General features: G+C 36.2%; 2 protein-coding genes, 1 long non-coding RNA gene and 1 pseudogene across 4 annotated transcripts; 3 read left to right on the top strand and 1 right to left on the bottom strand.

Moving 5' to 3' along the window:
• The first annotated feature begins 22,199 nt into the window (after nt 1-22,199).
• LOC137225631 (U4 spliceosomal RNA) lies at nt 22,200-22,317 on the top strand (annotated as a pseudogene).
• A 22,504-nt stretch (nt 22,318-44,821) lies between these two features.
• Nucleotides 44,822-59,591, top strand: POU1F1 (POU class 1 homeobox 1). Of its 2 annotated transcripts, none has more exons than XM_067737278.1 (6): nt 44,822-44,963; nt 47,764-47,913; nt 55,058-55,282; nt 57,330-57,494; nt 58,229-58,289; nt 59,381-59,591. In XM_067737278.1, the coding sequence occupies exons 1-6, from the start codon at nt 44,822-44,824 to the stop codon at nt 59,589-59,591; spliced, it is 954 nt and encodes a 317-aa protein (XP_067593379.1). The 2 variants fall into 2 exon arrangements, with proteins under 2 accessions (XP_067593379.1, XP_067593380.1); XM_067737279.1 differs by having other exon boundaries at nt 47,842-47,913.
• Nucleotides 59,592-64,203: 4,612 nt separating this feature from the next.
• Nucleotides 64,204-94,078, bottom strand: CHMP2B (charged multivesicular body protein 2B). Its single transcript, XM_067739186.1, has 6 exons — nt 93,740-94,078; nt 78,310-78,401; nt 73,261-73,455; nt 69,427-69,529; nt 66,099-66,205; nt 64,204-65,902 (listed from the first exon to the last, which is right to left on the bottom strand). The coding sequence occupies exons 1-6, from the start codon at nt 93,771-93,773 to the stop codon at nt 65,792-65,794; spliced, it is 642 nt and encodes a 213-aa protein (XP_067595287.1). The 5' UTR covers nt 93,774-94,078; the 3' UTR covers nt 64,204-65,791.
• On the top strand, nt 94,076-199,883 carry LOC137225313 (uncharacterized). Its single transcript, XR_010943773.1, has 5 exons — nt 94,076-94,537; nt 98,319-98,400; nt 184,576-184,665; nt 196,573-196,654; nt 199,792-199,883. It is a non-coding gene; the product is annotated as an uncharacterized lncRNA (long non-coding RNA).
• The last annotated feature ends 88,475 nt before the right edge of the window (nt 199,884-288,358 follow it).

Below are 288,358 nucleotides of genomic sequence, written 5' to 3' on the forward strand. Positions count from 1 at the left end.
ACCTCAAAATGTATCTGTGAAATATCAAACAATAGAAGAAAATGAAACAATATCTATAAAAGTAAAAAATGAATGTTCAGTCATACATCACCTAGATGTGATAAAGATGCAAATATAGAGATCATTTTAATGATTAGTTGCAATAAGGCCTGCTACAAACAGTGAAAAGTGAGTAAAAATTAGGAACCTATTATCCAGGTTATTATGACTGAAAGGATTTGGCTTTGAACATTAAATCAAGCAAATATATAGACCTAAACTAATTCATTGTAAATTCTCATGCCAAGTGAAATAAAAACTGAAAAACAAAAAGAGGAAATTGGATAATGATTAAATCCTGAGTTAAATTAATGAAATTATGTAAAGGGATAGGAATAGAGAGGGCACTATTATTCCAAAAGATGAAACAAAACTGCTATATTCAGAATCTTTCTTATAAGAGTTTCAAAATGATTGTTATGCTTTTACACTTATAAGAAAAATTGGAACATAAAATAAGAAATGCAAATTTTATACTTATAAGAAAAATTGGAACATAAAATGTTTAAAGCTTTTTCATAAAGAAATATTGAGACATTTTGACAGCAGAAAAGGGCTCCTAGAATTTATCATTAAGAAATAATCCCAGGGCTTCCCTGGTGGCGCAGTGGTTGAGAGTCTGCCTGCCGATGCAGGGGACACGGGTTCGTGCCCCGGTCCGGGAAGATCCCACATGCCACGGAGCGGCTGGGCCCGTGAGCCATGGCCGCTGAGCCTGCACGGCCAGAGGCTGTGCTCCGCAGCAGAAGAGGCCACAACAGTGAGAGGCCCGCGTACCGAAAAAAAAAAAAAAAAGAAATAATCCCATATACAGAAAAGAAAGTGCATAAAGATATTCAGAACTATATTATTTTCACCAGCAGAAACTTAGAAACAAACTCTTTAACACTAGGGAAATGGTTACATAAATATATTTATCCATAATATAATTTAATAAGTAGCCATTAAAAGTGATGGTGAGAAGTAATTCAAAATAATATAGGGAATGTTTAAAATTTTGGAAGAAAAATTTATGTATATGTAATATATAGGTGCATGCATCCACACCCACACACACACACAACACATCACATACACTAAAAAATCAGCTACCTAAACTCTGTAAAATGTATGTTGAAATAAATACAAAAAAAATTGTCTCCTGTTTGTGTAATGGCTATGGAACTCTAGGCTGTGTTTCCTTTCTTTAACACACACATATACAAACACACACAAACACACACAATAATCATTATGTTCTATAAAGTCATTGTGAATGCTAAATTAATGACTACTGGGCTATTTCTCCTGGGGAATATACAAAGTTAGGTCCTATACGCCTCTGGTCACAATATTTTCATCAACCAAACAGTACATAACCTTGCTTTATGTGTTTCTATTTAAAGGCATATTATTTGATATATATATTTCTTACAAATAATTATATGCAGTATTTCTTTGTAATAAAACAGCAGTTGTGAAAGGTTTAACATTTCCCTGATTCTGGGTACATGACTGTAAATTTCTTTGGCTTTCAGCTTCACAGTATTGATGTCCAGGACACCTTTTTCTAAAACCTTTTTTAAATTAAAATATATTTGACATATTGTGCAAACTTACGGTGTACGACATGTCAATTTGATGCATTTATATATTATAATATGATTGCCATTGTAGTAATAATTAACACCTCTCTCAGTTCCATAATGATCCTTTCTTTTAGTGCTTTTGATCATTAAGTATCATTTTCTTAGCAAGTTTGATTATTATAATGCAATGTTGTTGTCTATATTCACTATACTGTACATTAGATCTCTGGGGCTTATTTACTACTCACTTCAAGTTTCCACCCTTTAAACAAATTCTGGCCTGTTCCCCCAACGCCCATTCCCTGGTAAACACCATTTTACTTTCCATTTCTATGAGTTTGGCTTTTTTAGATTCCAAATGTAAGTGATACCTTGCAGGATACATTTTTTTTAAGTTGTCATGAATTCACAAATGTAGCCATTGTCTATTTCTCCACAGCTTAATCAAGTACAATAGTGTTAATTTAGTACTTTGTGGAGCAGCCTTGCATACAAATAAATGCATTTTTCTTCTTTTCCCCGGATATGTCATACTGTTGATTCATTAACATTGGACTCAAGGCCCTTAGCACTATGACTCATGCCTGAAGGAAGCTTATCCAACACATGAATTTTCTCCCCCGTAAGACAGGTCAGTCTTCCTGTTCTTATGAACATTAGACAGCACTTCAGCCCTATGCTTGGGGCCCATTTTAAACAACAAATCACCAACAAAAAGCACAAAAATGCAAAAAACAGGGCACTAAATGAATTGTGAAAAGGGCACTTGTTTACAGAATGAGAGCTGGAACAAGAAGGTAGAGTGTTACCTAACTTGACTCACCTGTGTCTAGTGGGGTGAATCAAATTTCTCCCATTCTGCACATGTCCACAAATGATCTCCAATGACTGTGAAAGCACCAGGAATATTGATTTGAGGGTTACCAAAAAAGTTAGCAAGTAAAAACCTCACAAACATAGAATCTGGGAATAATGAGGATCAAATATGTGTGTTTGTGTGTGGGGGGGGGGCACATATATGGCTTAGTTTTTTGTAGTCATATGTTTTTATACCTAGAAAATACAACTGGCTAAGAAATAGAATTAATAAAATAATTTGTCTATAAAAATCATCAGTTTTCTTGTATATGAAGAAAGAAGTCCCATTCTTGATGTCAAAAAAATGGTAGACATAAATCACAGCAAGATCCTTTTTGACCCTCCTCCTAGAGAAATGGAAATAAAAACAAAAATAAACAAATGGGGCCTAATGAAATGTAAAAGCTTTTGCACAGCAAAGGAGACCATAAACAAGACCAAAAGACAACGCTCAGAAGGGAGAAAATATTTGCAAATGAAGCAACTGACAAAGGATTAATCTCCAAAATTTACAGGCAGCTCATGCAGCTCAATATCAAAAAAACAAACAACCCAATCCAAAAATGGGCAGAAGACCTAAATAGACATTTCTCCAAAGAAGATATACAGCCTGCCAACAAACACATGAAAGAATGCTCAACATAATCATTAGAGAAATGCAAATCAAAACTACAATGAGGTGTCACCTCACACCAGTCAGAATGGCCATCATCAAAAAATGTACGAACAATAAATGCTGGAGAGGGTGTGGAGAAAAGGGAACCCTCTTGCACTTTTGCTGGGAATGTAAATTGTTACAGCCATTATGGAGAACAGTATGGAGGTTCCTTAAAAAACTAAAAATAGAACTACCATATGACCCAGCAATCCCACTAGTGGGCATATACCCTGAGAAAACCATAATTCAAAAAGAGACATGTACCACAATGTCCATTGCAGCTCTATTTACAATAGTCAGGACATGGAAGCAACCTAAGTGTTCATTGACAGATGAATGGATAAAGAATATGTGGCACATATATACAATGGAATATTACTCAGCCATAAAAAGAAATGAAATTGAGTTATTTGTAGTGAGGTGGATGAACCTAGAGTCTGTCATACAGAGTGAAGTAAGTCAGAAACAGAAAAACATACCGTACGCTAACACACACATATGGAATAAAAAAATTTTTTTTAAAAAATGGTTCTGAAGAACCTAGGGGCAGGACAGGAATAAAGACACAGACGTAGAGAATGGACTTGAGGACACGGGGAGTGGGAAACATAATCTGAGATGAAGTGAGAGAGTGGCATGGACATATATACACTACCAAATGTAAAATAGATAGCTAGTGGGAAGCAGCCACATAGCGCAGGGAGATCAGCTCGGTGCTTTGTGACCACCTAGAGGGGTGGGATAGGGAGGGTGGGAGGGAGACGCAAGAGGGAAGAGATATGGGGATATATGTATATGTATAGCTGATTCACTTTGTTATGAAGCATAAACTAACCCACCATTATAAAGCAATCATACTCCAATAAAGATGTTAAAAAAAAAGATAAATGGATTAAAATTCTACTGTTGGAAATTTTATTTTTTAAATTAATATTATTTTTTATCATTATAAATTTAATTGGTTAACTTCAGACAAAATTACTAATAATTTCTTTAGGAAATTTTTTTAAATGTTTTAAAGAAATCTGGAAAAATATATATGAAATAGCCAAGTCATGATTTCAAAAGAGGAATATAAAATTTCATAGCAAACATTAACACAAATTTTAGTCCACAGTAGCATAGACAGAAAAAAATGGAGCATAATAGATAAACCAGGAACACACCTTACCATATATAAGCACTTAGTAAGTAATGAAGAGACAGAGTAACTTAGCTGAAAGAAAGAAAATCAGTAAATAGTGTTAGGTTAATTGGCACTCTTATTTACTGATGTGTGTGCGTGTTTACACATATATTTTAGAATTTTTTTTTTTTTTTTTTTTTTTTGCACTATGTGGTATGCTATATGCGGGCCTCTCGCTGTTGTGGCCTCTCCCGTTGTGGAGCACAGGCTCCGGACGTGCAGGCTCAGCAGCCATGGCTCACAGGCCCAGCCGCTCCGTGGCATGTGGGATCTTCCCGGACTGGGGCACGAACCTGTGTCCCCTGCATCGGCAGGCGGACTCTCAACCAATGCACCACCAGGGAAGCCCCCCAATTCCATTTTTAATGACAGTAAGTTGATCGTGGTGAGAATATTTATTCCAAGAAAATTGGCAAATGCTACAAATTAGGGGTTTTTCCCCCTAGAAAAAAACGGTGTTTAAACACTTATCTACACACCACAACTTATACCTGTGTAAATGATATCTGTGTTATAATATCAAACATTTGGTATAAACATGAAATTAGAAATTGAGAATAGTATGGGGATATTTAGGATATAAGATACTAGGTGTTGCCATTTTAGGCATGTGAATAATCTAGGGTAGTGACACTCAGCTCTGACTACACATTAGAATCATATGAGACCCTTGCTGGGACCTCAGTCCCCCAAAGCTTGTGATTTAATTGGTTTGGAATGCGGCCCAGGCATCAGTGTTTGTTTAAAAGTTCCTGAAGTGATTATACTGTGCAGTCAGATTGCCCTAAGGTAATCACCAGTGTTCTCTACATAATTAAGGAACTTTGCCTTCAAAATTCCCATTTATGCTGAGATGTGTTTGAGTCTAAATTTTTGTTTAGTTTTAAAAGTTGCACTTAAAAATTCCAGTTATAGTACCTAGGATATTTACAGATTGACAAGGGAGAACGTAGTAAATGAAGGAGCTTAAAGCTATGTCCTTTGGCTATAAAAAATCCAATCTGCTCCTTAGGCTAGCAAAGAAAGCTATGAACAAAGTGGCTCTGATTCTAAGGCTGGTATATGTAATTTCCAGATCAGTAGAGGGGAAAACTAGGAATAAGGAAAATTCAGCAATCCAGCAGAAACCACAAAAGGAGAAAAACAAATGATACATAGAAATAGCAGTGCTTTCAGAAACACCAAGATCATGGAGATAATTCCAAATACAATATAAAGGACGGTAAATATAAATGAACTAAGCATGACCATTAACAGATGAAGAAGACAGACTTTATTAAGGAATATCTCAATTATATGTTAATTATGAGAGATATAGAGAAATATTAGCCATTTGCTTGTTTTTTCATTATTTCAAAAAATTTTTACTGAGAGCCTGCTGTGTGCTGGGCAATATTCTATGTTCTAGCAGTGCAGCCATAGATTAACTGCCCTGTTGGAGCTTTTGTTCTTGTAGAGTGGAAGCGAGGTCAAAAGATGAGAGACTATCAATAAAATAACAATGGTTTATAGTATGTTACTGGGAGCAAGACCCTTGCAAAGAATTGGCCTGCCTGGATGTTCAAGACTAACAAGGAAGCCTGAGTGGGCAAAGGAGGCCTATAGATGTGAATGAAAACTACTGCCTGCTGTATCAGTAAACAAAGGATGTTGCAGCCATCAAGCCATCACTATAGCCTCCCCAATGGTGAACACTGAGGGAACTCAGGATGGAGGCAGGATGCCCCCTCATCTAGCAGTCAGCTGATGCAACCACCCCCGAGGGTGCACCTGAGGAAACTCAGTTTGAGAAAACACAGACTACTGGCTACAGATAGCTGAGGTGCATATCAAAGGAGTGATTTCAGTGAGCCCAGACTCTTGCATCTTCCCATACATAGAAAAGCACTAAATTCCTTAACTTGAAATATCTTGTTTTCTTTAATTAACAGTAATCTTTTGATGTTCCGACTACCTGGTCTTTATTGCAAAAACTCCTATATATCCTGGCTCCCCCTTTGCCTCTTCAGAGCAGTTCCTCAGAGTGATCTGAGAGTTCTGTCTCCCAGGCTTAAGTCCTCAGTAAGTCCACCCAATAAAACAGAACTCTCAACTTTCAGGTTGTGCTTTTTTTTTTTTTTTTTCAGTTGACAGAGATGAGGTCACAGAGGTATGACCATAGTGCAGAGCTTTTTGAGTCATTAAAAGGATTTTGACTTTTATTCTGAATGAAATTAAAAGCCACTGGTGTGTTATGAGCAGAGGTTATGAGCAGAGAGAGAAGCTGGCTTATAGTTTAAAAGAAACCCTCTAAGAGCAATGTTAAGAATAGAATGAGGAAGGACCCACCAGTTAGGAGGTTGTTGCATTGGTTGATGTGAGAAAGGATGGTAACTAGGCCAGGATGGTAGCAATGGATGTGCTAGAAGGTAGAACCTACAGGGTTTTCTGACAACTGTATGAGAACAAAGAGGAATCAGAGATGGCTCTGTTACTTATGACCTGAGGAACTGGAAGTATGAAGCTGTCATTAACTGAGATAAGAAAGCTTTTAGGAGTTGCAGATCAGAAAGGGAGAAGGTAAGATTTGAGTTCAATTCACTGTGAACTTGATAAGAACAGTTTCAATGGAGATTAAGGCTGCATACAGCAAAGTTGAACAGGATGAGAGAGGAGGAATTAAAGACAGTTTATGCAACACTTTCAATAGTTTTACTGTAAAGAAAAGAAAATGAATGGGGCAGTTGGAGGGTAAAGTAGTGTCAAGAATTTTTATTCACAGAATATACAAGAGCATGTTTGTTTGATGATGAGGCAAACCTTGTTGTTGACAAAGGAGAGAGGACGCACTTGCTGATAAGTACAGACAGATCTGTAAGGCAACTGAAGTTTAAAGTTCAGAGGCCCTCATTCTCACTTTTTCTAGGGCCCTGGGAGGTGCCTTAGCAATGGATTGACATTGTCATATGTTTTATGTAAAATTTTCAAATGCAAAATATTTTAAACACAAAAGATAAAAACCAGTATTGCTACCCACATTGACTTCCCATCCATCCACACTCCCCTCTCATTAGATGGTATTGGAGTGGCCACAAGCGTTTTAGGGACCAGGCTAAAGGAAAATAAAACTGGAGGATACATTTGCTTTGAGTTTAGCAAGGTATATTTTTGTAGTTCCCTGTCACTTCTATATGATTTGTTGTAGAAATGGCTTCCAGATGTTCCATCTCCTAGTCAACCATAGTACTGATTCACCTGGCATTCTGACAAAAAGATACAGAACCAGAGGTCATATTTCAATTATGATGCAGCACCAGAGTTGTGTTAGTAATGGGTGAGTAAAAAGTTTACAGTGGGTGGAACCAGAAGTTAGCCTTGGAATATACAAGAAAATTCTTGGAAAATTCTTCAAATCATCAGGTGTCTAAAATTGGAGGTGGAGGATTTGCTTCTCACTGATAAATAATCACAACACAAGTGATTTCTTGTCTGGGATACACTCAATAAGTCAGAATATAAATCTATAACTGTACTATCTAATAAAATTATTTTTCTTATGTTTATATATTAAAGCAATATAAACTATTTCTGAAGAGCCAAACTATTTCAAAATTTTTCCAATCATATCAAAACAATAATTCATTAAGAAAAGATAATTCATTAGAAAAGATTTTCTAATAGAAGTAATGAATATATTTTTGTATTATTTCAGAATCCAATTGATAAAAAGGAATGAATCATATGAACATAATGAAAATATTTAAATTTCTTAAAGATTTACCACAAAATAATGATAGTGATTAAAAAAAATAACATGCACACTCTAGCATGATATCAATAACAAACAGGTTACTGTTATCTACTCAAAGAGTATTTAAGCTTTGTCACTCACAAGAGTGAAATCTTATAGCTCATAAGTTAAAAAAAAAAAAAGATTTTCCCAACTTGACAATAATCCTAAAAATTTACAACATAACCAATATTTAAGTTGAAATAAAATTTTCTAAACTCTCAATAATAAATTCAAATTTTAATCAACAATATTAACAGAATAATTGGAGTACCATACTATTCACTCTATAGAATAAAATTATACAGATCTTATCATATGAAGAGACAATCAATGAATATGCAACAAAAATATGGGGGAAAAAGAATTACAGTAACACATCAGGCTGTTAATTAATAAAATATATCATTTTTTCTGAATTAAAGATTCTTGTAGTATTTCCACATTTTTTATATTTGATTGAAATCTGTGATTAATTAATTAATTAATTTTATTTATTTATTTATTTATTTATTTTTTTGCGGTATGCGTCCTCTCACTGTTGTGGCCTCTCCCGTTGCGGAGCACAGCCTCCGGACGCGCAGGCTCAGCAGCCATGGCTCACGGGCCCAGCCGCTCCGCGGTATGTGGGATCTTCCCAGACCGGGGCACGAACCCGTGTCCCCTGCATCGGCAGGTGGACTCTCAACCACTGCGCCACCAAGGAAGACCAATTTTTTAATTTTAATATTCACATTTATACCTAATTTAGTATTTGCTACTTTGTACTGCTTTTCCTAAAGAGGGCCTCCAAAATTTATAAACTCAGGCCCCACAAAACCTGTATCTGCCCTGTTGGCAAGATGACTTGGAGCAGTTCAAAGAAATAGAATTGAGAATGTGAGAAAAGTGCTTCATTCACGGCAATTGAAGAGAAGGTAGAGTACATGAATGGATATGCAGGGAAGGAAGTAGTAGAAGAGGTGGTGGAAGCTTTTGGAAGTTTTCTGTTTCCCAATGAAAGAGAAAGCAAGTTGGTTTATCAGAGAATGAAGATGAGAAAGAATGCATTAGAAGTTTGAGTGAGGAAATGGCATGAAATCAATGTCAAACGGAGTGGGAGAGTGAATGGACTGGGGAGATGCATGGTTCCTGAGCAGCACTGAGAGCTCACTTGAGGCTGGTGATTCTGAGTGTCAAGTGAAACCACTCAGCCTGGTCTTTGGGTCTCCCTCTCCTGGGAGGATGAACGGAACAGGCAAAGTGGCTTCATCTGTGTGCTTTCGTCAAATGAGAGAGAAGGGCAAGATAGTTGAAGAAGTATGCCAGAGAGTATCAGAATGCTTGGTAAGAAAGTTCCTTTGGGTAAGGAGGGGAATGAGTACATAGGAAAGTGAGGGACAGTAAGAAATAGGGGTATTGATGGATTATAGCTCTTCGCGGGGCTTAAACAATGTTGGAGTTAACGGAAGTATAGTAGGTGATATATGGAAAGTTGGATATTTTGATAGGGATAAATGGAGATATTACCATCACTGCTAATAACATAGTCTAATAAATGCCCACTAGTGGGGGAGGTAGGGTAGAGAAGAAATTGAGGAGCTGAGTGGCCAGTATCCTAGAATCAACTGTCAAGTTGATATTGAAACCAATACGATTTATGTCAGGAATAATGTTGGAGAGAGTGGCAATGAGTTCAGGACTCTATTTATGACAGCAATAAGGAGGGAGAGTAGATGATGTACTTAGATGGTGAGACATTTGAAGCTGAGGAGGTTTGGGGAGGTGGTGAATAACTAAACCGGAGTGAAGAACAAGGGGAAAATCCCTATCCCTGGCCCAATGACACCTGAGGTTTGGAAAAGAGAACTTGTATGCTGCAGAGGAAGTACTGGTCCCATGGGACATCAGTAGAGCACGAACGCCACAATAAAGGAAGTAAAATTATATGATAGAGAAAAATTAAAGAAAACAAACTGTGATGCTATATTCATTAAGCCCAAACTAAGGCAAATAAACAATGCCAGGGATGATTTTTAAACTTTTCAACTCCATCTATGCCTCTAGACGTTGCCATGATGATATTTCCACACAGGATTTGAAACTAGGGCCCAAGTCACATAACTCTCATTTCTTGTCTCCAGAGATTCTACCTGGTACCCACCACTGCACATCCTGGAAGTGTGAAAGAATTAACACTGGTGTGGCCACTCTTGACCAATGAGGATGGAAGCGCTTTTGTTTCCTGGGCAAACTGTTGTGAGATGCAGCACAGATAGCTCAGGACATCCTCTGGAACCTTGCATTAGGTGTCAAGACTGGCGACCAACCCTACAAAGCATCCTTGATTAGCTTTCCCCTTTTATTTCACTCTGCTTGTCCCTCCCTCTTGCTCCCTGGCATCACCTCCAAATAAACCACCTGCCTGCAAGCCTTTGTATCGGGTTCTACTTCAGAGAAAGCCATGCTAAGCATGTGACTGCAATATTTTGTGGCCAGTTAATATACATACATGAATGTGTATGTGTGTGTGAGTGTATAGATAGAAATAGTTCTTAAACAGGTCTTATTGTGATCATTTCTGTGTGATTTGTGTGCCTTTATAAGTTTCAAACACTTAAGAGAACCTGAAATATTAGTCATACAGTTTCAACTGCATATTTAGGAACTTTGATTAAATGTTTAATAGATTTATAAACTCAAAATATTAAACACTAAGCCAGGTAATGACAGTCTCTCTTTGTGTAGAAGACCCCTCAGATATTGAAGATATTGCAACAATTCTAATCATTTTTTAAGGGGCCCAGGGAAATTCTAACCTTTCTTGGGAATTTATAAGAACCCTGGAGGTGAGCAATCCAGGAAGCCGAAGTGATGGGTCCTGGGCCTCTGCCTCAGAGCATCAGAGCAACATAGCCCAAGCCCTTAAAGGATCCTGAGGGGTGGATGTGCTGCTCCCGGGGCTCCCAGCCATTCTATGTTAAATTGGGTCTAGGGTCCCTTCTAACATATGCACACCTCACTGATCCTGTCCCTTTCTTAGTGTTTTGAAAGTCTAAATTTTCTGCTTCCTTGGAGCTTATTGATGAATCTCCAACTTCAATAGCATCATGTTGTGTATTTTCCCCCAAAGCCTCGATATTTCTTTTTATTCAACTTATTTTTCCTTATGCAAGGAAGCGCAGAACAAAGATTCTGAAAGCTGATTATATATTTAAAAATACCAAGTCACTTAATATTTAGTTTAAATTCTGCTAAATCAATTTAGGCCATAATATGAAAATATATTTCCTTCTGATTAAAAAAAAAAGCTTTTTCTTGCTTGAAAAGATAAAGTGGAATATATGTTATTTCTCTTTTTGCGTTTCAGTGAAGGTAGAGAAAGGATGTGAGAAGTAATGACATGGTATAATTTATATGTTTATAATAATAACTCTGGATTATCAAGAAAATTGTAAATTTTGTTAAGTATTCTGTTTTATAAAAGCACATGTCTAATGATTATTATTGGAATCATTAAATATTTTCAATTACCGAAAGAATAATAAATGTCATTAATCAATAGCATCTGCAACAAAAACAATCCTGGATCAAAAAAAAAAAAAAAACCCAAAACCTGGTTATACTTCTTCTGAGAGAGAAGAGACAGTTAAAAATTTTCTTTTGAGGGCTTGTTCATTCATAATGGCAAAAAACCCCAAAAGGTGTGTGTGTGGGGTATGCTCATTAATCAATTAGAAAACATGTTACTAAGTAATGAATATTTTTTCCTATTTTGGAGTATTTCTTCAGGAGAAACTCCCAGACATGGAATACTGAAGCAAAGTTAGAAAAAAAGTGCACTGTTTAAGACACGCTAGCAAACTGAACTTCTTAAGGTACTCACAGAGACCGATAAAGACACCAGTTTGTCTTCATTCTAGCCGGCACTGTTTTTTAAAGAGTTTGCTGGTTTAATAGTGAAAGTAAAAACTGACCACACAACCACTAGCATCCTCTCTTACACCCACTGCTTTTGGATAATGATATTCTGTAATTTTCCTAAGTTATGTTGTCAAAAAGTAAGTGGAAGCATCCCATTGTTTGTGCACAGTTCTCGTTAGAAACAAAAATTATTTTTCAATTATATCATCATCCATTGAGTATAGCCATCTGAGCAATACAAAACCAGGGAGTCCTCATTATCTGTAAAAGCCAAGTGTAATCAATTAAGTTAAATGTTTCAGTGAAGCTGAAAGAATTGCCCCCTAAATATTTATTTTGATTACTTGCCAAGAGTATAATATATACATAGCTAAGGAGCCAGTTTCAGCATGAAAACCCTAAGCAGACCGGTCTTTCTAAATCTTAGCATCAAGCAGTTAATGATAACCACAAAATTTAATTAGTATCAGTCAATATTGACTAATAGTATAAACAGTAGATTCAAATGATTCAACATGTTGGGTAATGAGTAGCAGGAAGTTTTCTCTTTCCAAATCATGAAGTGCAAAGTTAAGTCCATGGGAATTACAGCTGAAACCACTTTCCTGTTAGTTCAACATTTAAACAGTACTTTTTTGTGAGTGTTCCTGTTTATCTCCATCTGGCCAAGATGTATGTATATGTTGGGAGACATGCAAAGTGTGTCTCTGAATTGTTCCACTCTATGCCTATAGAAAATCTGTATATGTAATCTTGATCTCCTTTTCGAATTTAGGTTTCTATATTCAGTTACCTACTGGCTGTTCTTAAGAGAATCAAATTCCAAATATTCGAAGTTAAATTTTCATCTTTCCACCTATACCTTTGCTTATGCCTACTGTTCCCTATCTCACTGAGTGGCTTCACCACCCTCCTAATTGCTTAATCCAGAAACCCAGAAACTCGATTACCATCCTTCTCCCTCCGATTCAGCCTATATGTTCAGCTGATTACCACCTTCTATCTACTCTAACTTCATGCTGTCATCCAACATTTATTGAGGATCTAAAGTGTGCTGGGCCAGGGCTTCACAGACTTTAATGTGTATACAAATCACCTGAGATCTTGTTTGGCTACTAATTCAGTAGTTCTGGAATTCTGCGGGGGTTTTTTGTGTGTGTTACTTGGGCCTCTCACTGTCGTGGCCTCTCCCGTTGTGGAGCACAGGCTCAGGACGCGCAGGCCCAGCGGCCATGGCTCACGGGCCCAGCCGCTCCGCGGCATGTGGGATCCTCCAGACCGGGGCACGAACCCGTGTCCCCTGCATCGGCAGGCGGACTCCCAACCACTGTGCCACCAGGGAAGCCCCGAATTCTGCATTTTTAATAAGTTCCAAAAAGATTCCAGTGCTGGGGGTCCACAGACGATACTTGGAGTAGCAAGATCCTAGGAAATCTTCTAAGAGCCCAGATGCTACCGTGACCCAAAGTTCCTGGCCTCAAGCAGCTTACATTGTAATGAAGGGAGATGGAAAATGAACAGATATATCTGAGGAAAATAAGCATTATGAAAAGAATAAAGAGTAAATGGTACAGTATAAAGAGGGAAGAGAATGATAGTTAAGCTATTTAATAGGGTGGTCAGGGTGAACCTTTCTGCTAACTTGACATTTGAAACTTCGCATAAGAAGTAAAGGCAGAAAAAAGGATCCCAGACAGAAGTTGTCTGTCTCCTTCTCTCCATCCCTACAACCTGAGTTGAAGTCCCCTTCATTTCTAGCTTGGACCACTGCAGAAGACGTCCTTCCACTTGTACTTGTCTCTGACCCATTCTCTACACCGTTTCCAGAATGATCTTTCTAAAGCGTAACTTTAATCATGTCATCTTCTAAAACTCCTATTGGCTTTCATTGCGTGCACTATAAAATATGATTAAACACTGTTAACCACACTGCATTAGCCTCCTCTTTTCCAATGCTAGGATCGAACCCGGGCCCCCGCAGATAAAGCACCAAGTCCTAATGACTGGACCACCAGGGAATTCCCTGGCTGAGTATTCTTAATGTACAACACATTCCTTTAATGACTGCTTGCTGTGTCATTGCCATTTTGTAGATCCTAACCGAGTCTTTTCATGCATTGTTGAAATGCTCAACTAAGTAAAAGACATTTTTCCCTTCATCAATTTCTGTTTTTACAGAGAAAATGGAGACTATTTCAACTCTGAATATTTGCAACAAAAGCATGCAAAACTGTCCTTTTTTATTGGAGTATAGTTGATTTACAATGTTGTGTTAGGTTCAGGTGTACAGCAAAATATGGAGAAAGAATCTAAAAGAGAATGGATATATGTATATGTGTGACAAAATCATCCTTTTATATTTCAAATTTTAATTTCTCCAAGAAATGAGGGCAATAACTTTAGAACTTGTTTAAACATGTGCAAATTCCCAAGATCCCTATTTGCTATGAGAAAATATTTGACTTGGTTGTTAGTAAGCTAGAAGCATACGTTTTTCTCAAATATTAAAATTTAAAGGAATGTCAACTATAGATATCTGATTTATCCTTTTGAAATTATTGTTTCATTTACTTGTGTTCATGTGCTTCTATCTATGATTAACTCATGGAGTTACAGCCCTAGTAGCCAAAAAGAGAATTGATGATGCATACATTCTCAGAATCTTAAAATCAATCCATAGATGCTTTATCTCCTCACATATAGGACAAGTTTTTCTGCATGGAAAGCATGTACAAAGATGAGAGCTCTGGAATACTGAGACCCTTCAAGTCCAAGGTAGTCCCTATTCATGGCCACTCAGATGTTAATCCACAGCCATTTCGTGTGGGATACTGGTCAAGTCAAAGAAAGTCGGGTTCTTTTTCTTTTGTGGTTTTCCTATGACTTGGCAATTTGAATATAGGACACTAAACATATTCTAACAGAACACTAGGGTTGGAAACATTTGAGTTGTATAATGCAGGGCTCAGAAACTCAAAGGCTGATGTGGGTCAGACTAGTGTTTCTTCTTAGGAAACTTCCACAGAATACCAAAACAAACTATGAAGAAAGTGAACTTCTACTTCAAATACCCTCGGCTCAGAATTTTGGGCCCTTTCCCTGCCTCCACTGCAGTCTTTCCAATTCACTTTCTCAGCAATGTTCTGACACTATAGTTTAATTAAATAATGTTTCAATTGTTTTGCAAAACTTAATGGAATAGAAGAAAAATGATTTATTGGTTTCATGATTTTTTTGGATTGGCTGGGTTCAACTGGACAGTTCTTCAGGTCTAGGTAGTTTCAGTAGAGGTAATTTGTGTATCTGCCTTCCACTGAGAGCTGGACTATAGCTGGGTATTTAAGATGGCCTCAGTTACATGTCTGGTACCTCAGCTGGGGCAGATGAAACTTCTTGAGATTGACTGGTCTTCTCTTCCCAACAAGATTCAGCTTCTAACATGGGGCCCAGCTTTCCAAACAGCAAAAGTGGAAGCTGTCAGGTCTCTTATGCTCTTGTCCCATACTGCTATAGGGTCACTTTTGCCACATGCTTTGGGTCAAAGCAAGTCACATGGCAACATATATTAAAGAAAGGGAATATGAACTCCATCTCTTGAAGAGAGGGACAGCATACATGCACAGGAGAAGTTATTTCTGTCGCCCATTTTTGCATACAATCTACCCAAAAAGAATTCTTATCTATAAGTATATTAAATTTCAACTTTATTTCTAATTATGAAATAAAAGGCATTACTGTGCTCTGTTAAAGAAATTCCAAACCTTATCAAATTAGTCGCAGAATTTGTTAGCAGTCGTGGATGCTTCCTGGAACCATCTAATCAAGATATAGGTGTTACAGACTGATTATCTGTGTTCCCCCAGAATTCACATGTTGAAGTCCTAGCTCCCAATATGGTGGTATTTGGAGATGGGGTCTTTGGGAGGTAATCAGGTTTAGATGAAGTAATGAGGGTGGCGCTGATGATGGATTAGTGTCTTTATAAGAAGGAAAAACAAGACCAGAGTTTGTTCTCTCTTCCATGGAAGGACCAGAGAAAGGGCATTTGTCTTCAAGCCAGGAAGAGGGCCGTCAAACCCAAATCTGTTGGTACTTTGATCTTGAACTTCCCAGCCCCCAGAATTGTGAGAAGTAAATATCTGTTGTTTAAGTCACCCAGTCTATGATATTTTCGTATAGCAGCCTGAGCTAACACAATAAGTAGGGCTAATCCTTCATCTAGAAAAACACTCAGGAATTTCTGCAATAACAACTCCATTCTTCACTATTCATGTATAAAATCTAAGTGACTTTTACCACCATCAAATTTCAGTAACAAGCTTCATGATTTTTTCATGACTTATAGATTAATATAAGCTGAAATCACCAAAGATAAAGTCTTTGGCTTATGCAGAATATCATCATGTATTTGAGAGCTGTTGCTGAAATTCAGTGGCTTACAGGAACAGCAACAAGATTATACATTATAATATATGTAATAGATATTACAAGAATATTTATTCTTCTTGTTTAAAGATCTATGGGGTAGCCAGGGAAGCTCTGCTTCAGGCTGTGGGTCAGCTGGACTGGGCTCCGGTCTGTGGACTGGGTTCCGGTGTTCTCCACAGGTCTCATTCTGGAACCAGCAGCTATCCAGGGCATATGCTTCTTTTGAGAGCTAGTAAGAGCATAACAAAGCAAGTAGAAATGCACAAAATTTGTTAAGACCTTGTAAGACCTACCCATACTGCACTTGCTGAAACAAGTCGCTTCACCAAAGCTAACATGCATGGGACAGGGCACTGTATTTCACAGACTCAAGGTCACTGCAAGTCACATGCAGAGGAGAGAAGTAAAGAACAGCAAACAATATTCCCATCTACCCACAGCAGGACAAATCCCATGACTGACCAAATCTAAGGACAAAATTAGAGTGACATATATGACTACTGATGCTTAACGAGGTGAAGATAACCGATGTTCGTAACAGTGATCTTGAATCATCTAGAAAACATTGCATAATGTTCAAGAATTTTAGTTCTTTAACAATCAAAATGTTTCTAAAACATTTTTAACACTGTAAATGATTGTCTCTAATTTCACAAAAAATTTATTTTTGTTGAACACATCCTATTACAGTGCCATATAATTGACATCATTGTACTTAATTAAAATTTTCTTCTTCTATATCCTATTTAAGTCTCTAATTCCTGTACTCCAAAATCATATTGTTCATTTTTTCTCTATATTCACACTCTAAAACTGTAGTAGAGCTGAACTTTAAGAAAGAGGTATTTTCTTTTCCTAACTTCAATTTAATCTAAGGAAATCCTAGAAATGTATTCTAAAATAAGCAAAGCATAAGCAATCAAAGCTGCCTGGCACTTCCACTCTATCATACTGAAGCAGCATTTAAAATGCTTTTAACATATTTCTTTCCCTTTGAATTTGTAACTGTTAGAGAAGGTCATCAAGAAGACCTGAGTGCCGTTTGACACTCGAACTTGACCTGGGCACTTGGAGGCTCCTCCCCCATCCCCTGTCCTTGGAATGTAAGTTCTGCCACTAGGAGTTGCTTCAAGGACATAGCCGTGAAACAGTAATGTGTTGTTAAGACCATCTGGATGGTTTATGTGACTGAATCCAGTATTAAGGCCTCAATATAAACTTTTATACATAGATTCTGGAAGGCGGGTGCCAAGATCTACTCATCTTGCACCTGCCCAAGACAAACCTCTTTTGTATGTAAATTCCCTTGCTTATTAAACCTGCCACCTACAAATCTGGAGTGATCTGCCTCTTTCTTCTGTCTCTCCTTACCCTCTGTGTACAGGGGCCAGTTCCCACCTGGGAAATTCCCAAGGTTGCAAACCAAGAGCAATGTAACTCAGTGTTTAAAAAATTGAAATGCCATAAATTTCATTCCAATAATAATTCATTATACATTTTACCAACCTCTTGAATGTTCTTAACAATTGTGGCCCTTGAAATTAAAGCACATGAATTAAGTTGAAAATAAAATACATACCACTGTTCCCTCTCTTCCCTTGACTTGTCTCTTTTGATATGCTCAGATAAAATACAGTTATGCCTAGGTACAATCATACCTTGTTTTGCACTTCACTTTATCGTGCTTTGTAGATACTGCGTTTTTTGCAAATTGAACGTTTGCGGCAACCCTCTTTCAAGCAACTACCTCAGTGCCATTTTTCCAACAGCATTTGCTCACTTCATGTTTCTGTGCCATATTTTCATAATCCTCCCAATAGTTCCAACTTTTTCATTATTATTATATTTGTTATAGTGGTCTGTGATCAGTGACCTTTGATGTTACTATTGTTTTGGGGCACAACGAATCACGCTGCCCATATAAGACTGTTAATCAATAAATGTAGTGTGTGTTCTGACTGCTCCACTGAACGGTCCTTCCCGCATCTCTCTCTCTCTCCTTGGGCCTCCCTATTCCCTAACACACAATAATATTAAAATTAGGCCAATTAATAACCCTACAACGGCCTCTATGTGTTCAGTCAAAAGCTAGAAATGATTAAGCTTAGTGATAAAGTCATGTCCAAAGCCAAGATAGGCCAATAGCTAGGCCTCTCGTGCCAAACAGTTAGCCAAGTTGTGAATGCAAAAAATAAAGTTCTTGAAGGACATTAAACGTCCTACTCCAGTGATCCCATGAATAATAAGAAAGCAAAACAGCCTTATTGCTGATATGGAGAAAGTTTTAGTAGTCTGGTTAGAAAATCAAACCAGCCTTAACATCTCCTTAAACCAAAGCCCAATCCAGAGAAGACTTTAATTCTCTTCAATTCTGTGAAGGCTTAGAGAGGTGAGGAATCTGAAGAGAAGAAGTTTGAAACGCGCAGATGTTAGTTCATGAACTTTAAGGAAAGAAGCCATCTTCATAACATAAAAATGCAAGGTTAAGCAGCAAGTGCTGATGTGGAAGCTACAGCAAGTTATCCAGAAGACCTAGCTGAGATAATTAATGATGATGGCTATGCTGAACAGCAGATTTTCAATGTAGACCAAACAATCTTATATTGGAAGAAGATGCCATCTAGTTCTCTCTCTCAAGAGAAGTCAGCGCCTGGCTTCAAGATGTCAAAGCACAGGTTAACTCTCCTGTTTGGGGCTAATGCAGCTGGTGAAGAAGTTGAAGCTAACATTCATTTACCATTCTGAAAATCCTAGGACCCTTAAGAATTGTGCTACTCCACCTGGGCTGTATAAACGGAACCACAAAGCCTGAATGACAACACATCTTTTTATAATGTGGTGTACTGAATATTTTAAGCCCACTGTTGAGAACTACTGCTTAGAAAAGAAGATTCCTTTCCAAATATCACTGCATATTGACAGTGCACCCAAGAGCGCTGATGGAGAAGTACGACAAGATTAATGTCATTTTCATGCCTGCTAACACAACATCCATTCTGCAGTCATGGGTTGAGGAGTAATTTTGACTTTTAAGTCTTATTATTTAAGAGATACATTTTGTAAGGCTATAGCTGCCAAAGATGGTGATTTATCCGATAAATCTGGGCCAAAGTAAATTGAAAACCTTCTGGAAAGGATTTACCATTCTATATGTCATTAATAACGTTTGTGATTCATGGGAAGAGGCCAAAATATCAACATTAATAGGAGTTTGAAAGAAGTTGATTCCAACCCTCATGGATTACTTTGAGGGGTTCAAGACTTCAGTGGAGGAAGTAACTGCAGATATGGTGAAAATAGCAAGAGAACTAGAATTAGAAGTGGGTCTGCAGATGTGACTGAATTGCTGCAATCTCATGATAAAACTTGAATGGATGAGGAGTTGCTTCTTATGATGAGCAAAGAAAGTGGTTTCTTGAGGTGAAATCTACTCCTGGTGAAGAGGCTGTGGAGACTGTGGAAATGGCAACAAAGGATTTAGATTATGACATAAACTTAGTTGATACTGCAGCAACTCCAACCTTCAGCAACCACCGTCCTGATCAGTCAGCAGCCATCACCATCAAGGCAAGACCCTCCACCAGCAAAAAGATTATGATTCGCTGAACACTTAGATGATGGTTAGCATTTTTAAACAATATCTTTAAATTAAGGTATGTACATTGTTTTATTAGACATAATGCTATTGCACAGTTAACAGACTACAGCATAGTGTAAACATAACATTTATATGCACTGGAAAATCAAAAAAATGTGACTCACTTTATTGCAATATTCACTTTATTGCAGTGGTCTGGAACTGAACCAGCAATATTTCTGAGGTATGGCTGTATTTAAAAACTAGGGAAAATTGTATGACAAGCTCTACTAATATTATTTAAATGATATTTCATTGAATTGAAAAGTTATTTCTTTTGGAAGGGGGAAAGGAGGAATTTAGTTACAAGCTATAGGTTTTTATAGTCATAATGCAGTCATTACATTTCTATAAAATATAATATTTATTGCATGAATTATTCCTTATAAATTAGACACAAATTTACACTGTAAGTTGAAAGACCAACAAACGCCCCCAAACTAAAGTATATATTAACATATTCATAATAAAACTATAACAAACTCTGAATACACATACACGCATCAAAGTCATGCAAGCTATTTCCTTTGTCTGGAATTTTCTTTCCTTATCTTGCCCAAATTGTGAATCTTACTAGTTATGAACAAGTGGATTCCTCACCTTTAAAATTGTTACTAGGGCTTCCCTGGTGGCGCAGTGGTTGAGAGTCCGCCTGCCGATGCAGGGGACACGGGTTCGTGCCCCGGTCTGGGAAGATCCCACATGCCGCGGAGCGGCTGGGCCCGTGAGCCATGGCCGCTGAGCCTGCGCGTCCGGAGCCTGTGCTCCGCAATGGGAGAGGCCACAGCAGTGAGAGGCCCGTGTACCGCAAAAAAAAAAAAAAGAAAAAGAAAAAAAAAGAAAAACAAATTGTTACTAATAATAAAGCCTCTAAATTTAGTTATCTTAAACAATGGTCTTTCATTTCTCTGAATTCCTAGAGCATTTATTGACTGTGGCTTCTCTTTGAAATTTAGCTGATACTGGTTTGTATTTTAGTCATCTTTGTAAGTGCAATGTCTCTCCCCAAATACTATACGCTCTTGGATATTAGGAACTGAGTCTTAGAACTGTTTGTATCCTCTCAGCCTCACGTGGTATCCATTTTGATTATTGGAAATCCGAGGAATTCATTACTGATTAATGAATTTTGAGGCTTCTTTAAATTGTATGATGATCAATAGGGAGAAATCACAAATACACATGCACATACATTATAATTGTACTTTTGTTTATGCAATCTCTTCATGCAATTTGAGGGAAAACATATACATAAAATGTGTATTTTAGAGCTAGGTTGGTAAATTGGTTTTGTAAAGGGCCAGTTAATAAATATTTTAGATTTTACAGGCTATATTATCTCTGTTGCAACTGCTCAACTCAGCTGTTACAGTGTGAGAACGCCCACAGACACTACACAGAGAAATGAACAGAGCTATTTTCCAATAAAACTATATTTACCAAAGCAGGTAGTAGGCTAGATTCTTCTGCCCAAATCTGGAAGGATTTTCTAGTGTGTTGTTCTAGAGGGTTGACCAGGATATATTAAACCAAAAAGCATACATCTTATTTCACTTGTACTTAGGGCTACAGAATAAATTAACCAATGTTCACTCAGAAGAGTTTATTTTTCTCACATACTCCCTGATATTCAGCAAATTTTATGCTAGCAAACAAGTTTAATGCAAGTTTTGGTATTGCAAAATTTGAAAATACTTTGTAGTACAGCATAATTTTCTTTGTTTTAAAAGTATATTCCCTCATGTATCTATGGTTTCAGTGGTAAGATTATTTAGATAACATAAATGTTGTTACATTTTTCTCAAAAATTGAAAGAAACAATTAACATTTACTCATGATTCAGAGTTCATTTTAAACAGTTTAATCACAGAGTATAATTTTTTATTAATTAATAAATACATTTGGGAATCTCTTAAATAAATACTACTCTAAGGTTTATTCCTGGCACCAGGAAAACTGCACAACTATCTTCCTTCATCCTATTTGTTCTAGAAACACATTCAATGTGCATTCTTTGTGCTTCTCTTTTGTGTGACTCCAGATTTTCTGCAGAAAAGGGGATAGACAATCATCTGTATAATTCATAAAAAGACTTGGAAGTCAAAGTTAAGCTTTGACTTTTTACTTACAGTTATTACTTTAAAAATATTATTAGCTTTGCGCAGTGGCAGTATCGTAGCCAATGAGGTTTATCCGAGGCGCGATTATTGCTAATTGAAAAATATTATTAGACTTGTTTTTGTAAAAAGTTTATTTTCCTGACAATAGTCAATAGTCCCAGATAAATTTTAACAATCCCTTTTGTTTTCCTGGCTCTAGATGTGTGGTAGTGCCACCTGCTGGTGTACTTGAAGCAAATGTCAATATCATGAACCAAAAAAAAAATAATCTACATGTTGGACATAGTATAAAAATGCATTAGGCCGATGCAGGGGACACGGGTTCGTGCCCCGGTCCGGGAAGATCCCACATGCCGCGGAGCGGCTGGGCCCGTGAGCCATGACCGCTGAGCCTGCGCGTCCGGAGCCTGTGCTCCGCAGTGGGAGAGGCCACAGCAGTGAGAGGCCCGTGTACCGCAAAAAAAAATAAAAAAAAAATAAAAAGCATTAGGAAGAGCTAGAAAATTAAATAACCTTGAATACTATTTGAGGTGCATAAAGTTACTTCACCTAATTTGTATGTATTTTATTTTTTAAAGATTCATTTTTAAATACAGTAAAATTTTTCATCTCAGACCTTTAGCAAAGTGTTTTTTATAATTGTAAAACTTTCTAAACTTCCTAATGAGGAGTTTACAGCTTTAGCTACTAAAATTGTTTTTATTGTTTTTTGTTTGAAATTTTTATAAAATTTCTCTATACTTCTCAGCTTTCTCAAACAGAATATTCAAAACACAATTAATCTGATGCTTACCCATCAATGGCAAGCATGCCCTCAATCAACTTTCCACTCTATTTCTCAAGTCAACTGATGAGTTATCACTGCCTGACAGAGTATTTCATAATACTAGCCACTCTGTTTCCCTCCAATTTTCTTTTTATAACCTCTTGTATGCATGGAAATTACCTAAACAATAAACAACTTTTAAAACTGCTTTTAAAATAAAAATGTTAAACAATCGGAATGGAAGTATTAGTGTCAGCTTGCAAAAAAGCTTGCAATTTAATACTAGAGTATTTGTAGAGGGAGGAGAGAAGACAGATCTCTACCTTAGAACGTTTTAATTTAATTTTCTTTAATAGAGGAAGGAACCAAAAGTTTTAGCACCATGTATGAACTCTCAGCAACTGACTCTTTCACTCACACCACTCCTTCAACATCTTTTGAACAACCGTTAACTGCTCTTTTCTTGGAGCAGAAAGATAAGTAGAGGAAAAATGGCAGAGCAGATTCACCCTGAAGGTGAATAGCGTAGCAGACAGGTTTATATAAATGTAGTAGTTTCCTCAAGTCAACTTTCTGAGCATTTCTAGAATCCCCTCTGGCAATCATCCCCCATTTAGTAAATATCTATGCCTCATCCCCCATTTAGTAAATATCTATGCCTTTATGCTGCTGTCCAGTTACACAGTGACCACCACTAAAGTATTGATACTTGGGACATTTACGGTCTCCATTAATGCAGTCATCAATATGTCATCAGCTTCCTTGGACCAAAGACTATGGTATCACTCTCTGCCTTCCTTTTGCTATGTGGCTCTCAATATTTTTTTGCTCCATTTTTAATAGTCAAATTTTAAGTGCTTCTGCCATAAGCTACTTTAAATTCCTTTAGAAATAGTCTAGGTATAAAGATTAAACATATTCAATAAATAAATACCTGTTGTGGGCTTTTTTTCCCTTGAAGACCTTTTTCTAAAAAAATTATCCATAGAACTAGTGACTTAATACATTCCTGGTTAAGGCTTTGCATGGTTGACCCTTTTCAAAACTTTGCTTAAACCAAAAGAAGTCATATGAATGTGAGCTTTTTATCTACCTGATATGTTAGTGGCAGGTTATGGGGAAGAAACAAGGTCTTGTGGACCCCTGGAAGTCCACAATTTGTTTACTGCTTTTAGAACCCCAAATCAGAGCTGACCCTATGGGAAGTTAACAGTAAAGGTGCCAGGACACATCTCATCTTGGTTTCTATTAGCATCACAACCCATTTTGACAAAAAAGAATCAAGCAGAATTTTCCAAACTTCTGTAGGCTTGCCAGTGTAAACCAAATCTAATGTGATTTCTATAACAAAAAAATATTTAATGCTTTGTAATGCTTATATGAAGCATTAAATCTACCAAAATGCAGCAAAGCCATGCATTATCACCTATCACTGTGGAGACACATTACTTGACCTGAATAGAGAATGCTGTGTATTGATTCAAAGCATTAATCTCCTTTTAAGGAGAAAATTCACGCTCTTGTCCTGTGTTGCTTTATTATTAAACAGTGGTCAGTGCTGGCCATCTGCTTGACGAGCAACAGGAAAAGTGACTGATTCTATTTGACACTAATTTGTTGAGGATTTGAGTTGGCACGTCATTGAGGAAGCCTTCTTTCCTTTCCTTAAAAACTTATCTTTTTATGTAAGTTTGCTAAAAGTACTTTTTCTGTCTCTAAAGAACTATTTTAAGAGATAGTTTTAGTCTGAATTAAAAACTTCAGCTTATCCCATTACACTTAAAATTCTAAGCCTGTCCTTGGAGACTGACTAGCCCATCCTCAGCACCTCGCAATGTAGAATCTCTTCGTGAAAAACCACGCTGTAGGAGTAAAGTGGATACTTTTGAAGACGCATGGATTACCCAAACTAGCAGAATGAGATTTAGTATAAATGAATACTAATTTAGCGAGAAATGTCTGCTTATATGACCGAAGGTTATTTGCTATAAGGAGATGATGACAGATTTTCTGTTTGTGTGTTATTAATGCTTATTGTGACTAACTAGTGGTTGTAGATTAATTCAAAGATAGGAAGGTTAAGTGCAAGAGTGCCTATAGTAGCGAATGTCCAGTAAATGTCCTGATGGTCAAACACTAAAACTTGGGACCTTGGAAAGCACACTAAGTTTTTCCCAAGTCATAAAAATCCTGCACTAGGAAATACAAGGACTCAAGCATTGACCCATTTGCCTACCTAAGCTGTGATCAGTGCTGGTATAATTTACCATGCTGGATACTGACTTGGTATGTAAAGTTTTAACACCTAGTTATATTACTTACTATGGAGATTATAGGTAAATATAGAATCCACCAAACTTAAAAGCAATTTATGACATTGTGGTAAACAACCCTTGATTTTGAAATGACTTATGTGTTTTCTCAAGTGTTTAAATCAACTTGTTTGCAGTTTAAAACCGCCAACTCACCTAGGTAGACACGCACATTAAAATAGTAAACATTATTATGTTTACCATGAAAGTCAGTATTTAAGCAAGTTTCTTATTAATAGTTACTTTAAAAAATATTTTGATGGAATATTTACAAGATGGAGAAATGTGACAATGTTAATTAATTCTTCCCTCGAACAATAACTGTGCATTCTATAAATATGCCTATCCTCTTTCTGACATCTGTGTCAGGACATTTCCTGAGTTACATTTGACATAGGCAATGCTTTGGCAATATTTGCAATTTGAGAGGAAACTGCCAAAATGTTTCAAGTAACCACACAGATGACTTGAGTCATACCTTAGGGAAGAGGATGAAAAGCCAGCTTTAGACAATGTTTCGTTCTAGGCACACATTTGTAAGATCAGATTGTAGGATATTATGATAACATTGGTGGTCTGTTTCTTTTTTTATTTCAAATTCTTTTTCACTACAATGTTTTGCCTTAAGCTTGTGTTATCATGAAAGCATCTATTGCCTAGTTCTACTATAAGATTTGCAGTTCTCCAGATGTGATATGACTTAAGATATTGACAAGCAGCAGAAGTAATCACATATCTGATCATCTGGAATATGTCACTACCCGTGTTATTGTATAAACTTGGAAACCATTTATGGACAGATTATGGAGAATTCTTTATCTTCAATGTAATACAATACAATCTGTGATATATTTAATATGTGCAGCTAGTACATTCAGTTTTACATTTATACTCAAGTAATTTTAGTTATAATTTTACTTTAAAGTCTACTTTAAACCTTTTAAATCCTAAAATCAAAACATTCTGATATAATCTCATAGGTTGTATACTTTCTATGCATTTTACATCTTCCAGTTCTGGATAGGGATATTACATGAACGAAGGTATTGTTTTTACAAATAGTAAGAATAATTCAGCTAGCCAATAATCTTGAACACTGATGATTAATAGCTGTATTAGTTAGGGTTCTGTAGAGAAACCAAACCCATAGAATTATAGTGTGTGTGGGTGTGTGTATTTAAAGGAATTGGCTCCTGTGATTATGGGGACCAACAAGTCTGAAATCTGTAAACATCTGGCCTATTGGAAACTCAGGCAGGAGTTGGGATTGAGTCATGAGGCAGAATTTCTTCTCTGAAATCTCAGTTTTTACTCTTAAAGCCTTCAATTGATTGGATTAGATTGATCACATTATTAAAGGGTCGTCTCCCTTTCTTAAAGTTAACTGACTGTAGGTGTTAACCACGTCTATAAAATACCTTCACAGCAGCCCCTAGATTGGCACTTGATTAAATCACTGGGTGCTACAACCTAGCCAAACTGCCATAGAAAAAGAACCACCACAGAAGCTAATGGAATTAATTTCTCCTTATTACCATTTTTTCTCTATTACTTTTCCAAAACCTTTTAATGAAAAGACAAAATGGCATCGTCATAAGGGGAGGTTGCTACTTTTGAAAAGCTGCTACACTTAAACGGTTGTTAAAATGAAATTACTTCCCTTAAAGAATGAATTTTTACTCGCTTTTTGTTTAACAAACTGGTTTGGGCAGAAGTGAAAAATAGAGAGGAGTAAATGCTCTGAAAATGGAATGACTAATGTAAGAGACAACATTGCAGAAAGAAAGAAGAGTATGTTTTTGAAAGAAAGAAGAGTATGTTTTTAACAAGTTCAAAAAACAGAAGTTTTAAAAGAGCAATTATTCAAATGAAGGACCTGAACTGGTTAGTGATGTGAATTATAGGACATATACCCTGTTTTTTTCCTAATGTATAGTTTTTTCTTATTGGGGCAGTAGAGATTTGGGAACATTTAGTTAAACCAAGCAAAATCTTGAGAAATATATGAGTTTGTTTCACTTTCTAAATAAGGATTTCTAATTCCTACACTGCACAGATGGAATTCCTTACACCTGCTCTGCATTATTATGATGGTTTAATTCAACTAGCACTCTGCATATGTGCATGTTGCAGGATTCACCAGTGCAATGTCTCTGAGACAGATATTGTGAGCTTTCGTCAGCATCTCCCAGACAGTAGATTGATTTACTGTTAGAGCACAGGTAAGAGAATATTTCTGATACTATCACAACCAACAACAAAAAACAGACAGCAAACTACCAATTCTCCTTTCACCCGCATTGCAACCCCATTCTGCCCAACTTTCTTTCCTCTTCCTCTTCTTCCTTTCATAACTCCTATGCTGCAACCACATAGTTGGCTATTAACAGGCGTGACAGATAACATCTATAGACCCTTTTTAGAAAAAGAACTGTAGGCCTAGGTTAGACGACTTCTGAAAAACCTTCTAGAACCAAGAGTTTATCATGTAAGGAATCTGCTGAATTCTCAGCAGTCTATATAACTTCAAAAGTCCCTTATTGCTCTAATGTTCCTAAGCAATGTCAGCATGATTGTGCCCATCAGACATTTTTAATATTTCCTTCCTGAATGGTAGCCTTCAAAATAAGTTATATTTATATCAATGGAGAGGGAGGATTGATGAAATTGCATATATAATAATATTCACATTGAGTTTGATATTCTTCCATGTTGGTCTCTTCAGATCACAAATTAAAAGAGGTCAAAAAATAATTAAATAGTTGAAAGGTCAAAAAAAATGACCAATAAACAAAAAAATAATAAACATTCTCATTAGTAATGAGAAAGAATCAAATTAAAGAGCAATAATCAGATACTATATTCTTTCCATCTCTCTATACATATTGTTCAATACTTCAAGGGTATGTTGAGACCTTCACACTCATAAATAGCTAGTCAGAGTGTAAATTTTAAAATCCTTTACAGACTGTAATTTGGTAATCTCAATTACCAAATTACAATCCTTAAAATATTCCTCTTTTGAAGAACTCATTTTCATAACAATTCATTTTTAGTAGTCTAGTCTAAGGGAGCAATCATAGATGTTAACAAATATATACGAAGATTTTCATTGCAGTATTATGTGTAATTTGTCAAATATTGAAATTGTCCTAAATGTTCAATAATAAGTTAACATTAACAAATACAATAATATAAAGGGAACCCTCTTACACTGTTGGTGGGAATATAAATTGGTACAGCTACTATAGAGAACAGTATGGAGGTTCCTTAAAAAAACTAAAAATAGAGCTACCATATGACCCAGCAATTGCACTCCGGAGCATATACTTGAAGAAAACCATAATTCGAAAAGATACATGCACCCCAATGTTCATTGCAGCCTATTTACAATAACCAGGACATGGAAGCAACCTACGTGTCCATCAACAGAGGAATGGATAAAGAAGATATGGTACATATATACACTGGAATATTACTCAGTCATAAAAAAGAACAAAACAATGCCATTTGCAGCAACATGGATGGACTTAGAGATTGTCATATTGAGTGAAGTTAGTCAGACACAGAAAGACAAATATCATATGATATCGTTTATATGTGGAATTTAAAAAACGGTACAAGTGAACTTATTTACAAAAGAGAATTAGAGCCACAGATGTAGAAAACAAACTTATGGTTACTAGGGGATGGGGGCGGGGGGAGAGGAGGGATAAATTGGGAGACTGGGATTGCCATATACACACTACTGTATATAAAATAGCTAACTAATAAGAACCTGCTGTATAGAGCAGGGGACTCTACTCAATACTCTATAATGGCCTATATGGTGAAAGAATCTAAAAGAAAGAGTGTATATATGTATATGTATAACTGATTCACTTTGCTGTACACCTGAAACTAACACAACGTTGTAAATCGACTGTACTCCAATAAAAATATTTTACAAATTACTATAAAAAATACAATGATATATGATGAAACATTATGTAGACATCAAAAATATCTTTTTAAACTTTTTAAAAATATGGAGAAATGATCATACTATTATATAAAAAAGATGATATAAATATATATTGACAGAAATTATTAACCAAATTATATTTGACAAACTAAACAAATATTTCCTAATGTTTTTCATGTCTCTTCTGTCTTAGTCTTTCCTTTGTTATATGGGCAAATGTCATTTGGAAAAGAAAAGGCTGTGAGACAGGGGACTGGAATGAAAGAAGTTAAAAATAGCCTTTCTGATCGCCAGAGAAGGGGCCCATGGTTAAAACAGTTGCTATTATTCCCAACATGCCAGACCTTGTGCTTTAACCAAGCACCTGACTTTCTAATCCTGCACAGAGAAGAAAGAAACCAATGCAAAAGCATTATGTTAAGTGGTTTTGCATCAATTATATATACACATATAAGATATGTAATATACAATATAAGATATATAGTATATATAATAAATACACATATGTATATTGCAGCTATACATGTATATCTAAGGTTGTAAAAAATAACTAAGGGGTTTTAGTTTCTTTGATCGTTATTTTCCTTTATCCTTAACATTTTTGTTTGCTAATAATAATATTTAATTTTACTCTTAATAAACTATGTACATGTGTGTGTGTGTGTGTGTGTGTATATATATATATATATATATATATATACATGTATATAAAATCTATACTACCCTTCTCTCCAGGGATAGAAAGTATACCTGTCTAAGAGATAGCAGGCTTGTGCTGTAGAGGTGGTCTTTGTTAAGGATGTGTGAAACCCTGAAATTACTGGGCAAATAAAATAGGTTATAATTAAAAATTTATGTAGATTTAAAATTAGATCTCAAATACTAAATTTAATAAAAATTTACATAACTATCACAATCTAGTTAATAAAAGGAAGAAACATACCTGTTCATTTTGATCAATATTTTACAAAACAATATTAAAAATCCTTCAATCCCTAAGGTAACACAGGCAATTCTTGATAATGGTTAGGTTGTTTTTATTTTGTTCCCATTAAGCTTTAGAAGGTGAATGTCATTGCCCTCTTCAATGCTTTGCCTGTGTTCTTAGCCTCTCAGTCACAAGCTGTCCCACCAGGATGCCCAAATTAAGTATTCCCACCATCCAATCCTAAAGTCCAAGTCAATGTATATCTGTTGTATGTCCACTTGGGGTTCTGTTCTATATAAATCTGACAAGTTACGGTTATGATGGGCCATAATTATGTTTCCTCAACCATGCCCGAGATGCATCACATAGAGCCCTATATCCCAGTTTACCCAGTTCACACCTGCTACCCAGGATAATTTTGAATAGAATCTGTTTGCTTCTAAAGGCTGTCCATATTTGGATGATAAATTATATGGTCACCTTAATCATAAAAGAAAAGGACTATTTGAATAAAGAGATAACCAGTGCTTATTATCAAAGACCTGTCAGTAGAGATAATTATCAGGGAGTAAGAAAGGTGTGGTCAGTAACATAATGTAAGCAGCTATATTAATTAGCCTTCATGTATGACTTATGTCATACATGACTTATGACTTATGACTTAGTGTCAGAAATTGAATTGCTCGGTGCATCATGATGATTTACTCATCCTATTTTTGTCACTGATAAAAGTAACTTTTTGAACTTTGATTTCCTCATCTGTAACCAAGACTAATATCTCCCATACTAATTACCCAGAATGGATTGTGTAATTTAGTAAATTATTTACCTTAAGTTCATTGGAAGAGAAAATATGCAACATTATTTTACAAAGATTTGCCTCTTTTGGTCACATCTACTCTGGTTACTTCTATTTTTAATTAATGCACCTCATTCTTTGTACTTTCATGAAGCATTATGCTTTATTCTGTATCTTCCTAAGAAGGCTGATTTCCTTCTAACCAAAGGGGTTAAGTTTGATTTTTTTAAAAACTTCCCATGAAATTATTCATTTCATTTTCAAATATAATCTTTTAGATTTTAATACTAAATATTAATTGAAGAAGGTGTAGATGTTCTTTCTACAAGCTATGCATTCAGTAAATGGGATAATACAGCATCACAAATGAACAGTTAAAACCAACAGATGTCCTTATGCCAGCATCTAGCTCCTCCAAATGCAACGGATGAGGGGTCAGGGAGTAGGTGGAAACAGACATGATTCTTGCAAATCTCAAAGGTGTAATTTAGAAAATGTGGAAAAAACATTATTCTAAAGAAAAATACACATGAAGACATTTTAAAAGGATTATATAATAGTAATATTCTTTTTAGTTTTCTTTAAAGAATTATTCAACATGCTCCATCTCCTCTCCACATCTCAGATTATTTCTTTGCTTATTTACTTGGATAAAGTTACATTTGGGATTTTTAAAAGAACCAATATTTGAAAACAGTAGTGTAATTAGGATATTGCTCAAGTGGCCATGCAGACAGGAGGGAAAGCTGTCCCGATTGCTCCCTGCATTCCCTCCAACATCCTCTGCTGCTTTTCTCGTTTGGTCATAGAGTTCTGCCAGCCTAATTGCCTTTCCTCCAGTTCAATTACTGCTTATTCTTCAAAGCTGGATTCCAGCCTCAAATTTTCCATAAATAATTTTCATAATGACTTCAACTTGAACAGTATTCACAGTCTCCTTTAAGTAAGTCTTAGAATTTAGGCTAAAATACTTTTTGAAGAAGTTCATTTATATTTTTCTTCTTACTTTTTCCATATTTTCTTTCTCCGTCTTCTCTTCCCATCTCTTCAAGTGCTTCCATGACTTTTATGGCAAGGCTTTCTAGGTTATGTTTCCAAAAATCTAAGTACTTGTGGGGGAAGGGAGATGGGAGCCTTCAAACTCTTTGGGCTAAGAGAATACAGTGGTGTCGGTATTGAAGAGGAGACTAGCAGACAACTCCTTGGCAGGAGCCAAGGACCTCAGGAAGGATGGACACAAGTGCTTGAAGAGGTTTAATTCACACCCAGCGCTTCTGCACCAAAGATTTCTGTTTCTCAATAATGGCAGAAGTGTAACGATGAAGGCCTGAAGTGACCATGTAGATTGGAACAAAAAGTATCTAAACAGTAACCAGTGTGATCACATCTTCAGGGACTAAGGACCCCTGAAAAAAGAGCGGGGATGTAGATTTTCAAGAATGTCTTATATTACATTTCCCACAAGCCTTATGAGATGGGGGTCTTTGAGTGTAAAAAGACACTACTTACAGAAATCAACAAATATAGTCTTTCTTGTACAGCTGAATTTCTGAATGGAAATGTATAGATGCTTTGAAATTGTTTTATAGAGCCTCGTGGGAAGAAGTTATGTCCTATCATGATTCTTCATATTAAAGTAGAGCTGGTGGGAAGCAGTTTCTTACAAATTTCTTGATGCTTTAAGTCTCATCCTCGTACATCAGCTTTAGCGTTCAGACACCTCGGTGGTAATTCCAGGTCTGCCATTTCCTCATTGTGAGAACTCGAAGAAGCTGTCTAACCTCTCTGGACCTGTTGGATTTGATCTCTTGTTCTCTACAACATAGATAAGGCAGAAATCTCAGATCCCTTCCCCAGAATTGTGTTTTCCAACTTCACTTTTGGTACATGGTTGGGTGGAGAAGGAAGTCTTTTAGAAGAAATATTCATTGAAGTTATGCTCTGGCATGTGATTGTTGTTTTTGAGAGAACTTGCTTTGCCTTCTAGATGCTCCATTCCCAATGTCATAGGTACTGTTTTTCTATGTAGCAGGCAAGTGTCTCCTGGAGCATGACACCTTCAAATGCACAAGGTGGAGATGGGTCCTTGTGGTGAGAGTGGAGAGGAAGGGAAACATGGAACAGGGACCGCCCAAAGATTTGTAGGCTCCCATCCAGAGCAGTCTCTGTAAGGTTTGCTTTTTATGAATATCCCTACCTACACCAATTACCACTCAATTTCTTTGCTTTCCTCTACTCCAAATTTCTTTTGAAAAGTCTGAATTTCAGCTTCCAATTTCCAGTCTCTCTTTTACTCTGTTACTAAGTGATCCAGCTTTATATTGGATAACTGTTGATTTTTCCTGCCCAATGTCTTTATTTTCTTCTTTAATTAAGCTTCAATTTTTTTTTGGATAGCTACACCTTTTGTTAATTGTGTGAATATATATAGTTTAGTGTGGTCACTAAACCCAAGGTCCCGACTATTACTAAGCAAGCATTCACTTTACCATACCAGCAACACAGGTCTGGTATAGATTCACCAACGTATTTATCCTTGTTTGTTTCTATTATCTAAAGATTTCTTTTTCCTTCTTTCTCTTTCTTTCTTTTTTTTCTTTCTTTCTTCCTTCCTTCCTTTCTTCCTTTCTTTCTTTCTTTCTTTTCCTTTCTTTGTTTCATCTTTCTTCTCTCTCTCTTAGTTATATATGTTTAGAAAACTCTTTATTTTATGCAGCATTTCCATTTGTTGCAGAAAGTTTTCTGGGTTATATGAGTGCCATTCTTTCAGAACTGAAAGTATTAAAATTAGTGTATTTATGGTGATTTTGATATACAGACCTTTATATATGTATGTAAAACTAAATCTGAAAGTCTTTTCTTTAAAAAAATCCTTTTATTTTTTCTTTAAAATTTCCATCATGAGATTAAAAAATCACCTATAAATTCTACTTGTAAGACAACATTTTTAAAAATAATAGACACTTTAATCCACGTGTACTTATTTGATATATGCTCCAAAGTGAAGCTCTTTTTCCAACGTATTTTTCAAAAGTGAGCCAAATGTCACAGGACCATTTATTAAATAACTCTTTCTTTTCCTACTGATTCGTAAAGGCACCTACATCAAAAACAAAATTCTCACATTGATACTTGTATAAATTATTTTGAAATTATTAGTAGAATTTGACAAATTATTGTAAATATAAAAGATTAAAAACTGTCTTGTCAGAAAAGAATTTCGTTTTAATGTTTTTAAGTTAACAATCTTACCTTCTCTGTTTTATGTTTCAAAGTGTTACAAGTGACCTTTTACAGGTGATGGGTATTGATTTGAATATGCTGATGAAATCGCTTGGTTTGCAAGATGTTTGATAAAAAAATGAAACCTTAAACTACCAACTGTGTTTGAACAGATGATGTTTTTCTGCTTAATGCACCAATATTCATTAAACAGAAGTATGTGTCCAAAGTTCAGGTATGAATAAAAATGAAATGGATTTTCTTGGTGCTTACATGTTAATCTCCATTAGGTCATCGTTTCTCAATATCTTTATGATTTGTACTTTGTTCTTCAATATAAAAAGAGCAATTAAAATATTACAAAGCTTCCCTGAACTCTGAAGAACTTTTGTTCTCATTACTAATCATTTTTAAACTGGAATTCTGTAGTTAGCTTTACAAACTTACGTAATTGGCTAATTCTAGGAACTTGTTCTATTCCTATTTTCATCCTTCTTATTTCCCTAAGTTATCTCTCCAGATTATGGATACCAAATACAAGTAAAGGATGTACTAAGAAGAATAATTTAAAAAGACAAAATTCTTTGTAATATTTTACATGGTGCTTACTATATCAAAATTACTTGAATCAGATGATGTGGTATATTTATATTTATCTTTTATATCTATCACATGTGAAGCATGACCAGAGTTTCCTGCTATATATGTCTCATGTGTCTGTTCCTACCTACCATTACACAAGATTCTCAGTGGATCTTTTAAACACATGACATATCATTAACCCTCTCTGGTCCCTTCATCTCCCTTCCCACAACTCCCTCTTGCTTTTCCCCTTCACTTTTCCTCTCACCCTTTCCAACCTATTTGACCCCTTGGAAAATATGTAGAGTTAAAGTAAGGCAAGTAAGAAACATGTTTATTTCACTATGTATCAACTAGTCAATACCTTTGTTTATTAAAGGGAAATGTATTTTGCAAAATAATTGTCATTTTTTTATATTTGTAAATATTATCAATATTTTAATCACTCATCATTCATGATGTCTGATTCATTGACTCAATTTTTCATTAGAAATAGAATTATTATATTCACTTTAATATATAATGTATTTTTAAATGATCTTATTTCATACAGTGAAGTAATTAGGTGATTCTGGCCATATTCAGTTTCATAGATGACTCCATTAAAACTCACTTTTTAATTTTCATTCTTCCATGATGCTAAGAATATCAATGTCTTTGGTTTTATGACGTTTATTGGTTTTATTTATTTTATCTGTTCAACTTTATTGTCATAAACATTTCCAAGTCAGTTATTGTTTTACTAAGATTCATTATTTATCATTATTTAAAATTCAAAATTTAGCTAATCTAGCTTTAAAAAATTCTGTCAAAACACCTTGTTTACACTCTACATGTTCTCTGAGAACCGTGGGAAGAACAGCTTTATCCTCAGAGATAGTTCCTTTCTTTAATGTACAACAGAGTGGTTTTCATTTGCAGAATCAATCTGGTTCAAGGCAGGTGTCTCAGTGAAAGAAATTCTAATTTTATTTACCCTTTATTGAACCTTTCATTTTTTCTTAATTAAACTTCTAGGCTCCTGTCAGGAGTAATGTAATTACCTTCATTTTTATTCAGAGACCTAAGATCTAGGCAGCTAATTATTCATAAAAAATATATATGTATACACATACATACACATACACAGGACACAAACATATATGGTTAATTGCTAAATTGTTTTAATCTGTTCTCTCCATTTTCCCCTGCAGAAACAAATGTACTTTACTTGCTTAATAAGACACCCAAGAAAGAATTGAAATTACCTCCACAGACTTGTTCACTTACTACACTGAAAGAGTTCTTGTACTGGATGAAAATATATGTGGAGAGATTAAGATTTTTAAAGTAAGTACAAGTCAGAATATTTAGATATTTCTGTGATAGTAACACTACAAGAAACATAAAGGAAGTATTTTCAACTAAAGAAACATAAATAACAAATTTACATTTAAAATTTATATATCTAACAATGTTGGGAAAATATAGAACAGAGATCAGCATAAAATCACTTGGATATTGTTAAAATTACACTCAATTAAGTAACATATGCTGGGGTAACATGATATATTTCAAAACACTTAGCACAAATGGGTCACAGAGTAGATGTTCAATAAACAATAATTGAATCTGTATTCAAATTAGAAAACATTGTTTACAATAAAAGAATGTTCTTTCCTAATAATTGGGCACTAACCAGAAATGTGTGCCTGTGAGCCAAGAGCAGCCCTCAGAACTATTCTTAAATAATGACCCCCAGGCACTGGGGGTTTTCAATAAATTTAGATACGCTGCTACTTAGTTCTCCCACATTCATCAAGCCATTCATTTTTCCCCCATTTTAATCAGTGACTGAAAATAGATATAGTCACATCTCATTCAGAATAATATAGATTTATGAAAGTTTAGGTTACTAGATCTGTTTCTCAAATGATCACACAAATTTAAAAACACTTTATCTGCTCATGACATTGCTGCCTGATAAGTAGGAAATATAAAAGCAGCATAAACATTGTAGTAAAAAAAAAACAAAAAACAAAGCATAGGATAAGCAGAAGAGGAGTAAATGGTATAGATAACATTTCAGGAGAGGTAGTCTTAAAGCAGAACATAGTATTAATTTGTCTTCTGAAAGCCTTCTAATTCTTCATTATGATCTATAATGCCTTGCTTACCGTCACTTTAAGAACATGTTTTTCTTCCAGTTTTATTGAGGTATAATTGACATATAGTACTGTATAAGGTTAAGGTGTACAGTATAATGATTTGACTATATGCATCATGAAATGATTACCACATTAACTTGAGTGAAATATTTTTTAGCAAATGTTGGGAATCACACATAAATAACTGAATTTTTTAGTTGACATATTCCAGCCCGCCTCAAAAAGAACACAAAATACTGAGGCAATCCCAAATAATCAAACTTAGCCTTTGATCTCTATCAGAGGAAATGAAACACCTTTCTTTCTCCTACTTTGCACCCCTGTTTACCTTGTCCCCCTTCTACAACCCCTACATTAGATTATCTTGTGTCCTGAACTAAGCCACAGCCAGATGATTATAATTAAATAATCTCACTGCAGTTACTAAGGAAAGCATTTGCTTCTTTCATCTTCAGAGATACCTAAATGAAAAAAGGAGTCAGACTCACTCGGCACAGTATCAATTAATTTGCTGTGTTCTGTATACATTTCTTGTTACACCACATGATATCCTTGTGTCACCCAATAAGACTACTAAGGAGCTAATCTTTTTTTTACACCGTGAGTATAAGGAATAACAATATAATTTCTAATTTAGGTTCAAATAGCAAACACCTCTTGTGAAAGATTTACTCACTCCAGAATGTACCTCTATGCATCATGTATTAACGCTGTCTAATGAAACTTGGAGCAAAGATGTTTTCCAACTAAGTTAATTCAAGTGCAGCAGTCCATTGTTTAGACAAGACTTACTCTATTAAGTGAGTGAAGCAAATAATAAATCTACCCATGAACTGTAGTACAACAGGGATATGGCCCTTGTGGAAGAGCATCATTCCTAAGTCAATGTCTCACCTTGACATTTATTTTCCATAAGTACCAAGTTTACCCTTTAGACATCATTAAGAAAGCATTCATCTTCAGCAAGGCTGCAAGTCATTGACATTATCTCTTCCTTGGGCAATAAAGAACCTTGATTTCTGGAAACGAAAGAATTTAAGCAAGAATAAACTGCATAATGTGCACATTCGTTGCTGCTTTCACAATCAACAAAGAGCTAAATATGACATGCATGACTGCTGCATGTTTTGAATAATGTCAGCTTCCAATGTAACAGAGTTTCTTTTCAAGACATATGTCTGTATAATCTTTTCTTTAAAAAGTGCTTTGAGTAAAATCTATCGTCTTCTCAAATGTTGAGTTGTGGGAATACTACATTTTATTGTCACTTACACTAACTGAATAAATTAATTTAGATTCATTTTCATATCCTGATGGGAATCCCCCATCTTAATTCCTTCTCCTCTCTCTCTCTCTCTGTTTACATATAGAGAGAACATATGTATGTACATATATAAATTCTAATTAGTTCAAAGTGATTTGAATTACAAATTGGTAAAGAAAGAATATTAACATTAATTGAACATATTGAATAGGGTTAAATTATTTAGTAGTGCCAGTCCATTACCCCACAAGAAATAATATCTATATTATTCATGTAATACACCTGGGAACTAATATAGGTTTATACAGAGACCCATATGCTGAGAAGGTGAGAATACTACATCTTGTAGAGAATTAGCTCTTTTTCCATGTTTTCTCCCTGAAGTCATGTGACAAGCAAAAAGTCTAAATATAAAGATACGTAGAAAGAGTCAGGGAACTATAGTTAATAAATCTCAAAATCAATACACCTTTTCCTTATACAATAAAAGGCAATATTATGTAGCTTGTTTAGGCTTTAAATGGATGGCTTGGATTCCTATACCATCTCCGTTACTTACCGTATGACTTTTGGTAAGTCTTTAACCTCTCTATTCCTCAGTTTCCCAGTCTGTAAAACAGTGCCTAGGTTGCTGGATTAATGTGAGGATCAAAGAAAATAATTACCATAAAGCACATAGGCTTAATAAGCATAAATGTTTATTTTAAAATTCACATATTAATAATTCTTAACATTTATAGAGAACTTATTAGTATTATCTCCATTTTATAGAAAAAGTAAACTGAGACACTGTAAGGTGAAGTTACTTTCCTGTCACTTCATAGCTATTAAGGTGTCAAACTTGAGCTCAAGCCCAAAGATTTTGGCTCCAAAATCTATCTACATGCTGAACTATTACTTTATTTCTCAACTCATGCAAAAATGTAGAAAAATTAAGAAAAAAGATGTGAAAAAGAAAAAAAGATTTCACTTCTATTATCTGGAGACAAATAGATTTGAGTATTATTTCCTAATAATGTAACAGCAGTTTTTCTGGGTTTATATATTTTTGTCAAAATGTGATTATTCTGTCAAAACTCAGTTTATTTTTTAAAAAATAATTGTTTACTTAATTGAACAGAAGCGACAGTGAATGAACCAAACTAACAAATGTGCCTCACCAAGACGTCTGCTATATTTTCTATTATTACCTTAACTTGAAGTGGATTTTTCTTCTTATTTATCTGATAGTTTTCAAATTATGCTATAATTTTCATTAGTATCTAAGAAATTATAAATGAACTCTATTGCAGCATTATTTACAACAGGCAAGATATGGAAGCAACTTAAGTGTCCATCAATAGATGAATGAATAAGATACGGTGTATGTATACAGTGGAATATTACTCGGCCATAAAAAAGAATGAAATTGTGCCATTTGTGACAACATGGATGGATCAAGAGTGTATTATTCTAAGTGAAATAAGTCAGGCAGAGAGAGACAAATACTGTGTGATTTCATTGAGATGTGAAATCTAAAAAACAAAACAAATGAACAAACATAACTAAACAGAAACAGAGTCATAATACAGAGGAAAAACAGGTGGTTGCCAGAGGGGAGGTGAGTGGAGGGAGAGAAATAGGTGAGGGAGATTAAGAAGTACAAAGTTTCAGTTACAAAATAAATGTCACAGTTGTGAAATATATAGTAGAGGGAATATAGTCAATAATTATGTAGTATCTTTGTATGGTGACAGATGACAACTAGACTTATCAATGTGATCATTTTGAAATGTATAGAAATATCAAATCACTATGTTCTATACCAGAAATTAACATAGTGTTGTAGGTCAGTTATACTTCAAAAACAAATAAAACTCATAGAAAAAGAGATCAAATTTGTGGCTACTACAGGTGGGGGTTAGGGGAAAGAGAAATTGGTTGAAGGTAGTCAAAAGGTACAAACTTCCAGTTATAAGAAAAGTAAATACTAGGGATGAAATGTACAACATGATAAAGATAATTCACTCTGCTGTATGTTATATATGAAGTTGTTAAGAGTGTAAGTCCGAAGAGTTCTCATCATAAGGAAAAACATTTTTTTTTTAATATTGCATCTATATGGGATGATGGATGTTAAGTAAACTTGTTGTGGTAATCACTTCATTATGTATATAAGTCAAATCATTATGTTGTACACCTTAAACTTATACAGTGCTGTATATCAATTATATCTCAGTAGAAAAAAGTTTTAAATAAATCAACTCTAGAAACATAATGCATACATCAGCTTAAAATGTTAAGAGGAATTTTTTAAGGCTCCAAAATAAAAAACAACAAAAACGAAAACAAAACTTCTAGACAAAAGAGAATTTTAAAACTTAAAATCACTAAGAAATGCACAAAGGAAAAGATCAACATATTTAGTTCATGGACAAAACATTATATATGTCAATATCCAATATAAATTTAAAAGACAAACAAGAAATTTTAAAAAATTTAATCATGAAATGATGTAAACAATGATAATTAAATTAATGTTTTAATATATTTAAAAAACACGTACAAATTGATAATAAAAATAAATATTAAGTAAAAAGGTAAAACATAACATCTTTTATTAATGAAACAAATACATATAGCTAATATAAATATGAAAATATAACATATTAACAATAAAAATGCAAATTAAATTAATAAAATGCTATTGTCTTAAGTGACTAATAGAGTTAAGTGTTTAAAATTTAGTTTATTAATACCATTGAGAAAGCAACAAAAATGTTTAAGTTTTACTCTACTGAGGCTATTATGAAATTGCAGAACAGCATCAGTCACATTTTAAGGGTGTCTTCCCAGGTAGCAATCCATCCTTCATTGTCTACAAATGCCTGAACGCTTCCAATGCAACCCAATCCATTCACAAATGTGGACACAGGGAACCACGTTGTGCTTCTGGAACACAACAAAAGCCATGGCCAATCAGAATGTTTCTCTCATAAATGTAGACTGAGAAATGGCAAAATAGTCTCTTTGGTTAAGAGCTTAAGGTGTGATCTGGAGATCTGTGAAGTGGCCATAGATGGACTCAATGTAGGTTGTGTTGTAGAGAGTTAAAAAGTGAGAGACACAGAGTAAAGGAGATAGGAGAGTCAGAGAGATGTGGCAGATGGCTTTCATTTCCTATTCAGTCCCTCCCTATGGCCTGACCTCTGTGAGTTCCAAGAATCCTCTGTATCACCTAATAATAAACAATTATTTTTTGCTCAACTTGTTCCTGGTATTTGAAACCAAATCATAATAGAACAAATTGTTTGAAAAAGAAACTTGGAAGACAAGCCACAAACTGGGAAAAAATATTTGCAAAAGACATATCTGATAATGGATTGTTATCCAAAATATACAAAGAACCCTTAAAATTCAACAATAAGAACAAACAGCAACCCAATTTAAAAATGGACAAACGATCTGAACACTTTACTGAAGAAGATATACAGATGGCAAATAAATATGAAAAGATGCTCAACATCATATGCCATCAGGGAATAGTAAATTAAGAAAACAATAAAATACTACTGCATACCTACTAGAATGATCACAATCCAAAATACTGACAACACTAAATGCTGAGGAGGATGTAGAGCAACATGAACTCTCATTCACTGCTGGTGAGAATACAAAATGGTACAGCCACTTTGGAAGACAGTTTGTCAGTTTCTTACAAAACTAAACATATTCTTACTATACAATCCAGCAATCTTGCTCTTTGGTATTTATCCTAAGAAGCTGAAAATTTATGTCAACACAAAATCTTGCACACAGGTGTATACCCCAGCCTTATTCAAAATTGCCAAAACTTAGAAGTAACAAAATGTCCTTCAGTAGGTGAATGGATGAACTGTGGTACATCCAAACAATGCAATATTATTCAGAGCTAAAAAGAAAGGAGCTACCAAACCCTAAAAAGATCTGGGGGAAACTTACATGCATATTACCAAGTGAAAGAAGCCAATGTGAAAAAGCTATATACTGTATGATTCCAACCACATGGCATTCTGGAAAAGGCAAAACTATGGAGACAGTCAAAAGATCAATGGTGCCAGGGGTTAGGAGGAAGGGGAGAATGAATAGGCAGAGTAAGGAGGATTTTTAGAGCAGTGAAACTATCCTGTTTGATGCTACAATAGTTGATACAGGTCATTAAATATTTGTTCAAACTAGTTGAATACACAGGAGTGAACTCTAATGTAAACCGTGGACTTTGGATGATAATGATGTACCATTGCAGTTTCATTAATTGTAACAAATGTATCGCTCTGGTGCAGATGTGAGGTGGACCGTGCATGTGTGGGAGCAGAGTACATATAGGAACTCTTAGTACTTTCTGCTCCGTTTTGCTGTGAACCTAAAACTGCTCTAAAAAAAAAAAAAAAAAAAAAAAGTCCTTCGAAAAGCAATTAAAGAATGTTTTCAAGAACTTTAAAAATATCATAAGACAAACTCATAATCCCACTTCTAAGAACCCATCATAAGGAGGGATATTCAAAAAATCATATAGATAAATTGTAAAAATGCATCGTGTAAAAAAACCATTTTGGACAAAGAGTTAATTGCACTGTTATTTATAAAAGTGAAAAGCAAAAAGCAATACAAACACCCAACAATAAATGGCTAAATTGTAATAGAGCTATATAGTTCAATACTATGCAAAAGCAAAACTGTGTACAAAAACGCATTTAAAAATCTGATAAATTAATAATTTACAGTGCTAAGTAAAGATTATAATGGGAACATCTACTTCCTGGCTTTACACAGTTTTAACTGTAACAGTCTGGTTTCCACTTCATAGCATAAATAGTTAAAAATTTTTAAACCATTATTAAGGAAATTATGTCTAAAATTGCAATTCTAGAATTTTAGATGGCAAATACTGGTGAAGTTCTTTGTTGCTCTTCCAGGCAAGTTTTACAGTGCTCCTCTTTATCATTTGGTTCATATACTTTACCGACATATTCCAATGACTCAAACTATAGCAAAATTATTAGGGGCAATTTTCAAGTACTATTCTCTCTAAATATCATTTAGTTTATTTTTACAATTATTGATGCCCTATAAACTTTTAATTTTCTTAGCAAATCTCTTTATAAAAAAATTCTCTTTATAAAAACGTCAAAAAAATACTTTTTTGTATAGGTGAAGTCTGAAAATTACAAGAATTCTGCAAAAGTAAAATAAATACGTTTGATTATCTGTAACCTTCTTCTCTCATTAGAGAAGACAAATGGAGCTTCAAAGAGAATTCAGAATGGAAAATATGTCATTCTTACAATAAATATTTTCAGGCAATATCTCATGATTTGGGCAACCTTATAACATCTTTTTCCTACAAAATATTTACTGGTTAATGACAAGCGTTCAAATTTCAAGTTTTTGAAAGTGTATTCTCATCAATATCAACATTAAATTTAGCACAAAGCAACCAATTCCAAGGTAAATATTCCATAATATAAAATTTCAAAAATATCTAATGGAGCATAAGTCCTTGCTTATGTCAGTAATATCTCTGCCTGTCAGGTTACTTCTGGTTCCTATATTATCCCTAGTATACATAATAAAGGCAGTATTGCATTCATTCATTTATATGTAGAAATCATGATCATTGTGAAATCATTATACTGATAATTATCTTTGAATCAATTGTTTATAGTATATTATTTTTTTCATAGTCTTATAATGTCAATATATTTTGTGTGGAAAGTTTGCACCCAGTGCAGGTTCTGGAGTGGAATGGCAAAGATCAGAGGCTCTGGCACAATCAAGGTTAGTGAGAATGGTACAGAGCTCACAAAGATGTGACATTTGCTGACATAACTGTAGAAAGTGACTAGAATAGTGTTGACATCTAGTAAGAGCTCACTAAGTGTATGTTCTTGTTGAATAAATTGAAACCAAGGGAAAGATACTATCACTAATGTTCATCTTCTCTACAAATTACTAGAATTTTATTTAATATTTTATCATTTTCTATTTGTGATATAGTAAAAATTCAATTGTTTTTCAGAATTATATTGAGTGTGAATCACTAGTTGGCAATATATTCATTCTCACATTTAGTCTTTTATGCTTCTTTCAATTTAAACTTTAAAATTCTGCTTCTTAAAATTATGAAGCGTGTACTTCTCTTGTTTTGTTATTTTTCAGATTTAATGAGGTTATGAAAAAAAGAAAAATATCTCATATGTATAAATTTATCATTTTGTTAGTAGCAAAAACACACCTAGTGTTTTTCAATTCATTGTAGTGTTATTTCTTTGAGGGCACTTTTTTTTTTTTTAAGCTCTTGATTCCTTTCTAAAAGGTCTGAATTACTGAAGTTGTTAAATAAAGTTTCATATTTCTCCTTGGCCTTCAGTTTGTACCCAAGAACCAGCTTCCCCACTTGGGCATGGATTATGTTTGGGTAAGAAGGAAGACTGTCCAGATTGATGAAGCAATACCCCTGGGAAAAGACGATTAACATGTATAAAGGGATTTCCCTGCAGTATAAATACCAGCACGCGTCCTCCTGGTGCTCAGAGCCTCCCTGATGTATATATGCAGGTAGTGAGATTTGAAACGGCCCTTTGAGATGGTGATATAATAAAACTCTGACTTGAGGAGCAGACTTCTCCTCATTTTTCTACTCTTTTGTGGGAATGAGTTGCCAACCTTTTACTTCGGCTGATACCTTTATACCTCTGAATTCTGAGTCTTCTGCAACTCTGCCTCTGATAATGCATCACAGCGCTGCCGAGTGCCTACCAGTCTCCAACCACGCCACCAACGTGATGTCCACAGGTACTGACTCCAATAACCGTCTACGTGTGGCTGGGCCTAACATGTCAGGGTGGACGCTTTGAATCTTGTTAGTTTAGAATCTCATTGGTTCTTTTATTTTCATTGGTGTTAAGTTAAATATTCAGGATATTGAAGAGGTCAAAATGCCTAAGAAAATTTTCAAGAAATATTAGTAAGTGTAGTAATTTCTATTATTGTTGGTTTTATTATAAAAAGAGATCTGTTTTCTATATAAGTAAACAGTGAGTCTGAGATTTATTTGGTTTTTAGATTACATTTACTACCATGTCTAAAAACAGTCATACACCTCACAGTAAACACAACTGAATGATTCCAAATACCAACAACAATGGGTTTCAAAGAATAAAATAATTAAGTGTTTAAATACTTAATTACTTTAATTACTTAAATACTTTAATTTAAAGTATTACTTTAAATACTTTAATTTTTAGCATAATTAAAAACTCAGAAATCAAATCTAGAGGCAATATAATATTTAGAGCCCATGGACTGAGTTGAATTTTCTCAAAATTGAGTTCTGAAGAGACTTCAAAGTTTTAATATTTTCTTATATAACTTTCTTAAATGAAAATTAAACTTGAGAATTCAAATATATTGTCTCAAACACAACCAAGCAAATAAGTATATTTTTTTAATGTGTCCATTTTTTATGCAGTAACAAAGTGTTTTGAAGTTGATTTATAAACAGTCTTGAGTTGAGTAAATGTCTTCTGTTTAACAGCACTTTCCACTTGTTTTAAAAGCAATCTAAATATGAACTAAATTTTATACATTTAAAAATCAAAATTTGAGTTGATACATTTATATGCTGATTTAAAGTATTTTAGCCTTATCTTTTGTTATAATTAAGCAGCTTTCAAACTTATACGTAAGTTTAGCATTAATCTTCAGCTGAATTTTAAAGTATCTAGAGATCATATATTTAGACTCTGGGAAAATTATTAATGTAGTGATTTTTTATATACTAAACATTCTCAGAATTTAATTTAAAATGTACTAATGAAAATATCCTCAAACATATTTTTTGGAAAATGTAATAAAGTATTTTTATCAAAGAGGTGTGGTATAAATAAATTTAAACAACCATCACATAGCTAATTGTATATTTTACATAATAGGCATTTATATAGGTTGGTGATGAGAAGGAAAATGCATTGTTTGCTTAATCTACTGTGTGTGGATAATATTTGGCTAGAATAAAAGTAAAATTTGGAATTGAGGTTAAAATTAAGCAAGTTTAGGTCAAAACCCTATTTATTTATTTAAAAATAAGTAAATAATGTATAAATAAATAATTTATAACTAAGTTATAAATATTTATAACTAATTTATACATAATTATAAATAATTATGTATAAATAAATAATTTAAAAATAAATAAATAGTGTATTTAGTAAGTTAGCCTACCCTTTTACACTACTTCCCCACATCAGAAAGACAAAAGGTATTTAAACCTTGGAAGTAAAAACATTCATAATCAATAAAAGTGACCTAACATGTTTTAAATAACAATAACATTGATTTTTATAATTTTTCCATCAAATTGTAATCATATACATCTAATTTTCTAAGTAAGGAATTAAAAATAGTGATTATAATGAGAAGAGCACTTAGATATTGAATGCGTTTCATGTTTATTTGTTTAATTTTGGAATGCATAGTAATCATTATAAAGTAAAATGATTTCAGTTCTCTCTCTGTGTCAGTTGTAAAATGAAAATTTATGCAGATATTTTAAAATATTAAAAATTGAGTTATAGTTAGAGAAAATATGTTTTACGTTCTGAAGAAATTTTGTCTTTAATCGGTAGACCATATATTTTCAAAGGATTCTAAATCTATTCTTTATAATATCTCATATTATTCAAGAAGATAAAACTTTATTTATGAAAATCCACCACTACATTCAGGATATCATGAAAAAAAAGCGAAAATAAAATACATAAGAAAACGTTGGCTAGTGATTTTATTGTCAGTAGTCCATTGTTATTCATCTTTAAAGCTTGATAAAAGTTTAGTAATTCAAATTTATACTTTCAACATATACATTAATTCAATGAAACCTATAACTATTTATAAATGAGGTTAAGTTTATATGCTAGGTTCAACCTTTATAAACCTCAAGTTACTCAACAATCAACGAACTTATTTTTTGACCAGCTTCATCATTAGACTTGTTGAATTAATTGTGTGCATGAAGAAAACCTACAACCTCAAGGTTTCAACACCAGCCTAAATACATCGTACATTGTCACAGGCTTTTCATAAGCCTCTGAACTTAGTGGGGTTTTTTATTATTATATCCAGTAAAAGGCTAGTGGCTCTGCCATTTCCTCTTTGATAGAAAAAATTTGTTAGGTGAATAAGCAGAAGTAAAGACTGATCAGGAGTTGATTTCTGTATTCATTGTTCCAGAAAAAGACCAGTATTATACTATGTTATACAAGAATTTTAAGAAAGTATCCTCTCGTCAGTTCTTTGCAATGTCTATATTGAGTGGAACCTGCGAGAATTCAGCTACTTCCGATTAGCCAAGTTTCAAACTGGTCAATCACCCCAACACAGAGCACAGGATATAATTAATGAAGGCTCTAGTCCACTTTGATGATTCATGATCTCATTATTTGAGACAAATTTCAACCTCTAGTTTTAACCTACTCATCAGAGAACCGCCCCCAAATGAGAATAAATTATTGGCATATAACTTTAAGAATAGCTTAAACGTGTACTTTTGAAATGAAATGAATGTGTCTTGAATCCTCGTACATTTTCTTACCAGTCCCGTCTATTTTGTCTTTGATCCAAACTCCTAAATGTTTGTGCACATATTTCTTGGTGACAACATTGGGAAACACAGCAACAGGACTTCATTATTCTGTTCCTTCCTGTCATTATGGAAACCAGTCATCGACCTATGGAGTGATGGCAGGTAAGAAAAATTGTCCTTACATATAAGATTGAGTTTGGGGACACTTGGATGGATTTCCTGGGTCTGAGAGAATCTTGACCAGAGTATATTATGAATTTCAGATCTCTTAACCTTGGAAATGCTGGTAAAACCACCGCTTATTGAAATGTTCTCTGATCTGTGATGTCTTCAGAGACCATAATAGTTATACCTGATTGCCCCTATTCTACCCAGCTCTGAGCTGCTATGCTTCTTAACTCTTGTGTTTGCTTTGTGTGATTTTTATGTTAATTCTCTACTGCCAAACTGCTCATTGTCACTTGTTTATGCCATTAGTGGGCTTGCCTACAGTAATAATAAGGTAGCTGCTAGCCTTATGTGTCTATTTAAATTTAGATGTAAATTAACTAAAATAAGGTCAAATTAAAAATTCAGTTCCTCAGTTGCACTAGTATTTCATATTTCAAGTGCTCAGTAATCTTACGTGGCTACCAAAGCAGATAGACCAACTTCTAGAGCATTCTCCTCACCACAATATTTCTTCTGGCCATTTGGTCCATAAAGATAAATAAGACATTGAAGGCTAAGAGTGATTTGCAGCTGCTTTAGCAATAGTTGAGTCTTTGGCAGCCCTGTCTGAGATGCTTCTGAGTCTTAGATGAGATTGAAATAGTTGAAGTTACGTATCTTTTTTCCCTTTGAATGAGTAAAACATCACTAGATCAAGATAAACTACTTGTTTATTGACACTTGCATGAAGATATTGATAGCACATTTCTTAAGGAAAAGAAAATATGACCTAAGAGATCCACTCATTACAAAATTCATGACTTAATTTTAGGATATGGCCATAGAAACAATTTTGCTGGGCACAGAAGTTTTTTGGGGGTATCCCTTAATCTTTTATATTTATTTCTGCAGCAGGGAGAGAAATACTGTGGGTAACAATAAACTACCAAGGATCTATGGGAGAATGTGAGTGTGTGTGTTTGTGTGTGTGTGCACGCTTGTGTGATATTGAAAAACTCTGGATAGAGAAATCACATATTAGGGAAATCTTTTCTTGTGTTTTGTTATCCAGAGTAGGTAATAAAACATCAAATATGGATTTATGCTTATACATTTGAAATAAAATTGAACAAAGAATTTAGTTCACCAACCTTTCATTTCTCAGAATTTCTCAGTTTAAGACTCAATAAAACATTAAAACTTTAAAATAAAATATTTCAGAACAAATTAGCTTCTTTTACCTTCTATTAGGCAGCATTCTGAATAAACTAGTATCCTCACCTTTATATAAAATGAAAATTGATGTTCTTAATGGTTACCTGTAAATCCTAATGTCTCTCTTTAATAAGTAAGAAATAAAGAAAGCCATATTTTTTCTTCCTCTTTGAAAACAGATCATTTATGACTCATATACGTAGTAGTTAATCAGTATTCATGGTTAATGAGAACAGCCCTTGATGATGAACTATTTTCATTATAAAATAGAATAATATGCATTTAGCCACTAGAGGTGCACGCAGAATTCTTTCTGTGGCCTCCACCACATTTTGCTTATGGAGACTGGAAATAACAAGCTCATGGCCACGTGCTGCCCTTTCTTGGAGGAAAAAGGCCTTGCTCTTCCTTCACAGTAAGTTCCAGGAACGCCGGTACAACTATAGGCTCCCTCTATACCCAGCAAGTGGCAGGAATGGATTGAGGTTGGCACAAAGATAAAACCAGCCACAGACCAAATACTTTTAGACGGACTTTGCTACCACCTCCCTCGCACCAGATCTAGGCCAGTGTCTGTGGAGTTCACAGCAGGCCTGAGAAATCTAACACCCTTCCAATTTCCAGGATTGGAGACAACAGGCCCAGGTTCACACTGAGAGTTCACAGGCAGCTCAGATTGTGCTGGTACAAGTTTCCCTGGCAGGCTCAGCAAACTCTCTTCCTCATTAAAAGTTAAAAAGGAGAGGCCCCTGGAAAAGCCCTTTAAAATGATTCAAAGCCTGGGTTGGTGATAATCACGAGAAAACTTGCCCTAAGATTTGGAGGTATTGTTGTAGTCTTAAAACAAAGTTAAATATATTTTGTCACTGAAAGAAATATTCACCATAGCAAGCATAGAGATTATATTTGAATATTTTTTGAGAGGGATATCATTAAAATATGTTGTGCTTTATAATTTGTTACAATGTCACTATTTTGACATATATTTGGTAATTAGCCTTTGCATCATGGCCGATTAGATCTCAGAGAATCTGAACCTTTCTGCCGTCATCCCCAGAGAAGCTACACAAATTGAGTTGTAAAACACAAGAATTCAGAAGTATTCAGGAATTCAGAAAAGGTATAAAAAACACAAGAGAAACCTGGCAATGTCATTTGAATTTTCTGAGAAGTCTCAAGGCGTTCATCAAATCAGCTGCTTCCACACAATCCACAGAAGCGTTTAATCATCAACAACAAAGACAGATGCATTGTCACATACTCCATATAAAAGCGAAGCTGCAGAAAGAACCATATTTCAAACGGTGTGAAATTGCTTTATTTGAATACGGTTATTTTGTCACTATACTCTGATGCTTACATTCAGTTTGAGCATTTCATTAAATTAATAACCCATCGGAAGACAAAAGCTATAGCTAATATTTTGTTAAGGTTGGTAGGGAGGACTCTAATCATCAGATGAATTCACTGTGCTTCATAGACCAGGTGTGGGCATACCAAAGAGAATGACTGATTGGATGAAATGAATTAGCCACACCAGGAACTAATTACAAACCTTGTTCAAGTCAGCATCTCCAAGTGTCAGTCTCTTCATATCCAAGTTGCAGTGGGTACCACAGGTCTATCAGAGTTGAGCTGTGGCAACTTTGTACCAACTCAACCTGGCTTTCTCCTTGATCTTCTCTTCAGATACATTCTCAGTTACATTTCTTCTTCTGTCTCTTTTCTCCTGAGAACTTAGATAATTCAACAGCCTACAGTATAGATAATAGGAAACAGGGAATTATAAATGGTATTCAAAAATCTCTTCTGGAAAAACACAAAATAAAGCAAAATAACAACAAAAACCCTTCAAAACTCTGATTCCTGGGTATCTTACATTGTGTCTCTTCTCCAGTTTCTAAAGCTGGGTCCAAGTTAGAAAACAAGCTTAATGAGCTGCGTACTTTGTCCACCGTCCTGTGGAAACTGGGCAAATCAGCTACATGGTAATGATTGCTAAATCCAGCAAGGTTATGACATAATGGCCACCCAAGATGTGCTGTAAGAGTCCTTGCTTAAAAATGAATTTTATCAGGAAAGCAAAATAGCTGATATTGGAGAATTAATCAAGAAGATGGATGTTCTTTTCTTATGAGAAGTGGATAATAAGAGAAAAGACTAGTATGGCTGCAAGTGCCCTTTACACCTGGGCTAAGGCAAAGGGTAACAGAAATCTGTTTGACAGTGACATAGAGAAATAGTCTACGTTGGAGCCCATCGCTTCATTCTTAAGTTGTCTTTTTTTTTTTTTCTGTTTCATTTTTTTCTTTTATTTAGTCTTACTTTTCCCTAACTTATTCTGGTTGTGTTGACAATAAGGGAAGGAGTAATTCTGACCATCTTTTGCCTCTGGATCATGAAAGGGCTTTCAGTAGCACTGACTCTATGTATGTTCCCTAAATTTTGTATCCTCTGTCTCAACTGCACAACTCGGTGATTGTAAAGCAGCCACAGGCAATATTTAAACAAACAGGCATGGCTATGCTCCAAATCAACCTAATTTATAAAACCAGGAAAAGGACCCTGTTGTACATGAATAGGATGTACAAATGCACAAAAGAGAAAAAAAATCACAATTCAAATTTATGATTTGTTTCACGTTGTCATACATGAGGACAAAAAAAAAAAAAAAAAAAACAGAAATGGAGATATTCAAATGCACTTTGCTGTTCCAGTCTACAGCAACGTGGGTGCATTTTACTGTGTCCCTCTGCTTCCCCTGTTTGTTCTTTTAAAGCTTCATAACCTCAGAGATGTTGTCAGTTAGCATCTGGCTGAGCCACGTGATGCAGAAGAGCCCCCTGCCCTGTATCACAGAACCTTGAGTCAGGTCCCCGCAAGGCAAGACCATGGCCTCCCCATCACCTGCTTTAAAAGACTCACCTCTGTTCCTCTCCCTCCTCCGCCACCCAGATGTACATGCAGAGCAGTTCAGAAAGGCTGTGGTGGATTAATCTGCAGTGTGAAAATACATCTTGGGCTGTAAGGAATGTACAAACACTTCCAAGCTATTTAGGTGTGCACTTGTTCTAGGCTTATAGACAATTTTGCTTTAGCAATGTTTTGGAATCTGTTCATGAAACTTCTGCGGCACACGACTCAATGTATCTTATTCTCCTCCTCCCCAATCTGACTTTTCAATAATCCAGGCTTTAGAAAAAAATTTTAAATATCTTGTCATGTATACCATACCAATCACTCCCCATTTTCTGCCAAATATAGGATCATATGATAGAAACCACAGGTTGTTTGGCTGTGCTTGTGACTGTCATGAATTTCTGTTTAAGGTTAGCTCCAGGAAAACCGTGTCCTTGTAGATAATTGTGGATACTTTCAATTAACGGAAAATAAAAACATGTCACACATTGTGGTTTCCTTTTTCCTCTGGATGCCAGACTTTTGAACATGGTATTTTCTGTGTACTTCTTATGGACTCATGTTCAAATTTATTTGTTAAATGTGCATTTCTCCAGAGTATTTATAATGTATAAACTAGCTTTAAAATTTTCCAGAAATAGAGATGGCACACTTCCAATATTTTATTAAATAAATATAATACTTTTGTGTGAAAGCGTTTGTTTATTGTAACCAAATATGTTTAAGATGCAGAAATCCTTAAAGTCATTTGATTTCCCTGAGTACAGACTACCTGAAAAATGGACTGATTATTTTGATGTGGTTTACTGCAATGTTCATTGGAATTCACTTCTAGTTTCAACTGTGTAGTGAATTCATCATAGCACCCAAGGAGAGTTATTTAACTTGTTTTCATTCAAATTTTAAATTGTGGGTAAAAAATACATATCTTTTCTACTTCATTTGTTTATATAAGGATAAGAAGATGACAAATGTAAAATGAACACAGCATGGAGATTTGTAGCAGTGCAACTATTATCAGCAAGAAAAATTGAAAAGAGTGATCAAGATTGCTAACAAATTCAGACCTTTCTGCATCTCATGTAAACGATATGCAACAAATTACTTATGTGAAATAAAAATAATTTGACACAGATTACATGAGTTATCCAAAGTGCCTTAAAATACATTAAATATGCAAAATAAAACAGCAGCCTGATTTGTCTCTGTTTTTACTGTTTCTCAGAGTATTTCATCATTAAGGGTATTAAGTGGCATTGCTCTTTCTGAATGACGAAAGAAGTGAAGATTTTTTCATATGTGTAAGATTCAACTCTGAAAGCAAAGCAAAAGAAAAGTCTTGAGATAAATATTAAGTAAATGTGAAAATAAAAGTGATCAGTTTTCTTTTTTATATATTAGTCCTTTCTTTTAGTTCAACTAGCAGAAATCTAAAACTAATAGAAAGCTAAAAATGAACCCTAAAGGTAATAAACATTAACAAATTGAGTTATGTAATAAATTAAAAATTGATATTAAAAAAAGAATAAAACTGGATAATTTTGATTTTTAGAAGTAACATTAATTGCTCTAGACAGGAATAGTTTCTTTTGTATATTTTTTACATCTGTGAAATGGCTAAATTTATTTTATGCTATTTTGTTTAATTTCTCAATTGCATGTGTATTTTGCTTCAGAAAAGTAATATAGTCTACTGGGGTACACTATATAATTACATATTCTCATGTAAATAATATAAGCCAACAATTTGCTGACTTACACTATTCTTTGCTCATTACGTGTTGATATATTAATGTAAGCTTTATATATCCTGGCAAAATACACTATTACTCATGTCTGACTTGTGAATGTATTTATAGAGAAATTATAGGTAGCATAAACTCGATGTATTTTTTCAGTAAGTTTCTAAGAATGATTACTGCAGGTATTCTGTAGTCATTTATTTTTAGTTTAAATACTTATTTGTACTCATAAGAAAGATTATTAATTATTGCATATTTTATTTACATCAAAATGTCTTGGTTATACAGGTGTCATTTAATATAAATTAAAGTTAAATCTCTATGAATAAAAATGTAAAGTACTGATGAAGAAAATAAAATGTGTGGGAGTTTGGCTTATACCATCCTCTCACCCACGCTCCACAACTGAGGCAGACTCTTCTTTCCAAATGAAGAATGAAATCTAGAAGCAATTTAAAAATTAAATCTTTTAGTTTTTTGGGATTTATTTAACTCACTAAATGGATTCAATGCTTCATCATTTATGGGTGATTACCTATCATATCTAGAACTGCACCTTTCCTTGCCACATATTTTTGCTTCCTAAATAATTGTCAAGAAGTGATTCCGTTATATTTTATACTTTTCAAGAACTCTTGTTGCTGACTTTTTAATAGAACTTTAAAAATTACTTTTTGTTAATGTCTGTCGCTTGTTAACGTCGAATCTATTTAAACATATTAATGCATTTTGTGTTCTCATAATTTTATTTTTACCTGCCTTTACTAAATTAAGCATTTACTGAAAAAACAGTGGGGTTTCTTAATAATGTAAAATCAATTTTTCAATCCTACGAAAACTTCCCAGCATAGCCTTTAACCACGTGCCTGATTATAACAAACATCACAGATTATTTGTTCAATGAATTAAGAAAACAGAGATGAATATGTACATTCTGGTTAAAGTTGAACCTCAGATTCCCAGGAATAGATGTCTTTTAAGAGAAAAAAATGATGGAAAACTCACACTTCTGTGAAATTTGCTTATTTCTATTTTAATTATTTGCAAGTCCCTGCTTCTTCCCTTTGGCTTTGCAGTATCTTTGTTTTTGCTGCTCCCAGGAAGGTGGAAAATAAATCATCGCATTTATACTAAGTTACTCTTCTATTTCAGAAGACTGAATGTCAGGTAACCTTTCAGAATTGAGACTGGCTGTCACAATAATCTTATGGGCCAAACTCTTGCATGTATAGAAATGGGGGATAATTACAAACGGTCCTTTCCTTTTCTTGCTGTTACAGGGAGCTTAGCCCCTTGTCTTTATAAGTTTCCCGACCACACCTTGAGTCATGGCTTTCCTCCCATGCACCAGCCTCTCCTGGCAGAGGACCTCACAGCCGCTGATTTCAAGCAGGAGCTCAGGCGGAAAAGCAAGTTGGCTGAAGAGCCAATAGACATGGATTCTCCGGAAATCCGAGAACTTGAAAAGTTTGCCAATGAATTTAAAGTGAGAAGAATTAAGCTAGGTATGTGCTTGTTATGAGCAGTGGGGCACACAACCTGCTCTGCAAATTCTTACTCGGTTACTGTTCAGTCTCTTACACTCTGCTCAAAAGTCCAAGACAGTTCTCATTCTACATATCTACTGTGGATGTAAGTTACTCGAATGATGACACACCTACAAAAACCTTCATTTCCCTGTAAATTCTTAGTAGCCAAAATACATAGATTTCTAAATTAATGGTACTCTTTTTCAGAGATAAGTTTTGAAGTGCCTTTTTTACCTATATTTTATTTGAAGAGATACCTTTGTATGATTCAAAGGCTAAAAAGGTATAAGTGAAATATATCCCTTCTGCTTGTTTTTCCTGTTTATCAGTGTTGTGTGGCCTTCCAGAGGTATTTTATGCATATACATACAAGCAGATACATATATTTCTTCATACAGATTTTTTTTCATTTAACTATTTGTTTTGGAGAGCTTTCAATATTAGTTTTTTAGAGAGCTTTCTGTAATGCATCTGCCAATTTCCATTTTATGAATATACTACCAGTCTCCTGCTGATGGAATTTGTATGGCCTTTAATCTTATGCTACTGAAAACAATACCAGAATAATTAACTTCATAAATGTCATTTTGCACCTATATAAATACATGTGAAGGGGAAGTGTTAAAAGCAAAATTGCCTGATCAAAGAGTATGTGTGTTTGGAATCTCGATAGATGTCAAATTGGTCTCTGTGGAAGTTGTACCAAATTTTACTACCACCATAGGTGTCTCTTTTGCCACCCTGCAGAATATGAGCTCCATGAAAGCAGGAGTTTTTTGTACTTTGTTTATTTCTTTCTTTTTTGTTTTCTCCTTAGGGGCATATCCTCAGCACTTAGAACAGTGACTGGCACATAGAATAAAAAAATAGTTGTTGAAGGAAAAAGATGCTTAAATCTTTTGGATCTTTGCAAATCAGATAGGTCAAAGTGGTGCCTCATGGTAGTTCCATTTTAAATTTCTCTTATTATGAGTGAAGAGTGAAAGATGTTCTTTCATGTGTTTGACAGTCATGTGTAATTCCTTTTCTGTGAACTGTCTGTTCTCAGCCTTTGCTCACTTTCTATTGAAAAGTGTTTTTAATGTAAATAACCATAATAATTAACCTTGATTTTAATGCATGAAATGTATTTTTTAATGGATTGAAATGATGGTGCAAACTTTTGCATTTGTGAAATGAGCCACTGGTAATTTTTAATGATATTTATTGATGGGCATCATATGTAATCATTTTGTGCATACAGGTATATAGCCTTAGGCCCTGAATTAATATGTAGTAACTATTTGTCATAAACACGCAGTAGGCATCTTTATAACATTCATTTTCAATTTGCTATTTATATTGCTGTGAATGTTTCAAATTCTATATTGATGGCTTATATCAACTTGTATTCTAAAAATGTTTGAGACAATCTATGAGAACTTTTTGCCTGGAGATAGAAGCATTACTGAATGATATCATAAATATGCTTGGAGGTATACATAAAATATTGTGTGATCAAAGTCTCATAATAAACATGTTTTTAGGGAAAGTAAACACAATTCTTAGTTTTAGGGAAAGTAAACACAATTCTTAGTATTATCTTCAACATGTTGAATCTTTCACTCTTAAAGTTGAGATAAAAATATTTATGATATACCACCATGTATTTTATGCATTATATTTAATATACTAGAGATTTTGAGTATATATCATCAGATGTTTAATAAAAATGATTAAGAGAGAATTTTTAAATGTCTTCTAAAGTGTTTATGACACATCTAACCAATCTGGCTAAATATTATGAGTGGCAGATGTTCCTACCTGAATTCTTTTGACTTCTAAAAAAGTAATTTATTAACTAGAAGGAATTTTTTTTTGAAATACTGAACAGTTCTACACTGAACCTTACTGTTATTCTAAGTTGCCAACAAATATATGGTTAAAAGTGGTAATTGACAAAGATACACAAAATTGTACAATAATGGACCAAAATGAATGCTTCTTGAAAAACAAGTTAATGGCCTTTGTTGTTTTTTCACAGGATACACCCAAACAAATGTTGGGGAAGCCCTGGCAGCTGTGCATGGCTCTGAATTCAGTCAAACGACTATCTGCCGATTTGAAAACCTGCAGCTCAGCTTCAAAAATGCATGCAAACTAAAAGCAATATTATCCAAATGGCTGGAGGAAGCCGAGCAAGTAGGAGGTACTAAAGTTGTTTCTGGAGACTCAGTGATGTTCTAACCTGAACACAATGCCTTCCCTTGGTTGGATTAATGCTAAAGTGAGAGGCTTGAAGTTTGGTTTGGGTTTGCTTTTTCTCTTTGACGTGAAAAATAAATATCTTGTTTCATCACACTAAAAAAAGCAAGGCCAGAGCGAGTGTAGAAATAAGCTTACTGGGAATGTAAATTGTGAGAGAATAAACGGTATAAGGAGAACTTCTAGACAATATGGCATAGGTGTGAAGTGGTAAAATGATTCTTTTTAACACATCCAGATTGTTTTGCCTCTGGGCTATATACGGTAGTAATTATACATGAATCATTTTCATAACCTAATATAAGTGTAGCCAGAGCATTTGCACACACAAGCAATTGCTAGATGAGCAATTTATTGTGATAAAATTATCTACTTATATTAATGTCAAGACTGGATAAAGAGCAAGGTTTGAGAGCATTCAGAGCAAGTGTTCCAACCAAAAGTAGGGATATGATTTAAAAGACAATTGTTTTTGCTAAGTTAATATTTATTTCTGTGTTAACATTTTAATCTAGGGCTTGTAATCTAAAATGATGTAGACCGCAAAACTTTAAAACAAAAATGTGTGGTAATTTTATTTTGCATTGTTTTATAAAGAAAATTTTGAATCCAAATCTGATAGTTAAAATAAAAAGACTTACTTTGTTTTTGTAATTATTCATCTTTTCCCCATCACAGCTTTATACAATGAGAAAGTGGGTGCAAATGAAAGAAAAAGGAAACGGAGAACAACTATCAGGTATACTTTTGAGATATTAAGAGTTACTGGAGAAGAAAAAGATATTTTACAAATGGAATGAGCATTTAAGCATAATATAGATTCAATATAACATAAAAATGAATAGAGTCAATTGAGAAAATAAGATAGGTGAAAAAGCATAACATTTAATAAATTACTGGTGAGATATAGCTGGAAATTTAAAATCTGATGGAAAAGTATGTATTGTTTGATTCAAGAACAGTTTTACTCTGCAAGTTTTGGATAAAACAGAAACTGGACAATCACTTCTAAATAGAGTGACCGTTTCTATTGTCCTTTTTATTTTATTTTTTGCGGTACGCGGGCCTCTCACTGCTGTGGCCTCTCCCGTTGTGGAGCACAGGCTCTGGACGCGCAGGCTCAGCGGCCATGGCTCACGGGCCCAGCCGCTCCGCGGCATGTGGGATCTTCCCGGACCGGGGCACGAACCCGTGTCCCCTGCATCGGCAGGCAGACTCTCAACCACTGCACCACCAGGGAAGCCCTCTATTGTCCTTTTAGACATAATTCTTGCTCTGGCAGTATGGTATCTATGTTATTACAAATAACAAAACTAGTCATCAGTATTTTAGCTGCTTAAAGTTCAAGGTAACTCCTTTCATTTCAAGCTAGATTGTTCATTGATCTTTTTGTAATTTCCATGAGGCTCACAGAGGAATTGATAAAATACAGTTTTTGTTTTAGTGGGTTAGTTGTACACAAAACATTTCATTTATTGTAAATAAATGATTTCTGGGGGACATTTAGAAATGCCTACAGAATTATTTCCTTCTCAGTAAGTCAGTGCCCTCTTGTGGCACAAAGTGGGATAAACACAATGTCTGGGTTCCCCTACTTATTTCTTCCTGTGACTCTGGTATAGGTAGCCTACGTAAGACTAGCAAGCATCCAAATGTTCAACAAACTGCACATTTATCTTTGTTGAAGAGCTTTGAAGGTGTTTTCGGAGTCTTTAAATTTCCTTTTTATGTTAATATTTAGGAAATCCAACCTAACAATTTTGATCTGCCAAAAACATCCCTAAAAATATCCTATCTCCCTTTCTCTCCTGTCAACTCCCCACCTCCCAGTATTGCTGCTAAAGACGCTCTGGAGAGACATTTTGGAGAACAGAATAAACCTTCCTCTCAAGAGATCTTGCGGATGGCTGAAGAACTGAACCTGGAGAAAGAAGTAGTGAGGGTTTGGTTTTGCAACCGAAGGCAGAGAGAAAAACGGGTGAAAACAAGTCTGAATCAGAGTTTATTTACTATTTCTAAGGAGCATCTTGAATGCAGATAAGATTTCCTATTGTGTAATAGCCAGTTTTTCTATTTTTCATTCCTTTCTCTTCTCCAGCCAAAATACAAATTCCTTTTTTGGTTAGCTTCAAAAAAATCCTATCAGTAACTTTTGCAGAAGCTTTTCTTTTCTACTTTAAAAATAAATACAATTTAAATTATATTGATGAATTATTCTCAGAAGCCACGTTGTACTTTTTAAGCCAGAGACTAATAGGAATAAAACAGTGATTCTCTCTCTCAATATATCTCTCCCTCTCTCTTTATACACACACACACACACACACACACAGGGGAGTGGTCTTTTAGTTTAAAGTTTCCTTTTCCAAAGGCTGTGTATTTGCTTTTTAATGTTTTAGTCAGTAATGTCACATAAAGAGTATCACCAGAGAAGATCCAATTAGAAAATTCCTTAACTGATGTCCTGCTTACCATCAGCTCTAATAGTTTGTTTGAACTAAATTTTTTTTTTAATTTATTTTATTATTTATTTATTTTTGGCTGCATTGGGTCTTTGTTGCTGTGTGTGGGCTTTCTCCAGTTACGGTGAGTGGGGGCTATTCTTGTTGTGATGCACGGGCTTCTCGTTGCAGTGGTTTCACTTGTTGCAGAGCACGGGCTCTAGGTGCACAGGCTTCAGTAGTTGTGGCACGTGGGCTCAGTAGTTGTGGCTCGCGGACTGTAGAGCGCCGGCTCAGTAGTTGTGGCGCACGGGTTTAGTTGCTCCGCGGCATGTGGGATCTTCCCGGACCAGGGCTCGAACCCGTGTCCCCTGCGTTGGCAGGCGGATTCACCACTGCGCCACTAGGGAAGTCTTGAACTAAAAGTTTTGCACTTAAGAACCACAGGGGCCTTTGAATTTTATTATTGCATTTAGGAATAAATCTTAGAAGTGACACCATTGAAGTTAACATTTAGGGCATAGAGCCCAAAGAAGTTTCAAAAGAAATTTGTAGAAATATTGTTATGTTCTTTTTATTCTTCCCAGACATTAGCTTTTTTGATGTTTAGCTTTAGAAAACATGCTTTATTGATTCTTGAGCCCCACACTGCTATTTCTGTAAGCTGTAAAAGTGCAAGGAAGATGTCTGGCTTGTTTGCTGTTGTTTCTCCAGTGTCTGGGAAAGCCTGTGCTCACAAGGGGCATGCAGTCTTTGTTAAATGAACAAAGGAGTGTGCTCTTAACAATGGCTACAAACTTGAATGGAGTCTAATTTAATAACATAACTTATTTTTGAAATCTCACAACCTAGAAAATCATCTGGGGTCCTATCAGAAAAGATGATCATTTTTTATGTAATTGGTTAGAATATGATTTATTATTAATAAAAAAGTTTACTATATTGAGCTTTTCAATTCAGAGAGTTGTACCTTGAGGGACATATTTATTTAATTTATAAGAATGTGCACTGTACAGCACAGGGAATATAGCCACTATTTTATAATAATTTTAAATGGAGTATAATCTGTAAAAATATTGAATCGCTATGTTGTACACCTGAAGTTAACATAATATTGTAAATCAACTATACTTCAATTTAAAAATAGAATGCACTTCTTTAAAACTTGTAGGCAGAAGTAGACTGTAATGTGATAGCACTATCAAATAATGACTTTGTTTTGCATTTTGAATGTCAATCTGCTGGCAATGTTTATCTAACTTATTTTATGGAACAATTAGACTAAATTTTTTTATTTAGAATGCTTACTAAATAAACTATACTGTCCTGTCTCTTGCTTTTTATAATATTAATAAAGACCAAGCATTATACAGGTCATAATCTATGTAGATTATGTTTGTGCACATATAATCAGCATTAACTGGATGGCTAGAAACTTTGATATATCATGAACAACAAAAAAAATTAGTTTTCATGGGATTGACATATATACAGATATGTATAGATAACTAATGAGAACCTGCTGTATAGCACAGGGAACTCTACTTCATGTCGCTGTATGGTAGACACTAACACAACATTGTAAAACAACTATACCCCAATAATTAAAAAGAAATAGTTTTCAGTGGCCTGATCGTCCATGCTTAAGCACACATCTAGCACCCAGGAGGTGTTAAATAATATATATAACTGTATATTTAATATATTATATATATATATTTACTATATATATATATAAAGGTTTTTCTTATTTGAGAGTAAATTCCAAATTATTCAGCTATGTGGATTTACAAGTACTTTCTCTTGATAATTCACCTGCTTAAAGCATACATTAGCTGGGGGGAGTGATTCTTTAGTTTGCAAAAGGCAGGGCAAAATGTACATACATATATACACACCTAAAAATACATATATGCATGCCTTTGAAACTTTCAAATAGAAGCAAATGTAATGCAATATAAATCTAGAATAGTTTTTGCACTTAAAACCCAGACATTTTGCACTTAAAATATGAAACTGCTGGGAATGTTTTATCTGACATTATATAGCAAAAAGCATGTATACATGTTTAGTCATCATTACAGATGTATGTTTAGATCATATTATCAGACATTCATTTTGAAGGTCATTCTTTGCAACTTTAGATACAATTAGCATTGGAAACCAATTTTTCTCCCTAAAAATATTTTGAATCAATCAATAATATTGAAATAGCAATTCCTTAGTTATTTAGCTATTCATTGGTTGTAAATGCACTGGTATTTGCTATTAACTCATTTGTATAAATGAGTTTTGAGACTATATTTTCTAACTATATTGATAGAATTTTAACAGATACTGGCCTTTTTAAAAAATAGAAAATGGTTAATGTTATTTAGAATCCTAAACTGCAATTAAACAAATGACAAATGTGATTTGCTGTGCAGTATCTACATGTTCATACATTTGGGAATAAACGTCAAAAGCTGACTTTAGCCACACAGGGTTTCCAGCTCATGTTTTTGTGAGCTCTTCTGTGGTAAATCTTCAGGAATTCAGTAGAGTTCCACTAAAATGGGAAGATCTGTCACTTAGCTATTGGTATACTCCATTTTACCCTGTAGAGGTGGTTGAGAAACTCATTCATGTAATTTACCTTTCCATATCTAATGGTGGAAGTATTTGTTAAAGGAAACATTTTCAGTGTTTGGGGACAGAGGGTGTGTGTGTGTGTGTGTGCGCACGTGTGTGTGCCTGTACTGCGTTTTCAGGCTCTTAGAGGGATGGCTTGTGGGGGAGGAGGAAGTGTGTGTGCTGTTCCAATTGCAGGGTACCTCAAATCAGACTTCAGGATCCTCAGGCTTCAATCCAATTGACTCTTGAAGGAACTAAGTTACAGGAATGGTCTTAAATACCTTTATGGGACTCAGCTTCTACAGAAAGGAAATTGGAAAAGATCTATTTTTTTGTAGCTGCAAAACCCTATTCATGTAGAGTAATGGCATCAAAGGAGAAAGTCATCACAGGTCTCTTTTCAGATCTGCACATACACTATTTTAACATGGGAGTGTCTGAAATAGGAGTACATGTTTAAATTGGGCCCACTGGGACCAGGCTAGAAGTGTCGCTACTGGGCTAGTAAGGAATGGACATGTGGCCAAGGGGCAAGGGCAGGCTTCTCCTAAAGGCATTCATTACAAAGAATAAAATACACATCACTGTGCAGGTCAAATAACATAAAGCTCACAGGCTACTAGATTCCCCACTCTGGTCTACAAGGTCACTTATCTTTTAAAAAATTTTTTTAAATTTATTTTATTGAAGTATAGTTGATTTTCAATATTGTGTTAATTTCCTGAGCCCATTTCCACTCTCCCTGCCATGACCAGGTGCTCCTCTCAGAGCACAGAGTACAGTCTGTGCAACACAGTCATGTGACAGATGGTCATTTTATGTTTTCTAAGTTGCGTATTGACATTTTTGTACCACATTCTACTTCTCGGAGACTCAGCAATCTCCTCCATCCATGACTTTTACATCCAGTAATAGAATAGGACATTGGGCTGCATCCCTTTCAGGAACAGAGAAATTGCTATACTCCTCTGCTCTTTCTACTGGCAAACTTTTGTTTGACTACAGCTGTTAAAGAAATCCTTTTGCCAAAAGTAGGAAATCAGGGAAATCAAGTTTAAAAAAAAAAAATCAGTATTTTCATTAAACTCAGTGTGTAAGAACCCTTGTTTCCTAATCTTAAGGGTCTAAAAGGAAATTTTATTTTTAGCAAAGGATAGTGTAACATTACAAATTTATAGTGACTGTTTGTGAAAACTGCCACTAGAGCATTTTATAAATGTAGTCAAATCAGAATGACTCTACTTTTTCCTTTGGATCCCAAAGTCTTCTGTGGCATCCATTTTTGACTGAAATTTAAAAAATAAGCTCTAAGACCTATCTGTTTAAAAATGGTTATCCCCTGGAAGTTCTAAGAAAGAAACTGTCAAATAAATGTCATGTAAAACCACCAATTCTTACTTACTCTATTCACAGACATCAGTCTTGTATCAGCTGCTAATTCTTAAAAAGATAATTATTGCTAAAATGTAAGTAGCAGAGTTATCTAATTTTTCCTTCCAAGAAAGTAATAAAAATCAGTCTTTTGAAAAATTACCAGATATGCATAAAACGTTTAACTTTAGCAGAAACCAAAAATAGAGTTAAAGGAAAAAAAAAGCATAACAGCAATAAACCTTTATTGGGATTTTTTTTTTTAACAAAATAATTTTAAAAACAAAACCCCCCACATGTAAACAAGAAAGTAAACAAGAAAGTTAGTTAGCATTATTATGTACATCCAAGAATCAAAACAAGTTCTGGGTTAACATTCCATAATCCAGTAAAATGTTTTGACCCATCAATGTTCAGGGTAACTGCATTTAATATTATCAATAACGGAATCTTATCTTTGAACATTATAAAATGGTTTATGGATTATAAACTGGAAAGTTTAGGTTTTTGTTTTTCCCACCAATCCATATGCCACATGTCTACTAGTCCTAAAATGTATTGATGTTGTCCATATTAGTCCAAAATATCCATTATCCGAAATTAACCAGGTTACACCTATCTGATCTCCTCCAGAAGAGTTTTTATGGTGGGATGTGCTAGAACCCATATATGACAACATCATTTTTCAAAGCTAACCTAATTCTAAATTCTAACTAATCTGCCACTTCTTCACTTATTCTCACTTTCTATCCATACATTAAATACCATAGCAACTTTACCTTAAAAAATGCAGCTAATACATTAATACACATTCAGGCAGTAATTTCTGACAAAGTAATAGTTTATTTACCAAGAAAAAATGCTAATTTTTAAAATTTAGGTTGAGTACTGTCATAGTAGTGTTATTCAACTGAGAATGATGGCTTCAATTTAGAGGGTTCAGTGTACACATTAATACAGTTCAAAACTAAGGAGATTAAATTATAACTCATATGGAGAAAATCTAAGTTCTTGGAAGAAAGATCAAAATATATTGTTTTATTACTAAAAAATGTTATTAATTCAGTGTCTCTTTTTGCTAATTATATTTAATTCACTTTTATAAGCTTTACAAAAAAGAGCCTGGATAATTTTTGTAAAAGGCTTCAGTTTGAGTTTAAAATGTAATTCTTTTCTGTCAGTTAAAATGATTTAAAGATGTGCACAATATGTTTGTGCTATTTAAGGCAGGTGCCAAGCACATTTTGAAAGGTAAGAAACTTACCAACTAGAATGTTCTCCCAAAGGAAAAAAAAAGAAAAGAAAAGCTCATAACAGTTTTTGTTTAAGACAGATGTTTAAATAGCACTCTTCTTTTAGGTAATTTAAAAATAATTTGGCAGGTAAACCACCTATGGTCATAACACATATCGCTTACAAAGGACAAGTTAACAGATACAGAATTAATGATATACTTTTAATATTTTTACAGGTCTCTTTAAGCTGGTGCCTAGTGGCTTTAACAAGATTTGTATTCAGTGAAAAAGATTTAGAACATAAACTACGCTAAGTAATGAATATAATTTCTCTATGCCATGCAGAAGTCAACATTTACACATCATCACTCCTAAACAGTTTTAATTAAAATCCAAACTGTTCCCATTTTTGCATCATTGTCATTCTTTGGCAAAAGATTCAAAACAGCCATGGGTTAGGAAACAACTGTTTACTCATGGTCTTCATTTTTGCAAAATAAATGTGTTTTGTAAAAGGAATCTGCACTGTGCCTGGTTTATACTAAATAATTATAATAGGCAAAATATAATGGCTTTTTTGATTAATCTACTCCTAAAGCTTTGAGTTGCCGTTCAATCTCTTCATCGGAGATTGTAGCCTTTGAAGTAGAGGCAGATGGTAAGCTTCGGGCTGCTGATGGAGCTTTGGCCATCTATATTAAAGAGAGAAAAAATGTGTATTGTCAAACTTTTGGGATAGGACATAAAGGATGTGCTGCAAACAGGTGTAATTTACTTTTCAAACAAATATTAAAAATATACAACCTAACATAAAGGAAAACTTAAAACAATTAAGTGACACAAATGGTAGAGAAAATATTTCCAACTGAGAGAATAAGACATTCATACCTTTCCAGAGATTTCAATTCCAATTTCATCAAGAACTTGATTCACAATATCTTGGCTTTCTTCTTCATCATCAGAGCCATCAAAGATGTCATCAAGTGTGTCATTGACTTGAGAGGAGGGGAGGAAACAAAGCAATTACTTTCAAACAGATTTCAGGTTAGGTTTATATTTTTAGAAAAAGGCCCAACTATGTAATTTGCACAGTACAAATAAAATTTATGAATAGATGGAGAAAAGTAAAGATCTTAGGTAGTTTACACTTAAGTAGAACAGAAAAAAAAAATAAACAGTTTGTGATAAATGGAAAGGTAAATGATTATAAAGCTTCAAAGGGAAGAGAGTATATCCACCTGGGGGGAAGTAAAATGTGAGATGGTCCTTGAAGAACACATAGGATTTAACCAAACAGAGATAGCAAGGACAATAGGGAATATATATAAGAAAGAGTAAGTTCCTCTGTTTATTTAAGATGTATAAATGGAAAATGGTTGAGAAGGAAAGAATTAAAGCAACTGGCCTGTGATCATTACTAACATGGTCACCGGGGAATGCCCCCAGAGAAAGGAAGACAAGTAACCTAGTCTGATCTCTCTGTAAGCACGCTGCAAATTGGGCTCCTGGTAAACAGACTAATATTTGCTAGCAAGAGAGTCCTTGTTTATGGAATGCTCCTAGCAGGCTGTTTTTGCTTTGGTATTGCTATAGCTACTATCTATGGGTTTATATCCATGACTCCCTAGAAAATAACATAAAAGGTAGGTGACCATCTGAGGTATAAATTTAATATATTTCCTAAAATGCTCTTTTCAACATGAGATGATAAGCAAACCTATTGGACACATCATCTCTTATGCTAGGTCAAAGAGCTTATGTCTGATATGGAAAGAAAAGATTTGGAGAGTCATTTGGGATGTCCACCACCCTCCTTGTTTTGCATGTGCATCTTAATAGCTTGTATCCTTGACATTGCTACTAAAGCTTGATATTGGTTAAGATCTCTGATTTGTATGAGCACGATTTGATAATTTAATTTTGTGTGTTAGTTTAATGGTATAAAGTCAATTGGAAAAAGCTAAACAGCTAAAGGCCAAAAAAGTGGAATATCATCTCCGAAGAAGTAAAATGAATGTTAAGACTTTAATTACAATCTCAATTCTTCCACTTAGTACCTGTGCAACTTTGGGGGAAGTCACTTTACCTCTCTGGGCCTCAGTATTCGCACTGACAAAATAAAGGGGCTTGACCTGAAAATTGTTTCTGATTTATAATGTAGGATTTTATTTTGTAGTCAGAAAGAAGCCACTGTGGGAATATGATCAGCACACTCAGAGGTAAGCTTCTAGAAAAATTATTTAGCAGTGATACTCAGATTATAGTGAAGTAACAAGGGAGGTGGGGAGTCCAGGTCAGAGTTTATAAGGGCCTGAATGCAAAAAGACTTGCAGAAAAAATGAAAGAAAAGGATGGAGGAGAAACACCAGAATGGTGTAATCAGGATGTAATAAAAATTTCCCAAAGATCTTGTTTCCAAAATCTAAATGTGAACAAGCATTGGAGCAACACTGTACAATATAAATTCTAATTGGACAAAGACATGCCCCTTTAAACCTTGAATTTATCTTTGGGTGAAAATACTAATGTTAAAATACCTTACTGAAAAAACAAGTAACCACCAATAACTACTATTCTTTCAGACTCACTTTCAAATTACTAAAACACAAACAAGAACTGTGACAGATACAAGTTTTAAGTACGAGCTTATTGATTCTCTTCATTATAGCTTAATGGAATAGTTAATCCCTCTGTTAAGATCTGCTCACACCTGTGCCACCACTGGAATCCACATAAACATATTAGATACTGTGATCATTATATAAATGACAATTCCCTCAGTCATTAAAAATTCACTAATGATGTCTTCGAAAAATTATATTTTTAAAAGTAAAGGTTCAAAGTAAAAACTAAAGTAAACAATTTTTGGAACTATCAAAGATACATGTACAGTATCATTAAACCTTAGAAGGAAAATAGATACTCTGAAATAGAATACTAGAACAAAGGTAAATTTAGTAATCCTAGTAATTTAATTAGATACTATTTTATGCAATAAATGCCATTAAATTAAAATGCTAGCAGATAAGCAGAACTAAACTGGCATATCCCGACATAGTTGTAAAACAATTAGAAAATATCTTTGCGAAATAATGATGCCAGCTTTGACATATCATACAAATAATGATTCAATGTTGACCAGGGTGTTGTGAAGGGTCACTCATTTATTATCGGTGAAATAAAGATGGGTATAGTCCTTCTGGAAAAAGTCTGGCAGTATGAATCAAAAGCTTTATAAAAGTTAATACTCTAAGAACATTGAAGAAATTCAGACAAAGAAACATATTTATCAAAGGATTATCAAATACATTGAACATTTTAAAACAATCTTATTGACCAATGTAAGAATGGTTCAATAAATTAGGGTATATTGATGTTACATAATATTAAAGCCATTAAAAAAAACAGACTTCAGAGAAAATTCAAGGTTATGAGTACATGTTTATGTTATACTACTGTTTTTTAAAGGCAAGGTAAGATTCAAAATTGTCCATGTTATATTATCTCATTTTATAAGATATGGAAAAATATAGGAAAGACATATACAATGTTAACCCTAACTATATCTGGGTGGTGTGATGATAAATTTTTTTTATAACTTTGTTCATTTTATTCCTCATATTTCCACCACAGCCTGTAGTTTATACTCAAAAAGAAGAAAATTAAATATTAAATTTAGACTCTGGAAAGGGAAAAAGAAAAAAGAAAGAACTCCGTTATTTCTACCTCCAATATAAACAGATTTTCTATAGCATGAAATATATATATTAAATTTATATATAGATAGATATACATTAGATATTCTACAGTATGAAAAAATAAAAATATATCTTCTATATATATTTATAGATCTTCTATAGTATGAAAGAATCAACACAACTCTTAAACTATCTAACTTATACCAGGAAGAGTTATTTTATTCACAAGTTGGTTTTGGTCCTCTAATCAACAAAGTAAGACTGCTGAGGCCAATATGGCATAGAAATATGGCATCACATATTTTATATTTTTCCTTCAGTTAAATGTTAATAGAATTTTGAGCCTTATATAAAAATACAATGAAATTACAATATAGTCATCTATCTAGAAGGGAGCTGTATCATTTCTTTTCTCATCATTTGTGCCTTCGTGGATGAGAATATGAGGTTGCTAGTAAATAAACTTGCTAATTCAAAGAGAAAAACCTGTAAATTTCATTACAAGTTATTAAACTTACTCATTTCTTCAGTCATTTCCATTTTCATGTTTTCCTTCTGGAAATTCTGCATTGTTTGTAATGTCTTTTGTGGATCCATCTTCTTGTTAACTGCCTGCATTGTCTAAATATATGAAAAGATTCACGTTAGCTACATAATTATGAAAATTTTACTATGGAGTAAGTCCAAAGGGAGCACATTAATAAAAGGCAGGTTTCTTAAAGATATTCTACCATAATCAAACATAATAGCGTTAGTATTCTAGAAAAAAAATGAAATGCTCATTTGGAAACCATCTGCTTAACATCTATATAATAAAGACAACTGCGAAAAACCTCATCTGAACAGTAGGCAAAAAATTATATAATAAAAAACACTGGGGCTTCCCTGGTGGCGCAGTGGTTGAGAGTCCGCTTGCCGATACAGGGAACACGGGTTCGTGCCCCGGTCCGGGAAGATCCCACATGCCGCGGAGTGGCTAGGCCCGTGAACCATGGCCGCTGAGCCTGCGCGTCCGGAGGCTGTGCTCCGCAACGGGAGAGGCCCGCGTACCGCAAAAAAAAAAAACACTGACAACATAAAATCCACTGCTATTCAAATGGGAAAACTACATTTGCCTATAATGTGGCAAGCAGGTAATGTCTAAATTAAAAAGAATTGTTTAATTTTTTCAAAAAATTTCAAAAGTTTTAATGTCTAAATTAAAGGATATACTAGCATACATATTTAACCTATTAATTCATTTTAAACCATGATTTCAAGAAATGTTCAAAACATTGAGTTTTGCAAAAATACATGAAAAGAATTCTCTTACATTTTATATTCACAACTACTTTTGTTAAAAGAAATTAATGCCACCTAGTAAGGCCAAAATATTTTATATATTATTATTATATATGTGTCTGTGTATATATTATATGTGTGTATTATATGAAATATGTCAGTTTCAAAGATACAAAGCAAACACAGTCTTTTATGCATGCTGCAGCCAAAGTAATCTTTGCAACTATGACACTGTACTCCCCCAACCCCCACCAGCCCACACATACCTAACTCTCCAGTGGCTTTGCATTGCTTTTAGTATTAAAAGCCAAATTCCATAATTGACCTGTGATACCAAGCACCATCTGAACTCTGATTAACAAGCCAGTCTCATTCTACACCACTGTCCTCTAGACACACTGATCTAACATTTCCTTAAATGTGCTATGTTTCCTCCTGCCACAGGACCTTTGCATATACTGTCCCTCACCTGGAATGCTCTTCTTTATTTGCTTTCACTATCAATACTTCAGATTTCAGTTTACATACAACTTCCTTAGGGAAGTAGTCCCTGACACCCTAGGTTAGAACAGATACCCCTGTTAAATCCTACTCACTATAGATTAAAATTTTATTTATTGGTGTAAATTACATTACTTTACTCGCAAATTACATTACTGTTACAAAAATATACTAAAAACAACAAGGATGCTGACAGTGATAATAGAGCAGCTAATGCCTATATATATTAGCTTTCTGTGTGCCAGGCACTGTTCTAAGCACTTTACGTACAATATTTAAAGTTAATTGACATTTAAACCTAACAAGTCTTTATGTGCTAGGTATTACCATTTCCCCTCCATTACAAATGGAAAATGAAGGTATAGGAAGGTGAAATAGCTTGCTAAGGTCACATAGCTACCAAGTGAGATCTGAACCCAAGTAATCTGACTCCAAAGCTTATGTTTTTAATCACTGCACTAAACTACATCTCAAACAGGCTGCCTTTTAAATAGACTTTAACCTATTACAGGTTAAGCCCTTGCCTGGTTTTGCTTTCCATTTCATCTCCATCACTTATTATAATTCCTACTTAGGGGACCTAAACAAATATTTCCTGAATTAATAAATTTCTGAGAAATTTAAGTGAAAACTAATTCATACATTGCTATATGGCAGGACCACATTAGGTACCTTTTCCTCCCCTGTCACCTGCAGAAAATTGCAAAATGAGTAGTCTTCCTCCTCAACATTATTGAAATGTTATCCAGTCCAGGTGTGTGATCTTCAGATATGACCTTTTCCTCAAATTAGACAGACATTTAGTTCTGTCAATTTGGTAAAACCAAAAAAGGAAAAAAAAGTTTTTGCCTTTAACTGTGTTTTTCACTGTAAGATGACTAAGATTCCTAGAGAGTAAAAACTAACAGAACGAAGGTATATTGAAATATTCTGTTTTTTTAAGGAACAAATGTGCCACTGTACATAAGATAGGCACATTCTATTTTCATGTGTTCTGCAGTCTAAAAGGCAATTATACTTGATCCTCATTATTTCTGGATTCCTTAGTTTTGAATTTGCCTACTCATTAAAATATATTTGTAACAAGTCAACACTTGCAGTACTTTTGTGCTCACTTGTGGACATGCGCAGAGCTGCAAAACATCTGAGTCACCCAACACACGTTTCCAGCTTTGTTCAAGCAAGGTGACACTCTGCCATCTTGACTCAGCACTAATACTGTAAATTAGTGTTTTCTTTGCTGTTTATTTTGTGCCTTTGGTTGGTTGAGGGTTAAAATGTACTGAAGTGTGGTCTAGCGTTTCTAAGTGCAAGAAGCCTGTGACGTGCCTTGGATCAAATGTGGAAAAATTGGAAAAAATACAAATGTGGAAAAAGTACATTTGTTAGATAAGCTTTTTTCAGGCATGAGTTACAGTGCTACTGACCATGAGTTCAATGTTAATGATCAACTATGATAAGTAAGGTGTCTTTCAACAGAAACATATAAAACAGGGTTAGGTATAGACTGGTTGACAAAAATTGTGATCAAAGGCTCACAGGAACCTAAGCCTGCATTTCCCCTAGGAGCAATGGTTTGATATTCCCTAATTCAGTATTCCTGACTTTATAGAACATAACTACTGCAAATAATGAGAATCAACTGTTATGTACTATTTTCCTAATATAAACCTGTACTTTCTCTCCTCTGTAACTTTTCTTCCTTTTGCTCTTCACATTCATATTCTTTCTTCCCTTTATTTAAAGCCTATTGATATTTAAGACGTAGGTCTTCTGCAAAGTCTTTCAGATCAAGTATGATTGCCTTTTAAACTGCAGAACACATGGAAATAGAATGTGTCCATCTTATGTACAGTAAGTACTATTCAGGGATCTGTGCAGTTTACTGAAACCTAGCATAGACTGATGTATAGTGAGTTTCCTTGTCAGACACATCTTAACCTCCTCCCATCTCCGACTGAACTATATAAGATCTGTGAGGGCAGAGCCTTTGTCTGGAATTTATGATTTCTCACAATTCTTAATATACATCAAAGAGCTCATTACTTATTAAATGTCTGAAAGGCTCACAGTCCTTTAAGGTCTATAGTAAAAACACTAATTTTTTTAATGTAAAGACTGTAAGTTAAACTTAAGTTCCTGATAAAAATTAACTGATAACTTCTTCTCACGATACTCATGTGTCCTTCTGACACATTCATGAAAATGAATCAAGAGAAAATTATTATTCAAATTATTATACCAAAACTTACGGCATAATGAAATAAGGCCAAAAATCTTAAAATGATGTTTTAAGTCAATTTTAAAAATTTAGAAGCTACATATAATCTTGCAACAGTGGAACTGCCCTGGAACAAAAATTTTTATATTAAAACAAATCAATAAAAAAATCTAGAAATATTTATCTGGATTATGTAGTATTATAACTCATTTTATTAAAAATTAGAAAGATTCTGTAACACATATATATCAGAGCGTGCTTTAAATTTAATTTGAATCTAATCTGAATACTGACATTTAAATATCTCAGATAAAATCATAAAGCTATGGATATAAAGGTTCCCACTTACTTTTGCTGTAGTAGACATTGCTCCTGCCATCTTCATCTGGGAGTTCATCACTTTTGTTTGTGTGGACATAGACGTGACTTTTGAACTTACAGCAAAAGTTCTTGTTTTCTGTTTCCTTAGATGTACAAGCTGTTTGGCTAAAACTCTGCAAGCTTCTTTATTACCAATCTTGGCCATTTTCTTAATTTCTAATTCCTAAGAGAGGAAATAAAAAGAGGGGAACAAAATCATTAAGGGGAAGTCCTCAATGATTTAAGAAGAATAGACTGAACATATACAGTATACCATTTCACCCTGATTATGAAAAAAGAAAGAGGCTAGTATAAAGTCACAGAAATAGTAATATGAGAGGGAAATTTATTCTACATGTCTACATGGAAAAGAGAGAACTAGTACCTTCATCCAGAAATACAAAACAAGTCTACAAAACAGTACTCACATAAAGCCCAGAAGAGAATTTAAAAACTCAACCCAAAAGCAGGTAGGAAAAAAAGGAAAAAAAAAAAAAATCAAAGAGTTGGTAGGAGATAGCAAAATAGAAGACCACAGTGGTATATTTAAAGCTAGTAATATAGACAATTATGTTAGGTGAAAAGATCCGTCTCCATCTCAAATAAAAGGCAGACTGTTATATTAGATAAGAACATAAAGGCAATTATATGCTATCTCAAGAAACCAAATTTAATTACCAAAACAAAGCTAAATACAGCTAAGTAAAAGGATAGAAGAATATATTCTATATAAATACTTACTAAAATCTGGAAATTTGGAGTGGTTACATTAACCAGATCAAAAAAACTTAACTTACCAGAATAAAAGGGGGCATTTCAATAATAATAAAGGAATTAATACATAAAGGTGTCAAAACAATCCTAAATGTGTATGCACCTAAAACAGTACTTCCAAATTTATGAAGCAAAAACTGATAGAACTGAAAGGCATAACAGACAAATACATAACTAGGATGAGGGGTATCAACAGCTCCTTTCTTATGTATATTGCTGTACTTGTTAGGACAAGTGGACAGAAAATCTGTAATGATACAGAAGATTTACAAAAACACTATCACCAACTTGACCTAAGCAACATTTACTAAAAGCTCCATCGCCAACAGCAGAATACTCACTCTTTGCAAGTGTACACTAAAAATAAAAATCACCAAAATATACCATATTCTGTAACAGAAAACAAGGCTCAACAAATATAAAAGGATTGAAATCATATGAGGTATGATCTCTAACTACAGTAAAATTAAACTAGAAAGCAGTAAGAAAAATATGAAAGGAAAAACAGAAGCAGATATCAAACAATGTGGTTTGAAATAAGTCATGGGTTAAAGAAAAAAATCAGAGGGGAAATGAGATAATATTTTAAATTAATAAAATGAAAATGCCCCATATCAAAACGTGTGAGCTGCAGTTAAAAAAAAATTCTTAGAAATGTATAGCATTAGAGCTTACATTAAAAAAATGAATATCTCGTCGGCTTCAAAATAGAGAAAGTAGAAAGAAGAGCAAATAAAACATAAAGTAAACAAAAGGAAGGAAATAATATAAACAAGAAATGTATGAACTAGGAAAGAAAAAAATACAGAAAAGTAATGAGATCAAAGGTTGTTTTTTTACAGGAAATTGATCAAATTGATAAACCATTAGCCAGTCAGAAGAGGGAAAAAAACCGAGACAGACAGAGAGAACACACAAACGATAAATATTGGGAATGTAAAGGGAGGCATCACTTTATATCCTAAAGATGTTAAAGAATAATAAAAAATAGTATAAACACGATGTCATTACCTTTTAAAATTTAGTAGAAATGGACAAATTACTTGACAGATGCACACTACCAAATCTCATTCAGAAAGGTAGATAGCGTGATCCATTCTATATCTATTTTCTAAAAATTGAAAATTTTAGAATTTAAAAATCTATCCACAAAGATAGATTTTTGTGTAGCTTAAAATCTATCCACAAAGAAAACTTCCCTCCCAATGGCTTTACTGATGAAACCTATCAAACATTTAAGAAAGAAATACACAAACCCTTCCAGTAAATGAAACAGTAAGGCACACTTGCCAATTCATGCTTTAAGGTCAGCAGTACTCTGACGTCAAAACCACATAAAGACACTATACAAAAAGATAACTACAAATTAACAGCTTTTATGAACAGAGATGCTAATATTCTTATGAAAATTTCAGCAAATAGAAATAAAAGTATTTTTAAAAAATTCATCATTACCAATGAAGTTTATCCCAGTAGCAAAAGCTTGATTCAGCTTTGGAATTCATCAATGACATAATTCACTATACTAACAGACTAAAGAAGAAGAACTACATAATCATCATCTCAACAGATGCAAAAAAAAAAAAAAAAAAAAGCAGCACTTGACAAAATTAATTCCTGATAAAAACTCTCAACAAACTAGATACAAAAGGAACTTCCTCAACCTGAGAAAGGGCCTCTACAAAAAGCCTACAGTTAATATCATACTTAATGATGAAAGACTGAATGTCTTCCCCTAAAATCAGTAAAAAGAGGTTATAAACCACTTTTAACATTGGAAGTCCTGGCCAGTGTAATAAGGTATAAAAAAAAAAAAAGCATTAAGATTGAAAAGGAAGATGAAAAATTTTATTTACACAGATGACATGACTGTCTATGTAGAAAGAGATAATAAAATAGAACAGAATCCACAAACAGGTTACTAGAATAAGTGAGTTTAGGAAGGTTACAGGATAAAAGATCAATATACAAAAAAATGAATGTATTTCTAAATACCAGCAACACAAAATCAGAAATCTGATGAAAGAAGCACAGGATTAGTATAATTACAAGTACAAATACTGCTGAGAAAAATTTTAATCTAAATAAATAGAGAGATATAGCATGCTCATGGGTTGAAAGATTAACATTGTTAAGATGCCAAATTGGTTCAATGTAATCCCAATCAAAGTCTGATCCTTTTTTGTAGAAATTGACAAATTTACTTTAAAGTTCATAGGGAAATACAAAGCACCTAAAATAGCCAAAACAATTTTAAAAAGAAGCACAAAACTTAAGGGTTAATGCTATACAACTTTAAGACTTAATTATTAAGTGTTAGTAAAAACAGTGTGGTATTGGCTTAAAAATAGTTATATAGTAAAGCAATTATACTCTAATAAAGATGTTAAAAAAAAAAGAATAGTCATATAGGTCAATGGAAGAGCATAGAGTCAAGAATGAGGCCCACGTGTATTTGAACAAATGATTTTCCGCAAAGATGACAAGGTATTTGAATAGGGAAAGATGTCACCAACAAATGATGATGGAGCAACTGAATATCCAAATGCAAAACATGAACCTCTACCCTTACCTGACAACACAGTAAAATTTAATTCAGTAAGATTCACAGTCCTAAATGTAAGAACTGAAATTATAATACTTCTAGAAGAAAATCTCAGAGAAAATATTAGTGACTTAGGGTTAAGCAAAGATTTCTTAGATAGGACACTAAAAGTACTAAATCACGGAAGAAAAAAAATAAATAAATTTCACTTGATCAAAATAAAAATCTTCTGTTCCTCAAAAGACACTCTTAGGGAAATAAAGGACCAAGCCAAGAACTGGAAAAAATAACTGCAAAACATATATTCAGTAAAGCACTTGCACTCAGAATATATAAAGAACTCTCACAACTAAATAATTAGAAAACTTGATGAAAAAAATAGGTAAAATATTTCAATAGACACTTTGGCAAAGAAAATATTTAAATGGTGAACAGGCACATGAAAAGATGCTGAACATCATTAGTGATTAGGGAAATGCAATTTAAAATGACAATCTACTAAACACCACTAGAATGGCTAAAATATGAAGACTGTAAACTCCAACTATTGGCTGGGATGTGAAACAATTTTATTCTCATATATAACTGGTGGGAACAGAAAATATTATAGTTATATATATACTCTCATATATAACTGGTGGGAACAACAACTTTAAAAAATTATTTAGCATTCGTATACAGTCAAACATACATTTAACCTGTGATCTACCAAGCAATCCCACCCCTAGGAAACATATGTTCAAACAAAGACTTCAACTGAATGTTTATAACAACCTTTATCAAAATAGCTGAAACCTGGAAATAACCCAAATGTCCACTGGTTGGTGAATGGGATAGACAAACTGTGAAATGTCCACACAATGAAATAATATTCATCAATAAAAAGGAGTTAGTATTCATACATGTAACAACACTGATTAATCTCAAAATAATTATGAATGAAAGAAGCCATATAAAAATGAATTCACTTTATGATTCCATCTATATAAAATTCTAGGAAATGTAAACTAATCTACAATGACAGATCAGTGTTGCCTAACTATGGAGGGAAACAGGGAGGGATGGGTAGAAGGGACTACAAAGGGAAAAAGGAAACTTTTGGTGATGATGGATATGTTCATTATCTTGACTGTAGTAATGGTTTCATGAGTTAATACATATGTTAAAATGTATCAAATTGTATGCTTTAAAAATGTACAGTCAACTGCATGTCAAGTATACCTCAAACATGCTGGTTTTAAAAAATATTTTAAGCAATATACATTTAAAAGCATAACATAAAAATACAGAAAGATAACCAATCTATTAAAAAAGTACATTTACTATCACAGACCCAATAACAGTTAAAATATCAAGTAAGACACCTATGAGTTAACATAATTATTTTCTTGTAACACTCTCTTGTTTTCTAGGACTATTTTATCTTTGCTGTTAACTGACAAGAAGGTGGCTGCTTTAAGCAGTATTTCTTCCTAGGCATTCATGTCTTTCACAAACTGAAGAATATAATCAGCAGAATACACAGAATCCTGATAAAAGTCAGCAGAATGACACAGTAAACAAAGGTAAGGAGAAATTGCAGGAAGACGTTAAACGTCATTTCTTAGTAAAGTAAATCACTTACCACCTGTCGTGTCTTTTTCCTAGTTAGCTAATTATTCCAACACTGATTTCTAAATTTGTTTGAAAAGTTAAACTGAAATTTAATGTTTTACTTACCAGCTGTTTTTCTTGTTTCTCTAAAGCTGCTCGATCTCTGATTATAGCCCTCTGTGTTCCTCGTAACTCTCGATTCTGTTCCTTTATTACATCTAAGGGAACCACAAAAGAAACCTAAATGTATGAGCTGTAAAATCTTCTTCAATACCATTTAAAATACTGGACTCAGAAACCTCAATTAAAAAAAAAAAAAAACCAACCTTAAATTACAAGATGTTAATTTTTTTTGTTTCAATTCAATATACTAAAAATTAATCAAATGTTAAAACAAATTATAAATATCGATTATATAAAAAAGTACAGAAGTGCAAATATGCTATAGTTTAGCCAAAAGTATATATAAATCACAGTAAAATACTCCCTTAGAGAACTGATTATTATACAATGTTTTATATGGCATATATATATATGTTATATGCATACACACATGCACACACACACACGTGCACACACACACACATGCACACACACACACCCTTCTTATCTCTCCTTACTCCAGTATTACATGAAATTCCAAGAAGGAAGACAAGCAATGTGTTTATTAAATCTTTTTTTTCTACACTAAGTCATCATAACAGAGTGAAGCAGCCGACCTTCCAATGAAGCAGACCTGGATTTGAATCGCACCTCTGCCACTTGATAATTATATGATGATACCTTGCAAAGTTAGTTAACACTCTAAACCTCAGGTTTCTTACAAAATTAGGATTGTTGTTAAGGAGTAAATAACATACACAATGCCCTGATATATTGGAAGTGTCCAGTCATTGTTAATGTCTTTCTCATTTATCTCAATTCATCTGGATCCACCGGTCTCACCTTTTTGTTTAAAAGATTGTTTTTTGATGTGGACCATTTTTAAAGTCTTTATTGAATTTGTTACAATATTGCTTCTGTTTTATGTTTTGGTTTTTTGGCTGTGAGGCACATGGGATCTTAGCTCCCCGAGCAGGGGTCGAACCCACACCCCCTGCATTGGAAGGCGAAGTCTTAACCACTGGACTGCCAGGGAAGTCCTAGCCTTACCTTTTGAAGAATTAAAATATTAGTCTGAGACTGACAATCATTTGGGTTAACTGTTACTAAATAGTGATTTCTTCAAAGGATCACAGATATGGATAGTAATGCTTGCCAAAACTGTTCCCTCATTGTCAGGAATCTTGCTAAGTGCTTACATACAGTATACAGTATAATGTTCACAATAATGCCATGGAGTTGTTTTTTTCTATTATTTTATATATATGAGAAAACTAAGTGTTAGTAAGTTTAAATAATGTGCCCAAGGAATCCAAGTGTTGTCTCCTGAATCAGTGATCTTAATCATTTCACTAGAGTACCTTTTTAGTAAAGAGGTAGATTTAAAACCACCACCACCACAATAGAAAGAATAGTCTCTTCATCAAATGGCACTGGGAAAACTAGATATCCACATGACACACACACACACAAAGAAATTGGACCCCTACCTCACGCCATATTTAAAAATTAACTCATAAAAGATTAATGACCCAAATATAAGAGCTAAAATCATAAAACTCAGAAGAAAACACAGGAGAAAATCTACATGATTTGCGATTTGGCAACTGATTCTTAGATATGACACTAAAAGCACAAGCAGCAAAAGAAAAAAATAGATAAACTGGACTTCATGAAAATTAAAAACTGTGATTAAAGGACATTACCAAATGAAAAGACAGTGTGGAAAATGGGAGGAAATATGGGCTTCCCTAGTGGCGCAGTGTTTGAGAGTCTGCCTGCCAATGCAGGGGACACGGGTTCGGGCCTTTGTCCGGGAAGATCTCACATGCTGCGGAGCGGCTGGGCCCGTGAGCCACGGCCACTGAGCCTGTGCGTCCGGAGCCTGTGCTCCGCAACGGGAGAGGCCACAGCAGTTAGAGGCCCGCGTACCACAAAAAAAAAAAAAAGAAAAAAGAAAAAAAGAAAATGGGAGGAAATATATGTAAATTATATATGAGTCTAGTATCCAGAATATATAAAAAACTCTGATAGCTCAAAAACAAAAGACAAACAACTCAATAAATGAGTGAAGGCCTTGAATAGACATTTCTCCAAAGATACACAAATGGCCAATAAACACTTGGAAAAGATGCAAAATATCATTAGTCATTAGGAAAACCAGATACCACTTCACATCTGCCAAAATCGCTATAATCAAAAAAAGGAAAATAAGTGTTGATCTGCCAGTAGGAATGTAAATTATTTCAGCCACTGTGGATAACAGTTGGGTGGTTCCTCAAAAAGTTAAACATAAAATTACCAAATCACCTCACAATTCCCCTCGTAGGTATTCACCCAAAAGAACTGAAACAAGTACCTAAACAAATACTCTCTACACAAATGCAGCACTATTTACAATAGTCAAAAGGTGGAAACAACCCAAATGTCCGTGAACTGATGAATTGATAAACAAACTGTGGTATATACATATAATATAATGGAATATTGTTCAGTTATTTAAAAAAATGAAGTACTGATACATAGTGCAACATGGATAAACCTCAAAAGCGTGCTAAGTGAAAGAAGCCAGTTACAAATGGTCTTTTATGATTACACTCATATGCAATATCCAGAATAGGTCCACAAAGACAGAAAGCAGATTGATAGTTGCCAGGAGTTGGAGAGGGGGGATGGATGAGTCACTACTTAATGGATATAAGGTTTTATTCTAAAGTGATGAAAATGGTTTGGAACTAGAGATCATGGTTATACACCATTGTGAATGTACTAAATGCTACAGACCTGTTCACTCTAAAATGATTAATGTCATGTGACTTTCATCTCAATTAAAACAGCAGCAAAGCCAGCAACCGTTATCCTTTCTAGTGATGGAGCATCACAACTTATATTCTATACATTTCTGTTTTAATGATACTTTACTCAGAATACAAATAACGAATTACACTGAGTAATAGGCACCATACTAAGTGCTTCACAACAACCCCCAAAGGTAGGTACTATTATCTCACTTGTTTCAGAGGGGGTAATTGATATTTGGTGAGGTAATCTGCCCCAGGGAGAAAAAGTGGTAGGATTCACATACAGCCATTCTGATTCCAAGGCCTCTGATTTTAAATATGCTATTACACTGTGAAGCTTTTAGGAAAACAAAAAGTAAAGTTATCAGAGACATAATCCTTATAAATATAGATCCATATCAATAAAAATACTGTTAAAACAGAATGAAAAACATTTCATGTTATTATATAGAATATAACTAATCAACTACAATGACTTTCTGAATAAAAGTTAAAATAAGATGCCAGAGCTCCTATATCCTACATACAAGACATCTATTTCTCCTCCTTTTCTTACGCTGTCTCTCAATGAAGTTATATTGGTGGACATCTCATGCTCAGGATTTACTAAGAACACATTCTATATGTTCCTTAAATATAAGAATATGAAACCATAAAATATCTATATGGGAGGAGAAAAGAGAGGGAGCTCTCTCCCTCCACCAACTTTCTTCTGGATGGGAAACATGTTTCATTTAAAAAAGAGGGAAGGAGATATTCTACAGACAAATATATCTGGGAAATGTTCAAGTTGGAAAAAAAAATAAACCGATTTCTTTGCTTCAAGGCTTCTAAGAACATTTAACATAAGAATATACACTGTCAATCTTTAAGGGGAGAATATGTGATAGATTGTTTCCCAAATTTATTAAGCCAAGGATCCCTTTTGAGAAATCTCTATTAAAATTTCTCAGATACAAATGTTTCATGGAGCATTGGTTGGGATCTTATTCTAAAATAACATGCCTTATTAGTTTGCTAGGGCTATCATAACAAACACCACAGACTGAGTGCTTAAACAACAGAAATTTGTTTTCTCCTAGTTCTGGAGGCTGTAAATCCAAGATTAAGGTGCTGGCTGGGTTGGTTTTTCCTGAGCCCTCTCTCCTTGGCATGCAGATGTCCACCTTCTTGCTGTGTCCTCACATGGCCTTTTATCTGTGTGTGCCCATCCCTGGTATCTCTTCCTCTTCTTATAGGGACATCAGTCCTATTGGATTAGGGCTCCACCCTCATGATCTCATTTAACCTTAATAATCTCCCTAAAGACCCTATCTCCAAATACAGTCACATCAGGAGTTGGGGCTTCAACATACCAATTTTAAGGGGACATAATTAGGTCCACAACACATGATATTTTTTCCTCTGACATCTACAGATTCATACTAAACAAAATAACAAAGAAAGCGCTCATTTCCCCTTTCAAAACAGTCATTAGCCTTTTCATCCTCAACATTTAAACCCTCCAAATTTTTATCTTTTGGTCTTAGTTCCCTATTTTGCCAAAGGCAATGGATTGGTATGAAAACATTCACCACTTATCCTACTATTTCAATAGAAAATATGCCCTAAATTTAAAACTATGAAATTACAAATGAACTTTTAGAGTACAGCCCCTTTGTATACTAAAAACTCCCTGAACTCAACTAGGATAAGATGAAATATTAAAATAATGATGACGGTCTCCTAAAGTTACAAAAGTACTGGGCTGAAAGAGAAGTCACTGTATTGATAAGTTGAATAGTGACCAGGTAATTGGCACAGTGCAAAGCACTGTGAAACACTACTGAAAGCCTTGACTGCTAAGATTAGAATGTTATCCACATACATTTGTTTCATTAGTTGGGTGGCATAATGAAAAATACATTATTTGGTCTTTGGCTTGAGTTCCTGGCACAAAGGTCCTAAAACCCTTAGAATTTCCTGAGTGATAGAAACATCTTTTGACTCAGAGAGGGGTACACCTAGATAGCTTCAGGATGGGGCTGGTTACCAGAAAGTCCAAATATTTGATTAGAAGGTGGGCAATTTCAGCCCCATCCCTCAGGGGAGGGGAGTGGGGCCAGAGGTTGGGTTATAATAACTCTTAAACAAAGAGATTGGAAGAGCTTCTGGGTTCGTGAACATATTGATGTTCTGGGAAGGTAACATGTCCAGAGAGGGCAGAGAAGCTCTGAGCTGCACCCCTCACCCCACCCCCCCTGCATAATAACTTGCTTCCGTTTGGCTGTTCCTGAGTTGCATCCTTATAATAAAATGGTAATACTAAGTAAAGCACTTTCCTGAGTTATGAGTTGTTCTAGTGAATTACCAAACCTGAAGAGGGAGTTGTGGTGACACTAGAATTTATAGCTGGTCGGTCAGAAGTACTGGTGGTAATCTAGGACTGTGACTGGCCTCTTAAGTGAGGACAGTCTTGTGGACAGAGCCCTTAACCTGTGGTGTGGGGTCTGTGCTAACTCTAGACAGTTAGTGTTAATATTGAACTGAACTGCTGGAGACACCCAGCTGGTGTCAGAGAATCAGAGTAAAGAACAGATATAGCCATCTTTCTTGAAAAACAAGTAGGACATGAAATTTTAACAAAACATAATTTAAATAGTTTGACTTCACTTTTCTTAATTTTATGGAACTATGTGTACCATAACTGTCACTGTATATAAGAGAAGGAAAATAAAGAAAATTAACTACTGCATATTCCACAGCCTATTGTTAATAGACCTACTAATATTTAAACAGTTCTAGGCTATAAACCAAGAGCATCTAATGTTATACTAAAACAGAGTCATAACACTTTAAACCATATTAAGGTAAGTAGGAAAAGACAGTAAAATATTTTTTCATATGAGATGACAGGTATATCTTATAAAACAAATTACTCTTTAATTTTCTTTAAAAACAATCCCTACACTAAACCCCCAGTTGGTCTTCTAGATAATTCAGAAGGAATAACATGAGAAAGATTCTGAGACAATTTTAATGTTTTTAAGGCCAAGTTTATCTCCAATCATATTTATTTCTTAGTAGGTCTGATTGATTCCTAAGATTACAAGCTCTTTAAGAGCAAGGAACACATTTTATTTTATTTACCTATCTGTATTCCCATTTTACTTCGTGTCAACAACTATACCAATATATTAGTTAACGGTAATCTAAGGCAGCACGAACATATATATCAAAATGTAAAAGGATTTGCCTTATAGTCATAATTTAACACATTTCTTTAAAAATGTATAATAAAATCTATTGGTTATCAAGAAAGATGGCTGATAATTTAACAAATTATCATAGTAAGATCTGAACTATGATAGATACCTTTCTACGATGGAAAAATGTAACACTGAAATAATCAGATGTTTCTAATTTTTTGCTGTCCCCTTTTCTCCTTCTGAGTTATGACCATGACAGAAATATGTGCAGGTACTGCTGACCTAGGAGAGACGGAGCACTTGGCTTTGCCTAACCTGTGCTTCCCTGTCCATCCCGTTTCCTCCTCTAGTAAAGATCACTCCCTGAACTCTCATATGCCAGCACTTCTTCTACCTCGTGGGGCACTGTGAAGTGTTTCGTAACAGGTGGCTATAGGGAACTTGCACAATGTGAAAATACATGGGAGTGCCTGTGGCGTGCTCTCTCTGTTACCATTTGGTGAGGTCCAGAGGGTCTGGGAACTCCCCCACCCACCACCCTCTCCTCACCCACACCCAGCACAACACTGAGAAAAAGCCACTCAGGCCCGCTCCACTCTGGGAACTAAAGCCTGTCTCAAGCCTTTCAGGCTCTTTTTAACTGAACAAAAGAAGGCATGTATACATAGAGTGATAAGATCACTGATGCAAATTTTGGACTTAAGAAGATACAGACAGAAAAGCTCATTCTGTACTCTTTGGTTCTGAGCCAATAAGGCCTATCTGCTTACAGAAAAAAGAAAGAAAAAAGCCAAAAAATAAAATCTAAAAGAGCCTCTCATGTGGTCTAGCTCACTAGAATTCTCTACTGGGATTTGAGGCCAAGGCCCAACTTGAACTATGGCTGTCCTTCTAGACCCTGCTCATTTACATGCTATTTGCATATCTGAGGCTTAAAGCAAAAAGTGGTTACCGACTGCAAATACAGACATTCATTAATTTGTGAGTAATATCCTCTAAAGTGCCTATCATTTGAGAAAAGGGAGGGGGCCTGTCTCAAGCTTTCCGGATAGTTCAGGATTACTGCCCCACGAGCACTAAGGCACAACTCACCAACTGTACCACTCAGCTGGATTCAAGCTGCTCTCTTAGACAGCATCCGCGTACCATGTACTGGGTTTGCCACTTTACTATAAGGTCATGATGGACTTTTTAATCTAATATATTTTTTCTGCTTTTAAATGTATTTCTTCAGAGAAAAATCATTTTGATTTATGCAACTTTATTGCCTACCAATTACCCTGAATCTAATGATCACATGGGTTGAGAAAGGAGCACAAAATGCTCCCACATCCTGCTTTACCATCTCCATTAACTGGGTTTTGGAAATCAAGATCCAAGAGGAAAGTGAGCTTCCTCTTCAGATTTCATGTGCAAGCTCTGCAAGCTAGTATCAATGGAAATAGTGGGTACTCTGGCACTGGTATAGTGGGACAATGGATATTAGATAAACCCTGATCGTGGTTATGAACAGAAGAGCTGGGAGTGTGAGTTCAGCTAAAGCAGTCATGGTGGAGCTCACCAATGAACAATAAAGGGGGATGGGGGTCCTGGCCATTTGGGGCTATACCATTTTCTTAGGTTGATGAGGAGAAAAAAACTGCAAAAATGCTCCAAACTCAAAGGTTAAGGGGTAAGAAACAAATACTAAAGGCCAGTAACCAGAAAATACCAGCTCTAAAAGCCAAATTTACTCAGAGGCAGAAGGACAATGAGAGAGTGGGTGAGGAGAAATCAGAATTTGATATGCAAAGCAAACTTGTTTCTCAGGCTTTGGACATGATATATGAGAAATCAGGGAGAAAAGGTATCAGCTTAATTAACCAGTTTTAAACACATGAAAAAGAAAAAATAAAAACAAAAATAAATAAACTGTAGGAAACAGAAAGGACAGTAGAGAATCACGCCAACAGCTTTACTCTATACATAGATCCACTTAAGAACAAGGTTGAAGTTGAAAAACTCAGCAGGACTCACTTGGGAGGAAGAGGTAGAACACTAAGAAGAGAATAGGAGTCCAGCCCTAAGGTAGGATAAAAGGAAGCAATAAGGAATGTTTTTCCCCCCACCAGTAAAGTCTCAAAAGTCACTCAAGCCCTGAGGAATTCACTGAAATGAATTTGTTCATTATTATTAAAATATCAGTGTTTTCAAGAGCTGAAGGAAGGTTTTGAGATGTCAGCTGTTGGCACATCTTTGGGTCTTATGTGGTTCTCAAAGACACAGCCTTTGGCATCATCATCAATAACAGCTTCAGAAAACTGTCAAAGGGCAGTTTTCAGCTTAGATAAGTAAGGGAATGAGGGAATGACCCTTTGAAAGAACAGTCTCACAGATATATGGATGGACTTGAAGGTAGAAAAATGGTAGCATGAAAAGAAATACCAGTCTTTGGTATCATGCTTGGGATGGAGAAATACAGAGGAAAGATATTTTCCTACAGAAATATCTGTTCCTAGGCTTCTGAAAGGGCCTCCTGCCTTGCTGTTCTCTATGCCTAGGAGGTTCACGTACCAGATCATCACATGACTATTTCTTCTCAACATTCTGTTTTTCCCTCAAATGCCACATAAGTAGGGAAATCTTTTTTCATCACTCAGGTAACCACTCTCCCACACACACAAACAACAACAACAAAAACAGCAATAATGGATTTGGGGGGGGGGGCAATAGAGGAAATTTTGAATTTCATTCCATATTAAATAATGTTATTGTATACTATTAAATTTTTTGAGAGTCATCATGGCATGTGGTTATATAGGTGAACATCCTATTTTTGGAAAATATTTGGTGGACTATTCAGAGATAGTTTCATTATGTCTATAACTTACCCTAAATAGTTCAACAAGAACCCACATGTGTGTATATAAGTACATATAAAGACATACAAACATAGAGGAGGGAGAGAGAGAGCAAATGTGGCATAATGTTAATAACTGGTGCATTTAGGCAATGCGAAAATGGGTGTTCATTGAATACTGTCACTTCAACTTTTCTGTAGATTTGAAATTGTTCAAAATAAAAAGAGAATAGTCTACATTCCTAAAAATAAACACATAAATAAATAAAAGTATGAAAAATTTTTGCCCAGAAAAATGCTCAGAAGAGAGAATGGTGCTCCTGAATTCCTTATTCAATTATTTTTCTTTGGTGTGCCAAGAATTTAGGGACCAAACAGAAAGTAATTTGAGTTTTTAAATATTCATAATAATAATCACTCTGGGAACACACAACACGCTAGGAAAGATCTGGGTACTTACTGTAGGTAGCACCATAAGAATTTTGTATTTTACTTGGAAGAAAGCAGAATGTTTCTGAAGGGGATCTAATTTATATAGATGGTAAATTTTATTCCTTCTTGTGCTATAAAAAATGTGGCATCACAACTGACTCTTGACAGATTTATCCAACTTAGTCAAAACTTCTCAGGTTCTGAACTCTGGAAAACTAGCATACATGGATACCACCCCAATGAGGCAAAACCCAAGAAGCTTTGTTCCTCTACTGTCAGTAACATTACTCAAATTATCTCTAAACTTGTACTAAGGTTCGAGGTGAGTGGCGATAATATGGATGTAGATTATAGTAAGCTCTGGATACTGGAAACACAACTTTTGGTTAGTAAATGCTACTATTTTGGAATTTACTCTCTAAATTCTAAACTGCTGCAGCTATTTTCATTTATGCTGAAGACTCTCTGCAACCTTGCAAATGTGGAATGAAGGAAAAACTTAGAAAAAGCATAATCCAACTTTGGAAGTGCGTGAGGATCTACTTTGATTCTGGCGAATGCAAATCGGGAAGCAGATGGGAATTCTATGCAAAAAGTCATCATAATTTAAAATATGTCAGCGTGAGAAAGAGTATGGTATATGCAGATGAATGTGAGAAGTGTTCTTGGAGAGTAAAATGAAATGGCTAGAAAGGAAGACAAGGACCAGATCAAGCAGGGCCATACATACCTTATTAAAGGGCATTCACTTGATCCTTTTAGTGCTAGAGACTCAATAAATGGATATATACCTAGGAGTAGCATAGTAAGATTTGGATTTCATATATATCAATCACACAGGCAACTTTGTATTGAGTTGGCCAAAAAGTGTCTTTGGTTTTTCCGTAAAAATAAAAGACACATTTTTCATTTTCACCGAGAACTTTATTGAACAACGTATTCACCATTTTGTTCCACTACTTTCTGCCATTTTTCAGGCAACTTCATAATTCCATCTTCCCAAAACTTTTTATTTTTTTGAGAAAAGAACTGTTCCAGGTGCCTTTTACAGTCTTCCAGGGAGTTGAAATTTTTTCCATTAAGAGAATTTTGTAAAGACCGAAATAAATGGAAATCCGAAGGTGAAATGTCTGATGAATACAGCGGATGAATCAGAACTTCCCAGCCAAGCTGTAACAGTTTTTGCCTGGTCATCAAAGTAACATGCAGTCTAGCGTTATCTTGATAGAAGATTATGCGTTTTCTGTTGACTAATTCTGGATGCTTCTTGTGGAGTGCTGCTTTCAGTTAAGTCTAATTGGGAGCAGCACTTGTGGGGATTAATCGTTTGGTTTTCTGGAAGGAGCTCATAACAGAGGACTCCCTTCCAATCCCACCATATACACATCACCTTCTTCGATGAAGACCGACCTTTGGTGTGGTTGGTGGTGGTTCATTTCGCTTGCCCCATGATCTCTTCCGTTCCAGTAGCCAATCACATGCAGAAATACAGTCAAGAAGTTTTTTTTCATTAAACTTATGTGGAACCCAAACATCAAAGTGATTCACATAACCAAGCTGGGGCAATGGATTTTCAGCGCTTGATTTGGATATTTTGAGTATGTTGGCTATCTCACAAGTGGTATAACATTGATTGTTCTCAATTAATGTCTCAATTTGATCCCTATCAACTTCAACTGGTCTACCGGACCGTGGAGCACCGTCCAGCAAGAAATCTCCAGCAGGAAACTTCGCAAACCACTTTTGACACGTTCGATCAGTCACAGCACCTTCTCTATACACTGCACAAATCATTTTTTGCATTTCAGTTGCGTTTTTACTTTTCTTGAAATAATAAAACATAATATGCCGAAAATGTTTTTTCTTCCATCTTCAATATTAAAATGGCTACACAAAAATTCACCAACTTTGAGTTGTAAGTAAAAGTAAGTAAGTAAAAAGTAAGTAAGTAAAAGTAAAAAGTAAGTCTTTTTTTTAAATGCACGCTGATATGACAGCCATTACACACAATCTAACAAAATTGTTTTGAATGAAGTTAAAGACAACTAAGTGCTACTAGAGCCATCTTACAGAAAAAGACAAACAAACCTTTTGGCCAACCCAACAGATGAATGATTTAAAGGCTATGAAGTTATAGGAAGGAAACACAGAAAAGTGATGTAGTAAAGTGTAAGATAAATGGGATCTGAATAAGAGCAAGGAAGATCATATGTGCCAAACATTTAAGAGGCATAAGGGACAGGACTTGGTAATTAATTGAAGGTACAGGGCAAAATCAAGAAGTGCCAAACACTAGAAGAGGAGAACCCAGTAAAGGAACTGACTTGAAGGAGATGGTGATGAATTCTGTTTGGGATCTGTTTTAATTTGAGGTATTTGGGACATCAAGGTGGAGATACTTAGCAAACTATTGGATATATTGGTCTGAAACTCAGAAAAATATATCTAGAGATACACAATTGGGATCCATCAGCACTTGGGTTATATCTAAAATAATAAGAGTTTAGATAAGATCATGTAGGGAGAGAATGTACAATTAGAATAGTGGTAGTTCAAGATGGAACCAAGAAAAATACTAACATTTAAAGGGCAGGTTCAAATAAGAAAGGAAGAAAGGAGGAGAGAAAAGGAAGAAAGGAGGGAGGAAAGAAGGAAGGAAGAAAGAAAGGAAAAATGAAAGAAAAACATAAAAGGAAAAAGAAAAAGAGTAGTCAGAAAAATTTGAGGAAAATTAAGACAGTGTTACGTCACGCGAGCTGAAAGAAAATTTCAAGGAAGAAATTATTGTCAAAATCAAATGCAAAGCATAAGCCCAAGAGACGATCACTAAAAAATGACCACTGGATTTGGTGATCTAGAAGTCATTGATGATCTTAGCAAGATCTCATTCATTACATGAGATGTAAAACAAACTGCTGTACAATGGGGGGCATCAGAGAAGTAAAGAAGTGAAGATAGGAGACACCACCACTCCTTCGAGAGGTTTCGATGAAGAGCAAAAAGAGACTGGAAAATACTTCCTAAGAAAATGCTGGGTTAAGGGAGAGTCAGGAAAAGGAGGGTTGTTTCCAGTTCTACCACCATTAGAAATTAAAGTTCTAATACTAACTCTGAGAGAAAAGAGTCTGCCTCACAGACAAAAGGTAGGTGTACATGGTACCTACCAAAAGCTGAGAATTCCATGTACTTAGCAAGAACAGCAAAATTAAACTGTGCCACAGGCCCTCCAATAAGAAGAAATAACAATGATAATACCCAAAGAGATGAGGTCCTGGCTCTGCTGTAGGCCCGTACCCAAGTGAATTTAGTAGCTGTGTGATCTTGGGCAAGTTACTTAGTCCTTTGCCTCTCAGTTTCCTCATCTATAAAGTGGGGATAATAATAGTACTTATAGGTTTTGTAAGAATTAGATAAGATACTGATACAAAATGCTAACAGTGCTGGCTTAGAGTAATACCTCAAATTTGTCTTTGGTCAGGATAACAGACAAAAAGTATATAGTGCCTAAAGAACTTCACTTTTTAAGAGGCATATTTAGTTGTGCATTCATGACAAGTCCTCATGGCATCCTGATTCACAGGTTCATAATTAGCTTCAATAAATAGGTCACCATTAGTCCACTTAGGAAAAAAACAAAAGAAAAACAAAAAACAAAAAAACACTGTAGATAAACACATTGCCATATATACGCCTTATATATATATGTGTGTATAACTTATAAATCAGTAAAAGTACTCAACTGTAATTTCAAATTCAAAAGAATCTCTTCTTTAGCACTGAGGTACAATTCTCATTAATTTTTGTAACAAAGTATACACTGCAGAGACTTGTTCATCTTTATGTCAAAAATGAATTAAACATAACTCTGGATAGTAATAAGTGCTCTAATGTTGTCTCCCTTTTTAATTTACATGTGCAGTATTCTTTAATGATATAGTATGCAACTCTTCTAGCCAATCCAAAGAGACAAAAAGATTCAATTATTCTCCAGCTCTATAAGCAGTTACATATTTTCTTTTATATCAGAATTTATTATTGCTGAAACAGATAAAAAGACAGCATACAGTAAAAGATCTTGTGATCAATAATCAACGAGTCTAAGGATCTGGGAGAAATGCATAAGAATACATTTAATTTCATAATATATAGCCTCATTATTGCTAAGAAGAATGCTGTCACCTTTTAAACAAAACACCTGATTTTTGATAAAACAAAGAATAAAAACATCAGTAAATATCTAGATCAAAATAATGAAAGTACAGGTCGACAGTTAAGATGTCATTAAGTGATCTGAACTGACATGATAATTTAAGAAAACATCAAGTATGCAGTTTGGTAGTTATAGTAAATGTACACAGTAGCCAAATTTATATTCAGAAATTTCATACACAGATCTTTAAGACAGTAGTATAGTTCCTGCCAAAAGTCCTTAGGATCTTTTTCTCGCAAATAAGTGTATTTAGCAAAAACATTATTTCTTGGATGAATTAACCCAACTTCAAATAAATATACAGTTAAACACCCTCACTGCACATCCTCATTGTCTTTATTTTTTCTGCTCTATACTTCAAGTACAATAATCCCTAGATTGCCAAAAGCACCAGGAAGCACAGCACTAAAAATATAGAACTGATATTTATGTCTTTGTAAATATTTTACAGATATCAAGCAATTAAAGCTAGGCTGTTTGGCTTATAACGTTAATTTTTAAAATTTAATTTGTAACATCACAGTAAGAAAGATGCAACCCTTTTCCTCTGTTTAGTAAATTCTCACTCTATAAAACTGAAACAAAAAAAATGAACCTTTTTTTCCCCTGGAGTACTATACAATGACTGAAAATCATATTACTGGTACTGAAACACTGAAAAACTAAAGTGCCATGCTAAAGATTAAATAGGATTCTCAGGTAAAACACACATAAAACTCATTTCACATAATTGTATTACTTCCTATTCCAACTTGGTAGTTATTTCAGGTGTTGTAAGTGGTATTTCTCAGTTAATAAAAGGTCAATTTCACCCACTCAGAATAAGCAAAAATATTATTATGCTCTGTGATAAATTAGGGGTAAAATGACATTATTAAAGGGTAGGGTGGCAGGGTAAAGATGATGTTTTTGTCATCCTCCACAAAATAATTGTGCTGGCATTGGAAAAGTCACTACAAAGGAATGAAGGAGTTACCCCAGGTCTGGACTGAGCACCCTGTTTGTACCAATCACTGTCTAGCTACCACTGCTCCTTTTGTGGCAGAGTTAGACCCTTACAAAGAAGTGATTCTTCGACTGAACCAACAACAACCTAGATTCAACATGTAATGAGAAACACGATTTTTAAATAACTTGAATGAATTTGATTCCTAGTAGAGTCAATGAAAGTATCAAGACTAATTAAACAGTTATATAAACACATATTACAGTCATTCTTTATAAATACCCATTTGTATATTCCTGTACATTCACTTCTTTCCCCCTTAACATGACATTGAGCTAAATGTCTGAAGCAATGCAAGTATCTTAAAATATAAACTTCTATGCAGATAATGCATACCATATCTCTTTAGATAGCAAAAGATAATCATAAGGGAGAAAAATCTACTATGAAAACTAAATCCAGGCACTTCCCCTGGATTTCTTTAATTTTTCTACCGGTGTCAGTCAAGAAGCATTTTTTTCACGTCTCTATTGATGGGGTGTTCCTAGGGCAAGACCGGCCCGTACCCAAGTTCATTTTGTAAGAGTAGCCTATTACACCCTCCCCCACCTCAACACAGGTTTCCGGTTTGGATGCCCAGAAGTAGTACGGCTCCAAACTGAAGGAGCAGTAAACCAAGCAGGGGAAACCAATAAGAAATTCATCAAATCACCAAATCTAATGACACTCAAGGGTCAGCCGCATCCTGCCTCCTTGTATGCTCAGGATCCCGCTAAAGGAGAAACCTGGGGGCGGGGCTGTTAAGGACTATGTTATCAGAGAGAGGAAGCCAGACTGCCCAGGTGAGGTTGAGGTGGGGCGAGTCAGAAGAGATAGGGTAACAGAAAAGTGACGCACGAGGTAGGTCAAGTGGTTACCTGTGGGGCCACTTGATCCAGCCCCGCCCCCAGGGACAGCAAAAAGAATCGCGGCCGGAAGCCCGCAAAATACACCGGGGAAAGACAGAGCTGGGCCCCTTCGGCCCGGCCTGGAACTCACCATCCACGGTTTTCTTCTTGAAGAGGGACGCCATGGTCAGGGACCGCGCCCGGGCAGCCCGGCTCGGCCCGGTCCGGCCCGCGACTGGGAAATAACCGGAGGGAAAGGACAGGCCTTTGGAGGGCTCGGGATGGCGGAGCGGATGGGCAAGAGAAGAGGGCGGGGTCTCCAGACAGGACCCGCGGAGGGCGGGTATCCACGAACCCTGCCGCAGCGGAGTTGCCCTCAGCTCAGGTGACCGCGAACTAAGACACTTTTTGGAGAAGTCACTTGCAGGAAGCGCCTGCGCGATCTGCGCGCGCGCCTGCGTACTGCGGCGCCTGAAGCTGCAGCCGGTGCCCTCAGTTCAGCTGCTGCCCTCTCTCCTGCTTGCGGCGTCCCAGTGTGGCGAATCATGCGAGGCTAGAGGTAGTAGCAGTGCGTAGGAGACTGCGGGCTGTGTCAGGTAGCTTCTAGGTGCGGGTTCCGTGCTGAATGCTGACAGAGATGAGCCTTACTTAGCGCTCTTCTTGCCCCGGAGAAGCTGGAAGTAAGGGGGTCCCCAGAATCCTAGGACAAGCGTGGGTCGTCCTGGAACAAGTTGATTTACGACCATCCCCTTGCTGTCTGTATCAAGGCATTCATATGTGCAGGGGCTGGTGTTAATGCTGAGGTCCGAGCCCCGGTGGTGTTTGTCTCGGGAGTTCACGCTCTTTTGGGCCCTGACTTGCTCAGCGGTCTCTTCGACGCCACCCACGCAGCCCCCTGCCGGACCCGAGGCGCTCACTGCGGCCCTGAGCCCGAGGCTCTGACCACCAGGTGTGGGTCTCCGGGGATCAGGTTTCTAGGCTTGGGAGTGGCGGGGGAGGAAGGGAATGGGGAGCAGCTTCCTTAAGGCAAGATTTTTTATTTAATGTTCTTGGCTGGAAACATGAAAAAAATCCATACACATTTGTTGTATACCGGTTTAAATGTCTCCAACTCTATTTCTTTAATATCTCAATTTCTTGTAATTGCTCAAGGAAAATTTATGGCTACACTGTGAACCTATTAGAATGCTACGTACCTGTACATTGGTATTCACTGTGGAAAAAAGCTCCATATTATGTAAAAGGAAAAGCATAATGAATTATTTCAAGAATCCTGTGTATAAGTGTAAATATGGGAAATACTGTCTTTGGATCAAGACCTTGAGTTCATCGTTCATTTTGTGAGTGTGTGTGTCTCTCTTTCTGTGTTTACACATCTCTGTTTAATATATTATTTTGCTATTTGGAATCTTAATTTTGCTTTGAACTTTTTTCTCCCAATCTGTTAGTGCTTTAAGCAGCACTGCCTTCCACAAGATGAAAATCATAGTACCTTTTTTACAAAGATGTGATTTATGATAGGAAGACACCTCAATAATAGTATCAGTATTATTAGTCACCTCTGGCTTTAAGAATCATGTCTCAAGGATTTTTAAGTATTTGGGGTAGTCAGACTTTCCTTCCCCATTTTTCCGCCTCTTGAGACATCAAAGCCCTCAGAGCCACTGATCATCCCGCTGTTGCTGCTAAAATTTAGCTAAGAGTCTGCTCATGAAAACTTTCTCAGAATAACATAGTTGTATGCAAGGTATAATTATCTTACTCCTTCTCAAGTTATCTGAGATATTGTGGGAAGGTGAAGAAGTAAGGAAACAGGAAAAACAAAAAAAACCATAAGCAGTAAACAGCCTCTGCCCCCAAGTCCCGGCCTTTCTTGGGGTAAGCTCTATAGCAAAAAGGCGGTTTGCCCTGGCTGCCTGTTGTAATGAATAGCATTGAGCTGTGCTTGAGTGCCTGAGAGGCAATAAACTGTGATGTGTTTAGTGATCGTATTCCTCCCTGATGCAGTCACCCTTGTTTTATTACTCCCACACAATCCCCCCCACTGACCCAATTGTAACAGTTGGGAAAATGCCAAAATACTTAGCAACCATATGGAAGACCCTCCAAAAGTGCACAGCAGGAGCTAAAGGCAGGGCTTCCTCATTACAATAAAAACAAAATAGAAATATGCAGTATTTAAGCTCAGCACTCAAATAGTTTAATTCTCCCCTGGTTTGAAGCAGGCTGATATGCAGCTGATAAGCAAACTGGCATCCATTCTGATTAGTTGCTGGCCAAACTACTGGTTTATATTTTGTAGATCACTCCTTATGGAAGGGCATGTACACTTAAATATAACTGAGACTTAGGACACCAAGGTGCCATAAATTAGAATACAATGGTATTTTTCATTTGTTCAAAACCACCATCATCGCATACAAACTCACTGAATCAACAAGACATATATATAAGCATAGTGGATAGAGAAGATGTTTTAATGTTATTCTTTTTAAACCTCATTAAGAAATAATGAACTAATATCCTATGGTCATTATGACCCAATAATAGTCTTCCAAACTGCTCAGGCAGTGAAAAATATATTTGTTATATACCTAATGACACATACCATGTTTTGTGTGAAGAAACAAATACAGTTCCTCCATCATTTTCTCTTACCCGCCTTCCTACCAGGTTTTTCATCTTTTATCATTTACTTGTTACTCTCTGACACGAATTCCGACATGTGGGATTTTTTTCCCCACACGAAGCCATTCTCCAACACCAGCTGGGTGTCCTACAACTCACCTCAATTCTGACACCATCTACTCAGAGATATAGCATCAGATCCACAGCATAAGGGCTCAGTCCCAAAAGATCATCCTCACTTCAGGTGCCAGTCGCAAGTCCAGGTTGTTACCTGTGCTTCTGACCAAGCATCCATAAATCAGAGGTTCCTATGACCCCCCTCCTTGGGTTTAATTAATTTGTTAGATTATCTCACAGAACTCAGGAAACCAGTTTATTCACTAGACTACCAGTTTATTACGAAGGATATTAAAGGAATCCACAGCCAGATGAAGAGATACATAGGGCCAAGTCCTGAATGCAGGTTCTTTTGTCTCCATGGAGTTTGGGACCCAGGCACAGTGGCATGTGGATGTGTTCTGGTTCACCAACCTGGAAGCTCCCTAAACCCAGACCTTTTGGGTTTTTATGGAGCCTTCCTTACATAGGCATGGTTGATTAAATCATTGACCCATGGTGACTGAACTCAATCTCTAGCCCCTTTCTCCCCTCCAGAGGTTGGAGGAAGGAGACTGGAAGTTCCAACCCTTTATTCACATGGTTGTTTCCCTTCATGACCAGCCCCCATCCTTAGAGGCTTTCCAAAATCACCTTATTAACATAAACTCAGGTGTGTTTGAAAGGTGTTTGTTATGAGTGTCAACATACATTTATTGCTCTTATCATTTATGAATTCCTAAGAGTTTTAGAAGCTTTGTGTGAGAAATGAGGAGGGAGACCAAATATATATTTCTTTTTTATAAATCATAATAGCACACTTGTCCATCACAGAGGAACAGATGTTAGCTCGGTATAAGAAAAAGAGCTTTTAAAAGCAGAGCTTCTCTAAAATAGGATGGGTGCCGTGTGAGACAGTGAGTTCCTTGTCACAGAAGTGTTCAAGCGGGAGCAGGTTATTGTAGAAAGAATTCCTTTGAAGAATCAAAGGTTTGATTAGAAGGTTTCTAAGGTTCCTTTAAATTTTGGAATTTTATTATGAATAAAATATAGCTCAGGACAAATATCTTGGCGTATGGTGTCCCATATCCTACAGGTAATACCATCAAATCTTATTGACTTCACCTTTAAAGATATGGGAAGCCAAAAAAATATAGCATTTTATGCTGGAGAGGGTGGGAAGAAAAGGGAACCCTCTTGCACTGTTGGTGAGAATGTAAATTGATACAGCCACTATGGAGGTTCCTCAAAAGAACTAAAAATAGAATTACCATATGACCCAGCAATCCCACTACTGGGCATATACCCTGAGAAAACCATAATTCAAAAAGAGTCATGTACCACAATGTTCACTGCAGCTCTGTTTACAATAGCCAGGACATGGAAGCAACCTGCATGTCCATTGACAGATGAATGGATAAAGAAGATGTGGCACATATATACAATGGAATACTACTCAGCCATTAAAAGAAACGAAATTGAGTTATTTGTAGTGAGGTGGATGGACCTGAGACTCATACAGAGTGAAGTAAGTCAGAAAGAGAAAAATAAATACCGTATGCTAACACATATATATGGAATCTAAAAAGAAAAAAAAAATGGTTCTGAAGAACCTAGGGGCAGGACAGGAATAAAGACACAGACGTAGAGAATGGACTTGAGGACAGGCGGAGGGGGAAGGGTAAGTTGGGACGAAGTGAGAGAGTGGCATGGACATATATACACTACCAAATGTAAAATAGATAGCTAGTGGGAAGCAGCCGCATAGCACAGGGAGATCAACTCGGTGCTTTGTGTCCACCTAGAGGGGTGGGATAGGAAGGGTTGGAGGGAGACGCAAGAGAGAGGAGATATGGGGATAAATGTATAGCTGATTAACTTTGTTATAGAGCAGAAACTAACACACCACTGTAAAGCAATTATACCCCAATAAAGTTGTTTAAAAAAAGATAGCATTTTACCATTCTGAATCATCCCAATCCAAGTAACCTTCATCTTTCTTCTAGATCATTACCATCTATGTCAAGGTTCCCCAACCCCTGGGATACCAGTCCACAGACTGTTAGGAACCAGGCCATACAGCAGGAGGTGAGTGGCTGGCGAGCAAGCAAAGCTTCATCTGCCGCTCCCCCATCGCGATCCCGAACCATCCCCCCAACCCGCCCCCGTCCATGGAAAAATTGTCTTCCACAAAACCGATCCCTGGTGCCAAAAAGGTTGGCGACCGCTGATCTATGTTATTTTTCTGTTTCCATCCTTACCTCACTCTTCTTTTGTCACAATATAGAGACAGAGTGGTCCTGTTAAAATGTGAATCAGAGCATCCTGATGATGCTTATCTGTTTCTCAGAAAGAGATCAACATAATCTCAATACTTATGTCTGGACCACACATACGTATGTGAATGTGTACCTACACACACACACACACACACACACACACACACATGTTTTACAGATTGAACTTCCGTTATTCATTCGTTATATGTTCAAAATTTTACCATCCAGATTGCCCTCCTAATTATTTCCCTTCATCATGAGTCACTCACATGGAACATAATTGTTTACATGCGATCCTAAAATTATGCCATCTATTACCTCCCTTGTTCTGTACATGGAATTTCTGATAGCACTCTCTTCGACTGCATTACCATTTTTGACTATCATGTTCTTTGAAATGCGTCAAACTTTTAGTCAAGTAAAACTTTTAGCATTTTTTAAAAATATAAATTCCTACTCAGTCCACTCATCCTATTCTGGATTATGGATAATATTAACCCAAATACAAAAGTTTTCATGCATCACTAGAGACATCCATTCATCTTTGTATTGATTCATTTATAAGTACTTCTGAGGCATTGTAGCTATGAATCTATTTATACAAAATCATCAAGATTTTATTTAATTTTCATTTTTAAGATCATTTTGAAGATTTTTGTAATCTTTATTAAGACAGAAAAACTTCTGCTGATATCAAGGTACAATATGCCTGTTATATCACATTTTATCAGTTATAACAACCATAAAGATAAAAAAGATGAGTTGAGTTTGGCGTAATTTATTCCAGAGGAAACAACATTCACTCCACATGCTCAACAATTTGTTTTTCGAGTATTAATAAAACATAATTTAATAATCTATTTAAGAGTGTTTTCTGAAGTATTTTATAACATAGTTTCCTCTTTGAGAACCAGAATAGTTGCCATTCTCCAGTCTTTTGCTGACATAGCCTATAATTTTAATCGACACCCTCTTTTACTCGTTTGGCTGTTATACAACATCATGGTTGAGAGTGCTGACTTTGGACATAGACTGCCCAGGTCTATAACCAGCTCAGACACTTTCTAGCTATCAGACATGGGGCAAGTCATTGAACCTCTCCATGTCCATTTCATCACATGTAAAATAGGGATAATATTAGTACTACCTTCAAATGGCTGTTGAAAGAATTAAATGAGCTAATATATGTAAATACTCAGAGTAGTGCCAAACACATATTAAGCACTATAAGATATTATGTCTCTGTGTTAATATTCCTACACCTTACCTTTCCATGTTTCCTCAAGAGTAATCACTTCACTCTGAAATTCACTAATCTGTAATAGAGAAAATATAAATCTTCGATTTGTGTTTAATAATTCTGATTCTGGTTACCTTCATTCTGTCAGTCACCACACCTTACTTATCCCCCAATTAGCCAATTTCCTTCTCCTTAATTAAAAAAAATCTGTTTTTCTTGTCTTTGATTCTATTATATTTATAGAAGTTGACTTGTTATAGGAATATGTGTCTAACATTGGTATTTATTATATTGGGAGGATCCATTACAGGTTTGTTTGTGTTCGTCTCTTCTCACCAGCATCCCATCCTAAGCTCCTTGGATTCAGAGAGACTATCCTGTCATAAGCTTCAATCATTTCCTGTTGGAATATATATATATCAATATTTAGTCAAAACTTAATAATGCAGTAGCATCTTCTATTACATGTGTTTCTGTATTTTTAATGCCAAAGGGACATAATGTATATTTAGTACATTTGTATTAACTTGACATACTCAGTTTCGAGGCTTTATATATATCTGAAAGCAGCCAACATTATCCATCCCCATAAACAACATAGATCTAGACGGCCTGGTTCTGAGTCAATAAATAACCCAAGGATTAATGTGGATAACCCCTTTTTTGTTTCCTGTTTCACTTAGGTTCAAATTTGAGCAGACCATAAGCTGTTTTGCTATTTCACTAACTACCTTACACAATACATTCTGCCTTATATTTAATAATGCTACAGTACAGAATATACACACTATATTCTTACACACTATATCTTGCCTTATACTTAATAATGCTATGGAAAAATAACATGTCAACTTACGTAGCATTAAAAATTATTTTAGAGACAGAAACTTAGGACAGAAAGAGTCATTGGCAAAGTTAAAAAATCTCTTATTTCTTAAGAGATGTAAACAGTTGAGAGAAATAAAAAGGCTTTTCAAAGTCATATAGCTAACAAGGTGTTGAGTCAGAAAATGTGAGGACAGACTCCTTTGGTGAGTTCATAGTCAATGATGCTGACTCTGTTTGTCAATTACCATGTGACTGTGACTGAGTAGGTTGTGTGTGCTCAGGGGGCAGGACATCAAAGAGTGTGGACTGTCTAAGGTTGCTACTTCCCACATTTGCTCACAGAGAAATACAAGGTTTGATTTCAGGGCAAGGAAAGTTAGAGAAGGACCTCCTGTTTTACCTTTACTTCCTGGTTCCAATCTCTTGTCAGGGCTCAACATCTACACGTGGATCCCCCTCTATCAACTTCTCCAAATTCAGTGCAGAAGAGGCAGCACTTACTCCATCTGACTAAACAAAGGACAACATTCAAATGAGATTATCTCAAACACATAGATAATTTTTGTCCATTTCAAACCAAATAATGTATGCAACATTTTCCCATATTTTAGCATGTTCACCATGTTTTGGCATTAAAATTTCAAATTTTTCCTATAATTTCTGCCTCCATGCTTTTAGGGTTCTAGAAATTCACCTCATTTTTCTCTTTGTCAAATCTTGCTTTTAAAAATATCTGCCATAGAGAATGAGTCAAACAAGTCAGACATTCAGTCAATGAAAAGCTAAATGAGTAGCCTAAATGTGAATGGCCGCACATCATTGGTTTTACAGTCAAAAGGAGTTCGTGTGTTATTTAGAATATGTAAAAACATGATCCTTTTTGAAAAATAAACTAAACTTTGCCCTGAATTTCTCACAGTGTTAATGGAGTTGCACATGAGTAAATCAAGACAGGATTTGTGCCCCCTAGCACAACACAGCATATGTATATATTGGTGGGAGTATTCTTGGTGCTTTCTCACATCAACTGTAGCAGATTTCTAGGAAAGGGAGTAAAAGACATTTGGACAAATCCTGACATGGGATTTTTCATTGGAACGGACTTGGTTTAATACTTTGTTCCAAATTCTTCCTTATGGATATAGTGCATGTGTGTTTAATCAAATTTTATTTAATTGATATTTAATTTTGGTCTCAAGCTGCATTTATAGTGTTGACAATCAACATATTTAAATGACTGACAGCCTTTTCCTTTTATCTTCCACATATGTCTGGCAAAAAAGGTTTCAATAAACATGTATTACATCAAGTCAACAATATTCAATCAACATTTAGCATATAATTTAAATACATTTCAAAAATGCATATTGGGGTAATGACACTCAATTTTATTTTAAGAAAGACAAATTAGGTAGAACTAGATCAGAATGCTCAATAATTTATTCAGTCATTTATTTGTTCATTTGTTCATTCACTTATGCTAGACTTTTAGAGGTGAGAGGGATCTTAAAAGTCATCCATTACAAGCTCTTCATTTTACAAATAGATATCAGGACCCCATAACAAGGAATTGCTGAAGCTCACAGTTCGTCAGTGGGAGTTCTACAAGGAACCCCAATGACTCAGATCTCAAGTCAATGCTTGTCCTGTCCTATAGATATGTCTTAATAAAGGAGCAGTAAGGACTTCCCTAGTGGCGCAGTGGTCGAGAGTCCGCCTGCCGATGCAGGGGACACGGGTTCGGACCCCGGTCCGGGAAGATCCCACATGCCGTGGAGCGGCTGGACCCGTGAGCCATGGCCGCTGGGCCTGCGCGTCCGGAGCCTGTGCTCCGCAACAGGAGAGGCCACAACAGTGAGAGGCACGCATACCGCAAAAAGAAGAAGAAAAAAGAGACAATCTGGAAGGCAGTCTCTGAGAAATCTGCAGGCATTGTTGATACATTTACACATTTTGGCTTATGAAGAAATAACAGAATGTTCCCACCACTTTCAGTGCCCACGATATAATTCATGTAGCTCATTGAAACAGGTTGTGTAAATATGAGAGACCAGCCCTTTGGATAAGCTCCCCATTCTCTTAGGTACATTTGAGCTAGGAATTTTCTCTTTCAGCAAATTATTTCTGCCATTCAAAACTGAGATTCAGGAGAGCACTCGTAAATATTTTTATAAGTATATTCTGATTTTAATGAAGACAAAAGTATTTTAGATCAGAAGCATAAATGTCAAATTTGAGATCGATCAGTCCCTGAAAGGAATGATGCCAAAATGGGATTGTGATTATGGAAATGGGATTTTCTGAAGCCCTATCTACAATCTGCTAAAGAAATTAGAAAGTGATGTAGGCAATTCCCATGAACAAGTCAGGATGTACACAGGTACCCAGCTCATCTTTTAATTTCTAAGCCGTCAGAAACAGTTCTTAAGTCTCACAGTTCCCTCAAACCCAATGTAAGGTTATCCAGGTTAGGGTGGTGAAATAGAGATTGGGAGAAAGTACTAGTATTTCTGTGGGACACATTCTTCATAGAAGCAGCAAAAGGCACAAAAATAAAAAGGCTTTAATTTATTTATTAAATTAAATAATTTTATTTAATTAAATTATTTAATTTAATAAAAATTAAAAATTTTTAATTTTACCTCAATTAAAATTACGAAGGTTCTTCCAGAATATGGTTTAAAATTACGAAGCTTCTTCCAGAATATGGTTTGACATAAAACAAGAAGTTTTATGTCAAAAGAATGCCAAATGACAAGGAAGACTTTTCCAAAATCAAGTCAGAAATGTTGGTCAGATAACTTATATGAATACAAATATAAATTATGCTTAATCTTAGTCATTTTAGTAATATCTGACATTACAAGAGAGGGCAGTTTCTTTTTCTGCATTTTGCTCATAACCCATTACGTAATAAAGCAGATCTAAGCACAGGGTTGTGTTACTAAGGGAGGTTGGGGACCCTCCCTTTGAGGGTCATAAATATAGTTTTCCATCTGCTGGAAACTGTTTAGGGGAAGCACGCCTGAAGTCAGGGGGCTGGATCAGATGATCTCTGGGGGTCTCTGCCAGCCTTTTGAGTCTTTGAGAGAAATTTCTAATCAGCATGCTAATGAGTACTTTAAATTTGTATTCTGGTTTCCTTGAAGATAATTACCAGAAACACTAAGCAGAGAATAGCATTTCTAAATGCCTGTTTCAAATAAGCAGAGAAAGAAGAAAGAAAAAAACGATTCTGTTTCAAAAGAAAAAATAGAGGTAATAAAATGTGACCCACTTGATGTCAGAGAAGGCAATTACCTGAGAAGATAGTATGGTTCAGTGGTCTTGTTAACGTCTGAGAAAGTCCAAGGTTGCTGGATCTTTTCCTTGTTCTTATGATGTCTTGCTGTGTGACCCAGGGCAAGTCACTTGACCTTAGTTTCCTCATCTGAAAAAGCAAGACCCCAGGAGTTGTGCTTGATTACCTGACTAATATCAAGCTACAGGAATTAAATGAAGAATGGAATTTCATTTTGGGCTTCATCACTGCTGCAGAGATGACAGATGGGAATCATATGAATTAGGTTAGCCCCTGTGCTTCATTAACTGACAGAAAAAAAGTCTGAATGACATGGATGGTAAACTACACTTTGAAAACCCTTTAAGAAATCTTAATTTGGGTATTATATAGATGATAAGCACAGCAAAGATGTATTTTGATTTCTACCTTATGGAAAATCAACTGTAATATTATTCTATATGTTCTAATTTAGTTACTCCAAAATTGGCCCCAGAAAAAAAGGCATGGGAAAAATACATACATTAGGCCAATATCTTTTCTTCCCATACCTAGTTTTTAGAGGGGGAAAAAACTTTTTTATTAATATTAATGTATAGCTGCTTTATAAATAAGGCCAAAAATGTATCAGTCCAAATTATTTTCCTCCTTATGTACTCCTTTTCTTTACCAGTAGTAAAATAAGTTTAATCTGAAATTTCATGTTTCTGGCACAAAACATCATTTGCCTTGGGTGACTAAGCTGACAGGTTTCCAAACCTGGTACATAGGGTTAAATGCTTAGCTCCATGTTATTTCCAACAACACATTTCTCCCACCAGAGATCACTGCTTGCTTTAACGAACATGCTCCAAACAGAAATCAAACGAGGAAAGAATTAAACTTATGCCTAACACAGAAGATAATGATTTCCAAAATCAGCTAAAACTTATCTCTGAGTACTACTGATAACCATTATCTACATTTTAATAAACAATATATTCCCATCACAGTGAAAGAACCAAACCCATTCTGAAAAAGTAGCTGGCATTTATAAAGATTACAATTATATGCAGCCTTTTGTTCACAAACAATAAAGAGAGGGCAGGGATATCACAGGAAATACTGCTCTACATGAGGTTTGGGGAATCATAAATTCTGGTTCTGACTCTGCTATTTAGGTTTTAGATGGCATTATACCTTAGTCCCACCATCTGTATGGTATGAATAATCATATTTCTCTAACTCACAGGTGTGTTGTAAAGAATAGACAATAAAAAGTAACTCTGAACATATAACCATTCTCAGAGCCCAGATGATAAGGAAAATAAATGGTTAAGAGATACAAAGCAAGTGAGTTGAACTTTCTAATAAAACTCTGAGAGTCACATTTAACCCGATAACAAATATATATTCTAACAGTGTTTACCTACCAAAATTTTTATATGGCTCAATTTTATCTACAAAATGTGCATGATTTGGACTTTGGCATTTTATTCCAAAGTCTGTGAGGAACAACAAAAGAGAAAAACACAGCCCAACCCTACATTGTTTTGATATCTCTTACATGAGGGATCAGCTAATGGTACATTCTCCCTGTAAGTCTATGCAGTATTTAATATCAAACTACATCTTTAATTGACAGATTGAACTACTTTAGTTGAAGAACAGGGACTAGGGAAACTGTTAGGAGTTGAAGAAATGCCTTTTTATTCCAGGTATTGGCACTTATTAACATGACACAGGCAAAATGCCCAGCAAGACTTTGTGTTTCTTTCTTCTAAATTTTGAATTCCAAGGATACCAAATCTATATTCCAATTTAGAGCAGATATTTACCCCTAGATATTCAGAGACACTCAGAATAGAAAGGTTAGAGTATACGTATGGCCATTAAGCACGATTTTGGCTTATTAGTGGGTTATTTGCAAATATAGGAAAAATCATTGTGAACCAAGGAATCACCCCCGGTGCTGACTTCTAAAAGCATGTAACTAAATGTATATTACTAAATGTTATTAAAAGCAAATTAGCATCCTTTGGTATATGAGAGAAAGGTAACATGCTGACTTTCTTCTCTTCATGCTTGAAAGAACATTTCCTATCTCTGCTGCCTGATAAACACTTTTTTGTCTTAACTCCTTTACCCTCCATGGAAGAAAATCAGAGCTTAGAAATGTGGAGGTGGAAGTTGTGTGTCTCCAATTCCTTTCTTTGTATAACTTTCTGGGAAGATTTTGCTCTCAACAAACCTTATTTTTTTATTTATTTTTTTTACCCTTCTCCCTCAACTTCTTCCTTTTGTGAAATTTGAGCTTCATCCAAGAAAAATAAAATAAACAACACAAATAAATAAGTTGAGGATCTGTGGTTTAGTGTTAGGAAAGTCAGAAGGAAAGAGAATTTCACGGATGGGTAGTCAAATCTGTGAAAATTACATACAGTAGATGGAAAGTATGGGGCAGAGAAAAAGGCCATTTGATTTTGTGATCATCATTGGTGACCTTCAGAAGTGCAGTTTCACTAGTTTAGGAACAAAAGGTCAAAATGCTTAGAGATAAAGAGCAAATGATTGTGAGAAAAAAAGTGGAGTCATTGAATAAAGAATATACTTCAAAATTTTGAGAGTTAAATAAAAGGAAGTAGATTGTTTTCAAGATTCTTGAAATATAACCTCACAGCATCTGGTGGGGTGAGTGTGTAGGTCCGGGAAAACTCTTTTAGTTGGTGGACCCAAGCATATTTATGGAAAAAGTGAGAAATGCCTTCATGTTTTGTACATGGCTGTCTGTAGTCCTAGCCCTATCAACCTCGAATAGGTGCCCATGAGTACTTTTACTTTTTTTTTCATCATTCATAACTTATCTTTTTCATCCTTCTCATCTCCTCACCTTCCAAGGACCAAGGTCAAGAATGTACCTTGAAGTCAGGGCAATGAATTTGGTTTTGGGGTTTCATCCTGTCCTGAGTTTGGAATAGTTTAGAGCATCTGGATTCTTTTCAGTGTAACATCTAAGAGGTAAACATTTCTTTACTAATATTGACAATCTTAAAGGAAGGAAGTGCACAAAAGGAACAGGAAATTTCTATTCCCCAATGAGTGTATTTATAACAACGTGAGAGCTCCTTGTGGAGACAGAGATGAAAGATGGTAGCACCATTGTTTGTCAAACTGAGCTGAAGACTACCTGCATCACAATCATCTGTGGTGTTTATCTATGTCATTGATTTGCTAGAAAGATCAAAGGAAGGTTTATCTTTAGAAAGGAAAAGGAGTATCTTTGCCTCTGAGATTTAAGAAAAAAAAAAAAAAATAGAGGCTGGATGAGCTTTAAGGAAAAGTGAACAAGTGAGCACATACATAGCTTACTTATAACATCTTGATTCTCTAAGTGATGAGGAAGTAAAGTCCTCTACTGAGAAAGAAGTAAATGGGTGGAATTGTGAGTAGACAAAAAAATAGAGAAGTTTTGGAATGGTCACCTTGCTGAACTCCCTAGGAATCAACAATATTTTGTTGTTTATAAGGCATAATTTTTCTAACGATTGATGGCAACTTAAAATCAGTGCTGGCTAAGTCTTAATGTAATTCCTATTTCCAGCACATATGAGAATTCTATCATGGCTATCCATATTGTCACTTAAATTGAGTTATGTGCATTGCTGAAAATGTCATCAAGATGATTACTCTGTGATTCAGCATTGAAACAATAAGTTATTTTGTACTTAGAAAGGCATGGAAACAGAGCAGTGGGACATGAATTTGATATTAATGAAGCAAATATTCATCAGAGGAGGAATGAACACAATTCTATAATTTCTTTCAAACAACAACCAAAAGGTTTAATGAAATCCAAGAACATAAGACATGCATATTTTTATTACTGAGATGTTTGTAAAAAGATTGGCAATTACACACCAGACAATGTAACTGAAGGAAAGAGACATTTCCACGTACCTCAGCGTAGATGAATGAACTTTCAAATCAATGAGAAGTTAGTGTGACCAATGCAACTGTAACACAGGATTATTTTTACAACATGTGATTCAGTTGAATCAAACAGGATAAACTGGTGAATCCTGCAGCTCTTTGACATGTCCCCAAATTAGACAATAAATACCAAAGCACTAAGAAGATGAAGATCATGAAGCTGGATGAAGAAAGGCAATGTATCACCATGAAGCTCTGCATAATTGCCAACGGCCAAATGTTCCCTCCGTGTTGCATTTTAACCTCAAAGTATTTCTGAAAACTATCTCCTCAAAAATGTTACTCTATATTTTCATGAACATACATAAATGCATGTGCACATGCACCTGCACACACACACAGATGGTTGGAAAATGACAGCTATTAGACTGGGCATATGTTTTCTGCAAGAGACACCTAGGAACCTTTCCTAATGAGTATCAATATTTTACTTCTTGATTTATTTAGTGGACATGCACTGAAATAGTTTAAACATAAACTTACCCCAAACTATAATGACTCAGTTGTTATTGCTACCAGTATGAGTGGACAACTGCAACCTCATGATTTTTCAATCAATTAACTATTTAAGGACTATTTTAAAAAGGGCATGAGCCCTTGTTTCTGAAAGAAAACTATTAACACCTGCTAGCAAGATTACTGAAGTGTCAGATATCAAAAACTGCCGAATGAGAGTCAAGAATTTAGATGAAAATCTTGAAGAAAATAGTGAAGATATAAGACATAATCATGCATCAAAAACACAGTTAGCAGGATGGAAGATGATAATTAATATGAAAAAATGCTCATTGATGAAGGAGTCAAAAAAGAGATTCAAAAGAGTAGGCTCTGAAAGTGAACATTTCAGGAATTCCATACCAATTGATATTGAGACTTAGAAAATTATGTGTCCTCCCCAAAGTGATATAGTTTATTACACTTTTCTTTAAATGCATGCATAAAATTATATTTTAAAAAAATTTATATCTAAATAAGTCTAAAAGAGCTCTTTCAACATGTGTAAAATAAAAAAAAAATACGTAAGTTTCGGGAAAGCATGTCATATTTTAATTGACAGAATTTTTTCCTTCTCAGTTGCACATAAAAAATGGTACTTCTGAGAACTGATGGCATCTTAGATTAAATAAAGGATTATAATAGGGATTTTTACAATGTTATTTGTCACTTTTTCTATGTATTCTCACTCATTCATCCATTTGTGCAACCCATAATAAGTAGCAATTTTGTTCTAGGAATTCTACAAAAACTAGGGATAAAAAGTCTTGTGATTAATGTCTTCATAGTCTAGTTGGGGAGAAAAGTAGAAGTAAATAACTGTAATATAATGCTATAAGCACTATATTAAAGTATTACAAAAAATGCTATTATTGGAGTAACTATGAAGAAGTCACTGGCTCTGCCTTGGAGATTCTGAGAAAACAGAAGAGAGACTAGGGATTAAATCATGGGTAAGTTTTATTTGACAACAAAAGGAACACATTTTGAGTAGAGGGAACAAAATATGCAAAGATCCATTGGTAGTGAAGTGTCTGAGAATATTCAACAAATAGTGTGAAGGTCAGAGTGACAGAAACACCAGTATCAGAGGAACTTAGAGGGATAAATTGGAACCAGATTTTGAAGTATTTTGTTTGCAGTGAGAAGATTGTAGTAATTGGAATCACTGAAGACTTTTTTTCCAGCATTTGATTTTTTTTAAGATTTATTTATTATTTATTTATTTGGTTTTTTTGTTTTTGGGTTTTTTTTTGGCTGCGTCGGGTCTTCGTTGCAGCAGACGGGATCTTTTCGTTGAGGCGAGGGCTCTTTGTTGTGGCGCCCGGATTTCTCTCTGGTTGTGGAGTGCGAGTTTTCTCTCTCTAGTTATGGTACGGGGTCCGGAGCGCGTGGGCTCTGTAGTTTGTGGCACGTGGGCTCTAGTTGAGGCGCGAGAGCTCAGTAGTTGTGGCACGGGCTTAGTTGCCCCACAGCATGTGGGATCTTAGTTCCCCGACCCGGGATCGAACCCGCATCCCCTGCATAGGAAGGCGGATTCTTTACCACTGGACCACCAGGGAATTCCCGATGCATTTTATTTTCAAATTTATTTTTATTTTGGTAAAGTATACATGACATAAAATTTACCATTTTAAGTGTACAGTTCCATAGTATTAAGTACATTCACGTTGTAGTGCTAACACTGGATTTTTGAGACAGTAATTTTGTGGCAGGTAAACTGGAGTGCAAAGCCACTAGATAAAGAATGAATTGAGGGGCTTCCCTGGTGGCGCAATGGTTGAGAGTCCGCCTGCCGATGCAGGGGACACGGGTTCGTGCCCCGGTCCGGGAAGATCCCACATGCCGCGGAACGGCTGGGCCCGTGAGCCATGGCCGCTGAGCCTGCACGTCCAGAGCCTGTGCTCCGCAACGGGAGAGGCCACAACAGTGAGAGGCCCGCGTACCGCAAAAAAAAAAAAAAAAAAGAAAGAGAGACAGACAATGTTAGCATCAAGAAAGGAAAGTATTTCAAGTGACAAGAGCATCTAACGGTATCAAATATTAATACTCAAACAGGATAAAGCTTTTAAAATAGTTCATTGGATTTGACAATTAGGAGGTCATTGGTGAGTCTAGAAAGGGCAGTTCTATAGGATAACTGGGGATGAGGTCATGGGCAAAAGTGGATTATAGTGAGTTGAAGAACAATAGTAGGAATAATAAGACTATGAAAGAATAAGAGTAATGGCAGATAATATTTATGGAGCACTTACAAAGTGCTGGGTACTGTGCAAGTCTTATGTAACATTATGACATGTAATTGCCCTACCAAATTTTCACAGTAGGTATTAAAATTTTATAGACTTAAAAAAGTTACATAACTCACAAGGACATATAGATTTCTATAGCCTTCTATAAAGGCAAAAGCCAGGTTTATACTACTTTATATACCATTGACAAGGAGTAAATAGAAACTTAGGATGTTTACAAAAGTAAGTACAAAGTATTGTTTCAAGACTTTTGACCACAAAGAAAGGAAGGAAGAAGATGAAGGAGGTAGTAATATTGAGGAAGGTTTTTTTTTTTTTGAGGGGTTTGGGGTGAGAGGCAGAGTTGTTTTTAGATTGAAGAAGACTTGAGTTATTTTAATTAGTTAAGAAAAACAGAGTTTCAATAATGCAAAAGAGAAAGAGGATAATTAGAGGAATGAGAGCCCAGAGACGGAAAGAATAAAATTTCTAGTTCATGGGTCAAAGGTTTACTCTCTGAGAATAGGACAAATCTGAACTCACAGAAGGAAAGGAAAAAAGAATGTGTAGCATTATATATAGATAACTGAGTACGGTAGTGGAGTTATGGAGTTATTGACTGATACTCATCTTTTTTTTTTAACAGCGTAGGATATGTTTGAGGATTTGAAGAGTATAGTAAACATTTACAACAAATGTCTCAAGGAACTGGAAAATAAGAGAATTACAATAGTAAGCACTTTATTGGTGCAGTTTAAATTAGAAACTATAACTTGTGTGAACTCCAATAAACATTTCCGTGTGATTCATCATTACCAGTGTGTAAGGCATTGATAATAGAAGAGAATTGAAGGTGGTTCTTGTATTGATCCATAGATAGTGACTGGTTACTGAGGGTGCAGCAGAAAGATGAGAAAGGGAGAGAATTCAGGAAAGCGGTGAAAGTACCACTAGGGTGAAATCAGCACAGAGCTGCTAAGCAGGGTGTGGTTAATTATAGAATTGCTAGTTGGTGTCAAAGCAGAAATGCAGTGTAGACAAACAGTGAGAAATATGAAATAATAGGTGGTTGTGAGAAGAACACCAGAATTTCAGAGTTTAAGCTTTCAGGATCACCCCTGAGAGTTGACTAGTCCTAGTGTTCCATCTTGAAAGAATTTTGCTGAAGTAGGAGGAATGAGAAATCCCCAAGTTAAAATCATGTCTGGTAAAGTAAATAGAGTTTAAAGAATTTGAATTTTACTCCTGGTTGCGTAATTCTTCCAGCATATCTTTCAATAGCAGCTTTTTTTTTTTTACATCTTTATTGGAGTATAATTGCTTTACAATGGTGTGTTAGTTTCTGCTTTATAACAAAGTGAATCAGTTATACATATACATATGTTCCCATATCTCTTCCCTCTTGCGTCTCCCTCCCTCCCACCCTCCCTATCCCACCCCTCTAGGCAGTCACAAAGCATCAAGCTGATCTCCCTGTGCTATGTGGCTGCTTCCCACTAGCTATCTACCTTACGTTTGGTAGTGTATATATGTCCATGCCTCTCTCTCGCTTTGTCACAGCTCACCCTTCCCCCTCCCCATATCCTCAAGTCCATTCTCTAGTAGGTCTGTGTCTTTATTCCTGTCTTACCCCTAGGTTCTTCATGACATTTTTTTTTCTTAAATTCCATATATATGTGTTAACATACGGTATTTGTCTTGACAGAGGAAAGTAATTCTCATGAATACAGCTCTAACAAAAACACAGAGATTCCTATGCCTAACTTTTGATTTCCTGAAAAGTGATCCTTTTTCCTCTCATCACTCTCTAAAACAGACCTTCTACTAGTACACAGGACTGAGAGTAATACCCATTGGACCCCAAATTCTGGTTAATGTGGCTACTGCTGTTAATCTACTTCTAGAAGCCTGTATTTTCCTCAAGGTTAAAGCTTGGATCTATGAGAACAATAACCATTGCTCTTCTTCAAAGGTTAATCTTTGTATTCAAGATCAGTCACTGAAGATTGGCAATCATTTTTGAAGAAATGTGCTCATGGTTGCCTACCTCTTTATTCCTAAGACCAAGCTTAAGCATTTGCGTAGTATAAATTTGCATAATGTACTCCATCAGCATTTATGTGATATTTTATTACTTTATCTCTTCTATTGTTTTCTCACCCTTTGCTTGTAATTGTTACTTTTTTTAAAAAAGCTTATTTCAATGACAAAATCCTCCAAAGATGGAGCATAAACAAATATCCATGTCTACTATTTTAATATTTTACTATTTAGATAAAGTTCTGGGTAATAAGGCAAGAGATTTCTTACTTAGTTGCATCTGATTCACATTTTTTGTCTCAACCAAAAGTATAGAAACTATCTGAACACTGAAATCCTTATCCCATTAGCTAACCTCTATTTGTACATTTTCTTCAAAATTAACTTACTTTATATGTAAGCAAGATGGGCTCTTATCATGCATCCCGACCAGTTCAAAGACTACTTATCACAAAATCTTTCCTGATTTCCCCAGGCAGAGTTAATTACCTCCTGATCTCAAACAACTCTGCTCATGTATGTCATTTATCATTTATCACATTGTATTGTGCAATCTGTTTATAGGTCTGAATCTTTCTTTAGACTTTGATCCAGTTGAGGATTGAGGCCGTCTTACTTATCTTTGAATCCAGAAAAGCAATAAATGTGTGACTCAGATTCTATGTAGTTCAAAACAAGTCTTTAAACATTTGAGTAACAGTATAAATTATAAAGGAAAATTGTACAAATCCAAGTGTACAACTTGAAATGACACCCCAGAATCTTTCTCAGTCACCTCTCACTCAGGGGGACCCTGCAGAACTATCCTCATGACCCCTCAGTCTAAAACCTTCCCCTTGTCCAGTAGTAACCACATTCAAACTTTTAACATTATAGATTAGTTTTGTAGTAAATAGTAAGAAACTATTTTATATAGTTTTTGTGATTTTATGTAATTTTGAGGTAAATAAATTTGTACCTTCTTTATTTTTCCCTTTTATATATATATATATATATATATATATATATATGACACAAACTGATGACAAGATCAAGACCAAGAATAATTCAAATTTAACTATGCCAATAAAAGTGTCAAGTAGTGTTAATAATGCTTATCTAATTTGAACACTCAGTTTGTATGAGATACTAAAAAGTAACTGACAAGCATTTATCTTCCAGGAACAAAGAAACAGATACCCCCCAGTATGACGGTGTTTGGAGGTGAGGCCTTTGCAAGGTAACTAGGTTTAGTGAGGACTTGAGTATTGGGTCCTTGTGATGGGATTAGTGCCCTTGTAAGAAGAGACACCAGAGAGCTTGCTTTCTCTCTCTCTCTCTCTCTCTCACCTTGTACACACAAAGAAGAGGTCATGTGAGCAGCCAGTGAGAATGCAGCCATCTGCAAGCCAGGAGAAGATCTCTCACAAGAACCAGATCATGCTGGCACCCTGCTCTCAGACTTCCAACCTCCAGAACTATGGGAAATACATCTCTGTTGTTTAAGCCACCCAGTCTATGGTATTTTGTTATGGCAGCCAGAGAAAACTAAGACAACGGTATTTACAAATGTTCATGGTATTTGGACCTTAAGCTTCTTGTGTATGCATAATGGTATTTCAGTTTCCCAGAATGTGTACAGGAAATGTACATGAAGCCAAGCTTTGTCTTGCCACAGCTGGTATGTGTATCATTTTCAAATTTTGCAACTGAGAGTTCAGCAATAGTTCCTTTCTCCAATGTTAATGATGCAATTAAACATTATCAAATTTAGATTAGGTCTTGCACTTAGAGCAGTAGTTCTCACTGAGGGTGATTTTGCCCCTCAGGAGACACTCTTGGTTGTCACAACTCACGGTGTAGTGTGGAGGGTGCTAATGAAATCTAATGGCTAGAATCCAGAGATGCTGGTAAACATACTATGGTACATGGACTGGTCTCCCACGACAAAGAATTATGTATCTCTAAATGTCAATGGTGCCAAGGCTGAAAACATCTGCCTTAAAAGAAATTTCCATAGAAATAATTTGACTTTATGCTAGCTTGTTATTTGTTGGATTTTTTGTGTGTGTGTGTGGTAAGCGGGCCTCTCACTCTTGTGGCCTCTCTCGTTGTGGAGCACAGGCTCCAGAGGCGCGGGCTCAGCGGCCATGGCTCACAGGCCCAGCCGCTCCGCGGCACCTGGGATCCTCCAGGATCGGGGCACGAACCCGTGTCCCCCGCATCTGCAGGCAGACCCTCAACCACTGCGCCACCAGGGAAGCCCCTTGCTTTCCATTTTTAATTTCAAGGGAGGATAATATAAATTTAGGGAAACAGGGAAATTAAATTAGAAATACCTGAAGAAATTCAGGAGCTAAAAATGTGCAAACATCAGTTCTCATACATTCTATCTTGTAAGTTTCAAGAAAGGGGCTGCCTTGATTTAAATGTGCTTTGGACCATACTCAGTTCCAGGTAGATGATATTATTTACAATAGTAATTATGGATATACTGAGGCATCAAGAAACATTTTTCACCTCTTATTTACACTACTGCATTTTATTTCATGAACTATGATACTGCATTCTAAACAATTATTTTCTTGAACTTCGATTTAACTATATTTTCATTCTCTGTCTGTGAAAATTAACAATATTTGAAAACAACTTTTCTAGTGGAAAGTTTACCAGATATAGCCTACTCTTTAGAGCATGAGTCGTAGAATATTCCTAAACTTGAATGTTGTATTTGGCTTTAAAAAAAAAAATGGTTACATATAAGCAGTGACTCTTTATATGGCTTTGCTGAAGGTAAAACTCCAACCAGTGGTGTCACTTTGGTAGAAAAATGCTGCTGTTTACTGCTTATTATGCTTTACAATAAGGCATGTATAGTAGTAAAGAATGAGAGGAGGAGAGAAGCAAAGAAAGAGCAGCAGAAGAGACAGATTACACGGGGCTGTGTATATTATCACCCTGAAGTCAGTAGGGATGGCTGCTAAATGCTCTTACAACTGTAATAGCCTATCTCATGTTAATTCTAGCCTGAAGCTTCCTGATACTTCTTGTTCAGAGATAATGGGGACAAAACTACTCTTTTTTTTTTTTTTTTTCTTTTCTGGTTGAACAGCAGATTTTTTTTGTCAAGGACATCAAATAAATCAAGCAGTCTTTGCAAACAGCAATACAAAAGCCTTTTGCTTTGTAGGAATTCCCAGTAATAACATGCAAGAGTTATTACCCTTGATACTTAGTAGATTTTTTAATGGCTAGCAATAATCATTTTGATTGAATATTGGCTTATAATAGGCTTGTAAAGGAATTCAAGCACCCTTAGCTGCTTTCAGCTTTAGCTTCATGTGCCTCAGGAAAATCCTTGAAACAATAGATCTTGGAGTCATTAACATGGAAATATTTTATAAAAATGAAAGTTAATACCTATTAACCTCAAAAGTGAAGCCAATTAAAATGGACTCCTTATATTAATTTTTAATACTTTAATATATTAGTGATCCTTTTCTTTGAAAGAGGAAATTATTTTATGGCAAGTTGCAGTTTAATTTTCTTGGACATTCAACTTTTTTTTAGCAAAGAAATTTCATAATTTTCATAATTCCTGGTTTACAAATCAGCTGGGAATTTATACGCTTAATGTCTCTGTAAATATTCCAGATTCCTTCAACTGTTTGGGAAAAAAATTGAGATGTTTATTCAATGAAAATATATTGTTTGAAATATTGGAAAGCAAGGTTGTTTTAATATTTTGTTTCATATTTATGTCTCCTCAGAGAGGATGCTTATAGGCCATACTTCGTTTTACTAGACTTTGAGAGTAAGAAAGAAATACTCCAGAGGCTAATCTACTGAAAAATATGTGAAGTGATTCTACTGTGAGGTTGTAGAATCCACTAAAACTCAGCTTCCACAGCATGAAGGACTGCAAGAGAAGCAGGTGTGAGGCCAGATTGGACTCTGAAGAATTATGAAAAATGATTTCTTACTTGTTGTTTTATCGCTTCCTAGCTAGCAGGGCAGGATAGTATCAGTCATGGGAAAACACACTAGTTGAGACCCTGGAGTGTTTCTGCCCAAAGGACACCACAGCATAAGCTGGGGGGAAGATGGCTGCAAATTGAAAGGTCTGCATCTGCTACTCTTGGCTTCCTTTGAAGGTAAAAAATGACAGAAGTTCTTACATCACCAAGGAATTTCCATTATTATCAGTTTTTTTTTTTTTTTTTTTTTAACATATTTATTGGAGTATAATTGCTTTACAATCGTGTTAGTTTCTGCTTTATAACAAAGTGAATCAGCTATACATATACATATATCCCCATATCTCCTCCCTCTTGTGTCTCCCCGAGCTGATCTCCCTGTGCTATGTGGCTGCTTCCCACTAGCTATCTATTTTACGGCTTTACTTTTTTTTTTTTTTTTTTTAACATCTTTATTGGGGTATAATTGCTTTACAATGGTGTGTTAGTTTCTGCTTTATAACAAAGTGAATCAGTCATACATATACATATGTTCCCATATCTCTTCCCTCTTGCATCTCCCTCCCTCCCACCCTCCCTATCCCACCCCTCCAGGCGGTCACAAAGCACGGAGCCGATATCCCTGTGCCATGCGGCTGCTTCCCACTAGCTATCTACCTTACTGCGTTTGTTAGTGTGTATATGCCCATGACTCTCTTTCGCCCTGTCACAGCTCACCCTTCCCCCTCCCCATATCTTAAGTCCTTTCTCCAGTAGGTCTGTGTCTTTATTCCTGTCTTACCCCTGGGTTCTTCATGACATTAGTTTTTTCTTCTTAAATTCCATATATATGTGTTAGCATACGGTATTTGTGTTTTTCTTTCTGACTTACTTCACTCTGTATGACAGACTCTAGGTCTATCCACCTCATTACAAATAGCTCAATTTCGTTTCTTTTTATGGCTGAGTAATATTCCATTGTATATATGTGCCACATCTTCTTTATCCATTCATCCGATGACGGGCACTTAGGTTGTTTCCATCTCCGGGCTATTGTAAATAGAGCTGCAATGAACATTTTGGTACATGACTCTTTTTGAATTTTGGTTTTCTCAGGGTATATGCCCAGTAGTGGGATTGCTGGGTCATATGGTAGTTCTATTTGTAGTTTTTTAAGGAACCTCCATACTGTTCTCCATAGTGGCTGAACCAATTCACATTCCCACCAGCAGTGCAAGAGTGTTCCCTTTTCTCCACACCCTCTCCAGCATTTATTGTTTCTAGATTTTTTGATGATGGCCATTCTGACTGGTGTGAGATGATATCTCATTGTAGTTTTGATTTGCATTTCTCTAATGATTAATGATGTTGAGCATTCTTTCATGTGTTTGTTGGCAGTCTGTATATCTTCTTTGGAGAAATGTCTATTTAGGTCTTCTGCCCATTTTTGGATTGGGTTGTTTGTTTTCTTGTTATTGAGCTGCATGAGCTGCTTGTAAATTTTGGAGATTAATCCTTTGTCGGTTGCTTCATTTGCAAATATTTTCTCCCATTCTGAGGGTTGTCTTTTGGTCTTGTTTACGGTTTCCTTTGCTGTGCAAAAGCTTTGAAGTTTCATTAGGTCCCATTTGTTTATTTTTGTTTTTATTTCCATTACTCTAGGAGGTGGATCAGAAAGGATCTTGCTTTGATTTATGTCATAGAGTGTTCTGCCTATGTTTTCCTCTAAGAGTTTGATAGTTTCTGGCCTTACATTTAGGTCTTTAATCCATTTTGAGCTTATTTTTGTATATGGTGTTAGGGAGTGATCTAATCTCATACTTTTACATGTACCTGTCCAGTTTTCCCAGCACCACTTATTGAAGAGGCTGTCCTTTCTCCATTGTACATTACTGCCACCTTTATCAAAGATAAGGTGTCCATATGTGCATGGGTTTATCTCTGGGCTTTCTATCCTGTTCCATTGATCTATCTTTCTGTTTTTGTGCCAGTACCATACCGTCTTGATGACTGTAGCTTTGTAGTATAGTCTGAAGTCAGGGAGCCTGATTCCTCCAGTTCCTTCTTTCGTTCTCAAGATTGCTTTGGCTATTCGGGGTCTTTTGTGTTTCCATACAAATTGTGAAAGTTTTTGTTCTAGTTCTGTGAAAAATGCCAGTGGTAGTTTGATAGGGATTGCATTGAATCTGTAGATTGCTTTGGGTAGTAGAGTCATTTTCACAATGTTGATTCTTCCAATCCAAGAACATGGTATATCTCTCCATCTATTTATATCATCTTTAATTTCTTTCATCAGTGTCTTATAATTTTCTGCATACAGGTCTTTTGTCTCCTTAGGTAGGTTTATTCCTAGATATTTTATTCTTTTTGTTGCAATGGTAAATGGGAGTGTTTTCTTGATTTCACTTTCAGATTTTTCATCATTAGTATATAGGAATGCCAGAGATTTCTGTGCATTAATTTTGTATCCTGCCACTTTACCAAATTCATTGATTAGCTCTAGTAGTTTTCTGGTAGCATCTTTAGGGTTCTCTATGTATAGGATCATGTCATCTGCAAACAGTGACAGCTTTACTTCTTCTTTTCCAATTTGGATTCCTTTTATTTCCTTTTCTTCTCTGATTGCTGTGGCTAAAACTTCCAAAACAATGTTGAATAATAGTGGTGAGAGTGGGCAACCTTGTCTTGTTCCTGATCTTAGTGGAAATGCTTTCAGTTTTTCACCATTGAGGATGATGTTTGCTGTGGGCTTGTCATATATGGCCTTTATTATGTTGAGGAAAGTTCCCTCTATGTCTACTTTCTGCAGGGTTTTTATCATAAATGGGTGTTGAATTTTGTCAAAAGCTTTCTCTGCATCTATTGAGATGATCATATGGTTTTTCTCCTTCAATTTGTTAATATGGTTTATCACATTGATAGATTTGCGTATATTGAAGAATCCTTGCATTCCTGGAATAAACCCCACTTGATCATGGTGTATGATCCTTTTAATGTGCTGTTGGATTCTGTTTGCTAGTATTTTGTTGAGGATTTTTGCATCTATGTTCATCAGTGATATTGGCCTGTAGTTTTCTTTCTTTGTGACATCCTTGTCTGGTTTTGGTATCAAGGTGATGGTGGCCTCGTAGAAGGAGTTAGGGAGTGGTCCTCCCTCTGCTATATTTTGGAAGAGTTTGAGAAGCATAGGTGTTAGCTCTTCTCTAAATGTTTGATAGAATTCGCCTGTGAAGCCATCTGGTCCTGGGCTTTTCTTTGTTGGAAGATTTTTAATCACAGTTTCAATTTCAGTGCTTGTGATTGGTCTGTTCATATTTTCTATTTCTTCCTGATTCAGTCTTGGCAGGTTGTGCATTTCTAAGAATTTGTCCATTTCTTCCAGATTGTCCATTTTATTGGCATATAGTTGCTTGTAGTAATCTCTCATGATCTCTTTTATCTCTGCAGTGTCAGTTGTTACCTCTCCTTTTTCATTTCTAATTCTATTGATTTGAGTCTTCTCCCTTTTTTTCTTGATGAGTCTGGCTAGTGGTTTATCTATTTTGTTTATCTTCTCGAAGAACCAGCTTTTAGTTTTATTGATCTTTGCTATTGTTTCCTTCATTTCTTTTTCATTTATTTCTGATCTGATTTTTATGATTTCTTTCCTTCTGCTAGCTTTGGGGTTTTTTTGTTCTTCTTTCTCTAATTGCTTGAGGTGCAAGGTTAGGTTGTTTATTCGAGATGTTTCCTGCTTCTTAAGGTGGGCTTGTATTGCTATAAACTTCCCCCTTAGAACTGCTTTTGCTGCATCCCACAGGTTTTGGGTCGTTGTGTCTCCATTGTCATTTGTTTCTAGGTATTTTTTGATTTCCTCTTTGATTTCTTCAGTGATCTCTTCATTATTAAGTAGTGTATTGTTTAGCCTCCATGTGTTTGTATTTTTTACAGATCTTTTCCTGTAATTGATATCTAGTCTCATGGCATTGTGGTCAGAAAAGATACTTGATACAATTTCAATTTTCTTAAATTTACCAAGGCTTGATTTGTGACCTAAGATATGATCTATCCTGGAGAATGTTCCATGAGCACTTGAGAAAAATGTGTATTCTGTTGTTTTTGGATGGAGTGTCCTATAAATATCAATTAAGTCCATCTTGTTTAATGTATCATTTAAAGCTTGTGTTTCCTTATTTATTTTCATTTTGGATGATCTGTCCATGGGTGAAAGTGGGGTGTTTAAGTCCCCTACTATGAATGTGTTACTGTCGATTTCCCCTTTTATGGCTGTTAGTATTTGCCTTATGTATTGAGGTGCTCCTATGTTGGGTGCATAAATATTTACAATTGTTATATCTTCTTCTTGGATCGATCCCTTGATCATTATGTAGTGTCCTTCTTTGTCTCTTTTAATAGTCCTTATTTTAAAGTCTATTTTGTCTGATATGAGAATTGCTACTCCAGCTTTCTTTTGGCTTCCATTTGCATGGAATATCTTTTTCCATCCCCTTACTTTCAGTCTGTATGTGTCTCTAGGTCTGAAGTGGGTCTCTTGTAGACAGCATATATAAGGGTCTTGTTTTTGTATCCATTCAGCTAATCTGTGTCTTTTGGTGGGAGCATTTAGTCCATTTACATTTAAGGTAATTATCGATATGTATGTTCCTATTCCCATTTTCTAAATTGTTTTGGGTTCGTTATTATAGGTCTTTTCCTCCTCTTGTGTTTCTTGCCTAGAGAAGATCCTTTAGCATTTGTTGTAAAGCTGGTTTGGTGGTGCTGAACTCTCTCAGCTTTTGCTTGTCTGTAAAGGTTTTAATTTCTCCATCAAATCTGAATGAGATCCTTGCTGGGTAGAGTAGTCTTGGCTGCATGTTTTTCTCCTTCATCACTTTCAGTATGTCCTGCCACTCCCTTCTGGCTTGTAGGGTTTCTGCTGAGAGATCAGCTGTTAACCTTATGGGGATTCCCTTATGTGTTATTTGTTGTTTTTCCCTTGCTGCTTTTAATATGCTTTCTTTGTATTTAATTTTTGACAGTTTGATTAATATGTGTCTTGGCGTATTTCTCCTTGTATTTATCTTGTATGGGACTCTCTGTGCTTCCTGGACTTGATTAACTATTTCCTTTCCCATATTAGGGAAGTTTTCAACTATAATCTCTTCAAATATTTTCTCAGTCCCTTTCTTTTTCTCTTCTTCTTCTGGAACCCCTATAATTCGAATGTTGGTGCGTTTAATGTTGTCCCAGAGGTCTCTGAGACTGTCCTCAGTTCTTTTCATTCTTTTTTCTTTATTCTGCTCTGCAGTAGTTATTTCCACTATTTTATCTTCCAGGTCACTTATCCGTTCTTCTGCCTCAGTTATTCTGCTATTGATCCCATCTAGAGTACTTTTAATTTCATTTATTGTGTTGTTCATCGTTGCTTGTTTCATCTTTAGTTCTTCTAGGTCCTTGTTAACTGATTCTTGCATTTTGTCCAATCTATTGTCCATTCTATCTCCAAGATTTCGGATCAACCTTACTATCATTATTCTGAATTCTCTTTCAGGTAGACTGCCTATTTCCTCTTCATTTGTTAGGTCTGGTGCATTTTTATCTTGCTCCTTTATCTGCTGTGTGTTTTTCTGTCTTCTCATTTTGCTTATCTTACTGTGTTTGGGGTCTCCTTTTTGCAGGCTGCAGGTTTGTGGTTCCTCCTGTTTTCGATGTCTGTCTCTAGTGGCTAAGGTTGGTTCAGTGGGTTGTGTAGGCTTCCTGGTGGAGGGGGCTAGTGCCTGTGTTGTGGTGGATGAGGCTGGATCTTGTCTCTCTAGTGGTCAGGTTCACGTCTGGTGGTGTGTTTGGGGGTGTCTGTGGCCTTATTATGATTTTAGGCAGCCTCTCTGCTAATGGGTGGGGTTGTGTTCCTGTTTTGCTAGTTGTTTGGCATAGGTTTTCCAGCACTGTGGCTTGCTGGTCGTTGAGTGAAGCTGGGTGCTGGTGTTAAGATGGAGGTCTCTGGGAGATTTTCGCTGTTTGATATTATGTGGAGCTGGGAGGTCTCTTGTTGATCAGTGTCCTGAAGTTGGCTGTCCTACCTCAGAGGCAGAGCCCTGCCTCCTGGCTGGAGCACCAAAAGCTTTTCATCCACAGGCTCAGGATAAAAGGGAGAAAAAGTAGAGGGAATTAGTAGAAGTATGAGGAAAGAAAGAAGGAAAGGAGGGTAGGAAGGAAGGAAGAAAGAAAGAAAGAAGCAAAGAAGGAAAGAAGGCAAGAAGGAAAGAAGGGAGGGAGGGAGGGAGGAGGGAAGGAAGGAGGGAAAGAAGGAAAAAAGACAGAAAGAAAGAAGATACAGTAAAAATAAAATACAGTATAATAAAGTTATTGAATTAAAAACTTCTTATTTAGAAAAAAAAAAAAAAAGGGACGGAAAGAACCTAGGACAAATGTTGGCAGCAAAGCTATACAGACAAAATCTTACACAGAAGCATACACATACACCCTCACTAAAAGAGGTAAATGGGGAAAAATCCTAAATCTTGCTGTCAGAGACCACCTCCTCAATTTGGGATGATTCGTTGTCTAAAGGAGGGAAGGAAGGACGGAAAGAAAGAAAGAAAGAACGAAGGTAAAGTATAATAAGGTTATTAAAATTAATTATTAAGAAAAAAAATTAAAAAAAAAAAAAACATGGACGGATAGAACCCTAGGACAAATGGTGGAAGCAAGACTATACAGACAAGATCTCACACAGAAGCATACACATACACGTTCGCAAAAAGAGGAAAGGGGAAAAAATCATAGATCTTGCTCCTAAAGTCCACTTCCTTAATTTGGGATGATTGGTTGTCTATTCAGGTATTCCACAGATGCAGGGTACATCAAGTTGATTGTGGAGCTTTAATCCGCTGCTTCTGAGGCTGCTAGGAGGGATTTGCCTTTCTCTTCTTTGTTCTCACAGCTCCCAGGGCTAAGCTTTGGATTTGGCCCTGCCACTGCGTGTAGATCGCTGGAGGGCGTCTGTTTTTTGCTCAGACAGGATGGGGTTAAAAGAGCCGCTGATTGGGGGCTCTGGCGCACTCAGGCCGGCGGGGATGGAGGGGCACAGAGTGCGGGGCGGGCCTGCGGTGGCAAAGGCCGGCGTGACTTTGCACCAGCCTGAGGCGCGCTGTGCGCTCTCCCGGGGAAGTTGTCCCTGGATCCCGGGAACCCGGCAGTGGCGGGCTGCACAGCCTCCGCGGAAGAGGGGTGTGGAGAGTGACCTGTGCTCGCACACAGGCCCCTCGGTGGCGGCAGCAGCAGCCTTAACGTCTCCCGCCCGCCTCTGGGGTCCGCGCTTTTAGCCGCGGCTTGCGCCCGTCTCTGGATTCCGCGCTTTCAGCCGCGGCTCGCGCCCGTCTCTGGATTCCGCGCTTTCAGCCGCGGCTCGCGCCCGTCTCTGGATTCCGCGCTTTCAGCCGCGGCTCGCGCCCGTCTCTGGATTCCGCGCTTTCAGCCGCGGCTCGCGCCCGTCTCTGGAGTTCCTTTAAGCAGCGTTCTTAAACCCCTCTCCTCACGCCCCAGGAAACAAAGAGGGAAGGAAAAGTCTCCTGCCTCTTCTGCGGGTGCAGGCTTTTCCCCGGACTCCCTCCCGGCTAGCTGTGGTGCACTAACCCCTTCAGGCTATGTTCAAGCCGCCAACCCCAGTCCTCTCCCTGCGCTCCGGCCTCAGCTCTCAGCCCCGCCCGCCCCGGGGGGTGAGCAGACAAGCCTCTCGGGCTGGTGAGTGCCGGTCGGCACCGATCCTCTGTGCGGGAATCTCCCCGCTTTGCCCTCCGCACCCGTTGCTGTGCACTCTGCAGCTTCGAAGCTCCCCCCTCCGCCTCCCGCAGTCTCCGCCCTCGAAGGGGCTTCCTAGAGTGTGGAAACTTTTCCTCCTTCACAGCTCCCTCCCACTGGTGCAGGTGCCGTCCCTATTCTTTTGTCTCTGTTTTTTCTTTTGCCCTACCCAGGTACGTGGGGAGTTTCTTGCCTTTTGGGAGGTCTGAGGTCTTCTGCCAGCCTTCAGTAGGTGTTCTGTAGGAGTTGTTCCACGTGTAGATGTATTTCTGGTGTATCTGTGGGGAGGAAGGTGATCTCCGCGTCTTACTCTTCCGCCATCTCATTATCAGTTTTTTTAAGACACTAAAGAAAGCACTCTGAACTACTCTTGCTACTTTCCCATGCAGATTTTAATATTTCTTTAGTTTTCACTGGTTGATGATTTTGATTCTATTGTATATGTGGAGTATTGAAACGCTTACTTTGTCTTTACAATATGGAAAGAGTTCATTGCCTTCTGGAACACACAGACTCGTACCATTACATAAGCATTATTAGGTCAGGAAACCATACAATAGGCCTTTAGCTAATAGTTCCTGAATTAGTGAAGAGATGCTCACATATTCTTGCACATTTAAACAGACCACTTGATTAAAACAATGTTGAAAAACAAAATAATTAAAGACCAATTGGTTATGATTTTAGGGTATACATTCTGACTTATATGTACAAAATTAATGGCAATGACCCATAATCAATATAATATGTAATTTAAGTGATTTTCCAGTGCTGGTGTTGGGTTATTCCAGTTCCTTTATTGATCACAAGGGCACATTTGTGATATTGACTTCTGGGCTGATGGTAGGGTCTGTCATCTTAACATATAAACAATGGGGTAGGGGAAATTAACTGCTCATGGTGTAAACCAAACATAGGTCTTTAGACCAATTAGTATCATATTCCAAGTAGGCATTTAAACATAATATTAAATTCCAGATTATCCACAACTTTCATATAAATGAGTGATCACCTGTCCTAATGCTTTTCCCTTTCCAGGCTTAGATCACCCACCCTTCCTTATTGTCTTTTCCCTGCCACTCTATAACTGTCTTGGGACTACTAGCCTCCTTTCTCTCCACCATACACCCCTCACAATGATGTCTCAAGCTAGACTCTTCGCTGACACCTGCACTAATAGCAGAGTAGATTATCTACTCTTCTTAATTATCTCTCCCACAGCTTGCCTCCATTAGCTTGGAAAATTGACTGTAGGTATAACATTCATAAGCAGAACATGTGCTATAGAAAAAAAAAAATTAAGGGAGAGAAAAAAATGAATCTTTAGTTTATAAGAGATTAGCTGTGTGTGGTGTCATATATATGGTATCTGGAGTTTTGTGGGGAGCATCTGCTTTTATTTTGCTGGGAAAGTCGTTAAGAATTTGGAATGAGATTTTTCAAAGGATAGGAGGAAGTGTTGCATAAATTTTTCATTGAGAGGGCATTCAAGAGAGAGTTTCAGTGAGGGAAAATTGTTGCACTCTCATAGTGAGAAGACTGGAAGCAGCAAATGATGAGAACTGAAGAACAGAAAGATTGGCCGTAAGTTACAGAGCTGCCGAGGAGGCCTAGACAGGGTGAGCGGGTGAATTCAGTGGAAACTGGTCATCAGCAGAGCAATCGTGGAAGAAGAAAAAGATTTTTCTTATATTCTTTGAGTCAGTCCTATAGATTACCCCTGTAAGTTTTGTTCCTATGTAATACGTAGTTATCCCTATTATATGACTGACAAATTCAAGTATTAAATAGATTTAGTGATTTCCCCATGTTGACAAATAATGAGACTGGAATTTAAACCCGTAGAGTATGATGCTTGAGGATGTACTGTGATTCAGTAGGCTATTTGAAATATTTGGACTGTTTCTAAAAATCATAGCTCAAAGTTGCATTGCTTTAAAAGAAAACAAATAAGAACAGCAAATACAAATAGTATGAAATGATTACTACAAGTCTGTATTACCTTAAATACGTAAACAGTGAGTATAATATATAGGAGAGTGAAAATGAAAATAAATTTGTGATTTAGTTGTCAGAGCACTTTAAAAGTGAAAAAATCTCAGGAATGCTTAAATTGAAAACAGGGTTAGAGAATTGTTCAGCTGTAAATAATAATCCAACACTTTATCTTTCTTTGTGATAGATTAAATAACAGTTCAAACTTCTATAATTTTGCATATTTTCAAATTAATTCTCATAATAAAGATAAAGGTCAGTTATATACTTACCTGTCATGAGCCCCTTAGATGACCTAAGACTTCCCGGTATATTATTTTTGAGGTTTTAGAAAAAAAGGTGGAATTTTGCTCTCATACTTCTTTTGGGTTGACCTCACAAAAATGAGTATTCACAAAAGAAAGGACACGTTGAAGTGATTTATTAATTGATCTGGTGTGAGGTATAGTGGTCTAAATTTTTTGGAAAATTCAGATTTCAGCTTGCTCTGTTTGTTCTCATGTGTTTGAAGCCGGCAGGCTTTCATTTGTGTTTCTGCTGACTTGCACATTTCACACAATAGGCCTTGTTATTAAGGGCCTGATCATGGTCAGTGCAATTTGCAGCGTTAGCTAATTTTTGAAACTAGCAGTGAATTTGAAATTAATTACAGACTATTTTGGGTTTATTAGTGTCCATGAAGGGTTTTATGCCTGTTTGTTTGTTTTTAATTGAGTAGAGGGGACCAAAATAACAAAGGCTGCTTTCTCTTAAATGCAGAAATAAAGTGGTGCAATCTTCAGCTGAACCAGTGATAATAGCAGTGGCAAAGACAATATAAACCAAATGATTTGGCAATGAAAGAGCATATGCATCTATCCTGTTTGCTATTTGTACATCCCAAAGCATGGAATAAGAGGGGCAATGTTAAATTAATTAAGTGACCAAAGCCAAGAAAATAATACAAGTTTTGCAATTTCATGCATGTTTACCAAAAGGGGTCAAAGTTCTAAACATTCCATATAATCAAATAATTTATTAGGTTTGTGAGGTTAACTGCTTACAGCTAAACAACTTGTAGCTTAATTGCTTCTCATACTAGAGTAGAGTTAGAAATGTCTTTCTGCACCCTATCCCCAAAGCAGGAAAACCCAGCCTCAGGCACTCAAAGTGCTATACAGGAAACAGTAGGTAGCATAAGTCAGCCATGTCAAATTAATGTTGCTATCCTGGGAACATAGATAGCATAATGAAGGAAAAATAAGGACATTCAGGAGAGAGAGTCCTTCAGTAGGACATCCCTTCTGTTTTTTATTTATGTGCAGAAAATAATGATTTATGTCCCATTAAAAATAATAATATTAGGAGTTTTGGATTAACATATACACACTACTATATATATAATAGATAATCAACAAGGACCTACTATATAGCACAGGGAACTCTACTCAATATTCTGTAGTAACATATATGGAAAAAGAATCTGAAAAAGAATGGATATATATGTATAACTGAATCACTTTGCTGTACACCTGAAACAAATACAACATGGTAAATCAACTATGCTCCAATACAAAATAAAAATTAAATTAAAAAATAATATCCTGAAAATTAATTTTGAGAGACTAGGTATACATTTTAGATTCATTCGTTCATTCTTCTACTTTTTTTAATATTTGGTTAATTCTCTGTAGTAGCTCTCTAAGTTTCCAAAAAGGGTAGAAGGCATGGAGCATTGTGGAAAACTTGAGCAAGGAAATATTGTATTGAATCTGGGTTTTGTGTGTAGAGTTCAATGTATAAATCTCCTTGTAAGGCAAGTCCAAGGCTGCTCTTTGCTCCTGTGGTTTAAAGCCACCCTTGCTCTTGTTAGATGATAGATTATCAGCAGAGAGGAACAGCAGGTTTGAATTCACAATGATAGATAATGTGCTGAATAAAAGTGTGCTCTTGAACTTGGTTGAACAGCCAGCCTCATCACTTGAGACATTTAAAAATACACTGGATAAAGAGAAAGAAAATGCCCTTCAGGGAAAATCATTTCTTATACGCATAGATAATCTGTCTTTTCAAGATTTTGTTTTGTATGAAAAGTGGAACTAATGATATACCAACAGGAGTCTGAGAAATCCTTAAACTCACAGAAAAGAGCTGACAACTGTGGTGTGAGTGAGAAGGAGAAAGGTGGTCTGTCTTCTAACATGGGGCACGGAGTGACAAGTCCAGGATGGGCTCAGATCTACCCATTGTTTATCATTTAGCTGAGAATCCAGTGGCATGCTCTAGGCCATCTTTTAAGTACCATTTCTGTAATTCACAGAGAAAAAAAAGGAGCTAGAGGTAATTCATGCAAATGATTACGAAATGATCTAAGAGAGTGAATAGAGGGGATTTCACTTTTCCATGACTCAAGAAGTGATATTTTGACACACTCTAATGACCTGTGTGGAAATGTTCTCTTTGAAATGCTCAACAAAATACATAAAGTACTGATAAGTAAGAGTTTCTAAATCACCACTAAGAAAAATACTCAAAAGAACATTTCTCAAACTAAGTATCATATGATTAATACAATTTAGAAAATTATGTTTATTCAAGTACTAAAGTATTAGTCTATTTTCAAAACAATCTTGGACACAAGCACAATGGTGATTAAAAAAAAAAAAGAAAGAGATGGAAAGCCATCTTACTCCATTATTTGTTTTAATCAGCAATAGCAAATGAGATATGACCTGTTCCAGATATTTGGATTTCTTAATGTGTTGTTGCTCATATTATAATAGATTGGACTCATTGCCTGGGGAGGGGGACGGCATTATAATTAAAATATTGCCAGCGGGTTATCAGAGAATATTTCCCCAGGTTCTTTTTTTTTTTTTTTGCAGTACGTGGGCCTCTCAATGTGTGGCCTCTCCCGTTGCAGAGCACAGGCTCCGGATGCGCAGGCTCAGCGGCCATGACTCACGGGCCCAGCCTTTCCGCGGCATGTGGGATACTCCTGGACCGGGGTACGAACCCGTGTCCCCTGCATCGGCAGGCGGACTTTCTACCACTGCGCCACCAGGGAAGCCCCTCCCCAGCTTCTTAAATTCCTTTAACCAGAGAGTTCATTAAGTTTTATGAACATTTATTTTTTACCATTGAGGAAACTTTTGAGGTTTTGACGTTTTCTTTCCCTTTCTGAGAGACACATTAAGGCATTTTATATTATCTGTTCAAATACATAGTGTATCTGTGGCTAAGAAGAGGTTAGTTCTATAAAGAAGAAACTAAATGCTGCAAAGGTATGTCATCAAGTTTTTGTATGTCTTTGGATATTGCATATAAATGCATTCTGTAGAAAAGTTTAAAGTCAGTTCCTGGGAAAGAAAGTTTGCATAAGGGAAAATTGTTGTGTTATCTTTACCTGATCCCCAAATCCGCCTCTATCTCCCATTCCCACTTTTCACAATACCAACTCCAGTTTCTTTGCCAAAGGTAAGGAGAGTTTGTCCAGAGTAAGGATCACCTTGCTCTGTCTCATAAGGATCACCTTGCTTATCTAGGGCAAGGAGCACTTTGTTTTCCTGATTCATCCCTGGGCTACTCTGGCCCACTGCAGGGTTAATGACTAGAATTGGGAAGGTGTAACAAATAGAAAAGAGCGTACTGACAGGCACAGGTGTCATCTAGTGACGATGCCTGGGAATGTTTGCTCATACTGATACTCCCTGATTATCCCTGGGTTCCTCAGGTACATGCCTTGCTGGGGGCCTCTGATTACAGTACCTTTAATGTGGGAAATGCTGGCCTCGAACAGTCCATTCTACTTATGATTGCTCCTTCAGGACCCTGGACACGCAGAGGGCCATCCCTCTGTTGGGGTCCCTGATCCACCAGGCAGTCATCTATGTAACATTTAAAAGGGCTTCAGCCTGAACACAGAGCACCTCTTGACCACAAGTCAAGGAGGAACAGATCCCTTTCTTCTGCCTTTAATTAAGTTTGCTCCCATCGTAGCCTCTTTATGGTGCCGTCCAGTCCATGCTCTCTGGACTTTTTCAGATATGGTTCTGGTACCGGCTTCTGTACCTAGCAAATTTCAGTGGCCAAGTGTTTCTCTTAAAGACTCTGCCACTCAGCTTAGGTCAAGAGGAAAGAACCACCTTTCCCTCACCCAGTGCTTGGGAGTGCACATGCATATGTGTGTGTGTATCTGAGTGTGGAGGGAGGTGTCTGTTAAACCACTTTAAAATTTCCCTGCAACTTCAGCCGAGAAGTGGGTGATAGGTGGAGGGTTGCAAATCAGATTTTGCCACTCTCTCAATCACTCCATCTAGAAAGTGCACCACCTCCTTTTTGGAATGTGGCAGCACATAGTACCTGTTGCGTTGTTTTAGACCTTGTAGTAAGAACTTAGTTAAATACAGAAGGAGTTGTGCTTTAAAATCTTTTTCCATGCATATGTGGGTTTGGCTTTTATCCTTAAGGCCATGAATTGTCACTGTATGACTTTAGGTAGGTGAATGACATAAATAGAATTATGTTTAGGGAGTTCACTTCAGCAGCAGAGCAGGCAATGTGTTGGAGGAAAGGAGACTGATTTTAAGGAGATGTGACAGGACACAGTTGCAGGAACCTAAGTAAGACTCAGTGAGGCTTGAAGTTACACAGTCGCTGTGAAGAATGGTGAGGTGGAGTCAGATGGCAGAGGTATCAAGGAATTCGATCTATATGACTTGGTTATGCATTATAGACAGGGAATAAATGAGAGGAGACGTCAAGAAGGATTTCCATTTCTGGCTTAAGTAACAAAACAAAAGTGATGCCATTAATTGAGATGGGACGTATGGGAGGGGGAAAAACATGGGTGAAAGACGGTGTCAAAGATCCTGTCAGTTATGCAGCAAAGACAGATACATGTTTACGCACGTGTGTGTGTAATCTGTGCTAACGTTACATATATCATGTAAATTCTTCTTAACTAATCCTTTCTGCCGCCTTTAGCAGGATCCAGGTTGGAAGACTTTTTCACAAAGAAACAGGAATCAGGTGGCCTCCATTGCAAACCCCAGGCAGGACTGTGGTGCTTGGAACAGAAAAACACAAACTTCAGATCGTTACAGATACGTTTTCAGTTAACAATATCATAGGTGCATAGCTGAAATACTAACTTTATATTACACTATTATGCTGAAGTTAGGGAGGCCCATTCAACTGGGGTTTGATAGAATAAGTATTTTTAAATGAATACAACTTTGTTCACCATTGTAATGGCTACTCCCATTCAGCTAATTTAAAGTAAAGAAACGGTAGAAATTTGACTTGTTGACATGAGATCAAGAAGCTTTAGCCTGGAAATGTTTTCTTGTGAATCAACCATCAAATAGTTTAGTTGAACCATGGCTAAAATATTCAGGGCTTTCTGAGGCCAAATGGACTAGCTGTTTTTTTCATGCTTCCCATCTCCTTGTTAATATTATATAGAGACCTCCTCAGAGGCAAAAAAAAAAAAAAAAAAAAAAATTGGAAACAAACTTCAGTTCGTTAATTACAGGGCTCATGATGTGAACATTGTACTTAGATCGGGCCTCAGCTCAGTTAAAGAAAAATATATGATTTATTACTAAATTACCCCGAGTGTCTGTGGTAAATTGCAGAAATGACCATAGTTCTTTGCAGCTACTCCCTTTAAGAGATGGAGTTATTCCTCCATTCCTTGAATCTGGGCTGACCTTGTAACTTGCTGTGGCCAACAGAATTTGGCAGAGTGATGTACTGGTTCTGAATCCAAGCTTCAAGAGACCTTGTGTACTTCTTCCCTTTCTCACTCTTTACTGTCATGTGAACAAGCCTAGGCTAAACTGCTATGTGATGAGAGAATGGTCCAGTTATCCTTGTTGTCCCCAGATGTCACCTGATCAACATCCAGACATGTAAGCTAGGTTAGTCCAGACGGCCAGTACCCAGCCATTAAGATCAGTCAAGTCTGACCCAGATCAGCTGGACCACCCAGCCAACCTGTAGACTCGTGAAAAATGATAAATGGTGGGTGTTTTAAACCACTATCTTTTATGGGTGCTTTGTAATAGAGCAAAAGCTAACTGGGACAGGAGCTATTCTTAATAAATTATTGAGAAGCTTAATTTGCTCAAATCTCCCACTTTTTGAGAAATTTACTGAGGTTTGACTGCAGGTATTTAAATGACAGTTATACAAGCAACAAAACAGCTAGACTTTGTCTACAACTGTAGAATTTTATTTGTGTTTTATTTATATTTATTATAAATTATACAGATATAACATAGATTAAATAGGGTATTATTTTCTAACTTTATGATATTAGAAAGATTATTTGAATATTAAAGAATATTAATGATATTAAGCTTTTAAAAGCAGGAAAGGAAACAAAAGATAGTTTCCTTCACTGTTTGCCTTATATTTTAGAACTTATACCAAAAATAGGAGGGAGTTGAGCAATTTTTTGTCCATGTCGCATTACTATTTTACCGCTAATTACAACTATGTGGTAAAATCGTCCGTCCTAAAATTAAAGATATTCAGACCAAGATATAAAATAAATTATTTTTAAACATTTTTAAAAGGACTATATCAGCAAATAAAGAGTAATAGGACCACTATTTACTCTCATATTATAGTGTCGATCATTAGTGGTTTAGATTCAGCTAATTTCTATTGGGATCAGCAAAGAGCAAACTGTGACTAATTATCTAATCTATACCTCCAGGGTTTTAGTTATGGTCTCTTGTTCAATTAAAAATATTCACATGCGATACAAGACTGTCTGAGATTTAAAAAAATGTAGGGGTACATTGACTAATTAAGCACAGTTCGTTATTATACTAATTAACATGTCTCATTTGGAACACTGCCAAAGAGCAATGGTCAGTATGAAAATAGATATCCTATCTTTCAAGTGAAAACATTATATTTTATTCATGATAAAATGCAGATAGAAGTCAACTGAATCCATTCTGGCATGATATTATTAACATTTACTAAAACAATTTTTAAGAGAATAATATGAGAGCAATAAGAATTTCATGATTGATTAGCACAAGCAAATCTTTGGGCATCTTTCACAGTTTCAGGGCTAAAATGAGCAAGTTAAGATAAGCATAGTGTGTTTATTTCTTTTTATTCATTTAACAGCCACTTACATGATTTACTCTATGGCAGTTACTGTTATAAGTGTCTATGAATATTAGCTCCTTTAATCTTCATAACAACCCTACATATACAATTATTATGTTCATTTTACAAATCTAAACATTGAGCCAAAGAGAAAAATTAAGACAAAGAGAGGTAAAGAAACTTGACCAAGTTTAAATGGTTAGTATGCAGCAGAATATGGATTTTAAGCCAGGAAGTCTGATTCTTATCATCCATATTTTAATGACTATTCTATAACATAATTTTGCTTTCTGAGTTTATCACATTGATGTGATTAAATGTTTGGTCTCCTATCCCAGAAAAGAGACAATATTTCTTTTCTTAAGCCATTGAGATCATTTCCCTGGTATGGGCTATTTTCAGCTATTCTATGTAATCTTTTGTATGATCTTGCTTTCACAATGCCCAGAGTTGATTTTGCCATCCTTAAAGATCGAAAGGAATGCTAGATATACAGATGAAGGCTGGAAATGTCTTTCAAATATCTGACATGTAACCTATCCAATGCCAGATATAGAAAAGTTCTTCAGTACTTGAGTCAATAATATTACTTATTTACTGAATTATATAATATATATGCATTAAAACTAAATTTCACAGCATTGAGAAACACTCCTAATACTCAGTATTCTAGTTGCCTAAAACTCAAAGTGAAGCAACAGATGGAGGGGAGGATACATAGAGTCGCCAGGTGTGCTTGCTAATTATCATGTACTACTGTAGGCACAAGCACTGTATGTAAATTGTCAGTTGTATATTATATTTATCACCAATGTCATCCTTTATCTGCAGGCTATTTTCAGAAGCTAAGTACTCTGCCCAAACTATTAACCACTTCATTTAGTCCAAAGTGGAAAGGGGGCTTTTATGAGTAGAAACGCATGGAGGTGGCAGTCGAGTTCATAATTTAGCAATGCATCATGATTCCTTAACTTTCCCATTTAAATATTCTACTTTGTGGGCAAATATAGATTCTCTTTCAAATTATAGCCATAAACTATTATCTCCAGGAAATAAAAAATTATTCTAATGTGGCATAGCACCAAGATATTATTTCTCAGTCAACTTTTAGCTGTATTTTTCCTTAGGGCAATATTTAATGCTGCCATTATAAGATAGTTTGACAGGACATAATTTCTGTAAACCTAAATGCTGCAAGGGATTTTTTTTTGAGATAAACTCAACCATATTGTGGAAAAATTAAATTAGCTTTTTTAAACATGGGAAGTTATGTTCAATAGAAGGACATATGATTAATATTCAGACAAGACAATACAATTTCAGCTGAAACAATATTATTTCTGCAATACTCTATTAAAATGAATCCAAATTTTATATGTTAAAGAAGAATATGTAGACAGATGATAGTTAGAAATATTAGTGTAGGCATCATTTAGAAATTAATTATTTTTAAAGTCAAGAATAAAATTAAATAGCAAAAGAGTTGGTATTAAAGAATATCAGGTATTCTGTCAACAAGTGTTTGAAGACCCATATAGGTGAAGCAGTAAGAAGCAAATTTGGTGGCACAATAGCAGTGGGTGAAGCTGTGAGTGTCTTTTCTGTTTCTTTTCCTATGACTTTTCTCCTGTCTTTGCACCTGTGACAACAGAATGAGGAGGAAAAAGTGAGAAGTTTACTGTTGGGTAAATTTTAAGGGAGATTATGTATAACAAACATGGAGAAGTTAAACAGGTTACTGATGTTTCAAGGCAGAGGTCTCTTTTTTCTGGAAGGGTCTGTAGGGCACACACAGATCAGCTGCAGCCTGTATGAAGTCAGGGGGACTTATTCAAGTCAGGGGGACTTATTCTGAGGACTTATGAGCTTAAGGTCTGCCAGAACAGTCAACCACAAGTAAGATAAATTTGCTTCAGCGTGCTAGAAAGAAAATGAAAACCTAATTTGAGTTATTGTCTACATTTCAAGGGAAAATGTAAAGAGATTTTGAATTGGACAATTCCGATTCAAAGTGAAAGTGAAAGTGAAAAACAAGGAAAGATATCAACATGAGGAGGGAAGATCATAAAAGGTGAGGCGCAAATAACAATGATCCAAGTAAATGCAGGTTAATACCAGGATGATATATTGTTCTTTGCCCATTAAATGAAAAGATTTTTAAAATGGTAAATTAAAATACTAAGTATGATATAGTGCCGTGGTTATCAAAAAGTGATCCACGGACTCCTAGGAATCCCCAAGAACTTACAAAAACCACATGGTCAAAGCATTTTCATAATAACACCATGACATCACTTGCCCTTTCACGCTCATTCTCTCACAAGTGTACTGGAGAGTTTTCTACAGGTTACTTAGTGTGTGATGAGTCATCACTCTGATAACTAATGGAATGTGTGCTTTGTTGTTTACAGTTTTTTCTAGTTTTAATTTTTAATATGGTAAATATAGATAGCTCTGACTCACATAAATGAAAGCTCTCTGGGGTCAATAAGTTTTAAGAATCTAAAAGGATATGGTGACTAAAAAGATTGAGGGCTGCATGTATTGTTGTAATGAGCACATCAACAACCTTTCTGAGTGTAAAGTACTTAAAAATAATCATTTCCTTGATCTAGTACTTCCACTGATAACAATCAAAGCTCAAGTAATATTCAGAAAGCAGACTAAATATTAATTGCAATGATAAAAATCACAATATTAAAGTAGTAAAATATTGCAATTACCCAACAAATGGAAATTTTTTTTAAAAAGCTACTAAATCCAGGGAATCAAACATTCAGGGATTTAAGAAATGATTTACAAACAATAGCAGTGTTAAAATAATAAACCCTAATAAAATGACTGTGGTTTATCTGCCTGTCAAGGGGGCAGGCTTGTGTAATGGTTAGAAGCAAGCCCTGCCACAGCTTAAACTGTTGGCTATTATGTGACATTTTACAGGCAACTTAATCTGTTTAAAACACAGACTCTACATTTACCATTTGAGCACTATACTGGTTCCTACGAAATAGGGTTGTTGTATTAAATGAGGCGTTGTATGTAGCATTTAGAATGAAGGTTGGTACATTGATCAATAAATGTTAGTTATTGTAAATATCTATGTAAAATATTAAAAATTAAGCTAAAAGTTATTCATTATTCAACAAACGTTTGTTAAACTTGGGTCAGATCTGAGAACAAAAAAATCCCCAAGGTACCATTGTGGAACACACATTAGAGATGGTTCTTTTTGGATGGTAGTGTTGTAAGTAATTTTTTTCCTGTAGATATTAGCATATTTTCCAAATTTTCTACCATGGGCAATATTGATTTTAGCAGAAACATATATTAAACATAGAAGAGACAAATAACTTTGTTTTTGATCAATTTTTCCATTTTTAATTTAGAAAAATCTAAATTTATAAAGGAATTATGTGGTTTATATTAGGAAAAAGAAAATACATTTTCTAAGGAACTATGATTAGCAATTATACAGTATCTAGCTACTCTTTTTAAAACTTAAAACCAGTAGAATCAAAATAATTGTATAATATCTGGAAAATAGAATTTGGGGATAGGTTAAATACACTAAATAAAAGTCATATGGTTAATGGTTAATTAAATAAGTAACATGATGTTTCAAGTTTTCTGAAATACAATTTTCAATATCCATAAAATATTGGAAATGTTTATACCATCTGACAAAATAATTCCACCTTTTGGAATCTATGACAAGTAAATTATTAGAAGAATCTAAAAACACTTAGGTGAAAAAGTATTTATCAAGGCACTAACTTCTAAATGAAAAAAAAGATAAAGAAACAACTTAAATATCAAAAAAGAGGGAAAGATTAAATTAATTGTAAGACACTTATAAAGCAGAATTTAATATAGTTTTTTAATATCATTAAAAAACACATTAATGGTGCTGAGGAATAATTTCTAATGATGGTGTTATGGACTTAATGCTGTGTCTCCCAAAATTCATAGGCTAAAATCCTAAACCCCAAATTGATGATATTAAGGGGTGGGGGACTTTAGGAGATGATTAGGTTATGAGGGTGGAGCCCTCTTCAATGGGATTAGTGCCATTATACAAGAACCCCCCCCATGAGTTCCCTCATCCCATCCACCATGTGAGGACAGGAGAAGGTGGCTGTCTATGAACCAGGAAGCAAGCTCTTACTAGACAGATTATGCAGACACCTTGATCTCAGACTCCCCAGCCTCCAAAACTGGGAGAAATAAATGTTTGTTATTTAAGCCACCCACTCTATGGTATTTTTGTTATAGTAGCCCAAACAGACTAAGACAAATAGGGAAATGTTCATGATAGAGTATTAAATAGAAATGCAGGCTGCACATGGTATAAAAACTGGATGTCCACCACACACAGTCATAAATATGCACCCTCACTCACTGCCCCTCTCCATATGCTTAGAAAAGAAGCCTGAAAGGAAATATTCTCAAATATTATAGCAATTATATTTTTAAAATATTTTAATGTAAGCTTGTTTTATTTTTATAATCTGAACAAACAGGCGTAAGAATGAAAATACCACAAATATGTTATTTATCCTGAAGACTGTGCAGTTTTCTCACTTTTGTATTGGGACTATGCAATGGTATCAGATCTTTTTGGAAGAAAAACACTCTATTAGGGTCCCAGTTCCCATGACAAAGCTGTTATCTTTAATCCCTCCTTCATTCTAGGCATCTGCAGCCAACATGTCACCAAGTCCTGTCGTAACCTTCTAAATATCTTTAAACAGCTCCCAACTTTGTCCTCTCTCCACTTTCTCTTCTGTTTAGCATAAATCTAAATCCTCAGGTTTTCTCACAACTTGTTGTGTTGCCTCTAACTGTGATTGCTGCCACATTCTCGCACTCTCCCATTCTCATTTTCACAGAGTTCCCAGGAGCCTTTTCTCAAAGACCTGTCTTCTTATGTCACTCCCCTGCTTAAAATCTTTCAAAAATTATTTTGCTCATATCACAAGGCTCTTCTAATCTGATCCCTGATTACTGTTCCAGCTCCATGACTTACCCTACCTGCAGTCTACCAAATCATTTGCTTTCCCAAGCAACCAATGCATCGTTTCAAAGTTCCATGCTTTTGTCCTGCTTATTACCACTCCTGGAATGTGTGTCACCACCTATGAACTTAATTAACAGCAGCTCAATTTTCAAGATTCAGGTAAAAATGCCTTTCTCCCTTATCCTTCTCTGACAGCTCCTAAGAGGACTTTGAGTGTTCTTTCTCCATGCTCCCAGAACACCACTATCCTAACTTTGCACTCTGGTACTGTGATTGTTTGCTTAGCAATCTCTCTCTGGCTCTTTTAAGCTTCCTTATCCCGAGAACTTGGAAAATCATCTGACACTTGAAAGTTCTCATAAAATATCTGGCCTTCATAAACACTTCCCTTCTCTGAGCTCCATTTCTCTTCTAAGTTTTTCCCTTGGCAGAAGTTTCCTCTATCAGAGTACCCTAAGACTGCAGGTTAATGGTTTAACAAGGGAACTCCTTCTAAATATGCAGTACTAGTGAGAAGGGCTTTTGTAACCCAATCTCCTGATTGCTATTTCCATAAAGAACTGTTATACAAATGGTTAATCTGATATTATTTAAAGTAGTCCACGAATCTCTAGGCTCACAGGAAAAAAAAGACATTCTGTGGTGAAATGCGCATAGACAATACTGAATATTGTATTATCTTCTTGGAGAATAATGGTGCCTATACATTTGTAAAAAGTGTTGAAAGTTCCCGCAGGAAAGAAACATTTAGTTTTAATTCAGGATTTTTCCAAATCACTTACTAGGGACTCTGCTTTTAACTCAGAAATAAATAAATAAATAAATAAATAAATAAATAAATAAATAGTACCTATGAACATTCCAGGGGACTACAGTTTTGATGGAGAGCAAAAATTTCTCTTAGACCCCAAGCACTGACAATGACTTATAGATTTATTTTTTTAAACATCTTTATTGGAGTATAATTGCTTTACAATGGTGTGTTAGTTTCTGCTTTATAACAAAGTGAATCAGCTGTACATATACATATATCCCCATATCTCCTCCCTCTTGTGTTTCCCTCCCACCCCTCTAGGTGGTCACAAATCACCGAGCTGATCTCCAGGTGCTATGCGGCTACTTCCCACTAGCTATCTATTTTGTATTTGGTAGTGTATATATGTCCATGCCACGTTCTCACTTCATCCCAGCTTACCCTTCCCCCTCCCCGTGTCCTCAAATCCATTCTCTACATCTGCATCTTTATTCCTGTCCTGCCCCTGTGTTCTTCAGAACCTTCGTTTTTTTTTTTAGATTCCATATATATGTGTTAGTATATGTTATTTGTTTTTCTCTTTCTGACTTACTTCACTCTGTATGACAGTCTCTAGGTCCATCCACCTCACTACAAATAACTAATTTTCATGTCTTTTTATGGTTGAGCAATATTCCATTGTAGATATGTGCCACATCTTCTTTATCCATTTATCTGTCAATGGACACTTAGGTTGCTTCCATGTCCTGGTTACTGTAAATAGAGCTGCAATGAACATTGTGGTACATGACTCTTTTTGACTTTCTCTGGGTATATAACCAGTAGTGGGATTGCTGGGTCGTATGTAAGTGCTATTTTTAGTTTTTTAAGGACCCTTCATACTGTTCTCCATAGTGGCTGTAACAATTTACGTTCCCACCAACAGTGCAAGAGGGTTCCCTTTTCTCCACACCCTCTCCAGCATTTATTGTTTGTAGATATTTTGATGATGGCCGTTCTGACTGGTGTGAGGTGATACCTCACTGTAGTTTTGATTTGCATTTCTCTAATGATTAGTGATGCTGAGCATTCTTTCATGTGATTGTTGGCAATCTGTATATCTCCTTTGGAGAAATGTCTATTTAGGTCTTCTGACCATTTTTGGATTGGGTTGTTTGTTTTTTTTTTTGATATTGACCTGCATGAGCTGCTTGTAAATTTTGGAGATTAATCCTTTGTCAGTTGCTTCATTTGCAAATAATTTCTCTCATTCGGAGGGTTGTCTTTTGGTCTTGTTTATGGTTTCCTTTGCTGTGCAAAATCTTTTAAGTTTCATTAGGTCTCATTTGTTTATTTTTGTTTTTATTTCCATTTCTCTAGGGGGTGGGTCTGAAAAGATCTTGCTATGATTTATGTCATAGAGTGTTCTCCCTATATTTCCCTCTAAGAGTTTTATAGTGTTTGGCCTTATATTTAGGTCTTTGATCCATTTTGAGTTTATTTTTGTGTATGGTATTAGGGAGTGTTCTAATTTCATTCTTTTGCATGTAGCTGTCCAGTTTTCCCAGCACCACTTACTGAGGATGCTGTCTTTTCTCCATTGTATATTCTTGCCTCCTTTATCAAAAATAAGGTGACCATATGTGCGTGGGTTTATCTCTGGGCTTTCTAACCTGTTCCATTGATCTGTATTTCTGTTTTTGTGCTAGTACCATATTGTCTTGATTACTGTAGCTTTGTAGTATAGTCTGAAGTCAGGGAGCCTGATTTCTCCAGCTCCATATTTCTTTCTCAAGATTGCTTTGGCTATTTGGGGTCTTTTGTGTTTCCATTCAAATTATGAATTTTTTTGTTCTGGTTCTGTGAAAAATGCCATTGGTAGTTTGATAGGGATTGCATTGAATTTGTAGATTGCTTTGGGTAGTATAGTCATTTTCATAATGTTGATTCTTCCAATCCAAGAACTTGGTATATTTCTCCGTTTGTATCATCTTTCATTTCTTTCATCAGTGTCTTATAGTTTTCTGCATACAGGTCTTTTGTCTCCTTATGTATGTTTATTCCTAGGTATTTTATTCTTTTTGTTGCAATGGTAAATGGGAGTGTTTCTTTAATTTCTCTTTCTGATCTTTTATTGTTAGTGTGTAAGAATACAAGAGATTTCTGTGCATTAATTTTGTATCCTGCTACTTTACCAAATTCATTGATTAGCTCTAGTAGCTTTCTAGTAGAATCTTTCTCTATGTATAGTATCATGGCATCTGAAAACAGTGACAGTTTTACTTCTTTTCTGATTTGGATTCCTTTTATTTCTTTTTCTTCTCTGATTGCTGTGGCTAAAACCTCCCAAACTATGTTGAATAATAGTGATGAGAGTGGACAACCTTGTCTTGGTCCTGATCTTTGTGGAAATGGTTTCAGTTTTTCACCATTGAGAACAATGTTGGCTGTGGGTTTGTTATATATGGCCTTTATCATGTTGAGGTAAGTTCCCTCTATGCCTACTTTCTGGAGGGTTTTTCTCATAAATGGGTGTTGACTTTTCTCTAAAGCTTTTTCTGCATCTATTGAGAGTATCATATGGTTTTTCTCCTTTGATTTGTTAATATGTGTTCATCACATTGATTGATTTGAGTATGTGAAGGATCTTGGCATTGCTGGGATAAACCCCACTTGATCATGATGTATGATCATTTTAATGTGCTGTTGGATTCTGTTTGCTAGTATTTTGTTGAGTATTTTTGCATCTAAGTTCATCAGTGATATTGGCCTGTAGATTTCTTTCTTTGTGACATCTTTGTCTGGTTTTGGTATCAGGGTGATGGTGGCCTCATAGAATGAGTTTGGGAGTGTCCCTCCCTCTGCTATATTCTGGAAGATTTTGAGAATGATAGGTTTTAGCTCTTCTCTAAATGTTTGATAGAATTCCCCTGTGAAGCCATCTGGTCCTGGGCTTTAGTTTGTTGGAAGATTTTTAATCACAGTCTCAATTTCAGTGCTTGTGACTGGTCTGTTTATACTTTCTATTTCTTCCTGGTTCAGTCTTGGAACGTTGTACTTTTCTAAGCATTTGTCTAGTTCTTCCAGGTTGTCCATTTTATTGGCATATAGTTGCTTGTAGTAATCTCTCATAATCCTTTGTATTTCTGCAGTGTCAATTGTTACTTCTCCTTTTTCATTTCTAATTCTATTGATTTGAGTCTTCTCCCTTTTTTTCTTGATGAGTCTGACTAATGATTTATCAATTTTGTTTATCTTCTCAAAGAACCAGCTTTTACTTTTATTGATCCTTGCTATTTTTTCCTTCATTTCTTTTTCATTTATTTCTGATCTGTTTTTTTATTATTTCTTCTGCTAACTTTGAGGGGTTTTTTTGTTCTATTTTCTCTAATTGCTTTTGGTGTAAGTTTAGGTTGTTTATTTGAGGTGTTTCTTGTTTCTTCAGGTAGGATTTTATTGCCATAAATGTCTCTCTTCGAATTGCTTTTGTGCATCCCAAGGTTTTGGGTTGTTGTGTTTTCATTGTCATTTTTTTCTAGGTATTTTTTGATTTCTTCTTTGAATTCTTCAGTGATCTCTTGGTTATTAAGTAGTGTATTGCTTAGCCTCCATGTGTTTGTATTTTTTACAGATTTTTTCCTGTAGTTGACATCTAGTCTCATAGCGTTGTGGTCAGAAAAGATACTTGATACGATTTCAATTTTCTTAAATTTACCAAGGCTTGAGTTTTAACCCAAGATATGATCTATCCTGGAGAATGTTCCATAAGCACTTGAGAATAAAATGTATTCTGTTGTTTTTGGTTGAAAGGTCCTTAATAATATATTATATATATATATTATTATTAAAAATAATAATAATAATAAATATCTATTAAGTCCCTCTTGTTTAATGTATCATTTAAAGCTTGTGTTTCCCTATTTATTTTCATTTTGGATGATTTGTCCATTGGTGAATGTGTGGTGTTAAAGTCCCCTACTCTGACTGTGTTACTGTCGATTTCCCCTTTTATGGCTGTTAGCATTTGCCTTATGTATTGAGGTGCTCCTATTTTGGGTGCATAAATATTTACAATTGTTATATCGTCTTCTTGGATTGATCCCTTGATCATTAGGTAGTGTACTTCTTTGCCTCTTGTAATAGTCTTTATTTTAAACTCTATTTTATCTGATGTGAGAATTGCTACTCCATCTTTCTTTTGATTTCCATTTGCATGGGATATCTTTTTCCATCCCCTCACTTTCAGTCTGTATGTGTCCCTAGGGCTGAAGTAGGTGTCTTGTAGACAGCATATAAGGGTCTTGTTTTTGTAACCATTCAGCCAGTCCATGTCTTTTGGTTGGAGCATTTAATCCATTTACATTTAAGGTAATTATCGATATGTATGTTCCTATTACCATTTTCTTAAATGTTTTGGGTTTGCTTTTGTAGGTCTTTTCCTTCTCTTGTGTTTCCTGCCTAGAGAAGTTCCTTTAGCATTTGTTGTAAAGCTCATTTGGTGGTGCTGAATTCTCTTAGCTTTTGCTTGTCTGTGAAGGTTTTGATTTCTCCGTCAAATCTGCATGAGATTCTTGCTGGGTAGAGTAATCTTTGTTGTAGATTTTTCCCTTTCATCACTTTAAATATTTCCTGCCACTCCCTTCTGGCTTGGAGAGTTTCTGCTGATAGATCAGCTTTTAACCTTATAGGGATTCCCTTGTATATTATTTGTTGTTTTCCCCTTCCTGCTTTTAATATTTTTTCTTTGTATTTAATTTTTGATAGTTTGATTAATATGTGTCTTGGCATGTTTCTCCTTTGGTTTATCCTGAATGGGACTCTCTGCGTTCCCTGGACTTGATTGACTATTTCCTTTCCCATATTAGGGAAGTTTTCAACTATAATCTCATCAAATACTTTCTCAGTCCCTTTTTTTTCCTCTTCTTCTTCTGGAACCTGTATAATTTGAATGTTGATGTGTTTAATGTTGTCCCAGAAGTCTCTAAGACTGTCCTCAATTCTTTTCATTATTTTTTCTTTGTTCTGCTCTGCAGTCGTTATTTCCACTATTTTATGTTCAGGTGACTTATCCATTCTTCTGCCTGAGTTATTCTGCTATTGATTCATTTAAATAATTTTAAATTTCTTTTATTGTGTTGTTCATCATTGTTTGTTTGCTCTTTAGTTCTTCTAGGTCCTTGTTAAATGTTTCTTGTATTTTCTCCATTCTATTTCCAAGATTTTGGATCATCTTTACTATCATTACTCTGAATTCTTTTTCAGGTAGACTGTCTATTTCCTCTTCATTTGTTTAGTCTGGTGGGTTTTTACCTTGCTCCTCCATCTGCTGTGTGTTTCTCTATCTTCTCATTTTGCTTAACTTACTGTGTTTGGGGTCTCCTTTTCACAGGCTACAGGTTTGTAGTTCCCTTTGCTTTTGGTGTTGGCCCCCAGTGGCTAAGCTTGGTTCAGTGGGTAGTGTAGGCTTCCTGATGGAGGGGACCAGTGCCTGTGTTCTGGAGATGTGGGTGTATATTGTCCTTCTGGTTGGCAGGACCACATCCAGTGGTGTGTTCTGGCGTGTCTGTGGCCTTATTATGATTTTAGGCAGCCTCTCTGCTAATGGATGGGGCTGTGTTCTTGTCTTGCTAGTTTTTTGGCATAGGGTGTCCAGCACTGTAGCTTGCTGGACATTGAGTGCAGCTGACTCTTAGCATTGAGATGGACATATCTGGGAGAGCTTTCACTATTATCACATGGAGCTGGGATGTCTCTTGTGGATCAGTGTCCTGAACTTGGGTCTCCCACCTTAGAGGCACAGGCCTGACACCCGGAAGGAGCACCAAGACCATATCAGCCACACAGCTCAGAAGAAAAGGGAGAAAAAGAGAAAGAAAGAAAGAAATTAAATTTAAAAGTTATTAAAATAAAAAAAAAATTATTAAAATTAAAAAAATTAAGAGTAATTAAAAAAAAGAAAAGAAAAAAGAAAGAAAGAAGAGAGCAACCAAACCAAAAAAACAAATCCACCAATGATAGCAAGCTCTAAAAACTATACTAAGAAAAAACACACAAAAAAACAGACGGACAGAACCCTAGGACAAATGGTAAAAGGAAAGCTATACAGACCAAATCACACAAAGCAGCATACACCTACACACTCACAAAAAGAGAAAAAGGAAAAAAAAAACACATATGTATCTATACATAAAAACAAAAAGGAGGAAGAGAGCAACCAAATCAGTAAACTAATCTCCCAATGATAATAAACTCTAAATATTAAACTAAGATAAACATAAATCTAGAAACAAATTAGATGCAGAAAGCAAACCCCAAGTCTACAGTTGCTCCCAAAGTCCACCGCCTATATTTTGGTATGATTCTTTGTCTCTCCAGGTATTCAGTGTACATCAAATTGATCATGGAGATTTAATCCACTCTTCCTGAGGCTGCTAGGAGAAATTTCCCTTTCTCTTCTTTGTTCCCACAGCTCCTGGGGTTCAGCTTTGGATTTGTGCACCGTGTGTTCTCCTGGGGAAGTTGTCCCTGGATCACGGGACCCTGGCAGTGGCTGGCTGCACAGGCTCCTGGGAGGGGAGGTGTGGATAGTGACTTGTGCTCGCACACAGGCTTCTTGGTGGCTGCAGTAGCAGCCTTAGCGTTTCATGCCTGTCTCTGGGGTCCGCACTGATAGCCACGGCTCTCGCCTGTCTGTGGAGCTTGTTTAGGCAGTGCTCTGAATCCCCTCTCCTCACGCACCATGAAACAATTGTCTCTTGCCTCTTAGGCAGGTCCAGTCTTTTTTCCCAGACTCCCTCCTGGCTAGCTGTGGCGCACTAGCCCCCTTCAGGCTGTGTTCACGCAGCCAAGCCCAGGCCTCTCCCTGGTATCTGACCTCAGAAGTCCGAGCCTCAGCTCCCAGCCCCCGCCCGGTCCGGCGGGTGAGCAGACAAGCCTCTCGGGCTGGTGAGTGCTGGTCGGCAGCGATCCTCTGTGCGGGAATCTCTCTGCTTTGCCCTCTGCACCCCTGTTGCTGCGCTCTCCTCCGCGGCTCCGAAGCTTCCCCCTCCGCCACCCGCAGTCTCCGCCCGCGAAGGGGCTTCCTAGTGTGTGGAAACCTTCCCTCCTTCACAGCTCCCTCCCACTGGTGCAGGTCCCGTTCCAATTCTTTTGTCTCTGCTTTTTCTTTTTTCTTTTGCCCTACCCAGGTACGTGGGGAGTTTCTTGTTTTTTCGGAAATCTGAGGTCTTCTGCCAGCGCTCCGTAGGTGTTCTGTAGGAGTTGTCCCACATATAGATGTATTTCTGATGTATTTGTGGGGAGGAAGGTGATCTCCACGTCTTATTCCTTCACCATCTTGTAGGTCTCTCTAAAGATGTTTTAGAATGCTTATGCATTTGCTAAGTCAAATGCAAGAGAACGTCCTGTTTTAGCCTATTTTCTCATTTAACTTGTCATTTTTAAAAATTAATATTCAATTCAATTAATTTGACTTTCCCAACAAATCCAAGATGAAAATAATAATTATATTTTAATTTTGTATGTTTAAAAAATACATAAATTTTAATCTGAGGACTACACTATTATTGTCTGAACTTCTTTTTTTTGTGGCATTTTTTTCAACCCTTAGAATTATATTTCTAGAATATATTGTGAACTCATTGTCAGACTAGTACTTCCTAGAGAACAGATTCTCTCCTTTATCCTTATACCCTCTGTCCTTAGCAGGGTACCTGGCATGGTGAGCACATTTAATACATTTTTTTGACTGGATGTATAAATTAACAACTTCTAAATATTAGTATCTTCTATTTGGAAATTTACCTTTTTCTTTTCTTCAAGGTTGTATTCTTTGTATTTTAGATTGGTTGTTTCTATTTAAATGTATTAAGACCCTAAGGGATCATTTTCATCTAATTTTATTCAGATGGTTCCAGTCTTAAAAACAAACACAATCTTTCAAATCATTTACCGTTACTAATTTTTGGCCATTTTCCATACTTCTTTGTCTCAACTTCTGGGATATTTTATTGGCTTGATTTTTTAAAGCTAAGTCACAGTTTTAGTGACAGAATGAAGAGTTGGGAGGAAGTTTTAGAGACCTAGTAATCCACTAAGTAAATTTAGAGATGTAATAATTGTGTGTCAAATAATTTGCACATGTTTCTAAAAATAAATAACTGCAAAGTTAGGACTAGAACCCAGATCTAGATTACATTTCTTCAGGCTTCTTTCCATTATAATCCTAAATTTTGAAGGTTTTTCCCCTGTTTTTTTTTCTTTAAGCTGTTCATTTATTTAAAAACCATATACTGAGGGCAAACATTTTGCCTGGTATTGTGAGGGTCATCATTAATAAACAAGAACACATGGAAAGGTCATCGTTTGATTTGAATAGACACACATGGCAGTTAGAAATATGGAAATGTTCTCTCTCCCATGTGTAATACTTCTCAATTTTTTTCAGATTTGTTGTTTTGCATCTTAAACAAGCTGATTCAGCCTAGTGTTCTGAATTTCTTTACGACTTTTTAAATTATAGCCTTCCCTTGAGAAACTTGATTAATTCATATTGCTGGAATTATCACCTTAGTGCAAATGACATATGGTTTCATTCTGTTTCTAGTCTCTCTGGTTTGGAACATATTTTTGAAACACTAATAGATTTCTTATCTTGTAAGCCTCTAATGTTTTGACATTAAACATAGGCATTAAAAAATGTAGCAGTGTTAATTGAGAATGGTAATCAGGATGTCACCACAGGGTCCTATTTCGTGAGAGTTAATGTAACTCAATTATGTGTGGTATCCTTAGATGGAAGTTTAACAATGAGCTATTGTTTTAATTTTATATTGTTTCTATGTAAAACTGTGCTCTTTGTAAAATAACAGTATTTAAAGCTTGCAAAATATAAGTAATACTTAATTGCTACTATAGTAGATGGTAGTGTTTACTAACATTCTCAGGTTTAATCCTTTTAAAGGATATTTTGATATTTTAAATGCACATATTCCTTGTAATATTTCTTTTTACTGTTTAAAGAAAACTACTTGCACTTAAGCTTGAGAATTCAGTTAAATATTGTAAAAACTGCCAATCAGCAGAACAAGACAATATTAATAATAGCTGGTTTCACTAAAAAGCCCATTTTTTAAAAAATGAGATTTAAATCTAAGAGTCTTCTTCATCAAATTCATTTTCTCCTTTTCTACACTGGCTCTACCTTTGAGTTAATATCTCCAGTGTGAAACTGGGGCCAAGTGTAGAAATATCACAGTGGTTGAAAGGGCTCTTCACAGAAGATAGTGAGTTCATTGTAATGAAAATTATCAAGGTCAATGCTATTTGACTCTGGCAGGAGATTCTACAACCTGCATCTTTAAAATTAATAAGGACAAATTGAAATGATGGGTATTAAATCTGCTCCTGGAATTCTGGGAAAAGCAAATTTTATTCCAGAAAATCTTTTGGGAAGGCAACTTGGTGATTTGTCTTTTCAGTACTTGATTCTGGTTCTTTCCCTTATATTTTTGTTTTGTTTTTTAGAAAAGGCCTTTCACACCTCATGCTTTGCTTTTTCATTGGTCATTTTCTTTCTATCCTCTCAACATTACTCCTCTACTTGTTACATTTTGGATTTTGTCTCTCTACCTCCCCCACCCCAACCCATATAATACTCTTTGGTTCTGTCCCTTCAGAGGCTTAATTTATTTGCTAAAATTAGCTGATAGGACAGGTACTTTGATTCAGTTCCTGGTCTGTGCATCAGGTTGAGAAGTTTTAGCTACAAATTACAGAACACCCCAGTTTATGGTGGCTTACACATTGAGTCAGGAAATTATTTCACATAACCAAAGTCCATAAACAGAGCAGGTCAGAGAATAGTATGATCAGATACTCAATAATGTCTTTGGGTACCTCTGTTTTCTCTGTCATTCTGTCATCCTCAGTGTCAACTTCACATTGAGCTTATTTTCTTTGTGCTTGCACATGAAAGGGAAGGATTGTAACTTTTATGGAAAGAAAATCTTCCTCAAATGTCCTCAACTGACTTCTCATGTCCCACAGTCTAGGTTAGATATTGGACATGGGATTTCCATGATTGGTTTAGAAAATCCATTTGGGCATCCACTACTAGCATATGGACTCGGGGAGAGTGTATACTATCTAACTCGTGACTATTCCAGATGCCTAGATATTATCTGGCACATAATAGGGTTTCACCTTATAATTTTGAGTAGATATTCAAACCCTCATGACTACTACATATGGCAGGTAACTACAGATAATGCTCCCAGAAAATCAGCTAAAAGACCATCTGTTCATTGTCTCCCCACGCTTTCCTCCTCTCCTTGAAATCCCTATCCATGCAGTCAACTCTGCTTTAATTCCTAGACCAATCTGGACTTAAAAGTTTAAGTGTGCCCCTTTCTTGTCTTTAAATCCTTCATTAGTATGGATGGGATTAATAATACCTACCTTAAAGAGTGTTTGTGAGGATTAGAAAAAATGTAGGCATAGCATCTGACACTGTGCCAAACATATAGATGGAATCTGATCAATGGTAGTATTATTTTCTGAACTCTTTGTACCAAACTAACTAATATCATGATATCCTCCCAGGCTCTCTCCTGTGCCACTGGTTACATTTGTGGCAAACCTGACCTGAGACCATGGTTCATAGGGCTGACACTTGGACCTCACATAGTTTTTAAACTCTCTGTGTTGTTTCTGCTCTGAAGATGTTTTTGGCACCAGAGTGTCTATTACCAAAGGTCCTGACTGTACTTGTCTCTGCCCTCAGCTTCTGATTTGGTTTCTATTTTAATTCATGCTCTCATTGCCTGTCTAATTTCTTAGTGCCCCTGGGGTGCTGACTTTTGCTTTGTCTTGATCTGCTCCTTACGTGGGTGCTGGAGTTGCCTCCGAACTCATTTGGTGACTTGGGCTTCCATTTTTAAGGACTGACTTCCTCAAGGCCAGTGTCTTCCTGCCTAAGTGGACATCCAAGTGTCATCTAACTAGATTACCCATCCTCGTGCTTGACTACCTTGCTGGTATATCTCATTTCTAAAGCTTCATACCTCAAACCTAGGTATTGAATGAAAATCACCATCTATGACTTAAGTACCCTGCAGAAAGGCTAATAGCCAAACCCACTCATAACAACCATTCTGCCCTCTGGGATATTTCAAATGCCAATCTTTGGCTCTGTTTCCACTTGGGCGTTTATTCAGGCATTTGCAGACATGTCTTCTTCCCAACTTTACACTTGACACCATCCACTGTCTCTTTAAATGTGCATAGATTTAAAGAGTTAAAGAATTTCCTGATCATGGCTTATTTTTAAGAGAAACTGTATAAGACTGAGTATGGAATGAAAGAAAGATATATTGAAAGTGATGAAGGAGAGGTAAAGAGGGAAAGAGGAGAAAGCTTATTGGAGCTTATAGTTTTTAATATCAACAATCATGATTGGTAATTTCCCACTCAAAACAGTTTTTAATTATTTCCTTCCTCAATGCCCTTCTTGTAGTGTTTTTTTTTTTTTTTTTCTCTAAGGGGAGACAATGTTAAAAGAAAAAGCCTCTGCTTAGCTTAGTTATTGGGTTGGCCAAAAAGTTCATTCGGGTTTTCCCGTAACATCTTCCAGGAAAAACCCGAACGAATTTCTTGGCCAATCCAATAATTCCAAATACGTGAACTCTTCTTACTGTACAGGGAAAACATTTTTGTAATACATCCAGTGGTGAATATCTGATGACTAAATGGCACATCACCAGGTATTGTATAATACTATCTACAGGCGACTCTCTGCTCAGTCCTGATGATTGGAATAGTTTATACATTACCTCTGTTCATAGTATCTGATGATGTACTGGTTTGAATTTTTTGCACTCTTCCCCATCTGTTTTTAATTTTCTTCATTATCTTGTCTTGTGAGGGATCTATTTCTGTGGTCCAACTCAAATTATTTTTTGGATTAAAATGGATGAAAAGCGTTATGGCAAAACTTCAGGAAAATCTCCTACATGTGTCATGAGAGTATTTGCTCTGCCTGTGCCATGCTTTTCCTTATTAGAGAAGGCAGATTAATTTGACAAGGCCATGACTCTTGTTCTCAAACAAGATGTAGTCAAGTCTCTGTTTGCCTTCTAAGAGTATGCGTATAAACCATACATGCTCTGTTAAGACAGCCGCATATATGCATATATATAAATGGGTGTGTTTTCATTTTATATGTATGTATTTACTTATATAGATATATCTATCTAGAGAAATAGCATTTATATAAGTATATGTATATATATATGATAAAACATGACCATTATATGTGTATTTCTATATTCATATCCAATTCTAAATTTACACTATCTTTGATATAAGTGCTCTATGGAGGGCAGGGAGTCTTTCTGTCTTTGTTAATTAATGAATCCCAAATATCTAGATCTGTGACTCACCTGCTTTGAATGAAGGAAGGGATGTTGGCTGCTAATGTATGCTTTATAAAATATTAGGGAAAGCTCGTGATTGATATATTTGTGAAATAATTAGAGTGCTTAGAACACCTTCTCCTCCAGCCCAGACATCTAATCTTGCCTACAGGGGCTTAGCTATTGGTCTAGGGAAAACCCACACTGTCAGCCTCCAGTGCCCTTTGAAACTTCTAGGATCTGGGGTCCTGAGATTCTTTGCCAAATGATTGACTCTTACTTTCAGGAAGAAATCTGGAAGTAATGTGGGCATATGAGATAGTACCAGTATTTTTAAACGTATAAAGAGAGAAACCAGCATATAAGAACATAAGGGTTTGCATTTTTGAATGGGTGATATGGTATCTGTGTATTTCCTAATGATGGCTATGGGCTTCATAATATACCAGATCCAATAGTGGAAAAACAATAAAAATAAAATCAATGTCAAAAGTCTAAGAGCAAATTTAAAAAGAAGAGCTAACAAAAACCCCAAATGTAGGAAATTCCTAGGGCTTTTGTGTCAGTTGAAAAGAGAGCAAAGAGATGGTAAACATATGGTTGGTGTAGTTGGCTGCTTGCAATTCTGTGTTATCTTAAAAAAAGAAAAAAAAAACCTTTCATATATAAACTTAATTTCAATTGGAATACCATAATCAAGGGTTCGATTTTGTAACCGAGACAACATAGGTCACTTTTAGTGGTGGGAATTAAATTGATAATCTTATGTCGACCTTTCTTCTGCAGTAGAGGAATCTGGACGATTTAAATAACCCCTTTTCTTGCACAGGCATCTCTTAATTATTAACGTCATTTCCAGAGGTCTATCCACTCTGGTTCTACAGAAGGCAAATTGTACCATGATGCCTGCACGCCTGCATTCTTGACATGCAGTGACTGCACCCTCTTCCTTTTATGGATGAGGACATCCCTGGGCACTCAACAAAAATTTTAACTGGAATCAATCCTCAATTGGCTCTCTATTCTCTACTTGAGTGACACACCCTGATTTCAAAGAAATGCTGACATGTGGAAGATTAGCATGAAGGTGAGAGGGAAGAAAGAAATCAAGGCAGTAAACCCTAAACTTATGTATGTGTTGAATATTTCATGGGTAACTGCATATGGGATTGTGTTTTTTTAAAGTATGTGTAACATCTGGTTCTTTTTTTTCACTGAAATCATGTGCAGTGCTTTTTCTTCTACTCAAGAACAGATTTTCTATTGTTTCATAAATAATTTTGCTTTTGTACCAAAGGCATTTGTATTAATTCAATATGGTGCAATAAAAGTATTCGTGGAATGGATTTAACCATATTGTTTATTGATTGCTCCACTTATTTGCTTTATGTTTATCTTTAGTCAGCTATCACATCAAGTTTTTTGGTATTCATTTGGACACAGAAATTAGATATAGAAGGAAACCCTACTGTTTATGGTTTTTTTTGTTTTTGTTTTTTTTGCCTGGTGTTTGGAAGTCAGGAGGTAGGAGGGGAAAGTAGAATTTAAGGCCACTTCGTTTTGCAAGGAAGAAATATGTCTATGTAAATGCTCCTGCTACTGCTCTCCATTTAACAAAGCAGCAGAACTGCTAGGAGTATCTGAGGCTTACCAATAAATAATAGACCAGCAGAAGGATTCAGTTCCATCTTGGGGTTGCATTTTGCCACACAGATTGATGGACAGAAAACAGACCTGAAACATTTTTGAATATGTGGCAAGAAAAATTAATTAAAAGCTCAACTTGTCAGTTTTATAAACAGAAACATTTAGAATTTTTTTCAATTTCATGATAATTATGACTTGTTTTTATACTTCCAATCTTAACTTCCATTGTGATGCAGGATGAAGACCTCACCCCACGCTCAATGATCAAACTGAGTCTTCTCTCTCGATCTATAGGCATCCTGGAAGGTGTCAATCTTGTATATTTTTCATGCTAAATTTCTGTCCTGTACCACTGTTAATTCAAAATGAGCATGCCTAAAACTGAAATCAATGTTTGTTTCCCACCAAACTAGCATTTTCTTCAACCTCTCTTAATTCTAACAACTGACCCATCACTTCACTATTTCTGCTGCCGCCACCCTTCACCTATTCATATCACTTTATGGCTTGACAAGTTCAAAGGTCTCCTCATTGATCTCTCTTGCTCAGATCTTCTAATTGATCAGAAAACTGGTATTTTGATTGATAGATTTTAATACCTATCATCTGCATATATATTTTAATACATACCTTCCCTGCTCAAGTATTTTTAGTGATTTTCAGTGATTCTTTGCCTCTTAGAGAGTAATTCATGAAGTTTTATTAAGCCTGGCATGAATAGTCCTACACAATCCAGGTGCAATTTACCTAATAGAGTACCCCTTATGCTGTAAAGTGTTTTTGTAGAAGCTTCCTGGTTGTGAAAGCCAGGGTTGTGAATGCCACATTTAAGCTGGGTGGTATTCCAGTACCTTCTAAATTTATGACTCTACGATTCATAGCTTTTTGACCTTAATTCTCACTTATTCCCACTATTCTTGTTACAAACTTTGTTTATGTTTAATTAATATGCATGTTGGATATAAAACAGTGTTTGGGGTGTATTTTCTACATATCTGAGACCAGCTTACCTTTTAGAGAGGCTTTTAAATTTCACCTCATTCACTCATTCTTTCCTGGCCACCTAATCCCATGTTTCTGACCTTAGGTTGCATTTACTGTCAGAATCTCCACCTTAGCATTATAATTTGTTGGCATGAATTACTATTTGTTTTTCTAGTAATGTGTGCTTCTGATTAGATCGTAAGATCCTGAGTAAAGAGATTGTCTTATATCACTTTGTTTCCCCACTTCTTGTACAATCTCCTGCACTATGCATATTACAGATACCCACTGAACATTTGTTGATGATGTCAATGGTCCTTTAACTTCACCACCTGTGTGACTCCTGCTCAGCTTTCCATGCCCAGTACCAATCTGCCTGCTGCATTTGACCTTGCCTGACTATGAAGCCTAAAGTAGCTTTACATTATCTGAAAGTTCTTTCATACTTTTAGCCAGTTTCATTTTTTTCTTGTCACCACAATTAATTTTTCTTTCTCTCCCTCTCCCTCCCACCCCCTCTGCCTCCTTCTTTTAAAGACTGTGGGCACATTGCAAGCTTGTATAATAAGTATTTGTGATTGACTGGTAACTCCTCTGAAAACATCTGAATCTTTTTCCAGGTCACAAATCTGTAGACTTCTATGAAACTGTTGTACTGTGATACAACTGGGTCATCAGTATATCTGGGTCTTAAGAGTAGTGTATGTAAAACCACAGAGTACAACTCTATAACTCCAAGAAAGTATGCCCCTTAAAACCCAAACTAAAGGGCTATTTGAGCGGCTCAGTGAGAATTTACCAACCAGAAGATTGAGGTGACGTCTCTCCACTAAAGTACACTCCTCCATGTCCCCTGCTCCTGTGCACACTGCTCTCGAGTGTGGGGAGTTTGACACATGTTTATCAGACCAGCCGAAAACCTGAATGGCAAGGAGATAATTCAGAAACCATAGGACAGAGTGCCAGATGAGCAGTCTCCATTATCACAGTGCCAGGCATCCCCAGTGACTAGATACACACTTTTGCATGACTCTATTCATTGATTCGTGCCAAAGAAAGACAACAGACGGAAGGTCCCATGTAGACAGCTGTGCCAAATGGATGTGGCGCCACTGCTACTCAAGAGTGTCAGTCCTAGTAAACCAGGGCTATGAAGACAGCCAACGGGTGGGGCGGCCCAACATAAATATAGATAATATTTGTGGTTTAACTCCCACACAGTTATGCAGAAGGCATTATGGATTGGCTTACAGTTTGATCTGGTATTTTTAAAAATACTAAGGCATAAATAAAAACATGACCTAAATGCATAAATAGAGGTCTCTGCCTACCATGTGCTAGAAAAATATCTTAGGGTCTCAGGACTAAAATAAACATGATTTCTACCATGTGCTCAAACAATTGAATTTTGCCCAATTCAAAATTAGGCAAAGCATGAGTATTTACTAGTAAAATTAACTTCTTTTCTCTTTCTTCTCATTATAGCTACAGGCAAAGAGAGGAAACCTGAGCCATTATACAGTGCTTTTAATTGGTATATGAAGCCAACTGTGTTAACTCATTATAGAAAACCCAGCTTCTCTTCTCTGCCTGTCACTTCTATGTGGAGGGAATTCGTATACAGAGGATAATTACCTGAACTTTCCCTTTTACTTTTATTCCATAAACACATTACTAGACTTTCTTATTGTTTTGAGTAAAAAAATGTGTAAATAGGGGAAAAACAATAAGGGAACAAATGTCTCATATAGAGATGAATTTCAAAATTTTAAAGTTCTGTTATTGTTTAAACTACTGTGAAGAATTTTTTTTTCCAAAAGGGAAACTAAAGATAAAATGGAATAAATTGAGGAATGAGTCATATAAGCATCAAATAAGTATGATTTCCTAATAGATTAAAGATAAGGATATCAATTGATATTTGTTTGTTTTGCTCTAAGAAAGTGAATAAATTCCTTTTCATCAGGGAGAAATACAAATCATATAAGTGATTTCTCTAAAGCAAAACTACCTTTTCCAACAACATTTATAAGTAGTTGGGCCATTTATAGGATCTCCATGGTTATTATCTGCCTAAACTAGTCCTCATATTTAGATCTTTTCTACCTTAAAGATGTAACACTTTTTCTTCAGCGGTAACTAGTCTTCACACCTTAGCTTATCTAATGCCTGAAACAGCACATCTAATGTTGGTATTTTCATGTAACAGCTTAATTAATCAATTATCACAAAATTGGTATAATAAAAAATGTACAGTTTTTGCACCACACAGATAAGAGTTCAAATCCAAACTCTATGTTGTAGCCTTCAGCATATCACTTCATTTCTCTGCATCTTAATTTTTTCATGTGTAAAATGATACTAATTTGAAGCTTTGTTGAGATAATTTATACAGTGCCTGGCACATGGTAGGCTTAAATAACTGGTAGGTCTTATTATGGGCTTTTAATCAGAGAGACCTATGCTGTAATTAATTGTTTATATATGACCTTGTGAAAATAACTCATCATTCCTAATTTAATTTCAGTTTTTACAACAATAAGAACAAATATATATTAATAACACCTGGAATACAGAGCTGGCTGTAACAATAAGAATATGAACGAATCAACCCAGCAAATTATCCTAGTCACACAATCCAGAAAGGGAAAGAAAGTTATGTGATGAAAGTAGAAAGTATAGGAAATCAACTATGAAGTTCAAGGGTAGTAATTCTTTTTAGTAACCCAGGTTTTTTTTTTTTTTTTTTCCAGAAGCAAAGGAAAGCTTTGTTCTCTGATCAGAGAATGGAGAGGTGGGAGCTCCCACTCTAGAGCACACGCAGTTTCATCTCCCCACAGGCCGTGGGCGGGGCTGCTTTATAGGGATCTCCTGTGGGGGGGGGGAGGGGCGGAGTTCTCATCGGGCAGGTGCAGCTGCGCTGCTTACGCTCCAGATTGCAGGGCTGGGTGCAGCGTCTCTGCACACGGCCCCCCGCCATCTTGAATTGAGCAGTGTGTGGGTGCTTCTGCCCACAGATTGAGCTGAGGTGTCAGCGCAGCCGTTTCACACTGGGAACTCTGGTCTGGAGGGCCAGATGTGAGGCCTCTGCACGCGGCAGCCTATAAGCGACTGAAACAAGAGTAAGCACAAAGGAAAAAAAAAAAAGGTTAGACAATTTTATTACCCAAATTCTATTTTTATTTCCAGAGAATTGTTAGTAACCCAGTCTTTATTATACAAGTATTCAAGACAAATCATGCATTTTTTTCCTCCTTGACTTTTCTACTAGTCTAATATTCTCTACCCACTTTTCAAGCAAAAAAGAAAAAAAACAGTGATTGAGATCGTGGTTATATAGGCTATGCGCCAGAATATTCCTCTAAGTAAAGCAAAATTTGCACTATTGAGAAGAAAAGATGAAGCATTGTAAATTGTCTCTACTGACTAAAGAGGTTTGGGTTTGCAATATGCTTCACCCCTACTGATTTAGAGCCACAAAATCTAAGATCCTTATTTGTAGTTTCAAAATCAAAATTCCACAAGCAAAATATTAGAAATATAAACTTTTTTCCAGCTGTAAAATTTTGAATTGCTTTCCTTTTTTTCCCTGTAGTTTTCCTCACTCGTTAAAGTGCTAGTATTTCTCTACTTTTATGTTTTAAAAATATCATCCCACTGATGCATAAATTAAAAAAGTCACTTGGTAACTGTATTCCTTCACTATGTATTCAAATAAGACGGGAGAAATACTGTCCATGAAAATACAGGAAGTGTTTCTAGACTTTCGGAGATCAATGGATTGGAACAGAGAGATCCCTGCATCCACCTAGCATTAAAGTGCCTCTAAGCCAAACAGATCTAAGCGCACCTGAGGGAATTCATTCTGCTCAGGACTCAGTCAGGCTTTCATAGCAATTAAGTTGATGGACTGTATATTTAATAAATTTTCCAATTGTGAAAGAAGATATATATTGTGAAACCACAAATCACGTGGGCATGTTTTTATTATATTATAAAAACCTTTAAAACACTTAGTGACAATAGGAAATGGCTTTTTGCCACAATTGTTTTGAAGTTGTGCTACTTTTATTCTCGGTTGGCATGCTGTAGTATTTATACATAACTTGACTTAATCTGTGGGCCATTTGTCATCAGGAGGAGGCTTATACAGCAGTGAGTGCAACCTTTAATGGGAAGATATTATCAGCATCATTATTAGTAATATTTATATAGTGTAATAAATAACGTTTATTTCTAAACTGGTGTCAGCTGAGAGAATCCCTGCCTTGAGGATCTAGTTGTAGGATGCAGTTATTCTTAGAGATCATAGTTGCATATGGTTTGGGCCAAGTCATGAAAATACTTCTCTGTTTGCCTTTCTGACTTTAGTATCTGGTAGCCACTTACTTGACTGAGGTGCACTAAGTAACCTGAATGGAACCCACTGTTTTGACTTGCCCAGGTTGACCATATGGTTTATTGTCCAACCCATGACAACTGTTAGAGTGCATGGGGGTCCCATTTATAATTTACCTGGGAGAACTATAAAGCAGACTGTTTCATGCAAACTAGACACCTTCCTGGTCACCTTTGTTATGGGTGAAACAACTTCATTCATACCTGCTTACCTGCCTCCCCTACTAGTTGATCATGTGAATACAAATTAGGAATTTTCAGCTCTACCATTTACTGTTTGTGCAACATTAACATTAAGATCTCAACTCCTCTAAGCATCTCTTTCTTCATCTTTAAAGTGGGCATACTGATATGGTGGTTCTTGTATGTAAAGGTCTTGTTATGGTACCTGGGAAATAGCAAGTACTCAATTGATGATAGAGATATAATGGGCGTGGCTCACAGCCCCTACTCCAGCCTGTTCTCTTCTTCTGTTCCTCATACTCAGAGTTTTGAAACTTATTTCTATAACAACAGTTTTGAATATCATCTTCCCTTTGATATATGCCTTTCTTACATTTCTAGGTCCTCAAATTGCCATGTCCTTTAACATCCCCTCCCAGCCCCCACCAAAATGTCAGATTCTTTCCCATTTCTAGTCTTTCCTGTACTAACAAAAAGTCTATCAGAAGCTATGCCTTCATGGTTAAGAGCATTTGGAATCAGATAGACCTAAGTTTGTATCTGAATCTACATTTATAGTCCATATGGTGACATAGAAATTTATTTAACTGAAGTCTTAGCTTCTATGTACAAAATAGGGCCAATTATAGTGTCTCTTATGATTTAGTATAAAATGCATATTTATCAAAATATGTAGTGTGTAGTAAGTGCTCAGGAAATATTAGCTATTTTTATTATTACCTGCTTTATGCTTCATCCCTCTAGATTCTTTCTCTGTTTAACAAAATGATGCCTACTGTGTTTCTCATAATCAAAGATTCCATCAGTTTCAAGGTGCATCATTACATTATGTACCAAAAAAAAGAAAAAAACCCTTCTGCTAGCTAAAATATCAGACATTATAGATTATAATGCATATTTTACTTTTAAAGATGTTAAAATATAAACATGTGCATTTTAGAATCAATAAATGTAGTAGACAAACATGTCAAATAATCTGTTTTGATGCATTAATGGGAGCCAACTTTACAGAATATCCTTTGATTTGCATAAGAATCATCTGAGAATCTTTTTGAAATGCAAATTTGATTAAGAAAAATCAATTTCTGAATTAGATTCTGACTCTTGGATTGAACCTGAGATTCTGCATTTTTAATAAGCAAGCAAGTGATGCTAATGCACCCAGTTTGGGGTCCACACCTTGGAGAACAAGGCACAAGAATTCTTACATCCTAGCTAAGGGTCGTTTCCTAAATATAATGCTGTCATCAGAATGATAAAAAAGGTATTTCAAACTACTTGTGCCCCATTCCAGGAATATCTGCTATATCACAGCTTCTCTCTTTGTTGTCCCTTCTTTTCTACCGCTCATCTCTTTCTGTTCTCCCTCTCTCCCTCTCTCCCCTGCACCACCCCCGCACATGAGAACACAGTGAATCACTCTTACTTTGCTTCTGAGCGAAACTGTTTTTGCAGATCTCTTGATTTTTGTTGGAACACAAACATTTCCCCTTTCTTAAACAGAAAGAACCAGGAAGGTGCAATGCACAGGACAGAAAGAAGTTTATTTGAACAGTAGCCTTTTTTTGGTATTCTAGCAGAATAAGTTTTTCAGAACTAATGCAGTCAGTGTTAGCAAGAATCCTTTGCATTTTGGGGGAAGATTGTGCTTAGCAGCAAAGTAATCGGCTGAGCTGAGTGGACGATGTTTTATTTGACCAACAGATGGCAGTAGCAGTCTCTTTTTCCCTGTTGCAGTAATCAGAAAATTGAAACTAACCTGCTCATAAGATCCTTCTAAGAACACTCATCAACTTTTTCTAGGCTCCTTGAGTTCTTGGCTGATTTCAAAATGCTATCTCTCTCTTTGAGCACTGGACGACTTAATCACTCTTATAAAATGTAACACTATTTTCAGGAGACATGCCACCTACCAAATCCATATTTGCCCAATTCAAATGGAAAACCAGGAGACCGTGACTGTCTCATTTCTAATATGCATAATTTTTTATTTTACACTTCTGGAAATTTTAGCTATACTAAAAATATATTTCTTTAAATTCAAAAGGATAACTCATATATTTGAAAATTACATATGTTTGCAAATGAGCCGGAGTAAATCAGTTCACCAATCTCCATCAAGTTCCAAGTTTTAGAGCTATGCGGTTGTACATGTCAAAGATATCCAACATGTTTCTATCTATGATGTTTCTGAGAATATTTATTACTTTTGTTAGTAAATTTTGATAGGATGTATATCTACTAAAGCTGCTCAATACTCCTTTTTACAAATCTTCTCTTTTCTATTGGGCAGAACTATATTTGAATATCTTGTAATAGAATTTCAGTTAAGAGATACAGAAAAAATACCTTTATTCTCAGTGTTTTACAAGAGGATACATGTGAAAAACTATGTATAATCTACTTGTCATTCTAGAATTATAAACATCTATATATGTATAAGTATTTCCTATTTAACAGCTACCATTTAACTACCACATGTCTGAGCATCATAATTTAGGTGCTAATCTTAAATTTAAACTCAGAATATTATTGATACATTTAGATGCATTTTTATTCTATCCATAAGTTGTAAAATGAATCTTTATAATTCACAATGATACCTTCTTTCCTTGATACCTGCTTTAACACCTGGTTAGAGCTCAGGGTGTGAAAGTTTTTGTTCCAATTTTTGCCATGGCTTCATTTAACTCATCTGTTTAAGGGTCACTTTTGCTTTTAGACACTTAGTTCAGAAATGCAAATAACAACACAAAAACTCATATTCATGCCCTATAAATATTTTTAAATGAATTAATGGAAAAATTGGATGTTTTCCCCTAAGATTGTGAACAAGGCAAGGATGTCCCTTTTCATCCCTCACTCAACATGGTACTGGAAGTTCTAACCACTGCAAAGAGGCAAGAAAATGAAATTAAAAGGCACAAGTTAAAGGCAGAAGAAGTAAAATTGTCTCTATTTGCAAATGCTATGATTGCCTACATAGAAATCCCAAGGCAACTATAAAAATACTCCTAGAAGTAACAAGTGAGTTCAGCAAGTTATAGGATACAAGAGCAACACATATTTCTATATACTACAATGAGTGTGTGTAAAGCCAAAATTAAAGACTCAGTATCATTTACAATTGCTCCAAAGACAATAAAATATTAGGTATAAATTCAAAAAAAGTACATGAAAATTACAAAATGCAATTAAAGAAATCCCAAGAAGTCCTAAATAAATGAAGAGGCATACCATATTCATGGATTGGAAAATTCAGCATAATAAGATGTCAGTTATCTCCAAATTGATTTACAAGTTTGACACAATTCTTATAAAAATCACAACAAGTCTTTTTGTAGACACAGACATGCTTATTCTAAAATATATATGGAGGACTTCCCTGGTGGCGCAGTGGTTGAGAGTCCGCCTGCCGATGCAGGGGAAGTGGGTTCGTGCCCCGGTCCAGGAGGATCCCACATGCCGCGGAGTGGCTGGGCCCGTGAGCCATGGCCGCTGAGCCTGCACGTCCGGAGCCTGTTCTCCACAATGGGAGAGGCCACAACAGTGAGAGGCCCACGTACCGCAAAAGGAAAAAAATAAAAATAAAAAATAAAATAAAATAAAATATATATGGAAAGGCACAGGGACTAGAATAACTAAAACAATCTTGGAAAAGAAAAATAAAGTGAGAGAAATTACTCTATCTGACTTAAGACTTAAGACTTAATATATAGCTACAGAAATCAAGACTATGTGGTACTGAGGGAGGGATAGACACATAAATCTATGAAGATGATAGAGAACCCAGAAATAGACCCACAAAAATATGCCAAACTGATTTTTGGAAAAACTGTGAAACAATTCAATAAAGGAAGGATAACCTTTTCAACAAATGATGCTGGAGTAATTGAACATCCATAGGCAAAGAAACGACCCTCAAACTAAAACTCATACCTTATACCAAAAATTAAATCAAAATGGACCATAGACTTAAACATAAGATTGAAAACTATAAAACTTTCAGAAAAATTGGGTGAAAATCTTCGGTATCCTGAGCTAAGTAGAGAGGTATTACACTTGATATCCAAGCATGAACTGTAAAAGGAAAGTCTGATACACTGGACCTCATCAAAAATAAAAACAATTTTGTTTTGCAAAAGACACTGTTAAGAGAATAAAAAAATATGAGACTATGAAGAAAAAAAATTGCAAACCACATACCAGACAAAGGACTAGAATGTGAAATTTACAAAGGCTCTCAAAACTCAGCAGTAAAAACACAAACAATCCAATTAGAACACGGGCAAAATCAACGAACAGACATTTCACTGAACAGGATTTATAGATGGCAAATAAACACATAAAAAAATGTTGACTATCACTAGGCATCAGGAAAATGCAAATTAAAATCACAACTTGACATCACTAACTACCTATCAGAATAGCTAAAATAAACATATGTACATATATATATATATGTATTTATATATTCATGTATATATAAATAATTGTGTATGTGTGGTGTGTGTGTGTGTGTGTGTGCATGTAATGGCTGAAATAAAATATGAAATAATGACAATATCAAATGCTGGTGGGGATGCCAGTCATATGTTTCCACTTAGGCATCTGTGGATACAAAGTGGTACAGTTACTCTGGAAAATTTTCTTTTTTCTTGTAAAACTAAACCTGCAATTACTATATAGCCCAGCCAATGCACTCATAGGCATTTATCGCAGAAAAATAAAAACTTCTGTTCACACCAAAAACTTTACAGAAATGTTCATAACCACTTTATTTGTAATATCCCCAAATTGGAAATAAGGTTCCCTTCAATCAGTGAATGGTTAAACAAATAGTGGTACATCCGTACAATGGAATACTACTCAGCCATGAAAAGGAAATATAGTTATGGACACAGCAAATTGAATGAATGTCCAGGGAATAATGTTAGTGCAAAAGGCCAAATCTCCAACGTTACATAATGTATGATTCCTTTTATATAAAAGTTATTTAAAAGACACCAGTTTAGAGATTTAGAACAGATTAGCAATTCCCAGATATTAGGACCAGGAGGAGAGAAGGTAGTGGGGCAGGCAGGAGGTAGACATGGTTATGATAGGACAATAGGAGGGATCCCTGTGACAATGGAACTGTTCTGAATGTATTCTGAATCTGTTCTTGAATGTGGCGGTGGATACATGATGCTCCAGATATGATAAAATTCTATACAACTAAATATACACACATGCATGTGCACACACACAGACAAGTAAAACTGGGGAATCTGAATAAGACTCGTGTATTATATCAAAGTCAATACCTGTTGTAGTTTGTGCTATTGTGTTACAAGATAGTACTATTGGAGGAAACTAGGTAAATGGTACACAGGACATCTCTGTATTATTTATTACAACTCCTTGTAATCCTATAATTATCTAAAAATAAAAAGTATGATTAAAAAAGTTACAGAGAGAAAAAAAATAACCTTTTAAGAAGAACAGTTGTTTCTTAACTAAGAAATAGTTCCAGAAACAACAGCAAGAAAACAAATTAGTGATATGCTAGATGTAATTTTGAACTCTTGATTATAATAATAAAACATGATGACTTATGATCTTCATTGTTTATAAATGTATTTAACATACAGAGTCTCATTTTAATTTTTACAAAAACTCTAAAAGTTGTATGGATTTTTTTTATTAAAACAGAACATTGGAGAGTTTAAGGTCAAGAATCTTTTTGGCTCAAAAGCCAAAATGTGAAGGGCTGAGATTTAATCCCAAGAATTTTGGTCCATATATTCCACCTAGAATAAAAAGGAGGTATTTCCACTTCAAATTTAATTGCTTTTAAATCAAGAAGAAAGATATTAACAGTAAATTTAAATCTATGAAATACAATAACACTAAATAAATTTAGATATGAAGATCCTACTCCAAAAAGTATATCTATGTTAAGTTCCTTTTACAGAGATAGCAGATATCTATTATGTATTATATTGATGTTGTGACCAAGCAAAGAAATAAGTATAGAGTAACTTGGAGTCCATATAAGGTAATTTTAATAAAAAAAAGTTTCTTCAGCAAAAATATCTTTCTACCATTCTACCCTTATTCTTAAAATCCTACCATTCAATTTGTTGCTTTGATTATAGCGCTGAAGTCCCTTCCAAGAAAATAATGTCCTCAGAAGTGTTACTTGTCCCTTATGTATTTGTCACCTGGGAAGGGTAATAGGACAAACCAGCAATTAATAAGTATTCTCAGAAGGATCTTTTTTTATACAAAACAGGTAGGATCTTAAATAAATTATTCAGGACAGGTAAATTTGATTCAAAGAAAGAGCCAAAACAGAAGTAAAATGAATCAATGTGAAGACTTCAGATGTTTGATTCTCAAAATGTTAGCCTTAACTCTAAAATTCTAAGTCATTTATTTGATTCATATAGGCCAATAAAAAGAAGTTCCATAGAATTTCATTTGTTTGTACTACTAAGGGTAACATACTCTTAAGGGCAATTAAGAGAGACATGTTCAGCTCAGGAGGATAATTACTGGTCTTCAAGGTAGGATTACCAACTATTACAGAGTTCCTATTACAGACACTCATGGACCATTGGAATTAATGGTTCTCTGGAAGCACACTGTTTCATGAATCACCTTGATCTTCAGTTGGTTCAGGTCCTTTATTTCTTACAGTCCTGTGTGTGTGTGTGTGTGTGTGTGTGTGTGCATGCATGCGTGTAAGTTACAGTGAGATTAGCTTCTTCATTATCAGCTTAATTTATTGTGGATTGCTGTTTATATAACAATAGAGGGTAAGAACTGCCTATTTTTGGCTTTATCGTAATTAAAATTTGACTTGTATACATTGTCGTTAAAATATGAATCATTCATATATCTGCTGCTAAGGCCAATAGATATACCATCTCTTCCTATCTCTGAATTTGAGTCATTTAACTTAAAATATACTATAAAAATAAGTAAAAGAAAATTCTTGAGTTATTTTTAAAATATATGCAGGATATTGTCTCACAAAATAAAATCATGTGTATAAGCTTCAATTCTTCCCTTGTAAATTGAGTAATTTTTAAGTAAATGAACAAATACATTGAAATAAATTGTAAGGAACAAGTTTGTTTCAACTTCTTTATTTTTTATCCTTCTTCTTTTTACTGGAAAATGAGAACACGGGCAGGCACATCTCAGGATTCTTTAGTCTCCTTTGGTGAATGCTGGTCTATGTTTCTGAGAGTTCTCTGATCCAGGAATCTAGGAGGCAGCACAGAGGTACAGAGATTCAGAGAAAAGGAGGCTTCCAAGGAGAAGAGGGTGAATACTGCAGAAGGGAGGATTGTTGAAGACAAACACGGATGATCTCCCAGTTAGCAGTGGGGTTGACCCTGTTCACCTCATTCTAAACTTTCACAATTTATTATATTCTACTTTTGGCTTTTATTAAATGTTAAGCTTGTGCATTAGAATGTGAGATAGTCTGTGGACATAGAGAAAGGAGATTTACAGTCCAGATGAGGAAATTTAAAATGGATTTTGATGGAAGAAGAGGATGATGTAAAACACATTTAAGGTTGAGTACTACATGATACATTAGAAAAAAAATTTGTGCGCATATGTGAAGATGGCTCTAAAGACTTTTATGTGTATACACACAAATGAAACTTTATCAGCGTGACTGTTATTGACATCATCAATTCTAGAACCATGTTGCTCAGGGCCACTAAGCACTTCTAGCTCTCAAGCATATTTCAAGTATATTTGACCTTTAACTCCCACAAGTAGTGAATCCCCGTGGAAATGGATTGAGAAAGGGAACATAAAAAGCAATAATTTTTCTTGTAAAATTTCCATTTGTCAAAGATAGAAATAACTCTATGTGTTGTAAAATTTGCCTTGCCTTAGAAACAATTCAACAATGCTTTTTTTGTTTTTTTTTTTAACATTTTTATTGGAGTATAATTGCTTTACAATGGTGTGTTAGTTTCTGCTTTATAACAAAGTGAATCAGTTATACATATACATATATCCCCATATCTCTTCCCTCTTGCGTCTCCCTCCCACCCTCCCTATCCCACCCTTCTAGCATTTTATATCAGCTGAATAAAAATATGGGGTTTCTTAAATTAATGAGTAAGATATAAAAATATATATATATTTAAATAAATGGTGCTTTTGGTATATAGGAGTTTCTTGCTACCAGGGGACTTAAATTTGAAGGTTTCGGCCATACCAAAGAATTTTCAAGAGCAGTGCATTTTATTAAAGATGTGACATTTTAACTATAATGTCAATGTAACATCTTTAATGGTAATTAGAAAAAATAAAATGAAGGTAGTTATGGGGAAATAAAGCCACATAGGGAACTGACTAGGTGGAAGTGAAATTAAATCTTCCCCTCTCATTTTCTGTTTTTTCTTTTTGGGGTAGGAAAGTGCTATAAAGTATACAAGAAAAATTATAACTCCTTATTAATTGACAGCTAATAGGTGCTTTTATTCTAATTGCACATAAGCCCAATTAAACTGGAAATATTAAGTGGATTTTCATTTAATTTGTTAGAATTCTAAAACAAGTGATTTCAGGAGAGCATATGGACTTGTATAACAATTCATTAGGATTATCATTTGGAAAAGAAGGAAGGATGGAAGGGAGGGAGGAGAGGAGGCAAGGAAAGGAGAAAGGGAAGAAACGGAGGGAGGGAAGAGAATAGCTAGCAGCAGGTGCGTACAGGTCAGTGTGCCAACCTTCCCTGGAGTATTGTTTTTCCTCAGGCATAAATCGCCAAGAGCAGCAGTGTGATTTTACAGTATTTTAAACACACTATTGAAAAAATTCTCTCTGAATCACAAAATTAATAAAAGCAAGTTATAGTAAAGAGCAGTAGAGACAGTTGTTTAATAATTTATCTTTCTGTGTACAATGTGAAACTGTATTGAGATAGGAACTTTTATTGCGACAGCATCTTATCAATGGGATGTCCTATGAGAAGATAATTGGTTTGCTTTTTTCAGGGAAAGGAAAGAAACTGTCCAGATCCTTCACCTTTGAGCAGATCATTATGGTCCTTAATAATTATGCCGTCTAGACCAGGCTAACTTGCCCTAGAGCGAATGCGTGAAAGGGTCTTTTGTTTGTCTTAGCAAAACAGCCTGGAATCACGGTATTCAGGGCCCTTAAGATGAGGCCATTCAGTTTGTATGAGGAACCTAGAGATGGATAAACACCTCAGGAAAGCTGAGGGAGATGGGACTTGTGGTCTGGCCCTAGTACCAACTCGGGAGAGAAAGAAGTATGAGGGGATTCTGTGTTCAGATTGAGCCCTTCCAATATCACCTTGCATCCCCAAAGTGGCAGGGGCTGGAACCAAAAGTGTTCATTTTTAGGAGTTACAAAAAATGTGACTCATAACTATAAGGGTCTGGAGCCAGCTTCACAAAGCATAACTCATACACATTTGCTACTTTAACAATTGCTGTAGCCTGACAATGGTCTGTCCCTGCCCCTCTGAGGATGCCTTATGCCATATAAGCATAGGCAGTGGAATGAAAGGCTTGGAGGACCCTTGTTAGTCAGTGGGAGGGCTTTCCCCATTGAGAGGAAACACAGGGGGCATGCAGGTCCACCACCCTGGGTGGTGTGACTTTGGGGCCAACATTTTGCCCTAGACTCTCTGTACACAGGGACAGGTTATAAAGAAGAGTGTGGTACTTTAAATACAGAATTTAGAAAATGGTTAACCTAAGTGAGAGAAGCTGGATTGTAACTAGGGGCTATGCAGCCAGAAGTGGAACTGAAACCCGCACTGGCTCTGACATTTCTGCTTCCAGCTCTGCTTCTTTTGTGTGGTGGCTCAGCTTCACCCTCTACTGCCTCCATATGAGGCAGTTTCGAGACTCCATATTCCAAGCTCTGTCATGCAAGGAAACTGAGCTTCTTTCTCCCACCTTTAAGTTTTAAAAAACAAAATCAAAGCTCTTAAGAAAGAGGTTTGCCTGACCTTGCTTGATTTGTCCTTAGATCCGGTTTGTCACCTAGGCATATTGGCATTCTGAGCCAGCTAACTATGCGTCGTGGATGGCTGTCCCGTGTATAATAGGAGGTTTAGCTGCATCCCTTGCTTCTACCCACTAAGTGCTAGTAGCCGAATGTCTCCTGGTGGACAAAATTGTCCCCTGATTGAAAACCATTGCCTTAATCACCGTGGTCAAAAATATAGGATCCCATTATAGCAGAGCAGGGTGGTGAGGTGGGATTGGGAGAAAGAATAAATCCTTAATTTATTGTGAACTAGGAAGACACCTCAACCTGAGTCTTCTGCATACCTTTCGTCTTCCAGTCCTGCTTTTCTCATGTAGGCTCTCTCTAAGCTTCTGCACTAATACATTACCTAGTCTTTGTTGTCACATGGTTATTTCGTTACCATGGAAAGTTATTTAAAAGATTTGAGTGAGCAAAGAATAAGAATTGGGCAAAAGACTGGGTAACAATTTTTATACTATTTACCCACATTGAAACATAATATGTATACTCAAGCAATTTATCTCAAATGTAACATAAGAAAAATCATTAGCCATAATTATATTTATAGATTAACATTTTCCTTTGACAAGGGGGAGAACAAATTATTCATTGTTTTTCTATTTTTCTTATATGAAGGGAAATCATTTTTTGCATTGGTTAAAAGAAGGGGGGCATAATTAAGACTACTTGTTATAATTGTGAAAGTCAAGTAGATAAAACTGAATGTTTCACAGAATAAATATCTATGCCATTATCTATAACTAAACAAGCTCCTATGTTCACATATTATTTCACGTTAGGTTCTATGTATTAAGTAGGTTTGCAAGATTCTACTTGATTCCTTGTTCACAGATATTGCATGTAAATCTTAAGATTCTACACCATATCGTTGTATGGTATCTATTCATTAGGCCTTGTGAATATGGACATAGTAAGGCAAACAAGAAAAATGTAAGCATGAGAATTCTGGCTGGCTGACTTTATAGAATCAAAGGAAAAAACCTAACCCACCCAAGAAGTCTTCAGAAAATGATCAGAGCATGTGTTTTGCCCTTGAAATTTCTGCTATTCTTTTGATTTATAAGCAGTCTAAAGAAGAATCCTATAAATTAAAACATATACTCCTGAATCTTAATTTTTATACAGACCCCAGTGATAGATTTACAGTCATTCAAGACCTACTTCATCATAATTAAATTGTACTTGTCAGCTTTTTATTGCCATTCTTGGAGATAAATCCTTATCTTAGAGGTTCCCACAGTGATTATCATCATGGCCTCTTGCTTTAATCGTAGAGAGGGGATTCTGACAGAATCATAACTCCTGCAGATCTTGTACAACTTACCTTCAGTTTCATCTCTTTATCACAAGACACTTATTTTGTTATCTAAAAATATTCCTATTACTCGTTTCTTCAAAGTTTTCCGGAGCTTTTTTTGCTCATTCTCTTTTACTCCCTCTGTCCCTTCCATTCTTTCCTCCTTCTTCTAAGAAATAAAAATGTTAATTCTTCTAAGAAATAAAAATGTTAATTTTTCTTAACCTTGTTAATAATCACACAGCTTCCTATTCTGCTGTGTTTAATGGAAGTTTAACTCCATATTACTCATTTGAGAGTAATAAATATTCTTTGCTGTAAATGTGAAGGTCTCTGATGAGGAAAAATATTCTTTATCCCTAACCTACCCATCACAAAAATAAAACCACATATGCAGTCCTTTCATTCTCTCTTTCCCCTAAAAGACCATTCTTTTTAGACTTTTAATAGAATTTAGATATAATTTTCCAGAGAATCTCATGCCAGAATCATCAAATAAGGGAAACCAAAAAATATTTTTGTTGTTGTTAGTTGTAATTTGACAATCTATTTTCATGAAGCAAAGATATTTCATAAACATTATGAAATGATTTCTATTTATTTTATACATTTAGGCACTTAGTTATATAGCAAACCAAAAACTAAAGGAAAAAATGTATAGTAAATGTGACAGATAACAAGTGATAATCTTAATATATTGATGAAAAAGAACACTAAAGTTACAATAAACAAGAGAAGAAATATAAAAAATATTGAGAGACAATATATAAAAGAAGACATAAATGTCCAGAATACATCATAGATTTTTAAATTCAAAGAAAATCAAAACAGTTAAATGTCATTCTGATATTTAAATTAGCAGATATTTTTGAAAATCAGAACAGGTAAATACAAATCTTCTAAATTAGCAAATATTTTGAGAATATTGCTATATTATTTGCCCAGGCTGCTATAACAAAGTACCACAAACTGAACGGCTTAAAACAATTTAAATGTATTCTCTCACAGTTTTACAAAATAGAAGTCTGAAATCAAGATGTTGATAGGGTCATGCTCCCTTGAAGAGAGAATCCTTCTTTTTCTCTTCCAGCTTCTGATAGCCCCAGGCCTTCCTTGGTTTGTGGTACTGTGACTCCAATCTATGCCGCAGTCTTTACATGGTCATCTTTCTTCTGTGTCTGTCTCTGCTCTTCTTATAAAGATACAGATCACATTGAATTAGAGTCCACCCTAATTCAGTATGACCTCATCTCAACTTGATAGCATCTAACTCTAATTCCAAATAAACTCACATTCATAGTTCCCAGGCTAGGACTTCAGCATATCTTTTAACATAATTTAACCCACAGCAAACACTATCCCATTTTGATAAATTAGTAAAGCCTTTCTTCAAAGCACCATAGCAATACTATTTCTTCTACTAATTTCTGTGGGAATTTACCGTGAGGATAAACAGAAGTGTAAACTACTATTATATACAAAAATATTATTTGCAGCATTTTTTTTCTTTGTTTTTTGCGGTACGCAGGTCTCTCACTGTTGTGGCCTCTCCCGTTGCGGAGCACAGGCTCCGGACGCGCAGGCTCAGCTGCCATGGCTCACGGGCCCAGCCGCTCTGTGGCATGTGGGATCTTCCCGGACCGGGGCACGAACCCGTGTCCCCTGCATCGGCAGGAGGACTTTCAACCACTGCGCCACCAGGGAAGCCCTATTTGCACCATTTTTTTTGTTGTTGTTGTTCATACATTTATTTATTTATTTATTTTAACATCTTTATTGGAGTATAATTGCTTTACAATGGTGTGTTTCTGCTTTATAACAAAGTGAATCAGTTGTACATATACATATGTTCCCATATCTCTTCCCTCTTGCATCTCCCTCCCTCCCACCCTCCCTATCCCACCCCTCCAGGTGGTCACAAAGCACCGAGCTGATCTCCCTGTGCTATGCGGCTGCTTCCCACTAGCTATCTACCTTACGTCTGGTAGTGTATATATGTCCATGCCTCTCTCTTGCTTTGTCACACCTTCCCCTTCCCCCTCCCCATATCCTCAAGTCCATTCTCTAGTAGGTATAGTAGGGCACAGTCTTTATTCCTGTCTTACCCCTAGGTTCTTCATGACAGTTTTTTTTTTCTTAAATTCCATATATATGTGTTAGCATACGGTATTTGTCTCTCTTTCTGACTTACTTCATTCTGTATGACAGACCCTGCAGCATTTTTAATGGAATTATTTAGAAAGAATCTGTAAGGAAAAAATGGGGAATGACTGAGCACTTTTGGTACCTCCCTAGGATGAAATATTATGAAACCACTAAAAATATTTATAATTTTTCAATGTTCAGAATCACAGATAACCAAAGGAATACTAACAAAAGGCAGTTAGATTATATTTTCTACTATAAAATTAGCCAAAAATCAAAGGAAACACACAAGCATACAGCATCAACAACAAAGCACCATTGGTAAATGAATAAGGAAATGAGCATTCTTCTACAGTGCCAGCAAGAAGATACAGTGCTAAAAAGCTTCCTGGGAGATCATTTGGCAATACATGTCAATGACTCATAAATATTCCTGCCTTTGGTTTACCAATTCCACTTCTAGAAACTTATTTTAAAGAAATAATCTTGAATATGCACAAAAATTTGTCCATGAGACTATTTACTGGAGTTAATTGTATTGAAAAATTACAAACTAAATATTCAATAGTAAGAAATAGGTTTAATAAGTAATAAGACATCCAGAGAATAAAATACAATATATTTAATGACATGGGAAGATAGGAGATAAACCTTTTAAAGAGGAAAAAAGAAAATTACAAAACAGTATTTATAATATTATTTCATTTGTAGGACAAAGCCAATCTATGAGTGAGAAGAGAATATGAGTCTATAAACCACCTTTTAAGAGTGGTGAGATTGGGGGGTCCACACATGCTCTTGAGGATTCAGTAAGTTAAAACAGCTTTCAAAACCATACCGTTTGCTTTTGTGAAGTTGTTCAGTGACTCCAAAAGATTTTATTACCATTTGCGTGTTGGATACACTTGAATTAGTGTATTTCAATACAATTGTGTATTTCACAAATAAAGTATTTCAATACAATATTGTACTCAATACAATTGAGTAGTTGGATACACTACTCAATACTTGTAGTATTGGAGTAGATGAATACTTGAAGTATGTTGATATTCAGAAGTGGGGAAGACCTAGAAGTAAACTTAATTTTGTTCTGTTTTCTAGAAGACACGTGGGATTCAGTCGGGAAATGGGAAATTGCATGCTTATAATATTTAGCTTTTACACATAGAAAAAAATACAATTTTGACTGTTATAAAAAAGATTGCTTAGTTGCTAAATATCTGAAAGATAGAAAAGGATAGTTGAGAAATAAATTAAGCCTATAAACAAGTAAAAAAAGAATAAAATTACATTTAAAATACGTTAGTCTAAAAATTGCAAGGTTTTGGGGGTTTAGAGATTTACTTGATTAAAAAGTTGATTACATATGAAAAATGTTAAGATATTTTTCTTAGAAATAACCACAAGTTGGGTTCTGTGCAATATCATCACAATGTTGGAACTTCTTTTCCTGCTCTGTTAAATTTGTAGCTCAATTATTATAATTCCCAATATGCTATACTTTATTTTTATTCTACAGCACTTTCTGTGTGGTCACGGTTTTAACGTTGCTCTCTTGTTCCAAGACACATGAGTGCCAAACGAACTTCAATAACTCCTAAGAAGACAGTGTTTCACTCTTCTTATTCTCTGTTCCTTGCCCTTAACTAATGAAGCTCTTTGTATAAAATCAGGAAGTTGGCTACATATATTTTAGAACAAGCCAGAAGGAGTTTCAGCAGATACATATAACAGATTTTTACACTCACATAAGGTTTATCTTATTTCTTCCAACAGTTTGTTTTGTGGGTAGTTGCTGTATGTTAACTATGGTTTGTTCTTTTGGACATGTCCTTCCATAAAATGAGAATGAGAGGTGAGCCCTCCTCATCGAGCTTAAATCGTGCCGATTCCTGACTTAAATCGTGCACTGGGGTTTTTGTGCTCACACAAGGTCTATAATATTGCTTCCAACAACTTGTTTTATGGCAGTTGGTCTCTTGCCAGGTGGGCCTTTCCATAGGCCGCCTCATGACATGGCAGCTGTGTGCTTCTAGGGTGAGCAATCCAACAGAGAGAGTGGGAGAGAAACACTGCCAAGATGGGAGCCCCAGTCTTTTCATAACTTCATCTCAGAAGTGACATCCCATCACTTCTGCCATTTTCATTAGAAGTAAATCAATAAGTTCAGCTAACACTCTACATGAAGGATTTACACCATGGTGTACATTCAGGGAGGATAGAATCATTGGGGCCATCTTTCAGGCTGCCTAAAATACCAACCAAAGTTTGAGAAAAAAATCAAGTAGGTTGGGTAAATGGCTTTAGAGATATTTATTTGGAAGTGGATTTCAGTGGATACATTTCAGGACACAGGCAGTGGGACTGGCCAGAGCAACGTGTAACTCTGGCCACAGAGCTGGCATAGTGAAGAAGGGCCCCATATCCAGAAGAACCTAAGTTTAGGCTTGGGAACTGGGTACATGGACAGGGAGAAGCTGTGACTCAGAAGCTCGCTTAGAGGGCATTTGCATCTGCAAGGGCAATGTCTGCTAAACTGTACTGCTTCAGTTCAGAAACTGGGTAGTGAAGGAGACATGAATCTGGGAAGCTTCACTGACTCAGCTTTGAGAACCAGAAAAAAGGCAAGGCTGACATGAACCACAGGACAGTGGTTCTCAAACTTTTCTTGGTATCAGAATCACTTGGTAGATTAGTAAAAATGCAGAGACCCAGATCCTATGTTACCTCAATAAGCTTAGCCTCTGTGTGCTTCACTAACACTTCAGGTAATTCTATTACATACCTAAGTTTGAGAACCATTGCCTTAAAAGGACTATTATGTTCCCTAAGGGGTATGCCATTTACCGATTCATGATAACTAATTCACTAAATTAACAGATGAGCACTAAACCCTGACACAGTTCATGGTAGAAATATGAATGTGCATCCTTGCAGGCAGAAATGGAGAAAAAGATGGTTATAACTAAAAGCATTCCAAAGAAAAGGCCTGTGCTTTTATGCTGGAAGAACAAATCATGGCTGGCACTGATTAATAGATTCTGCTCTCTTAGGCTGGCAAAATGCAAAAGAATTTTCTTTGCCAGAAATAACAAAATGGACACCCAAGCCAGCATCTGGAAGTTATTCTTAAAGAAATATGGCATTAGCTAAAATTGGAGTGGTGGGTCAATTTCTAGTTATCCATTCATTGGTCCATGCTGACGAAAGCTTAATGCAATTTAAACTAAAATCTTCATGCTGTTTTTCATTCTCTTCCTTCTTGTTCCATTATGTTTATTTCCAAATGTGTTTGACAAATATATATTGGTGGCACTTTGCTAAGACTTATATGGACTATAGACACCAAATAAGTTTTTATCAGTCTTAAGTGAGAGGAACCCAAGCATAGAATATGTGCAGTCTTTGGACCCAGAGAGACTTGGTTTTAAATCCAGGTGATGCCACTCACTGCCTATAAAAACTTGAGCAAGTGACTCAACTTCTCTGAAGTTCTTATATATATAAGAACTTTAGATATATATAATCCATATATATATATCTTATATATATATGGATTAACTAATTGCTTTGAAAAATTACTGTTAGAAGTGATGTAGGCAAAATGTTAAACTCATAGTAGTTGCTCAGTAAACTGAACTATTACTACTGTTAATGACTAATACTCCCTAACTCTGTCAACATCAAAATACATTAGAACCACAGTTTGTTCAGGATCATGTGCAGTTTATACCCATTAGGTTTTACTTTTGATTTTCTGTTTTTTAAATAAGAATTAAAGTAGAGTAAGTAAGAGCACAGATTCTGGATCCAGGCTTCCAAGTTCACATATCCCTTTGCCATTCACTAGCAGTGTATCTTTGGATGATTTACTGGACAATTTACTTAACTTCTCTCCATCTTGCTCACCTCGTCTTTAAACTAGGGATAATAATGATGCATCAGCCTCATAAGAATTTGTAAGGATTAAATGCATATTTGTAAAGCATTTATAAGAAAAAACACCATATGTGTTAGTTACTGTTAATCATAGTTTCTTTGGTAAAGTTCATCCTTTACTGTGTTTTTTTTTAGCTTATCTATCAATTTTGGATATTGTTTATCAAAGAAAATAATGGGTTAAATTGCACTTTTGGGCTGGTCTCAGCTTTTTGATGGGGTAATGGTACCATATCTCTCCGGCTTGTTTTATGGCCTTTACCCTGAGTATAGGATCTAGCTCTTCCAAGCATGTCAGCTGTTCACCAGGTGCCAGTTACCTGTGGGAGCTTCAATTAATTATCTGATCAGGAGAATAATTCCATTCATGGAATTACTTTGCTTTCAGTAAACTAATTAGTACCCATGTGATCTGACAATGTGAAGGAACTATCTCAACATGCCTGACTGGCTCTCAAAGAGTAACATTCCTTATGGGAACTTTGCTCAGAATTGAAATAATGGGATAGAGGGATCTAACTTTTTTCCCTTTCTGACACCATATAGCAGTAGAATGTTCTGTGCAGTGGATGCCAATATATGTGATTAATACTAACGTAAAAGTAGAACAATATTTTTCCTATATATATGAAAGAATATCATATTAATTCACCTTTTTTCATATTGTTTAATGGAGATAATTTACTTCAAAGACAGCCTAATTCTTAAAACAAAAACCGTTATACCAGTATTGCTAGAAAGAGAAGTTTCTGAGGTCATGAAATTTGTTGTCATGGCCATTTGGGGAGAAAAATATCCTCAGATGACCAGGAGTGTGCTTCTTCCTGCAAATACTATTAATGTTGTTAATTCATTCTCTAGGCTGGTGGATGATAAGCCTATGCTGCCTTGAGAAAATTGTCTAGAAAGCGTTTTTTTTTTCCATCCTTGTGTTTTTGAGCATTCACTTCTTGAAACTAAAAAGTTGCAGGTGTAACACACATTGAATTGACGTTAAGTATCAAAGTTTTCCCGATGTCTGCACAGCCCTTGGGATAGAAAGTCACTTTGCTTTCCTCTCGTAGCTGTGATATGAGCACTTCAAACCAATGGAGAAGCAAAGTATCACGTGTCGAGCTGTTTGGATTCCCAGGGAGAGGGCAGTTGTCTCCTTGGTGACCCTCACTAAGAATTCAGAGGCTTCTTTCCACCAACACTGAGTTTCTCATGGTTGAGAACTTCCTTCAATGCAAAGGATGAAAAAGTCTGAACGTGGAAGTTGGAGTCTGTGGGGGACCGTTCAGTCACTCAGGGGAGCAATACCTTGAAACTTGCCCCTTGGGTCACCTGGGCACAAAGAGTGAGGCATGAATGCAGGGCAGTTGACCACAGGAGGAGAAGGAAACGCAATGACCGCATGACAGAGACCAAATATGTGGAAAGAGAAGCGCGAAAGAGAAACTCAGAAGAGAGAGGTAGTCTCGGTAGAAGTGTGCCACCCTGTCCAGAAGGTGCAGCTGCAGAAAAGAGAGACTACAAAAGCAAAGGGGAGAGAAGAGAATGGAAGTATAGAAAACGGAAAGCAGGCTTATCTGTATTCACCTCCCAAACTGCAGGACTCTAGTAGGATCATACCCATGTGATTGAGTAAATACAGTGGGTTCTCAATTCTCTGGGGACACATACACAGATTCAAGAGAAAAGGAAAGTAGAAGACAGTTTTTCAAGAGCAGGAATGACATGTTGATGGAGTCATCTATGGCTAGACCATATTTACAAACTCTTTGTGAAGCAGGCTTATTATTCAAAGCTAAACTCATACTTGTCTGATATGCTTATAATTATGTGTCAGGTTTGCTTTAACTATTCACTAAAGTCAGTTAATGGTTTATCTTTAGTATATAATTGTGTTGCTTTTAAGCAAGTCCCATTTGTTTTACAAGTTCAAATAAAGTACTTTACAAAAAAGCATGTTTATTAAGGCATGTTTCCTCACTAGTACCCTTGTCATTAAGAAGTAGTTGTCGGGCTTCCCTGGTGGTGCAGTGGTTGAGAGTCCGCCTGCCGATGCAGGGGACACGGGTTCGTGCCCCGGTCTGGGAGGATCCCACATGCTGTGGAGCGGCTGGGCCCGTGAACCATGGCCGCTGAGCCTGCGTGTCCAGAGCCTGTGCTCCGCAACGGGAGAGGTCACAACAGTGAGAGGCCCGCGTACCGCAAAAAAAAAAAAAAAAAAAAAGTTGTCATATTTGCTTTCAGTGTGACTGAATGTGAAAAAATAAAGGTGTGCACATAACAAGCAGCCTGGAATATCTGAAACGTCTCAAGGGTTGTACTTTGAGGTAGTACAGCTCAATATTACCAAAAGCTCTGTGAAAAAAATACTATTCTGGTACATTCAGCTCATGGTACTAAATTGTCCAGGGAAGACCCTTATTTCGGTTATTTGCAGATTTCTTTGTAATGATTCATCACATCATCAGCATATTAAAATAAATATTCCTTTAAAATATCTTACATTTCTTATTAAGTCTGTTTTTGAGAGAACATTATTTGTGATATTACACAAGTCCTATTTATGGGGAACATTTTCTCCATACCTGGAAAAGTACTGAGCAGCTAGTTTGTTTTAATCTTGTGGACCATTAAATCATATAATTTATTATGTTTCCCACTTTGTGTGGCTTCTCGAGAGCTTTTAGAGGCAAAATTGTAGCCCATCTAGATCAAATTCACCAGATCTTATTACATGTATTTCATGTACTAACCTCATTTCTGGTTTTATTTTTTTGACCCTCACTTTTTCTTTCTTCCTGTTTCCTCTAATTAAAAAAAAAAAAAAAAATCATTTACAGCTCTAATTCTTCTTTGAAAAAAGGGCAAGAAAAAGATGGACTTGATAGATGCCTAGATATGTTTATAGAGATGCCTAGATACTAAAGCCTAGGTGGGTCCTAGCATCCTACCTGCAGGCCTCCTGGTTAGAGGAAGGTCAGGGTTAGCAGTTCAACAAAGATCAGTTCCGCAAGCATTCTAGGTGTTCTCACTGATGGCGGGGAGTTCTTTCTGTTGTTGCTGCTGCCCTCCCCTCCCCACACCTTACTGCCGTGGCTGTTTTGTTAGCTTACTATTTCACTTGCCTTTTTGGAGTAGATTTTTTGCCCTTTGGTTACTCAGAGATGAACGTACTTCTTTCTAAAATGAAATATTTGTGTGTTCTGATTAGAGGTCTCCTTGATTTCATAAGCCATTGCTTGTAAAAGCGTTATGAAAAAAAATAATGCTGTTCTGCCCCCTCCTCACATTATATTTAACTAAATATGTAAAAAAATGTGTCTTTGATCAAACTTCATCATTTAAATTCACCTAAATAGATGCGAGTTTGACTTATGTCATAAGCCAAGAAAAGGAAAAGCTTCCAGAACTTATAGAACAGGTGGCTGGGGAAAAAAAAAATGGTAACATATTGCAGGAAACTCTATTAAGTGAAATTTTCCACAGCAAATTCAATTAATAATACTGAGTTTAGGCACAGAGAGTTCAGCAGAAAGAAAGTTTTACTTAATGATAATTAATCAAATGATAGAATACTCTGAGAATCAAACAAGACTAGGTTGCTAAAGTATTTGTTTAAAAACAATGACAAGGGCTTCCCTGGTGGCGCAGTGGTTGAGAGTCCTCCTGCCGATGCAGGGGACACGGGTTCGTGCCCCGGTCCGGGAGGATCCCACATGCCGCGGAGCGGCTGGGCCCGTGAGCCATGGCCGCTGAGCCTGCGCGTCCGGAGCCTGTGCTCCGCAACGGGAGAGGCCACAGCAGTGAGAGGCCCGCGTATCGCAAAAACCCCCAAAAAACAAACAAAAAAAAAACAATGACAAAACAGAATCCCAATACATTCAATTTTGCTTTACAGAATACCTTTAGGATACCAAGAAAGCACATGCATGTGTGTCTCCAGCTCTGCCCTAACCCTGAAACTCTAGTCCCTTATTTCTAACTATACGACTCTCTCACTTAAAATGTGCCTCGTATTCAAACAGAGCATGGGTGGAAAGTGAAGCAGTGGAAGTGGGTGTGACAAGGAAGTCTGATAAAGTAACCTTTGAGCAGAAGCCTGAACCAAAAGAGGGACAAATCCTTGGGGAGCTGCAGGAAAAGAACACTCCAAGCAGAGAGCACATCACTACAAAAGTGCTACCAGCCCTTCAGTAAAGGCTGAGCACAGAGTTGGTTTTCTTCTGTGGGATCACATATGGCCATATAGGTGATAAGAGAAAAACCTGTGAAAAACTTGTACTCACACAAATTTGTATAGATCTCCAGTCTTAAAATTACAGCCAGGTTTTAAATATGAACTTTCTTGAAAGATAATTCATTACCTACGATGCCATTACATCTCTCTAATCAACCTTTGTAGGTCTTACATTTCCAAACCTATAAAGGGATAACACAATTTACAAGAAAATGGAGCAATAGGAAAGGAAAAAAGTGATAGCATTTTGTGACATTCATGATTGAATATTTCCAGTTTCAATTTCTGAATAAAAACTTCACATATCTCAAAAGTAACTTTCACCTAACATTTCATGAATATCAACTCTTTCAGTTGATCCTGGAGAACAGAGCCAAGTTCCCCTTATAGCTCAGTGACAGTGAACCTACAGAGTATGTCCCACTGCATATGTTACAAAGAATGATTTAAAACCCAATTAAGTAATTCCAGAATTTGTTACTACAACTCATCTGGTTCTTCCATCCTTATTTAAGCTTAATCAGGATAATGGGATTAACTGCAGGGGGCGATGCATATATTATGGTTTGTATAGTGCATGCCTGGGGGAAGAAAGAGGAAACCAAGAAACAATTTCCTTGTGTCACAACTTACTGACTTTGTTTCCAGGAAGACTGGTGACCCTGTCTCTTTTAGTCCTGAGATACAGGGGCTCCCACATTTCTACAAATCAGATAGCCATCTGTCAGGCTGAGTTGAACCAGATTTTTATGATGTGGAAAAAAATGCTCAAGAGAATTGTAGATAAAGCCATCAAAATTATGTTGCACCTGTGACCATAGCCAAGCACAACCTGCCAATTTTATCCCACGGCAGATCTAGTGACAGCTCTCATCACTTGGCTTTGCCTGCTTCGTTCTGCCTTCCTAAATTTCACTCCAAGCTGGATTTTCTTCAAGACCCTAAAGACTCAAACATCAGGTGAATCCAAATGCTGAGAAATTCACTGAAAAGAATCTGAGCCTATTTCACATGCATAATTCACATTTGTAATGGTTGCATTCAGGTGGCTTATTGAATTCTTCTTTTAAATATAGTAGGGTTTTTGTGTGTGCATGCCTTGACAAAATGGATTTATCTTACACTATATGAATACTCTGGATAAACTATCAAAAACTGTCTCAAACTGACCAGAAATAATTTCTGTAATGGATATTGTTAATTATAACGGAGAATATAAAATTTAAAACTTGTGGATTTTGCTCTTTAATTTTTACCTTTCTAGAGTAAATTTAGAGATTTCCTTTTTTTCCTCCTGTCCTTGATACTATATTAATAACCAGAGAAAAACTAAGAAAATTTAATATAGTTGTTTTTGTAATATATTGGGAGTTATAAGGAGTCCAAAAGTCTAAAGTTGGAAGGTAAAATTAATTCAAATGCAGAGCTCTTTCTCTTAATGCAAATATTTTATTTATATATATATATATATGATTTATACAGACATATATTTGTTACATACCAAACCAACCTCACACACATACACATGCACATATATATGTATATGTGCATATATATTTGTGTGTGTATATATACATATATAGGTATATGTACCTGTGTGTATATGTAAGGTTGATTTGGTTTGACAAGTAAAAAGGAGACAAATACTTTATTAATATTTAATTCTGATTCTGTCTTTAGCACCAAGCTTGCTATTGACTTGTTCTAATTGCCCAAGCCTTACTTTCTTATTTTGTAAACAATAACTAAAGGAATGGAGGGGATTCAGTGATTTTACACAGGCATAAAGGCCGACAAATACAGATGGGATATTTCTTTTTACTGGCTATACTATCATGCATGAAGTGTCATTGATTATTATTTTTCTTGTGCTAAGTGGTTATAAGTACTGGCTCACTTAATCCCCAGAATACTAAATCCTTATTATCTCATTTAAATCGTAGACAAGAAGAATTTTGATTTCCTTCCATTTTACAGATGAAAAAACTGAGACTTAGAGAAATGAAATGACTTGTCCAGGGCTACATTTCCAGTAAATTGTAAGGTTTATTGTATGATTATTCTACCACCGTGAAGCTGAATCTTAAAACTCCAACGTGAAACAAAACCCAAATGTCATCATCCATTATGTTTAGGTAAGCTTCAGCTCCCTAATATTGAGAGATGCTGTCTTAAACTCTGCTGGAATAAGGAAGGAAATAAACAAACACATTCACAGATACAGATCTTACTGAACTTAAAAGAATTTCAGGCAAGAGGCCAACTTGGGATTTGGAGTGGAATTGACAGTATGTCCCTGATAATGTTGATAGTTAATATTTATTGAGCTCTTACTATGTGCCAGGTACTGTTCTAAATGCCGTATCCTGTTAACTAATTTAATCTACATAAAAATGACTATCCCTATCTTATAAATGAAAAAACTATGGCTTAGAGTAGTTATGTGACCTAAGTTTGCCTCCCCAGGCAAGTAGCAGAGCCTAGATTTAGAATCAGGGAGTCTGACTCCTAAGTGGTGTGCCTATTCCCAGGCTAGAAACAGTCATCTACTGCCAGATTTTGAAACTATGTTTTTCCCTGCACTGCTAGGATGTATATTTTTAGTCAAGTAATTGGCATCTAACTCTATACTGGGTTTGAAGATTTGGTGCAATATCCCTGAGCACAGAGGTTTTGTCAGTTTAATTTTAACTCAACTTTTCAGGGCCTAGACCAGTAACTGGTGCATAATAGATGCACAGTATAATATTTGTTTAATAACGAGCTACTCACTATAGTCATGTTTTCGAAACATAAGCTAGAATATCTGGGTTCTAATCCTGACCTTACGATTTACTGGAAATGTAGCCCTAGACAAGTCATTTCATCTTTCTAAGGCTCCGTTTTTTCATCAGTTAAATGGAAGGAAACCAAGATTCTTCTTTTCTAAGATTTAAATGAGATAATAAGGATTTAGTATTCTGGGGATTAAGTGAGCCAGTATGTATAACCACTTAGCACAAGGAAAACAGTTTGGTAATTTCCTAATATGCACTTACCATAGGACCCAATGGTCCCATTTTTATGTATTTACCAAAGAGAAATGAAAACATATGTTACCACAAAGACCTTATCTGAATAAGTGCTTTATTCATAATCACAAAAACTGGAAGTAACCCTAAAGTGAATCAGCAGGTAAATAGATAGAGAAATTATGGTATAATAGAATATTTCTCATCAATAAAAGGATCAAACTACTGGTACACACAACAGTATGGATGACTCTCAAAGCCATTATGCTAAAGCAAATAATTCAGACACAACAGGTTACATAAGTTGTAATTCTATTTATATGAAATTCTGGAAAATTATACACTGACAGGTACAGAAATCAGATGATCACTGCTATCCAGGGTCTAGAGCTAGGGTTTTGGGGAGGAATTGATTACAAATGGGCGTGAAGGAATTCCTTGGTGTGACAGAAATACTCTTATACCTGAATCTTAGTGGTGGTTACATGACTATATGCATTTGTCAAAATTCAGAACTTTATACCCAAACAGGTTGAATAGTATTCTATATAAATTAAACCTCAACAAAACTAATGTTAAAAAAGAGTATTTAGCAAAGTTCCTAGTATTTAATAAGTATATTAAATGTTATATGTTCTTATTTTTCTTTTGTATTTGATCTTTCTTTTTAAAAAATAATATACAATGACTGGGTCTAAATTAGAGTAAAACTGCCTTATTAAATGAGTGGCTATTAAAGAGTAATGCTCTCTAAGGCACTTAGTACACTATACTCAAAATACAAACTACAAATTTACTTTTAACTTGATTTCTTGTGAGTTTGGGACCTCCTTTCAGAAGTCTTCGCCTTATTAAATGTCTTAATTGCCTGACTTTTATCTTCAAATGATGAAGATGACTGTTTCCTCAGACTACATACGGCACTGATACTGTTCAGAAAATCCATCTTGATAATGCTCAGTTGAAATACACCTCTCTGTATTCTTGAATTACTGTCAATGAGATATTTTTATGATGAATTCTCTCTTATCTTCCAGAGCTCCTGTATCAGTCGGGAACTTGTGGATACTGCCGAGAGGGCGTACAGTACTCTGGGGCTCACAACATGACAAGAACCATCATCACTGGTAGGTTTGAAGGGGAAAGGGGAGAAGGTAGTTCCTGGAGTGCAGGGAGGACAGCGGAAGGAGAGAGCAGCCTGATTGGAGGGGGTCTTTGGAAGAATTTCATAGCCAAGACACAAGAAGGGAACTATGGAATAAACACCTGACCTCACACTCCTTCCTTCCAAAGTCCTGCTGGTGACTGCCACTTCCAGAAGAAGGAGGGCCTGTTGGTAAACTCTATAGAGGTCATCATTGCAGACACAGGGTGAATACAAGTGGAGAATGGGTCTGTAGGGGCAGCTAGAAGATGGACAGCACATCACCCTCCAAATATTCAGAACACAAAATTCCTCTTCTTCTAAGCATTCTCTGTTGTGCACTTTAATTTCCCCCACTCTTCTCTTGTTTTGCATGTTTTCAACATTTCCCACTCTCCTCATTATTTGTCTCTTGTCAGAACCCTTTGTGAGCCTGAAAATGTGACTGTTTTATCTAGTTGGCCTAGTTCAGGGTCTTTCCACTTAGGCCAAATGGGCTAAACCAAAGCTCTGGTGGATCTAGAATGGTGTAGGAAGCTGGCCCATGGATAGAGCAGATAAGTTGGCCCCTGGAAATAGTCACAGGTCTGAGAAGGGGGTGAGTAGGACAAGAGAAATGGAAATTTATGGTACTGAGAGAAATTGGGGATTCTGGGGAAGTGAGGAACAGTTTGTCATAGAGGAAAAAGTTTGGGACTTGGAGTAAACTACCTGGGCTTTGCTCTGGCATCAACAAAGATTTACTATGTGGCTTTGTGCAAATTATTTTTTTGGCCTCTCACTGTTGTGGCCTCTCCCGTTGCGGAGCACAGGCTCCGGACGCGCAGGCTCAGCGGCCATGGCTCACGGGCCCAGCCGCTCCACGGCAGTGGGATCCTCCCGGACCGGGGCACGAACCCGTGTCCCCTGCATCGGCAGGCGGACTCTCAACCACTGCGCCACCAGGGAAGCCCTGTGCAAATTATTTTAACCTAGTGGACTTTGGCTTCCTTATTTTATAAAAGAACTACCAGAGGCTCTATGGGAGATACTACAACGTAGAGGTTCAAGTGTGGGTTCAATAGCCAGTGTGCCTGGATTTGAATCCCGACTTTGCTACTTACTAGTTGTGCAAGTTACTTAACTTCTCTAAGTTATCATGAAGTATCTATCTGGTGTATAGAAAGTATTTAATAAAGGTGAATTACTAATATGCCAGGCCTAGGGGTCAGTTATAGTCATATTAATCCTTCAAATTATCACCAGCAACATAAATTAGATCATAAATGCTGATTTAATAAGTATTTGGTCAATTATCCTTAGGGTTTGGGCTAAGAACCGTCACTTGCTATATTAATAATGTACAGGGTATTTCTTATAAATAGGATAAAAATATTTAAATATTTATGTGCTTAGCAATGGGAATTTCTGATAAAAGGATGGTCTTTAATATAAGAAAATTTTTTTTCAATTATCAGGGTTTGAGTGTCATTTTGTGGCAATTCTGTGAGATCTCCATTAACTGTGAAATATTTCATTTTTATAACGGCATAAAATATTTCCAAATGACTTGCCATGTGTCTCATATGTATTTATAGTAAAAAAAGATGCATTTACTACAATACCTGTTTTTCTAAATGAGCTTTTCTAAAGAGCTATGGGGACAAAGTCAAAAATACATGTTTCTAACCTCCATTTTAGGGCTTTGTTTCCCCTCATAATAAAGGTCTATGAAGAGATATATATATATATATATATAATTTTTCTTATGGTTCATTTTATAAGTTTTGAATTTTGTTTAGTTTTACTCATTTAACTGATTATTAACTTGGTTAATTATTAATTATTACAATCTTTAAATTGCTATTAATCATGTAAATGAATTTTAAGTGATATAAATTTGTTGAACTATTTCTTCTGTTTCCCAAATTAAGTAATGAATTAAATTATATTTCACTGAGTTGGCTACAGTTGGTTTATTAAATTAATTATATCATAATGGAAACAATTCTAACACATTTATCAGGAAGCATGAATAAAATATTTCTAAGTTTCTCTTTTAACAAAGAAAAATAACTCTTTCTTAGATTATCTTTTCCTTACATTTCTCTTGAGCTATTTAGGGAGTCTAACAAGATCTTTACAAACAACCTTTCATGAGATTGTAAGAGATGCAAAAATTAGTCCATTTAGAATAACAATTTATAGAATTATTATTGATTGGTGCAACTTGAATGGTTGGCAGTATTTGTTGTTGTTGTTGTTGATTTCCAGTTAAGTTTAACAGTGGAAAGAATCAACACAACAAAGTAAATTCCATAATTGTCACCTGCTAATTTATGGAACAAAAATTTCTTTGTAAGGTCTGACTTCAAAAGAAATATAAATTTGTCCTGAATAACAGTATATAGCAACATTATTTAATGAGTTTTTCTGGCTATATATATCTGGAATTAACAAGTTTGCTTTATTTGTTCTCCTATTAGCACTCCAGACATTGAAGTTCATTTTTTGAAGTTATGATATTAATTTTAACAACTTTTAATGTGGTATTTATAAATACCAATATTTGTCTTATTTGCATAGGCAATTAAGCTAACTTTGCATGTGTTTTTTGAAATATACACTAAAAAATTCATTTGTAAGTTTCTTTAAATGATTACAGATGATCCACACCTGTTTTGTGTTTTCTAAAACAAATTCCAAAAGCAAAACAATAAAACAGTCTTTAGAAAACATTTTGTCTTCTGGGTACAGAAAAAAATGCAACTTCACATCAAGGATTGTTAGACCATATATAAGTGAGAAAATTATTATTATTTTAAACATCTTTATTGGAGTATAATTGTTTCACAATGTTGTGTGACTTTCTGCTGTATAACAAAGTGAATCAGCTATATGTATACATATATCCCCATATCTCCTCCCTCTTGCGTCTCCCTCCCACCCTCCCTATCCCACCCCTCTAGGTATTCACAAAGCACCGAGCTGATTTCCCTGTGCTATGCAGCTGCTTCCCATTAGCTATCTATTTTATATTTGGTAGTATATATATGTAATGCTACTCTCTCTCTTCATCCCAGCTTACCCTTCCCCCTCCCTGTGTCCTCAAGTCCATTCTCTACATCTGCGTCTTTATTCCTGTCTTGCCCCTAGGTTTGTCAGAACTCTTTTTTTTTTTTTTTTTTTTAGATTCCATATATATGTGTTAGCATATGGTATTTGTTTTTCTCTTTCTGACTTACTTCACTCTGTATGACAGATTCTAGGTCCATCCACCTCACTACAAATAGTTCAATTTCGTGTCTTTTTATGGCTGAGTAATATTCCATTGTAGATATGTGCCACATCTTCTTTATCCATTCGTCTGTTGATGGTCACTTAGGTTGCTTCCATGTCCTGGCTATTGTAAATAGAGCTGCAATGAACATTGTGGTACATGTCTTTTTGAATTATAGTTTTCTCGGGGTATATGCCCAGTAGTGGGATTGCTGGGTCGTATGGTAGTTCTATTTTTAGTTTTTTAAGGAACCTCCACACTGTTCCCCATAGAGGCTGTATGTTTACATTCCCACCAACAGTGCAAGAGGGTTCCCTTTTCTCCATACCCTCTCCAGCATTTATTGTTTGTAGATTTTAGTTTTTTTTATTTTTTTATTTTTTGCAGTACGCAGGCCTCTCACTGCTGTGGCCTCTCCCGTTGCGGAGCACAGGCTCCAGACACGCAGGCTCAGCGGCCACGGCTCACGAGCCTAGCTGCTCCACGGCATGTGGGATCTTCCCGGACCGGGGCAGGTACCCGCGTCCCCTGCATCGGCAGGCGGACTCTCAACCACTGCGCCACCAGTGAAGCTCTGTTTGTAGATTTTTTCATGATGGCCATTCTGACTCGTGTGAGCTGATACCTCATTGTACTTTTGATTTGCATTTCTCTAATGATTATTGATGTTGAGCATTCTTTAATATGTTTGTTGGCAATCTCTATATCTTCCTTGTAGAAATGTATATTTAGGTCTTCTACCCATTTTTGGATTGGGTTGTTTGTTGTCTTGATATTGAGCTGCATGAGCTGCTTGTATATTTTGGAGATTAATCCTTTGTCCATTGCTTCATTTGCAAATATTTTCTCCCATTCCGAGGGTTGTCTTTTCGTCTTGTTTATGGTTTCCTTTGCTGTACAAAAGCTTTTAAGTTTCATTAGGTCTCATTTGTTTATTTTTGTTTTCATTTCCATTTCTTTAGGAGGTCGGTCAAAACGGATCTTGCTATGATTTATGTCAGAGTATTCTGCCTATGTTTTCCTCTAAGTGTTTTAGAGTGTCTGGCCTTACATTTAGGTCTTTAATCCATTTTGAGTTTATTTTTGTGTAATGGTGTTAGGCAGTATACTAATTTCATTCTTTGCATGTAGCTGTCCAGGTTTTCCAGCACCACTTACAGAAGAGGCTGTCTTTTCTCCACTGTATATTCTTGCCTCCTTTATCAAAGATAAGGTGACCATATGTACATGGGTTTATCTCTGGGATTTCTAACCTGTTCCATTGATCTGTATTTCTGTTTTTGTGCCAGTACCATACTGTCTTGATTATTGCAGCTTTGTAGTATAATCTGAAGTCAGGGAGCCTGATTCCTCCTGCTCTGTTTTTCTTTCTCAAGATTGCTTTGGCTTTTCGGGGTCTTTTGTGTTTCCATACAAATTGTGAAATTTTTTGTTCTAGTTCTGTGAAACATGCCATTGGTAGTTTGTTAGGGATTGCATTGAATCTGTATATGGCTTTGGGTAGTAAAGTCATTTTCACAATGTTGATTCTTCCAATCCAAGAACGTGGTATATTTCTCCATCTGTTTGTATCATCTTTAATTTCTTTCATCAGTGTCTTACAGTGTTCTGCATACAGGTCTTTTGTCTCCCTAGGTAGGTTTATTCCTAGGTATTTTATTCTTTTTGTTGCAATGGTAAATGGGAGTGTTTCTTTAATTTCTCTTTCTGATCTTTCATTATTAGTGTATAAGAATACAAGAGATTTCTGTGCATTAAGTTTGTATCCTGCTACTTTACCAAATTCATTGATTAGCTCTAGTAGCTTTCTAGTAGAATCTTTCTCTATGTATAGTATCATGGCATCTGCAAACAGTGACAGTTTTACTTCTTCTTTTCTGATTTGGATTCCTTTTATTTCTTTTTCTTCTCTGATTGCCATGGGTAAAACTTCCCAAACTATGTTGAATAATAGTGGTGAGAGTGGACAACCTTGTCTTGTTCCTAATCTTAGAGGAAATGGTTTCAGTTTTTCACCATTGAGAACGATGTTGGCTGTGTGTTTGTCATATATGGCCTGTATTATGTTGAGGTGGGTTCCCTGTATGCCTACTTTCTGTAGAGTTTTTATCATAAATGGGTGCTTAATTTTGTCAAAAGCTTTTTCTGCATCTATTGAGAGTATCATATGGTTTTTATCCTTCACTTGGTTAATATGGTGTATCACATTGATTGATTTGCGTATATTGAAGAATCTGCTTTCCTGGGCTAAACCCCACTTGATCATGGTGTAAGATCCTTTTAATGTTCTGTTGGATTCTGTTTCCTAGTATTTTGTTGAGGATTTTTGCATCTAAGTTCATCAGTGATATTGACCTGTAGTTTTCTTTCTTTGTGACATCTTTGTCTGGTTTTGGTATCAGGGTGATGGTGGCCTCATAGAATGAGTTTGGGAGTATTCCTCCCTCTGCTATATTTTGGAAGAGTTTGAGAAAGGATAGGTGTTAGCTCTTCTCCAAATGTTTGATAGAATTCACCTGTGAAGCCATCTGGTCCTGGGCTTTTGTTTGTTGGAAGATTTTTAACCACAGTTTCAACTTCAGTGCTTGTGATTGGTCTGCTTATATTTTCTATTTCTTCCTGGTTCAGTCTTGGAAGGTAGTATTTTTCTAAGAATTTGTCCATTTCTTCCAGGTTGTCCATTTTATTGTCATATAGTTGCTTGTAGTAATCTCTCATGATCCTTTGTATTTCTGCAGTGTCAGTTGTTACTTCTCCTTTTTCATCTCTAATTCTGTTGATTTGAGTCTTCTCCCTTTTTTTCTTGATGAGTGTGGCTAATGGTTGATCTGATATTTATGATTTCTTCTGCTAACTTTCGTGGGTTTTTTTTGTTCTTTCACTAATTGCTTTAGGTGTAAGGTTAGGTTGCTTACTTGAGATTTTTCTTGTTTCTTGAGGTAGGCTTGTATAGCTGTAAACTTCCCTCTTAGAACTGCTTTTGCTGCATCCCATAGGTTTTGGGTCATCGTGTTTTCATTGTCATTTGTTTCTAGGTATTTTTTCATTTCCTCTTTGATTTCTTCAGTGATCTCTTGGTTATTTAGTAGCATATTGTTTAGCATCCATTTGTTTGTATTTTTTACATTTTTTCCCCTGTAATTTATATCTAGTCTCATAGCATTGTGGTCAGAAAAGATACTTGATATGATTTCAATTTTCTTAAAATTACTGAGGCTTGATTTGTCATCCAAGATAGGCTCTATCCTGGAAAATGTTCCATGAGCACTTGAGAAGAAAGTGTATTTTGTTGTTTTTGGATGGGATGTCCTATAAATATGAATTAAGTCCATCTGGTCTAATGTGTCATTTAAAGTTTGTGTTTCCTTATTTATTTGCATTTTTCATGATCTGTCCATTGTTGAAAGTGGGGTGTTAAAGTCCCCTACTATTATTGTGTTACTGTCAATGTCTCCTTTTATGGCTGTTAAGCATTTGCCTTATGTATTGAGGTGCTCCTATGTTGGGTGCATAAATATTTACAATTGTTATATCTTCTTCTTGGATTGATCCCTTGATCATTAGGTAGTGTCCCTCTTTGCCTCTTGTAATAGTCTTTCTTTTAAACTCTATTTTGTCTGATTTGAGAATTGCTACTCCATCTTTCTTTTGATTTCCATTTGCATGGAATATCTTTTTCCATACCCTCACTTTCAGTCTGTATGTGTCCCTAGGTCTGAAGTGGGTTTCTTGTAGACAGTGTATATATGGGTTTTGTTTTGTATCCATTCAGCCAGTTTATGTCTTTTGGTTGGAGCATTTAATCCATTTACACTTAAGGTAATTATCGATATGTATATTTCTATTACTATTTTCTTAAACCTTTTGGGTTTGTTTTTGTAGGTCTTTTCCTTCTCTGGTGTTTCCTGCCTAGAGAAGTTCCTTTAGCATTTGTTGTAAAGCTGGTTTAATGGTGCTGAATTCTCTTAACTTTTGCTTGTCTGTAAAGGTTTTAATTTCTCCATCAAATCTGAATGAGATACTTGCTGGGTAGAGCCATCTGGGTTGTAGGTTTTTCCCTTTCATCACTTTAAATATGTTCTGCCACTCCCTTCTGGCTAGCAGAGTTTCTGCTGAAAGGTCAGCTGTTAACCTTATGGGGCTTCCCTTGTATGTTATTTTTTTGCTTTTCCCTTGCTGCTTTTAACATTTTTTCTCTGTATTTAATTTTTGATAGTTTGATTAATATGTGTCTTGGCGCATTTCTCCTTGGGTTTATCCTGTATGGGACTCTCTGCGCTTCCTGGACTTGATTGACTATTTCATTTCCTATGTTAGGGAAGTTTTTGACTATAATCTCTTCAAATATTTTCTCAGATCCTTTCTTTTCTCTTCTTCTGGGACACCTATAGTTCAATTGTTGGTGCATTTATTGTTGTCCCAGAGATCTCTGAAACTGTCCTCAATTATTTTCATTCTTTTTTCTTTATTCTGCTATGTGATAGTTATTTCCACTATTTTATCTTCTAGGTCACTTATCCATTCTTCTGTCTCAGTTATTCTGCTATTGATTCCTTCTAGAGAAGTTTTAATTTCATTTATTGTGTTGCTCATCATTGTTTGTTTGCCCTTTAGTTCTTCTAGGTCCTTGTTAAACGTTTCTTGTATTTTTCTCCATTCTAGTTCCAAGATTATTTTATCATCTTTACTATCATTACTCTGAATTCTTTTTCAGGTAGACTGCTTATTTCCTTTTCATTTGTTTGATCTGGTGGGATTTTTTTTTTTTTTTTTTTTTTTTTTTGCAGTACTCAGGCCTCTCACTGTTGTGGCCTCTCCTGTTGCGGAGCACAAGCTCCAGATGCGCAGGCTCAGCGGCCATGGCTCACAGGCCCAGCCGCTCCGCAGCATGTGGGATCTTCCCAGACTGGGGCATGAACCCATGTCCCCTGCATCGGCAGGGGGACTCTCAACCACTGCGCCACCAGGGAAGCCCCTCTGGTGGGTTTTTATCCTGCTCTTTCATCTGCTTCATATTTCTCTGTCTTCTCATTTTGTTTAATTTACTTTGTTTGGGGTCTCCTTTCAGGCTTCATGTTCGTAGTTCCATTGTTTTTTATATCCGCCCCCAGTGGTGAGGTTGGTTCAGTGGCTTTTGTAGGCTTCCTGGTGGAAGGGACTGGTACCTATGTTCTGATTGGTGGGAGCTGGATCTTGTCTTTATGGTGGAAGGGCCGTATCTGGTGGTGTGTTTTGGGGTGCCTGTGACCTCATTACGATCATAAGCAGCCTCTCTGCTAATGGGTGAGGTTGTGTTCCTGTCTTGCCTGTTGTTTGGCATAGGGCATCCAGCACTGGAGCTTGCTGGCCGTTGGGTGGAGCTGGGTCTTAGCATTGAGATGGAGATCTCTGGGATAACTCTTGCTGATTAATATTATATTGGGTCAGAAGGTCTCTGGTGGTCCAATGTCCTGAATTCAGCTCTCCCATCTCGGAGGCTCAGGCCTTACACCAGGCTGGAGCACCAAGACCCTGTCTGCCACATGGCCAGGTATGTGGGGATTTTCTTGCCTTTTGTGAAGTCTGAGCTTTTCTGCCAGTGGTCAGTAGGTGTTTTCTAAGAGTTGTTCCACATGTAGATGTAGTTTTCATGTATTTGTGGGGAGGAAGTTTGTGTCTAAGTCTTACTCCTCACCATCTAGAAGGTCCCCCTGCAGTAGGAAACTCCACTGAAGACCCCAACCTCTGCAGGAACTAGAGGTGCAGAGGCATTTTTTTTCAGAGGGTTTGCAGTTTGCTGGAATGGCAGAAAGGGAGAAAAAGAGAAGATCCTCTAGGGCAAGGGAGGAGCAGTAAGACCAACAACTGTAACTGCCATCACTTTCGGGACTGTGCCAAGAAAATTTTTTTTAAATTAAACTGTTTATTGCATGCTGTCATGAAGTTAGGTTGCAATTTCCTTCACCATAGTATTATAGTATTATAACTTTGTTAATTATGAGAAAGAAAATTCTTTTTAAGCCAATTTATCTATGAACTGAAAATAAAAATTAATATCCATCCATTCATTCATTTGTTCATTCAGTAGGCATTTTCTGAGCATCCATTAGAAGGCAGGTATTGTGTTAGACACTAAGATAAGGGGATGAATGACCCCATTCTTGAAGTGTCCACAGGCTAGTGGTGGAGGCAAAATAATGATAAAATTATGAACAGGATTTTAGGGGCCTCTAAGGAAGGGCATTTGTCTTAAGCAAAGGATTGGAAAACCAAGCTGCATCTTGAAGGATAAACAGGATTGTGTAGTCAGAAAAATGAAACTTAGTACTCTAGGAACTAGGAATAGTTTTTTTTTTTTTCTACCAAAGTACCTTGTAATGCTCCTTAACCTGGATGCTGAATTCTAGCAACTGCTGAATGGTATCCGATCTGCTTTCTTAAAGTCTGTGTTAAAGCTTAATGACATTTAACCGAGTCATCCAAGATGGCCGAGTGGGTTAAAAAAAAAGTCTTTGTTTGATTGCAGTATGTTACCAACAATTAACATAGAATTCCTATGAATCTTATGTATCGTGTTGACTTCTCAGTATATATATGTTCAAAATCCCTGTTTTTCTTCTTTCAGTATAAATGTTATAGTAAATGATGCCAAAAGAAATTACAGTTGACCCTCGAACAATGCAGGGGTTAGGGACACCAACCCTCCACGCATTCGAAAATCTGAGTATAATTTATAATTTTCCCTCCTTACACACGGTTCCTCGGTATCCATGGTTCCATATTCACAGATGTGGATCAGTATAGTACTGTGGTATTTACTATTGAAAACATTCTGCATGTAAATGGACCCATGCTGTTCAAACCCATGTTGTTCAAGGGTCAGTTATAATGTGAAAGTAGCAGCTTAGCATAAATGCTAAAACAAATGCCTAATTAATATAAAATCAGTCTGTCAATTTATCAAACATTTCTTTAATTCTATTAAAGAATTAGAGATTTGCTTTTCCTGGGAAAAGTTTTTCTCCAAAATATAACAGAAAAACATTTAAAAATATGATGCATATTGCATATTGCTAGTTAAAAAAATGATCTTTAATAAAATATTTTTGTTAAATTTACCTAGAAATTACAAGTTGCAAATATACAGTGTCTTTGTTTAGATATTTAATTCAGCACCTTAAGTATTAAAGGAAAATAATAATGTGCTAAAAGAAATAGGACATACTATACTCACTTGAAAAAATCAGCCCACTAAGAAATAATAAAAGCAGTCCCTGACATCCAGGAAGAGGCCTGACACGAGCAGCAAGGCCTCAGTGTCTTAAAAGCTGGCATGGTCCTCACAGCTAGGCCATTCTGTTCTCTTTCTGGACACAGACAATCTCAAAGAATACCAACATCAGACAAGGTCACACTGAGACCATGATAAGGTGAGACAAAAGCAAGACCACGTCATAATTTTGTCTAAGTGCCAACAAAAAAAGAGGTCATTGTGTAAACCACAAAATACCAAGCATCTTCTTCCCCTGACTAACTTGAGCAACTGCTACTTCTTCACCAGTTACAGCTTGATCCTCACCCTAGTCTGCTCTTTTTATATATAGGACTTTTTGAGATATCCAATCATAGATTTGTCCCCACTTTCTGACAGCATCTAGTCTTGGGCAAATCCCCCCTTTCTTAAGCCCTCCTCAAAGTCATCCAACCAAAGCTCAATTTGAAAATAGGCTATTGCTAAAATTCTCTAACAGAGACACCACAAGTTTCCAAGTTGTGTGTTCTTCCATGCTACAGTGCAAAACAAACCCAACTTATTCAGCTCCAGGTGTTTTCTGGTGGTCCTTGGATGGAGGGAATTAAAACCCTGCCCTAGATTAGATTCCATTGTGGGATAACACAATGATGTTACTAGTTACTGTGTTACTGTATCTCAGTACAGGACTTTGCAGCAGATCTTATATTTAAGAGTATGTGTTCTGGATCCATATTCCCTAAGGTCAAGTTGTAGCTCTGCCACTTACTAACTATGTGGTTCTTAATAAACACTTAATCTCTGAGCCTCTCTCTATCGATATATCCATAAAGTGCGATAAATAATAATAGTACTTCTTTTCTGGGTTTTTATGAAAGTAACAATTTCTGGAACATTTGTCAATACTTAATAAATGCTAGCCATCATTATTTAAAATGATTATTACTCAAAAAGAAGGAAAATTTTTACCTAAAATACAAATATTACAGTATTTGGAGTAATGTGAAACTTGATTTATGAAACATATTTTTGTTAACATATTGTCATAAAGATAAAACTCAGTAGAGTTCAATATTATGTAATCTTAGAGACATTAAATGAAATTAGGTATTCCATACCAAATTAGGCCCTGAGTCTGTAAATTCTTTAAATTCAAATTTTTTTTTACATTGAGTTTTTCTCTTGATTTCTGTATAGAGTTTTAATTTGAGGTCTGGTAACTGATCTTCAAAGATGGCTCCCCAGTGAGGACTCCTGGTGAATCCAGGCCCTTGTGTGGTCCCTTCCTCCTGAACTTAAGTTGGCACTGTAACTTACTTTTTGAACACTAGAATGTGACAGAAGAGATGCCACATGACTTCTGAATCTGGGTCATAAGAAACTTGTCTCTTATTGCCTAGGTATTGTGGGACACTTGCTCTTTGGACACTCCATCTTGAAATCGATCTACTATGCCATGGGAAGCCCAAGCCACACAGAGAGGTGGGTCTAAGGTGCTGAAGTTTACAATTCCAGCTAAGCTCAGAGCCAACAACTTTCATCAACTGCCAGACACATGAGTAGCCATCATGGCTATCTAATCCAGTCAGATCTTCAGAAGACTGTATCTCTAGCTGACATCTCACTGCAAGGGTATGGGAGACTTCATCTGAAACCACCCTGCTGAGCTCAGTCAAGCCACAGATTCATTAGGATAATAATAACATGTAATTTCAAGACAGTAAGTTTTGGGTGTTTGTTACATAGCAATAAATAACCGAAAATGCGGTATGGTTTTAACAATTTGTGTCCATTTGAATTTTTGAATAGAGTGAAAAAAAGGAAAATATTTGCTAGCCAATGTATTTTTGATGTGGTCACTAATAACAATAACACAAAGAGTCCAACATCTTTGAACATACTCCATAAGTATATCCTTCATGGTCAGTGTTCAAAGAGTTTCATTCTCATTTCTCTTTTATTCTGATATTTTAAGTTCTGGTATTTATCTTTTCCATATGGCAGAAAAAGAGCATATTAGCTGTTGGAGAAAAGGGGAAAGAATCTATGGCTTACACAACACAAGAAGCTGCTTATCGTTCTTGATAGCTCTACAAGAAACAGATGTCACTACAGTGACTTGCTGCCAGGGAGAGTGAGAGGAATTCTGGGAAAACAAATTAGATAACAGCTTGTTGTGTTCACGCAAGTGTGCTAATGAATCATGTGATAAGCCACATATTAATTACTAGTGAATGAAACAAATGACTACTTCTTGTGGAATGATAGCTTTGATTGAAATACTTCATGTCTAACAGTCTCAGTCAACTTCATGTGTGCTTTCTGGATGCTGAGGGGAAAAGGTACTTCGCAGCTGTTTTTAAAGACAACTGGACTTTCTCTGAAAACTACCTCTTAAATTGTTGGTCTGATTCACTACCAAATGTTATGAGTTTCATATTGGCATCAGAGATTTCCTAATGTTACATAGATGGAAATCTGGATAAGAGGCAAAGCAATACTAAAGAGTCTATAAAACCTCAGAATTTAGACAAACGTGAATTAGTAAAACAAGATGGAGATGTTTAATAGTAGAAATAGATGGAAGAGGATTGTAAAAATATTTTCAATAATCACCACAAAAATAATGGACTTTAAGATTTTTTTTTCTCTCTCTCAAAGGAACGTTAGGAAATGTGATGATAGGTAGATAGATTTTTTCCTTTAAAGTTGTAATTTAAAAATATAAGTCATTTCCTTCATTTTATTTCTTTCATCTTTGTTATATCTATCAAAATTGACAATCTCTCCCTCAGTCACATAGCTTTCCACAAAAAGGAGCATTTTGCATATGATTCCATTGTTGCTACTATTTCTCCAAAATATTCCTCTCCCTTAGTAAATCATGTTCCTTTAATCTGGTTTGGTGGTGCCAGACCATATATTTATTATATATTATTTGGATTACCTCTTGGATTCTCTACATCTGTGAAGCACTCTCTTGTTAACAAGCCCTGAGTATAATTAAAGGAACTATGGGTACTTGCAAGGAATGCAGAAATTCTGGCTTCAGTTTCCAGTTATAGTTTCATTCTGCAGTCACACTTGTTATTTACCATGTTTCTGGAATGTTACATAAGAGGTGATGTGTTCTTTTAAAAGGATCTTGGGCTGACATATCTTATCCATGTGAAAATCACCAAGGTAAGGAAAATGATGAGGGGCTTACTGCATTTCCTAAGAGCTGCCTTCCCCTGTTCCTTCAAATGAATGGCAGGTACTTTTTATAAGATCTGACAGCAACCACCTCTCTTTCTTGTCTCCTTTCTCCATTCCTTCTACTGTCACACAGTTGAGCTTGACCACCTAGTCCCCATACCCAGGCCATGGGCCATAAACACTGAGATATGACCCTGTGTTTTCTAGTCTGGCCTGAATTGTTGTTATTTCCTTCAGTGAGAAAAATCCAAACCCACACACCATTGGCAATTTGGCCAAACTTATTGAGGCCTGGTCTTTTTGAGTGTTTCAGGCTACACACGACCTTAATAATGAAACAATTCCTGGCTTGATCCCTGGCTTCAAAGATTAAAGATTCAGTCTTCCTAGGATACATCCCATTCTCAGTCCTTTCCCCCTGATTTATGTCCCCAAATGCCCACTATATCTTTCAAAGCATGTGTTTTCACCACCTTGCATTTGGAAATTGTCAAACTTTACAATTTTCAATCCATCCAACACACTGCTGCCTGAGTTATCTTTATAAAGCACAGATCTTATTTTTTCTGATTATGGTACTTTCCAACTCAAAGTCCTGTAAACCCTCTACTTGGGCTGGTATGACATGACACAGGCGTACCTCAGAAATATTGAGGGTCCAGTTCCAGACCACTGCAATAAAGTGAATATTGCAATAAAGCAAGTCATACAAAATTTTTGTTTTCCCAGTGTACATAAAAGTTATGTTTACACTATGCTGTAGTCTATTAAGTGTGCAATAGCATTATGTCTAATAAAACCATGTACATACCTTAATTAAAAAATGATTTATTGCTAAAAAATATACTATCATCTGACAACACAGGGTTGCCACAAACCTTCAATTTTTAAAACTGCAATAACTGTGAAGCACAATAAAATGAGGTATGTCTGTGTGTTATAGCTATGGTAGATCTCTTTATTGTCCCAACCAGGACACACTTAAGAGAAAAGCAGGCACTATCAATTATTACAAGAAAATAGGTACAAATCTAGGTTTGCAGTAATGCTAACTATAGGCCACTCTATTCCCCATGATCTACCACACCAGATCCCCCCACCATTCCACAGCCAGGCATTTTAGCTTCCCCAGTAGTTTCTCTTTTTCCTCAAAACAGTAATTATGATTGCTAATATTAATGTAGTAACTGATTGCATCCTCATAACAAGTCTGAAACAAGTGTTCTTATTATCCCTTGTACCTCTGAGGCAACTGAGGCACAGAGAACCTATGTAATTGGCTAGTCAGTGATAATGCTGGGAGAGCCTGGGTTCAAACGGACACAGGACTGGCTCCAGAACCCTTGCCTCTGAATGTTACTCTATGCTGTTTTCCTGCAATGTTTCTTCTTTTATTTACTTCCTAAATTCCTATTCTTTAGGAAGAATAACATAGTATTTGAGAGAAGAAGCCTTGAAGTCAGACTCCCTGGGTTCTAGTTTGGGCTCTACCACATAGTTGGCCTTGGGTAAGTTACTCAATTTTTCTATGACTCAGTTTACTCAGTTGTAAAAAAAAAAAAAAAAAAAGGATCATTGTAGCACCATTTTAAGAGTCATTGTGATGAATAACTGAGTTAAACCATGTAAGATTTGGTATATAGTAAGCTCATGAAGAGTAGTTTCTATTAATAAAATGCTACCACTTCCTCAAAGAACTTTCCTTTGCCCATTGTCATAACACTTTGTTTTCTTGCTCTGAACACTGGAGAATCACTCACCGGAGAAACACTTAAAGACTTCTGATGCAGTCCAGATTTAGTAACAGCATCTCTGGTGGTGGGACTGGCCATCACTATTTTTTAAAACCTTACCAGGTGATTCAAATGTGCAGCCAGTGTTGAGAAAACTGCATTAAAACTTTTCTGATATGAAAAACCTTTGTGCATCTGTTTCTCTTTTCACAAATTTCAAGCTCCTTGATTGCAAATCCTGCATCAAATTTGTCTTTGTATTTCCAGTGGCAACTATCACGATGCCTTATATATAGTTGGCACAAAAAATTATTAATTCCTTTGAATTAAGAAGACATCTCCAAAATATGCTCACTGTTACAGGATAAGGGGGAAAATCTTTTTGCCATCACTAATGAACTCAATACATGTCTTAATCAGAGGTTGGCAGGATCCCGGTAAAATGGTTTGGATGGGAAAGTGGCAAGAATGTGGTGATAAAGTGAAATACTTAGTTGTTAATTTAAAACTAACAGCCCGCAAACTTGGCTATGCTTTATAATCACCTGGGAAGATTTTTACCAAAAAAATTTGAGCCCCTCTGTTCCCAAGGAGATTCCAATGTTTAATCAAGTTTGAGAAATACTGACTTAGATGGATCACAACAGACTTGGGACCTGCTTCCTTTTACCCCAAGATCTGAAAGTCAGCTTCTGCAGTTTGCAGTTGGGTACATGAGAATGAAAAGAACAGAGAACATCTTCATATGTAAATGTATTTAGATATGTAAAAGAAGCAATAATATCAAGATGGGGAAACATGTACCCATGCATGTGCAGACACAGACACATACGCTTATCTGTTTTAAAGTTACCCTCCACTATAAGCGTATGGTGTGAAAGGTAGTATCAGTCCATAAAGACAGTATGTCCAAGACACTGTTATTTGTGAGATAATTCTTTTTTGTGAAGAAGTCAAGTAGATAGCTTTGCCAAACAACCGTCAAATATGCAGAGTCATTTTTAGGAAGGACACTGGGTCTCACAGTTTAGTGATCTGGACCGAATCTAGATGATTATAACTTGTCATCTTACAGTTACCATATCTAGTGTTGTTAAGTACTAGCACCATTTTGCCATGTTTCAATCACAATTAATTGTCAGGTGGAAAGATTTTACATTATAATATTGGCCTGTTCAATGCTCTTTAATATTTTAACAAATAATAGGGAATAAAAGATTAAAGGAGCAATACTCTGTAAAACAAGAATATGATTGCTTGTTCTGTGATGCACATATTATTATCATATTACATATTATTTCAAACTGAGATAAAACAGTGCTCATACTATATTAATTACGTCCTTTTAAATTTTTGTAAACTTTTTTCACTTTTCTCCTTCACTCCCTTTTCAGAATCTTATTTCAACTTTTCTTGCCCTATTTTGATTTTTTTAAAAATTCTGTTGTGAAGAACAGAGGAGATCTGGGTGAAGGGTAGTCTCCAAAATAACTTACATGATGAAATAGAGTACAAAAGAAATATTTGAAGCCAGATAAAGCAGATGCATAGTGGGATATTCTCATCGTATTATCCGTCTACCATGAGCAGATAAAAAAGAGTAAAGCATGATTTATAATCAGTTTCCCAAAGTCAGCTGCAGTATTTTAAACAAAAAAGATTTAAACAAAAAAGCCACTATTTCTGATTATTATTCCTTCCTCTGTTTGTCCCAAAGAACTTACACTGTTTTAGTCCCTGTTTAAACTTTCTAGGTGTTATACTAAATTATTAAATTATAAACCCCTTGAGAGAACATATCTTAATTGTTGCTGGATGTTTTGCATTTCCCAACAGGGTGATTTATACATACTGTGTGTTCAATAAGTATTTTATTGAACTGAAGTGTAGAGCAGTTTTTAAAGACTGCCACATCCTGAACTTTTATTAAAGCAGTGTAAATTAAAACGTGGCCCGTGGATGGGTAGCATCGGCATAGCTGTGAGACTGTTAGAAACACAACTTCTCGAGTCCTACATAAGGCCTGCTGAATCAGAATCTCTGGGCCCAGGAACCCATGTTTAACTAGCTCTCAAGGCGATCTTTATGTCCTCTAAAGTGAGAGGATTGTTTGACAATGTATTTCACATCAATTTCTTATGAAAATAGGTAAGGCATATTATATCTGCCAATTACCCCAAAGCTGGCAGTGATGACCAACAGACCCAGCATTATTTGGGGGGCGGGTTGAATTAAATTTCTACAAACTAGAATAACTGATGTATCTAACAGGATAATATTAAATAGATAAATATAGGCCATTATACCTTAACCATATACTTATTTAACATCAACTATATATCAAATACTATGCCTAATAATGGAATGGATACAAATATATTTTCTGCTTTCAAGGAGGAATATTAGGCTAAAGAGATAGTTATCTACACAAATAATTTAAAGCACAGTGAAGTAAGTGTGCCAACTACTTAGTGATTGTCTCCCAGTCTTAACACCCACCGCCATATGAATCTTTGTTAATACTTGGGCTGGGATGCCACAAACAACATTTTTGGGTCAGCAGCTGGCTCCCTGTTAAACTCTGAGTGTGATGCTAAAAGGCTGAAAAGCTAGAAAAAGAAAAAAGGGACTTGCTGTTTCCTCTTTGCTCCCATTGGCTTTCTACTGCAGTCAGCGTCTTTCCAGCTTCACTACTTCACCCTACAGCAGTAGTTTGTTCCAATAGCTGAATCCAGTTTGCAGTTTTTTTGAATACTTTTAGAACCAGCCTCTTCTGCAGCTCTTCAGAAACACCAGAGTCGGTGGACTAGTGCCCTCTCCTCACAGGTCTGAATTGCAGTGGCTCGAAGTCCCTTTTCTGAGCTAAGAACCAGCGCCAGCTCAGAGGCTCGTCATCAGATCTTCTAAGTTTTAATAATTCCACCATCTTCTGTCTGTTTCTCTAGCCCTACATGTAGTTGCCCTTTCCTGCCGTTGCTACCTCTGTGATAAGTTAGTGCTCCATTTTTACCTTTGTACCTTTATCAACTTTAAACCTATTAACCATTCTTTATGTTATCACTGTTAGAATAACTGGTGAGTTTTCTGTCTCCTCACTGGACATTAACCAATATAATAAATGATAGTAGATAGTGACTATGAAGTGGTCAAACAAAAGAATCCCTAAACTATTTAAGTCAGGGACTGTAGGTAATTGAATTACGTTCTAAGACTCACCACAACCAAACTTTTGGCCAGTTGAGAAGAAACCACTGTCAGGTCTGACCTCATTTTGTAAATGACTTTTTTTTTTTTTTTTTGCCAAATGTAGAAAACACCTGCATTGGGGAACTATGTATTTGATATTATTGTATGGTGACATTCTTCAATTGGAAATGTCATTGAATTAGATGGCTTTTTACATTGGGGTTCTATGATAATGGTATTCGTGTAGTAATTTTATTATGCCCTTTTCCAATGAGAAAAGTGTTTCCTGAAATGTGTAGAACATGCAAAAGGAAGTAAGGTAAAGGAGTGCATGGACTGAATGGTTATGTCCCCACAAAATTCATGTGTTGAAACCTAATCCCTGATGTGAGCTTGTGATGGTATTGGTAGGTGGGGCTTTGGGGAGGTAATTAGGGTGGAGCCCTTGAGGGTGGAGCCCTCATCTATGAGATTAGTGTGCTTATAAAAGAGACCCCAGAGAGCACATTCAAACCTTCTACCAGGTGAGGACAAAGCAGGAAGACAGCCGTCTTTGAACCAGGAAGCAAGTTCTCACCAGACGTTGAATCTACCAGCACCTTGATCTCTGACTTCCCAGCCTCCAGAACTGTGAGAAATAAATTTCTTGTTTTTTAAATTTCTTTTTTATTGAAGTATAGTTGATGTACAATGTTGTGTTAATTTCTGCTATACAACAAAGTGACTAAGTTTTATACATATATACATCCTTTTTTATATTCTTTTCCATTATGGTTTATCCTAAGATATTGAATATAGTTCCCTGTGCTATACAGTAGGACCTTGTTGTATAAATTTCTATTCTTTATAAGCTACTCGATCTGTGGTAATTTGCCAAAGCAGCCTGAATAGAGTAAGACAGGGAGTAAGGTCAGAGTTAGAGAAGGGCATTAGAACATGTGCTTGTCCGAAGGCTGCGTAGGTGGTCAGGTACTGGAGCAGGGTGATGTATTAAGAAAGTAATTGTAAAGAACTTGGGCAAATAGGCTGGGAAAAAAATCCCTCCTATCCCTGGACCCTTCGATCTTAGTAATAAGCAAGGTCAAAAACCCCTGCAGCTGAGGTTTTGTCCTTGTCTCAGGTTTCATAGACCACATTTGAAATGCTCTGTTCCAGAACAGCATGTACACATGAAAAGTGCTTATCTGTGAGATGGTTACTTTTTCAATCTTGTTTTTTTCCTTTTTTTTTTTAAAGTTTGCTAAGATAGTTGCAATAAATTTGAAAATTTATGTTATATTGGAACATGATACAAAATTCTATTGACATTTCTAACAGAAATATTAGAAAACTTTTTACAATATCATCATCAGTCATGACAACAGCACAGCTTATTGGAATACATCCCTTTAAAAATGTACCCAAACCTAATAAATAGGCAGCAGCAAGAATTCTTCGTGTTTACAAGGTATTAGAAACACACGAATGCCAATTTCTGTAAACGATGTGAAAAGAACAATCTTATATAAGATTGGCAAGTGTGCTAGGATTAATTAGACAAATCTGCCAAGTTTTAGACATAGAATTTTGTAGACTTCACATGTAAATGTATTACAAAGGGTGTAATGGGAATTGTACTCTTATTTTGCTTTTACTTAGACAGTGCTGAAAGATGCATATTTAAATGTGAGGGGGACAGTCATCTCAATTCTTTGTTTATAATATGGCAAATATCCCATTATTTAGAATATCCAGATGCTTAATTTCACTTAGACTGTAATGTTTAGTTAGTAAACTAACCTTTCATTTCGTATCTCAATGTTTTAGCTTCCTAAATATATAATCACGGAGGCAAAGTTTTAGTTTTCCAAAAATTATAGTGTATAGGTGAAGTTGTACTACATACTACATTTTATATAAGAAATTGTAAAATTCCTATTGTGGCAGGACATTGGATAGAATTTCTTACATATTGAATATTTACTGACATGTATCTCATTTTTAATCAGTCAAGACTTCTGACTAATGAGAATAGGTACAGGAGTATTTCATTTGTAACATGAAAATGTAATGTTCAGAGGGAAAATTTCAAGGGACAAGATTGAATATTTTCCCTAATGGTTCTTAAAGACTGCCTAATAAATATATTAGGAATAAATCCAATCTTTTCCAGTGTACTTGGAAGGGTAACACACATTTTAAAGGTTCGCTGAAATGATGTCATATGGGCTACGATAAGGACCCTGTTTATTTAGATTCATTTATCATTATTTTCATTGTAGAAGACTTGTGATACTGAGATGTCTCTGCCTGTAGGTGAAGATCAGGAGTGAACAATTTTATACTTAGATACACATTTTGGCTATATTGATCATTTTACTCTATTTAATTCCCAGTAGTTCTAGAGCTTAAACCACAGTGCTAAGTGAGAAACTTTTAAAATCTCTTATGTCAAAGAGGCATAACTTGATAAAGTCTGTGTTAGAAATGGAAGTATACTCTGGTGAATCTGACTTCGAATATCTATTCTCCTAAGACAATATGAGTATTAAAAAAATGGATTGTTTTTCATTTTTTGATGGCTTCTGATTACAAAAGTACCAAATATGTTTACTTCTCAATGGGAGATCTGGTTTCCATGGGGACCAAACCAACCTCATCTGCTGTTTTGCAGACCATGCTCCATGCACCACCTCCACTTTGGCAGGACTAGAGAGTGGCTGAACACAGCTACCCTGGCAAGTATGCACAGCCCTCTATAGAGTTTCTCCCACATTTTCCACCCCCTTCCAACAACAGAGCCCAGGAGGGGACTTCAAGGATGTGCAGCTTTCCTCCCACTTTCAAGTTGCATCACTTGTGATGCTCTTTGAAACTGGAACATTCTACATGATGATGATAAACATCCGCCATGTGTCACAATGTTTCTTCAAGTTAAGTGTCAAATTATCTGGCAATATAAATAGGTGCCTATTTTTTTTTTATTGTTGTAATGCCTTTATTACAGATTCTGCACAGATCAATGGTATTTCTTACACAGATTGATCAAATAGCTATCATATACTGGCAACTTGCCCTAGTTGATATATACTTAGTACTGATTCAGGTGTTCATCCTACACTTAATAGAGCTTGCTCTATGCCAAACATTGTTCTAAGCCTGGGGGATATAGAGATGAGGAAGACAGATTCTTACTCTCAATAGCTTAGAATCTAGAGGAGAAATAAGAATCATCAGAAGCAGTATTTGTAAATCACTGTGGTAAGTTTAATGGTATGATATTTACACTGAAAGATATGGGATCATAGCAGGGATCCCAATCTCATCCTGTGACATTAAGAAAGCCAAAGGGTGACTTCCTGAGGAGCTGACTTAAAGAATGAAGATAAATGAGATGGTGAAGAAGCAGCAGCTTGAAGCAGTAAATGAAAGTAAGAAACAGCAGCTTCTGGCTTACGAGCCAGAGGCAATTTTGTGCTTGACCACAACCTGTGAGGTGGGAAATAGTAAAAGCAGTGAGCTGAAGTCAGGTCATCAGTTTCCCTATGACACGTTAGAAACTATGGATTTTCTCCAAAGCCATTGAAGAAGTATAAAGAGAATACATAAGGAGGACCATTGGTCAGTTGTGTGTTTTTGAGTAGTTATTCACAAGACCCTGTGAAATATGTGTTTGAAGAAAATGAGATGTTTAAATAAATGACTAAATGGTCACTTTTTTTTTCTGGACCAAAACATAGCCCTCATGAATGTTAAAGCCAAAGACCTTTAACATCGAAAATTCAAGATTTCACTGAATGCAGTTCACGTGTTGTCATTAAAATTGATGCGTTAACGTATTTATTTATTTCTACTTAGATTAGAAAAGAGAAGAATGGGGGGAGGATGGGATACTAGCAAGCCTGCGGACATGTAAATGGCTGCGAGAGAGGGAGTCAGTCAGCCTTGGGTCACTGGCATACACTGGAGCAATGGGCGAGAGGTACAGCGAGTCAAGAATATTCTCAAAATTTGAACTTTCCTTTGGATTATCAAAAAATATAGTGAGTTTCTCACTATCAGAAGTAGAAAGCCAGAAGCCTAAAGATTTTAAGGCACTCAGAGATTTCTACTTCAATTACTTTATTTTACAAAAGCGCAAAGAAAGGCCAAACAGGTAAAATGATTTGACTAAATTAGACAGGGAGTTCCAATTTCCCTTTGTTCACCGTTCTTTCTACTCAGTTGTACAAAGTATAGGATCAACACAGATGATATTAAAAAGTATTGGGTATTGGGAGTGACTATGAAGTATATGATTTATGTGGTCCTATCCTAGTCTAACAGTCCATCGGTTTTTTTTGAAGATGTTCCATTTTAACAGGTTTGAGAGAAAATGTTAGCAAATGAATTGAAACCTTCCGACTTCTCTCCAGTCAAAATTAATTCATTTGAAATAACCCCATTTTCTTCTGTTATCTTATTCCCATTACTTTTTTACATTACACTGTTATTACCTTGTTGAAAGTTTAGAGTTCTGTTTAGTAAACACGTATGGAGGGGCTGTATTGATAAGATAGTTTCTGTATCTAGAGGAGGGTGCAGCCGGTTGTGTGATCATATATCATTAAAATAACAAGTTTGATTCTTTAGGAAATTCACTTTAGATCATTCTGCTTGTCGTTTACAGCAATGTTTTGTAATAATGCAAGTAACAGTGCAAGGGGCAATATTAACTTAAAATATGAAGCCATTCATTACAAGAAAAAAACCCATGATGCATGAAAATATTTGTTTCTTGAAAACTAAAAAATATCTGGTAAGATGAAAAACCAAAGATTGTGAATAGTTTAAGAAAGAGTCTTAAGAAGTATTTTGGCAAATACCGTTAGCATATTAAATGAAAAGGTAAAGCATTTGTCTTTCATCCAGAATAGTAATAACTATTATTCAATATTTCAAGTTACAAAATGTGTGGACATTTGTGTCTGTGTGGGTGCCATCCAGTTCAATCTTGGGCAATTGAAATGGCTAAATAACACCCATATGGCAAACAGCTTGGTACGCCCAGTAAGAAGGAAAAGGTGTTGGCAGGGAATCTGTGAAGGAGACATTATTATTTTCACTCCTAGAGGTAATGTAAATGTCCAGCTTCCAGGGCTTTTTTTCTTTTCTTTAGTTTTTTTTCTTTCTCCTTCCTTTCTTTCTTTTTGTTCATATGTTAGACTTTGGCTGGGTTTTCATAGAATGGAATATTTTTCAATATTAAATGCTCATGCCCAGAAAAAGTTATACAGTTAGTTGCCTTGAAGGGTGATGGAAGACAACCTATATATTTAGTTTCTATAACAAGAATCAGGTGCATTCAACATAGATGGAAAAACATAAAAAATGATTTCTATCTGACAGAAATTTGCATTCTTTATAGGGTAGCATGACATGTGAAGCAAAGATAACTCAATAATAATAATTAATTGTATTAACAGTTAAGATCTACTGAATATCTGTTATCTCCCAGGGCCCTTTTAATAATTTCCATATGTTGTTCAATGGATTTCATTTCATTCCCATCATATGTCTATGAAACTATCACTATGACGATGCTGATTTTGCAGGTGTAGGACCTGAAGAACTGAGAGGTTAATTTAAACCACTGAGTGTGGAGTCAGGAATCCAATCCATGCAGTCATGTTCCACAGCCCTGCTTGTCACTACAGTGGTATGATGCCTTTAGGTAGTAAGATATCAATTTTTAATATTTTTGCAACATTTCACAAGTTGTGGGACTAGAGAAGACATTTAAGACCACGACGTTTGTAATGGATATGGGGAAGAGCTCAGAATCTGGAGTCAGGAGGACACAGCTTCAAATCTCCATTCTGCCAGTCTTAGGAAGTACTTACCTTCTGTAAGCCTCACCTTCTTCATCTTTAAAATGGCAACATCATTTCCCACATAGTGTTGTTTTGAGGAGTAAATCAAACTATAAGTGTAATGGATTTACCTAATTGTTGTCATATAGTGTGCTGTCAGTGAACTGTTATTTTTTTTTTTAAAGCAAAGATCTAGTGTCTATAGAGAATATATCATGCAGACCAGTTATCTTCATTCAAGAAGAATGAAGTTTCAAGTATCAAATAATTTTTGAAGATTATATTTCTGAATTAGAAGATAAGCATTAAAAATAGTTTCCTTTTTTGTTTCATTTTGGAAATCAGTAGTATTATATACTTAATTCTGGTGCAATATAATAATTCTAATTTTGAATTTGAGTTTAGAAACTTCAAACTGATGCATATCAAAAGTAAAAACTGAATTTTTGTCTGTGTTACATGAAGCAATGATTTTAACACAAAACTTGAGATTACTAACATCAGAGACGTTAAATATTATACCCATGCCATGGGCTTCCCTGGTGGCGCGGTGATTGGGGGTTTGCCTGCCGATGCAGCGGGTGCGGGTTCGTGCCCCGGTCCGGGAGGATCCCACGTTCCGCGGAGCGGCTGGGCCCATGATCCGTGGCCGCTGGGCCTGCGCGTCCGTAGCCTGTGCTCTGCGGCGGGAAAGGCCACAGCAGTGAGAGGCCCGCGGACCACACACACACAAAAAAAATTATACCCATGCCAAAGCAGCAACTGTTTTTTGAGGTTTTACATGGACTTTTCAATAGAACTTTTTTTTTTTAATTATATGTACATTCCTAGAAATGTTTCTTAGTAATTACCATAGAGGGTGATGTGGAAGACAATATTTATGTTTCCTTTTTATATAACAGAAATCAAAACTTTAAAAATCTCACAGAAAATTTAGCTAAACAGTTAATTTTTTAACATGTTTTGAAATATAACATCCCTAAAACAGTACACCTTTGAAGAAGAATAATACCCTTATTGAAAATTAGTCAAAACGCATGACACAAAAACATCTTAAAACATTTTCTTATTATATTTCTAAATGTATTTTTAGATATTTTTAAAAAGCCCATTCAGACTGGATTAGGTAATGATGTCTATAATACAAGAGTATCTGCTAAAAATGTATCTAAAAGAGATTAAGCATTATATTTAGTGAGAATAGTCTCTCATAGGCAATTGAACACAAACCAATTTAAGGTAGATATTCCATAAATATGTTCAAGAAATAAAAATCTGATGGAGAGCTGATACATTACATAAACGGAAAAAAATACTACATTTTTGCTTTAATAGAGGTTAGACTTTTTATGTACTTTACACTTACACAAAATAAACCATTGCTTAGATCTAAACATTTAAGGATTTTACTTCTAAAGACCAAAATTGTAGGACTTTCAGAATTATCTACCTTTTGACATAGACTTGGAAACTTCAAATAACTTGCAGTTCCAATTCTGTGGCAACAAGGGAAACATCACCACTCTCAGAAGTATCAATATTATTTAACTCATCTTTTGGACACACAAAGGAGCAGCCTAGGATGGGGTTTGAGAGAGCTGGATCCCATGTGCCTGGATTTCAGTGCCTTGATTTATCACTGGGGTAGATGAGCCTTACCTTGGATGAGCCTTACCTTGAAATGCAGGCAGAATAGTCCCTTCACTCAGTGTGCAGAAGGCTAGGTGGCAGGGCTGAAATCAATATTCACACATGGCCTGTGAAATCGAATTGATTCAAAGTTTTCCCTTTGTGATATTAGCAATGGTAAAGGATGATTTATCAAGCTCCATGACCACTTGGAATTCATGAATTTCAAATTAAAATTTGAGTCTTCTGTAGTAAAAAAAAAAAAATGTTTGGCATACTATGGAGTTCTCCATCTGGGGTGCATGGAAAGACTTCAGGGAACCAAGGGTCCTGGGACCACGGTGAGATTGTATGCTGTTCCATGTGTATGTGCATTTTTCTATAAAGAGGACTCTTAACTTCTATACTTCTATTACATTCTCAAGAGGATCTATGGAATAAGAAAGTAAGAATCATCACATTGAGAGAAAAGGAGCTCCAAACTATCATCACATGTTTTAAAGAAGCCAGGAAGAATTGACTTAAGTTTAAATTTTGTGTCAAAAAAATTGTTTTGTACAGTCTCTCTAAACCGTACTCAGAAAAGCCCTGATGAGGCAATCAGGGAACTATCCCTATTTTGATGGATGACCTGATACTGAGAGAACTATGCCCGAGAATCTGAAATACATAATCAGAGGGAGGGGTAAAATTTAGAGCGTGAAAAAATCTTAAACATCTATTCAGTAAGCATTGTGTACCAGGCACTGAGCTAGGCACATCACATACATGAATATACAGGGATCAAACATCACTTGGCAGTTAGCAACATTTTTCTCAATTGACAGATTACAAAAGGAAACAAAAGGTAAGAAGCTTGATCAAGTTAACACAAATGGTAAGAGGGAGATCTGAAGTCCTTACCTAGGTCTAACTAGACTGTAGTGTTTCTTATATGTCATTATTTTGCATGTGCGTTTAAAATCTTAGGTAAAAAATGTTAGGAATTTTGTTTTATTCACCAGTATTTAGGATTAAGTTTGGTGCCTAGAACAAAATAGGAACTAATTGTAAAATGAATGCATCTAGGCCAAACTACCATTTAATTAGAGAAAATATGAGAACAAGAGAGGAAAAATATCTTCTTAAAAGCCATTCACCTACTTAGTGGCAAAAGTCATGGAAGCCAATATCCTGACTCCTAGATAAAGATTTTGTCTACCACATATGAGTAGTAAAGTCCATTCCAGAGCACCTCTCTATCCTTGGATCAGTACTGGATCTCTGAAGTAGATGACCTTTCCTAAATGATTCTAAATAATTGCACTCAAGAAACAGTTAAATTAACACTATATCCTTAACAAGTTTTCACTCTGTGCTTAAAAACAATTTGTTCTTGGGGAGACCTTCAAGATGGCAGAGGAGTAAGACATGGAGATTAACTTCCTCCCCACAAATACATCAGAAATACATCTACATGTGGAACAGCTCCTACAGAACACCTACTGAATGCTGGCAGGAGACCTCAGACTTCCCAAAAGACGCCCTCAGGTGACCTACATGCAGAGGCAGGGCCAATCCAAAGCTGAACCTCAGGAGCTGTGTGAACAAAGAAGAGGAAGGGAAATCTCTCCCAGCAGCTTCAGGAGCAGTGGATTAAATCTCAACAATCAACTTGATGTACCCTGCATCTCTGGAATACCTGAATAGACAACGAATCAACCCAATATTGAGGTGGTGGACTTTGGGAGCAACTGTAGACTTGGGGTTTGCTTTCTGCATCTAATTTGTTTCTGGTTTTATGTTTTATTAGTTTAGTATTTAGAGTTTATCATTGGTAGATTTATTGATTTGGTTGCTCTCTTCCTTTTTTCATATATATATATATATATATATATATATTTCCTTTTTCTCTTTTAGTGAGTGTGTAGGTTTATGCTTCTTTGTGTGATTTTGTCTGTATAGCTTTGTTTTACCATTTGTCCTAGGGTTCTGTCTGTCCGTTTTCTTTTCCTTTTTGTTTTTTTTTTTGGTATAGTTTTTAGCACTTGTTATCATTGGTGGATTTGTTTTTTTGGTTTGGTTGCTCTCTTCATTCTTTCATTTTTTTAAAATTACTTTTTAATTTTTTTATTTTTAATAATTTTTAATTTTAATAACATTATTTTATTTTATATTTTTCTTTATTTCTTTCATTTTTTCTCCCTTTTCTTCTGAGCCCTTTTCTCCCTTTTCTTCTGTGGCTGACAGGGTCTTGGTGCTCTGGCCGGGTGTTAGGCCTGTGCCTCTGAGGTGGGAGAGTTGAGTTCAGGACATTGGTCCACCAGAGACTTCCTGGCCCCACATAATATCAGTCAGCGAGAGCTCTCCCAGAGATCTCTGTCTCAACGCTACGACCCAGCTCCACTCAATAACCAGCAGCCTTCAGTGCTGGACACCCTATGCCAAACAACTAGCAAGAAAGGAACACAACCCCAACCGTTAGCAGACAGGCTGCCTAAAACCATAATAAGGTCACAGACACCCCAAAACACACCACCAGACTTGGTCCTGCCCACAAGAAAGACCAGATCCAGCCTCACCCACCAGAACACAGGCACTAGTCCCCTTCACCAGGAAGCTTACACAACCCACTGAACCAACCTTAGCCACTGGGGGCGGATGTCAAAAACAACAGGAACTATGAACCTGCAGCCTGAGAAAAGGAGACTCCAAACACAGTAAGTTAAGCAAAATTAGAAGACAGAGAAACACACAGCAGATGAAGGAGCAAGGTAAAATCCCACCAGACCAAACAAATGAAGAGGAAATAGGCAGTGTACCTGAAAAAAATTCAGAGTAATGATAGTAAAGATGATCCAAAATCTTGGAAATAGAATGGAGAAAATACAAGAAACATTTAACAAGAAGCTAGAAGAACTAAAGAGCAAACAATGATGAACAACACAAAAACTGAAATTAAAAATTCTCTAGAAGGAATCAGTAACTGAGGGGGAAGAACGGATAAGTGACCTGGAAGATAAAATAGTGGAAATAACTACCGCAGGGAAAAATAAAGAAAAAAGAATGAAAGGAATTGAGGACAGTCTTAGAGACCTCTGGGACAACATTAAACTCACCAACATTTAAATTATAGGGGTCCCAGACAAGAAGAGAAAAAGAAAGGAACTGAGAAAGTATTTAAAGAGACTATAGGTGAAAACTTCCCAAATATGGGAAAGGATAGTCAATCAAGTCCAGTAAGCACAGAGAGTCCCATACAGGATAAAACCAAGGAGGAACACGCCAAGACACACATTAATCAAACTCTCAAAAATTAAATACAAAAAAAAAATATTAAAAGCAGCAAGGGAAAACAACAAATAACATACAAAGGAATCCCCATAAGGTTAACAGCTGATCTTTCTGTAGAAACTGCAAGCCAGAAGGGAGTGGCAGGACATATGTAAAGTGATGAAAGAGAAAAACCTACAACCAAGAATACTCTAACCAGCAAGGATCTCATTCAGATTTGATGGAGAAATTAAAACCTTTACAGACAAACAAGAGTTAAGAGAATTCAGCACCACCAAACCAGCTTTACATGCTAAAGGAACTTCTCTAGACAGGAGATATGAGAAGGAAAACACCTACAATAACAAACCCCAAACACTTAAGACAATGGTAATAGGAACATACATATCGATAATTACCTTAAATGTAAATGGATTAAATGCTCCCACCAAAAGACACAGACTGGCTGAATGCATACAAAAACAAAACCCATATATATGCTGCCTACAAGGGACAAAATTCAGACCTAGGAACATATACAGGCTGAAAGTGAGGGTATGGAAAAAGATATTCCATGCCAAGGGAAATCAAAGAAAGCTGGAGTAGCAATTCTCATATCAGACAAAATAGACTTTAAAATAAAGACTATTACAAGAGACAAAGAAGGACACTACCTAATGATCAAGGGATCAATCCAAGAAGAAGATATAACAATTGTAAATATTTATGCACCCAACATAGGAGCACCTCAATACATAAGGCAAATGCTAACAGCTATAAAAGGGGAAATCAACATTAACACAGTCATAGTTGGGGACTTAAACCACCCACTTTTACCAATAGGCAGATCATCCAAATGAAAATAAATAAGGAAACACAAGCTTTAAATGATACATTAAACAAGATGGTCTTAAATGATATTTATAGGACATTCCATCAAAAACAACAGAATATACTTACTTCTCAAGTGCTCATGGAACATTCTCCAGGATAGATCATATCTTGGGTCACAAATCAAGCCTTGGTAAATTTAAGAAAATTGAAATCGTATCAAGTATCTTTTCCAACCACAACACTAGGAGACCAGATATCAATTAAAGGAAAAAAACTGTAAAAAAAACAAACACATGGAGGCTAAACAATATGCTACTTAATAACCAAGAGATCACTGAAGAAATCAAGGAGAAAATCAAAAATACCTAGAAACAAATGACAATGAAAAGAAGACCACCCAAAGTCTATGGGATGCAGCAATATCAGTGTAAGAGGGAAGTTTATAGCAATACAATCCTACCTCAAGAAACAAACAAAAAAAATCTCAAATAAACAACCTAACCTTACACCAAAAGCAATTAAAGGAAGAAGAACAAAAAAACCTCAACGTTAGCATAAGGAAAGAGATCAGATCAGAGATAAATGAAAAAGAAATGAAGGAAAAAATAGCAAATATCAATAAAACTAAAATCTGGTTCTTTGAGAAGATAAACAAAATTGATAAACCATTAGCCAGAGTCATCAAGAAAAAAGGAGAGAAGACTCAAATTAATAGAATTAGAAATGAAAAAGGAGAAGTAACAATTGACAGTGCAGGAATACAAAGGATCATGATAAACTGTTACAAGCAACTATATGCCAATAAAATGGACAACCTGGAAGAACTGGACAAATTCTTAGCAAAGCACAACCGTCTGAGACTGAACCAGGAAGGAATAGAAAATATAAATAGATCAATCCCAAGCACTGAAATTGAGACTGTGATTAAAAATCTTCCAGAAAACAAAAGCTCAGGACCAGAGGGCTTCACAGGCAAATTCTATCAAACATTTAGAGAAGAGCTAACACCTATCCTTCTCAAACTCTTCCAAAATATAGCAGAAGGCGGAACACTCTCATTCAATGAGGCCGCCATTACCCTGATACCAAAACCAGACAAAGATGTCACAAGGAAAGAAAATTACAGGCCAGTATCACTGATGAACACAGATGCAAAAATTCTCAACAAAATAGTAGCAAACAGAATCCAACAGCACATTAAAAGGATCATACACCATGATCAAGTGGGGTTTATCACAGGAATGCAAGGATTCTTCATATAAGCAAATCAAACAATGTGATACACCATATTAACAAATTGAAGGAGAAAAGCATATGATCATCTCAATAGATGCAGAAAAAACTTTTGACAATATTCAACACCCATTAATGATAAAAACCCTCCAGAAAGTAGGCATAGAGGGAACTTACCTCAATGTAATAAAGGCCATGTATGACAAACCCACAGCCAACATTGTTCTCAATGGTGAAAAACTGAAACCATTTCCTCTAAGATCAGGACCAAGACAAGGTTGTCCACTCTCACCACTATTATTCAACATAGTTTTGGAAGTTTTAGCCACAGCAGAGAAGAAAAAGAAATAAAAGGAATCCAAATCAGAAAAGAAGTAGTAAAGCTGTGACTGTTTGCAGATGACATGATACTATACATAGAGAATCCTGAAGATGCTACCAGAAAACTACTAGAGCTAATCAATGAATTTGGTAAAGTAGCAGGATACAAAATTAATGCACAGAAATCTCTGGCATTCCAATACAGTAGTGATGAAAAATCTGAAAAAGTAATAAAGGAAACACTCCCTTTTACCATTGCAACAAAAAGAATAAAATACCTAAGAATAAACCTACCTAAGGAGACAAAAGACCTGTATGCAGAAAACTATAAGACACTGATGAAAGAAATGAAAGATGATACAAACAGATGGAGAGACATACCATGTTCTTGGATTGGAAGAATCAACATTGTGAAAATGACTATACTACCCAAAGCAATCTACAGATTCAATGCAATCCCTATGAAACTACCACTGGCATTTTTCACAGAAGTAGAACAAAAAATTTCACAATTTGTATGGAAACACAAAAGACCCCTAATAGCCAAAGCAATCTTGAGAAAGAAAAACGGAGCTGGAGGAATCAGGCTCCCGGACTTCATACTATACTACACAGCTACAGTAATCAAGACAGTATGGTACTGGCACAAAAACAGAAATATAGATCAATGGAAGAGGATAGAAAGCCCAGAGATAAACCCATGCACATATGGTCACCTTAGTTTTGATAAAGGAGGCAAGAATATACAATGGAGAAAAGACAGCCCCTTCAATAAGTGGTGCTGGGTAAACTGGACAGCTACATGTAAAAGAATGAAATTAGAACACTTCCTAACACCATACACAAAAATAAACTCAAAATGGATTAAAGACCTAAATGTAAGGACAGACACTATCAAACTCCTAGAGGAAAACATAGGCAGAACACTCTATGACATAAATCACAGCAGGATCCTTTTTGACCCACCTCCTAGAGAAATGGAAATAAAAACAAAAATAAACAAATGGGAGCTAATGAAAGTTAGGTTCTTTGCACAGCAAAGGAAACGATAAACAAGACGACAAGACAATCCTCAGAATGGGAGAAAATATTTGCAAATGAAGCAACTGACAAAGGATTAATCTCCAAAATTTACAAGCAGTTCATGCAGCTCAATATCAAAAAAAATAAACAACCCAATCCAAATATAGGCAGAAGAGCTGAATGGACTTTTCTCCAAAGAAGATATACAGATTGCCAACAAACACAGGAAAGGATGCTCAGCATCACTAATCGTTGGAGAAATGCAGATCAGCACTGCAGTGAGGCATTGCCTCACACTGGTCCGAGTGGCCATCATCAAAAAGTCTGTAAATGATAAGTGCCTGAGAGGGTGTAGAGAGAGGGGAACCCTCTTGCACTGTTGGTGAGAATGTACATTGATACAGCCACTGTGGAGAGCAGTGTGGAGGTTCCTTAAGAAACTAGAAATAGAGCTACCATGGACCCAGCAATACCACTACTGGGCATATATCCTGAGAAAACCATAATTTGAAAAGTGTCATGTACCAAAATGTTCATTGCAGCTCTATTTACAATAGCCAGGATATGGAAGCAACCTAGGTGTCTGTCGACAGGTGAGTGGATAGAGAAGATGTGGCACATATATACAGTGGAATATTACTCAGCCATAAAAAGAAACAAGATTGAGTTATTTGTAGTGAGGTGGATGGACCTAGAGTCTGTCATACAGAGTAAAGTAAGTCAGAAAGAGAAAAACAAATACCATATGCTAACACATATATATATGGAATCTAAAAAAAAAAAAATGGTACTGAAGAACATAGGGGTACGACAGGAATAAAGATGCAGACATAGAGAATGGACTTGAGGTTATGGGGAGGGGGAAGGGTAAGCTGGGACAAAGTGAGAGAGTGGCATGGACATATATACACTACCAAACATAAAATAGATAGCTAGTGGGAAGCAGCCGCATAGCACAGGGAGATCAGCTCGGTGCTTTGTGACCGCCTAGAGGGGTGGGATAGGGAGGGTGGGGGGAGGGAGACGCAAGAGGGAGGAGATATGGGGATATATGTATATGTATAGCTGATTCAGTTTGTTATAAAGCCGAAACTAACACCATTATGAAGCAATTACACTCCAATAAAGATGTTAAAAAAAACCCAGTTTGTTCTTAACTATGATATAGTTTCCTTCATCTGATATATTTTTCTAACATTTTTATTTTGTCCTTCCGATCTATAAAGGATCATATAATTCTTCACATCCAATTTTGTAAATACACCTTCACTATATCTCTAGCAAATAAAAGCAGACATGCCCCAAACTGATCTCTTTTCAGAACTGCCTTCCTGGCAATGTGATTTGTGCTGACCACAGAGTTCAGCCCTTGGTTTAATGTTCTCCCACTTGAACATTGTCTTGAAATTCTCAGTAAAATTTCATTTTGAAACGGGCTTCATGAATTATGTTGCCAGTCCTGCTTCTCCATTCTCTTCTTGCCAAACGTTACGAATCTGTTCTACTATATTCTTTATTTTTTGAAGGACATTACCACTATCTGTCTCATTATACACTGTTGGAAACAAAGATTTATCTTCAGCTGTACTTTTCTTTGATCACCTCCATATCCAGTCATTTGCAGTCATGTCAAGTCTAACCTCACAAGGTGTCTTACAATGAATCCCTTTTGTCCTTTCCCACCGCATTCAATAGAAGAAAAAAACCCCACAAAAACAAACTAAAAAAACTCTAAAAAACTCTAACTTGACTTGAAATTGGATCTCTGATGTTTATTGGTTGTAAGACTTTCAGCGAGTCAAGTAAGTTCTTCATTTTCTTCTTTATAAACTGAGAAGATTAAAACTGACCTGGCAGATTTAAGAACTAGAAATATAATTTGATACTTAGTAGAATACCTATTTTTAACTTAGAGAGGGTCTATTAAGACTTTAAATTTTAATTCTCTCCCAACTTCAAGCAATACTTAATCCTGATATCAGTTATCAGTGTATATTTCTGAGGACTATATTTCATCTACAAATCATTTATTCATTCCACACTGATTTAGTGTTCATTTATAGGAGGATTTTTAAAAGAGTGTCTCCCCCAAAACTAAAACAAAAACTAGTGCCCCCCAAGTTTGTTTATATCAAGAAATGAGGCCAATGTTTCCTCCTTTTGAATCTGGACAGTTATGGAATTTCTTCAGTAAATAGAGTGGAAATGCCGTCATGTGATTTATAAGCTGGATCATAAAAGGGCATGTAGCTTTTAAATTGTTGGCTGGAATACCTTCTTCTGGAGCCTTGAGCCACCATGCAAAACATCCAACAACTCAGGACCACCAGGCTGTGAAGAAGCCAAGGCACATGGAGATGCCATGTGCCATTGCTCAGTCACATCCCTGTTCTTCAAGTTATCCCATTCCAGGCACCAGACACGGAAGTGAGCAAGCCGCTAGGTGATTCCAGCCCTCAGAAGTAAAGTCATCCCAGGCTTCAAGTCGCACCTCCAGTGAGGTTCCAGATTACAAGGTGCAGGGACAAGCCACTCCCTCTCTGCTCTGTCTGAATTTCTGAGCTACAAAATCTATAAGCATAATGAAATGTTTCTTTTAAGCCATAGCTCAAGTTTGGATTCATTTCTTATATAACAATTGTAAGTGGAACAACTCAAAACTGCAAAAATAAAGGAAAGACATCCCAAGTATTATATATGTCCTGGACCCACTTTTCTTTCCAGCCTCAAGTCTGACAGCCCCTCATTCTATGGAGTAGCCCCAATCCTTTGGTAATCTCTTTGATTTCCAGCCTTACTTCTTTTATTTACACTGCTGTTGCTTGTTAGGAAGCTCTTCCTATTTTCTTCATTCTCTTAAGACTTAGTTCATACACAGTTCATACTGTTCACAAGCTACTTTCTCATTTAATCTTTCAATCGCTCCAGCTATATATAGAGTTTATTCTTCTGAATCGTGATAGGACTTTTTAACCTCACTTTGATACTTTAAGCAGTCACCAAGCATTATAATTATTCTTGTCTGTGTACACATTTAATCTTTCCTAAGACAGAACTTTCGTGTGATTTTATACCTTACCTATGATACATAACCCTTTTTAGGTGGTCAGTGCCTCTCTAATAACCCAGCATTGCTCTGAATTAGAGCTGGGGCATTAAGGTAGTTCTAGTCTTGACAAGTTATTTAATAGCTACAGTATTTATAGAAGCCAAACTTCCCTCAATGATTACCACGTTACTTCCTCTGTTCTTTTATCTTCCCTCGTATATCCTTAATTGATCTCCGCAGCACAAATATTTATTTTATAATCATCCATTAATTCATTAGCCACCATTGATCTCAACTCCCTGTTTTGTCCTTTAGTTGTCCTAAAGATTCTTTAGACTGAGAACAATAGTTGATTTTACTAACTATACCTCCTGACATCAATAAGGTATAATTATCATTAACTTTTCATGAAATGGAAACAATATAAAACAAGACCACATAGGCCCCAAAGAACTATATTCTCTGAGGTACAGATTATACTTTAAATTCTGAATTTTACTTTATTTAAGATACTGTTTATTCCCTACCTTTCAAAAATATTGAAACAGATAAATTTAATTTTAAAAATTACTTGTATTATAGTTAGCATGGGTTTTTCTCCCCTCTCTATGGGATATACATTTGGCTTTAGAAAGAGAGGCTGGAAGAGAAAGAAATTTGCATTTACTGTGTATGCCAGACACCACTGAGAAAAATCATATTACTTAGTTCATTTGTTTACTACATTTTTTAAAGTAAATTTCCTTCAATTGAAGGGAAAGAGATTGTTAGATAATGTCAGATGTTTTTGTGTCTAACCAAAATGTATCAAATACTGTTCAAAGAGCTGATTCAGACTATGTCTGTATACTGTAAAAAGCGTGGGCTAAATGTATATATTTAATAACCCAGTAATTACTGACAGGTAGACAACCTTAAGAAAGAAGCCATATAATGAGTGTGGGATTAGGCCCTTAACTAGAGTCCTTGATACTTGCAGACATCCTGCAGCTCTCTGAATTCCCATCATGTTTTTAATCATAATTGCTTCCTTAGCACCCATCTGGACTGCTATCCACAGAGGCTTATAACTTCCAGGGAAGAATAAATAGGGAGACAAATGAATTCTTTGGAAGCTCCAGTTCTGCCTTGGTGCAAATTTCTCCATAATAAAATAATGGAGGGAAGCATTAAAAAAAAAAAAAAAAAAAAAAAAGATTTAACTGAAGCAAATATCCCAAAATAGATTATTTTCCACAAAGGGTCAGAATCACTGGGTGCTAAATGTTCACTTGTTGGCTATAAAATCACTGGGGGAGAAATAACAATGCAATCACAGAATTAGTTTAACCCTACGAACTTAGATACAAAGAAAAAATGAAAAAAAACTTTTAAAAGACCATCTTAAAGAAGGCCACACAATTAAGATGTCATTCTCAGCAGGTTTCCAGCTTCTTCGCTTTCTCTCAGGAAGGGGCTCCATAGTGTCTATGGTTACCCTTTAAGGCATAACAATATGTGTTTCTGCTCATGAATTTTAGAGATTGAATATGTTGTTACAAAGAGTTGCTGTAGTTTCATCGTTTCTAGAATCTCCTGGGGCATTGTATACAGCTGCATTCAAAGAAAATGAACTGTTATAAACTTGATCATATTCATCCCTTGGGTTCATCTGATTACAAAATTGCCCAATGAGCTGTTACAGTGTTACAGTATTTTAAACTAATTATGTAACCCAGATATTGGCATTTCTTTCCTTTCTTCTTCTTTTCTTTGCCTTTATAGTACATATTTCACCTTTCTCTAACAGTGTGAATATCTCGGTGTTTGTTGTGCTGCCAAAACAATCAAATCACATCCCTAAAATACACCTTTTCTCACAACCCTCTTCATGTGAGGGAGATGAATGGTGCACATTTCTTTTGCCATTTTGTTGATTCTGAATCAGAGCCATTAAAGAGCAACACTATTCAATTCAGGAACTCAGAGAGCTACGTTTGACTATCAGATCATGCAATGTCCTGAATCAGTGGGTGACAATTCAAGAGTCCTTCAGGACATAGTTATACTGAAGCAAAGAAACAGAGACACGTATTCAGTAAAAGAAATTGTCATGTAGAAGAATAAGTGAATTCTTTAGAAGGTGTATTTTTGCCTTGTTGCAAATTTCTCCCTAAAATCAAGGAGTGATGCATTAAAAAAAAAAAAAAAAAGAGCCATTCAGTGCTGCTGAGAGAGGATTCCACGTAGCATTGTTTTGGGACCCCAGCTTACCGCAAAGGGAAACTTTCACAATGTCCAGAAGCCTCAATGTCCTACAAATGAAGTAAAAGGATGTCTTCAAATTCGTTGCAGCAGGAACCCGCTTAGGTGGCACCAACCTTGACTTCCAAATTGAACAGTGCGTCTACAAAAGGAAAAGTGGTGGCATCTTCATCATAAATTGGAAGAGAACCTGGGAGAAGCTTCTGCTGGCAGCTCATGCCATTGTTAGCATTGAAAACTCAGCTGATGTCAGTGTCATACCCTCCAGGAATATTGGCCAGCACGTTGTACTGATGTTTACTGCTGCCGTGGGAGCCACTCCCACTGCTGGCTGCTTCACTCCTGGAAGCTCGGCTAGATGGACCCAGAAAGACATTGCTTTGCGTGACACAGACTCTCCTCTGTGCTATGTGGACATCTCCATCCGAGCAACAAGAAGAGAGCTCCCCTCAGTGGGTCTGATGTGCAGGCCCGGGAAGCTCTGCACATGCGCGGCACCATGTGCCCGTGAGCGGCCTTGAAAGGTCTTGCCTGATGTTTACTTCTGCAGGGATACTGAAAAGATTGCTAAAATGGCTGTAACCAAGGAATAATGTCAGGGTAAATGGACCACTCCAGCTCCTGAGTTTACTGCTACCCAAGCTGAGGTTGCAGAGTGGTCTGAAGACAAAAAGTGCCCTCTGTGCCTAGCCGGCAGTTTCCTGAAGATGGTGATTCCCAGCCCGCCACCAAAGACGGGTCTGCAGCCCCTACTGCTCAGGCCACTGAATGGGTAGGAACAACCCCTGGGTGGTCTTAACCTGCTCCTTAATCTTAAGAAATAGGGTTGAGAGAAAATAAACAGCTTTTTTGAAAAACGGATTCAACAATACACGTGGTATGGGCAGAATGTGTACCCCTAGAATGCATATGTTGAGGCCTTATCCCCATAATGTGACTGTAGTTGGAGATAGGTCTTTAGGGAGATAATTAAGGTTAAGTGAGGTCATGAGGGTGGACCCTGACCCATAGGACTGGTGTCCTTATAAGAAGAGAAAGAGACACCAGCGCTCATGCCCTTTTCCCACAAGAGCCAAGGGAAGAAGCCATGTGAGAACACAGAGAGAAGGGACAGCTGTAAGCCAGGAAGAGAGCTCTCACCAGAAACCAACCCTGATCTTGGTCGGACTTCTGACCTCCAATCTGTGAGAAAGTTAATTTCTGTTGTTTCAGTCATCCAGTCTGTGGTATTTTGTTATGACAGCTCTAGCAGAGTAATACAGCAATTGTCTCTAAGGAACTTATTCTACAGCAGAGCGAGAATGGTTTTCCTAATAAAAAAGAAATAGGTGGTGAGGGATAGAAGAAAATATATAGTTTCAAAATAAGTGAATAAAAGTGAAGTAAAAGCCAAAAAAGTTATATTCTTGCCAGGATAATAATAATAACAGAGTGCCATAAATCACTGTCTGTTTCACTCAGATCTGCAGTAAAGCCAAAGGGTTATGCTATTCACATGTCACAGAACTTTTCAGAACACAGCATACTTCTGTATTGTCTTTTAAGTGCCTACAAATGACACTGTCCTTTTCGTTAGTGAACTTTGAGATGCTGCAATGGACAGTGTGAAGATGGCATAAAAGCTCACAGCACATTATGGGGCTGTTACTGGTTTAGAGAAGGGCTGTGCCTCAGAAGGCACAAGCCACCCAAAGGCAGTAGATAGACGGTCAGTTCATGATGTTCCTTGGAACAGTGCTATCTTCAATGTCTTATCAGATGCCCAAGTGGATTTTTATGGAGGATTAAAAACATTACAATAAAATAGTGAGTGTGAGAGTTGCAAGATTGTGGAAAAGTAAGGAATATGGTTGCTAGAATCAGATCTAATAATATGCCACCTCAGTAGGGTGTATTTGACTTCATGGAAACATTTCTTCTATATAAAGGAGATATCAAACAGTTGAAATTATGAAAATCATGTTTGTGAAGTTCCCACTGGCATAATTCAGAGGGTACCTCAGCATTCTATTTCCTTGTTATATGTGTGAGCCTTTCCCTTGATTAGATATAAATCCCATTTCATGGAAGATGCAGCAGCCATCACAGTGCTGTGGACGATTGCTTAACAGGAGTGTTTTCCTATGCTTTCTCTACTACTTTGGATTCTCAGTTCTTTTCTACCTTCTTATTTCCTGCAGCTGCTTTTCTCTTTGCTTGTGGCTCCAGGTGCTGACATAATTGGGCAGCGACCATTTCTTCTATATTCACCAAAGTAAATCTAACATGAAAGTTCTGTGCAGAACAGAATTTTTATTGGAAATTTGGAAGTTACAGAGGAGAAATACCACCAACAAAAGAGGAAAACACATACAAACTGATATTTTTCTGTTGGCTGCTCTTGGAGCAGGGAATTTTCGCTGGCTTGCCTCACATTGCTGGGGTGTTTTTTTGAAAGTCCTTTCTTGTCTCATCTCCTTTTCAACTTTCCCTGTGTTTAACTTATGCAGCAGCAGAAGACAACTGCATAATCCCAATTATTTCATTTTACAAAGCAATTTAGCTCTAATTTTGTTTTATGTTCTTTCATCACACTAGCCCTGAAACATATGTTTCACAATTATTATTCAGTAAAATTACGTTTTTGCTGTACTGTCTTATGATTTCTAATAGATATCCACTACAATAATCAGGATACAAAACAGTTCCTTCCCCCCAAAACTCTTTTGTTCTATGCCTTTATAGACATGCCCTCGCCCATCCCTACACCCTGGCAATCATTCATCAGTTCTTCATCACTGTAGCTTTTTGAGAACATCATATAAATGTAATTGTAGATTATGTAACCTTTTGGGGCTGTTTTCTGTCACTCAGCATAATGCCTTGAAATTCATCCAAGTTGTTGGATATATCAATTATTTGAGCCTTTTTATTGCTGAATAACGTTCCATTGTATGGATGTACAATTGTTTATCTCTCACGTGCTGAAGGACTTTTGAGTTGTTTCCTGTTTAAGTGATTATAAATAGGGCTGGTGTAAAATTTTGTATAGATGTTTTTGAACAAGCATAGGTTTATATTTCTCTAAGGTTAAATACCCAGTATTAGGACTGGTGGGTCGCATGGTAAGTGCATGTTTAATTTAAAACAAAACAAAAACCTGCCAAATTTTCCAAAGTAGCTGTATTATTATTATTATTATTATTTGCATTCCTACTGGTAATGTATGAAAGTTCCAGTTGCTCTGCAGCCTCAACTACACTTAGTATTGTCAGATTTTTTTTTAGCCATTCTAATAGGTATGTAGTGGTATCTCATCATGGTTTCATTTTATATTTCCCTAATAGCTAATGATATTGACCATTTTTTCACATGCTCATTATCCATCCTGTATCCTCTCTGATGAAGTATGTTTTCAAATTTTTGCCTATTTTTTTGTTTTTATTATTGTCTTTTGGCATTGCCTATTTTTAAAAATAGGCAAAAGTTTGTTCACTTTTGTAATAAGTTTTAGATATAAAATTTGTCCCATCCACGTTTTCTGAAGATTAATCTCCAAAGGACAGTGATTTTGAGATTTTCTTCCATTATTACTTTTTTTTAAAATACAAGCTCAGCAGAAATACCCTTTCCACTGGCCAAGCCTAAAGTCAGTACCTATGTTCATCATCTGTATCCCTTTATTTGTGCCATCTCTATCATGCCCCTTCAATTACATCTTTTCTTTTTGATAGTTTCAAAACCTTTTGCATGATCCATTCTTTCCTTTAATGTTAAAGTCTTTATATCTAATATAAAAAAGAAAATAATTTATGACTCCTCTCTAAATCACTGCCTCTCTGCTTCTCATCACTGCTATGCTTCTTGAAAAATGTTCTATATTTGCTGCCTTCTTCTGACAAATTTATGCAACTCAGACTCCACTTTCATTATCATTCTGAAAACAATCTTAGAACAATCATCAGTGACCAGCAGCTTCCTCTATTGGTGGTCTCTTTGTTCTCATTTTCAGATGACTCTGTTGCCCACCACTTCTTCTCTTTGTGATATGAAAATATCACAAAGAAATCAATCATTATAGTCACAGAGAAAGGGTTAAATAAATAAAGATTTTTGGAAACAGAATCATGCTTTCTGAAGAAATAGTTTTAACAGGAAAATTCATGTGGGTAAAAGATGCAGAAATGCTCAGAATTTAGCATCCACATATAATTTAACTGTGTGTGTTTATATGTGAAAGGCATTTGTACTCATGGTATCTTGTTTCATTTAAATTGACTTGTTCTACCATATTGAAGTATATGAATTTGGTTTATTAATGTAATCTTTCAGTGCTCTAGTTTTCTGATTTGTAAAATGGAGATAAAAACAGTAGTTAATCCAAAGAAGTTTTGTAAATATCATGTGAGATGATGAATGTGTTTAGTAGAGTAACTGAAACACAGAAAACAATTAATAGATAATCTGATTTTTTTTCTTTTCCCATATTTTGCTAATTCATTTCAAAATGAATTTTAAAGACAAGACAATTCATTCAGCATGAATTATCATTCAGTATTACACGGGCAACCTATAAAGTTTGTGGTGCTTTGGACAGTTTTTTCCTTTTGATTATGAATGTCTATATGTAGAGCAGATGATGTATATGTGCCTTTTACTTATGTTGGGTAAGTTTTCTCTCTGTGTCTCTGAAGAAAACCTCTACATAAGCCAGATTTGTAGAGTTTAACCAAGTCAGTGGGAACTCTATGCTATGAATGTACTTGTACTGATGAGAATCATGAAATAGTTCAACAAAAACTTTCAGTGATAATTAACAAAAAGATAATACAAAATGCTTCAGCTTAGTTATCTTTTCTTTCTTAAAAATCAGTTATTTGTAACAAATTATTACATAAGTTTGTGCATATAATTCAGTTCCCAAGATTTTCCTGGGTGCCTTTTTTCTGTGTAATTCTATAAAATATTCTGCATTAACATCTTAGGATGTTATTGACTTATTCTCTATGTGACGGCATACGCTAAAGGACTTTTATTTTGCCTGTTTTCTTCCAAAGACTCTCTTGTCTAAATAATTTTGTTGAGAGTCTCTTGTATAAACCACATTGTCTTTATTGTTAAGTATCCACCTATGCTCTTATAATTCCAGTTTTGCAAAGAAGCAAAGGCTATTAATCAAATTTAACTAAAATGTCTCTTCTTTGGACTATCTCTTTTGGCAAGAGCAAAGAAATGAATCATGTACAAGGAATCCATTAGAATCATCATACTTAGCATACCTAGAAAATAACATGTTTATGGGTTTGTGGCTAATTATAATAATGTCCCTTGGTAATATCTTGATTTTATACTTGAACATACAATAGAAAATTGTTCCATGTTCTTACTTCTCTTCATCCACTGAAGTTGGAACAGTTGTTTCAAAACAACTTTTGCGGGCATGTGGATTGTGTGTGTGTGTGTGGGGGATAATCTCCTTTCTTCCTGTAAATGTTATCTGGCGTATATTTATTTTAAAATGGTTTTTAATACGTTTGGTTTATTTTTTAAAGGTGCACAAGAATCCTTATATAGGATGTCACCTCTGAGTGATGCTGAAATAGTCAAAATTTAATTAGTTTTAATGTTGGTTTCAAAATTTTCACAACAGAATATAATTTGTTGTTTCAATGCAAAGGCACTTGTTTAGTTAATTTTCACATGCTTTTTGTGTTGTAAAACATGCAAACAATACAAAGTAGATGAAGCCAATGGATTTCATTATCACATCCGTTGGAGATAACAGAATATGGCTTTATATATGTCCACACATTAAAGTTGATGAACTACTATATGAATTTTTTTCTCACAATTTATCAGCTCCCTTAGATAAAGGAAACTCAAGTAGGTAACATTAATCTGAAACTAGTTGAGCAAGTTATTTCATCTAGAGAGGGGAGAATCTCAGGTCAAATCTCCTATAGTCCTCCACCTTTTCTTCTCAAAATTTAATGTGTATACTGATCACCTAGGATTTTAGTCTCTTTGGGCAGCTATAACAAAAACACCATATACTGGGTGGCTTAAGCAACACACATTTACTTCTCACAGTTCTGGAACCTGGGAAGTCCAAGATCACTGGTAGAATAGGTACCTGTTGAGAACCACTTCTTAGTTCATTGACCTCAGGCTTCTTGCATCCTCACATGGCCAGAGAGCTCTCTAGAGTCTCATTTATAAGGACTCTGGTCCCATTTATAGGACTGTACTCTTATGACCTAAACACCTTTCAAAAGCCCCCATCCCTAATTGCCATCACTTTGGGAGGGGTTAGGATTTCAACATATAAATTTTGGGAGGACACAAAAATTCAGTCCAGAACACCTAGGGAATATTGTTAAATGTCAGATTGTGATTCAATATATTTGGGGTGGGGCCTGAAATCCTGCATTTCTAATGGCTTCCAGGTAATACTGATACTCTCCCTGTCTAGATTGGGTACTGTTAAAAAAAGTTATTAAAGAATACAATTTAGATGATGCAAACAAACTTTATTTAACACTTCATGACGTGTACAGTCTCCATTTGTAGAACTATAAAATGGGGCAGAAGGCTGGACATTTTTATAGGGGAAAGAATAAAGAACAAGGAAGAGAAATACAGGAAATATGTGATTGGCTGGGGCCATACAGTCAAACTTGCTTGGGGTGAGAATGAACAAGGGAATAAGTATAGAGTTGGCTTTGTGTTTCAGAGTTGGCTACTGGATATACTGCATGTATTGTCAAGCAGAGCATTCAGAGTGACACAAGTGTTATCTAAGTTTTGGCGTGTTGTCATGGTACCCTGGGCAGGAGCAGCTCCATCTTGGGCCTAGAAATTTATTTCAGCAGTACTGTTGACTATTCTCCAATATCCGGCAGTTTCTTATGTGGAGTAAAGGCCATCTGGTAATAAGTATTGTACTCTATTACCAATAATTTTTGTTTTCATTTTCCTTTTGAGGTGTAAAATTTGTAAACTTTTTGTTTTGGCCTTGGCATTGATGACAGACATTGAGGAGGGAGGAAGTGTAAAAATCCAAGCCTTGCTTTGTACCAGATACCAGTAATGTCCAGACCCATTTGGATAGAACTTTCCTAGTTCATTATGGGTAGGTACTACCTGTCACAAGATGTCAAAGAGGACCTCTCTGAGTGGGGCTTAAAGTGTTCTGTGCCATTCCAATATCACCACTGGGCAGATTCTGGCCTCCCTGCAACTCCAGGGGTCATGATTCTCAAAGGATGAAATGGATAAAGTCCTGCTAAAAAAGCATAAAAGGTATTTGGTATTTTAACATGCATAGGTTTGATTGCTTAAAGGGATATAGCAATTCTTAATATTTTTAGCAAAACATTTTATTAGCCTTTAATAGTTTGATTCCACAAACATCCTAATACTATTTCTAGTCCTGTGTGGATTCCTAGGTATGTTGGTAGTGCCTAGCTAAGGCAAGAACAGTTTGCTTAATTCTTTCAATAATAGTGGGACCTGGGTTCCCTTGTCACATTTTGTAAGTGAAGAGAAGAAACATACAGAGGGAATATGGAAATGTAATTTATAAAAGGTGAGGGAAGAGACTTCCCTGACCTCTAATGGAAAATAAAGCAAGAAATTTGAAAGCCTCTAATGCTATTGCTGTGTTTAAGGCATTTCTTATATTTCTATTGCTATTCCATTTTGCTTTGTTTTCCCAGAATGGCTTGTTATTTGTGGGCAATTGTCTGGAAACGATAGGAAATTATTTTTAAATTGTAGACATCAATATGTTACAAAGCCTTTACATTAGGCATTGGCTTATATAAATTTATAAAAGGAGTTATATTGAACGGACCCAAATTCAAAGAGAGTTTGAATCATCCAAACATTTTAGATCATCAGGAACTCAAAGGTTCTTGTACTTGGAAACACAAAGGCGAGTTTAACAACAGGCTTTGTTTTGCATAAGATTACTGCATAAATTACTCCCTAGAACTCACAGAAATCTATTGCTCCACCCTTCCCTGCAGGAATATTTTGAAGGAAAACTAATTAACAGTACCTTTCAAATAGCACAAAGCTACAGGAACATCACAATGTCATCATCTATGGCAACCGTATCCTAATATGCTTTGGATGCTAAACTTATCTTTGGTGAGGAGAAAATGCAAGGTGCATCCTGCTTAGAATTCTTTGTTAAAAGATTTGGGAGGGACAATGTATTTGCCTCCCACACAGCCAATGGTACTTGGGACTTTGTATTTGTATTAGCAAAGCATAAAAAGAGCAAAGAAAAAACAGACATTTTGTAAACAAGTAATTTAACCAAAGTAAGTACTTTAAATAAATGAGTTACTATCACTGTCATTTCTATAAAGAAATGACACTGTTATTACTATCATTTCTAAAAAGAAATGGCATGTTAATATAAGAATGTAAGTAGGGGAAATCTCTAATATGATATAGTACTAAAGACTAGCATAGGATCTCTCAGCTATCAGTAAATTGCTCTCATTCTCAGAACACGGAAGTAATGTAAATTTCCCTTTTACCTCTTTCACGTGTTTGTTTTTGTATTACAAATGGAATATAACTAACTACAATCTGGTGAAAACATTTCATATCATGGTTCAGGAATAACATATTGGGAATTTTTCCTTTGGTAGAAGTGGCCAAAGGGCTAAGATTTCTTATTTATCTTAAAATCAACCCTATGGAAATCTAGTGAATTAGAATTTAGCAGAATTTGTTATATAGATTGTGGCTTCTGTGAGGGAAAGGGTGGTAGATTTTTATTCTTTTTTAAAAAATATGGTCTCTTTATGACACTATTCTAAATTAATAATAAAATAAATTTTTACCATAAATAGGATATACATACAAAGACAGACCAATATCTTCCATGGAGGCTTATACATCAGCTTCTTAGTGAAAAGAGTCCCACTTACTTGGAGGATGGGAGGATTTGGCATTTCTCTAGTTAACCGTGTCCCTCAACTGCACTATGAAATATTAATGCTAAATCATGTTCTCAATTGCTCCGATACTTGCTCCTTCTTAAAGCCTCTTCTGCAGAAGATATGGGAACTTTCAAGAGGGAATAGAAATTAAGTCATTGAAATTTTTTCACTGATAAATGTATTATATGTATATTTAATTAGTCATCATCATTTGAGATATCTGAAGTAATAATTATACCATAATATTTGGATCATATAACAGTGGATCACTAGAGAGCTTATAAAATATGATGCAATTTAAAGTATATTAAATATATTCATCTTCTTGGGATAAGAAAACATACTGCAAAATCTAAGCTAAAGCAAAGGCCAGTTCAACAAATTAGTCTTTAGAGTAAAATTCAACTTTACACGCTAAATGTGAAAGATGACTAGAAGTAAAACTAGAGGAAGAGAGATAAACAATGCTGTCCTCTTAGAGCATAATTATTCTATGTTAGGGGAAATAAAATAATCTTAAAATACTTAAAATATGATATATGAAGCACTCATTAAAAGAATGATAACCCCTTTGGTTCTGTTTTATGAAACTTAAAAAAATCAGTGCATTAGGGTCCTGGCTAAAAATGAGGTAGTGCAATAACTATTATTTGGCTGAATTAAGCATCTAGTACAATGCTGGGCACTTACTAGGTATTTAGTAAATATAAGCTTAATGAGTGAATGAATAAAAAGGTAACTGAGTTCTTGAGTTTCTCTCTTGTCTGATAGTGTTTGTGTGTGTGTGTGTGTGTGTGTGTGTGTGTGTAGCATTATGTAAATGACCTGAGATTTAAAATGGATTTTCAAAGTTTAAGGACTTAAGATGAGCATATAGATATACTTACTCATAAGAAACTCATAACTATACAATGTTTAAGTGTGGAATTGACAAAGTAGGGAAGCAATTTATTTCTGTTACCAAAGACTTACAGTTAGGGTATTTTCAGGCCATGTTGTACTTCATAGGATAGAAGTTCTATGTTTATGTTCAGTAAGTTATGTAAGAAAACATATACCTTGCAAAATTGAAAATTTTAGAATTTTGTTTTAGAGAACTTAACCACATGATAATCTCCACATCAAATGGAGACAAAGGAAGCCAATTTCTGCGGGAAAAAAAAAAAAATTTTCCTGTCCTGTTGAGTACAACAAGTGAATGCTTGCCAAAGGAAATATCAGTTGTAACATGTATGTATATGCTAATCTCTAGGATATATAGATGGTTTGCTAAAAAAGCAATAACATAAATCTTCTTATTAAGCCCTTTACTATCAATAGTTTTTGAATGCAAAATAGGTGATTCTTTTCCCTGAGAACACATCGATCATTTTATTCTGGGCAGGCGTTACCTTTCCAAAGCAGCTTTGTTACGAGAATATATCTTGAAGACAACTTTACAGAGAACATGAAAGCAACTTATCTCAATGCAGTGATTTGGACTGATATCTGTATTTTGGTGCACAGCCTACTGATGCATAGCAATGTATAATTGGAAGATAATGAGCTGGAAAGATACAAATTGTTTTTACAGAGTATTTCTACATGACACAGAGGCATACAGTAATATATGTCAATAATAATAATAAATTTGACATCAATTAATATTTTATTACAAGCAACACTGTTTACTTTTATCATTTTAAGTGGCCATATATCTAATGCCAAATAGTTAAATATGAATGGAAGAATCTGTATCATTTATTACTCCTCTAACGGATTTTTTTATAAAATCTATAGAACATTTTACTCTTGATTACCTGCAGCAATCGAGTAAGCAGAGTGACTCCACAAAGAAGTCTGAGTCAATATATGCTTACTAATTTTGTATTCAACTAGAACAGAAGTCAGCAAACTTCTTCCATAAAGGACCAGATAGTAAACATTTTAGGTTTTGCTGGCCAAGAGGCAAAATTGAGCATATGAAGGCACTTACGTAACAAGAGAAAAAACACATTTTTGCTAAGTTTTATAGATTACATTTAAAATATAATAATAATCTAGTACAATTATAGAATTATTTTAATAAAATTTCATTTAATTGGGGTTCAAAGTTAGTCTTTTCCATTACAAAAATTGATTGCAAATGTTCATCTGTTAATGCTGATCTGAAACGAAATTTTAAAGATTTCATCTTTGAAAATGGCTTTTCACATACGGAGGTAGCATATGATTTTAAATGCCCATATTTATGCCTTAGAAGGCATTTATAGAATTCTATAATTCTTTCTCTTGATATTTGTCTTTCACTATGTCATTGCATTGCCAAGTGATCATTCCCAATTGAAAGATTAGGTGGAAGCTTCTTAATTGGAAAGTTTTTTTTTTTTCCAAAAGTTAATTGGAAAGTTTTGAAATGGATTTTGAAGTAAAGTTTTCTCTGTACTTTCACTAAGATGTGAAAAATGTTGTTGAAGCTGCAGTTTGATCTTTGAAAATATACCTCTTTCAAATATTTATGAGAATAGAAATCTTCCTGTTTTAACTTTTTAACAATACAGGAAATGAACAGAGCAACTAGATATTACAAATGATTCATAGAACATTAGTTAACCAAATGACTTATAGTAAAAGTTTCACACATAAACACTACTTCATCTTATAATTGTACGTTGAATTCTTTAAGAAATATTATCAAGTCTGCAGCAAAAGCTAATTTCCAAGGCTGTTCAGTGGTCGTTAATATAGGCCAAGGGCAATTCTCATTCAGAAAAATATTCCAATCTCATCCTTAAGCTGAAAAATTGCAATAAAACATTATGAATGCTAACCCATCAAACTGCTATATGATAAGACAAGTCAGGATATTCAGCTTCTATTTCTAACCAAAAAAATCGCAGAAATACCCACCAGAGTGAATGAAGTTCACCAATGACACTGATGGTTTAATAACACATGATAGAGTCAAATAGTTTGTAGAAAGTACTTTCTGATCAATAAGAAAATTAATAGATATAGACTTAAACACCTTATATTTTCATACACTTTGTAAACTTATCCAAATATGCCTTCTTATGCTCCCACACCTATTTTTACCAACATTAGTTGAAATACATCTTAACAGATTCAACTTCAGATTGTACTGAATTAGTGTTTTCTCAACTTCTTTAAAAATGTTTTCACTTACAGTTGTTCCAAGCAGACTATTCTTAGAGAATAATTATTTAGTCACTTCAAATTCTGCATTGATTCCTCTGATGAATAACTGAGCGTTATTAGAAACATCCATTGATTCATACAAAAACACTGGAAACAATTTACCTTGTTCTTTAGGTGATTATTGATGCTGCTCTCAACTCTTCAAGCAGCCATTCTTGTAGAAAAGATTATCGTTTATCATGTAAACGTGAAATAACCATACATTGTCCTCTGGCAGTACAAAAAATAGGTGGCAAGCTATATTTGAACCATTGGCGGTAGTTTGCTGACATTTGTACTAGATAATAATGATTCTGAGAGGTGTACAGTTCCTAACATGGAGTAGACCCTCAGTTAACGACTATTATTAAAAGTGTGTGTGTGTATATACATACATACATACATGTATAAATGTATGTGTTAGTATATGTTAATTTTGGTTTTTGTGTATTTTGTGTTTTGTATTTGAGTTCCAGTAAACATAGATACAGATGGAAATATAAACTGCAAAACCTCTCTTTTTGGGTCCGGATTATGTGCTAGAGATAGCTCAGACTAGCTAATGAGAGTCAATTGTTAAAATTACTGAAATTTTGAGCCCAGATTAAATGACATACACTTACAATTAAATGAACTTTACTTGGAAAGGTAATAGTTACTCAAATTTTATCTCTACATAATTATCTTACTACATTTTACTGTTGTCTATGTTCTTGAGGGTGTGTCTATTGTATCTTTATGGTGGAAATAATATACGAAGGTGTGCAACTGTGAATTTCTTCCCAAATCTGTATTCAGTGACTACACAGAGTACATGTTAAAACTGGCTATGATGGGTATTTACACATAGTGATAGGCAAATGCTACAAATCAGGATTTGATTTATAGTTGTGTTGACTGTCTAGATGTAAGAAATTGATGGAGGAAAGGCTAATACAGATTAAATGTAAAGTGTGTTGAGTCTGTAGCCATTACATTATGGACAACGCACACATATACAAATCACATTTGAAAACTATTATCCAAATCAATAGAGAAGTTGCTCAAGTCATAGTGAAGTTCTGATGTACATCCTTTTATCATTTCCTCTTACTAATGTGCTTGAAAATATGGGAGGGCTGTTTCGTGACCATTGCCATCCCACTGTTGGTCCCTGAGGCTGCCTGTTTGGACCGTGCCAGGCTCATCAGCTTGGTCACCTGGCATTTGGGGTGTCTATTAAAGGAGAGACTCCTGAGGGAAAAGGGGGAAACCGCAAAGGAAGAGCCTCCCTGAAGCTGACCCCTCGTATTTGTCACTGTCTTCATAGCGCAGCGCCCAGCGGGCAGAGAGCCCTCTGTAAATATCAGCTTAGCAGAAAGTGACAACCAAGCACTGATCCCTCAGAGAGTGAGAGGGGCGCGGGGCAAGGTTGCTGAGGGGCATGGCGCTCCCTGAAGCGCAGTCGGGAGGCCCTTGGAGGGAAACGGATCCCTCTCCTCTCCCCTGGGAAAGGCTGTTATCTCTGTCACGCCCTGCCTTGAGACAGACAATGTCCAGCCAGGGTCCGAATCCCCCTTTTGACCCTGGGGGTGTCCCTGGAAGGCCTGATGGGCTCTGGAGCGGCTGGGCAGGGGTCCTACAGGGCCCCGGCTCGCCCAACCGCCCCCTCCCTCTGCCCAGGCCATGTGCTGCTCGAGGTTCCTAACACCAGAGTCGGGGCGAAACACGCCACGTGGGGACTCAGAACCTCTTTCAATTTGTGTCTTAGGCGCCCTGTTTACATCCCTGGAGCCCGGCCCTCTGCGGGGAGCTCAGTCCTTTCTCAGCTGCTGGGCACCCCTGAAGCTGGGAACGCCTTACCACGCGAGGCAACCACAACCCTCCCGGACCAAAGCGGCCTGGCCGAAGCGCGGGGCAGGGCGGGGGCTCAGAGGAGGCGATCCGAGGGCTTCGGACGCTGAGTAGAACTGGCACCTTACGAACCTTGGATGAAGGACCCGGGCGTGCTCCCCAAGCTGCAATCGCTTCGGGGCTCTCAAAACCTCCCTTTTCGGGCATCCAAGGGGAACATAAATTAACCAGAAATTCCTCTGCTCCGTCCTCAGGAAGGGGTCGAGCGGCCCACAGGGGGATCGCAGCTCCACCAGTCTGCAAGGCATCCATCAGGGCCTACTTTGTCGCCGCAGCCCAGCAGCCACCTGAGGCTGCGCTGGGCTTCCTCCAGCTGAAGATTCTGAACATTGAGAGGCCTGAGAGCAAGACCTGGGGTGTGCCGGAGGGGTGTGGGCTGTGAGGCCTGCAGCAACCCCGAATGGTGGCTTCCCCTTCTCGGCCCCCATTTTATTCCCGCTCTTCACTCTGGCTCCCAAACCCTTCCCTTCACTTTCTCGGCAGAGCAGGCCACCTCTCCCGCCTAGTCTTTCTGTTTCCCAACATCCTTTTGATGTTTTTCCTTTAAAAGAAACTCTTCAAATTTCAGAGCCCACTACTTATCCTGTGATGCCATGAAAATGAGGTGACATATTCACCATTACATTAGTCCTAAACGTCTGTAATGTTAATATTTAGGCTCAAGCAGGTTCTAGTGGATAAAAGAGTGAAAAGTAGGACAACCTCTCTGGTTATAATTGTCAGAATATGTAAAGAACTTAAGAAATAGTCTTGTACTTGAACCATCCTTTTTAAAGAGCTTTTTAAAAATGTTATATGAAATCATGATGGCATACAAAGATATTCATCACAATACCATTTATAAAAGAAAAAGATGAAACTTGCAACAATAAACTGGTTAAATAAGTTATAATATGTCTATGTCTATTTTATGGGACATAGCTTATCAGTGAAAGGATTGACTAATTATGCCATCAAAGAAAAGGGCAAGAGATAAAACTGCATAAACTCTGCATGTCAAAATAATCGTTAAAAAATTTTAAAAACAAGCTTATAAGTGGTTAATTTACATGTGCAAGAGTATCACAGATTTAAAAACTGAAACTTAGTAGAGAAGCTGTCAATACATGAATAGAGACTTCTCAAAAAAAATTTCAACATCCGTAAGAAAAACCACTCACTCCCTTGTTAAAAAAGTACTTGTTTGTACTGATCACACTGTTAATATTAAAAAGTCCTATATTAATGCTAAGAGCACTAATAGCACTCAGAAACACTGTGTACATTGTTAAAAGCATTCTCGTGGGCAACTTGTAAATAAGTTTATTCATGAAATACCTGTTCAGTCTCCATTGTCTGCCGCGCTGAGAAGGGTTCTCTATAGGGGTGGAGCAAGATAAGAAGGGCTTTGCTATCAGACCCTTAAGGAAATGTTATATGCATCTAGGATTTTCACAAGTGGGCAGAGTTAACTTCCCTGCTTCATTGACTTGGGTCTATATGACTTCTTTTGACTAGTGGAAGGTGGGCAGACATGAAAGTACTGTACTTCAGTTCACATTGAGGCCTTAAGAAGTGTGCTTTGCATTAAAAGATGATCAATTTCACTAGTTGTTAGAGAAGTGCAAATCAAAACCACAGTGACATATCATCTCACACCTGTCAGAATGGTGATCAACCAAAAGTCTACAAAAAATAAATGCTGGAGAAGATGTGGAAAATGTAACTATTGGTGGGAATGTAAATTGGTGCAGCCACTATGGAAAACAGTATGGAGTTTCCTTAAAAAACTAAAATAGAACTACTACATATATGCGCTCCTGGGCATATATCCAGAAAAGATGAGAACTCTAATTCAAAAAGATACATGCACCCCAATGTTCATAGCAGCACTATTTACAGTAGCCAAGACATGGAAACACCCACCTGCCCATCAACAGATGATTGGTTTATGAATGGAGCACTACTCATCTATTAAAAAGGAATGAAATATTGCCATTTGCAGCAACAGAGATGCAACTACAGATGATCATACTACGTGAAGTAAGTCAGACAGAGAAAGACAAATATCACTTATATATGGAATCTAAAATATAATACAAATGAATCTATATACAAATCAGAAACAGACTCACAGACATAGAAAACAACTTATGATTACCAAAGGGGAAGGGGAGGAAGGATAAATTAGGAATATGGGATTTACAGATACAAACCTCTATACATAAAATAGATAAGCAATAAGGATTTACTCTATAACACAGGGAGCTATATTCAATATCTTGTGATAACGTAATGGAAAATAGTCTGAAAAATGTATATAAATATAACTGAATCACTTTGCTGTACACCTGAAACTGATACAATATTGTAAATCAACTGTACTTCAATTATAAAAGAAAAGCAGTGTGCTGTGCTCTGCTTGCCCTGTTGTGTTTGGGACATTCCCCATGAGAAGAAGAAGCCTATATAGTTCTATTACTGTGGGTCTTTGAATAAGAAACAGACCTGACTGAATGGAGCGGACTTGAAACCCAAGCCCAGACAAGTCCAGGGTACTGATAGATAGAACTGCAGTTGGAAAAGTAAATGCTTATTGTCCTGAGATTTGAAGGCTGTTTGTTATGCATCGTTGTTACTTCAGCAAAACCTGCCTAATGTGCATGCACAGGGAAGAATTGTCCCACCCAAATACCCTAAATACCTTCCATCTCCTGCCCTAAAAGCACTGGAAATAGTAAATGATGAAAAATGGATCTAATCTCTGAGGACATGGACATGTGGGTTGAATATGCACATTCAACAAACAATCACATACATAATTATATAACTGCACATTGTCATAAGTGTTATCCAGGAAAAAATAGAAAGCATAGGGTGTGAAAACAAAGAGGAACAGGAGGAATTAATTTCAACTGGGAAGTCAGTGAAATCTTCTTCAAGTACTTTTTACTTAAACAAGAAGGAGTCCTGGAAGACAGAAAAATAAGATAAGCATTTCTGGTCAAAGGAACAGAGTGAGCAAAAGAGATAAAGGACTCTGGGACCCTTGAGGCACTGATGGGAGCCCTGGGAGCCAAGGTAGGGGTTTAATAAGTTTTATGCTAAACACAATGCAGCCCATGAACAAGTATTCTTTTAAACTAAAATTTATTTATGTAAACATATTAGTCTCATAACTAGAATAAATTCAGCCTTTGGTATAAACAAACTTGAAATTTTGAATGTCTCCAGATGTGAGAATGACCCTGTAAAACACTTACCAGTGTCTATATTACAGGAGACTTTTAAAATTCCATCAATCCAAATACTATCCATATACTATCTAGAAATGGAAGAAAAGGAAACAATTTATTCATGAAATTCACTTTTAAATAAATGACAATTATGAAATGCTATCCTAAGAATTATAATTTTTATATTTTAATTTTTGAAAATTTAATTGAAATTGTAATTTTAGAAAATTATAATTTTTCATTTGAGGACTTGTATAATCACTTTACTGTAACAATGAAACTAAACAAGAGAAAAATTCCTCCTTTGGAAGAGACAAAAAATTGCTATGTTTCTGGGTCAACAGAAGAGCCTTGCTAAATACCAACAACAAATATACTGTAATAACACTATCTAAAAATCAAGCAAAATGGAAACATTTACTCATAAGATTCTCATTTATATAATATACATTTATAAATCACTATCCAAAGAATTATAATCTATGAAATTACCATTTGACCAGTTATATAGTCACTTAAATAATGGCAGTAATGTCAAAATAGAAAAAGTTCAAAATTATTTTAGAAGATCAAAAAAATTTGCTGTATTTCTGGATTATTGTAGTATAGTTGTTGACAATAATAAAAATATTATAATTATACTATTTGCAAGTAGAGTAAGATGAAGCAATTAATTTACACAATTCACCTTTAAATAACTTGTTATAAAGCATTATATTAAAGACTTATGATTCTATCAAACTTTCATTTGAGTCAACATAAAATCACTTAACTAATAATAAAACTGAGAGGAAAGAAGTCAAAATAACTTTCATAGAGAGAGAAGAAAGTATCTTACTGTGGTTCTGGATCTTCAGAAGTAAGCATATTGGAAGGTAGAATCAACCCAGAAGCTGAAACACTTCTGTTTTCAGGTGGAATGGGGAGGAAGACTGAATTCAGCGCTTGGTGTAGAAACATATATTGCCAGTGGAGGATGCTGTGAGTCATGGAAGTCCCTTGAAGGAGGGGATTTCTGGAGAGATTTGTTCTTGCTTTCTAGGAGAGGGGGTAGGCCAGCAATCCTCTTCTTAGAAATTTCCCCTTCCATCCCTTCTGTAACATATGGCTTCTGATGGGAGGATAAGGTGGAGGACCAGAATGTCCACTCATATTGAGAGGGTTAACTCAAAGGAAGGTCCTCAGTATCTGCCATGAAAGAGCATCAGGGCAAGGTCTTTCTTTTTCTTGTGGAGGAGCTGCTGTATCTGTTTCTGAGGTCATAGGGATGGTATCCCCCTACCAGTCATGAGACCATGGATCCCTACCCCATTACAGCATCCTATACCTCTTTCTTAAGATCTGTCATACAGAGACTTCCCTAGTGGTATTCTAAGGCCTATGCCAAATTTACATCAGGGACATAAAAATACTTTTCAAAATGTTCACAATAAATTCTAACTCAAATTTTTGTCTGAAGTTTCCATTTTTTCTTTTTTAAGCCATCAAAGTTACTCTCAACCATCAGTATTCCCTACCTGCTATCATGGGCTTTTCTCTCACGGGAAATAATCTGACATTGATAATTACCAGTGATTATTTACAATTTTTCAGAAAGAATTTGACTTCTGTTTTGTATGTGTCCAGCTCTTCACATGCATGGCTGATCTGTTGCTTTGGAAAAGACTCTCCTCTATCTCTTTTCACTCTAAAATGAATATTTCAAGAAGATGCATTTTTTTTTCCTTAATGAAGTTCAGGAAGGACATGAAATTTCTATTAGAGCTTTTGCTTTTCACTTTCTAACTGGTTTTCTGATTGCAGCAAAACTTTCTCAGTTTGGAGACTTGTAATATGGTTTTGAAGTGCATTGATTATCCTATCTTCTTCAGCTAATTTAGTGTACACTTGGTTTCATTTTTCTTAAAGAGTTTTTAAAGAAGTGTATTAGTTTCCTGTGGCTGCTGTAACAAATAAAAACAAACTTAATGGCTTAATAACAACACAAATTTATTATCTGGACCGCAGAAGTATGAAATTAGTTTCACAGGGCTAAAATCAATGTGTCAGCAGGGTGGTGTTTCCTCTAGAGGCCAGGGGAAAATTCATTTCTAATCGTTTACAGCTGCCTGCATTTCTTGGCTCAAGACCACATCACTTCAACCTCTGCTTGTATCATATCGTTTTCTTTTCTGACTCTGACCCTCCTGCCTCCCTCTTATAAGGACCCCTGTGATTACATTGGGCCTACCCAGATCATCCAGGATACTCTCCCCATCTTAAGCTCCTTAACTTAATCAAATCTGTCAAGTCCCTTTTACCATGTAAGGCTCTGGGGATTGGGACATGGATATCTTTGGGAGGGGCATTATTCAGCCTATCACAGAAAGTTTTACTCAGTCACATCAATCTGTTTCTTCCAAAATTCTACCAAGAGGTTTCCATTTTCTGATACATTTGTTTTATGGGATTCCCAGTTCCCACAATCCATGCTGTCTTTTCTAAGAACAGGATCACTCAGCCTTAGCAAAATTCACCCAGAAATATGATCTTTTACTTTTGTAACTTACTACACACATGTCACTTTAGAGTTTTGTAGCACTGCATTTTGTTTAATGTTCAGTTACTCTTCTTTTCCATCCTTCTACCTGTGAAAGTAGCTTTATGCTCTCCTTAAGACTGGAATTTTCATTCAAAGCATTTTTTAAAATGTTGTCTAAAGTCATGTTTCATTTTTTTTCTGATGTATAATGAAGGTGGTTTTAGTTACACCTACTTGAAATTTTAAGTGTTTTGATGTACCATTTATTGTTTAAAGACTGACCCAACTTGAGACATTTATATTCTTCTTCTTTCAATCTTTTTCTAAGTCTCTTTTCTTGAGCTCAGGTCCTTATTAATGGCCTCCAACCTTTGTATTTCTATTAAAGTGTTCGTGATTCTGGCTTTCATTAAACTTAATTCGATTCCTGCAAATTCCTCTTTATAACCATCTCTGAGAGGTGCTCTCTTTACTTCAGAAGGGCAGCCACTCCAATGATCAGTTCTTTCTCTCCAACTGTGTAGAGTTCTAATTATTACAGAATCCTACTATTACTAAAACTACTACCCTCTCCTACAGTAATCCGCAGGGATCTGGGGCTGGTTTGAGGCCTCTTGTCATCACTGCCAGCACTGCAGAGCATCACAGACATTAGCTGACTCTCCATGGCCTCAGAGACCACAGTTGAGCCCCATTATGTTGCCGGGCCAGAGAACTCTGTGGACATTGTGCCTGGAAACACACCAGTGACCAAAACTTGGGGCAGATCTTAATGTAGGTAGGAAAGAAGGGGCAAGAACAGAGACTTCCTAACATGGTAACATAGACAGGGATCATATCACAGAATCCTATGGGATATAGACTAGGCCCCCAGAGGTCAGTGATGATGCTCTGGGGCTTTGGCTTCTCCAGCACTGCCCAGTGCCCCAAGCACCCTGGGAATCCATGTCTTGTCTCTCCTTTAAGCCATTCAGTGGCCCTGGTTGAGATGCTCCATTGATCATGGAGCACTGATTGGGAGGATTTGCAGGTTGCCAACTGTCACATATATTTCATGTTCTCTCAAATAACCTTTTAATTCTGTGGCCCTCTTAAGATGACCAGGATTAGCAAATAAAAATACAGCGTATTCAGTTAAGTTTGAATTTTATGAACAATGAATATATTTTAGTATAAATATGTTCCATACAATAGTTGTGACGTACTTATAATAAAAAGTATATATTTGCTGTTTATTTGCACAAATTTAACTGGGCATCCTGTGTTTATCTGACAACCTTTGTCCTGGAGGCATCATTCTGCTCAGTATGGTAACATAAAACTCACTGCTTTCAGTGCCTTTCCTTGTTTTGTGTTAGACCATCCTTGAATGTGTATTGAGGGAAGAATATGGAAAACCCAAGCAAGGGTTTCAACCAGTGGTGTGCTGGAGCCAGAGCCTACCAGCTGGTTAGAGCTGACTGTATGCATCTTTTCCCCACCCTGTGTTCAGTAATGTCTCCCTCATAGCTTGAAACAGACGGTGATTGGCATTTACACCAAAGAAACAGACAAACTCTAGGCATCAAAGTTGTGTCTACCTTCCAGCTCCCCAGCCCCCCGGACAGCTGGTTGTTTTAACTCGCACACGACTGATTATGATCAGTCCCCTTTAACCATAAACTCTATCATTCTTAGGATGTGTAAAAAGCACTCAAGTCAGTTTTTCCCTCCTTAGAGTAAAGGTGAATGAGAAATACCATTGCCACCAGAGGTCACCCTTAACCTCCCAAAGCCAAAATCACCCAGGCTACAAAAGGAAACTCCTTTTGGAGCACAGAATCAGGAAAGACATTTTCTGTACCATAAGGTAGAGAACCTAAAATTCAGTATACATTTTAACCAATCACTGTGGAGTTTCCATAGGATGTAAAATAGTTAAAACCAGTATTACGGACATTATTTAGCATCACTTTCCCATTGATTGTCAAGTACAGAAACTTATTTTATTTATTACAGTCTTCTCCCTTCAGCATAACCAAAAGAAATTAAAACAAAATAAGATATGGAGGAAACTGTACTTCATTAAGGTTTAGCTTTACCTACACATACCTTAGACATAGAGTGAAAGCGTAGAACCAAGGAGAAGGATTCAGTGGAAGTAAAACGCCTTGATGCTCACTTGATCAATAAGAGGTCATGATTCATAGTATTTGACTTAAAACAGCTCTGCTTAAGATAAAGCTCTGTTCAGTCTATATTTTCTTGAATATTTATTAATAAAACTAAAAGTATTTACTGGGCATTGTCTATAAGTTGTTTGAAATGAATAAAATATTACCATCTCTGGGCTGAGTCTCTTGAAGGAATTATATATATATATTTCCAAATAGTATTTGGTTTAGTAGAGGTTTCAACAAGGTACTGTGAGAATTCAGATACATACAAGTCGCTGTAACACGTCTCTTTGCTCTTAAATTTGTTGGCTGATTTATGGCTTAGATGTCACCTTGGTGTGAACAAGAAGCATACATTCTATTGGGGGAAGGTATGAAAAAGTAAAGAAGTAAATAAATGATAAGATAATTCCAAATAGTCCCAAGCACTATGAAGAAACTAACACAATATAATGAAATAGAGATGGACTGGAGTATAATAGGCAGGGTCAGATAAGGTCTCTCCTGGGAGGAAACATTTGGGTCCTGAAAGAGAAGTTAGTTCTGTGAACATCTGAAGGCAGAAGATTAGAAATTTAAAAAGCTCTATGGTGGAAACTCAGGGATTCTTACAGAGGTGAGAATTAATGGAGTTATTGAAATAAAGTACAAGATTTGTTGGCAGGCATGTCTGAAGGAATACCCTTGCGAATGTAATGGGTGGACCTAGTTAATTAACCTCTCTACACAGTGAGCTGGATAGATGAGTTTGTTACTAGGTGCAATCAATCTCCTGCAGACTCTGGGAGGAGAACACAAATGTGCCCCAGAGAGAAAAGGTAAAACACCCTTGCAGAACAGCTCGCTCCAAAGGTTCTGACCATCAGAACTCACCTCAGAAGATGAACTCCTGTTCAAACTACCCGGGGAGATGTGAAACCATCAGCCTGTGCCCAGAAACTCTAGGAGCAAGTCTAACGTGCTGAAATTGAATAACAGAAAAGTTAAAAGAGGACTTTTCCAATATTTGAAGTGATGAAAGGTTTTTAAAGTTTAAAATCATTGTGAGTAAAATTATATAAGTCTATAAAACTGGGAAGGGATTTTTAAAGGCATCTTAATGAACTTAAACTTAACAATCATATGAAACTGATAAAGGATTTTTTAAGGCACCTTAAAGGATGAACTAAAACTTAACAATCATGTGCAAGTAGCTTTTAAAATTATTTTTAAAAATCTACGAAGAGGAATTGTTCACTAGATTTAAAAAGCTGAAGAGGAATTTCTTTTAAAGAGGATACAATATAATTTTCTTTTTGTTTAGACCAGTTTTCATGAATACTACCTCCTGAAAACAAAATTTGTCCTTGTGCTTCCTTGTTGCGTGCTAGGCAAATCACCCATTTCGTCTCTCCAGGTCCTTGATGGCTCGAATGTGGGTTTGAGAGACAGAGTCTGCACTGAGTGGGTACACCTGGAAGGCAGAGATCAGGGGCCATTGGAGGATCTGCATATCTCTTCCCCTGGGGATGTTTGGGCATAACTTAACTGAATAACCCATTTGTTTCATTCATTCATCATCTATTCAGTTTTGGAATCAGATTGACACAGTCTCAAATTCTCTTTCCTTCACATATTTACATATGACCCTAGTTATATAAATTATTCAACTCTAACATTCACCCATAACAACAGTAAAATTAAGATACTACATACATTATTTAATGGTTACTGAGATTGAATAAGAATGTAAGTCAAGTGTTTAACACAGTGCCGTGGACCCTTGCTCTCAGTAAATGATAGATTACTGTTGTTTTTATTATTCATTTATTAATTCAAAAACTATTTATTAAGTACATTTGTTATTATGAAAACTGTTTTAGATTCTGAGGATCCGGACAACCAATAATAGAGTTTATTTGTCTAATATGTTATATACATGTATCTAATATATTGTCTAATTTATCACATATACATGCATATATGATTACAAATTAGATGCTGTGTGAGGGTATGTGTAGAGAAATAACTCTAATTATGATATCTATCAAGAGGAAACCAAGGCTCAGAGACAGTGATGACTTTCCCAAAATGGCACAGCTCATAGCAGAGCCAGGGTTTGATGGCAGCTCTGCCTAGCCCAGCCCAGCCCTGTTATCTTAACAACAAACACCAAAGTGCCTGGCTCCTTTGGCACCTTAGAGAGTGGTTAGCTCCTGGTGGGATGAGTGTTGGAGGGTTTTAGGAGGGGCTTAAAGAGTGAGTGTTGGAGAGGCTTAAAGAGTGATGTCCTTTAAGTTGTTTGGAAAGAAATGTATATGTTTATCAGATGAGGAGGGAGGAGGGAAGGCGGGGAGAATTAGTAGCAGAAACAGAAGTCAGCATATGTTCTTTCTATCGGCAGTGGAAAATAAAAAGCCTAGTTCCAGTAGTAGGAAATAGCAGACAATTTTAAATTAAAATCTTTTCAATTAAGGAAAAGCAGAAAACTATTGCCCTTTTAATATGTTATAAAGTTTTCCCCTACACATTTGTTAAGGACCTTGCAGGAAGGCACACAATCAATTCTTATAACAAAAGATAAACTCATTTTCTTTATTAAAGTAGGGAAAGAGAAGGAAGAGTTTTTAAATTAGAGTTCACTTAACTTAATGGCTAATAAGGACAAAAATAGAGCTCATATTGTGTCCATTTTTAATGTGTGCATTTAGTTGTCGGTTGGGCTTGCAAAATAAGGAGTTGCTGACTGGTAGGTCAATGTAACATATCACATACTTTTATATTCTCAATACTTATATGTAGGTTATGTGAAAAATTTGTGGAAAAAAATGTGTTGCTGCTACTGGTAAAAGGGAACAAGTGATTTGTTCAGATGGTTAATGCCTATGTCTGTGGTGCTGAAGCAAAAATAATATACAATATTTTGCATTAGAAATAATTTCAGCATTTCTGTAACCTCTTGGACCATTGCACACTTACTTGATTCCTACCCATCTGGGAATCCATGGGTAAAGATTTAGATGCTGCCTATTCTTATTTCCCCTTAGATTTTCCTGGGAATATCTTGAAAATGCCAAGTCTGGGTTGCTGCCACCCTCTGTTTCTCTCCTTTAGTCGAGAAATATTACCAGAGCATATTAATATAGCCCTTCTCCACCACCAAATGAACCCTCTAGTATTTCATAGTCTCTAATCATAGCCAGGTTCTCATTGTTGTCAACAATTCTCATTTATCTCTGCTTAATCCTATGTCTCAGATTAATTCTGGCCAGATTCATCCATTGAACTCAAAACACCTTATTTCTCTTGTTCCCAAGTCTACTTTAATATTACTGCTCTTACTCCATTATTTTATTTAGCAAAAACTTTTCTGAATATGTTTCACCATCAACCACTTCCTAATGACTTATAAATTTGGTTTCCACATGTTTTCTAGCAAGTGGAGGGCAGCTTAAAACAGAAACTGGACCTGGATGTTAATTGCAGTTCCAGCCTTTCTGGACCTAAGTTACCTCATGTATGAAATGACAATAGTAAAAATGCAGCACACGGTTTTACTGTGAGAGTGAAACCAGACATAACACGTAAAGAATCTATCATATGCCTGACAGAAACAAGGTTCAGAATAAATATAGAATCCCTCTCTTTCTTTCCTACCTGTTAAGACATGTTTTGCTTCTACTCTCACTACCCTAACCATTCCTTCTGTATTTCCCTTGGGAGTTCCTCTTCTTGCCTCAGTGTTTCATTTATAGTCTTCTCTTCATTGTTTCCTCTAGTAATTTTACTCCCAACCACAATTTAAAAACTCCTTCTATGCATATTTGTCTCAATTATATATCTTTGACTCATCAGAGCTTGGATTTGAAAGTAGCCTTACTGATCATCTGATTGAACTTCACTATTGAGTTATTTTTCTAGAAACATAAGAATTAATGGTGATAGAACCTCCATCTTCTGAATTTTTGGTTAACTGAGTTGCCAATTCTTTCTCCGAAGTTTCAGTGTTTCACTTTGAATCACCTGGTCCTCTTATAAGAATCTTGTATTTTTTATAATTAGCAAAGTGTTAATACACTTACCATCTCATTATCTCCAATTTGCCCTTGAACACACTGAAGCTCAGTACATTTAAACACTTCCTCAGGTTGTATAACTAATTGTGACAGAGCAGGAATGAGACTCAAGTCTTTGACTTTTGTTTCCAAAGAGCTCTGATAATTCGTTTGCAAAAAATCTGGCTCAAGAATCCAGGTTTATGTTTGCCATGCCTTTTACATGGCACTGTTCTCTATGCCAAGGAAGTGATTTCTGAATACCATTGTGTCCTAGCTGTAAATTACAAATATTACTCCAAAAGCAGAAGTAAATTTGTTATTAAAATATATTAAGAAGCATAAGATTACAACCCACTATTTACCCTCCACACACACACACATATATATTTTCTGTTTCTTTATGTATCACATTATGTAATATATATCATGTCAATTTATTTTAAATCAAATGGGACTAAGTTATTGCTTACCCTTCTTCTTCTTTGTCAAAACTCTTTCGCAGGCAATGCAAACAAAGAGTTGCTATGTGGTAAATTTTCTCAGGGATGATTTAAGTACCCAATTTCCCTACGCTCTCATGTAGCACTCAGATATATCTTAATGTGAAGCAGTGACAAAGACATCTCTTCACTGGCTGTTACAGGCTGGTACTAATAAAACATAGCTAGCCATGGGGAGTACATTGGGATATTTTATGACTAGGAGGTGACTGTATGAATTGTAAGTAGTAGAACCTGGTTACACAGCTCAATAAACAGCTTCAATAAAAAATACTTTCATATCAAATATACAATGCAAATGTAACATTCATTAGTATCATGTTCTCCATCATGTTCTTCATATACACCTGCTATTATTCTCAGGGTGGAAGCTTAGAGTCATTTTTTTTGGAAACATCTTTATTCTCCAAAACTGAAGCTGTATGTACTATATTCTCCCCATCATCTACACTTCAATAAATGTGGTAAAATATTATCTAACTTCAGATTATTTTCCCAAGTAGATTATGATATGTATACCAATATATGAATATTATTTGAATTATAATATTATTAATATAAGATACTTATATATTTATAACATGTTTAATATAATTTGTTAATAATTATTAATGACTAATTTAATATTGATTATTAACTCATGATTGATATATAATTTATCTAATTTATTGTATATTAATCTATGTATTTATGAAATATATAATCTGACTACAATCATAGCATTCACATCAGGAAAATTATTCTAACATGTATTATGGGTTATGTCAAGAAAGTATTAACATCTAAGTTCAAATATTAATTACTTAAGCACCTACACACTGTGTCATGGCTACCAGTAAAGCAAATGTGATAGTAAACTGCATTAATAAATGCATCCCAAGTTTTAAATAAGGAAGAAAATAGTCCCACTGTATATAGCACATAGATCACATCTGGGTGGATGTTGGCTCCAGACACCACATTTTATATTTATTATTTTCTTTTATTGAACTATAGTTGATTTACAACGTTGTGTTAATTTCTGCTGTACAGCAAAGTAATTCAGTTATACATATACGTACATTTTTTATATAATTTTCCATTATGGTTTATCATAGGATATTGAATATAGTTTCCTGTGCTATACAGTAGGATCTTGTTGTTTATACATTTTCTATGTATAGCTTACATCTGCTAACCCCAACCTCCCATTCTAGCCCTCCCCCAACACCCACCGCTTGGCAACAAGAAGTCTGTTCTCTATATCCATGAGTCTGTTTCTGTTTCATAGATAGGTTCATTTGTGTCATATTTTAAATCCCACATATAAGTGGTATCTTATGCTATTTGTCTTTCTCTTTCTGATTTACTTCACTTAGTATGATAATCTCTAGTTGCATCCATGTTGCTGCAAATGGCATTATTTTGTTCTTTTTTATGGATGAGTAGTATTACATTGTATAGATGAACCACATTTGCTTTATCCATTCATCTGTCAATGGACATTTATGTTGTTGTTTCCATGTCTTGGCTATTGTGAATAGTGCTACTATGAAAATAAGGGTGCATATATCTTTTTGAATTATAGTTTTGCCTGGATATATGCCCAGGAGTGGGATTGCTGGATGATATGGTAATTTTATTTTTAGTTTTCTGAGGAACCACACTGTTTTCCACAGTGGCTGCACCAACTTACATTCCCACCAACGATGTAGGAGCGTTCCATTTCCTCCATGCACCCTCCAGCATTTGTTATTTGTAAACTTTTTGGTAATGGCCATTCTGACAGGTGTGAGTTTATAGCTCATTGTAGTTTTGATTTGCATTTCTCTAATAATTAGTGATGTTGAGCATCTTTTCATGTGCCTATTGGCCATCTGTGTGTCCTTTTTGGAGAAATGTCTATTTAGGTCTTCTGCCCATTTTTTGAGAGGGTTATTTTTTTTTTAGTTATTGAGTTGTATGAGCTGTTTGTATATTTTGGAGATTAAGCCCTTGTTGATTGCATCATTTGCAAATATTTTCTCCCATTCTGTAGGTTGTTTGTTTTGTTTATGGTTTCCTTCGCTGCGCAAAAGCTTGTAAGTTTGACTAGGTCCCATTTATTTACTTTTGTTTTTATTTCTATTTCCTTGAGAGCCTGACCCAAGAAAACATTGGTACTATTTATGTCAGAGAATGTTTTGCCTATGGTCTCTTCTAGGATTTTTATGATGTCATGTCTTATGTTTAAGTCTTTAAGCCATTTTGAGGTTATCTTTGTGTATGGTGAGAGGATATGTTGTAACTTCATTGATTTACATGTGGCTGTCCAACTTTCCCAACACCACTTGCTGAAGAGACTGTCTTTTTCCCGTTGTGTATTCTTGCCTCCTTTGTAAAAGATTAATTGACTGTAGGTGTATGTGTTTATTTCTGAGCTCTCTGTTCTGTTCTATTGATCCATATGTCTGTTTTTGTGCCAAAACCATGACATTTTGATTACTGTAGCTTTGTAGTATTGTTTGTAGTATTATTTGAAGTATCTTATGTAAATATATTCAAATCCAGGAAATTGACATCAGTGCCACTTGTGTATATAGTTTCTATGCCAGTTTATCACATGTGTAGAATCATGTAACCACCACTGTAATTAAGATACAGATCTAGTCCATTACCACAGGAGGATTATGCCTCCCATTTTCTTCTTTTCCTTCAGGATTGCTTTGGCAATTCTGAGTCTTTTGTGGTTCCATATAAATTTTTAGAATTATGTGTTCTAGTTCTGTGAAAAATGTCATGGGTAATTTGACAGGGATCACATTAAATCTGTATTGCCTTGGGTAGTATGGCCATTTTAACAATATTAATTCTTCCAATCCAAGAGCATGGGATATCTTTCCATTTCTTTGAATCATCTTCAGTTTCCCTTATTAATGTTTTATAGTTTGCAGCATATAAATCTTTCACCTCCTTGGTCAGGTTTATTCATAAGTATTCTATTTTGGGGGGTGTGATTTTTAATTTTTTTTTAACCTTTCCTTTCTGATATTTCACTGTTAGTGTAAAGAAATTCAATTGCTTTCTATATGCTAATTTGTATACTGCTACCTTGCTGAATTTATTGACTCTAGTAGTTTACGTGTGAAGTCTTTAGGGTTTTCTGTATATAGTATTATGTCATCACATAGAATGACAATTATACCTCTTCCCTTTCAGTTGGATACCTTTTATTTCTTTTTTTTGTCTGATTGCTGTGGCTAGGACTTCCAATACTGTGTTGAATAGAAGAGGTGAGAGTAGGCATCCTTGTCTTGTTTCAGATTTTAGCAGGAAGGCTTTCAGCTTTTCACTGTTGAGTATTATATTGGCTGTGTGTTTGTTATAAATAGTTTTTATTATGTTGAGATATATTCACTTTATATCCACTTTGGATATAAAGAGTTTTTATCATGAATGGCCGTTGAATTTTGTCAAATGCTTTTTCTGCATCTATTGAGATGATCACGTGGTTTTTGTCTTTTCTTTTGTTTATGTGGTGCATCACACTGATTGATTTTCATGTGTTGAACCACAGACACCACATTTTAGATAAATATTGACAAACTACTGATTCCAGGGGAAAGCAATGAAAATGTAAAACATTTGCTCATTAGAAAGGTAAATGAAATGGAAGATATTAAGGCTAAGGTAAAAGAAATGCTGAGGTGAGTGGGAAGTAAGGAGGCAGGAGAATTTGATGGATTTAGTGAGCTTCAGAGGTATGAAAAATGTAACGTGAAAGGGGGATTAGCCTCATTTGTATAGTATCAGAAGACAGATTAGGATCATGGGAGTGGAGAGGTCATTTTAGGGAGTCAGATTTAAGCTCAAAGAAAGAACTTTCTGACAATTACTGATGCCTAAAAAGAGACTAGATTGCCATTAGACACTAAACTTTTTTTATTGTTGACTATTTTAAGACAGTGTTTACACAGCAAAAATTGTTGTGCTGGAGAGGACCAACATGCACTGGATCTAAATTAGGTGCCCACATGTTTTATATTCCCAATTGGACATATTTAAGAGTGAGGGGGGTTGCTAATAATAAGTAGTTAGGGACCACAGTCCTAAATAGTAAAATGAAACATAGAATCCACAATCTTGGTGATGATGATGATGATGATAGAAATCACTTTAATTGCATTTCCTAGAGGCCAGGCAGTGTTTTAAGTTATTTACATAAGAGATAGGGAACATTATTTTCTACATTTTGCAGAGAAGGATAACTTCAGTCCAATTTAAAGTCTTATAGCTGATAAGACATAAAACCAGCTGGTAAGAGGTAAAGCTGGAAAGATTCTAATCCAGATAATCTGTTTCTAGATTTCATGGACTTAACTACTACACTATACTATATATATATATGTGTGTGTGTGTGTGTGTGTGTGTGTGTGTGTGTATAATATGTATATAGATATTTTAAAAATTTATTTAGATATAATTATAGATTCACAGGAAGTTACAAAAATAGTACAAAGAGGTCTCATAATCCCTCTCCTTAATTTTCCCCAATGGTTACATCTTAAGTAAGTATATTCAAATCTAGGAAATTTACATCAGTACAGCATGTGTATATAGTTTCTATGCCAGTTATCATATGTGTAGGTTCATGTAACCACCACTGTAATCAAGATACGGATCTAGTCCATTACCACAAAGAGCTCCCTCATGGTTACCCCTTTGTAGTCACACCTACCCTCTCCCATCTCACCGTCCTTACTACCTGGCCACTACCAGCTTGTTCTCTGTTTCTATAATTTTGTCATTTCATGAACATTTACAAATGGAATCATACAGTAGGTAACCTTTCCATTCAGTATAATGCTGAATAGATATGTTTAGTAGGGAAATTTAAACATATCAATTGTACAATTTCTATGGACAAAATTCCATTTGAATTTATAATAAAGAATTTATTTAAATATTATTTTATAAATAACATATAATGCAGCAAACACATATGGATTGGTAACCTGTTTTGGAATAAGTATATTAAGAGCATTGGATGAAAAACAAAACATTTAAATTAGCTTAACCATATAGGAATTGGCATTTTGGTGTGATCTGTTATGCTTATCTTCTAATGATTGGCTGTTTATTTTGTGTAAAATCTTAAATGATCTGTTTTGTTGCCTATAAACAGAAAAACAACTTGATGTGCTGATGGGAAAGAATATAATTCAGCAATCAGCATTCAAATTTATTTTAAATTACATTCCTAGACATAGGGAAATATTAAAAAGAAATTAAGATTTTTTCTCCATTAGAGTTTTAGTTAGAACCACTTCATTAAATGACAACTTCAAAGTAAATAGGCAGGCAGTTATGTATCTCTGCTAATCATACTGGCTGGTAAAACTGTTTCTTTGCTTCTTATTTCCAGTTAGCTCCACCAAATAATGTTTCCTATAAGATAATGCTTCTGACTAAAGAAACGAGGGAAGGCAAGTAAGCAAACCTAATTGCCAATAACATTTACATCTAAAACATTCTGTTATAAAACAGCTTAAAAACTCAACAGCTAACAAAATGAACACTTTTTTTGGTTTCATTTTACTTTTTATTTCATTACATTTCATTTCATTTATTTTTGGTAAAATTAAATGCTAATGCATTCTAAGCTTTCATGCACATAGATGGGAAAATCAATTGACTCACCCCGGCAAAGGCAGTTGAGCAGACTCTGGAACATGAGCCTCGATCTATAGCATGGCACAGCGCTGTACACACAAACTTTGCCCAGGAGATGTTTGGACAACAGAATAGAGCAAAACAAAGAAAATGTACCATTAAGATTTTAATTCAAGTTTTCATCGAAATTAAATCAATGAAAATTTATCCTTTTTTTTCCACATAGAAAGTGGTAAAACATATGTATATATGAATCATACAGATGACTATTGGGTCGGCCAAAAGGTTCGTTGCGTTTTTTCCGTAAGATGGCTCTAGTAGCACTTAGTTGTCTTTAACTTCACTAGAAACGATTTTGTTAGATTGTATGTGACAGCTGTCATATTAACGTGCATTTAAAAAAAGGCTTATCAAAATTGGTGAATTTTTGTGTAGCCATTTTAATATTGAAGATGGAAGAAAAAAGCAACATTTTCGGCATATGCTTTATTATTTCAAGAAAGGTTAAAATGCAACTGAAACACACAAGAAGGTTTGTGCAGTGTATGGAGAAGGTGCTGTGACTGATCGAATGTGTCAAAAGTGGTTTGCAAAGTTTCGTGCTGGAGATTTCTCGCTGGACGATGCTCCACTGTCGTGTAGACCAGTTGAAGTTGATAGCGATCAAATCAAAACAATAATTGAGAACAATCAATGTTATACCACTTGGGAGATAGCCGACATACTCAAAGTATCCAAATCAAGTGTTGAAAATCATTTGCCCCAGCTTGGTTATGTGAATCGCTTTGATGATTGTGTTCCACATAAGTTCAGCAAAAAAAAAAAAACAAAACAAAACACTTCTTGACTGTATTTCCGCATGCGATTTTCTACTTAAACGTAATGAAAACATTACATTTTCATCCAAAGAAGGTGATGGTGGGATTGGAAGGGAACCCTCTATTATAAGCTTCTTCCAGAAAACCAAATGATTAACTCCAACAAGTACTGCTCCCAATTAGAACAACTGAAAGCAGCACTCTACGAAAAGCGTCCGGAATTAGTCAACAGAAAATGCATAATCTTCCATCAAGATAACGCAAGACTGCGTGTTTCTTTGATGACCAGGCTAAAATGGTTATGCCTTTGCTGGGAAGTTCTGCTTTATCCGCCGTATTCATCAGACATTGCACCTTCAAATTTCCATTGATTTCAGTTTTCACAAAATTCTCTTAATGGAAAAAACTTCAATTCCCTGGAAGACTGTAAAAGGCACCTGGAACAGTTCTTTGCTCGAAAAGATAAAAAGTTTGAGAAAGATGGAATTATGAAGTTGCCTGAAAAATGGCAGAAAGTAGTGGAACAAAATTGTGACTTCGTTGTTCAATAAAGTTCTTGGTGAAAATGAAAAATGTGTCTTTTATTTTTACTTAAAAACCAAAGGTACTTTTTGGCCAACACAATAACAGAGAAAACAAAAAAAAGTGTTTTTTTTTTAACTTCATTGTAGGCAGTCCTGTTGTCGTGTTCATAGATGTCTAATTCTCTTATTTTTCAAAACAGAATTAAGTTATTCTACCTTATACATACACAAATACATGAAACAGATGTATAAATATGATATGGGGTACCATAAAAACAAAGCCCATGAATGGTCAAAGTGAACACAATATTTTCATACTCATATTTCAATATACACAAACAAAAAAATCAGCCAGCCAACCAACAAAGAACCTAAAAACAAAGAATGCACTACCCATTCACAAATGAACTCACTGTCACCTTTGTAAATGGATTTTTGTGTGTGCTTCACTTGTTAAAATAAAACCTATCTGGCTGATGGGTATTATTTTTCCCTTGAATTGTACTGAACATCATTGCAGCCTTTCACATTAGTCTATTAATAAACATGAATCATTTCTTCATGTACAGTTCTAGATTAATTAAACCATATGTGTTCATTTGTTAATCAAGTATTCACAAATGTGAATTCTTGTATTCACTAAATATTCACTAAGTTCTTACTATATATACAGGTGTTGGGAACATAAGATAAATATTTGGTTTGTCCTCTAGAATATAACTAACAGACATACATGTGGAAAATTAACAAATATATATCATAAGTGCTAGAAATGGAGCATTTATCAAACTAGAGTGAAATTGCTACTACAGACAGAGAAAGAATGACAGCAAACATAATATGGTTCCCTAAGATTAGAATCAAAAGTGGACACGCAGATAATTAAGTCCAAATGCTTCATTTTAAAGGTGAAGAAACAGAGGTTCAAAAACTTATCACAGCTAGTCAGAATATATCTTGACTAGTTGCCAAAATTTAAAATATCCTTACTGCTGACTTTACAAATGTTGCTGTGAAGAATAAATGAAACGTAATAAGAAGTATCTGGTAGATAGCAAGGCATCAATAAACCTCTGGGAAGAAGTCTGTTGCAGTGGAAACAGCATGAATTTGGAATATAACATACTTGGGTTAAAATTCCATCTCTTCCTAATGTGGCACTTACTTGATCATTGCTTTGTCTCATATCTCTCCTCTCTAACACAGGGACAGTTAGTCCAATATCTTGTGATCATTTAACTATGTCAAAATTGATCAATTGATAAATTTATCATATATTACTCGCTACTTGATAGACTTTTAAAGAGGAAATTTTCTTTTTGGGGGGAGATAACAACTTGATTAATGTATTGAATTTGAAGATGATATTTCTACAATATAGCTAAGAGAGGGTTAACGTGTAGAATATGAGAAAATTTGATTATTTTGTTTTCATTTTCTGGTCTCTGAGTGGAAATTGACCAGAGAGGAGCCAACAGTGCAGGAATTGAAAGACCAATGTTCACATTATTAAAAATCTTATGAGAAAGAGTATAGTGGGATTTGTTGTTGTTTTGCTGTGAAGTGAAATTTTCTATAATTCTAAACTCTTAGTATGATGCATGATATAAGTGAATAGTTTTGTTTTTGTTTTGTTTTCTTTTAGCGGAAATTAAATAAGTCAAGGAGCTTTACATTGGGTTAGAGGGGAATGGAGCAGAGGTAATTATATGGAAGCAGGATGCCTGATTGGAAAACATAAGCCTCTTGGGCACTTACTGACATCATATGGAGGAAATAGAACTTCCACAGAGCATGTAGTTGGGGGTTCAAGTCCATCATAACTCAAAGGACAGGAAGTCCTCAGTTGACATCTCAGTTGCATTTGATGTGAGGATTTAATGAGATAGTGAACATGATAACCTGGTTATCAAGGCACATTTTGGAATGTCTGCATAGACAGTGATGACCCTTTTTTCTCTTTGGCCTCTGACCTTAATCACTGGCTCTCCGACCTCTGCTAATCAAATTGGGGTTAAAATCTGACCCCATCACACTCAGATATGCTTTTCTAAAAATTTGCAGTAAGAACTAAGAGAGAGGAATTTAGTATTTACGTTTCACTTGAACTATTACATATGATTAGAAGTACAGATATAGCCTGACAAATGGACAATAAGAAGGGAAAATGAGGCAGCAGAGCTGAGACAAAGAAGCATACTCACCAGTAAGAGTGCAAATTTTATTTCAATTAAAACATTGTTATATTTCCTGGTGGAAGCACTCCTTTCTTGGTAATTAGCATCCAAAGTTCTGGGGACAACGAACAAATTATTTGAGTGATTTATTAGAAGCAACAATGATAGATGCCACCTCGATCTTCTTCTACTATTTGGTTCCCAAATTCATTTCTTCTGTCTTTGGAAGAAACAGCTCCATTCATTGTTCATAAGATCAAAATAATGTTAAAAGCTTATTTTGCATCCTGTAGGACAGCACCACAAACTAATGTGTTCTCGTAACTGGTCCCATAACTGAATCTTCAACAGGCCTTCTGACATTCTATAAGGAAGCTATTTGGGGATGATGAGATACATAATAGAATTGGAAAGCCCATTTGTCTTATTTTGCAGAAAAAAGAGTTCCTCAGACAGAAACAATGCACAGGATACAATAATCATGAATAAAACAGTGGATGGTGGTATGGGAAGAAGCATTAGGGACAAGGCAGGTATATCCATATCCAGAATAAGTGTGTATTACCATGAAGACACAATTTTATAATCCCCCTCGTGCAAGAATTCCAATGTAATCACTCTGCCTGCAGGTATCTGGTCAGTGCATTAGAGAATAGAGCCATATTAGGAACTTAGCCTTGACTTCTGCTGTTGCAGATTAAGAATACAGCAGAGACAGTATTCAGATAAGGCTTGTTATAAGGAATATCATATTATTGAGTCCATACCTTTATCTTTGTACATAACTCTACTAATCTTGCCAATATGGGTATCTTTTTTCCATGAACTCTGGAAATATTGGCTGAGTGATACACTCAGAATTGATTATATTGTCTATATGAATATTAAGCCCCTCCTCTGCAATAGGTGACTTTGGTGAGCACTGGTAAATCTAGATGAAGTTTTTTTTTTTTTTTTTTTTTTTAACAATCATCATAGGGAACTTACCAAGAGATTCAGGTTGAGAGAGATGGAACAATGCAGGGGCAGAAAGTGCCAGGAGACCCTGCACCAAATATATATGAAACTTCCTTGTGCTCTCAGAGACTGGAAAAGTCTTATCTAACTTGTGATCAGAGTCCTTCTCTGCACCCAACTTTATGATTTGGTGGATCACATAACAAAAGTTCAGAAATGGGCAGATCAGGTTACATGCTCACGTAGTGTTCCAGATCAGGCATTCCACCTCTACCAGAGCCTAATAGCAAGCCCAGGAGCTGTTTCTCAAAGTGTAAGTTGTTTTGTGTGCATAATAACACATAGCTGAAATCCAAAAACTCTGGAAATCTGAATCATGATTCCCCTATCGGTGATCCCCAGATGGTCCATCAGCATTCACATCTGCCATAGACATTTGGAGCACGGGTGAATCTGGCAGGTCATAAAGCCCAAGCAAGAAAGAACTTTACATCATACATACCAGCTTCAGAATCTTTTATTGCTTTGGTTTTGCATTAGTTTTCTATTGCTGTGTAACAAATTACCACAAACTTAGTGTCCTGAAACAATAAAAAAATTATTATCTTTATAGTTCTTTAAGTCAGAAATCCCACCTGGGTCATTAGAACTGCATTTCTTTCTTGTGGTTCTAGGGAAGAATCCATTTCCTTGCCTTTCCCACTTACTAAAGGCCAGACACATTCCTTGTCTTGTGCCCCTGTCCCTTTATGTTCAAATCCAGCAATGCTGCATCTCTCTATTTTTCCAAAGTAACACCTCCCTCTGTAACAAAATTTAGAAAAAAGTTCCCTGCTTTTATGAATCCATCTGATTTGATTGGGCCCACCTGGATAACACAGACTCCTCTCCCCAGCTCAAGGTTCTTAACTTAATTGTATTATCAGTCTCTTTTGCCAAATAATTATCCATAAGTTCCAGAGGATATGGACATCTATGGAGGGCCATTCAAAACTGCCTGTTACATGATTCAGAGCAGCATATTAATCTTGCCTTCAAACTCTAAAGGAGCACACTAAGCATTGTGTCTCTCTGAGTTACAGAGATGGAAGGCAAAGCAACTTGAGTTTTACTTTTGAGGGGATATCTGGGCATTTCTCAGTTCTACTGGATTCCTAGAACCTCACAAAGATGACATTTCTCTACATTTTCATGAGGTTTATCTTTTTCCTCTGGCATGCATATGTCTTGTCAACACATTTGGGATATTTGCTGCTTCCTGCTCACCAGGTCCGATCATGATGAGGTCATGGATGTTCTGGGCCAGTATAATGTCCTGTGGGATGGTGCTATGATCAAGTGCCCTGAGCATTAGATTTTGACAGATAACCAGAAACATGCAATATTTCCAAAGTAAAAGAAGGAACTTTTTCCACTGCCCTTGCCAGATGATGTTTAATAATTACAACCTGGGAGAGGGGGCACTTGCCAGGTCAAAATCTGATCTTAATGAGAACGGATATGTTAATTTACTCTAGCAAACAGATCACACCTGGAACATCAGCCGCAATTAGTGTCACCACCTACTTTAACTTGAAGTCGTTTACTGCTATTTTCTATGCCTATCATTTTACACAATGAAGAGGCAGATTTCTTTCCTTATAAGAATGTTTTTTTAATAATCTGATATTATTTTCCTAGTTTAAAAACAATGAAATTAGGATAATTATGGTAGATAGGACCAAGAATAAGGATATTGGATCATTTAATTTTTTAAATTAATTATTTTATTAATTTTGCCTGCATTGGGTCTTCGTTGCTGCACGCGGGCTTTCTCTAGTTGCGGTGAGCAGAGGCCACTCTTCGTTGTGGTGCGCAGGCTTCTCATTGCAGTGGCTTCTCTTGTTGCAGAGCACAGGCTCTAGGCATGCAGTCTTCAGTAGTTGTGGTGCACGGACTTAGTTCTGCAGCATGTGGGATCTTCCCAGACCAGGGCTTGAACCTGTGTCCCCTGCACTGGAAGGCGGATTCTTAACCATTGTGCCACCAGGGAAGTCCATGAATTATTTATCCCTATCAAAATTACAAATGTAATACCACATTTCTGGAGAAAACACAGATTAATACTACCTTTAAAGACTTGGAAGAGACAGATTGACAGATCAATTTGCTCCAATTCTGATGCATTGGAGCTAAATCTTTATCACATGAATGTAAATTCTCTTTCTGACTGTGGATGATAGAGGCATTTTGAGTCCCCAGGAAAGAGTCCTATGATCTCCCTAAATCTTGGGTATTTCCCTCTCCTCTGTGCACAGTGACCTGGGCAAATGTTTGCAGGTCCTTTTGGGGAAGGCTAGGAGGATGATTTACAATAAAGACTTCTGGCAGATTCTCAGAGGTCTTTATTCAAGGGGCTTCAGGTGTGTGAACTGGTTGAATTCTAGGATCTTAGTGAGAGGCTGAGAACTTCCATTTGGATAACTTGAGTCAGGTTCCTGTTTATAATACCAACAGTTTTTGATTAAACACACCATTTGATATGTCAGTAGATTGTGCCATGATCACGTGAACCCTGTCAAGATCCCTGCAGGTGAAAACATTCTGACTACTATGCCAATCCTGTGACCTATTTTGGGTAGTCTTGCCAACCTTATCTCAGACATTTAAATGCTGCCACTCTTGGACCACAGCTCTCATAAGACCAGATTCCATTCTGATAGCATCATCTCACAGCTCTATCCACACAAAAAGCACTGCAAGTACAGAAGTTTTCCTAGGTGCACAGTGTCAATGCTATTCTCATGTAATACTTGGTGAAATCAGTCCTCTGTGCCTTTAGGAGCCATGGTATGAGAACAGATCTACTCCAAAATTCCCTTCTCCCAGACCTTGAGATCTCATCCTTTATATTATACTAAAACATTTTTGACACCTGAACTTTCATGTAGGACATTGTTGAGTCAAGATTTCAGTCAACCACCTGAGTACATTGCTGGAGCCTTTTCTACTCCTTGAGTTATCTCAGTAGATCCAGGGCAACTAGATCTTTAAACTTAGCCCAGACCAGTGATATGTATCTTCTTCTCTGGCTCTTTCCAAGTATATCCCCCACCCCATGATTCTGATCAAAATTTTGGAGTTATTTTGGGGTATAGTGTGTTTCCTTATGGGCAGACTGTAGGTAATCCTGGGCCGTGTGCTAATTATGATTCTGGAAAGAGTGAGAGATGGTGAGTAGATCTTGGCCACTCTTTGTAAGCTGATGGCTCCAGATGAGATAAGAAAGGGTCCTCCACTCAGAGAAGAGGGGCTGCTTCCTCCAGGAAGCGCAGGGGGACTTAGAGGTTCATGTTTCTCAGATTCATCCAAGTAAACCAAACTTTTCCATATCTAATTTTCCAGGTTTGTTTCCATTTTATAAATACTAAAATTTTCAAATTAGAGTTTTTTTAATGCTTTTAATTCAAATTACATTATAATTTTTAAACTCTGAATTCAACTTACATTATTATCTTTTAAACCCACAGAATTAAACCTTCAAACTTTGCTTTTGCCTATATTGGTCATCTTCTGTCTTGTAGATTAGAAGTTATTTTAGGTCAGTCATTGAAACACTCTGGTTCTCTGCTTATAACTTGAACAGATAATTTAAAGCTCTGACCTCATCATTTTCTTTATGTCATCCTTCCAATGCAGCCAGAAGTAACCAGCCCACACAGAGCCCTTGCAACTGTCACTTATACTCTAATGGACACTTTGTCTAAATGATGCATATGACCAACATCCCGTTTTCTCTTGGAGCTAAGGTCATCACCACCTTCAGACCCAATCAGGACAGATAATTACTCCCAGATTCCTATCCTTGAGGGACTATTTTTTGGAACTACTCCTAGGCAAAGAAAAATACTACATTAGTCAGAGTTCAGTCAGGGAAACAAATCAATATATATATTTCAAACAGAAATATTTAATACAAGATCAACTGCTTGCAGTATTGTTGGAGAGGATTGAGTTATAAGCCTTCAGTCTGCTGGCTAGAAATTATAAAACTGCAAGAAGCTTGTACTGAAATTGCACCTGTGAAGTAGGACACTGACAGTGGACTTTGGATTTTAAGAAGCTGCATGAAAACACTGCCTCTTCTCCATCAGTCCAGGCTGTCACCACCATACTGGAAGAAGAATGAGTTCTAACCCTTTCTTCTTCTGAATCTTATGTGAGTGCCTATAATAGGCAGAATATAACCAGAGACTTTCTGGTGAGGGGTTTGGGGAATTATAGTTCCCAGCATGCTGTACCCACAGTAAAGGGGAGATGACAGAAGCAAGTAGGGATAACACTGAGTTTCAAAAGATAACAACACACAGCCCTTTTCGGGACTACCTAGTCCAATCACTATTAGCACATTCTTACACTTCTGCCATAGCTTTTTAGCAGAACTTTCTCTTGATCACCCATAACTCATCTCCACAAAGCAGGCAGAGAAATACTTTAAAAATAAGGCAGAACCCCACCTTTTCTCCTTATTTGGAACCCTCCAATTACATTTTATTGCAAGTAGAATTAAATCCAAACCCTTACCGTGGCTTTCAAAGCCATATACGTCTAACTCTTGCCTGTGTCTCTGATCTTGCAAATTACCATGTTCTGCCTCACCGACTGTGGATACTTCTTACAAGGATAGCTTCCAAGTGTTTGTCAAACAACTGAACTTGCTCCTGCGTGTTGCTTTGCACTTGTTATTCCTTCAGCTTAAAGTGAACTTTCCTCAGATATTCCTTTACTTGATTCCTGTTCATCATTTAGATTTCAGCTGGAAGTTTGGAGGAGAAAAAGGATAATAATGAGGAGGAAGGGGACAAAGAACATCATCAGAGGCCACAAGCCGAAGAGATGCATTTGTTCTTAGCAGCAAAAGATATTTAAACTCCAGAACTGTAGATTGTTTGAGGGGTCTATCATACAGCCCAGCGTTTCTCAAACCTGATTCCTCCATGCTTTCCTACAAAATAGACTTTAGCTTCTCACCCATGCAGCTGGGACCCAAGCATCTGCAGCTTTAATAAGCCACAGAGATGATTCTTATACAGGTTGGCTATGTATTTTACTTATTATTGTGTATTTATTATCTTGGAACCACTGTACTAGAAATTATACCAGTATTTCTATAAGAAAAAAATCTAAGAAAAAATAAATAAGTGTAACCTATCACCAAGAATATCTTGTGAGTATAGTAAAATTGACCAGTGGTGAGACTTTAAGCATATCTTGTTTTAAGGTTCTTAAAGGAAGAAAAATATCTAAACAAAAACTACTGTAATTTAATAAAGTATAACTTGATTATAGACTAGGAAATTATTTAGCATCCTATAATTGCCTTAAAGTTGCACAGTTGTAGCTTATTTTCTTTTGATAGGGTTTCCATTTCACTTATAAAAACAACAGGAAACAACTGAACCTTAGATATTGCTACTCCCACAAACTTTAGATATTGCTACTCCAACAGGACTTCTTTTTTTTTTTTTAACATCTTTATTGGAGTATAATTTCTTTACAATGATGTGTTAGTTTCTGCTTTATAACAAAATGAATCAGTTATACATACACATATGTTCCCAAATCTCTTCCCTCTTGCATCTCCCTCCCGATCCCACCCCTCTAGGTTGTCACAAACGATCGAGCTGATCTCCCTGTGCTATGCGGCTGCTTCCCACTAGCTATCTATTTTACATTTGGTAGTGTATATATGTCCATGCCACTCTCTCACTTTGTCACAGCTTACCCTTCCCCCTCCCTATATCCTCAAATCCGTTCTCTAGTAGGTCTGTGTCTTTATTCCCGTCTTACCCCAAGGTTCTTCATGACCTTTTTTTTTTTCTTAGATACCATATATATGTGTTAGCATATGGTATTTGTTTTTCTCTTTCTGACTTACTTCACTGTCTGAAAGACTCTAGGTCCATCCACCTCACTACAAATACCTCAATTTCATTTCTTTTTATGGCTGAGTAATATTCCATTGTAAATATGTGCCACATCTTCTTTATCCATTCATCCGATGATGGAAACTTAGGTTGCTTCCATGTCCTGGATATTGTAAATAGAGCTGCAGTGAACATTGTGGTACATGACTCTTTTCGAAGTATGGTTTTCTCAGGGTATATGCCCAGTAGTGGGATTGCTGGGTCGTATGGTAGTTCTATTTGTAGTTTTTTAAGGAACCTCCAAACTGTTCTCTATAGTGGCTGTATCAATTTACATTCCCACTAACAGTGCAAGAATGTTCCCTTTTCTCCACACCCTCTCCAGCATTTATTATTTCTAGATTTTTTGATGATGGCCATTCTGACCAGTGTGAGATGATATCTCATTGTAGTTTTGATTTGCATTTCTCTAATGATTAATGATGTTGAGCATTCTTTCATGTGTTTGTTAGCAATATGTATATCTTCTTTGGAGAAATGTCTACTTAGGCCTTCTGCCCATTTTTGGATTGGGTTGTTTGATTTTTTGTTATTGAACTGCATGAGCTGCTTGTAAATCTTGGAGATTAAGCCTTTGTCACTTTCTTCATTTGCAAATACTTTCTCCCATTCTGAGGGTTGTCTTTTGGCCTTGTTTTTGGTTTCCTTTGCTGTGCAAAAGCTTTTAAGTTTCATTAGGTCCCATTTGTTTATTTTGTTTTTATTTCCATTTCTCTAGGAGGTGGGTCAAAAAGGATCTTGCTGTGATTTCTATCATAGAGTGTTCTGCCTATGTTTTCCTCTAAGAGTTTGATAGTGTCTGGCCTTACATTTAGGTATATAATCCATTTGGAGTTTATTTTTATGTATGGTGTTAGGGACTGTTCTAATTTCATACTTTTAAATGTACTTGTCCAGTTTTCCCAGCATCACTTATTGAAGAGGCTGTCTTTTCTCCACTGTATATTCTTGCCTCCTTTATCAAAGATAAGGTGACCATATGTGCGTGGGTTTATCTCTGGGCTTTCTATCCTGTTCCACTGATCTATATTTCTGTTTTTGTGCCAGTACCATACTGTCTTGATTATTGCAGCTTTGTAGTATAGTCTGAAGTCAGGGAGCCTGATTCCTCCAGCTCCATTTTTCATTCTCAAGATTGCTTTGGCTATTCGGGGTGTTTTGTGTTTCCATACAAATTGTGAAATTTTTTGTTCTAGTTCTGTGAACTATGCCAGTGGTAGTTTGATAGGGAATGCATTGATTCAGTAGATTGCTTTGGGTAGTAGAGTCATTTTCACAATGTTGATTCTTCCAATCCAAGAACACGATATATCACTCCATCTATTTGTATCATCTTAAATTTCTTTCATCAGTGTCTTATAATTTTCTGCATACAGGTCTTTTGTTTCCCTACGTAGGTTTATTCCTAGAAATTTTATTTATTTGGTTGCAATGGTAAATGAGAGTGTTTTCTTAATTTCACTTTCAGATTTTTCATCATTAGGATATAGGAATGCCAGAGATTTCTGTGCATTAATTTTGTATCCTGCTACTTTACCAATTCATTGATTAGCTGTAGTAGTTTTCTGGTAGCATCTTTAGAATTCTCTATGTAGAGTATTATGTCATCTGTGAACAGTGACAGCTTTACTTCTTCTTTTCCGATTTGGATTCCTTTTATTTCCTTTTCTTCTCTGATTGCTGTGGCTAAAACTTCCAAAACTATGTTGAATAAGAGTGGTGAGAATGGGGAACCTTGTCTTGTTCATGATGTTAGTGGAAATGGTTTCAGCTTTTCACCATTGAGGACGATGTTGGCTGTGGGTTTGTCATATATGGCCTTTATCATGTTGAGGAAAGTTCCCTCTATGCCTACTTTCTGCAGGGTTTTTATCATAAATGGGTGTTGAATTTTGTTGAAAGCTTTCTCTTCATCTATTGAGATGATCATATGGTTTTTCTCCTTCAATTTGTTAATATGGTATATCACATTGATTGATTTGCATATATTGAAGAATCCTTGCATTCCTGGAATAAAACCCACTTGACCATGGTGTATGATCCTTTTAATGTGCTGTTGGATTCTGTTTGCTACCATTTTGTTGAGGATTTTTGCATCTATCTTCATCAGTGATATTGTCCTGTAGTTTTCTTTCTTTGTGACATCTTTGTCTGATTTTGGTATCAGGGTGATAGTGGCCTTGTAGAATGAGTGGGAGTGTTCCTCCCTCTACTATATTTTGGAAGAGTTTGCGCATGATAGGTTAGCTCTTCTCTAAATGTTTGATAGAATTCACCTGTGAAGCCATCTGGTCCTGGGCTTTTGTTTGTTGGAAGGTTTTAAATCACAGTTTCAATTTCAGTGCTTGTGATTGGTCTGTTCATATTTTCTATTTCTTCCTGGTTCAGTCTCGGCAGGTTGTGCATGTCTAAGAATGTGTCCATTTCTTCCAGGTTGTCCATTTTATTGGCATATATTTGCTTGTAGCAATCGCTCATGACCCTTGGTATTTCTGCACTGTTAGTTGTTACTTCTCCTTTTTTTATTTCTAATTCTATTGATTTGAGTCTTCCCCCTTTTTTTCTTGATGTGTCTGGCTAATGGTTTATCAATTTTGTTTATCTTCGCAAAGAACCAGCTTTTAGTTTTATTGATCTTTGCTATCGTTTCCTTCATTTCTTTTTCATTTATTTCTGATATGATCTTTATGATTTCTTTTCTTCTGCTAACTTGGGTTTTTTTTGTTCTTCTTTCTCTAATTGCTTTAGGTGCAAGGTTAGGTTGTTTATTTGAGATGTTTCCTGTTTCTTAAGGTAGGATTGTGTTGCTATAAACTTCCCTCTTAGAACTGCTTTTGCTGCATCCCATAGGTTTTGGGTCATCGTGTCTCCATCGTCATTTGTTTCTAGGTATTTTTTGATTTCCTCTTTGATTTCTTCAGTGATCACTTGCTTATTAAGTAGTGTATTGTTTAGCCTCCCTGTGTTTGTATTTTTTACAGATCTTTTCCTATAATTGATATCTTGTCTTATAGCACTGTGGTCGGAAAAGATATTTGATACAATTTCAATTTTCTTAAATTTACCAAGGCTTGATATGTGACCCAAGATATGATCTATCCTGGAGAATCTTCCATGAGCACTTGAGAAAAATGTGTATTCTGTTGTTTGTGGATGGAATGTCCTATAAATATCAATTAAATCCATCTTGTTTAATGTATCATTTAAAGCTTGTGTTTCCTTATGTATTCTCATTTTGGATGATCTGTCCATTGGTGAAAGTAGGGTGTTAAAGTCCCCTACTATGATTGTGTTATTGTCGATTTCCCCTTTTATGTCTGTTAGTATTTGCCTTATGTTTTCAGGTGCTCCTATGTTGAGTGCATAAATATTTACAATTGTTATATCTTCTTCTTGGATCGATCCCTTGCTCATTATGTAGTGTCCTTCTTTGTGTCTTGTAATAGTCTTTATTTTAAAGGCTATTTTGTCTGATAAGAAAATTGCTACTCCAGCTTTCTTTTGATTTCCATTTGCATGGAATATCTTTTTCCATCCCCTCACTTTCAGTCTGTATGTGTCCCTAGGTCTGAAGTGGGTCTCTTGTAGACAGCATATATATGGGTCTTGTTTTTGTATCCATTCAGCCATCCTGTGTCTTTTGGTGGGAGCATTTAATCCATTTACATTTAAGATAATTATTGATATGTATGTTCCTATTACCATTTTCTTAATTGTTTTGGGTTTCTTTTGTAGGTCTTTTCCTTCTCTTGTGTTTCTTGCCTAGAGAAATTCCTTTAGCATTTGTTGTAAAGCTGGTTTGGTGGTGCTGAACTCTTTCAGCTTTTGCTTGTCTGTAAAGGTTTTAATTTCTCCATCATATCTGAATGAGATCCTTGCTAGGTAGAGTAATCTTGGTTGTAGGTTTTTCTCTTTCATCACTTTAAATATGTCCTGCCACTCCCTTCTGGCTTGCAGAGTTTCTGCTGAAATATCAGCTGTTAACCTTATGGGGATTCCCTTGTGTGTTATTTGGTGTTTTTCCCTTGCTGCTTTTAATATGTTTTCTTTGTATTTAATTTTTGATAGTTTGATTAATATGTGTCTTGGCATGTTCCTCCTTCGTATCCTGTATCAGACTCTCTGTGCTTCCTGGACTTAGTTAACTATCTGTGCTTCCTGGACTTGATTAACTATTTCCTTTACCATATTAGGGAAGTTTTCAACTGTAATCTCTTTAAATATTTTCTCAGTCCCTTTCTTTTTCTCTTCTTCTTCTGGGACCCCTATAAATTCGAATATTGGTGTATTTAATGTTGTCCCAGAGGTCTCTGAGACTGTCCTCAGTTCTTTTCATTCTTTTTTCTTTATTCTTCTCTGCACTAGTTATTTCCACTCTTTTATCTTCCAGGTCACTTATCCGTTCTTCTGCCTCAGTTATTCTGCTATTGATCCCTTCTAGAGTATTTTTAATTTCGTTTATTGTGTTGTTCATCGTTGCTTGTTTCCTCTTTAGTTCTTCTAGGTTCTTGTTAAATGTTTCTTGCATTTTCTCTATTTTATTTCCAAGATTTTGGATCATCTTTACTATCATTATTCCTTTTCAGGTAGACTGCCTATTTCCTCTTCATTTGTTAGGTCTGGTGGGTTTTTACCTTGCTCCTTCATCTGCTGTGTGTTTTTCTGTCTTCTCATTTTGCTTATCTTACTGTGTTTGGGGTCTCCTTTTCACAGGCGCAGGTTCGTAGTTCCCGTTGTTTTTGGTGTCTGTCCCCAGTGGGTAAGGTTGGTTCAGTGGCTTGTGTAGGCTTCCTAGTAGAGGGGACTAGTGCCTGTGTTCTCGTGGATGAGGCTGGATCTTGTCTTTCTGGTGGGCAGGTCCACATCTGGTGGTGTGTTTTGGGGTGTCTGTGGCCTTATTATGATTTTAGGCAGCCTCTGCTAATGGGTGGGGTTGGGTTCCTGTCTTGCTAGTTGTTTGGCATAGAGTGTCCAGCACTGTAGCTTCCTGGTCATTGAGTAAAGCTGGGTCTTGGTGTTGAGATGGAGATCTCTGGGCAATTTTCGCCATTTGATATTATGTGGAGCTGGGAGGTCTCTTGTGGACCAGTGTCCTGAACTTGGCTCTCCCACCTCAGAGGCACAGTACTGATTCCTGGCTGGAGCACCAAGAGCCTTTCATCCACACAGCTCAGAATAAAAGGGACAAAACATAGAAAGAAAGAAAGAGGGTAAAATAAAATAAAGTATGATAAAATAAAATAGTTATTAAAAAAATAATTTTTAAGAAAAAAAATTTAAAGAAAAACAAAAACCTTATGGATAGAACCATAGGACAAATGGTGAAAGCAAAGTTATACAGACAAAATCTCACACAGAAGCATACACATACACACTCACAAAAAGAGGAAAAGGGGAAAAAATAATATATCTTGCTCCCAAAGTCCACCTCCTCAATTTGGGATGACTCATTGTCTATTCAGGTATTCCACAGATGCAGGGTACATCAAGTTGATTGTGGAGATTTAATCTGCTCCTGAGGCTGCTGGGAGATATTTCTCTTTCTCTTCTTTGTTCGCACAGCTCCCAGGGTTCAGCTTTGGATTTGGACCTGCCTCTGCGTGTAGGTCGCCTTAGGGAGTCTTTTCTTCGCTCAGACAGGACGGGGTTAAAGTAGCCGCTGATTCGGGGACTCTGGCTCACTCAGGTCGGGGGGAGCGAGGGGCACGGAGTGCGGGGCGAGCCTGCGGCGGCAGAGGCTGGCGTGAGATTGCACCAGCCTGAGGCACGCTGTGCGTTCTCCCGGGGAAGTTGTCCCTGGATCACGGGACCCTGGCAGTGGCGGGCTGCACAGGCTCCCGGGAGGAGAGGTGTGTGTAGTGACCTGTGTGCACACACAGGCTTCTTGGTGGCGGCAGCAGCGGCCATAGCGCCTCACGCCTGTCTCTGGAGCTCCTTTAAGCAGCGCTCTTAATCCCCTCTCCTCGCGCACCAGGAAACAAAAAGGGAAGAAAAAGTCTCTTGCCTCTTCGGCAGCTCCAGACTTTTTCCCAGACTCCCTCCCGGCTAGCCGTGGTGCACTAACCCCCTGCAGTCTGTGTTCACACCGCCAAACCCAGTCCTCTCCCGGCCCTCTGACCGAAGCCTGAGCCTCAGCTCCCAGCCTCGCCCATCCGGCGGGTGAGCAGACAAGCCTCTTGGGCTGGTGAGTGCCAGTCAACACCGATCCTCTGTGTAGGAATCTCCCCGCTTTGTCCTCCACATCCCTGTTGCTGCACTCTCCTCTGTGGTTCCGAAGCTTCCCCCCTCCGCCACCCGCAGTCTCCGCCCGCGAAGGGGCTTCTAATGTGTGGAAACCTTTATCTCCTTCACAGCTCCCGCCCAGAGGTGCAGGTCCCGTCCCTATTCTTTTGTCTCTGTTTATTCTTTTTTCTTTTTCCCTACCCAGGTACGTGTGGAGTTTCTTGCCTTTTGGGAGGTCTGAGGTCTTCTGCCAGCACTCAGTAGGTGTCCTGTAGGAGTTGTTCCACATGTAGATGTATTTCTGATATATTTGTGGGGAGGACGGTGGTCTCCGTGTCTTACTCTTCCGCCATCTTCCTCAACTCCCCCACAGGACTTCTTACAAGGCTCAAAGAAGTCATGACTGTAATCTAGAAATTAGGAGTTCCTTCAAGGTCTTAGCCCTTCAGTGAAAGGTACATGTTAAGCTCTTATTCTCCATCATATGATGAATGTGTCAAGAATCTTTTCTGAACTTTGTGATATTCCCATAAATATACCAGTTTGTGACCCATTTGTACCCTCTGGTCTTCAGTGGCACAAATTTTTCTTTAATTTCTAAATGAAATTATTTGAATTCCAGCCACACTTTAGACTCCCATATTCCTCCCAGATATTTCTGAGAATTCCTTGAGTTTGTGCTTACATGTCTTGGTGGTTATTTGTTAGCTCTTGTGCCAAATTCCTGGTTTTGGCTGGCTTCTCCCTTATTGTTCTCGCCATCTCTCTCCACCTCCACATATTCCTTTTGCCTTTCTGGTTGACTGCACTTCAAAATGTGAATTTAGAGTTTATTCCACAGAGCAGAGAGAAGAGACACCTTTACTAAGTTAGTAGTTACATTATATTAAAGATTTGGAGAGGGTTGGTGTTAAAAAATTTATAGCAGAGAATAGGAAATTGCTCTCTCTAAACTTATTGATCATACACTGTCTCGGAATAAATAACAGCTATGTTTTCTCTAAATTTGGGCTTAATCACCATGTTGCTGGGACCTGTTCTTTCTTTGCAAATTTTTTCTCCTTTGAATACAGGTCTTCCTCTGTATTCTCTATCCCTGACCTGACCACTCCACCTTCCCCATTCTTCACAACATTCACACCCCCATAAAAAGTGCAGAAAAAAAAAAAAAGGCAGCAACACAGGGGTGTGCTCGTGCGTGTGGGCTCACACACATACACTTCTTGCCCTGGAGGTTACCTGTTCAAAGCTAACATTATTTTATGTTAAAATAATCTCTTTACACCAGCAAAAGCAAATATTATCTTTACTCTGCAAGGCAGTTAATTATGTTTCCCTGTTTTCTCATTCAAACTCTGCCCTCTGTTTTTCCTTTTGTAATGAAACAATAATATCCTTTTTATTTTTTAAGGAAAGAAGCCATTTTCTACCTAAAAGGAATTATGCAGTTGCCCAAATATAAAAATTTGCAATCATTTTCTTTCTTTTAAAATGTCATTATTTCCTTATAGCCATAAATGAAGTGTGTGTTCTTTCTTTTAACTCAGAATACACCAGGAGTGAGGCAGGGAGGCTGATATAGAAAGGTGAGTACAGAATTTTCAGTGATCCAGAGTTTGGAATCCTTCAACACATTTTCAGATTCTCAATATTGGCTTCTCATTAGAATCACTTGGGGGCTTTAAAAATATCCCAGTACTCAGGCCCCATGCCCAACTAATCACATCAGAATCTCTGGCGGTAGCACCAGGCATCAGTAGTTTCAAAGCTCCCCCAGATGGTTCCAGTGTGCAGCCAAAGTTGAGAATGATTCATTCAGAGAAAACTGGGATACTTTCAAGCATGGCTAGTTAGTGGACAAATGCCATCTTGTAACAGCACTTGACAAACTGTATCAAAAGTAATTGGGGGTGATGAAGAAGTCAGAGGAGATTTGCCCGTTCATGTTCTTTAGAAAGAGTAGGAGTTATTTCTTAAGGAATATCTACTCATCAATGTAGTTTATAATATAAATGAGTAAGAATTAAGTGAGCCCATATAGTCAAAAACTGAGTGGTGGAGGTTTGGGTGGTGTGGGGTGTAGGTGGCTGACCTATGTCAACTTCATCAAAGCTTTTGAATATACATCCTATTGTTTTTCAAATTTTTTGTGGGGCAAGTCAAAACTATGTGATCTCAGATATCAGTTCTGGAAGAGGCCATCTCTATCAACTTGCCACTCCTTTGTTTTGTAGTAACATGGAAATAGAATTTAAGCATAGAAATGAGCCTCGGTGATAAAAAATTTCAATATTTCCTCGTACCAAATGGACAAAGTAAGTAACTTTGCCCACATCCTTATAGCAAGTTAGAAATAGAGTTGGAATTAGAATCAAACGTGTTGTCTTAAGTATAATGTTCTATAACATGTTCAATTGCTTTAAAATTTTATTTTTCTCTCTCTGAGTATACTTTTTTCTTTCTAAAACTTGGATGGTCTGTATAAATATCTAGTGAGTTCATACTGAAGCCCTCTAAAATTCTCTCTTTCAACCCTGGCTTAATAATTTTCCATTATGATAATTATATAGAAATAAAAAAAAAGTAGGCTGACAAGATTGATGTATCACAAGTTCTTTGCCTCAACACCTGGTTGAAAAATTATTAATTAAATCATTGGAAAGCAGAGCAGAGTTATTCTCAGATTTTACTATGAACACAAAATGAAAAATAATGTTAAAAAGGAAAAAGATGGGTTGAGTCAATTTTTATTGTATTCAGTTTTCTTGTCAGTCAATGTTTATTTCAGGACTAAAATGATGGCCATAGAAGCTTATGCTCAATACCTACAGATGGTAGACTCATTGATGTCTATGAGAATAGGCTTGGAACAAAGGGGCAAAATTTTTGTAACGGGTTTTTCTTATGGAAGATGGAGAAGTGAATAACAAAAAAATGTTATTCACCTCTTCGGACTGATAAAAGAAGTGGGATTGTGAGAGATGCTAGATGGAAGAGTAATTAAGGGGAAGACTGGGATATAGGACAGTGATTAAAGTTTTGTAATCTGACTTTGGCTCAAGAGTATTTGGGTTTGAATAGAAGGTTTTCTCTGCAATTTGGGGCAAATTGTTTATAGTCTTTATATCTCAGTTTTCTCCTTCTCTATAAAGTAGGAGTAAATTAACCCTTATTTTATACATTGATGTGAGTTTATACCTAATAATCTATTTATCTATTTCTATCTATCTATATAATGTACTTATAACAATACCTAATAAATACTCAAGTAGTATTAGCTATTGTTTTAGGGCAATGAACTTATGATGAGAGAGAATGATGCAGGCTAGTTAATAATATGGAGAAGTAATCTTCTCCATAGGTAATAGAATGTGATATGCATTGTATATCAAATATGAGGTTAGGATGTGACAAAGTGCTTCTGTCAATCATTTTGCTGCAGCCTGTTCAAGGTTGTAGCTTGACATTTAAAGTAGTACTTGAGGGGTTTCTCTGGTCTTCTCTTTCTCTTTCTTTCTCTTTCAAGATCTTCACATTAGGAGTGAAAAATATATCTGTGGAAATAGAGCTTATTGCCTAGATGCTATGTAGCCAAAGAGTCATGTGGAATTAGATGCCAGGACCACTGGAAGTTTACAGGTGGAAACAGGATGACTAGTGAGACTATGCTTCTCAGTTCTGAATCACTCTCAGTTGTAAATCTCCAAGGGAATGATGCTTTAGAAACTTTCATCAGCAAGCCTCTTTGCGGTTGCCTATATCAATATGACTGAAAGAATAAGCCAAGATCATCATTCCACTCAAAAAAAAGAAAAATTACTGAGGGTTTGTGTACTACTTGCAGAGAATTTTGTTGTGATTCTATTAGAACAGTTATCTCAAACTTCTCTTTCTGTAACAATGGGTATGTGGTCCAACATGGATCTTAATCTTATTCCTGACAAACTTGAAAGGCCACAATCTGGAATCTGGGGAAAAAGGAAAAGTACTAAAACATGTTGACTATAATATGTGTAAGAACTGAATATATGCTGAGAAAAGTACACTGCAAATTATGGAAAAAATATTCCCATAATTGGAAAATAGGAAAATATTTTTCTCATTTTATGACTGCACTGCTACTGAAAAGTAATATTTGTTCTGATAAATGGTATGTGTGTGTGTATGTATAAGTGAGTGTAAATAAAGAACAATCAGGTAACTTCATGATTTAATCTCCAATTTCCTCCTGATTTTGGCTCAAATGTAAACTCAACATAGAGATCTTCCTCGGCACCTCCTATCTAAAATAGGTCCCCCACTGCTCTCTCTTCTACTTACTCTTTTTTTTTTTTTTTTTGCGGTACACGAGCCTCTCACTGTTGTGGCCTCTCCCGTTGAGGAGCACAGGCTCCGGACGTGCAGGCTCAATGGCCATGGCTCACAGGCCCAGCCGCTCCACGACACGTGGGATCTTCCCAGACCGGGGCACGAACCCGTGTCCCCTGCATTGGCAGGTGGACTCTCAACCACTGTGCCACCAGGGAAGCCCTCTACTTACTCTTATTTACTTTTTCTTCATATCCATTAGCACTACCTGGCATATATATGTATTTATTTTTAATATCTTTATATTAGCTTTCTGTTATTTATCATTCTTGAAGCCATAACATTTCATAAAATTACATTAAAAAATTTAGTTTATCTATTTTAAAACTGAATAAACTAGCATTTATTTCTAGGTTTGAAGTAGGTTAATAGATCAAGTATAATATGATTATGTAATACTTTGAAATGATTTTGTAACTTGGCACAGTAATTAAAAGTGTTGTGGGCCATAGGCTATGTCTTGAGAGTTTTAGTAATGATTATCTCAGTTGCCTTATTTTCTTATTTATTCTTTCATTTAAAAGATTAGCACTGTGTACTCACGATGTACTAGAAAATATGCCAGACTCTGCACTAGAGCTGAAAACAAGACAACCATGGACTGCTGTCATGTTCCTTACAATCTACTAGGGAAGACAGAGGTTAAACAAGTAATTATTCAAATGGGTTTAATTGCAATTAGTACTCAGAAGAAGTAGAGAGTTTTGGTAAGTGTGTGTAGAGAGATAAAATCTGATTTGTGTGATTAGGAAAGGCTTCTTTAAGTAAAAAGGAGAAAGCTGAATCCTAAACCAGCAGTAGAGATAGCTAGGAAAGGAGCAAATTTGTGCCACCTAGTTTCCCAGTTCTCAGGAATCAGTCTTTCCAGGTCTCATGGAAGTAGGGACAAAGGATTAGTAAGGATTAAATTAAGGTGAATGGGTTGTAACCTGTTTACAGTTAGATCCCCTTATCCCCTTCCATAAGAGCAGAAACATAGAAGTTTATAGTGTCTGGAGAAGTGAACACAAAATCCCAATATTAGAAGATACCACATATAGTTGCAAGGATGATCTGCAGGTGGTAAGAGTCCATAATAAAAGGAAAGTAGTAAAACTAACAAAAACACACTGGATATTGAAACTCTCAGTCCTTTTCTTCAACTTGGGTTCAAGAATTCTGCTAGCCAGGCTGCTAGTAGCTAAACATTGAGCATGAGAAATTACCCTTGGGCAATCTTACAAGACTAAGAGGCAAAGACTAAAAATAGTAACTGGGGTTTTCCCAAAGGTATGGGTCAGTCAGATCTCCCTACTGAACCCACACTGGCAAAGTCCCACCCACACTCAGAAATGCCACTCACTTTTAGTCTCCCAGTATTAAATATGAGCAGTCAGCTGAGGATTACCAGACATCTGAGAAACACTTCTTTACTTGAAAAACAGACCAAAATAAACAAATAAATAAAAACAATTTGAAGAAAAAACTATTCAGGGAAGATAAAACAATAAAAACTATGAATAATAACTTGAGAGATTAAAAGATATACAAGCAGAAAACAAGAACAGATTAGTATTAAAGGATACTATTAATATGACTATCAAGAATACAAAAAAACCTGTGATATTAAAAATAAGAGCATAGCAGAAACAGAAAGCTAAAGGCTATGGAAGATAACTTAGGGTATATACTCCAGATAGTAAAACAAAAGTACAGAGTGGGAATACATTCTAGATAGTAGAGCAAAAAGAGAAAAATAACAGATAATGTAGGAAAATTAGAAGATCAGCCCACGAAGGTTAATATTCAAATAATAGCCATTCTGAATAGAAAGAAAAGGAAAAATGGAGGAAGGAAATCATCAATTGAAGAGTTTAAGAGACCCCAAAGACAGAGGAACATAAATTTGCACACTGCAAAGGTCTACCAGTGCCCCAGAACCTCCTATCATGATAGTTCAAAGGGACAAAATTAAGAAACTACAAACTTCCAGAGAGAAATAGAAAACAAATACTAAACAACAAAAAACAAAACAAAGAAAAAAGTACAAATATATAATCCAGACTCAAAATAGAGTTCTCAACAACCCTGGAAGCATAGAAGACAGTGACACAGTGCTTCCAATTCTGAAGGACTACTATTTTCGATCTAGAATACTATAGTCCCCCACTATCAATGAATTGCTAGAATAGAACAAAAAATATACATGAAAGGTGCAAAACCTCACCTCCTAGTCACAATTTCTCTGGATGCTACTGCTCAATTAAAACAAGGGAATGAAGCAAGAAGTAGAAAGCCATGGAATATAGAAAACAGGAAACACTGGAGAAAGGTAAAAGGAATCTCTAGGAGGATTTTGAAAGGAGATGAAAACCAGGCTTGGAAGCCAACTAATTAGACTGAAGCAGGTCACCAGGCTGTGGGAGTTTCTCTAAGAAGCAGAAACTGAAATAATCTTATACATAGAACAACTTAAGATATAGAAAACACCTGAAAATGAGTTTGGGATAAATGGAAAAATAAGCAATTAAAAAAACCCTAAATAATTATGAACTCCAGTGAATACAAAATGCTATATAAGAAATTAATGCTCCATTCTGAATCATGAAATAACAATATATATTTATTTTGTAGAGGTCTAGAGGTAAATGCCCAAAGAACTTGCTAAAAGTATTGAAAAAGCTTGGAGATGGGAATTGAGGAGGAAGATACCAGGATACCCTGTGTGTGTGTGTGTGTGTGTGTGTGTGTGTGTTGCAACCCTTGTATATAGAACTATTTGACTATTTAATCTGTGTAGCATTCATGCATGCATATAACTTTGATAAAAATATAAATAAAATAATAAAAAAAATAGGTGTCAATTGAAATAATCCAGGCAAGAGATCCTGGTGGTTTGGGCTAGGGTAGTGATGGCAGAGTTGGAAGAGAATGAATGGATTTGATATGGAGGATGAGGAATATTGAATCATCAATTTTCACTTTCAGGTTTCTTTGTGAGCAACAGTGTGATAAACATCACCAGAAGGAAAAGAATAAGAAGCACACAAGTTCTCTTTCATAATTACTTAGGGGGAGTTGATATGGATATATTGAGTAATGACTCAATGTAAGGGTCTGGAACTCAAAGGAAAATCTAAGCTTGAGAGAAAAACTGGGAGTATTGGGCACTGGTGTGACTCATTAATTATTCCTTTAGCATCTGGGATGGTGCATATGTAGAGCTAATTACCAGAAAATGTAGAAAATAAAGAAGTCTTTTCATTAGCTGTTGATGAACACAGATGGTCTCCCTCCATCTCTCCCTCTCCCCTCAAACTCCACCTGGTCTTTCTAAACCTCTGGCCTCTTATTCAGGGTCCAGTTGTTTATGGTCCTCAAGGTCATAAAAATGGTGAATCTTGGCCACATCATATTGGTATTATTGGACTGTCTTCTCCATAAGAGGACATTTAAGTCTTTAAGTTTCTTCAACCAGCTGTGTTAGGGATTCAAAAAAGGCTCTTGTCTCTTTTACTCAGTTTTATGACACTTTCTTCCCATCAAAATGCTTGAGGGAATAGGATGATAGGGAGTATCCTTCCATGTTAAAGTGACACTGAAGACTGCAAGTTAACCTGGAGTAAGAAGTTACAGTGAGAACAGAAGAGAGTATAAAAAGGAGTCCTGGGTGACCTTCAAGATGGCGGAGGAGTAAGACATGGAGATCACCTTCCTGCCCCCAAATACATCAGAAATACATCTACATGTGAAACAACTCCTGCAGAACACCTACTGAATGCTGACAGGAGACCTCAGACAGAAGACCTCAGACTTCCCAAAAGGCAAGAAACTCCCCACGTACCTGGGTAGGGCAAAAGAAAAAATAAAAAAACAGAGACAAAAGAATAGGGATGGGAACTGCACCTCTGGGAGGGAGCTGTGAAGGAGGAAATGTTTCCACACACTAGGAAACCCCTTCACTAGCGGAGACAGGTGTGGCGGGGAAGAAGCTTCGGAGCCACGGAGGAGAGCGCAGCAACAGGGGTACTGAGGGCGAAGATTCCTCTGAGGGAGAGATTCCTGCATAGAGGATCACTGCTGACCAGCACTCACCAGCCTGAGAAGCTTGTCTGCTCACCCGCCAGGGCGGATGGGAGCTGGGGGCTGAGGCTCTGGCTTCAGAGGTCAGATACCAGAGAGAGGACTGGGGTTGGCTGCGAGAACACAGCTTGAAGGGGGCTAGTGTGCCACAACTAGCCAGGAGGGAGTCCAGGAAAAAGTCTGGAACTGCCTAAGAGGCAAGAGACAATTGTTTTGGGGTGTGCAAGGTGAGGGGATTCAGAGCACCACCTAAACGAGATCCAGAGATGGGCGCGAGCCACGGCTATCAGCACGGACACCAGAGACAGGCATGAAACGCTAAAGCTGCTGCTGCAGCTACCAAGAAACCTGTGTGCAAGCGCAGGTCACTATCCACACCTCCCCTCCTGAGAGGCTGTGCAGCCCGCCACTGCCACAGTCCCGTGATCTAGGGACAAATTCCCCAGGAGAACACATGGCACACCTCAGGCTGTTGCAACGTCACACAGGCCTCTGCCACCACAGGCTCGCCCTGCATTCTGCCTCCCTCCCCTCGGCCTGAGTGAGCCAGATCCCCCTAAACAGCTGCTCCTTTAACCCCCTCCTGTCTGAGGGAAGAAGAACAGGTGCCCTCACGTGATCTACACGCAGAGGTGGGGCCAGATCCAAAGCTGAACCCCAGGAGCTGTGCGGACAAAGAGAAAGGGAAATATCTCCCAGCAGCCTCAGAAGCAAAGGATTAAATCTCAACAATCAACTTGATATACGCTGCATCTGTGGAATACCTGAAGAGACAAAGAACCATCCCAAAATTGAGGCAGTGGACTTTGGGAGCAACTGTAGACTTGGGGTTTGCTTTCTGCATGTAATTTGTTTCTGGTTTTATGTTTATCTTACTTTAGTATTTAGAGTTTATTATCATTGGTAGATTTGTTTATTGATTTGGTTGCTCTCTTCCTTTTTTACATATATATAGATATAGATATATATTTCCTTTTTCTCTTTTTGTAAGTGTGTATATATAAGCTTTGCTTTTACCATTTGTCCTAGGGTTTTGTCTCTCCTTTTTTTGTTGTTTTTCCTTTTGTAATATAGTTTTTAGCTCTTGTTCTCATTTGTGGATTTGTTTATTGGTTTGGTGGCTCTCTTCTTTCTTTCTTTCCTTTTTTTACAACTTTTTAATTTTTAATATATATATATTTTATTTTAATAAGTTTATTTTATTCTTTCTTTCTTTCTTTCTTTCTTTCTTTCTTTCTTTCTTTCTTTCTTTCTTTCTTTCTCTCTTTCTTTTTTCTCCCTTTTATTTTGAGCTGTGTGGCTGACGGGGTCTTGTTGCTCCAGCTGGGTGTCAGGCCTCTGTCTCTGAGGTGGGAGAGCAGAATTCAGAACATTGGTCCACCAGAGACCTCCCAGCTCCATGTAATATCAAATGGCAAAAGCTCTCCCAGTGATCTCCATCTCAACGCTAAGACCCAGCTCCACTCAACGACCAGCAAGCTAGAGTGCTGGACACCCTATGCCAAAAAACTAGCAAGACAGGAATAAAACCCCTCCCATTAGCAGAGAGGCTGCCTAAAATCATAATAAGGTCACAGACACCCCAAAATACCACTGGATGTGATCCTACCCACCAGAAAGACAAGATCCAAACTCATCCACAAGAACACAGGCACTAGTCCCCTCCAACAGGAAGCCTGCACAATACACTGATCCATCTTTAGCCACTGGGGGTGGACACCAAAAACAATGGGACTTACGAACGTGCAGTCTGTGAAAAGGAGACCCCAAACACAGTAAATTAAGCAAAATGAGAAGACAGAGAAACACACAACAGATGAAGGAGCAAGGTAAAAACCCACCAGACCAAACAAATGAAGAGGAAATAGACAGGCTACCTGAAAAAAATTCAGAGTAATGATAGTAAATATGATCCAAAATCTTGGAAATAGAATGGAGAAAATACAAGAAACGTTTAACAAGGACCTAGAAGAACTAAAGAGCAAACAAACAATGATGAACTAAACAATAAATTAAATTAAACATTCGCTAGAAGGAATTAATAGCAGAATAACTGAGGCAGATGAACGGATAAGTAACCTGGAAGATAAAATAGTGGAAATAACTACCACAGGGCAGAATAAAGAAAAAAGAATGAAAAGAATTGGGGACAGTCTTATAGATCCTGGGACAACATTAAACGTACCAACATTTGAATTATAGGGATCCCAGAAGAAGAAGAGAGAAAGAAAGGGACTGAGAAAATATTTGAAGACATTATAGTTGAAAACTATCCTAATATGGGAACGGAAACAGTCAATCAAGTCCAGGAAGCACAGAGAGTCCCATACAGGATAAATCCAAGGAGAAACATGCCAAGACATATACTAATCAAACTCTCAAAAGTTAGGTACAAAGAAAAAATATTAAAAGCAGCAAGGGAAAAGTAACAAATACCATACAAGGGAATCCCCATAAGGTTAACAGCTGACCTTTCAGCAGAAACTCTGAAAAGTGGAAGGGAGTGGCAGGGCATATTTAAAGTGATGAAAGGGAAAAACCTACAACCAAGATTACTCTACGCAGCAAGGATCGCATTCAGATTCGACAGAGGATTTAAAAGCTTTACAGACATGCAAAAGCTAAGAGAATTCAGCACCATTAAATAAGCTTTACAACAAATGCTAAAGGAACTTCTCTAGGCAGGAAACACAAGAGAAGGAAAAGACCTACAATAACAAACACAAATCAATTAGGAAAACTGTAATAGGGACATACATATCGATAACTACCTTAAATGTAAATGGATTAAATACTCCAACCAAAAGACATAGACTGGCTGAATGGATACAAAAAAAAGACCCATACATATGCTGCCTACAAGAGACCCATTTCAGACCTAGAGACACATACAGACTGAAAGTGAGGGGATGGAAAAAGATATTCCATGCACATGGAAATCAAAAGAAAGCTTGAGTAGCAATTCTCATATCAGACAAAATAGACTTGAAAATAAAGACTATTACAAGAGACAAAGAAGGACACTACCTAATGATCAAGGGATCAATCCAAGAAGAAGATATAACAATTGTAAATATTCAGGCACCCAACATAGGAGCATCTCAACACATAAGGCAAATGCTAACAGCCATAAAAGGGGAAATCAACAGTAACAAAATCATAATAGGGGACTTCAACACCCCACTTTCACCAAAGGACAGATTATCCAAAATGAAAATAAATAAACACAAGCTTTAAATGACACTAGACCAGATGGACTTAATTCATATTTATAGGACATCCCATGGAACATTCTCCAGGAGAGATCATATCTTGGTTCACAATTCAGGCCGTAGTAAATTTAAGAAAATTGAAATCATATCAAGTATCTTTTCCAACCACAATGCTATGAGACTAGATATCAATTACAGGAAAAAGTGTGTAAAAAATACAAACACAGGGAGGCTAAACAATACACTACTAAATAACCAAGAGATCACTGAAGAAATCAAAGAGGAAATCAAAAACTACCTAGAAACAAATGACAATGAAAACACGACGACCCAACATCTATGAGATGCAGCAAAAGCAGTTCTAAGAGGGAAGTTTATAGCAATACAATCCTACCTCAAGAAACAAGAAACATCTCAAAGAAACAACCGAACTGTATACCTAAAGCAATTAAAGAAAGAAAAACCAAAACAAACCCAAAGTTAGCAGAAGGAAAGAAATCATAAAAATCATATCAGAAATAAATGAAAAAGAAAAGAAGGAAACAATAGAAAAGATCAATAACACTAAAACCTGGGTCTTTGAGAAGGTAAACAAAATTGATAATCCATTAGCCAGGCTCATCAAGTAAAAAAGGGAGAAGACTCAAATCAATAGAATTAGAAATGAAAAAGGAGAAGTAACAACTGACACTGCAGAAATACAAAGGATCATGAGAGATTACTACAAGCAACTATATACCAATGAAATGGACAACCTGGAAGAAATGGACACATTCTTAGAAATGCACAACCTTCCGAGACTGAACCAGGAAGAAATAGAAAATATAAACAGACCAGTCACAAGCACTGAAATTGAAACTGTGATTTAAATTCTTTCAACAAACAAAAGCTCAGGACCAGAGGGCTTCACAGGCAAATTCTATCAAACATTTAGAGAAGAGCTAATACCTATCCTTCTCAAACTCTTCCAAAATATAGCAGAGGGTGGAATACTCCTAAACTCATTCTACAAGGCCACCATTACCCGGATACCAAAACCAGACAAAGATGTCACAAAGAAAGAAAACTACAGGCCAATATCACTGATGATCATAGATGCAAAAATCCTCAACAATATACTAGCAAACAGAATCCAACAGCCCATTAAAAGGATCATACAGGGTAATCAAGTGTGGTTATCCCAAGAATGCAAGGATTCTTGAATATACCCAAACCAATCAATGTGATAAACCATATTAACAAATTCAAGGAGAAAAACCATATGATCACTTCAATAGATGCAGAAAAAGCTTTTGACAAAATAAAACACCCATTTATGATAAAAACCCTCCAGAAAGTAGGCATAGAGGGAACTTACCTCAACATAAAAATGCCAGGTATGACAAACCCACAGCCAACATTGTTCTCAATTGTGAAAAACTGAGACCATTTCCTCTAAGATCAGGAACAAGACAAGATTGTCCACTCTCACCACTATTAATCAACATAGTTTTGGAAGTCTTACCCACAGCAGTCAGAGTGAAAAAAAAAAAAAAAAACCCAAATAGGAAAAGAAAAAGTAAATCTGTCACTGTTTGCAGATGACATGATACTATACATAGAGAATCCTGAAGAGGCTACCAGAAAACTTCTAGAGCTAATTAATGAATTGGTAAAGTAGCAGGATACAAAATTAATGCACGAAAATCTCTTGCATTCCTATACACTAATGATGAAAAATCTGAAAGAGAAATGAAGGAAACATTCTGATTTACCACTGCAACAAAAAGAATAAAATACCTAAGAATAAACCTACCTAAGGAGACAAAAGACCTGTATGCAGAAAACTATAAGACACTGATGAAAGAAGTGAAAGATGATATAAACAGATGGAGAGATATACCATGTTCTTGGGTTGGAAGAATCAACATTCTGAAAATGTCTCTACTACCCAAAGCAATCTACAGATTCAGTGCAATCCCTATCAAACTACCAATGGCATTTTTTACAGAACTAGAACAAAAAATTTCACAATTTGTATGGAAACACAAAAGACCCCGAGTAGCCAAAGCAGTCTTTAGAAAGAAGAACGGAGCTGGAGGAATCAGGCTCCCGGACATCAGACTATACTACAAAGCTACAGTAATCAAGACAGTATGGTACTGGCACAAAAACAGAAATATAGATGAATGGGACAAGATAGAAAGCCCAGAGATAAACCCATTCACATATGGTCACATTATCTTTGATAAAGGAGGCTAGAATATACAATGGAGAAAAGACAGCCTCTTCAATAAGTGGTGCTGGGAAAAGTGGACAGATACATGTAAAAGAATGAAATTAGAACACTCCCGAGCACCATACACAAAAATAAATTCAAAATGGATTAAAAACCTAAATGTAAGGGCAGACACTATAAAACTGTTAGAGGAAAACATAGGGAGAATACTCTATGACATAAATCACAGCAAGATCCTTCTTTGACCCACCTCCTAGTGAAATGGAAATAAAAACAAAAATAAACAAATGGAGCCTAGTGAACCTTAAAAGCTTTTGCAAAGGAAACCATAAACAAAACGAAAAGACAACCTTCAGAAAGGGAGAAAATATTTGCAAATGAAGCAACTGACAAAGTATTGATCTTTAAAATTTACATGCAGCTCATGCAGCTCAATATCAAAAGAACAAACAACTCAATCCAAAAATGGGCAGAAGATCTAAATAGACATTTCTCCAAAGAAGATACAGTGATTGCCAACAAACATATTAAAAGATGCTCAACATCACTAATCATTAGAGAAATGCAAATCAAAACTACAATGAGGTATCACCTCACACCATTCAGTATGGCCATCATCAAAAAATCTACAAACAATAAATGCTGGAGAGGGTGTGGAGAAAAGGGAACCCTCTTGCACTGTTGGTGGGAATGCAAATTGATACTGCCTCTATGGAGAACAGCATGGAGCTTCCTTAAAAAACTAAAAATAGAACTACCATACGACACAACAGTCCCACTACTGGGCTTGTACCCTGAGAAAACCAGAATTCAAAAAGACTCATGTACTCCAATGTTCATTGCAGCTCTATTTACAATAGCTAGGAGATGCAAACAACCTAAGTGTCCATCTACAGATGAATGGATAAAGAAGATGTGGCACATATATACAATGGAATATTACTCAGCCATAAAAAGAAACGAAATTGAGTTACTTGTAGTGATCTGGATGCCCTAGAGTGTGTCATACAGAGTGAAGTAAGTCAGAAAGAGGAAAACAAATACCGTTTGCTAACACATATATATGTAATCTGAAAAAAAAAATGGCTTTGAAGCACCTAGGGGCAGGACAGGAATAAAGATGCAGACCTAGAGAATGGACTTGAGGATATGGGGATGGGGAAGGGTAAGATGGGACGAAGTGAGAGAGTGGCATGGACATATATACACTACCAAATGTAAAATAGATAGCTAGTGGGAAGCAGCCGCATAGCACAGGGAGATCAGCTCAGTGCTTTGTGACCACCTAGAGGGTGGAATAGGGAAGGTGGGAGGGAGACGGAAGAGGGAGGAGATATGGGGATATAAGTATATGTATAGCTGATTCACTTTGTTATAAAGTAGAAACTAACACACCATTGTAAAGCAATTATACTCCAATAAAGATGATAAAAAAGAAAAAAAGTAGTCCTGAGCAATTCCAACATTTAAATGTTGGGTGGAAGAGAACCAGAAAAATTGTGAAATAGTGGCCAAAGAAAGAAAAGAGGAAAGCCAAGAAGATTTAGTGTCCTTGAAGCTAGGGTAAGAGAGAGTTTCTAGGAAGAAGAAACCAACTACGTGGAAAATTAATGGGAAGTTGTTTTTAAAGTGAGTCACTAAGAAGATCCATTATATTGGACAAAATCGTGGTTAACTGCCGATTTTCTAGTTTAAATTCAGTGGAGTGGTAGAAGCCTTGGTGAGACTAAAGAGTTGTTTAGATGGAAGCTGTGACTTCTCTTTCTTTCTTTAGACATTTTATGATTTTGAATAATCATTTGTCAAAGTTTAGTATATCCAGGGGTCATGGTGAGTGTTTGGTTTAAATAAGAAGTTGTAACTCTTTCATTTGAGTTTTTCCCCTTTGGAAATTGAAGATACATAGCTTATACTGTGCTTTCATTCTAAATATACACACATTCACATATGGCTAATAACTGAACGAAATGTTTGTAAAAACAGACAAAAACTGCATTTCCCTATATTTAACCAATTAAGTTTGCTTTGTTTATATTTCGCTAAAGAAATGTTCACTTTGCTGTGTGATACTGAATATAACAGTAAATACAAATTTAATTGGATAATTATACAGCCATATATTTTGGTATAATAAAAAGTTGAACATTGCTTAAATCGCATTATCTTACTATATATTGTCTCTATGAAAGACTTTCAATTATGTAACATTTTTGTATAATTATCCTATTAATACAAAATAAAAATTGTTGATGAACAGAACTAGAAGTTAAGGGGATTGTTTTTGAATTTAGAAAGGCCATTACATAACAGTTTGATTTATAGGCCAACGATGGCAGGAACCCCTCCTTTAAGGGTCTGGAAGCATTCAGGTCACGTTGCTTTCAGGATCATTTGAGATCCTTCTATTTATACAGTCTTGCTTATGTTAAAAGCCTTTAGTCTTTCTCTGTGTACATTAGAGGAATGCTTAGCAACCTTGTGGTTGTAATATTTTTGAAACTCTTGGGTTATTTTCAGTGAATATCAATTCAAATAACATAGGTCATGAAAAGATTGATTTACTGCTTTGTATTTAAAACAAGACCAACACATCCCTTCCTGGGCTCAGGGAAGTCATCTTAGTCCCTTCTCTCTCTCTTTTCCCTACTATATGTCCTCCTGCAATATCTGTTAGATTTCTGTAGCAAAGGTAGACAACCCCAAAGTGTCATCCTTGTATATTGTACCCTTCTGAATCGTCTGAAAGGACTTGTCATCCTGTTCTATTTGGATCAGCCCTGGAGATGTTTTACCCATCCTTTCAGCTGATTCAGAGGGGTCAAGAAGCCAAACTTTTATTCAGGGTCCTTACTTGACCACTTCCAGCTCAGGATTTACCACTATAGCATATAATAAACAATAAAACCTTGGAAAAAGGAGAGAGACAATGCCAAAGTTTTGTTTGCCTCAGTAAAAAAGTGGAGAGTTGATCATTTTTTACTTACAGCATAATTGGAAGGAGAAAAAGTTTTAACAGTGTTATAATTTAGACCCTCTTGAACTATTGCCCAGAAGCTTCTA

Source organism: Pseudorca crassidens, chromosome 5, assembly GCF_039906515.1.
Source record: "Pseudorca crassidens isolate mPseCra1 chromosome 5, mPseCra1.hap1, whole genome shotgun sequence".
NCBI lineage: Eukaryota > Metazoa > Chordata > Mammalia > Artiodactyla > Delphinidae > Pseudorca > Pseudorca crassidens.

Bases quoted from the DNA above. Each gene is read 5' to 3' on its own strand.
- POU1F1 (XM_067737278.1), top strand. From the start codon at position 44,822: ATGAGTTGCCAACCTTTTACTTCGGCTGATACCTTTATACCTCTGAAT. The intron at 47,914-55,057 runs GTAAGAAAAATT...TTGCTGTTACAG, and splicing joins GACCTATGGAGTGATGGCAG to GGAGCTTAGCCCCTTGTCTT. The intron at 55,283-57,329 runs GTATGTGCTTGT...GTTTTTTCACAG, and splicing joins AGTGAGAAGAATTAAGCTAG to GATACACCCAAACAAATGTT.
- CHMP2B (XM_067739186.1), bottom strand. From the start codon at position 93,773: ATGGCGTCCCTCTTCAAGAAGAAAACCGTGGATG. The intron at 78,402-93,739 runs GTGAGTTCCAGG...TGGTTCCCTTAG, and splicing joins CAAGAAGAAAACCGTGGATG to ATGTAATAAAGGAACAGAAT. The intron at 65,903-66,098 runs GTATGAATGTCT...TCTTTAATATAG, and splicing joins GAATTGAAATCTCTGGAAAG to ATGGCCAAAGCTCCATCAGC.